Source organism: Cheilinus undulatus, linkage group 18 (assembly GCF_018320785.1).
Source record: "Cheilinus undulatus linkage group 18, ASM1832078v1, whole genome shotgun sequence".
Lineage (NCBI taxonomy): Eukaryota > Metazoa > Chordata > Actinopteri > Labriformes > Labridae > Cheilinus > Cheilinus undulatus.
In genome coordinates this window covers 34,672,811-34,961,168 of record NC_054882.1, presented here as the reverse complement: position 1 = coordinate 34,961,168, position 288,358 = coordinate 34,672,811, and the positions used below count along the sequence as shown (strand labels likewise).

The 288,358-nt window shown below is 39.1% G+C and overlaps 7 protein-coding genes across 16 annotated transcripts; 4 read left to right on the top strand and 3 right to left on the bottom strand.

Annotated features, from left to right (window-relative positions):
- Positions 1–80,285: 80,285 nt before the first annotated feature.
- Positions 80,286–102,658, top strand: LOC121525756 (F-box only protein 33). Its single transcript, XM_041811869.1, has 6 exons — positions 80,286–80,842; positions 86,711–86,821; positions 89,931–90,091; positions 90,198–90,406; positions 91,285–91,582; positions 93,428–102,658. The coding sequence occupies exons 1-6, from the start codon at positions 80,412–80,414 to the stop codon at positions 93,691–93,693; spliced, it is 1,476 nt and encodes a 491-aa protein (XP_041667803.1). The 5' UTR covers positions 80,286–80,411; the 3' UTR covers positions 93,694–102,658.
- Positions 102,659–109,757: 7,099 nt separating this feature from the next.
- Positions 109,758–115,400, top strand: pnn (pinin, desmosome associated protein). The gene is made up of 9 exons (XM_041813467.1): positions 109,758–109,909; positions 110,325–110,402; positions 110,656–110,727; positions 111,419–111,494; positions 111,923–112,017; positions 112,147–112,222; positions 112,519–112,674; positions 113,275–113,413; positions 113,511–115,400. Exons 1-9 carry the CDS (start codon positions 109,797–109,799, stop codon positions 114,746–114,748), a joined length of 2,043 nt encoding a protein of 680 aa, XP_041669401.1. The 5' UTR covers positions 109,758–109,796; the 3' UTR covers positions 114,749–115,400.
- Positions 115,401–119,883: 4,483 nt separating this feature from the next.
- On the bottom strand, positions 119,884–124,907 carry gemin2 (gem (nuclear organelle) associated protein 2). Its single transcript, XM_041812933.1, has 10 exons — positions 124,651–124,907; positions 124,185–124,269; positions 122,439–122,528; positions 121,661–121,720; positions 121,407–121,523; positions 121,195–121,239; positions 121,025–121,093; positions 120,794–120,904; positions 120,515–120,573; positions 119,884–120,315 (listed from the first exon to the last, which is right to left on the bottom strand). Exons 1-10 carry the CDS (start codon positions 124,770–124,772, stop codon positions 120,264–120,266), a joined length of 810 nt encoding a protein of 269 aa, XP_041668867.1. The 5' UTR covers positions 124,773–124,907; the 3' UTR covers positions 119,884–120,263.
- A 353-nt stretch (positions 124,908–125,260) lies between these two features.
- On the top strand, positions 125,261–153,747 carry ctage5 (CTAGE family, member 5). 4 transcript variants are annotated; one of them, XM_041812702.1, is made up of 29 exons: positions 125,261–125,478; positions 125,564–125,697; positions 127,939–128,025; positions 129,966–131,361; positions 133,552–134,700; positions 134,837–135,031; positions 135,245–135,345; positions 139,153–139,284; positions 140,282–140,303; positions 140,662–140,750; positions 141,027–141,098; positions 141,386–141,496; positions 141,604–141,675; positions 141,804–141,908; positions 142,075–142,197; positions 143,154–143,339; positions 144,468–144,558; positions 144,705–144,772; positions 144,862–144,932; positions 145,011–145,112; positions 145,219–145,315; positions 145,770–145,837; positions 147,256–147,341; positions 147,466–147,579; positions 148,207–148,368; positions 149,245–149,400; positions 151,983–152,035; positions 152,151–152,328; positions 152,418–153,747. In XM_041812702.1, the coding sequence occupies exons 1-29, from the start codon at positions 125,358–125,360 to the stop codon at positions 152,636–152,638; spliced, it is 5,562 nt and encodes a 1,853-aa protein (XP_041668636.1). In that variant the 5' UTR covers positions 125,261–125,357; the 3' UTR covers positions 152,639–153,747. The 4 variants fall into 4 exon arrangements, 3 of the variants coding, with proteins under 3 accessions (XP_041668636.1, XP_041668633.1, XP_041668635.1); XM_041812699.1 differs by having other exon boundaries at positions 129,966–134,700; XM_041812701.1 differs by lacking the exon at positions 148,207–148,368 and having other exon boundaries at positions 129,966–134,700.
- A 3,299-nt stretch (positions 153,748–157,046) lies between these two features.
- On the bottom strand, positions 157,047–163,131 carry brms1la (BRMS1 like transcriptional repressor a). Its single transcript, XM_041812617.1, has 9 exons — positions 163,017–163,131; positions 161,947–162,114; positions 161,737–161,827; positions 161,505–161,632; positions 161,342–161,421; positions 160,646–160,742; positions 160,425–160,514; positions 160,170–160,234; positions 157,047–158,531 (listed from the first exon to the last, which is right to left on the bottom strand). Exons 2-9 carry the CDS (start codon positions 162,083–162,085, stop codon positions 158,433–158,435), a joined length of 789 nt encoding a protein of 262 aa, XP_041668551.1. The 5' UTR covers positions 162,086–162,114; positions 163,017–163,131; the 3' UTR covers positions 157,047–158,432.
- A 326-nt stretch (positions 163,132–163,457) lies between these two features.
- Positions 163,458–280,048, top strand: ralgapa1 (Ral GTPase activating protein catalytic subunit alpha 1). Of its 7 annotated transcripts, XM_041812612.1 has the most exons (47): positions 163,458–163,876; positions 170,063–170,173; positions 170,293–170,342; positions 173,066–173,123; positions 173,949–173,992; positions 175,972–176,149; positions 176,310–176,425; positions 176,759–176,897; positions 177,013–177,221; positions 179,813–180,136; positions 180,265–180,444; positions 180,867–180,938; positions 181,040–181,188; positions 181,346–181,469; positions 183,182–183,328; positions 183,691–183,781; positions 184,224–184,388; positions 185,758–185,904; positions 191,373–193,220; positions 197,856–197,980; positions 198,076–198,310; positions 199,684–199,875; positions 200,081–200,251; positions 200,369–200,562; positions 200,646–200,744; positions 203,094–203,249; positions 203,416–203,544; positions 203,663–203,788; positions 204,612–204,670; positions 204,942–205,050; positions 210,517–210,627; positions 210,815–210,883; positions 210,978–211,115; positions 213,047–213,230; positions 215,111–215,229; positions 216,632–216,751; positions 217,337–217,955; positions 218,418–218,533; positions 219,692–219,816; positions 224,304–224,375; positions 224,534–224,657; positions 225,497–225,652; positions 231,250–231,408; positions 237,689–237,816; positions 271,997–272,121; positions 274,107–274,143; positions 278,198–278,331. In XM_041812612.1, the coding sequence occupies exons 1-46, from the start codon at positions 163,771–163,773 to the stop codon at positions 274,133–274,135; spliced, it is 8,247 nt and encodes a 2,748-aa protein (XP_041668546.1). In that variant the 5' UTR covers positions 163,458–163,770; the 3' UTR covers positions 274,136–274,143; positions 278,198–278,331. The 7 variants fall into 7 exon arrangements, with proteins under 7 accessions (XP_041668546.1, XP_041668544.1, XP_041668543.1 ...); XM_041812610.1 differs by lacking the exon at positions 274,107–274,143 and having other exon boundaries at positions 176,310–176,416; positions 278,198–280,048; XM_041812609.1 differs by lacking the exon at positions 274,107–274,143 and having other exon boundaries at positions 278,198–280,048.
- A 2,956-nt stretch (positions 280,049–283,004) lies between these two features.
- On the bottom strand, positions 283,005–285,047 carry LOC121526757 (insulinoma-associated protein 2). The gene has a single exon (XM_041813471.1). The coding sequence runs from the start codon at positions 284,952–284,954 to the stop codon at positions 283,005–283,007; it is 1,950 nt and encodes a 649-aa protein (XP_041669405.1). The 5' UTR covers positions 284,955–285,047.
- Positions 285,048–288,358: the final 3,311 nt, after the last annotated feature.

The window sequence follows — 288,358 nt, the reverse complement described above, 5'->3', positions numbered from 1 at the left end:
CTTAAAAGATAAAAAACCAGCAGAGAAGAGGGAGGTGGAACAGACACGCAGAAAGACAAGCCTGGGGCGAGTTTTCAGTTTGTGTCTCCCGGGTCTGCTTCCTGTCTCCCTGCTGCCCACTTCCTGTCTGTCCATCAGGGCGTAGCTGAAATTGGCTCTGACACATGGCCTCCACGTAGATGGAAGGGTCACGTTTACAGAGACTTTTGCACTTTCTTTCAGACACACTCCTCGCCTGCAGGCATGAGTGTTATTTATCAAACAAGCCCAGATCAGCTGCTTCACTTGTCATCAGTCTGCGTCACGTACCATCAGTGAAGAGTGCTCTCCTATTCTTTAGTAATGAATTTAAGCATCAATAATTTACAAAGACTTTGTGAGAGGGATTCATTACACTCAATTTGCAGGAGCTCGCATAATTAAAAATGAATATGGTCAATGTATTTTTCACTGGTGAGCACATCCAATTGTTCCCCTCTCACCTGATCCTCCACCCTCCACTAGTTCTTTCATTTCCTCAGGAATTGGTTAATTTCTCTTTCCAAATTCATTTCAGGGGACGTAAACGTCCAATTACAGAAATTCCATTCAGGGAAAAACCCTGGAACCACTCTTTTTTTCTTAAGAAAAGTCAGCAAACGCCACTTTCTAGCAAACACAGTTTCAGAAGTGCACTCTACCATCTTAGAATGATAACACGGGAAACTTACAGCCAATTTGAACCACTTCTTTTTACATGAACTGCATTGTAATGACAAAAGTGCATAGAGCAGCACTAGTGCAGTCAAATCTACGGAAAAGAGGAAGAGAAGCTCACTAGGTGCTGCAAATGAAATGCAGATCTTTATTTGGTGTGCATGAAGCCATCTGTTGGCAAATGTTATCTTTACAAAGACACTTTACAAAAAGAACATTGGTACACGATTCTCTTTGTTCTTTACTAACATTAAACTATTTTCAGCAAAAATCTTTTAACAAGGCAGAAACCTCGAGCAGAGTCAGACTGGTGTTCAACAGCCATCTGTGTGGGGCAAACAGAAGGAGAGATAATAGGAGACAAAAATACAGAAATAATGAATAATCAATAACTAATGACGGTTAAGATTTGGTATACTTGTAGTAGTTGTCTAATCTGGCACGCCAGATTGATTTGTTTCACACATCTATCTGGAAAACCACTCATACACAGCCTATGGGGAAGGGCAGAGCCTTTGAAAAAAAAACTCAGAGGGTGATAGGATGAACATTCTGTCTGTCACATCTTTACAGGCCAATCAGAGCAACAAAACATGTGACATAGCCGCTACCGAGCTGCTCGCCTGCACCCCTACCAAAGGAGTAAGCTCCACAGAGAACTGCATAATGTTGCAAACCCTGGCAACTGTAGACGTTAGTACATGACTTTTTTCATTTTTGAAAGAAAACATTTCACTGCTGTTCTTTGTTCTTCTTTAACCGAGGAAATGTCGTAAAGTTCTGATAAAACTAGTTCTTCATTTTGTCGTTTTTGATTCAATAATGACACAAATTACTAAGAAAAAATAGATACAAACACACCCCTCCCTACTGTGGGCCTAGGTAATCCATACCCTTTCCCCCCTGTGCTACATCCTTGGGTGGAAATTCACAACAGCATATTTTTGAGCAGAGAACAAGACTGACTTTTTAAAGTTACACCTTCTCCATCCTGGACAAAAAAGCATGTACACCCAGGCGTAACTCAAACAGAGCTTAAACCGGCCTGGTACACAGGGTCCTTTACTGACCACAGCTATGAAACAACCTTGAGAAGAGAATCTTCTTCCTGAGCATTTAGGGATTGTTATATTATTAAAACAAAACATCTGCCATCTCAGAGCCGGAGCTCAGAAGCACAGGAGTGCTGGGATGTAATGGACTTTGACTACAGAGCTGAAGTGCTTTGACTAAGTGCTCCATATGCCCCGCTGTAGCTAACACAGGTATATGTGTGCGAGTGTCCCAAAATAGAGCCAAAGAGCAAAAATACATAAGCAGGAGCTCCAAAACTCTCATCTCTCCCTCCAGGCTGTGAAAGGGCAACTGCTTCAAAGTGCGTTGTTACTGCAAATCAATACAGAAATTTTCACCCCAGTAGAAAAAGTGCTGATTTATTGTATGGCGGTGAAAAATAGAGAAGTGTTGTTTTGAGGCAGATTCAGTCTTTGATTCTGATTTATTGCTGAGAAGAGCATGGAGGCTGTGTTCAAAAAGCCTGTTGAAACTAGATTTGAGAAAGAATTCAGTTATTTCGGAAAGAACTTGTCCGGTAGTTGTTGTTGCTCATGTGTGCTATTAAAGCTCAAGTGTTTCCAATTCAACAAATTCTAAATATTACATTAAAAATTCCATCATTCATTTTCAACCAAAAACAGGCAAAATGACCCAGGAAAAATGGAAAGGTTGGTGCGATTTCAGGGCCATTAAAGGCCAAAGATTTCCCCAGCTTCAGTAAGGGCTTTAATGTTTAAGAAAATTGTTCCCTGAAATAACAGTTACAAGTATAAGAGGAGAAAATAGAAATTACAGGATTTGAAGAGACCATCCTTTCCACTGTTTTTGCTTTGAAAACAACTTTTCACAACCTGTTGTAAGAGTACCTCTGATGGCTGTTTTATGTTATTTCATTCTGGTTTAACTAACCACAAGAAAAAGCAGTCAAAGTGAATGGAAAACAGCAATAAAAGCACAGCTGCTGAATGCTTCCAATAAATAGGCCAACTGATGGTTTGATGAAAGCGTAAATGTTTCAAACAAAAATATGACCTTTTTTCACGGGGAAGACAAGACTACAAGGACACCTTTATACACCTTTATAATAAATTTTAAAAAAACACTGTATGATCCTGTCAGAAATTCTAAATCCTATGTCTTACTTCCTGTTTAGGTCAGTCTACCTTGCTTAGATTGATGCATACTGGCAGCAGCTCTGCTGATAATATCTCAGCAAGTATTTTAACATAGTAGCATAGGAGCATAGCATCTAGCACAAGCTGGAAAGGTGTAGCAGTGGAAACCTAAGATTGACTAGGAGGCCAGTGCCCCAGAGGTTGCTACAAGGCAGACTAGAGATCAAATGGGAAGCTTAGATACCTGGGTTGGTCATCGAAAAGGAGCTACTGTATTTGGGAGGTTTCTAACATGTCATGAGGATACCACCTGGAAGCCATACTTTATTAATCCCTGAAGGGAAATTCACAGTTTACACTCCGTTGAACGTATTACACACACATAGGCTGAGTTACATGCAAACATGCACCAACAGGATCCCCACTAATGGGGAGATGTCAGAGTGATGGCCTTGCTGCTCTCGATGAAGCGCTGCCGGGAGCTGTTGGGGGTTCGAGGCCTTGCTCAAGGGCACTTCGACAGTACTCGAAAAGTAAACTGGCATCTCTCCAGCTACCGGGCCAAAATCCAGAGAAGCTACATCTGAATGTCGTCTGGGGATGTCCGACTGGGACCAACCCTGTGGTATACAGAAAGCTTGCTGGGATTGCCAGGATTATGTCTCTAATCTGGTCTGTGAACTTCTCAAAATACCTCAGTAGAAATTTGAAGCATCGCTGGGGCTTGTTACCCCTAAAGTACACCAGATACATCTCCGCTCCAGCACGGCTGCGCTGCAGTTTGACTGCGTGCCCCACCGTCCATCAACACCCCCAGACTGCATTTGCAGTGCAGCATGGAGCAGCACCACAGGACTGCTAGACCTGCAAGATTGAGGAGTTCTGCAGTAGTTAGAAGAATCATGCCTTTCGTGCTATAAAAGTGCTATAGAATATTACAAATACACGTGAAGCTATTGTTCTGAGCTGCAGGAGTAAGATAAACTTGCTTTGTTTTGTCTTTGGTTTGTCCTTTCATGCAGATTTTTGTGCTTCTACCATGGGTCAGTAACCCTTTATAATAAATGTGCTTCCTCCTGCTCCTCTGACCTGTTGACTGCAGGCTCTGCTACACCCCATTATGACGTTTTGTAGATGTAATGAAAGGAAATACGGTCTGCCATTTGTCTGGCGTCAACACGGAGTATTTTGTTCTGAAATTTAACTGGATATTTTAATTTGGTTTCAGCAACACTTCCTGTCCCCTTCAATCTGCTCCATGCTGAATTTATGTGCAGGTCCCTGGCATCTGGCAGAAATAGAAGTCTAGCATATCTGCTGCAGGGGGCTGCAGACTGTCAGAGTTCTGTCTGAGCAGAGGTGCAGTGCAGCAGAGCTGGTAGAAGCATTGGCTAAAATTAAAACCTTTATGGTCCGTCTGGTTGCTGGAGTGGAGACGGACCGAACATGCTGTATTTTAAGGGTTACTGTGAGGATCCAGGCCTTCTTTTACTCCTTTCCTGTGTGTGTTCATCAGGATCTGAGAAGAGATCACCTGGTACCAATCAAGCCTTCACACCTGCTGCTCAACTCAAATCAAAACACTGCTCTGCAAGATAAAAGCCAGCTCAGACTTCCACTCATCACCAAGCTTTGTATGGGAGGTTCTCAGATGAATGTAAAATACTGTGTATTCTGTGCAATGGACATATGATACAGTCTATCTGGCATGTCAGGTTGGCACACTTCAGACCCTATAGTTAAACTGTACCTCTGCACCAAATATACAGAAGAGTTTGTTTCCAGGACATGAAGTCGCAGTGAGGTTGAAGGGTTTGTTATCTTGACATTTTATCATTTTAACTTTAAGCCTATGAGCTTGTTTTGTTATGGACAGAAAATAAAATTGTCAGTGATCTTAAGTTTGAACTTCAAGCCATCAAATTCAACTCAGTTCACCCCTGAGTCAACGTCAAAAGTGGTCTCATGTGCCAGCTTTGTTGAATATTTCCTCCGAGCCTTCATGAGGTAAAATATTCACTAGAAAAGCAAGGACAACTGACGGTAAAGACGATCTCTAAACTTGGGGTTAGTTTGAGCTTTGTAAGGCTGAAGACTGTAACAGCAGCACTTTTTTTTTTCATTTTGCAGGTGCTGTGAGAGTGCCTATTTTTTAGTGATATTACTCTGAAATTCTGAATTTTTGAGATTTTTTTAACTCCTATTTCCCTACTCTGCTAGGCATGCATTTGAATTGCATTTAACAGTCAAGTCTAAAGAGGAGAAAAGGCTTAGAACAGTCAAATTCATCACAGGGAGATGGTGTCAGCGGGCTGAGTAGGGCGTGGCTAGAGCTGCTAGTTCTGCCAGCCTTTGCTCCTCTTTGCAGATTAATACCGTGCTTCATATGATGACTCATTACTTTGGTTAAGTAGACATGAGTATAACCCTCAACAGCCTCCATAAAACTTTATTTCCACTTTCTTCTCCAAAATACGGCCACACTGCGCTCTTCATACGACACACTATGTCAGGGGTCATCAACTCTATTCATACAAGGGCCAGCTTTTTCTTGATAGACACTGTAGCGGTCGGGCATTGAAATAAACTAAAATCAATATTTTGGTCGAATTACCATATAGTTGTAAGAGGACATTTCTTATTTTCTTGTAAAAATGAATGGAACTATACTTACCACCTATATTGAAGCCAGCCACAAGGGGGCGATTGAGATATTTTAGCTACATATTTCTGAAGTCCTCTCAAAACAGAAAATTGCACTCTGAGAGCCTTAAAAATGCAGCTTTAATCAAGACAGGGATGATACTTTTTTTTTTTTTTTTACCATGCCAGATTGCAGAAATACAGTACCTATTTGCCTCTTTTTTAAATAGCTGCTGAGTTGAAGATTTTATTTAATGGTTAATTTAAAAAAGGCCCCTGGCCTGTCCACAATCCCCTCAAGAACCAGAAAAATCCATTCCCTGCCCCTCTCCACCTTTGAAAAACTGTGCTGAAACAAGCCGTTCTCTGATTTTCCCTTCATGATGTCATGTGGGGAGTTAGCCCTGCCCCCATGTTTGGTTGGCCCTCCCCACTTGGAAGAAAGTTCCACCCCTTCTTCCACCACATCCATTAAGCCACATCCAGGGGCGGAGTCAGACAGCTCATTAACATTTAAAGCCACAGAAACAGCTTGTTCTGAGCAGGGCTGAAACAGAGAAGCTTTTAGACATACAAAAATCCAATACTGGAGTGTTTTTTTTCACAGGCATGTTTTGGGGATCTCTGAGACCAATATACACTTGTCTTAAAAGGGTAAAATATGTACCCTTTAAACAATGCCATGCCATCTTTTTCCTTCTTAAATTTTCTGAATTTAATCATCCTCTGGGGGCCTGATGTTGCCCCCAGGCCTCCAGTTGATGATCACTGCACTATGCATTAAGCTTCTCATGTTTACATCCTGCAAAGTACTGTGGGAAAGCTCTACCAGGAAGCCAGTAGCTATTATAGAGCGGCTACTATTGGCGGGAGGCTCATTACAGTTTTAAAAGAGCATTTGATGGGGATTTCAGGCCCAAATTATTTCTACAAAAAAACTAGATAATTAGTTTAACCAACATGTAACTCTTGTGCCGACTAATTTGATATCCAAGTTTAGCCATTTAGCTAGCTAACCGTGCGCATCCTTACTCACGGGTGTCCATTTATCAACTGTCCCATGTCATTTAACAGGGAAATGTTTTAAGTGTAATGATTAACTCAAGGAATGCATATAAGTCAGCAAGACAAACCTCTGAAACAAAAACATCAAGATAGCAGCCTCCCCAGCAATGGCTGAAAAACTACATGCTGTATCTTTCTTTAATTAATCAGATAAAGGCACCATGCAAAGACAACGAGGAGTCTGAGCTGTAGTTACTGGACAAATCCATCTAATATTTCCATAAAGATGAAAAAAAACATCAGATTGTTGTTTTTATCTGCTAAATCTGATTCCTCTGACAATCAAAAAGCTAAGAGCTTGACCTGTGCCACAAAAGCAGCTACAATTGTGATGGTCACACACCCGAAGAGACATGCAAACACCCCTCTTTCGTTACTCACCAGACAATTTCATCAACACACTGGGCGTCAGACATTATCGTTATTCAAGGCATTCACATTTCAGAGCGAGAGTGTGATGAAGGAGGGGGGAAAGAGAGGGAGAAACAGAGTGTGCTGCTGTATGTGAGAGTGAGAATGGGAGAGAGGCTGAAATCATTAATTCCTGGCATTGAGGAACAGAAGCTTGGCTGGTATGCTGAGAGACAGTCACACACAGAAAAATGTCTGTGCAGATCAACAGTGCCCCCTGTGTCCAAACCAGGGAAATGATCTTGACTGATAACAAAAATGTTCCTGCTGCACTTCTATCTATCCATCTAGCCTATTAGGTGCTCCTCTGGTTGATATTCTGTCTGCCTGCTAATGAAGCTGTCTTTATCTGTTTTTAAGAGCGCACAGAAACCCCGGAAGACATGCACAGGGAGTGAAAGGAGAGAATAAAAATAGAGACACACAGTGAGAAGAGTTTCATCACCACACTGATGAAGTTATCAGTGTGTTCTCAGAGGAGAGTTTGATATTACTTATGAACCTTCAACTGCAGCCGCAACCCAGAGAGGCCTGGCAGACTTTACTTTCTGAGAGAGAAAATATTCAGCAAATTATCATGGATTGATCCTATACAAGTCCATCAGGCACTTTATTTTACAACAAGTGACCAGAGGCTCAGAGGTCCACTACATCACTGGTGAGCAGGATTGTTAACTCTGCATGCTGAAAACAGACAGGACTAGAAAGGTCTAAATAGCTGCACAGGAATTCCTCTGCATGGGCTTTACTGCAAAGAATAGAAACTGTCATACAGGAAGACAATTAAGATCTTTCCCCTCTGGAAGACCCACAAATATAAACACCAGTGTGACAAGTATTTCAGATTGTAAGATACATCTTTCTCAGAGCTGGGGTTAAGATATTTTGGCGTCTAAGTGTTTTTGCATACTCTTCCTCTTGGTAGTCATGCTGGTATTGCTTTGACTTTCACCTTCCATGAGCAGCCATGTTACCATTCACTGACTGATCGCATGTTTACAGAGAAGTAAAAAGTAAATTTACCTGGGTAAATTCTATTTAAATTGAATGAGACTGTTAAATGTTCATGTGGTCCCAGTCTACACAGTGCCTTTAATGAGTATTCAGCCTTGGATGTTTGATACTTTTATTGATTTTATAAATCAATCATGGCAATATAATTTGTGTTTTTGAAAAGGAAAAAGGCTATTTAATGTCAAAATGAAAACAGATTTCTGCAAAGTAATGTCAGTTAAATTCTGTGGTGTAAAATAGTAACCTGACACGCCAGATGGATTTGTTTCACACATCCATCTGGTAAAGCTTCAATAGGAAACGTTTGAGAAAAGGCAGAGGCTTTGAAAAAAACGTTCTGTCTGTCACATCTCTACGGGCCAATCAGAGCAACTAAACACGTGATTAACGGCTATCGAGCTGTGTGTGCGCAGCTACTGAGGAATAAGGTGAAACACGGCAACTATAGACATGTAAGTACTCGACTTTTGTCGTTTTTGAAAAGAAAACAACTCACTGCTGTTCTTTGTTCTTCTTTTAACGAGGAAATGTTGTCAAGTTCTGATAAAACTGGCGCTTTAGCAGCATCCACGCTAGTTTCTTCCTCCATAACTGCAGCGGCTCTTGCTGCTGCTTGTTTACGTCACGACTCTGCTAAGCCTGAAAGTACTGCCCCTCGTCGCTGATTGGTCCTGTCACTTTCTAACCGGGCCCAAACGGTTCAGATGGGAGCTTTGCAAGATGGATTCACCAGTAAAAAACAAGGAAACGGGCGTATCCATCTGCTTCCAAGGTTATTAAAATAAGTGATCGCATAAATATGTGTGTGAGGCTTTGTGTACAGGGAAACTCTTTTTACTCATCACATTTTGCACACCCCCATCTTGCTCTGCCTCTCTTTCTTATGCCCACAGATCCCATGTACACACACATACACACACACCTAGTTTGATATATTAGTTCATATTGTTTCATATTTTGTCTGTTTTATTTCATTTAAAGAGAGGGTATTATACTTTTCTGGTTTTCAGCCAATCGTAGGAAAGCAGGTAAGGGGGGGGGGTTAAAGACAGCAGCAAAAACGAAGCGTTTCAGAGGGAGGTTAAAAAAAATGGTTCTTCAGGATGCCAGTGTGAGACACATTAGGAGTTTTTTTAGCTGTAAACCATGTGAAGCTACTACTTGGGTATCAGAGAGATGCTGTAAAGCCTTGAAAAAAAGGCTTAATACCCCCTCTTTAAAATACAGGGGTCCATTTTCCCAGAATGGAATAAAAGGGTAAAAGTTATTTAGAAAATATATGTAAATCTAATAGTTACAATCAGGACTGTTCTTGTGAACTGAGCACTTTTTGCATGAAGGATGAAACGTCATCATTTTCTGAGGGCGTGCACAAGTGTTAAAGCTGCCAGAGCTACTAGACGCACACTGAATGCTTTATCACAATACTGCGATTATTACTGAAAAGGTGAATGTATGGGTAGGATGCCTCAGGGACACCTGCTGGTGAAAGTATTTCAGTTGAATCCAGCTGGGACTGAAACCAGAAAAGATTTTCTCCTGCAGTGGCTAATAAAGTAAGGACAGCGGCTGTCAGATATCAAATTATCTTGGGTATAACGTGTCTCAAAGTGGGAGACAATTCAAGTTCAAATGCTAAAATAAGACATTCTCTTCTCCTTTGTTATTGATAAAACTAATGACACTTCAACTGGAAAGGCAAAATTATAGTGAATCAAAATGACTGATGTCTCACCAGCATAGAACCAGTTGGGATGTGTTCAGATTAGAGTTACGGGGAAATTATAAAGGCCCACTCTCTTAAATAAGGACATGTTTTAGATTTTCATTGATTTCCAGTGTTATTTCCTGTTCTATTTATTTATCTGTCATCCAGATCCAGCTCCCTGTGTCCCTGCATAATGTGAGGGAGATGTTACACAGATAAATCTGGGGGGAAAGCATAAGTATTGTTATTTTTATAGTGGATTCTAGTTTTTATTATTTAACAGACCAAACTCCATCTGGGTTTACACTTCACTTCTTTCATTGTGCCACTGAAAACACATCACACTCACAAGACACTGTGAATTATGTTGATGGAGGATTTTAAGTGTTTTTTTACAGAAGCATTCCCACAACATCAGAAACAATCATCAAAAAAGATACTGAAAAAAAAAACTCACACAAAAAGATCAAAAGTGTAACTTCAGTAATTATCAGTATCTCCAGACACACAGATGTGATTGGAATCCTTGACCGTAGTCTGTTGTGTGTTCAAATGATGCTAGACAGTCTTTTTGGGGCTGTCAACTAAAGTGAAAGTGAATTGGAGTGAGATGGAGAAAAGCACTCACACTATTAGCCCCTTGACCTTGAGTTTGTTTTCTGGCTCAAATCTCTGTTATGATACTTTAAATGATCCATACTCCACTGTGGCTGATAGATTTGGCCAATTTACCTCACAATGAACTATGAACAGCATTTAACTGACTGTTAACTTTCAATAAAGGTAGTGACATCAGCTGACAACAGACTCTAATGAGATGAACGGCTCTGTGATTTTATATTGTAGTGTTAGAGGGGCGGGGTCATTCCCACTGTGGGCTCATGACATCATGAGCCCACATATTGGCCCCGCCCACATGAAACCAAGCCAGGAAAGAGGTGAAAAACTTTTTAACGGTCTCAATCCAGAATTCAGTCACATGTAGATCTCAGAGTTTTCACATGTTTACAGCAACCATATTCCAACATAGTGTATCTAGAGTGTTAAGACACAAATGATGAATTTCACTTTAAAGGGTGTTTAAGGCTTACTTGGCAAAAATAATCCTCCTGAAAACCTTAAAAAAGGGAAACAGTATCATCAGAAATGATTCACTCCAAGTCACATTAACAAATGTTTCTTTCACACAGGCGAAAGGCTTTAATTGCCATTTAAATATCAACCATTAAGGGCCGACACCTTCTACTCAGATGGTCGGTTGGCTGGTCGATATGCTCTCATCTGACTGAGATCCTGCAGGTTGGCTGGTCACGGGCCTGTGTGCAAGCAAGAGTAAATTGGTAAGAGCGGAGGCAGAGAGGAGCAAAACAGGGTAAATGCTCATTATTAATGCAATAGTTCTTCTACTATAAATCACAGATAATTTATTGAATTCCATTCTGACTGTAATCTCCCGATGTATTCTTTTAATTTGTCTATGAATCTTATTTACTCTTATTAGCTTGATATGAAGACATTTAGAGGCCTTTCTGAGGGGCTTGGACCTTACTAGGGGTCCTCCCGGAGGACTTTTTGGAAAGAAAAAAAATCTGTTTTGATTCTATTTATTCACTCTCGGCAGGTCATTTACATCTTTAAGATTGAATTTTATTTAAGACTAGTAGGTATTATAGTACTACTACTACCACTACTGCTCACCCCCTCACCACCTGATTGCAAAAGTGTTTCTTTAACCTCAGCCAGCATGTCCTTGTGAGCCCCACATGGGTTATATGTGGGTTACAGTATAGGTCCCATGTGGGTTTGTCCATGGGTTCTATGGTGGCCCCACCTGTGACTGCACATGTAAACTGCAAGTGTGGATCAGCCCATATGAGTCCCATACAGGTTCAGTCTCTGGAGAATGGAGATTATCCTGCATATAACACATCTTGGGCCCACAAAGACATGCTGGCTGGCACATAACCTTTTTTCTTGTTTGCTAAGGACCGGGCAGTGTTTGCAACCCATGTCTAAGTGAAATCTAAGATTGTCTGATTAAGTTACCATCGTCAGCAGCTGTCCAGCATCTTTACTCCTATTCTCACAGTCAGAAGTCAGGCAGCAGATTCTGATATGCCAATGCAATTATGGCAGCCAACACAAGATTGCAGTGGTCATCTACAGTATGGTGAGTTTTTTGAAGCAGACCAAGGTTGGGTGTTTTGCTCAACAGACCCTCAGGCTGGCTGCACAGACCATTAAGGCCTGTTGCTAAGGCTTGTTTCAGAGATGTTCAGTAGTTTCAGATTTTATTTTCAGATCAGGCTGCCTCCGGCTGAGTCCTCCCAGTAGCCGATGAAGGTGCAAAGACCGGGAGGCATCAACAGATGGATTTGGCATACTTTTACTCACAAAGCAGGAAACATTTCACAACTAGACAGCATTTTCAGCCAGGATATCACTCATGGCCTTTGTTTTAATCATCTTTGGTTTTTCATGCCATGATGGCCAGCTGACGGCACCATTATCCTCCATATTCGTTTATCCTCTGAAGTCACTTCTGAGTTGATCTCATTTCTGTGGAATGACCACTGTGAATGTTGTCTGGTTTGGTAGCTTGGATGATTATGATATTTAACTCTGGTTTAAACTTTTTCTGATTTCTTTGCTCTCCAGTGTCTATTGTTCTCAGACAGTTTAGACCAGGGGTGTCAAACTCAATCACAGCAGGGGCCAGATTCTGAATTTAGGTCTAACCTGAGGGCCTGACAGGGTCAACATTTAACCATTGAGTGTCAACCTAAATGATTTTGAGATTAAAATGATAAGTTAAAAACCCAAAATCTGAGGTAAAAAGTCAAACTTATGAGTTTTAAAGGTAAAAAACACAACATTTAAAGTCAAAATAATGTTTTTAAAAGGCAAAATATGAGATTGAATACTGAAACCATGATTTTTAACAGTCAAAAAATGAGATTAATGTCAAAATCATGAGTTTTAAAGGTCAAAATATCAGAAAAAAAATTAAAATAGTGAGTTTTAAAAGTCAAAATATGAATTAGAATTTAAAATCATGAGTTTTAAGGGTGGAAAAATTAGATAAAAGTCAAAGTTAGGAGTTGTAATGTTAGCAAAACTGAGAAAATTCAAAATCATGATATTAAAAATCAAAATGTGAGATAAACATCAAAATCGTGACTTTAGAATGTCAAAATATGAGATTAAATTCAAAATTCATGAGTTTTAAAAGTCAAAATATGAAAAAACAATAAAAATCACAAGTTTTAAATGTAAGTAACCGACATAAAAGTCAAAGTTAGGAGTTGAAAATGGTCAAAACATGAAATAAAAGTCAAAAACATGGCTTAAAAGGTCAAAATAGGTTTTTAATGTAAAATAATGAATCTAAAAGGTAAAAATATGAGAGAAAAAGTCAAAGTTGTGAGGTTTAAAGGTTAAAATATGAAATAAACAGGTAAAACCATAACTTTTAGTTGTGCGAGATGCAAAATTGAAAATATAATATATTATTTATGTTTACTTTTTCTTATTTTTATGACTTGACAAGGATATTATAAATCATCAAGGTTAAGTTTACATTTTTATACTGGAGCAAATCTGCAGACCTCATACTGGCAAGCCAGTTATAATGAAAATATCATATGATCTGGTGGGCCGGGTATAACTGCAACATGGGCCGGATTTGGCCCCCAGGCCTTGAGTTTTACACCCCTGGTTTAGACTGTAAATTGTGTAGCCAGCCTAAGCTGAGGTAACCTACCCCTGTTCAGCACCAGTCCACATTTATAGACTGGTCTGTGCTGAACTTGAACCAAACATCCTTTCCACATCCAAAGCCGATCACCCTCAGAGTGAAAGACTGCCAAAACAATCAGAAAAAGCTCGATGCATGAGGCCTGACTGATGCACACAGACTCACACCCATCCAAGTACTGTATAGTTATATACGAGCCATGGAGGCCTCGGATGGAATGGCACCATTGAATATTCACATGATTGGCTTCAGTCCTCTGATGAATACAAATCTAATAGCATGCTGACCTTCTTTGTGACTGCGAGCTGAGCTGTATGGGAGTGAGACACTGAAGTGAATTAAGCTTATTTAGTTATTAATCCATGGCTGATATACTGCAAGACTCCAGTCTGTGCTCTTCTCACACACAAACACATAAAATATATGACGTTTTTAGTATTCAGACTAAATTAATTAGCAAAGCCCTAATCCCAACCTCTCTCTGTGCTCTAAATTTATCCTGATCCTCAAACCTTTGACCGTGTTCCATGCAGAGGTCAGTCTGTAGTTAAATCCATCAGTGGAGTGAGACTAATCGTGTGAATATTTAATGTTTCCATTCCTTTGCATAACTGCCTCTGAGTCACTCTCCGCTCGGTGCGCCCAGCATGTGTGAGTGAGACTTTGTATAAGTGAGTGTGTTTCGGTTAAACCAGCCCATCTTACAAACAGAGGCAGTGATTTCTTAATGAGAGGCTGTTGAGCAGACGGAGAAACTGCTTTGACCTTTACAAGCTGGAAAGTGGGAGGAGGAGATAGAGGAGAGACCAATTAATGTGCAACTTTTCATGCAGTGAAATAAATCCCTCGGGATTACATCGCAGACTCTGTGGGCTGAGACAAGTTTCACAATTTCTGACCCTAATGCTTCTGAACGAGATATTTATATTTTCTTGGCCAGTCTAATCTAAACAACCCTTTAGATTCGGCCAAGTGCATGCTTCAGTTGCTAACACCCTAAAAGAGTAATTTGGCAGCTGCTGAAAATCGTAATTTTGTTGATCTTCACTGGATAAACTTTTAACCTTGCTGCAGAGATGTAGAAGTAAACTCTAGGTAAGGTCAGCTTGTCATTTACTTTCACACTTATATATTCCTCTTAATGTCACACTTATTAAACCACACTTATTAATCCAGGGCCAGCCGCGGGTATTGGTGATGCAGGCAGCTGCTTAGGGATGCACACTTCAGGGTTGGCTGCAAGAGTCCTGGCTGCTCTGCTGCTTCGGCATCTGGACAACTTGTCATAATTGGTGAAACCTTGAATTCTCACTTTACCAGAAACTCATAAAGGAGAATGTCTGGCAATTAGTTTGTGATCTCCAGCTTAAGCACACTTCTGTTATGCAGCAGGTCAATGATCAAAACACACCAGCGAGTCCACCTCTGAATGGTTCTAAAACACTAAAGTAAAGTTTTGGCATGGCCTAGTCAAAGTCTGGACCTAAATCTGATTGAGATGCTGTGGTATAACCTAAGACAGTGGCTCTCAACCTTGGGGTCAGGACCCTTTTGGGGTTGCAGGACTCTGAGAGGGGGTCCTCAGATGACCTACAAAAAAAAAGAATATTTTTTAAATTGCACTGTTGCCACTTTACACCAATTTTTCACTTTTTTTTAACCCATTTTCATCATTTTTTCCATCAATTTTAACACGTTTGCAATTTAACAGCTATTTTGGTCAGTTTTAAACTCTTTCCACCACATTTTTCTGCCTGTTTTTGCCACTTTTGAACCAATTCTTGCCATTTAAGCTTAATGTTGCCTCTGTTGACCCATTATAGCCACTATAACCCCTTTATTCACCCAATTTTCCCATTTTACCACATTTCACCATTTGATATGCCCAATTTTGGTAGTTCAACCAGTCTCTCCCAATATCTGCCTATTTTTTCTTTCTCAGTTAACCCTTTTTTGCCAGTTTATATTAATTTTCCATCTAATTTCACCTATTTTTGCCAATTTAAAGCCATTTCAGCCACATTTCAACTCCCTTTAACCACTATTTTGCCCATGTTGCCACTTTTACCCATTTTTGCCATTTTTATCTAATTTTGGCCACTTCTAACCCATTTCTGCTACTTTAAGAATCCAACTTCACCACCTTTTCCACAGTTTTTGCCATTATTATCCCATTTTAGCCATTTTTAAACCATTTCATTCTTTTAATTTGACAAAATGGATTTACATTTTCAAGAGGGCTTTTTACTACACACACGAATAAATAAAGATATTTGTTTCTTTGATAAGAGAGGTTTTTATTCAGGTTAAATATAAAATACTGGTATGACAGCTTAACTTTACTATGGACCATGGTTTTGTTGATTTCCGTGGACCCAAGTTTGGCTGTGTGCCAGAAAGCTCTCTCATTTATCCCCCTTTTTGGACAGCCTTGTCTGCACATTACTTTTCCAAATTGTGCATGGCTGTTCAACCACCTTCAGGTACGGTGGGGGTCCCCAGTTTCTGGCGCCTTTATTTTGGGGTTGTGGGCTGAAAAGTTTGCGAACCACTGACCTAAGACAGGCAGGTCATACTTGAAAGCTATCCAATGGGGCTGAATTAAAACAGTTCTGCAAAAATTCCTCCACAGCGATGTGGAAGACAAGTTATTGCAAACACACTTGCTGTTGCTGCCACAGGTGGCACAACCAGTTATTAGGTTCGGATGGATCCTGGCCCTTAATAAATGAAATCATCATCGAAAAACTGCAATTTGTATTTAATCTTTGATTTTCTGATGTTGTCAAACATGTAAATGTGACAAATGTGCAACAAAATAGGAAATCATAAAGAAGGCAATTACTTTTCACTGTAGACCAAACCACTATTTAGAAGTAGACTTGATCATCCTTTATGACAAAATGATTGTTTTCAGTAGAACAAAGACAACAACATGTGCATCATTTAAAAGATTTTCCCTTTTTTCAATTAAAATGTAGAAATCACTTCAATGGAAGCAGGAAAATTAAGTGCTCAGTTGGAACAAATCAATGTAAAGCTATTACATGACAAGAATGATAGACTCACATTTCTGCTGGATAATTAAGACATTGAGCCGCAGCATTATGAGCATAAAATTGGTTGGTTTTCTTGCATGTTTTACCCAAGTGTATTACTGTGTTCCTTTTAATGCACACTATTGATTTATACCCACCAAGTAATTAATCAATTTTAGCCCTTTTACTGAAGTGGCTTCTTAAACATTTACTTGTGTTTTCTTTACTCTCTCTTCAGGCTGATAGTCTTCTTTAACACCTCACTGAAGCATGTAATACCTAGAGTAAGATAATATAACATAAATTAATTAAAGGTCATATATTTTACCCCTTTAAGACAAGTTTATATTGGTCTCAGAGATCCCCAAAATATGCTGTGAATGTTGTTGCTGAACAAACACTCCAGTATTGGATTTTTGCATGTCTAAAAAAAACCCCTCTTTTTCAGCCCTGCTCAGGACGAGCTGTTTCAGTGTCTGTGGAACCTTTAAAGGGATTTTTGCATATGTCCCCTTTAACCAATTATTGCCACTTTTTGCCCATTTTTTGTTTGCAAAATTTCAAAATTTCTGCAACCTCTTCTTGAAACCTTTTGCCTACTTGTGCCATTTTTTTGTTAATTTTTTTTGCCAATTTTTCAGCCAATTTGTGTGCCAATTTTTGCACCCATTTTGGGGCCCTTTGTTATCTATCACTCAAATTGGATCCCAAAAAAGCAGAGAAGGCGGCAGGCAAATGTCTAAAGCAAAAGTTTTATGACAACAAAAAGTTAAGCAGGCTGTGGAGGCAGGGTTTCAGCTGGTTGAGGCAAAAATCCTCAGAGCTGCTGCAGCAACAGCACACTGGAGATCCTGAGCACAGGAGAAGAAAACACAGGTAAGACAAAAAAAAAATCCAGCTGGCTCAAAAATTCTGAAAACACTGAGGAAACAGAGTATGCAGGGCTCTACCGTACAAGACGGAATTATCTGGCAGTGAAGTGGCGTTCAGACCAGGCTTTTAAAGGCAGCTTGATTGCTGAGTGACCACAGGTGTGCCTAATCAGCTGCTGCTGCAGAGTCAGCCTCTCCCTGCCTCACACAGGCGCTGCAGAAAAACAGAAAGGGAGGGGGAGAGAGAGCAACAAACAAAAACTACGCAGAATCATCACACCCTTTTTGCCAATTTCATCTGTATTTGGGAACTTTGTACCCATTTTGCCTCTTTTTTGCTTGTTTTCACAAAGTTTTGCATCTTTTTGCAATGTTTTTATCTATTTATGCCCTTTCTTGGCTTTCTTTATTTATTCATTCATTTCTTTATTTCACTGTTTTTGTCCTTTTTATTTATGCCACTTTCTGCAAAATCTTTCTGCAACTATTTTTTTCCATAGTAGTCACTTTCTGCCAATTATAGTCATTTAAGCCCTTTTTGTCAATTTTTTTCCTTTTTTGCTGTTTTTTCTTATTTGTTGCATTGTTTTTGTCACTTTTTGCCCATTGTTGCCAAGTCTCTTTGCCACCCAAAACCTTTTTAGCAACTTCTTTTTGCCCATTTTCACATTTATTTTTATCAATTTATGCCACTTTTGCAACTCCTTTTTTGCCTTTTTAACATATTTATGTCTTTTTTAATGATTTTTTGGTCATCTCCAATATATCTGTTTTGCAGAATTGAGAATATGTGCCTTGAGCATGTTGGAAAAACTGTCTGTTGTGAGGGATTTGGGAGAGACTGCATGACCTCATTTTCACTGGCGTGTGACTGACGAGTCCAGTGCAAGGAAGTGCATTTTTTATGGATGGATAGAAACCAGACAGTATGGATTAGAAGGAAAATATCCTTTGAATAACTATCTCATCTTTGTTAAAATTCTTATCAAGATTTAAAAGCCCACTTGGCTGTGTTCAGAGGACACGTCTGTAAAGGCAGAGGAGGAAGGGTTAAAGGTTCCTCCTGCTGACTAATCTTTATGGCTTTCAGCAGGGAAGGACATCTTACATCAAACTTGCCTCTTTGTCTACAGGAATAAATTCAGTTTTAAATTCAGATTCAGACACATTTATTGATCCAAGGAGGGCAATTCATTTTCTGGGGATGTTGACCATGAATTATTAAATGCTCCTTACACAGCCAGTCATTCTAGATTAACAGCATTTTGACTACATGGAACAAACACAGTACCCGACAGTGCTGTTTCTCGAGTTCAGTGAAGGACAAGTGATTTTATTTTTCCATGAGCAAACTCGATTAAATTTGTATGAAATGAAAGGAAATGAAATGAAATGAAATAAAAGCATTGTTCTGTCAGCTTTTTTTGAAAGTAAAGGAGGAGAAGATGATCACACTGGATGACCTGCTTTCTTGTGTCTCCTATCCCAGAATGTATCATAATTTTCAGATTTGCTTGCTTGTGCACTCAGACGCTTTGGTTTTAATGATAATGTCAAAGGCTTGAAGGCATACTTGGAAACATCTAATTATGTATGTATCATACTGACATTGACTCTTATATAAGCATTTATTCAACTTGTATTGATTTGCTCTCTGAGACTGGAGGCGAGGTAGGGATTGAGCTAAGGTCAACATTAACACTTGGACTGCAAGAAGCACTTGACTGAGAAATCACTGGTACATTTTAATCCCAGGGCTCGCGGCTACATGCTCTAATACAGTTACAATCACAGGGTGTATACAAAAGCTCAGACATAAAATTGAATACTGTTTAACACCTAAGATCAAGCATGAGATCCCCATCAAGGCCTCAAAGGTAGAGGCCCTGGGCTGCAACCCCAGCAAACCCATTAAAGCACCACTGCTGGTGAATGTAACAGCTCAAGATCACTTTAGGGAACGTCTTCAAACCGTGTCCAAACATCCACTCTGACGCAGAGATGAAGTGATCTGATTTTGAAGGTCAAAGGTCAGGGTCACTGGGCCACTTATTCTTGCATATACTATTTCAAGAATAAAACTACACTCCAAAAATAGTCAGGTCACTTTAGTCAATTTTATAAGTTTTAATCACACGACAAATTTCCATCCAATTGACTTAAGTAATTTAACTTCAACCAACAAAAACCTATAATGTAATAAAATTTAATCAAACTGAGATGAATTGGCTATGAGAATTAAAGTCAATACATTGGGTTTATGTTTATGTACTTTTATGTGCTTTTAATAACCTTTAGTGTGAACAATGTGGATGGGCAAGTTAAACTTAATGATTAGGAAAAGTAATCTCAGACTTCATAGCTAGGCCATAATGTGTACCAATGTCAGGATGCATAAATTAGAAGGAACTGAGGTAACTATTTTCAGAACAGAATAGTTGTGAAAAAAGACAAAACAATGGGGGAAAACTGGCAAAAACGGGTGAAAATTCTTTTTTTAAAAGGCATAAAAAGACAAAGAAAAGCAAAAAGTGGCAGAAAACAAGTTGCAGAAGTGGCATAAATGGATAAAAATATGTGAAATGGGCAAAAAGAAGTTGCAAAAAAGGGACAAAAAGTGACAAAACAATGCAACAAATGATAAAAAAGTTTAAAAACCCCAGCAAAAAAAGGATGAAATTGATTTTTTTTTTTTTTTTTTTAAAGGGCTAAAAATGGGTATAAAATATCACAAGGTTGCTAAAATGCGGGGGGGGGGGGGGCAGTTGCAAAAAGATTTTGCAGAAAGTAGCAAAAAATACAAAGGAAAAAAGCAGTAAATTTTTTTTTTTTAATGGCAAAACTGGGTGAGAAGTGACCAAAAAAGGGGCACAAATGGATAAAAACATCGCAAAAAAGGCAAAAATGGACTCACAAATGGGTGCCTAATTGGGCAAAAAACGGGAAAAGGCTGCAAAAATAGGCAAAAGGTTTCAAAATGATATTGCAGAAATTTAGAAGTTTTGCAAAAAAAATGTTAAACATGGTCAAAAATTGGCAAAAATAACAAAAAAGTTGTAAAAAAAAAAAAACAGCAAGTGGCAAAAATGAGCAAAAAGCAGCAACAATGGGTTAAAACATGGTAAAAAAAAAAATGTGGCAATAATTAATCAAAGAAAGTTGGGAAACAGGTTAAAAAGTAACACAAATAAATTATTACAACAGACAACAGCCAAATAGATCCCAGTTATAGCTTGGCCACTTTTCAGCTCCAACATGACATGACTGTTAGCCAGGACGCTAGCTCCAATGCTACTGATCCAACACACCTGCATTGGTATCATCAATAAATCATGACTGGGGAGGGGCCTATGCTCTGGGCTGTTCAGGGGCCCAGCCAAATCTGTGGTCGGGCCTGGTAGTGGACAATAATGCAGTATTGGTACTGTCAATGGTAGAAATTTCAGAATGGATTTTTGCAGCAAAGTCATCATCAGTTTACGTGCATGTGTTGTGTTGTAGTGCTCACATGAGGGCTAACTGCTGCCACTGTTGGTGCAGCAGAGTGATATGTGACCGACAGCAGCTCAGGCAGAGTCCATTCATCAGCATGTTTGTTTAAGAGCAGCTGGGTGAGTAACTGAACGTCACCCACAGATGCCATTGTAGTCAAACACAGTAAACAGGTAAAACGTATGTTCTTTTCATGTCTATAGTCGCCATGGTTCGCGTTATTCCTCGGGAGCTGCACATACGCACCTCGGTCGCGGCTATGTCACGTGTTTTGTTGCTCTGATTGGCCCGTAAAGATGTGACAGACAGAACGTTCATCCAATCACACTCAGAGTTTTTTTTCAATTCCTCTGCCCTTTCCTAAGTGCTTAGTACTGAAGGTTTCCCAGATGGATGTGTGAAACAAATCCATCTGGCGTGTCAGGTTAAATGCCTCGTGAGAAGATGAGAAAACAAAAACTGTGAAAAGTTAGTATGTGGTCTCAGTGGAGGGGAGCTTTTGGCTGGTACAATTATAATCCAGTTACATCATTTCCAAATAGCCTCAGCAGATCCCAGCATCTCAGTGACCTGCTTCTGTCTGCAAGGCTGTGTTCTGCCAACTCAGCTGTACTTAACTCAGTTTCTACATCTACTCAGTGTTGTTGTAGAGAGTCGAGAATGTTGTTTCTTTTTCTAAGGTACACAGGTAGTCAATCTTTCCAATGTTCTCAGTTTTTTGCATTTTTGATTAACCTGTGTTTTTGTGAGGTTAGTCCTCTTCCTCCACATGCTGCACAGAATTGTCTTTCCTTTTCAGCCTTAATCTATTTCTGTTCCTCTCCTGTTACCTCTAGCAACTGGCTTTTTCAGCCCTGTAGGGCAAGATGAGCTGAGGACATCAGCGGCTACCAGCCGCCACAAGGATCAAAGTCTACATTCAGTAGAGGTTTCTGCATTAGTGTGTTTGGGTCAGTGACACTCCTGTTAGAGAGGTGAAGGGCAAGAAATTCCTCATCAAAGCACATGTGGCTGCCTAATAGCACTGGCTAGTTTGTGTTACTTAATATTATGAGGATCACTGTCAGCTGTCATTGTTCTGGGCAGTAATGTTAGTGAGAAGGCAGTCGCACTCTGATCCAGTTCACACAGTTTTTGATGTCAGGAATAACCTATCCTGTCCTGCCCTCTACTCCTGCAATTTTACAGAAAAGTGTATAAAGTTATAACTGAACAAAATTGTCAAACAATGATGAGAGACAACACTGACGCCAGGTATCCTGAAAGGCTAGAGCAGGGGTTCTCAACGTTGGGTCGGGACCCCGTTGGGGGTTGTGAGACACTCAAGAGGGGTCTCCAGGCCTAAAAAAAAGGACTAAGAACATGTTTGAATTACACTGTTGCCAATTTACACCAATTTTGCCATATTTTAACTTATTTTTATCACTTTTTCCCACCAATTTTACCAATTTTAACACATTTTTGCCACTGAAAACCCATTTTTTGTCAATTTTAAACCCTTTCCACCACTTTTTTTCTGCCTGTTTTTGCCACTTCTAAACCAAATCTTGCCATTCTGCCTTTTATTGGCTCTACTGACACATTATTGCCACTATTAACCCCTCTTTACCACTTTTCAAGACATTTCACAATTTGATATTCCCATTTTTGCCAGTTTCTGACTGCTTCAGGTAACCTTTTTTTGCCAGTTCATATCAATTTTCATCCCATTTCACCAAACTTCCACTTTTACACCATTTCAGCCACTTTGGTAATCCCCTTTTACCACTTCATATGCCTGTTTTTGCCACTTTAACCCATTTTTACCCCATATTTTTGGGTTATTTTGTCAACTTTATCTAATTTTGGAATTTCTTACCCATTTCTGCTACTCTTAAACTCCAATTTCACCACCTTTCCCAGCATTTATGCCATTATTAACCTATTTTAGCAATTTCTTTTACATATTTTAATTCTGTTTTTAACAAAAGGATTTGCATTTTAAAGATGGCTACTTACTGCACAAATGAATTATAATTGTTTCTTTGATAAGAGTGGTTATTATTCAGGTAAAATATAAAATACCCCAACTAAACTTTACAATGGACCATGATATTTCTGGCCCCCAGTTTGGCTGGGCACTAGAAAGCTCTCCCATTCATCCCCCGTCATGGGCGGCCTTGTCTGCACATGACTATTCTTAATTGTGCCTGGCTGTTCAACCACCTTCAGTGGGGGGTCCCTGGTCTCTGGCACCTTTATTTTTGGGGTCGCCGGCTGAAAAGGTTTTGAACCCCTGGGCTACAGAATAAGGCGTATTTTATCCTGTTTTCTAAACTTTTCATAAAGGCATTAATGGTTCTCTCAGCTGGGTGGCAGACCACAGAGCTCAGTTCAAAGAAGAACAAAAAGGATGTCATTTGTTCTAAGGTAAGAAAACTTAGTGTGAGTAAAGTTTCCTTACTTCAACATTAGCTCATCATGTCAACTTTTTAATAAGTATTTTGTTCTTCGTCATTTGGACATCAGTGTTCATTGCAGCGAAAGGTTGGAGTTAATGATGCACCAGTGCATCAGTCCAACATTGGCATCAACTGATGGTGGTCCTGTCAACGGTCATCTGCCCATCAACAAATAATGTTATATGTGCTGCAAAGATAAAGTATGAAAAAGCACTGACAGACAGTCTGGCAAATTTTGGCTGAGAGGCCCACACTATCCAGCGGGCTGCCCATGATGCTGTTTGCAGCGAACAGCATCTTAAAAAATAGTGAGACACTTTAAATATTCTCCCCTTACCAGATATGTGTTCAGTCCATCTCCTCTCCACTATGATGATGGAGCAGAAAGGTTCCAGTATCAGTCAATGTGAATGCTTTCACCAGCTCTGCTCCGTCAGGGCTTCAGCAGTCAGGACCCCTCTGCAGCAGACACACAGGACTTCTATTTTTGCTAGACGCCAGAACCCCAGGCATAAACTCAGCGCAGTGCAGATCAAGCGGGGCAGGAAGTTTTGCAAAAACCAAACCGAAGTATCTGGTTAAATTTCAGAATAAAATACTTCATATTCACTCACTTCATTGACAAAACTTCATAATATGGCATAGCAGAGCCTGGAGTCACAGATCAACAGATCTTATCAGAGGGACAAGAGAAAGTGCATTTATTTAGAAGTGGGCTTCTTACCCATGGTCAAAGCTTAAACATACACAAAACAGGAGAAAACAGAGACAAATTTAAGTAAGTCCACCCTTCTCTAACTCCTGAAGTTCAGAACAATTGCTTCCCGTGTGCATGTTGTGTTTTTAAAGTGCTTCAGTAGTATCTTCTTGCACGGCCAGGGAAGATTCTGTAATTACCGCATGAACTTCTTAGCCTCACAGGTCAAGCAGTCCAGCGATACTGCTCCATGCTGTGCACTGAAAATGCAGTCAGTTGGTGTTGACGGACAGTGGGGCACGCAGTCAAACTGCAGCACAGCTGTGATGGACTGAAGACAGACCCAGTGGAAGTCCAGGGTTATGCTTGCAGGCTGTGCAGGTGCAATCAGGAATGACTCCAAAAGAATGCAGCAGAACTCCTCATCAGGGTAATCAATGATGCAGAGCCTCTTGAACAAAAACACACTCACTACATGCAATAACAATATCCCTGAAACTTTAACATCACAGACTTGTGATAATTTGAAAACTTGATCACACTTGAGCTCTCCATTTCATCAGCTGGAAAGAGAAATCAGTGCATTCATTCATTGGCACCTGACGTGATCCCCTCAATAAGAGCGCTAAAATGTCTTTGATCCACTTTTCTGCATTGTTACCTCACCAGCTCCCAGGATGAGGATGTTAAACTAAAGCTGTGTTTCTATCAGGGGGGTCTGGTTTGATTCAATACGGTTTGGTATTGTTTGGCAAGCCAAACCCCAAAATAGTTTGTTTTTCCACAGACACCCATGCCCTCACTTGGTGGGCAGACTGTAAAGGTGATGAATGTGAAGTCACATGCAGCGCGAGTCAGCTGGTCCAGCTGCAGAGTTATAGAAAAGACAAGGGACAGAAATCACCAGGGAAAAAGCATATAACAGCTTTATTTCAGCTGAAAGCGCTATTTAAAAAAAAACTACATCTTAATAATGTTATAATGTACTGTCAGTACAGTTCCTCAGCTGATGGAATACGTGTACAGAGACGTTTTGAGTTGTAACTGTATGTTAATATGTGAATATATCTGGTCTATAACATTTTATTCAACAAAATCTTTAATTTTAGAGCTGCACTGTGAGAATTTGCCAGATAAACGTCAGGAAGCTTGATTTGTGGCCAGATACCAATATCCACAGACTAGGAAACAGTTTGGATCTTCGTGAGTCCAGATATCCCCGATTTAAGCAGAAATTAGTCAGTTTTTCTCCCGTTTTCGCCCGCTCCTCACAGAGCAGACTTCCATGTTTTGCAGCCCGGAGCCAAGCAGCTGAGCAGCTGTGTCGCGTGTTGACGTGACGTCAGTACAACCCCCTATTGTTGTGTGTGTAGCTCCACCTTTTTGGTACGGATAGGTAAGATCGGTACCCCCTACGGAAGGGTGCCGAAAAGTGGGACGGTACGGGTCGTTTTTTGGGACCTTTTCCAACTTTTGCTCTATAGAAACACAAAAAAAGCATGCCGTTCCACGCCGAACTGAGCCGGATCATTGATGGAAACGACCTAAAAGTGCACACCTGATTGGCATTAACTCCACCATTGCTGCAGACCGGGTGGCTTCTCACGTCCTGGATTAAAGAGAAACTGACTGACCTGCATCTCACAAAGACGTGGACTCTGAGGTAGGGCTGGGTAATCATTAATTTTTAATCATTGTATTTTTAAGTGAGAAACAGAGTTAAACAGGACTGTTTTTAACAATTTAATTTATGCTGGGGATGATTTGAAAAAAGTAAGTAGTGATTTATTTCAGTGTAAAGGGGCTAGGCTGTAGTTAATTCAAAAGATATATTTTTTCTTTGTGAAATGAGGAAAAATAAAAAGCTGGTCATAGTTGAATTTGTCCCCCTCTATAGGGATAAGGGTAAAACAATCAACCACTGCTTAATGATCTAGCATAGGTCAGTTTGGCTAGATTCAACTCAGAAACTTCTCTGTGTACATTTAAATACAAGATTCCAAATATAAGCACTATAAAACTGGGATTAAGCTAACCTGAGATACATACAGGTAAGTCCATGTAGAGGCATGCGGTGTATGATTAACATTTTAAACATCTGGGAAGAATTGAGCTCTACTTTACTTGTGAAAGACATTTTGACGACTGACAAGTAACACAGGGAACCTGCTTTGCAGAAGTATAGTGTAAAACAAATTTTGTTTTTATTTCATCAATTAAATGTTGAAGTGAATAGAAGTAAGACATATCTTTATCAGGACTGATAGAATGAGAAGGACAGGTTGAGATGTAGGACACTGCATGTGTGTACAGGGGGTCCTTGGGGAGAAACAGAGCAGAGGGCAGCTGCAGCTATTTCTAATAGGTTTCTACAGTTTTTGTCTCTGGAGAGAGCTGACACACATACAGTCTCACACAGAGCCATTATTGCTCTCCTATTGTTCTCCAGGTTGTTTGTAACCTTTGCTCCACCTCACAACACGAAAAATGGCTGAGTAAAAACAGTGGGGGAAAGAAAATCGGAGGGACCGGAGAGGAGTAAAGGACAGCAACAGATCTCAGGAGAGTAGGGGGGCTTGACTCCATGAGCCTTCAGCTTAAAGAGACCATTTGAGGTTGGCAGCTGCTGGGAAAACTCATTTATCAAGTTTCTTATTTATATTTATCTGTGATGGACAGATTCATGCAAACTCAGAGAACAACAATATGCCTTTCTGACTATAATAGATGGACAAAGTATACATTATATGGACATTATTTGGCCACACCTGTTCATTATTGAATGCAGGTGTTTCAATCAGACCTGTCGCCACAGGTGTATCAAATCAAGCACCTGGGCATGCAGTGTCCACTTGCAAACATTTGCAATGTAAAATGGGTCCTTCTGAAAAGTCAGTGCTACCTTTGCAATAAGACAGTATAGCTGGATATTCCACAGTCAACTCTAAGTGATATTATTAGAAAGTGGAGGTGTAGGAACAACAGCAACTCAGCCATGGAGCAGAAGAGCATGTAAAATCACAGACTGGGATCAGCGACTGTTAAGGTGGTGCGTAGAAGTCGTCGATGCTCAGCTGATTCTATAGCAAACTCACTGCCATTAACGTAAGCACAAAAACTGTGCATGGAATGGGTTTCCATGGCCGAGTAGCTGCATGCAATGCCAAACATCGACGGAGTGGTGTACTGCACACCAACACTGGAAAAATCATGCTTCTCTGTCTGGTAGTCAGATTGGTGAGTCTGACTTTGGTGTATGTTGGAAAAACGTTACCTGCCTGACTGCATTGTGTCAACTGTGAAGTTTTGGTGAAGAAGGGATAATGGTATGTGGTTTTTTTCATGATTTGTGCTAGACCCCTTATCTCCACTGAAGGCCAGTCTTAATACTTTAACATGCAAGGACATGTTGCACAATGCTATGCTTCCCCCTTTGTGGCAACAGTTTGGAGAAGGCCCTTTTCTATTCCAACATGTCTGTGCGGCAGTGCACAAAGCAAGGACTATAAAGACATGGGCTGTGTCCAAAACCACTCATTCATTCCCTCCTACCTATCCACTACATAGTGAGCAGCATGGACTATATAGTGGACTCAACTAACCTTGCAAAGCAGATGGATACGCCCGTTTCCTTGTTTTTCACTGGTGAATCCATCTTGCAAAGCTCCCATCTGAACCGTTTAGACCTGGTTAGAAAGTGACAGGACCAATCAGCAATGAGGGGCAGTACTTTCAGGCGCGGCAGTGTCATGACGTAAGCAAGCAGCAGCAAGAGGCCAGTGCAATTATGGCAGAAGAGCTTAGCGTGGATGCTGCTAAAGTGCCAGTTTTATCAGAACTTGACGACATTTCTTCATTAAAGGAAGAACAAAGAACAGCAGTGAGTTAGGTTTTTTTTTTTTTTTTTTCAAAAACGACAAAAGTCGAGTACTTACAAGTCTATAGTCCCCATGTTTCAAATATTCCTCGGTAGCTGTGCATGTGCAGCTCGATAGCAGCTACGTCACGTGTTTTGTTGCTCTGGTTGGCCCGTAGAGATGTGACAGACAGAATGTTCATCCAATCACACTCCCGAGTTATTTTCAAAGCCTCTGCCTTTTCCCAAATGTTTCCTATTGAAGCTTTCCCAGATGGATGTGTGAAACATATCAGGTTAGGACTCAACTGCAAAACACAAAAATGATTTCGGACACTGCTCCGGCCATGGGCAATGATGTCATCGCCGTCTCACAATTACAACGTTTAGTGACAACAGCTCGTAGATTTTGATGACAATGGCTAAGGATCGAAATTAACTGTAGAATTTCACTGAAAACTGATACTAAATGTAATGTACAGTGCTTAACAAATTTATTAGACCACTTGTCATATTTGTTTCAAAGACCATCTAGCACCATAAAGTGCTTTAATGCGGACTCTTTCATTTTCAGTGAGCTCTCCACGTTTTACCATTTTGAACAGGAGTGAGGAATTTCAAACTGAATTCACCCAAATTTGAGCCGGCTCACTGGGCTTCTCTGAGAAGTCAGAAATTAATCAAGCATAACATTCAACCACTAAAACTCATTTTTCTGTTCAGGAATGCAAGTAAATAGCTATAATTTTACTTATTAATCAAGAAATATTAATGTGCTTTACTATTTTTTCAGTTTTTTTGTAAATCAGTAAATTTGAAAATTCATGGATAACAATAATAATTATATTTTAGCATTAAAAATATCATTTGGGTTAAAGAGCTTCTACATATTGGTGTATTAACCATTGCAGAAACATAAAAAATGATTTTGATAAATAACCAATGCTGTTAATGTAGGCCAGCTGTGGCATAAACCTTACTTTGGTTAGGGTTAGGGTGGTCTAATAAATTTGTTAAGCACTGTATTTTACCCCCAAAAAATAAAAAATACTTACAGATAAAAAAAGCTTTTGTCTATAGTGGCAAAATAGTGTACATTTTTGCGTGTAATGAAAATTGTTTTTAATGGTCTCATGTGTTGTAATCCTCAGGGTTACTCTGTTTTAAATCCTTAACATTTTTTTTACAGACTTGGTTAAAACCAACAAACAAAAAAGTATCAAATAAAGTTTTTATATGTGTTTCTCTGCTCCTCTCATTCGTCCGTCATGTTTGAGAGCAGCAACCACTATGCATGATGGTAAATATTGCTGGGCTAGTGAGCATCGGTTGTTCACTACTTTTTTGCAATGTGTGATAGAATGAGTGCACTGTATAGTGAATAACAATACTCAGAATTTTGACACCACTACAAAATGGCGTATTCACTATATAGTGCACTATATAGTGAATAGGTAGTGATTTCGGGCACAGCCATGGTTTGATGAGTCTGGTGTGGAGGAACTTGGCTGGCCCTTTGGGGTGAACTGGAACAGAGATCATGAAAAAGGCTTTCTAGCATCAGTGCCTCACCTCATAAATGCTCTACAGAATGAATGGGCTCAAATCAGAACAAAAAACACTCTAAAATCTTGTGGAAAGACTTCTAAGAAGAGTGGAAGCCATTGTATCTGCAAAAGGGGGGCCAAATTAAAGTAAATGAATTATGGTACCATGCCATTAGTGTAATGGTCAGGAGGCTAAATACTGGTCAGTAGTCAAAAGTACAGGGATTATAATGGAAAATCAGCATGCTGGAAACCACTGAGCAAGGCTGTATTTCCAGGGAGTTTGTCATGCTGTTGAAACCCCTTATGCTTTTTAGAGAAATAAATGCACTTAAATATTCAAAAATCACCACTTACTATGTATTTATGACGCCTACACAATCCAGCACTTATCACATAATGAGAGCACATGCTTTATCTGAGTAATTTCTAGGTTTTTATCCAGAATTTTTTTGAAAGTGTCTTAATTGCAACATCTTCCAAAGCTACCAGGAGTTACATAAAACTGGAAATGAGGCTTTTACCTTGAATTACCTCCAAGAAAAGTGGAGTGATCAGTTTGGAGGGGAACTTTTGAAAAGCCAAAGATTTCAGAAACTGTTAATCCACATAACAGCTGCAGCTGTCAGATTTGACATTACCTCCTCTAGTGTCTTTAAGAGTGAGTTTGTAACAAGCAGGAAAGTCCCCATTAATACCATCTCACTCTATCATTAATGAGTGGATTCAGGGTTGGATTTAATTATCATGGGGCCCCAGGGCAAAAACAGCTTGTGGGTGCTTTTGATCCTCCTATCTCTGCCTTAACAGTGCAAATGTGTGAGTAAATGATCAAGGGGGTTTTAATGTTTTTTGTGCTTTTTCATTGAGCAAAATCGGATGAATATGAATGAGCGCCGTGTAATAAAATCTGAATGCACAGAATGTTAATGGCACCACGAGCTTGAAACTATGAGGGAAAGCTTCACAGCATGGCTTACTTGCACTGAAGCTCTCCCTCTTTTGCTGGGATAACATAGCTTCATCATGCATGTGCCTCTATGTGCATACCACAAACAGAATAATGATGGCTTCCCCACCTACCTCTCCAGCTCTCGCTTGCCTGGTGTGCCCAATGTCCAGCTCTTCCCTGACCTCCTTTACCAATTATGGTATGTGAATTAAATTTAGTTCATTTGTAACTTTGAAGGACAGAGTAACTCATGTGGAAACATGATTGATAATAGATCAGTATACCTTATGCTGATTGGAGGGCCCAGTTAAAGCACAGGAGGAGGGCAGCGGTCAACGACATAGACCCGAGCAGTGTGTCTCTAAACAGCTTGGGTGGACGGTGCAGTGTGGCTGTGAAACCATGGGGGAGCCAGGAATTATTGTGGTTATTCACAAGTAAGAAACACAAAACATATGAACAGAACTGCTGTTTTAAGTGGAAGTTTCTGTTTTTTATGCAGCATTTTCTTCTCAACATTCAGCAGTGATAAACATGTGTCTGTTATAGCGGCTCTGTCATGGAGACACAGTGTTTTCCACATGTGCTGTCTGTGCCATTTGGGGTTTTGTTATGTTTTTTTCTGTTACAAAAATGATGACTATTAGGACACAACAATTGTTTTACAAAAAGTAGAATAAAAGAAGGAAAACTGCAGTTTTGTGGGTTTACTACAACTGTCACCAGGGCTGGACTGGGAAGAAAATTCAACACTGGCATTTTTGGCTCCAACCAGCTTCTCACAATAGGTCAAATATGATGTAACTGTACGGACCATCATTTTGCCCTCATGATAATGAAAGTATATTTTCTAGGCTGGTGCAGAGAAGGGAGGGGAGGGGTGTAAATGGGCCTTTAGGAGACATAATTGGCCGGTTTACTGTCATTATTAACAAAACAACAAGTAGGCTGCTGCCCCTTCTCTGTGTTCCAGTGCTAAGCAGAAAAAAACAATATATAAATCATACCAGCACCAAAGTGTGCTGGCCCACTGGGTCCTCCCTGATTGTCACATATTACAGATAACTTGAACTCGCCACATCAACCAGGCACAAGCTCTGGTGGACAGTTTATCCTTCTCTCTCTTCATTCACTCACCTGTGAGCTATAAATCACTGTTCTCCCACAAACGTATCTCTTGTTAGTATGGTGTGCAGACTGTGCAGACATGCAGCAAGGGTATCATATCAGATCATTTTTCATGCATCATATTGTAGGATGATGGTGTGGTATGGCATGGTGTCATTCTGCATCATATTACATTTAAAAAGTACCGAATTACACAGATTTAATCATTTTGCATCGCATTAAAGGCCATTGCTTTGTGTTGGTATGTGTCGCATTGGTTTATTATGTATCATTATATCATAATATCTATTGAATATGATATTGTATCATGGAAAAGCATGGAATAACACACCATAGTTAATCATATTATCTGAAATTATCTATACATGTAATTAAAAAATAAGATATACTGTGCATAATTTATTCAAAAGAGAGAAATTTATCTTGGTAATCACATACAACCCATGAGTGAAAGATAAAGAGCACTATTTTGAAAATGCAAAGTGCACTGTCCAAAGCACATAGTACAACATTATTAGGGGCGTTAATGTCCACCTTATATCCATCAACTTTTCTTCTGATTTCAAAGTCGCAGACAAAATTCCAAAGTTGGAGTAAAATCATGGGAGTCTTGTTAAAGTCTTGTTTCAGTCGTTAGGTGTAAGGTGGTCTTGATTGATTTGATGTTAGGTGTTTTAAGGCGGTCTTTCTTCAGTCTTGTCTTTAGCTGTTTCGTGTGCAAATTGTGTTTTTTCAGTGACGCGACCATCGTCCACGACCAGTGAGCCAGTGTTGTGTGTAGACAGTATGGCAACCGTATTAGCAGCAGGGACAATCAAAGAATAGATTATAAAATGGATAAAAAGATGGTCAATATCAGAGTTACTGGTGTGGATTTATTCTTTAAAAACCAAAGAATATCACCCAATTTCCAGGAGCACTAAAAATGTTCTGTAAGAGCTAAGGAGGCATAGATAGGGTCACTAGAACGGCACAACGAAGGGCTTCAGAGGAAAATACAAGTGGCTACAATTTATGGTTCAAAAGTTATTCAACTTTAAATAAGACTTATCTTCCTGTTGTATACAACAACACTGATCTCAAAAGATTTTGAACTGCTGGTATTTCTGCTGTAGGCAACAGGCGGTGGTGCTTCATTTTGTTGCCAAATAGACAACTCATGCTTGAAAAACAACTTTCTAAAAGCTTGTTTACTCACATAATACAGTAGCCTACAAAACGTACAACTTAAGTTGTCTTAAATATCGCAGAGTAAGCCTCAGAAATGTATTTGTACCTGGTTTCACTGGAACACTAGTGTCATTTCCAGAGATAGTTTTGAGGAGCCGTTACGGATTTTCAAAATGATGGTGTCAAGAGGTGGTCCGAGGAGCGGTCCCTTTCTGCAGCCTCAAGACAGGAACTTTGCACCTAAACACTTCTCATTTTAAGATAAGTTTATTTGTGATGTAACCAACAGAGTGCTGGGTGTAAAAATGACAAATGTGTCAGGTGGGGAACAGGAATGACTCACTGCATGCCAGCAAATGACTGCTCATGGTCAGATAGCATCAGTGCACAACAATTCACGCTTGTACCAAACAAATATAACTAAAATGACTTCTCGGGAAAGAAAAATAAACATCTCTACCTCTTCTTGTCCAACAACCATCATGGTATTAGGGATTTTTTCAGTCTGTGGGGGATATTTCACAATCAACATCTCAAACAGCCAACCTCACCCTGGCTTCTCATTTCTAATCTGGCATGATACATGTTTGGGATTTGTTTCTCAAGTTGTCGCAGTTTTGCTGACAAGCCTGAGCTGTTCTGCGCTGTTGGCTCATTTAGATGCGAGGAGGCAGTGAGGGAAATTCAGGAACTGATGTCAAGATGAGCGCTTATTTACAACCAGCCGAGTATAATCATTAAGAAAGACGGATAAAAGAAGAAACCGAGGCTGTTGAACAGACAGCCCATAGAGTAACAATAATTAAGCTGTTTGTGTCTTCCTCTTCGTCTTTGAGGCTTTTCTAAGCCAGTGGAGAAATTTGCATCTCTGTCTCCTCTCTGACAGGTTTTTTTTTTAATGGATGATAACTGCAAAACAACAGTAATTTGAACCTTTGTTGCTCAGGAGCTGGCAGCAGAACTTCAAATGTGCCTTTAGTTTTCACTGCAGAAACATTTTCCTTTATCGATCTCGGCATGGCAGTTGGAAAAATTTCAATGCAACTGCAATTCCTGGTCTTCTCCAGAGTGTCATTTTTAGAGGGTTCATTTCCAAACGTCTTTCAAGCCCACACAAGAGCATAGATGCATTTTTGGAAAACCTGAAGACAGACAAGCAGGAAGTGAGTTCCTCATGATGTATGTTTGGATATCAAATGTAGGTGAGTTCACAGCCCAGGTGTGGATTTATCCCGGTATACGTCTGTTCTCTGACGCAGATGGAGGTGGGGTTTTTCATGAACATGTCAAACTTCAAAAAACTTGAAAGCTGGAAGAAACACTTTATTGATTTGTGTCATAGTGACACTCTCAGCCATGGCATGTCATGGCACAGCCTCATGCAGCACTGCAGGAACCTCGGATCAAAGGCCTGACAGACATTTTCTACTCTGATGTCATTTCTGTTTGTCTAGCTTATTTTTTTCTCTTTTTGTCCCCCCTTCTCAGACAAGAGAAAGAAACACCAACAAAAATACTTCACACTATAACAGCTCATATTGTGTTTGCACAGAAACATAAGCATAAAACAATTTAGAAACCTTAGTGGAGTTAGAGATGGAGGTTTTCCCTTCACTGTAGGTGCAGAGGAAGCTGAGCAACCTTCATTCGCACTCATGGGCGGTGTTGGGTAGTGGTAACTCTAGGGTGGTTTCATATCCTGGCCTGGATCTGAGTACCCCTGAGCCCAATGGCCTAGTTCCATTTGGTCAGTGTGAATTCAAGTGTGCCATACATGGAAAACAAGCCACTTGAAGAGTTGGTCACAGGCACGATTCATGTGGCATGGTACACAGCAGATTGAGACATATCCAGACTAAGCCGCACAGGCCCATTTCACTGTCTGAGCTGCCCAGTAAATGTTGAAGTAGGAAGTTAGTCATTGGCATCTAAAAAACAATAAAAACATCCATAGTCACCTGAATGATAGGCTTCATTATCCACACAGTGCAAAAACAAATATGGTTTCCATGTTTGTTCTTCTTTCTTCTTCTTCTTGGCAGATTTTCAAACTAACTGTGTGCAGTCACCACTTACTCAATCTGACAGTGAGTATATTAATTATTCATGGGCATCGAGGATGTTACAAATGTAAAAACAGTTAAAGCAGACCAGCAGAGAAAAGGAAAGATGGAACAAATCATTGCTAAAGTTTGTACAAGTCACCTTCTGTTGGTTTACACAAAAGCAAGGGTAAACTTGTATTGCATGCATCAATGAAATATAGCTTTACAAGCTCCTCTTAACTGCAGTATATATCTGGATGACTGGTGTCTGCTTGAATGTGTGTGTAGACAAGTCTGTGGGAGAAATCAGAGACAGACTGTGTTTGTGTGTGCTGACTGTATGTGCTGCCATCACTATACAGCATGTATGCCTTACTCTGTTACAGATATCTGTTGGTAGAAATAAATATTTTTGCTTATATGTATTAGCAGATGGACACTGAGGTACTGGGATGATGTTAATTCTTATTTTTACACCTTATATGGTGTGAAGTGAAAAAAAAGGCCACTTAACATTATGCCGTAAATGAATTAGGGGTGTGACCGCCAATTTCAACTGATGTTGCTCTCTGAACACAGCACAGGTGGGGTATGTGCATTTTTAGGGGTTAAGCCGGGTATACACTGTGTGAATTCAAGCTGACCATACAACAGTCGTGGCAGAATGTTATGTCACATACGATGCACAACCATCTTGCACGATTTATGTGTTCACACTATATGGTCAGACAGTCGTGCCCGACCTGAGTGCTCACACTGTACGAGTAAAGTCGGGATGGACTGTGACAGAAATCTACAGGTTTCCTTTTTAAAAAGTCTCACACACTGAGGGTGAAGCGTTTCCAGTCATATCCTCTCGCTCTTTCACTTTCTCTCTCTATCCCACACACAAACAGCATCACCTCCATGTCAGCTGCAGGTCTGCAGGTAGGAATATTTCCTGCTTATTTCCTTTATCATAGCATGACTGTGGGGGCATCAGAAAGTCATTCCAGCTGTTGTCATGGTAATTTAGAACGTTGTCTGGCACTTGTGAAAAATACCCCAAAGTTGTTCATTTTGCTCAAGTGACTCGAGTAGCACGACCAAAATATCAAAAATGTCAGAAACCCATCCCACCATTTGGGAGCTGCTCGTGGGATTGAAGTCGGGTCATGGTCGACTGTTGTACCCCCCTGTACACAGCACGACAAACGATGCCCAATCCGACTAAAAGTTGGCTCGACTTCTAAGTGAGTCGTGCGACTCAAAATTTGTGGCTGAATCAGAAAATGGCACAGTGTATGCCCAGCTTTAGGCCAATAATATCAGTTCCCTCCTTAGAGGGACTCAGGATTTGACTTGGTCAATCAGGAAACAGATTATCTTATCTGATTTAAACACAGCTCTAAATCATCATAGCCTGTAACTATAAATCACTTCCAATCCTGTAAGAATCGCTGAGTGTTCTTATTGTTTTTAGGACTTAGTTAAAGAAGCTTTTTCCAAAAGGATTGAAACCCATTTAGCACTTTGCATGATGGCTATGTGATTCTTAATCATGTGGCAGTAATATCATTTACTAGGAAAAATAAGGGAAATGTTTATGGTATTAAAAAACACTCAACTCATCTGAACAACAACAAACCCTTTGTGCTGCATCAGTCTTCAGACTCTAAGGCATTTCTGACTAATAACTGATAACAAACACCACAGCTGTCATCTCATTCTTCTCTTTAGTTCTATTTCTATCACACATACTTCAATGAATTCCTTCAAAATAGCCTACATTTTCACTTTTCTCCCCATCCCTGCATCCCCTTATTCACCCTTTCTCAGTAACACATTATATGCTCACTGCATCCTCCCATTATCTCTCCAGATCTCTCTGTCCATGCAGAAAAAAGGGTGATTTTTCCTCTCTTCTGATTTTTAATGTGCTTGTCAGTTCTTGTGAGTTTCCCAACACTTTAATGCACTCTCAGCATTTTCATAATAGCTGATTTTATTATATTTTAGATGCATGAAAAAAAAAATCTTTATCACACTGAAGTGTTTTGGCAGAGTCAGAAGTAGCGACATCAAAACTAATAAAAATTGTAATGATCCTCTCAGTGAAAATTAAATGAAATTGATTTTGATCTCCTCCAAGTTTGTTGTGGAGCTGACTTTCTCCTATTTTATTATTCCTTACTGAATCCACTTAATGAAATGTCTTCGAAATGGATTTGAACCTTCAGATTACTGTTTGTGCTGACTCATACTTACAAAATGTCTCTTTTTAACCAGAAGTGATGGGAACTACATGATTCTGAGGCTCTGTAATTTCCTGTTACATGAAGTTCAGCAACAAAGACCTTATTTGAACAAAAGAAGCATTCCCTAATCTCTATTTACACAATGGAAATGTTGAATCTATACTTGGAGAGCCTGGATTTTTGGAATTAGTCTTCTGGTTTACATTTGTGGTGCATTGGGTGCACAAGCTGTATTCACCAATTGGCCTCCGCTGGCTCTTTAGGTTGATCTGCTGACCCACCAATCAGAGAAGTTTTGAATATCCCACCACATAATATCATCAAAAGGTACAGAGAATTTGAGGAAATCTCTGTGCACAAGGGACAAGGCCGAAAACTAATATTGGATGCTCATGATGTGCGGATCCTCAGGGGGCATTGCACTGAAAAAAAGCATGATTCTGCTCTGGAAATCATTGCATGTGCTCAGAAACACTTCCCGAAATCATGGTTGGTCAACATAGTTCACCTTGCCATCCACTAATACAAGATAAAGCTGTAGCTTGAAAATTGAGGCCATCTATAAACATGTTACAGAAAGCCGCCCTTCTTTCTGGGCTAAAGCTCATCTAAAATGGACTGAATCACAATTTAAACTTTTTATTTTTTCTGGAAACCAAGAACAACATGTCTGCAGAACTAAGAGGAGACAGACCATCCAGCTTGTTATTAGCACAAAGCTCAAAAGCATCAGTGATGGTATAATGTTGCTTTAGTGCCTAGAGCATGGGCAGCTTGCACATCTAGAAAGGCACTATCAATGCTGAAAAGTATATAGAAGTTGTAGAGCCACATCAGCCCCAATCCATTCAACGTCTCTTTAAAGTGAATATTGTAGTTGTATACATCAGAAAGACAATGCTACACCATATGCTGCATCCTTTACAATAGCATGGCTTCACAAGAGAAGAGTCCAGGTGCTGATCTGGCCTACCTGCAGTCCAGACCTTTCAACAAAAGAAAACATTTGGTTCCTCATTAAATTAAAAATTTGACAAAGAAGCCCAGGGCTGTTGAGCAAATAGAACCATATATCAGACAAGAATGGGACAAGATTCCTCTCCAGAAACACCAGCAACTGGTCTCCTCACTTCCCGGTCATTAACAGACTGTTAACCCTTTCATCCCTAGATCCTTTTCCAGTGTTCGAGCTAGAAAATAGCATACCCAAATACAACTGAGTATTTCTCTGCAACTACGTTTCCGTGTTTCTCACTGGCGAATCCACCTTGTTAAGCTCTCATCTGAACCGTTTGGGCCCAGTGAGAAAGTGACAGGACCAATCATGGACGAGGGGCAGTTTTTTCTTTTTTTTTTTAATTGACTTTTTTATATTGACAACTAATGTCAAACAATTACAAATAACAAAAAACACATTGAGAGCTGTTATGCAATTATAAAAATCAATAACAAAACATACGGTGAGACATTATTAATACAAAAAATATAAGACAATACATAATAAAATATATACTTTCAGGCACGGCGGAGTCGTGACGTAAGAAAGCAGCAACAAGAGGCCAGTGCAATTATGGTAGAAGAGCTTAGCATGGATGCTGCTGAAGCGCCAGTTTTATCAGAACTTGACATTTCTTCATTAAAAGAAGAACAAAGAACAGCAGTGTTCTCGCACCTCGGTCGCGACTACGTCACGTGTTTTGTTGCTCTGATTGGCCCGTAAAGATGTGACAGAAAGAACGTTCATCCAATCACACCCCAAGTTTTTTCAAATCCTCTGTCCTTTCCCAAACACTTAGGGCTCTAATTTCGTGGCGCAGCCCAAGGTGGAACAGGGTTGCGGAGCTGGCGCACCCCGCGCAGTGGTAATTTTGTCTGGCGCACCACCGTGCGCAGCCAATTTGGCAATTTGGTAGACTGGGCTGCGCCGAGATGGGTGTGGCGGTGCACCAGGGGGAGGTGTTGACAGATTCAGCTTGGCGCAGTGACAATTTCGTGCCAAAACACTGCGCGGAAGGTGCGCTGAAAGCCTGCCAGCTCCAACCTGGTCTATTCTCGGCACAGGCGAAGCGCGCCCGGTGTAGTGGTAATTTGGCTGACAGGCGCGCAGTGCACACACGTCACCAAAACCTCACAGGCAGGTTTCCAGAGTGTCAGGCACATTTCAATGCAATAAACAATCACAGCAACCACTATTTTATGTAACCGTCTGAACCAGCATATACATTTGTATCTATATAAATTGTCCCGTCACATCTGATGTCAGATCAAAGATGTTTGTCACGCGTAATTGAAACTCAACCTGATGGCAGCTGGGAGTAATAAAAACGAGCGAGTTCACATCTCTCAGCCAACCACAAACAGCCACGACATCCGATACGGAGTATATATTTGGCTTCTCTCATCTCATGAAATTCAAAAGAAAAGGAAAAAGAGAGCGACGCTCGCTGAATAAATGTAAGTCAGTCGGTGTCTTAAGGATTTACCCGTGATTGCCCATATGTCTCTGTTTTAATCTTTATTCTTAACGTGATCTAAAAAGATGGAGTACATTATTGCAAGGAGGATGAGGAGGAGATACTGGGAGAGAATATATCACCAAAGGTTCTCCTATTTGGCGATGGCGATGTTTTTATTAACATTTTACACAGCGCCCAAACTTTTTTGGAAATGAAGTTGTATTAAAAAAATGTATCTCTATTCAACAAACATTTTTAAAAGTGCTTCCTTTGTATAAATGGTAGTCAGTAAATGGTTGCTGACTGGTTCAGAGATGGTCTGTCTCACTCAGTAAGAAACTGTTGCCACAGCAGTTTTAATGTACATTCAAAAATTACACACTTACATATTTATTTTAGCTGCTGATTTATACCTTGTGTTTTAAAACTGTGGGTCGGCAACCTTCAACAGAGGAAGGAAAGTAGGATAAAGTCGACATATTTCCAGTCAAAAGCTCCTAATATTTGTTTGTTTTTCTGTAATGGCAGCAGTTTTTTGAAGATCTCATCTGTCAGGCATGTCTCTGGTTAAGCTCACAGGCTACATGAGTTTGTGACTGATGGTGCCTCCTTTTATTTACATTGCTACCTAGAACATCTGGCCAAAACAGAAAGCAAAAATCCGCTCAAAAATAAAAGTGAATTACTTTAAATTCTAAAACTAATAAGCAGATGAGCTTGTTGCATAAAAGGTGTAATTTATTGTTCCAAAACCAATGAAAAGAGTGAAAAATCCTGTCTATGACATTGCAATACCATTTTACAATTTTGATATATGTTAACACTGCACATTAAAAGTCATGCATCAGATTCCTTTATAAAAGAATATATGAATTCTGATTTTAAAAAATGTCTTAAAGCAAGATTTCATTTACCACTACACACGGTTCTCCTCAGTCGGCGGAACAACCAAGCTGTAAAATCTCATGTGTTCCTTTGGAAAGCCGTGCCACTCTCAATGCCAAGTCTTATTTACATATTGGCAACACTCATTCCTCACAGGTATTAACACTAGTCGTTTAATTGTCAAATTACAAATCAGAGCTTTAGTATTATAAAGGAGCACAGAAGCTCTCATGATCAGGAGGGAAAGAGAGGTGCATGAAGCCAGAGGTGAAGAAGGAGGAGCAGAGTATGTGATAAATGCTCTAGTCACACTCTGCCTGCCTGTATTCACATATATTTTGGAGAACTGAAACAAACAGCAGCACCTCCTGGACACGACCTCAGACATAATTTGCTCTGGAGAGAGAGAGAACCACTGATCATGTTCCATCAGGTCCTCAGAATTACAATGTGCTGTGTTTTAAAACAGTCTAAGAAGGATTTACAGCACCCAGCATGCATCCAGAGCAGCTGATGTTTCTAAAGAATCAGACAATCAAACAGCATTTTACATCCCTGTAAAGTGAACACTTGAAATGTAGGAATAAGGTTACAGTGAACGGAAAAACATGGCTATGTGTGACTAAATTATGGTTTTAGACCATTTGTAAGTTTTCACCTCTTTCCTGGCTTTTTTTACTTGGTAGGGCAAATATAGACCCACCATGTCAGCGACTGCTATGGGGAATTACACAATCCTCTAACGCTACAACAATATAAAATCACCATGCAGTTCATCTCAGTACAGTCTGCTGTTAGCTGATGTCACTGCCTTCATTGAAAGTTAACAGGTGGTTATATGCTGTGTTTTTTTTCATTGTGAGGTTTACTTCCCCAGTCTAAGGCCTTATCCACATGGAGACGAAAACGATATATTTCCGTTATGTTTTGAAAAAGTTTTCCGTAAACACAGGATTGTTTCAGGAAATGTCCGCATAAGCATGGAACCACTGAAAACAACTGAAAATGCTGTAGGACATTTGCCAAGCTGTACATGGCGCTGTATTGCTGCCACAGGAATGCACCAAAAGAGAGAAGAAGATCACAGAAAACTGACACAAACTTTCTCCTGGTTGCTCTCTGCAGTGGATTTAAGAACATCTGGTGTCTGCTGTTCTCAGTGGGGGTAAAGGAGCATCAGATTTTTCTGGAAAAGCCAGAATAAGCTCAGTAGCTTCTGCAGCACGAACACAGCCCTGTAACCCGCCATTGTTGTTTTGATTTGACAGCACATGCAGCATAAGTGGGCTACGCTATGTGTGACATAATCGTTTTAAGAAAGATGCAGTTGGCTGTCCACGCAGAGACGAAATGGTAAGCGTTTACAGATTTGGTTACTCTGGGACCCGGTTTCAAAAAGTGGGGTTTCCTGTTAGGATCCGAAGATCTTAGTTTTAATGTTGGACCCCAATTTGCAGAACCGGACACAGTTGAAACAGTTTTAAAAGATTTATGAGGGGAAACAGGCAGTGGTGGGAGGGGGGAATCCAAGGTCCAGGGTGAGAGGGGACTCCGTGAAGGCGTGAGGGCTGCGGGAGGGAGGCTTTAAGGGGGGAGGCTGGTGAGTGAATCCGGAGAGAGAGTTAGGCAGCAGGGCAGAGATTGGGCTTGCACTGGCGGCTCGCAGAGGCACTGGAAGAAAAGGAGGAGAAGGCAGGATTAAATTCAAGGTAACACATGTAGTAGAAACTACTCAGAATAACTCAGAGTGATACGGAAAGCACTAGGAGTTGGCCAATACTACTGTGTAAGCGGGAATCATCTAGCGCTGGTGAAGGCGCTGAGCAGAGCTTAAGAGCAGGGTGGTGACTGCAGTGATGAGACACAGGTGTGCAGGAGCCGGGAGAGTCAGTGCAGGTGAAGACGCCCAGTCTCTGTAAAGAGAGCACAAGAACTCCAAGCAGGAAGTGGTTACACAGGAAGTCAACAAAATAAAATCAAAAACTGCAAATCACAACAGTTTACAGCCTCCCAAAACGCTGTTTCCATGTGGATGAAACACCAATATGACAAAAAACTTCTGCGTATACTCCTGAATTCGTCTCCGTGTGGACATGGCTATCACCTACTGTGGTCTACGGTTAATTAAAAGCATCATAACAGAGAGAATTGTGCCAGAAAACAGTAAATTTAATCCCCAACTTCTGTCTCTCTGCTCTGGCACAGAGCCCAGCAGCTGCACTCTGACCAGAGTTTACCATAAGCTCATGGGGAAGGCTAATTGCTGGAGTGCTTGTCTATTTTTCACTTGAATCAGATGCAAAAGGAACAAACATGTTACCTGCCAGTTTGTTTTAATCCATGGTTCACTTGTCTTTAGTCCTGGAAAATTAAAAGATGCTGGCGGTCGCTGCCACAGTTCAGTTCCCCTCTGGTGTGTTAGTGTTGTGGTGCTAGGGTTTAAAGTATCTGATAATAGACAGTTTAGTCCTGCCATGTCTGTCACAATAAAAGCCTCCAACGCTTATCATTATTGAAGACTTTCATTTTGAAGAGCAACATCAGGAAATGAAGTGTTTTGCCCCCTATCCAGACATATGGATGATAAGAGAATAAACTCCATAACCACTGTGAAGCGTAGTGGGACAGAATCATGCTTTGGGGCTTTTTTGGTTCCTCTGCAACTGGAGTTACTAGTGAACAGCTCCACATTCCAGTCATTTTTTGGCACAATTCCTTCAGGTATCCACTAGAAAGATGAACATGAATTTGACTTTCCAACATGACAGTGACCCAAAGCATGCATCCAGCTCTACTAAAGAATGACTTCACCAGAAGAGAGGCCCAGTCAGAACCCAGACCTGAATCCTGCTGAAAATCTGTGTGGTGTAGTGGGGGCTGTGCACAGGACATGCCCTCATTATTTGCCAGATTTTGAGTACTTTTGAAAGGAAGGGTGTTTATACTGTATGCATAGAGCTGTACACAAATATTTGCACAGTGTAAAGTTAAAAATGTTTTAGCTTTGTTTTTACTGAGTTTTTAAAGCATCTGAACCAGCTATTAAACAGTTCACTATAATTGCGTAAATCAAGAGTCGATAAAAATGAACCATCCAGCAGCAAATGGAGTGAACAGGTTCATGCTTGGGCACATGATGTCACACTTTATAACCCTAACCCCTAGATTGCATATTAAACAGGGTGCCATAATGGCTCATTACACCTCACACCAAACCAAGACTTATTCTGATCCCATTTGAAAATCCTGCGTGACTGTGTCTGTATGCCCACTACGTGGCTCAGCCAATTTCCAAAAGTGCCTCTGGCTTTGTACAAAATGAGATTTTGGGTTATAAGTATGATGTTCATTGGGATGAGATCACCAAGCAGGAATAATTACATAATTTGTTGCTGTGCGAGCAGGTGGGAGAACATGCCAATGCAGATTATAAATGATGTTTATGCTGGATGAAAATACTGGACTCCACACCGTCAAATATCAGATTCTAATTACGAGGGTGATGAGATTTGCTGTCACATCTGCCAGAGACGACTAACTTTAACACAACGCCGTTGTGTAAGAATCATCTCAAATGTGTTATTTGCTGCTGATTTTACTGCCATGTTCAGTTCCTCCTGTATAAGATGCAGTCCTTTCAGAAAAAAATGAAGAATATTTATTTTACTGCAGTTTTATCATGGAAGATTACAGCTTTTCAATTATTTTGTCATACCTTAAACCTACTAAGACATTCTTCTGCAAAAATAACTTTAACTCTGCAATTTTATTTCTTATCTTTTTTAATGTTGATTCAGTGATGAGATTAAGGATTGACAATCTGAACCTCATGTTTTGTTTTACTAGAGCTTTGTGGAAATTGCAGGTAAGACTGGGATCCATCTAGAAATAGAGAAACCACATTCAAAAGAGAGAGACTATAGTTATTCACTATGGATATGTTCACAGAGAGTTGATTGTGACTGCCAACAGCACTATGAATTGCTCAGTAATTAGATCAGGTACCCGCCTTATCCTATTTTAGGATCCAGTTCAGAAAACATCTTGGAGCACAAGCATGCCCATAAAGTTATCCTGCTACATTTAGATGATTGTCCTACCTTGTCTGATCATTTATATTATATCATTTCTAATAAGAGCAGCCAGCTATTAAGCCGCTCTCCCTTATCTAAGGCCATCACTCATTAATGATCTCTTCCCTCTGCTATGAATATAAACAAACAATTATCCATGCTAATCATCAACACAAGGGCTTTCTCTGAAGCAGAAGCAAAATAACCTGAAACTTAGATGCTATTTTTGCAAGATAACAGCAGTATGCTGTAAGGCGCTCACATGAATCAATTAAAACACTGGAGAAGGTGCAAATATTCAGGAGCAAATACAGTCCCCTCCAAAAGTATTGGAAAGGTGGGCCCAGTTCCTTTATTTTTGCTGTAGACGAAAAACAATTGGGTTTGACATCAAAAGATGAATATGAGACAAGAGATCAACATCTCAGCTTTTATTTCCAGATATCTTGATCTGATACACAACTTAGGATATAGCATTGTTGGAGACTCAATATAGATTTAAGTGAACAAGACCTAATATTTAGTTGCAAACCCTTTGCTTGCAGTTACTGCATCAATCATGTGACCCACCAAACTTTCGCATTCTTATTTTGTGATGCTATTCCAGGCTTTCACCGCAGTCTCTCAGTTGTTGTTTGTTTTTTTGGGGGGGGGGGGTTCTCCCTTCAGTCTCCTTTTTAGTGATCAAAATGGATGCTCTATAGGGTTTAAGTCTCGATATTGGCTTGGCCATTCCAAAACCATCCACTTCCTGCCCCTGATGAACTCCTTTGTTGTTTTGGCAGTGTGTTTTGGGTCATTATCTTGCTGCATGATGAAGGGTCTCCCAATCAGTTTGGTTGCATTTGGCAGACAAAATGTTTCTGTAGACTTCTGAGTTCATTTCTGCTGCCATCATGTGTTCCATCATCAGTGAAGATTAATGAGCCGATCCCAGAAGAAGCCATGCAAGCCCAAGCCATGACATTACCTCCACTGTATGTCACAGATGAAATTGTATGTTGGGGGTCATGAACAGATCCTTTCTTTTTCCAAACATTAGTCTTTCCATCACTTTAGTAAAGGTTCATCTTTGTCTTATCAGTCCATAAAACTTTGTCCCAGAATTTTTGAGGCTGGTCTCTGTACTTTTTGGCAAATTCCAGCCTGGTCGTCCTGTTCTTCTTGCTAGTTAGTGGTTAGCATCTTCTGGTGTAGCCTCTGTACTTTAGTTCCTGAAGTCTTCTGTGAACAGTAGATGGTGATACCTTCACTGCTGCCCTCTGGAGGTTGTTGCTGATGTCACTAACAGCTGTTTTAGGGTTTTTCTTTACAGCTCTCACAATGTTTCTGTCGTCAACTGATGCTGTTCTCCTTGGTCTAACCATTCACAGCTGTTACTGAGTGCACCAGTGGTTTCTTTCTCCTCTAGGACATTTCTAATGGTTGTACTGGCTATGGTCAATGTTTTTGCAGTGGCTCTGATTGATTTTCCATCTTCTCTCAGCTTCACAATTGCTTGTTCTTCACTCATAGACAGCTCTTTGGTTTTTATATTGTTTACAGCTCTAACTATAAAAACAGTCTGCACAGGCAAAACCCAAATCTGAAACTGAGCGTAGACATTCAGCAGGAATATTGTGTGAATAATCAATGTAATAGGACACACCTGGGCAACAAAAAACACTTGTCAATCACATGTTTCAATAATTTTGCTCACATGAAAAATGGGTGGGTTCAAACAAATAATGATATCTTCAAAGTGTTGTATCAGATCAAGACAGAAACACCTGGAAATAAAAGCTGAACTGTTGATCTATTGTCTCATATTCATGTTTTGATGTCAAACCAAAATAATTTTAGTCTAGAGCAGATAAAGGAACTTTACTTTTGGAGGGGACTGTATATGCATTTCCCAATTGTAAAAAAAAATGTCAGGAAGCATGTTCACAGTGGATTTTCCATAGACTCTTTGCCTCTTCTTTTTTTAAAACCCTCCACTTTTGGGTCCCGACAAAGCGGCAACCTCCGGTCCTGAAAAATGAAGCCAATGCGGAAGTGCAAAAAATTGCTATACCATGAGTGTCCACTTGAGGCTGGCTGCAGGAACACCGGAAGTCCCATCTGGACACATGTTAGACAGCCGGTTTTGACTCTAGAAATAAACTGGTTTGCAGCCTGGTTCAAAACACCAAACATGTCTCATTAGCTAGTGTCTTATTGTGCTTCCACTGTACGGGGGGTGACTTTTTTGTACCATGATCATGGATTATATTTAGGGTGAAAGCTGATTGGCGCATCTCATTTGATTGACAGATAGCTCAGCAGGCAGAGGCTCCGTTTCTGTCAACCAGAATGCTAGCTAGCAGGCTGACAGGAAGTTGTGCTTAGTGGGCGGGCCGTTAGGTTGAGACCGCAATTTCAATATGGAAGCCTCCACAGAATATTCTTAAAACTAAAACCCTTGATTACCTTTGAATTAGGAATGTAACTATGAGCATTTGTGTTAAAACATGTTGATTTAAAACAGCAAACATTTTTATTTTCTCACATATAAGATCACTCTAAAGCACCAGTACGGACTTTTTCAACAGCTCTGCTCTATATCAGGCCTTCATATTTTACACAGGGTCCTATTAATGATAATATGAGATTTAAATGAGGTTAAATATGTGGCATATGTTGTTATAGTGATGCTTTTTATTATTTTGGATTTATTGCAACCTTTATGTTAATAAGTGGAGAGTTTAGACTAGAGCGAAGTTTTATTTTAGAAGACACTTCTGTGATGAGTAGTCTCATAACCAGAGTGAGGGGTGGTATAAAGAGAACAGCTGTCCTGCTTGAACCACTTAAAGTTTGGACAGCTTATATTTTCATTATAAATCTAACTTAAGACGGCGAAATAAAATCAGTGTATCAAAGGAGACATGCAGCAGCGGACTCACGCTGAGTTGAGGGTTTTTTTTTTATCTGTGAACGATCTCATACAGCGGTTGTAAACGGATAAAGATGTAGACATAGTTGGCAAAATACAGGGAGAGACCCGTCCTGCAGTGGTGTCTGAAACACTTACACAGCCAAGAGAGGAAAGGACATCCTCTGTTCCTCAGCTGCAAAACCTGAAGACACTGCCGCTCGTTGGCTATCCTGCAGCTAGCTTGTTGAGGACGCTGCCTGGGCCAGAAACTGTCAACAGTCATGAGGGGGCGGGGGATTTCAAAATAAAAGCGTAGATTGAAGCATCGATTTAGATCGATGTTTCGGCTTTCCATTGATCTTATTGGATCATCAATCAACCAATCCATTTATGATATAAATGGATGAATCGTTACTCCTCCACTACTGACTAGTATTTGGGCAGTGTACTGTGAAGCTACATGTGCACATCAGTAGACTAGTATGTCATGATCATCATTGTGTAGGGCATTACAGCATAGCTGCAATTCCATGTAGAGGTGTAAACATTTTTTTGGACTTTTGAGAGACCATAGGACTTAACTAACAAACTGCTAAATATCAAGCATGGTCTCAATCAAGGCTTGCCACAATGATTTCTTGTCCAAGTTCTGTTCAAACACGTTTAATATTTGTGATTACATATTAGGCTGCCTCTGACAGAATACCTGCAAAAGCCAATTAGAGCAAGCAAACCGGGAAGCATCAACTACCAGATGTTGCATAATAAAGCTCCGAAACATGGCAGCAAATATGAACAGAGCTACCTTCCCAGCAAGGATTTCACACAGAATCTTTTCCAATTTTTTGCAGCAAATTAAAACACAGAGCAGGAGAGCAAGCTGATGACTGATCTTCCTTCAAGTCTGTTTTTCTCTTGAAGTCACATTTGTTTCTTTCAGATCTCATTTTTACAAAATTGTTAATTATTACAAACAGCAGCTGTGTGGTCAGGCCCAATCTTGTAGTTCATGCTGGTGCATAACTGTCCTTATGTCTGTGGTCTCCATGGTCACAATTATAAAAGAGATAAATAAAACTTTCTTGAAATTCACATGCTAGCCCAGCTGAAGGTCAGTGTTGTATGATGGCATCTTGATAGATCTAACAGCACCACTCATGACAGAGCAGGACTCACCTACACAGCATTTAGGATGAAGGAGAGATGCGACACCGGCCATCTCTCAGGTGTAACAGCAGTTTTCACACTAAACTGATTCTTTCCCTCTGGGCCTGACTGATGTCGAACCACTGAGAACCGGGAGAAATTGAGGTCTGAGTTTGGAGATCTGTGCGTACGCTGGGCCTCGGGGTGTAAGAGCTGTCCCTGCCTCTGTTATCATCCGTCCACAAGGACCTCTAAAGACAGGGCTTTTGCTGACACTCACACAGTCGGCGGAAAATCATCACAAATCCTCTATCTGAGGCATGGGGGGGAAACTTTTCCACGTTAAAGAGGATAAAAACTTGCATTCTCAACACCCTGACTTACCAGCTGAGTCAGCAGCTGCAGGACTGTCAGGGGTGAGTTTTTGAGAGGTTTGCCCACAGGAGGAGAGGCTGTACCTTATTTCTCTTAATTCAAGCTTAAGCACTGGGAAGTGAGATTTTATCACCCTGCCTGCTAAGTTCATGTTCTGTTCTGTGAGGGTTTTAAGCTCTGAATTTATCACTGGTGAGTCTTTGTGATCTTATCTTGTGTGATTAAATGTAAAAATGTTCTGACCTTCTCTCATACAGATCTATCGGGTCAATTTCCTGCAGTAATCCGCGACAGTTCAATGAAATGCTGCTTAAATGAGAGAAACAGAGCTCTTTTTCCCACTTACTGTCTCCTGAATACTGATTTCTCTGACCTCTATGTTTAAGACACTGCCTGTTCTAAAGATTTGTTTATAAGGGGAAGTCAATAGTGTTAGCCATTATGAAGTAAGACACATGCTACACACATAGGCTTAACTACATACATTAACTACATTTACAGCGCCTAAAAATTTTGCAGCTTTGTAAGAATGATTCTCTAATACTTCAGATGTACTGGGACGCTAACATCTTGGAAGCAAGTTCTCGCTCAGAGTTTTCTGGTTTTAGTAGGGGTGTGACGAGATTTCATGCCATGAGATCTCACAAGATCAAAACGTCACGAGCCCGTGACATAAACAAGCAATAGCAAGAGCTGGTGCAGTTATGGATGCTGCTAAAGTGTAAGTTTTATCAGAACTTGATGACCTTTCTTTGTTAAAAGAAGAACAAAGAATAGCAGTGAGTTGTTTTCTTTTCAAAAATGACAAAAGTTGAGTACTTGCATGTCTATAGTTGCCATGTTTCACATTATTCCTCAGTAGCTGTGCTATCGCTGAGCTCAATAGCAGCTACGTCAAGTGTTTTGTTGCTCTGATTGGTCCATAGAGATGTGACAGATAGAACGTTCACCCAATCACACTCCGAGTCTTTTCAAATCCTCTGCCTTTTCTCAAACATTTCCGATTGAAGCTTTTCCAGATGGATGTGTGAAACACATCTATCTGGTGTGTCAGGTTAGGAAATCTGTGCAGACTCTGTGAGTCTGTGTACATGTGCAGACTCGTTCTTAGTGCCAATACATGTTAGTTTGTAACTTTAATTAAGTCGCTGCTTTGTCATGTCTCCTTGTATCACCGTCTGTCAGTCACACATCCATCAGCTGTTGGCTGCGCTATCCTCAATCAAAGGTTAACATGTGGAGTGCAGCGAGCCGTTGTATACTGCAGCAGTAAACTTAGCAAAACAAACTCTGAGCGCCATAGAGTCCACTGTTAGCTCCAAAAAAGCAAAGTTCTAGCTCCAGTTAAACGCACCCTGTGTGCTGTCTAACAGCAGACAGAGCAGAGGTTCTTAACACTCTGGATATGTTGGAATATGTTTGCTGTAAACATGTGAAAACACTGAGATCAACATGTGACTGAATTCTGTATTTGGACTGTTAGAAAGTTCTTCACCTCTTTCCTGGCTTCCTGACAAAAAAGGCTGATCTGCATTCATTTCATCATGGGGAAAAGTAAAATAAAGGGTTGACCACTGATCATAGCAGAGCTTAGTTATGCCAGACAGTTCCACTACAGTACATGTGCTCTGACAGTGAGACAGGTTTTACATCCTTCTCATGTTCATGGAAAGTATGGAAAGGAGACAAACTGATCCGGCATCACCACTAATTCATTATGAGTAAATGTTTGTATTGGTGGTAGGAAGCTGTCCTCAGATAAGAAAACCCCCACCCCACTGCTCTATAAACACCCTGTTTTATCTCCATTAAGTGCCAACATCTGTTCTTTTAGGACCAATTTTCTCCTCTGCTATCCTCACACATATTAATTTTATTGTGCTATAAATTTCACTGCAGCCTGGGAAATCTGTGCGATAAAACTCCTCTCACACATCCTGGTCAAAGGCTTTCAAAAACAAATAAAATGCATTTTACTTTCCGTGTCTTTTTGTGAAAGTGTGTGATTGATTTTGGTATCCAGAGTTTAGTGTAGAGTTAAAGGGCTGAATACTTGAGAAAACTTCAAATGGGAAGGTTAGCTCTTCTTGGTGCCTCATAAAGATGGCCAGCAGAGGTATCATTATCTTACATCAGTTTTCAAACAGATGTCGTGGTTGACAAATACCCAGATAAGTAGACAAGCCTTCTGTACTTAGAAGCACACCTAAGAAAGAGCTCTTATGCATTAACCTGAGCAGAGACTGGATTTAACCAACATTACACCACCGCGACCTCCTAATATCATTTAGCAATGTTAACTAGCTAATTAGCTGATTAGCACCCACTCATGTTCTGATGATGAAGAATTAATAGCTCTTCACTTCCCATAAAGCAACATTATTGACTGAACCCATCATGAATACAAAAACCTGTACTTCTGAAGGGAAATGGACAGGACTCTCTTCAGCTGTAGATATGCAGGTACATAAACATCACAAGAACCAAGTTATGGCTGTGACTTTACTGATTTTAGTGGTTTAAATTGTGTCTAATGTGCTACAAAATGGTCTAAAGTGACAAAATCTTTCAGAGGTTGTCATGTGATGCAAACATGCATGGGTTTGAAGAGTTAGAGAACCATAACGCCCAGTGCCACAGCACCATGTAGTGTTCACTGAAGCTGCTGCTTTCCTAAACTCTTTTTACCCTCCGTGCCTCTGTGCAAGTCACATGACTGAAAGCTGCAGAGGAAAGACAGCGGAACCTCTCTTCTGAAAAGAAAACGCAGATTAAAAGTAACACCTTCTTTCCTTTCTATTTTTGTGGGTGGAGGGGGTCTAAGGTTGACCCACCAAAGGACTTATTTAACCAGAATCTTCCAATGTTTACACATAAATAAAACTGGATTAAACTAGAGACTCCCTTGACAGCCTGTACGAGGACAGAGGGAAAAAAAAGAAGTCACATTTTATGTTAGGTTTCTGCAAAGACATGCTTCTTAAATGTGTTTTGTTTTGTCCTGTCTCTTTGCTCAGTCTAATCTAATCTACTAACCTTGCAGAGCAGATAAATTGGCCAGATTACATGTCTGTCATCAGGCAAATTCATCTTGTGGTGCTTCAATCTGATACAATTGTGCCTGATCTGTGATCCTGACCAATCAGCAACATTTGAAGAGAACAAGGAAGTGCTAAGTTGTCCTGGAGGCCAATAGCAATGGCTGCTGCCAGTGTAGCAATTAGCTCGGATGTAGTTATAACATAGCCACAGTTGTCATCAGAGTTGGACCACATTTTTTGAATTATATGAAGAGCAAAGAAAAGCACTAAAGCTTTTCATGAATGAAGATATATAATTACTCTCGTGTTGACCTGCTTCGACATGAGTTTGTTCTAGCTACGGGCGGGGTTTAGTTAGACTGAAAGCCTGTATATATAATGGCTGCCACCACTGTAGCGATAAGCTTTGATGTAGCTATAGTATAAAAGCAGTTTTACCAGAACTGGGCCACATTTCTTTATCAAAACAAGAACAAAGAGACACATCAAAAGCTTACCTTGGCAGAGAAGATGTTGATGCACTCTACATGAGTTTTATCTACCAACAGGCTCCACCATTCATTAACAATAGCAGCGCCTACCTATCGAGCTCAGGTTATTACCGGAGATGGCCTTGCCTGTTACCTAATTTTTAACTTGTAATTAGGCCATAATGAATGTGACAGACAAGATGTTTTCCAACATCAACAGCCCTAAACACAAATCAAGTTCTTTACCCAACAACCATTGTATGAATTATTCATAAGTGTTCATTTCTTTTAATCCGGCAAATCTAATTTTAACAACCTCAAGGCAGACCGAGCCTTGAGTCCCCCCTGAGATCTCTGGTGCTCCCCTAAGGGGGTCCCGGACCCCAGGTTGGGATCCAAGATTTTAGAGGAGGGTCCCAAGATACTGTTTTTTATCAGGTCATGATAAATATGTGTATGCATGTTGCTCTTACCCAGACCCTTGACTGATTTCAGGGGTCCCAGGGGGGCTTCTGTGCAATGAAACAAGCACAAGATGATGCACTTTAACTGGAATGGAATTTGTATTTTTTTTTTTGAGGGAGCCTTAAAAAGCACTTTTAGAGTATTATTGTAGAATGGATTTCATCTAGAGCACTTTATCATGACTTGGTTTTAATCTTCAGTGTTTGGGCATTTTAACGTCAGCTTTTAATGTATTTTGTGGATTGTGTGTTGAATTGTGAATCATTGTTTTTCTTGTCTCTTGGACTCCTGTCTGCACAACAAATTTACCCTTTTAGGTACAAACAAAGAACCTTGAACCTTGGAACATTATGAATCCACCAAAAGACAAAAATTGCACTGGACACATTTCTGGAAAGTTTGACGAGCATTTTGCCGTGTCAAGCCTGATTTATGCCTCTGCATCTCGTCGACAGGGTAGCTACGCGTAGCCCTATGTGTCGACGCGCACCTGCAAATATCCTAACAACATATCGTGGCAACACGGACCACAAGGGCTGCGATTGGTCCACTCAAAACGAATTCCTCCTCGTTTACTGTGACCAGAAGATAAACAAGGATTCGGATGTGACCCCTCTGGTGCGCCCCCCTAGCGGCATGGCTGTGAATTGCAGAGCGACGCATTCTCTCGACGCAGAACTTCGAATAGTTTTAGTGGGGTCTTAACTCTGAGGTTGGCCATTGGACCCTTATAATTTGCCATGGCAGTCTCACAGCTCTACTGGCATGGGTTTTTGACTGCATTAGTTCCCAGTGCTGCTCCTCAGTCTGCACACATGTAAAGAGAAACTCACAGCCAATTTCTATGGCAAACAAGTTTGCCAGAGAGCTGACTGATGGCAGTCAAATGCTGTTTTCATGGCAGATTAAAGGGCAAATTCACAACACTTGATTCCAGAGGTCAACTGACTGGGCTACAGATTAGTACAATGGAATGTGCCCCTCTGATTAATGTGCTTACAGTTTCCCCGACCCTGTAATAATGTATTCATGAAGGCCTGTAGCATTTTGTCTCTTTTTGAGAAATATCATATGTTGGTCTGTTTCCAACTGATGGAAAGTCTAATGAGAACGGTGTGTTCAGTGGCTCTGTAAACAGGATATAGTGCACTCACAGCCAGTAAGTGTTCACTGGCAGGGGATTTTAAGCATCGATATCTGGTGTTAGGGCTGCACTGTTAGCCTGTTTGTCTGAAGTTCTTACAGGAAAAATCCCACAGCTCCCAAGGCGGGGGTTTGGATGGCAGCTGATGTTACAATTATCCTCATGGCACATAAAGTCAAGCACTTTTTCATGAACTGATCCCTTCTCCTTCAGGAGAAGAGATAGGTCACATGTAGCATTTTTTTTTTTTACAGCTACATTTAAGAAGAGCCCCCTTAATATTAAGACCAACTAGAGACAAAAACATGAGATAAGGGAGGGTGCTTTTTGCACCAACAACCCCAATCCATATTATGACAATGTGAGAATGATTTATTTTTTCAAAATATGACGTAAAATTTTGTTCTTTTGAGGAAATGTGTGTCTGAGAAGTATTTATCAAATATATTCCACAGTTAATGGCAAAAATCCTCCACTTTTCTGCTTCCTCTGGTTGTGTCACATTATAATTACCTGACTAAATACACTCAGTGGTGTAGAATGCATAAAGTCTATATCCTATGACAGATTTAATTCTGAATAACTTCTTACTGTGTTTGAGCATACAAAAGTGAAAGAGAGAGGGCTAAACAGACCTCCAGTACATGGTAGAGAGGGGATATAAATCCTGTGGAGTGAAATTTGGAAGTCTCAGAGCTTCACTACATCTGCAAAAAGATCCCATGGCATCAAGGACAGATCCTCTTTCAGTCCAGTCTTCACTAGTTTCTCCATTCGTGAGCTCCATATTTTTTTTTTTTCAAAGATTTATTTTGGGCCTTTATTTGATAGAGGAGGACAGTGGATAGAGTTGGCAACAGGGACAAGAGCGGGGGAAAGATACACGGTAAAGGGCCTCAGGCTGGATTCGAACCCAGGCCGTCCACGTACGTGGGGCACGCCATGCAGGCCACCTGCGCCCCTTGTGAGCTCTTTAAAGATACAATATGTCAAATTTTTTCCACTGAAATGTTGATTTTAATTTGAAAATATGTTAGATTTTTTTTATTTAGGTCTTGCAGTATCTAAAATATTTCCTAAAGTTTTCAAAGACAAAGAATTTCCTTAATTTTATTATTGTCTCGGACGGCTGCCATGATATGTGAGTTCAATGGCCCAAACTCACCTCTGTAACATGGAGCCACCCATGCCTGGTGTGAACAAATCTGTATAAAGCAAATGTTTCGTTTCCATTTGTACAACCAAGTGCAACTTTCCTGAAACAATTAAGTCATAGCCCAATTAAAACGATCAGACAGTGAAGGAGATTGAGGAGGGCTCAAACCACAGCATCATCAGCTCGAGATGCGCCCCCAAACGGGTACCTCGGTTGTAGTGGAAAAGCAAATCCCCTGCCACGCTGGGCTGCTGTGCAGAGTCAAACTGAGCTGAGCCGCGCCACGTAGGGAGAGAGAGAGGGGTGGGGTCAGGCAGGGGTGAGTTGGACTGATGCGAAATTTCACATAAAATCAAATCGAAAAGAATAATGATGGACAAAAAATGTTGGCATCAGTGTGCAAACATGATTAGAACAATATGAGATCGGTTTCCCCTTTTAACATGCGACAAATTTGGTCAAAAAAACTGACTCAGTTTGCAACAGCCTTTATAGTTTGAGATGTTTTATTCAATTCACTTGATAGTAAACTAACATGACTGTTCTCAGTGTAAATGTGGCTATAAGTAATTTTCTGTTGTTAGTTCTGTATGTAAAGCAGTGATTCTCAGCAACATGGTTGCATTGGAGATTCAATGAACTATTAAATAGATGGTCATTATTTTTTTGTGCACAGACTATCATGTCCTGTGAGAAACATTTCAGTCAGACTTGAGTAATTCCCTGCCATTTCCTTGTTCACTATGACCTTTAAATTTGAAGAAATGATTTCATGTTCAGGCATGACATTTGGCAGATTTGCATGGTTCCTACAGTATCTACTTACTTTGCTGATCCGCTGACTTTTACATTAGTACCATCATGAGGCTGACATTTGAAAAAATCAGCCAACCAATTTTGATTTGGAATAAAAGGTATTCTACATATGTAGGAATAGATGCTTAGGGAAAATTGGCCTTGTAGGTTAATGTGACATATTATTATTACCGTCTTTTTTTTTTTTTTTTCCCAGCACTAAGGACCAGAGAAAGGTTGCTCACAGAGGCGATGTGGCTGCTAAGTAAACAAGCTTTACGTGAGAGAATAGTACCCAACTGTGTGACATCAGAGTTGCATTCAATTCTTGCATAGCTACTGTCTCTGGTTGGCAAAAGTTCTTAGAAAGAAATCCAACAGTTAGAGTCTGGCCATTTTGAAAAGCTGGATAACTCCAGTTTTTAATTTGAAAATAGAAAAAGTGTCCTTCATGGTGGCTATGCCCTTATCATTTACAGTATTTCAGTCATTTGTAACCAAGTGCTATCCAACCTGATGACGAGACGCTCCACATCTGGAGGTGCTGCTATGTTTGTGACCTGGACCCACAAACATAGCATACCATTTTTTGAAATTCAACAGGATATCAGTACTTTTTGATGTAATTTTATGGATACTGATACGATACTTTTGTATTAATATTAGACTCGCAAACTTTCAAAAGGTACACATTTCAGGCAAATAAAAACATATATGCAGGTCATTCAGAAATTCATTTAGGGAGAAAATTCAATTAAATTTAAATGTTTGTGTAAGCAGGTAAAGAAATTTTAAAAAATAAAATATGATCATAGCACAAATATGTATAAAAGATTAAAATGCATACAACATATAAATTCCAAATTTCTTTCTTTTTTTAATTCAGATAAATTGGCTAGATTAGCCACCTATAGCCACTAGTTTCAAGCAAAAAGGAAATACAAGTTGTCAAAGATTTTCATAGAAATATCTTTCTATGTTTCTACAACTTGGTCATCATACATTTTGTGGTATTGGCATGTGGTCTCAGTATTTTTTTATGTTTTCCTACAATTTTGAAATTTACTTGGGGACCACATGGAGTGAAAAGGACGCTGCTCAGGGTTCATCTCCACACACACGGAAGGAGACAGACAGACAGAGCGAGAGGGCAACATGTAGCTTTTTATATTTCAGTAACCACTTACTATACCTTTGGCTAAAAATGATAAACTACTAACAATCATGACAAAATCACTCTGCACATTTCAGTCAGGCATTTCAACACGCATCCCAGATAGTTGCAGTCAGTAATACACTAGATTTTAACCTAGTCTTGTTGAATAAGTGTTTTTTATTTTCAAGTCTGCAGGTTTAACTCATTGAGTGCCAGCCCTTTTATAAAATGGTAAGTGGCTTGTGCCGGCGTCTTTGGCCTTTCAAGACCCACAGAATATTTTGTACTATGACTCTGAAAACACCAAATGAAAGAAGGACTCTCTATTTCATCATGGAAAAAACTTTGTTTGAGGCTTGTTCTGTTCTTGATTTATCTGAAGTTGAATAGAGGCTAGTTTCGTCAAAAAGACTACTTTTTTTTCTAGAAAGCTGAGAAAAATGCATTTTTGTGAAAGAGAGTCTGTCAAGCAAAACAGTGATTTGAATGTTATAATTTTGCCTTCAATGACATAAAAGACATCTGAATATTGTATTACAAATGTTATTTTATTGTCAAATAATAATAATAATGCTTCCAGTCACTGTCATGCCATTCACACTCTAGAACTGGACGGTCTTCACGTGACCCCCCCCCCCCCCCCCCCATACGCCCAAGTCCTATAGAATTTTGTTGTTCTTACCTCTTTTTCTGCCAACAGATGGTGTTGTAGAACTGCATGGGGCTTGCTCCTCTCTCAAGTCTGCTTCTGAAATCACAGAGCAGGAGCACATGAGTGATGGTTTCATTCGATAAATTTGGCTGAATAATAATTGGGTTCCTAACATTAACTTACCTCCATCTCTCTGGGACGGAGAACAAGATCCGCTCACTCGGCAGTCATTCCTCAGAGTCTGGGTCGGAAAAGTCCGTCTCTTAAGTGTCGTCACTGTATGCATCCAGCTGGTGAGAGGCTGCCTTATTTCTCTGATGCACGGGGGAGACCTCGCGGCATTGTTTAGTAGAACTTTCAGCTTAGATTACCTCTGTAACGATCGCTCTGCTCTTTGACCCCAGGATCTCCACCTCTGATCTCCCTGGCTTTGATCTACTGTCTCTTCTAACTGTAGCGTTCCGACTATGTATCCCAGAAGCCCCAAAATTACTCACAGAGAGCGTGAGAGCACCCCCTTGTGCCAGCCGCCGAAAAAACACTTTGATGTATCTATATGTCAATGGCACTCAATGAGTTATTTCACTGTAGACTGTACCAACTCTCACAGGTTTTAAACTAACTGTCACTGTCACTAGTGACAACTAGAAACTATAGAAATGCATCCAGGACTTCTTCTTGCTTTTTTCTCATTGAACTGAACCTATACCAACCCCGAAACTGAGGAACTAACAAAACTGTGACCTCTGTGAACCATAACACTCCTATGAATATCAAAGGTATTCATCTACGATATGAATATATAAATAGAGATTTAATGTGTCCATCACATCAGCCTTCTAGTAACAGCACATATACAGCTAATCCTCTCTGATGAGATGCTGAAATCAATTCTGGAGCATCTGCATGAAATATGATCCTCAACACTCACTCTCAAACTCTCCATCTCTGCTGTTTATTGACCCAGTGAATTTATTCCCCCTCTAAACCCCGAAGGTCAATATCATGTTTGATAATGAGAGCCCATTGAGCATACATGTCACATAAATGTGTGATATTTTATACATGTGCTCCTGAATATATTAGAGTCGGCCTTTTACTCTCCCCACCTTCATCCTGTGATGAATTCAGCTCAGCAGCTCCTCTGCTACGCTACACAGTAAAATAATATAAAGCAGATTTGTTCCTGTTCAAATGTGTTGCCTTTACATTCTCACTTTTCTTTTCTTGTTACCCTCATGCTAACGATTGTTGCTGTTGCAGTTTTCATGAATGCCCTCCTTGTTTCAGGTCGGCACACTGTGGAAAATAATTACCGCTGAGTGCCATGCTGCTGCTAGCTTTGTGGTCAATCATTCTCTGTATCATTTGTCAGCTCAGAAAAGGCTTTACAGTGGAGGCTGAGCTTCCAGTCACTGCTGTCGGCAGCTTAAGACTACTGCGACTCCTCTCACGGGGCTTAGTCGCCACAGAGATTCGAGGTTTAAGTATTTGCTTCTCGTGCTTTAAAATATTCTCAGAGCAGTTTCAGCTTTGCTGCTGTTGTTGGCATGACTTTTAGATGATTCAATGTACATATTACAAGCTTTTCTTCGCTGCAGAGGGGGTTTTTATGCTCTTTCGAGGCTGCTTGTAAGACATGTCATGGCAGATGATTAGATTTTTATGCAGAGTGAGAACTATAAGTAGTGCAAACAAAATATACATCATAATAACTGACACGGCATAAAATGAGGTGAAGCAACTGGGCAAATGTTAAAACTTATTTGAATATGATTACCTCTTTTTGCTAATCATTGTGTAACCATTTTGTACATAAAATCTGGAAGTGTATATAATATGTAAGAAGTGTTTAGTTTTTTAGCATGCTGCTGAGTGGTCTTATTTACACCTTAATGCAGTCATCATCTCTATGCCTTGCACTCATGCTGTTTAAATGCACTGAATGTAAATTCTGCCACCAGGGGGCTCTCTATCAAAACAATGATTAAATATGATAAGTATCTTAAGTTCCACTCTGATGTTTACATTTACAGTCATGGATGAAAGTATTGGCACCCCTGGAATTTTTCCAGAAAATACACCATTTCTCTCAGAAATTGTTGCAATTGCAAATGTTTTTGGTATACACGTTTATTTTCTTTTATGTGCATTGAAGCAACACAAAAAAAGAAGAAAAATGCCAAAACTGACAGAAATTTACACAAAACTCAAAAAAATGGGCTGGACAAAATTATTGGCACCCTTTTAAAACTGTGGATAAATCATTTTATTTCAAGCATGTGATGCTCAATTTAACTCACCTGTGGCAGTAACAGGTTCTGGCAATATAGAAATTGCACCTGAAGCTTTTTGGAAAAGCACGTCATTCTACTGTTTACAGAAAACGGAATGAGGTCTATAAAGAAAAGAACACAGTACCTACAGTCAAACATGGTTGAGCTTCAAAGATGTTTTTGGGGTTGTTTTGCTGCCTCTGGCACTGGGTGCCGTTATGCCCCGTCCAGGGGTGACCAGGACACATCATGAAATACAACAAAACTCAGATTTCAAAGCCACGGGGACTAGGTTTTCAAGATTTCAACCAAAAAGGCAATTTATTTAACAAAGGTAAGGTTTTAAATACACAGAAACAAAGGAGGGGTTAATTACCTCAGGGTGAGACACTTTAAACTAACAAAATACTCTTCGGGAGAGACAGTCATTTCAGAATAACTAAGATCAGCACAATTAATAAGTAACTCTACCGGTTTGCAGCACAAGCCCTAAACAATAACTACCCAAAAAAACACTAAAGGTTCACCCTTATGTTAACCAATATACATAATTAACAAGAGATCTAACAAAGAACGTGGTGTGGCCGGTTGAAATCTGAATGTGCCGGGGCCTCTGCTGCTGTGGTGACGTCACTTCAGTCCAGCTCCGCCGCAGCCTATCACCACTCCACACGGGATCTTGATCAGCCAATCAGCGGCAGGTAATGGCACACCTAATCAGGTAGATAGACCCAAACTCACGACACACAAACACAGCAAACACAAACACACACACACACACACACACACAGCAGGCACAGCCAGTTTGGAGTGAATACAAAATACAACATACAAAAACAAAATATATTACGACCGCGGTCATAACAGTGCCTTGACTGTGTGCAAGGAATCATGAAATCTGGAGACTATCAAAAGATTTTGGGCCACAACGTAGGGCCTAGTGTCAGAAAACATTAGAGGTCATGGGTGTTCCAGCAGGACAATGACCCCAAACATACCTCAAAAAGCACCAAGAAATGGTTGGAGACAAAGCGCTGGAGAGTTCTGAAGTGGCCAGCAATGAGTCCGGATCTAAATCCCATTGAACACCTATGGAGAGATCTTAAAATTGCTGTTGCAAGATGGCACCCTTCAAATCCAAGAGACCTGAAGCAGTTTCTTTTGCAACGTGTGTATACCAAAAACATTTGTAATTGCAACAATTTCTGGGAGAAATGGTGTATTTTCTGGAAAAATTCCAAGGGTGCCAATACTTTCTTCCATGACTATAAAGTGCGTTTCCTGATTTGAGTTATCAGCTCATTTCTGGTGTGACTTTGTGTGTTTGAACTTGTAACTGATGGCAGAGGATAATAGTCCATCACAAGTCAGGCATTAACAGCCCTTTTCAAGTCCAGCCACAAATTCTCTATTGGCTTGAGGTCTGGGCTTTGACTTGCCACTCCAGAACTTTCACCTTGTTTCCTTAAACTATTTCTGTGTAGCTTTACTGTATGCTTCAGGCCATCATCTTACTGGAGAATACATCTTCTCCCAAGCTGTAGTTCTCATGCTGACTGAATAAAAATGTCCTCCAGGATTTTCCCTTTTTTTGTCACATTCATTTCACCCTCAACCTTTACAAGCCTTCCAGGTCCAACTGCCGAAAAGCACCCCCACAGCATGATGCTGCCATCACCATGCTTCACAATGGAGATGGTGTTTGTGGTGATGTGCAGTGTTAAGTGTCCCCCAAGTATGCTCGTTAGTGTTGTTTGTTTTTAAATTTTTTTTTATTTCAGCAAGTCTCTGCCAAGAAAGCAAATATCAGAATTTTGTGCAGCAGCATTTTTCTCCAGAGTTGTTGGTGAAAGAGACCCTATGTTCTTTCACATGCCTTTTCTGTTGCAGCTTTGTTAAAAGAAAGTGGGGAAACTGCTCAGCCTCACTTTGTTCCAGTAGTGATTAAACCTAGCCAGAGATTTTCCACTTGTGTGTGTTTTGTTGCATACCAGCACAAATATGTCTGACACAGCCAAAGTGTCCATCTGTCCTTCTTATTCTAAGCCAGGCTGCCGCTTCAGTATACACAATATAACACTTAAATTCACAAGTGTAGGCAGACGATAGGCCAAGCAAACCTTTGTTTTCCAGATTTACCTACAATATCTAGTTTTATTCAAAATTTAATGAATGGTCCCTTTGTATTAGTACCATTTGGAAACACTACTTACTTTTGCAATTACACAGAACTAAAAAATATGTCAAGATTTGACAACTGCCTGTTGAAATTTCCACTTAACAAGCAGCTCAGTTCTGTTCGAGTAGAAGCTCCTCAGAAAGCCTGCTTAATAAACGAGGTGTCCTGCTTTGTGAAGAATGCCCGCCTGATGAATAACATTTCATTCTGCCAAGTGTCTTTTATTCAGTCACCGCAGCCCGGGCACAGCATCTCAACAACATCTTAAGCCACCCACACACATATACACCCATTTAACACATTACTCTGTTGCTGAGGAGTAAATCCCCACATGTATTTCAAAGGCATCACTACAGCAATAGTACGCCACCATAAGTGGTAAAAGCAATTTTGCAAATCACTCCTCATGGGTAATATTCTGAACTCTGATGGGCTCCATTTGCACTCGTAGCATTTATCACTTTTCTTTAGTGATGCCTTAGTCTTTATTTTGAAGTCTGCTCTGTGAATGAAGAAAAGGGCCATTGCAGACATCCCAGATATCAGTACACAAGTGATTTTTTTTTTTTTTTTTACTTTAGTTATTTCCCTCAGCACAGGGCCCATTCTTCCCTTTCAGCCAGCCAAGTTCAGATTGTTGGTATCTTAGATTATCTTGACATATTTTCCTGAAGTGTATGGGGTCTTATAAGAGATATTTCCCTTGCTAACCTTGTCAGAAGAGGATTTGAACCACTCCAACTTGATAAACATTGAACATCTTCAGTATAGCCTTTAACGTGCCGTGACCCAACACCTGTGTGACAGTGCAGCAGCTAAATTATAAGTATGACAACTCTAAAAGGCTCTAAAACATATTTATTTTATGTGCATTATGATGTTGTATTTCAGGGCTGCATGGTGGGGCAGGGCAAACAGCGAGAAGGTTCCTGGTTGTTTACCGGTCAGGGCCTTTCTGTGCAGAGTTTGCATGTTCTCCCTGTCCATGCATGAGTCTCTCTGGGTACTCCGGCTTCCTCCCACCACCAAAGATATGCTCATTAGGTTGACTGATCACTCTAAATTGTCCATAGGTATGAATGTAAGGGTGCCTGGTTGTCTGTCCCTGCGATTGACTGGCGACCAGCCCAGGGTGTACCCCGCCTCTCACCCAATGACAGCTGGGATAGGCAAGCCCCAACGGGATAAGCGATATAGAAAATGGATGGATGGATGTTGTATTTCATCATTCCCAGAAGATATTAGACCATTTTTTTTATTTATGATATTTTTATTCTGCTTTTCCTCTTTTTCATGTTTATTACAGCACAGGCTGTGCCAACTATCACAGGTACAATTCAATAACACAGGAAAGGTTACCCAGATATCCTCCCAGCAGAGAGACTCGTGCAGGATCTCGAGAGGCATCTAGTGTTCCAAGGCCACAATCCTAGCCAAATACACCTGTGCAGCATACAGGTGACTGACAACCAATCTGATTTGCAAGAGTCAGCCTTCCTAGGGCATCTCAGCTTAGGGTTAAAACAAGAAGCCAACAGTCACTACTAAATAACTGTGCACCTCTGAAAACCCTACTGTCCCTGAGCAGCCTCCAGCATCCGCCTACAATTACATGGTCTATCTCCTTCATGATGCCATCGCCACGAATGAGGTCTCTGGAGCCATAAGTGATCCTCAAGCTCCAACTGATGGCAAAGTCAAGGCGCATTTAGGATCTTTCATCGCATTATCCAGAGCCATGTGGCCCAACATGTGCCTCATCACAATCCCTGTAAGTGCCAGTGGTTGCATTGAAGTCACCAAGAACAACCAAGGCTTCAAATCTGGGGTCCAAATCTACCTCCAAGTGTAGAATGCTTCCTTTGCAGAGAGTTTGCTCAACACTGTTGAGTGTAGACTGCAACAAACGAGACCAAACCAAATGAATGGGTCAGTCTTGCATGCAGTAAACAATCATTGACAAGCCTTACCACCGATATCAAGGAGGCCAGTTGGCTTGCAACCACCAGCGCCATCCCCTCAGTGTGGCGTCCATCAGCCCAGCCAGACCACTAGTAGTTGTATCCACCAACACTAGTCTCGCCAGTGCCATGGCAACTCACCTCAGGCTGGGCACTGACAGCAATATTTTTCCACTTCATCTGAGAATGGCTAAAGGTAGATTATCCCAGTCCTCTAGTCCACTGCAACTTTTTTGCATAGGCCCAGACAAGGCCCATGCTAATCCTGGCAGTGTTTTTTGTCTTTGTCTTACAGTCCTCCTGGGTCTTCATTCTTCAGGGCTATGCTTATGCATTGATTTTTCAAGTACTGCTGTTTAATCCTGGTCCAAATAAGTGGTGGAGTTAATGATCACATGTTGCAGAACATAGCTGACATGCATATAATTACCTGGAAAGGGCTTCATCACACATGCACATCTTTGAAAAACGATCCTTGACAGGCATGCAATCCTCTATTGGTAAAAAGAAACCCAAGTGAGATGTAGGATGTAACTGGGAATATCATAAAAAGCAGGAAATATCACATTTTCTTCATTTATTTCCACATAACATGACCAACCACACTTTATAGAAGGAGTGTCTGTGGGGAGATTTCTTAAGATCCAAGGCTTCTTGTTCCTGCATCCAGCAATTATTCAGTTTTATCTTAAAACACAAGGCTTTGGCTAGTATATGCATACTCCTTTGGCTTCATATGTTAGTAATGTTCTCCAGTATCTTTTCTAGCATTGAAGCCTGGAATGTGTTTGATCCTGTACACAAATCTGGCAGTATTGATGTTGATGTATTTTCATGTCTGCATGTTACTGATTCAAGCAATAACTCAGTCTTCCCCAGGAAAGAAGTCGAGGATCAGTCAGTTGGTGCTACATAATGAGCTCTGCTGCTCATTATCAGTGTTCCCATTGTGGCTGTCCTGCAAACCACACATTTCTTTTGGATTGAATCTAAATTGCCAGACTTGTTGTTCAGAAAAGTTGGACTTTTTGTACACTTACCAACAATAATACAGAACACTGATTATTCTTTAAAAAAAAGAAAAAGACCTTACATAGGTCCTTCCTTGCTCTTGTCCATGGAGAAAGCTCTACAACACTCAACTTAATAACCAGCTGCTCCAGCTCTTCACCCAGGTCTTCGTCCTTTGCTACTTCAAGCTGCCTGTTGTAGCTGCCTGTAAACCTGTGACCATCATCCTCTCTTCAGTCCCTGATACGTTGTAATGCCCACTCCCTCAAGCAAACAGACTCCTCTTTTCTCTTTCTGATTTTTTCAGCTTTTCTCTGTCTGATGTCAGTTATTTGCCTCCATCTTCACTGACTAGCAAACAGCAGAGTGTAATGGTGGTGGCTGCACTCATGGTCATGACACCAGGTCTCAGTTTTTTAAACCAGTATGCTGGTCACACCAGTCTTATACACTTACATTACATGGAGATTTTATATATAATGTATGGAGTTCAGCCCAAAACACACCTGACACCATGCACGTGTAACAGATAGGGAAAATTATACTGGATTAAAAAAATGTATTTTTATTTTGGGGGTATTTTGTATGTTTTTTTGTGTTTTGAGATTTAATTTCACCAAAATCTTTTGTTTTATTCAAATTTTTAAGCCTTTATTTTGAAGCCCTGCATTAGTGTCAGTACGACGCCCTCTGCTGGCGGTAAGGGGGTATATCGTCTCACTTCCGCCCTCTCGCCAGTCTGCTCAGAGCTCGACTGGGAGAGGTACATATCCATTGTTGCGCGTTCATAAAGAATGAAAATAAAAGTTCTCACTTCGAGCTAACTGTTAAAAATATTTTGTTTTAAATATATGTACAGCAGATGAAATTAGTGACTTTTTCTTGTTTGTTTAGCCTTTGTTAGAGAGTTAGAGAGAGCTAGCTTGACACGTGTATGCTGTGTGTGCTTGTGTGTGTGTGTGTGGGCTGTTGCCGCCATTACATCTTCAGTGGGGCACATTTTAAGCATTTCTTTTTCTCATGTTAGGCGTGTTATGGAGAAAACTCAATGCTCACTGCGTTTTCTGCTCTCTCTGAACCTGTTAAGTTAAGAGTTCGACTGGGAGAGAATAAATCCAGCTCAATGGGACCGGCCTGTGTCCTTGATTCCTTTCCACTAGAACACAACGCAGTGTAGCCAGAGTGGGCAGCCCAGTTCCAGCTGCACACGCTGTGTCATATGACATGTGGACTAGACTAAAATGATTTGAGTTTTGTCAACTAAAACTAGGCTTAAACTAAAAAGATAGAAATGACTAAAATGGGATTAAAACTAAAATGCATTTCATTTAAAGACTAAAACTAAGACTAAAATTAAGAATATAGCTGCCGAAATTAACACTGCTAGCACTCACCCTTGCCAGGCTAGGATGATGCTCTACTTCTCCCTAATACTTGCCCTAGCACAACTCATAATCCCAGCCATAACCCATAATTCAGCCCCCACCCTGCATTATTACTCCTTATCCAAACCCACTGACTGGCATCTGACATCTAACTGTCTTTAAGTTGTCTCTGCCCCTGCTCTAAGTAATGAAACTGCTGACCTTGCCTCACACCCTCTACATCCCACTTCTACTGGATAAGTCCTAACTTTGCATTTTTGCTGTTTATTTTCTGCTCCTAAATCTGTGTAACTAAGCTTTTTCCTTTCATACACTTGTACACAGAATCCTCCCATGGACCATCAGCTCTATGAAATAAACAAAACACTGACTGGCAGACCATAACACTATGTCAGGCCTCAAACTAGTGTAAACTACCTCCTGTGGCACAGCAAGTCAGTTTCACAGTGACTTGTTTTGTAGACAGATCTCTGGTTTTAATGTTGGTGACACCTCTAACTATAGCCTAAATGCAGTCTGCACAGACAAAACCCAACTCTGAAGCCGAGCATAGACATTCAGCGCTATTTATTGTTTTGCTGACATGAAAAATGGGTGGGTTAAAACAAAATGTACTATCTTCTAAGTTCTATCTATCTATCTATCTATCTATCTATCTATCTATCTATCTATCTATCTATCTATCTATCTATCTATCCGTCTGTCTGTCTATCTGTCTGGCTGTCCTCTTGCTTTTTAATGAATCAGCTGTGGCAGCAGTTAGTCGTGGAGCTGTAGCACCACCCAGTGCTCATCTGTGGTACTGCCACAGACTGTGGCACCAGGTGATTCAGCACTAAATGGATCTGTTTGCCTACAGGGCTGAGCTTCACATAACTATCTGCTTTTACAGAGACTGAGAGCTGACTGAAAGCATTTTACACATTACAGCACATCGCTTGGTTCTTTTTACTTTCTGGTTTAAATGAGCTCAAGAAATGACACCAAAATGTTCTAGTTTCTAATTCACGTCATCGTCTTTTGTATTGGCAGGGTATCATCTTGCTGCCATCACAGCCTAAAAATAGTTCCAGTGATAGCACAGTGCAGGGGGGGAGAGTGGAGAAACAGCCAAGAAGCTGATGAGTATTCAGAGGACACCAGCACGCCTGAAAGCAATAAGAGCACCCAGATAGAGTTTGTAAGGATGTCATTGATTAGCAAACTGCCACAAAAAGAAGCAGGCTGGTAAAAGGCCCCTGTTAAAGGAAACCACAGATGAAATGTTTACATAATAAACAGCCTTCTTTTTGTTGTTGTCTCTGCAGTCTCTCAATTTTCACCACTTAAACATGGCTGCAATAGGCGATCCTTTGTTCTTGTTTTTACAGACAGGAATTCATCATCGGGGGGAAGCACTTATCTTTACCACAGGGTAATGTGTGAAGCATCATTAAGGTATCAACACGAGAGCTGGAGCAGCTGCAATCAGGCTCTGCAGGTGGAAATATAAAAGATTATCTCACAATTGGGGGGTGGGGATTGATAGTTTTGGCACGTCCCTGCTGCACATTAGTATTCGACAACATTAGGCCTTATTTGATGTGATGTACTTTAATTTCTGAAGAGGTAGAGTGCCCTCTGGTTAGGGTACAGGATTAGCAAGCAAGTGGGATTAAGTATCTTGTTCAAGGACCCTTCAGTAAGGAGCTGGAGCCTGTGTTAAACAGATGATCTGATAACTAGTGGGCAACTCTGCAGCCTGATTGAATACATGAATGCATAAGCTAATGTGTGTGCTGAACACATTAGGAACGGGTTTCTTTACAGCATGATGGATTTAACAGGCATTTAATTGTGCTTTCCTATATGTGGTACTAAATCTACTCTCTTCAACAAAAGTAGAGTCGTCTTAGCTCTGCCTCATGAAACTACCACCACCACAACAATGGAGAACTGAAAAGAACTGGAACGTCTGGGAAATAATACAGCAGTCCAAAGCTGATGATGATGTCTGACATCCCACTTGGTACAATCCAGTGTCTTAATGTCATATTTCACGCTACACATTACCAGATAATCTTGCTGATTTGATGACAGATTCCCAGCTGCTAACCAAAGTCAGCAAAGGCCAATTATCTGATGGTTCTGATTAACTTGATAGATTTTCCTGTGGTGTGTAGTGTGTGAAGACAGATTTTACCCTCCCCTATCTGCTCGTAAGACGATCAGAGCCGAACAGACTTAGGTTTGAATATCAAACATGTTCATGTCCAGCACAGCCTCAGCAGTTATGCTCAGAAATCCAGTTGTGTGGTGCAGGCTCTGCCCAAGCCTGAGACAGGCCCAGAACCGGATTGGGCCAGTGCACCCAGCATTTCCCTCGGGTCCTGGCTGGTCAGGCTCGAGAAGAGTCAAAGATGTCCTGTCAGACATGTCAGCATAACTTTGTTTTACCTTAGATGTCCTTTTTTCCTTGTTTTCAGTATTTTTCTACCTCACAAAAACCTCCCTGCCAGAGCTGTAATGCATGCTTTCAGGTTACTCTCATTATAATCTCACATGAACAAATTTCTGTCTTTAAAACAACTTGGAAATGTTTTTAAACGGTGATGATATAGGGCTACGTATTAAAAAATGTCTGTCTGGGGCTTATGAATGCAGTCAATGGGACAGGACAGGACAGGCTTGGAGAGAACATAAATGGGCTAAGGTAGGGTTGGGCTGGAGCTTTTTGGCCCAATCTCAGCTCTAGAGCGAGGGGAATGCAGAAGGCAGTTGATCAGGCACAAGCAATCAGCTACGAGTTTCAGTACTTTCAGGCGCAGCAGAGCCATGCCGTAAACAAGCATCTGCACCGGAGCTGGTGCAGTTATGGAGGAAGAGATTAGCGTGGATGCTGCTAAAGCACCAGTTTTATCAGAACTTGACAACATTTCTTTGTTAAAAGAAGAACAAAGAACAGCAGTGAGTTGTTTTCTTCTCAAAAACGACAAAAGTCGAGTACTTACATGTCTATGATCGCCATGTTTCGCGTTATTCCTCAGCAGCTGCTCACGCGCAGCTTGATAGCGGCTACGTCACGTGTTTTGTTGCTCTGATTGGCCTGTAGAGATGTGACAGACAGAACATTCACCCAGTTGTACTCTGAATATTCTGAGTTTTTTTCAAAGCCTCTGCCTTTTCTTAAACATTTCCTATTGAAGCTTTCCCAGATGGATGTGTGAAACACATCTATCTGGCATGTCAGGTTAGAGAGGAGCTGGACTGAAGCACAGTGGATGTAGCAGGTGACCAACACCTATCTAAATATAGCTTTTTCACTTTAAAGTTGTTTTTGTGCCAAAGATTTTCAGTCTTAAGTGAGACTTTGGTAGTTGCTTAATTAAACAGTTGGTGTGTGATGTGCTGTGTTGGTCATCTCATGCAAACCACACACTATAACCTTGGTGAGGTTACAGTTAAGACCCCCATCCTCAGCAGTTCATCATCTGCTCAGAGTAAAATTAATAAAGCTAAATCTGTAACATAAGCAGATTTTTTATTTGCCTTAAGCCGGGTGTACACTGTGCGATTTTCCTGCAATTCAGCCACAAATTTAGAGCCGCACGACTCACGTTGAATTCGGACCGACTTTCAGTCGGATCGGGCGTTGTTTGTCGTGCTGTGTACATGGGGGTATGACGGCTGACCACAGCCCAACTACAACCTGACGACCTGCCCCCAACTGGTCAGGAAGATTTCTGGTATGTTTGATATTTTGATCGTACGACTTCAGACACTTCACAGAGAGAGCAGAAATGCAAACAGAATAAACAACTTTTGGGGATTGTTTTCCTTTGTAAATGGTCAGACAAAATCCTAAATTACCATGATAACAGCTGGAATGACTTTCTGATGCACCACGCTATGATAAAGGAAATAAACAGGCAGGAAACATTCCTATCTGCAGACCTGCAGCTTCGGTTGCCCCTCCCTGCTTGGAAGAAAATTCCGCTCTCCTCTCCTGATCCTTTCACAGCTGCCAGCTGTGAAAAGATCAGGAGAGCCACATCTGTGAAGCCACATCCATTCCCTGAGAGAGGTCAGGGGCGGAGTCAGACAGCTCATTAACATTTAAAGCCACAGACACAGCTTGTTCTGAGCAGGGCTGAAACAGAGAGGGTTTTAGACATGCAGAAATCCAATATTGGAGTGTTTTTTCAGAAACAAATTTCACAGGCATGTTTTGGGGTCCTCTGAGACCAATATAAGCTTATCTTAAAAGGGTAAAATATGTGACCTTTAACTTTTGTAGCTGAAATTTGGAATTTCTGTTTCAATGTAACTTTTTCTTCTTCTTCTTCTTCTTCTTCTTCTTCTTCTTATTATTATTATTATTATTATTATTATCAATATTATTATAATGATAATAATAATATTATTATTATTGTTGTTATTATTATTATTATCAGGCCTTGGCTGACTTTGGTGGAAGGGTATATCAGATGGAAATCTTTTACTGTGTACCCTACTTAAGTGTGACCTGTGGTATTTATATGACTTAAATACACTATAGAAGAGGAAATCAATGTAACAGTTACTAATAAAGTGCCATTAGGAAATCACCACTTATGAAAATAACCTTTCAAAGATGGACAGATTTTATTTTTCTTTCAGTAACATAAGGAATTGCAAATTGCAATCATATGATTACCTCTCTGATTACTATACATAATACCTAAGCCCTCGAGGCTCCATAAATAACATTCCCCTCAAACAAATTATATAAATAAATAAGATAAGTGATCATCACTTCATTTCTAATTACCTCTAATTATCTCCCAGTAGATCAGTTGTAGAAAAATTAGACACATTGGGATAAAGTCTTTGCATGCGGCCTCGTGTAGCTCTAAAAGACTCTACAGAAGGTAACTTGTGTGATATGAGAAATATTCATCTCAGAGCAGCAGAAGACGGTGTGTTCTGAGTTTAGACTGACATCATTTGGGTTACATTGGACACACAGTCTGTAAAAGTACTTTGTGCAGGAGTCCAATCTCATTGAATGTGAAGTAGAGGATACAGGGGCCTTTGGGAGCGGTCTGTAACAGAAGGATCTGAAACTGTTCATGCTGTTTATTAAAAGCAGGCTGGACCTTCTATTTGCTAGGGAATATGTAACAGAAAATACATTAGCATTATTAGTGGGATTTTTCAGCCATTAAAATTCCCTTTAATCTGAGCTGTATGCTCTCTGCGGTGTTGATTCTGATGGTTTCAAGGACATGTGCTGGGCTGAGACTGCACGTGACAAAGTTCACTTCTTACTTTTCTCTTTAACTTTGAAACAAGGTAATATTATCGCAAACCTTTAGCCATTTAATGTATTCACATTCTGCATTATCCATGAGCCTTTCATCTCTGTCCCCAGGAAGTTAAAATATATTTTATATTATAGTGCAGGAGAAAAATGATAAGAGGCCTGTCATACATTTATAGTTATAGAGAAGGTCATATCAGGCTAAAACAATAGGAATACTAATGATAGCATTAACTGAATTTTCTCTCTGAAAGTTTTGGAACATTTTTATATGAAAGGAAGTACTTGATTGGTGTTTTATACCTTAATGAAGTCGCTTACTTAATTGTTTCATAATTATTACCAAATTTGAATGATAGAGGATTGGTTTGGTCTGATGAGTCTCGATTTCTGCTGAGACATTTAGATGCTCGGGTCAGAATTTGATGTAAACAGCATGAATGCCTGCCAGACAGCCAACAACAATGGCACATTCAGAGTCTCTTAAATCCCTCTTCTTTTAATCTGATGCTCTGTCTGAAATTCTGCAGCTTCTTCTTGACCTTGTCTACATGCACTGGTTCCTGCAATGTGATTGGCTGATTAGACATTTATATTAATGAGAACGGGTATATCTAATAAAGTGATCAGTGAGTGTATTCCACTGTATGCCTGAATGTCTGAATTAAAGGTTCTAAAAGTGGCATTTCTGAACGTTACCAGCTACAAAGTCAGATAAATGTATGGCCTGTAGGATTCTGAAGTCTGTGGTTGTGTTAAAAGATAATAATAATATCATAAAATCAAACATGTTTGATATTATCAGAACGCCAAGACTGAAGAAACCGGAGGAAAAGTTGTCAGGTGTAAGGCAAGTGTTGCTGTGACTGGTGTCAAAGCTGACAATTGCCCCCGGCACAGACGAAACAACCACTGAGACCATCTGAAAAGGTGGAGCTTGAAAAGTGGTATTATTGTGTTTGATTGGCCAGCTAACTGGCCTGACCTGAACCCTATAGAGAATTTCTGAGGAAATGTCAAGAAGAAGATGAGAGACACCAGACTCAATGATACAGACGAGAGCAACTTGGGCTTCATAACACCTCCGCAGTGCCACAGACTGATTGCCTCCATGGTATGGCATGTGCACAAGCTCCAACCAGTTCATGAGTGCATATATGAGCATAATTTCCAGAAGGTCAAGTTTACTGTATTATAAATCCTTTGTTGGACTGAGTTTTTGTCCAATATTTTGAGATGATGGATTTTTTATTTTTGTGAGCTGTAAGCTGTAGTCATCAAGATTTAAACAAAAACAAGTCTTGAAATATATTCAACTATTCTATTTTTTTTTACATGTATCTACACTGTATTGCCAAAAGTATTCACTCACCTAACAGAATAATTGAAATCAGGTGTTCTAGTCAGATCCATGGCTACAGGTGTATAAAATCAAGCACCTAGGCATGCAGACTGTTTCTACAAATATTTGTGAAAGAATGGGTCGCTCTCAGGAGCTCAGTGAATTCCAGCGTGGTACTGTGATAGGATGCCACCTGTGCAACAAGTCCAGTCATGAAATTACCTCTCTCCTAAATATTCCACAGTCAACTCAGCCACGAAGTGGTAGGTCACGTAAAATGACGGAGCGGGGTCAGCGGATGCTGAGGCGCATAGTGCGCAGAGGTCGCCAACTTTCTGCAGAGTCAATCGCTACAGACCTCCAAACTTCATGTGGCCTTCAGATTAGCTCAAGAACAGTGCGTAGAGAGCTTCATGAAAAGGTTTCCATGGCCGAGCAGCTGCATCCAAGCCATACATCACCAAGTGCAATGCAAAGTGTCAGATGCAGTGGTGTAAAGCACGCCGCCACTGAACTCTACAGCAGTGGAGATTCGTTCCCTGGAGTGACAAATCGCACTTCTCCATCTGGCATTCTGATGGATGAGTCTGGGTTTGGTGGTTGCCAGGAGAACAGTACTTGTCTGACTGCATTGTGCCAAGTGTAAAGTTTGGTGGAGGGGGGATTATAGTGTTGGCTTGTTTTTCAGGAGCTGGGCTTGGCCCCTTAGTTCCAGTGAAAGGAACTCTGAATGCTTCAGCATACCAAGAGATTTTGGACAATTCCATGCTCCCAACTTTGTGGGAACAGTTTGGGGATGGCCCCTTCCTGTTCCAACATGACTGTGCACCAGGGCACAAAGCAAGGTCCATAAAGACATGGATAAGAGACTTTGGTGTGGATGATCTTAACTGGCCTGCACAGAGTCCTGACCTCAACCTGATAGAACACCTTTGGGATGAATTAGAGCGGAGACTGAGAGCCAGGCCTTCTCGTCCAACATCAGTGTGTGATCTCACAAATGGGCTTCAGGAAGAATGGTCAAAAATTCCCATAAACACACTCCTGAACCTTGTGGAAAGCCTTCCCAGAAGAGCTGAAGCCATTATAGCTGCAAAGGGCGGACCGACGTCATATTAAACTCTATGGATTAAGAATGGGATGTCACTTAAGTTCATATGAGAGTCAAGGCAGATGAGCAAATACTTTTGGCAATATAGTGTATCTAGTGTGTTTAAGACACAAAGATTGGATTTACAGGGACTTTAAAGACACTGCTGTCTGGAATAGTAGTATATGTGATGTAAGATTTATTCTGAATTCAGGATAATTTATTTCATATGTGTTTATCTAAGGTCAAAGTATTAAAGTTGCATATTTATATTTTGCAAAGGTAGCCTATGTATAAACTGTAAGAGCATTTTGATCCATTTCAAACATTCTGCTTATAAACATCCCCTTGTGAACACGATTAAACATGAAGTAATCATGCAGCAATGTGACAGAAATGGTCCATGATTTTGACTAAAGTAACATTTGTAATTGTGAAAATGCCCATAAACTGAGTCAATAAAGCAATCTGAAAAGCAGAGGTGTGGTGTAGCGGTGTAATAGAGGTGGTTAAGGTCAAATCTGATGTCTTTTCAAGAGGTCTGTTCATCCTGGCTGTGCGCTTTTAGACATTGAAAAGCTTTTTCTGACAGAAAATCTCATCCTGCTTTCCTTTGACAGATACGCATATGACTTACTCAGAATCTGTTGAGGAAAATGTAAAAGGCTGTTCAGCAGTGCAGGGAAAATAAAAGAAACCAAATATTTTTATATTTTTTTGTTCGTCAGTCATGGGCCCTTAGAATCATGCAAATTTTTCCACCTCATGAGACGCCTTGGCACTGAAAATAACAACCAGAGCCATGATTTTGTTTGGCTATAAAGATTCCTCACTTCAGTCTGTCTCATAACAGATATAAACTCATCACATGGGCTTTATTGTTCATAGCTTGAGTCTGTGTGAAAATGAATTATGTGCCATCTGTGTGACGATTGATCACATCAAATTTGTCTTCTAACTAACTGGCACAATATGCCTCTTCGTAATATTTGATTCCCTTATTTTATTTTCAGATGATTCAGACCTCAGCCTCTCATGGTTATTTCTGAACCTCTTCCATATTTAGTACTTTAAAGGCATTGCAAGCCTTTTCATCCTCACTTAAAAGAGAATAAATTTGATATGAAATAAATTAATCAGCGGTAACTTTAACTAATCCAAAGAGGATAAAAGGATTCATAGCTCTGACTCATCAGATGTACTGTAACATTTATTATGGGATCACTGCAGTCACTCTTTTGAGATGAAAGTCTAAATATTATTTATACATTGACAGAATATCCTAAAAGTGCTCTGACCTAAAGATAGAAGTGTCTCCTTTTTCTCTCTGCTTCTCTGAGCAATTCCTGTCAGCAAATCAGCAGTGGGGACTGAAGAAGAATAGAAAAGATGGAGAGCATACGTGATTAATTTGTGAGCTTTGAGATGGATTCAAACTGCCGGTGATGCTGTGCTGTCATTGTGCTGCCCTCTTGTGGTGATAAGTGGAACTGAACAACTATCCTTCTCTTCCTGTTAAACCCCAAATCACAGCAGAAGATCCACACTGCAGTGTTTTTAGAAGCCATATATCACAGCAGGAAAGAAGACCAGCATTAGGTAGAGTCTGAACTGTAACTGTGATGCTTCACTCCTACCATTCACACCCACTTACTCTACATCAGTGATACTCAACATATGGCTCTTTTATGACTATTTGTGGCCCTTTGATGTATTAATTTTAAATATTATTCCCCCAGAAAACCTTAAAGGGAAACGTTTGAGCCCTTTTTCACAATTTTTTGCCCATTTTTGCCACTTCTTTATGCCACTTTTATCCCATTTTTGCCCCTTTTCACCACTTTTCACCCATTTAAGCTACCTTTTGCCATTAAATACCACTTCTTCCTATTGTTTTAATATGTTTGCAATTTCTTTTTGCAACTTTTTTTCCAATCTTTGCCACTTTAATCCATTTTTTTCCCATTTTTATTGCACATTTCACCCATTAGAGCTACTTTTTGCCATTAAATACCACTTGTTTTCTATTTTTTGTCCATTTTTGACACTTTTCCCCTTTTTCACCTCTTTTCACCCATTTGTTGCCATTAAATACAACTTGTTTCCTATTTTTTAGCCTATGTTTGCCACTTCTTTATGCCACTTTTATCCCATTTTTGCCCTTTTTTGCCTTTTTTTGCCCATTTGAGCTACCTTTTGCCATTAAACACCACAGGTTTCCTGTTTGTTTCGCCATTTTTGCCACTCTTTACTGCTTTTTGCCTATTTTAGTCAGTTTCCACTGATTTTTTGCTACATTTTAACCATTTTGGACCATTTTTGCCACCTGGAACTCATTTTTTGTCACTTCTCACCCATTTTTGCTATTTTCTGGCCCTTCTTCCTCTTTTTCTCCCAATTTTACCCTTTTTCAAACATTTTTTGCTGCTTTTTGACCATTTTTGCCACCTTTTATTTACGTTTAATGCTACTTAAGCCTTTTTTTTTTATCACTTTTCACCCCTTAGATTGTGGCTTTTGCAAAGGTATTTTTCAACAATTTGGCTCTTTGGTTGAGCAGGGTTGAGTAACACTGCTCTACATTTATACACTGATGGGGAAGTTTCAAAGTATCAACTCCTCCCATTTGAAACCGTCCATACACATCTACCTGCCACTGACAAAGCAGTGCCTATATGTGCCTTTTGCAGTATGTAAATTCTGCCACTAGAGGGCTCTCAATCCAAACAATAACAAAATCTGCTAAGTAGAGACACACTGCTCAGCTCTGCTGCTTACTTCTAGTTAAATATTTCATTTTTACTGAGGGCTGTCAAGATCAATCAGATTAACCGTGATTAGCTAATATCCACAAAAAGTGCACTATTCTTTTTATTCATGATAAATTGCATGCTTTACTGTCCCTCTCAACAAACTTTGGTAAAGTCACTGCAGCGTCTCCCTGCATCCACAGCGATGTCAAATAAGTGCACTGCTGCTCCTGAATCTCCTCAGACCCAAGCTTTTGTTTTTAATACATTTTAAGTTTCTCCCACATCTTTGGGATAAGTAGGACCTTAAAGTATCAAACCAGAGTCTTGTCATTGAACAGGAAGTAGTTTTCATTTTTTTTTTAACTAATGACAGCAGGTGTATCTTATTGTACAACACAAAAATGAAGATTTATTTTAATTACACATTATAAGTGTGTTTCAGTCAGTTGGCAGGGGGTCATTCAGTCAATGAGAAATGATGTCTGTCAATAAGAGATGTATGCTGATGCTATTTTTCTGATGATGGACCACAAGAACTTGTTTAAGGTCAGGTACTACTGGTATGAACTAAATTTCCTCTAAAAGCTCTGTAGGACTTGGAAAATTCCCTTTAGAATTTTGGAAGATTCCTAAATCATAATAGGTCCCCTAAATTCCCTAGAATTTCTGAGACATTACCAAAAATTACTTTTCTTTAAAAAAAAAAAAAGTCTCAAAATTTTCAATAATTTTTTCAAAAAAATTTAAATATTCACAATTAATATGCACCAAATATTCAATGAAAATTTATGGAACTTTTAAAGCAAATTCCCACAAATTTACAAATATATCCTCCCCAAAATTCCCTGGAAAATTGTGATTTTTTTTTTTTTTTTTCAAAATAATTCCTCCCAAAATTCCAAAATAATTCCCAAAAAATTCTGTGAAAATCAAAAATTCCTCAAACAAATTTCCAATGAAATTCCCTAAAAAGTACAAATAAATCCCGCTGAGTTCTCATGGGATATTCTGGAAAATTTAAAAAACATTTTTTCCCCAAAAATCGAACAACTTCCCTTTTCTCAATCAGGAGAATTTCAACGCAAATGCCCCATCAAATTTTCTAACCCCAGTCCTGAAAATATACAGATATATTCCTCAGTCCTCATGAAAGTGCAAATAAAAGAACTCAAATCATATTCTCCAAAATTCCTGAAATTTTTAAAGTGAGTTCTCCAGACATTCCAAGAGAGTTACTTAAACTATTCTGGACATTCTACACAATCATTTAAAAATTCTAGAGGCAGAATTTACCGCTGTGTTGTAGGAAAGCAAAAGCGTGACAGTGTCCTCTTATGTACATGCAGGGTCTCAGGAGTTTAATGTCTCATTTCAGTTTGAAAATTCACAGACAGCTGAGTCGACAGGTCAAAAGTCATCTGGACCTTGTGTTACCAAACATTTAACTTTTTACTGTCCCCTTGTGTCCTTTTCGATCCATATCAAGCTCTTATTTCTGCACCTGCGTTCAGGTCATAATCTTAGAACTAACTATAAAAACAGAATTGTATCCAAACAGGAAGTTGGTCAATCTTAGTTTAAGACACATAATCAATATTAAAAGCAAAAAAGTGGAACTTCAAAATGCAATTAAAAATAGTGCAATTGATTGCTAGTAACTAAAGAAATCTTGAGATTAACTGCAATTAAAAATTGTAATCTTTTGACAGCCCTAATTTTAATGTCTTTTTGCTGTTTTAATGCTTTTAATATCACGAGTGTTCTGTTTTTTTACGCCAAAGCACTTTGATTTGCATTTTGTATGAATACTGCTGTATAAATTAATTTGTCTTTCCTTTTCAGCTCTTTTCAGTAAACTTTGCACTTGATAAAATGTGTTAACTAAACAAACCACCTATTTGTTTTGTGTATAACATTGACATAATAAGGGAGAAAAGCTATTAGAATGTGATCCAGAAAGCCAGCCTTCTTCCCTCATGGTGTAAAATTTATCCGTGAAACAAAAGCTGTAGTACTGTGTAGTGAATATATGTTGTGGGGTGCATGTTTCATTGAAAATACTAAATTCAAAATAATAAGTCAGCTGTGGAAGCCAGCAGAGGTAGTTAGAGCTGAGCAGCACGTCTCTGCTCAACATGGAAATGGCTTATGGGGCTATAACTGCATTCTTACAGTGCAATGAGTACAATAGAGCAACTGCTCAGAGAGCAAAGTTGCCATGACCATTTCTTCTGATGGAATTCTAAATCAGCTTCCTCTTTATCACAGCTGACTGGCTATTTAAAGTTAAAGGAGGTTGGGATTTGATAACTTTGTACTTTTTACCAATCATTTTTATTGTATATATCAGTGTTTGACCATGAATGTAAATATGATTTTTTTTTTGTCTGCTTGCTTGTATAGTTTTGATTGAATACAAGGCCCCAGATAATTGCCTAATGGTAAGAACACCTACAGAGGCACTGCCCTGTGTGCAGGTCTCTGTATGCAGTTATTAATAGGTTTTATTTCAGGCCTATGATCATATAGTATGTCTCTCAAAACAGAGTATAACCACAAAATTTCCTCTTTGGGAAATAAAATAGTAAGCAGAGTCAAGCCAAGTTTACAACAGAATTTCAGTTGGTGTCTACAAAGCTCTTTGTCATAACTTGGTTTGATCAATGTTGTATTGACAAAGAGCTTATTTGTTTTTAATGTGTTTCCTCTGGAAATCTCCAAAATACAACACATCCCAGCAATACTAATTTACGGTTTATCGTTTGAGTGCCAAATCTTTTGTCAGCACAACAAATTTACCGTCTCAGAGATATTTATAGCTCAAGACACGCCAAACTTTAAAAATACTGCTATTAAAAAAGTGAGTTTTAAATTTTTGTAGATATAATCATAAGGATTTAATACTTAAAGTTCATGTGGAGGTGTGGTTTCACTCAGCCACTGTCGTCTCTTTTTGGAGAGGGGTGTGGATTAAAGTGGGTGTTGTGTCTGCTCTGCTCTGGGTGGGCATAAAATCCAAAATAAAGATCACGTGTTAGTTTGAGATTATCAGACTTGAGAAACAGCGCCCTCTGCCGGAGCACGACAGTATGGCAAAAATAACAACACCTCGGGACTGAACCATTCACTTGACAACGACGCGATGCAATCACAGATCCCAGATAAGCATCATTTAAAAATATTATCAAAGCCTTGATATGCTTAAATTAACAAAAACGCAATTGAAAAAAATCAGTGATAACGACGATTCGGAAACGCCTGACGTTTTTAACTGTATTTATCTATATTGTTTTGTTCCCCGTGCGTTGAAAAGGATTGGTTCAGTCCAATAGTATTGAAGGGAGAGCTGAAAAACGGTTTGTTTTCACCGAGAGAAAGGAGCGTTGCAGAAATCGCCACCGCTGCACCAATTTTTAGAAACGGTCGTAACATTTGTTTTAAACGCGGTTGGTTGTCGAATAACAGCTTTCTTAGCTCGCCATGGCTCTGTGCGGGGGTGTCGGAGCCATGGCTTTACCCAGCGAGCTTATCGTTCACATATTCTCCTTTCTGTCCGACCGAGACAAGCTCCGGGCCTCGGCTGTGTGCTCTCGGTGGAGGGAGTGTCTCTTTTACCCCGCGCTGTGGACCGAGCTTAAACTGCGGATAGGTGGCGGTTGTAACGGCTCCGAGGACACACCGAGACTGGAGTTCCTCATGCGGAGGTTCGGTTCCTTCGTGCGGGAACTGCAGCTAGAACTTTCCCCGGTGGAAAGCTACCTTTCTCCTCTCAACAGCGAACCGTCGTCTACCAGGATGGACCAGCCCCCTTGTTCCGACAACGACCCAGAGCTCTCTGAGCGATGGAGAGACGCCATGGCCACTTACTTGGACCAGGTGTTGTGTGTGTTCACCAGCATCCGAAACAACAGGTAATATCTACAGTATTGCTTCAAACGAGTCGTTGGGGTGTTTGTTTATGTTCAGTTGTAATTACTCCATTGTCAAACTCTCAGTTAAAGCAATTCCACATACTTTGTTGCGTCGCAGTCAGCTAGCAGCAAGCTAATGTTAGCTTAGTTAGCTATAAACAAACCGACATTAGCGGTTACGTAATCGGGTCATGTCTTTGCAGCGGAGTCGGTAACGTTATCTCAGTAACCCTGAGGTGGTATTTACAGTCCTTCACTGCTTAATGAAACACTCATCGGAGTTATGAGTGCCAGCTAAACGTGATTGATATTTGTTTAAAGGCTCATACTAATTCTGGTCTGTGTTTCTTTTGTTTTCAGTAATTTTTCTCTAATTCTGGGAATATACGATTTGGATATTCGATGAACTGATATTTCCATGCTTATTTAAGGCAATATTAATACCAATATATTCTTAGCTTTTTGTCGTAAAGTACCGACTTAACGACAAAACCTAACATAGTCTTACTGGGATGGTCTGTTGGTTATAAAACAGACACAAAACGAGAAAACATTTTATTCTACAATAAAGGAATTTATTTTTATCATAGGTTTTCAGTCATGACATACAGAAAGGAACTACATGTTCATTGTAAATAAAATACATAATTGAATTATATAATTAATTTTGCATGTGTGAGAGTTAAAAACAGCATTGTCACAACCGGCTGACAGACAGTACTTAGTCTGCTGACATGTAATGTGTAAATATCTGCAAAACTAACTTTAAAGCTATTTACTGCAAATAATATCAATTATGTACATCAATAATGGTTTAAGTCCTTAGTCATATCAGTACGGTTTATGTTTTGCTAGAATAACTTTAAACGTTGCTTCATCTGGCCATTGGTGAGTGTAATATTGAATGATTGTTTGGAGTGATAACTACTAACAATAGTGTGCTTATTGACCACAGCGTAATCTATTTAAAGTTTTATGTCTGAATGGGAAATTATCATTTAATTGATTTAACTTAGGGGCATTTATACTATGAGTGGTTATGTTTATCTGTTTGGTACTATTGCAATTGAAACTGAAGACTTAAACACCTAGTACTTGGTGATCAATTGATTTTAATGATCAGAAATTGCAGACAAACTCTCATACACTGTCAAAATTGCACAAATATGTTGGCAAAATTAAGGAAAATGAGTGGAACTGGCAAGGAGAGAGTAAATCCCTCACTCATCATCAGTTCCACTCACTTTTCCAAGTGTTTCCAATGTATTTGAAATCTGCTCTTTCTCTTATGGGTGAAAAAAAAGACTGAGGATCATCAATTTTTGTATTTCTTGATACCACCAGTCACTTAGATCATGGAAATGTAATTATGTAAAAACACATTTAAGAGTTTAGAAAGGTTTTACAATCATTCATGGTCTATATCATCTAGCCCTAGTGTGAGCTTAACACAAGTGATTTTTGTGAAAAAGCTTATCCTAACACTGGTCTGCGTTTCTTTTGTTTCCAGTTCTGTTTTCTGTGTTATACTGGTGTTTTCATACCAGCAGATACAATGCAGCATTGGTGCTGGTTAGAGAAGGCTTTGTCGACTCTGTCAGTGCTGATATCAGCACTGACAGAGACATATACAGTGTATGTGTGTGTATATATATATATATATATATATAAATATACATACATATATATAGCTCTGGTATATAGTAACAGCCTGTAAGATGTAATAACACCTCTCCTGCATACATAAAATCCAGCCTCTTGGCTAACATCTCCTGTGGGAGTTTACTGTGTGGTAAAGCTTAACTTTGAAATCAGATTTCTGATGTTGTTCAGCAGTATTTCCCTCTGTTTTACCTTCTCCTACATTCTCTATTATTCTCAACAGAGCTTTGTCATATGGAAACAGCAGCCATCCAAAGCTTTGCTGCTCATGTCTTAGTTCTGCTGATGGTGCTAAAACTGTTTTCTATTTTCACACTTTTCCCAGGTCCGCTGTTTCTAATGGTTTCTTTACAGAAAAACTTACTAATGAGGCTAACTTGCGGCCCACTTCCATGCTACTTACGAACACTTGCATGTGTTTGGGCTGAGGTTTATTAAACTGAAAATATGACCCTAATGCCAGTATACTGTATTAGCTTTTTTTTGCATTTGGAAAAGGAAATTAGAAACAAAACTGCCAGTGGTTCAGTTTGAACTTTATCTCAGTTCTATCTGGTTTCCTTAGTTGATCAAATGTCAAACACTGTATTATAGCTTGTATGTTATCACAGTAACGGAAGTCAGGTTTCCATTTAGCAAACAAGGATCCAACAGAACCTGTTTTTAGTTCATTTTCAAAATAATGAGAATAGATAACTCATTGTTCCTTCATTGGCAGTGTCACACACTAAGTAGATGCATGAGACTACTGATGGTTTCACTTCAGAGGCATTTTGTGAAGCTTAACTCTCAGCTGATTTACAGGATGTGGGCTGCATGGCACATAACAGAGTATTGTGTGAGTATGGTATATGTGCATGTCACACCTTTGGTTGTTAATTCTTTTCAGCAACTTGTCAAGTTTGACCCTTTAGACTGTGGTTATAATGAGATTTGTTTGTTTGTTTGTTTTTAATAGAGTGTAGGTGGTGGACTTTTTTTTTCTAAGCACTCGACTGATACAAAGCGTTTAAGCCAGAGAATCATCAACTTGTTTCACAGATAAAGTCTTCACCACTCTATAACTGCACAGTAGATTTTTCCACCATAGATGTGTCATGGCTGCTGCATGCTACTTATGTTTTTAAGAGAAACCAAGAAGGAATTATTTCAGTAAGGGGTAAAACACAAAATGGTAACTCTTTGTGTATGGAATTTGAAAAGGCTAAAGCCCGTTTCAGATTGGCAGTGTGACACGCGTGGATTTTCAGTTAACAAGTCAGGGCTTTCAGACTGCCTGTATGTGCGCCACGTCTCGCACGGCTGATACGCCCTAATAGGTGCGCAGAGTTGAGAGATTCATAGTCTTGCCTATTTTTTCAACACACCACGTGTGGCTGTGGACCATATTAGACAGGAAAATGATAAATGGAGATCCATATTTACATCGTTGTGGCAAATATGCACATAGAATATGTTTACAATGTGTTTCTTGATAACCCTGAGGCAGGCCACAAGTGTAAATGTGCCTGTTTGATAAAGATGTTCTCTAAAGAGCAACTATTAGTAAAGCTTTATGTCTCCACACTGTCACAGGAAAGATAAACACCGTATGAATGCTTTTCTGGTTTGTGCTTTTCAAAGTAAAAGTCGGTTTAGCTATTCTATAGAGAAACTCTGTTAACTTGTACAGAATGCTCATATTTTGAATAGTTCTGGACAAACTTCCACAGCACACTGAATCAAGTCGCCTCTAGGGGGTTTATTGAGGTTAAACTTATGAAGAAGGACGGGGCTTTGAGAGCAGGGAGATGCGGCTGACACGCAGAAAACTCGCACCCTGTGTGTAAGCTGCAACGGCAGGAGTCGGAGCAGACACACATGGCACACGCAAGCAGCAAAACACACTCCCAGTCTGAAACGGACATAAGGCTGAACCCAGACTAGTGATGAAACATTACTGCTTTTAATGGTCACCATAGTAAAAATCCCTCATGGTGGGTAACACTGTTCAAATTTAAATGAGCATTAAAACCATTCCGAATTGCAACACTTAAATATCAAGGTAAACGATGTTATGACAGTATGCATCTTAGATTTATTTACTGAGGTGAACTCAAAATAGGTCCACAAGTTGGGACATAAAGAAAAACATTTAGGGACCAGGAAACACTATGGTCTCTCTCCTCTGCTCTCTGCCTGCGCTGCATTGTCTGATAAAGGGCCGGCAGCGACACACATGAGGAAGGAAGGAGCATTTCAGCAGTAATCAAATTGAATCTTGCACTCTCTGAACATTTGTGTCACTATGTTTCTGTTTCCTTAGAGTTAACTGCTGTGAGACTATCAGAAAATTATTAATTATTTCTCTCTATCAATGCTTTGTTTTGACAACCACCTGCATGCTGTTTTAGAATACTTGGTACTGGAAACCTGTCCAAGTATGCCAAAAATTGACAATCATATCAATTATCATTGTTAATGGCTATTTGTCAAGGTTTTCACATTTACTTATCACACGTCAATATTATAATGTTTATATGAACAACAGTAGAACTGCTCAAGAGTTGCAAAAACAATAATCATGATTACTTTGGATAATATTGACCTCACCATTATTAGACATGATTACTCAATGATTTTACAACATCTGCATATGTCCCAAATGGTTGAGTAAATAGTAATGCCTTTGAAGGCATCTTCTCATTTTCAGAAATCAAAGTTCTACCTTGCATAAGTCACAAGCTTTACCCGAAACTACAGAGTGTTGAAACTTCTAGATTTTATAGATTTCATTAGGATTGATTCGTTACAGGAAAGGTAGAGGAGATGTGTGCTCAACTGTATAATGAGTAATGCATGTAAATAGAATAAATGTCTTAGTAATTCTTCATTTTACTATATTTTTCCATATCTGTACAGAGGTAGTTTTGCCAGTCTCTGGAAAACAATATTCTTTGTAATTGAATAATTAGAAAATACACAGGTGCATATGGAAGAGTCAGAAATAGTTAAAGAGTGAGATTTCAAATATTAAAAATCACCTGGAGCCTGATGTTTTAAAATTATTAGTGAAATAGCATGTACAAATGGCCTTTTTTCAGTACTAATCTGATTAAAGATGTGTGCTTTGCAAGTAATTTCAGTAACTAAATAGCTGCTCCAGAATTTCATGCAAAATATTAAACATTGTGTGGAAACCTAACCTGTTGTCTCCTTTAAAATGCTAACACAGATACTTTACATTCTTTCAAGGGATGTATTGACAGACAGGATACAAGCAGTGAATCTGCGTTAGGAAACAATTCTCTATCTCACAGAGTATGAAAGCTTGTTCAGTGGTTTCAGAATGAGCTACACTCATGCTGTCTCTCGTAATGTGTAAATTGAACAGTTTAATTCACCATTCATCAAAAGTATAAGCACATAGCTCATCCAGGCACAACACTGCAAGGCATATGCTGTTCTATGAAGGAAGGGAAATTGTGCTTGGTTTACCACACATGACAGGACAAATGCAACTCTGCGTTTGGCACAGTAATCGTTTAACCTTGATTAACTTATTTTCATGATTATGGGTAGGCTAAAATCATAACTGAAGTTGAAACTCAGTCACCCACCACTAACAAAGAGTGCACAGTTATCTTTGCTACTTATTCTATTATTCTGGTTTTTAATACAAAAGTCAGTGAATTTGTTTAATTTTGACATATCAGAACATTTTCAGCACATAATAACAAACCATCAAAATACTGATAACCATGATATATGTGGTCACTAAAATCACGACATGACATTTTTATATTGTTATATCTCTAATCCTAACTCACTAATGTTCCCTTGCTCCCCTTGATCATTCTGTAATAGAGCCAGATACACAGCCTACATTGGAAATGACTTTTATACACGTTGACAGAGCAAACAGATGGCACAGGAGCCATCCTTTTAAGATAATTGTTATGACTAAATTTGGTTTTCAGCCAAGTCGGTTTGTAAACACTGCCAACAGAAGAGTAGTAAGGTGTAATTATTTTCTTATGCAAATGTGTCAGTGGTGGAAAGGGAAATTGTACCAATTCATCTGTTTTTGGTATACTCAAAAACACAAATATGTTGCAGTTTCTTGTCTGTAACCTTTTTAACTGAAATAGTTTAAGAAAACTATAAAGTTAGTATTGATTTACCAATTTTGTGTATTTCACACATTCCCTTTCTTTTATTCCTCAGAAACCTTCAGAAGTTGAGTCTCTATGTCGACACCTGTATTCTCCAGCAAGAGGGACTACTAGACAGTTCCAACCTGCACCAAATTCACCAGGGAGACAAGAAGATTAATGAGTAAGCTTGAGCATGGTGGTGTTATGTTTTTTTCTGCTGGTTGTTGAATTCATTTATAGTTCATATACAGAGTGTATCCATGCATTTAGGGTAAAATTCACCAAGTAAAGTACTACTATACATTTATTGTCGGAGGTTGATAAAGGGCAGAGCAGAAATGGACAGACATTCACAAAGTCGTACAAAAATTATAGTAGTCCTCTTCAGAATGCAGTCAACAATTAGTATTTAAGTGACCAGAAGCAAATTTGTCTTCATAATTGGCACACGATAAGACAAATGCTCTTCTTTAAAGCTAGATTGCTTTAACTTATTTCTCTGCAGGTTAAACACACCAAAACAGTAAAAGGTCCCTCTTAGAAAGTTAAAGGACTACTTTGAAAATAACCACATCGGTCCAGACCCATGTGATGTACTAGCTAAAGCTTTAATGAGTCAGGTGAACATAATTCAAGGGCTGACCCACTAATTCTGAGGTTATTCAGTGCCTTCAGAAGTATATCCTGGATGTGGCTGCCTGCAAGCCACCAAAGGTTCCTGTAAGCGTTGTCCAAGGACATCAGATTTCAGGATGTTCTCTTTTAAAAAATAGAGTCTTTGAAGAAAAACATTTCAAATTGACTATATCCCCTGTTTGGAACATGGGGAGATTATAACTGAAATATTTAAAGCCAAGATCTGGGGCACTAAGACAAGTGTCACAGTAGCCCACATATTGTGATAACTATTAAGAAAACCCTACATCACTGCAAAAGGTCTGCTAAAAAGGCAAATGTGTGCTGTTGTTTAGGGACAATCCAGTGGTGTAATTTAGTAGTCTAGAAGTCTTGAGTTTCCCTCTGGATTAATAGTGTCTGTCATATATCTATCAATCTATCTGTCGATCTATAAAAATAAAACCCTGCAGGTTAGAGTTGCAAGAAGGCATTTCCATGACATAAAGTCAAAATGAAGCATTTATATAATGCAGAGGAAACTTCAGAGATTGCACTTTGTCAGCATCAGAGTATGATGTTTTTGAAGGAAAATACTGAAGTGTTAATAAGGGAAACAGAAAATGTTATGCTAGTGGAGAGAAAATGAATTCCTGATCCGACTTGCCATATCCATGACATGGGGTACAAACAGGGAATCTGGACAATCCTTTACAAGGTTAATGAAATCCACCAAGTACCCAGAAATTTCAGAGGCCAGAGTTCAAAGATCGAAAAAGATATTTCAAATCATAAGATTAGAGTTCTTCTGATTCTGACACAAGTATTGGAAATTCGTCCGATACTGCTGGAGAATGGGTATTGGTGTAGCCAAGTGCACATGTTTATGCACCGTTCCAATACTGTTTTTTAACCTTTATATTTTGCTTAATTTAGCTGTGCTATAGTAGTGTAGTCTAATACACTACTATAGCAGTTAGTTAGTGTAATATACCGGGATTTAGTCCTTCTTTACAGCTCGAAAATACTCACAGACTGACTACCAGTTTTAGAGCAGAGAAGAAGAACCGAAAAAACAGAAAAAAAAGAACAAAGCCACTGCAGCAGCAAATTTTGGAGGAAGCATAATATTCTCTATTCTCTGTATGTATTTGTTAAAAACACTTCCAGACCGGTGTTGTCATGAACAACGAGAAGTGACACAGATTCTAAAAAGTGAAAGAACTTTGGAACCATAAATCATAGCCTCTTGATTTTTTTTTTCCCATTTGAAGCTAGCCGTTGCGTTCTTCTGTTGATGCTATCCATGAGATCATAGCCTTACAGAGGTGTTTCTAGTCAGCCTGGAGCTCGGGTGACTTTTCAGGACTTTAAAGATTAAATCATCACAGTAAGAGCCACTATTGGATGTCTTCTATCCATTTTTTAAGTTAATTTTCAATCATTTATTGCCGCTAACTTGAATGCTAACAGAATATTTTGTGGGGGCTGTCAACCAGTGGCAGGCTGTTCCATCACCACGTCATGCCGTGTCAGACTGCACATGTTTAAACATTCAGATCATAATGGAGATAAAGATAGAGTCTGTGATGAGGTCCTTAGTGTTTTTGTTATTTTAATATTTAGCACTTAAGCTCAAAATGATTGACTTCAAAACTACTGTAGGTGTCAGAGAGAGGCCGTACATTGCAGTAGTTTTTGTTGAGTCATGTTCTGAGTTGACTGTAGGGCTAAAATTATATGGTAGTTTTCCACAGCATAGTCGGCCAAGAAAGTTTACACCAGTATCGAACCAACGCTTTGGTATTGGGAAGATAAAAAATTGGTATTTGAACATCTCTACATGAGTTTGGATGAACTTTGCAAGACAAATAAACTAAGAATCTCTCGAATCTTCCAATAATGACAGATGAATGTAATAGACAGCCCTCAAAGTAGTAAGACTTAGTTTTCTAGATAAATAGAAAAAGAAAAGGCTTAGGTCATGCTGAGAATTTTCTAAAGCAAGACTGGAAAAACTAGTAGATGGCTATAGGAGGTGTTGGTAAGCAGGTATATTAGCCTGAGGAGGAGTTACTGAGTTCTTATAAGCTTTTGTGCCATGACTTTTTGAAAACTATATTATGTAGTTTTAAAGAAATAAAAAAAAGGTGATGATGAAAATCATATTGTGTTTTATTCAGTACTTCTTGTACATCACAATCAGTGTGGGTTTGTTTTGCAACTTAGTTATGTGGGTGGCATAAGATGAAAATGATGCATCAGTGTACACCTCTTTGATATGGTGGGGTTATATTGTCAAGGTAACACTGTTAAAGAACCAATAAATCAGAGCCAAAAAAGTAAGTAGTTTAAATATATTATGCTAAAACTCACTTTTATGTCATATGTCTTACATTCTTGTATGAGAGCCCACAGATTTAACAATGTCCTTCTGTATCATCTCTGAGACATTTATGTATCTTTCACATGTGTATCTGCACTAAAACCATTTCTTTTTCTCTAGGTTTATTTGTAGAAGGATATTTGTGTTAAATTTGATTAGCTGGCAGAAACGCCTCTCACTGTTGCTTAGATTTAACCTTGAGAAAAGTCTACTCATGCTGGTAAAGTGAATAACCGCTTAATCTCCCCCTCCCTCACTGTTTATTTCCTTGTCTCGGTGCTCTTGGCAGAATCCAGCAGTTGTTCATGGAGATGTTGTCTAATAGCCGGCAGCTGCGGTGGTTGTCCTGCAGCTTCATGCTCGATTTGTTGACTCCTTGCTCTCTAGCCTGCCTGTCTAATCCTTCAGCTGAGACCCTCAAACACCTCAGTTTACTGGACCGTCAGCTGGGTATGTGTTGTCTGTACCTGTACAGATGCAGCTATTGCTTCATTTAAAAATACCAGGAATATGTACAGTAGTTTTGTTTATTTTACATCTCCTGAATTTTCCTCAGGTCCACTTATCTCACCATCAGAGCTAGATCGTCTGTCTAATCTTCATTCTCTGGCTCTGGATTTCTCTGATTTGACATCCGAGCTTTGTGGTTTGTTGGCATCTCCACGTCGAGTTCCACTACATCGCCTGTCCCTGCTGCTCAACGGTGCCGCCCTGGAGTTCAAACCATTAGAGGGGACAGCAACAGAGGAGGACTGGAAGGCACTGGTAAAGTGGCAGGCATAGTTTTTTTTATCCAAACTAGAAACAGATGCAATGTCTCTTGGTTAATTTGAAGACAATGTGGGGAGGTTTGACATGTTAATAAAAAACAAAAATGGATAATGTCTTATCCCAGCATCCCCCCCCCCCCAGCCTTAAAGGGATACTTCAACATTTTGGCAAACTGGCCCATTTTTTCGTCCAGTCTTAGTAATAGGTTTGTTTCCTTTAGTTGTCGGTGCAAGCTGTTGCTAGAGCTGGGGGGACCGATATACCAGCTGTACAGCTAACGCTGTGTTAGCAGACCGTATTTTTTGCTTTCCCTCATCAAAAACACAATCCAACAACTCCGAAACGCTCTCATGGACAAGTTGTGACCTGCACATTCACCACGCTGTGAAATAATCATGGAACATTACGAGACGGAGATGTTTTAAAGTTAAATGCAAAGCCGGAACTACACTCCAGACATGGCTGCTGCACTGTGCCACTCCGCCCAGTGGTTTACTCAAGAAATAGTTCCAAGTATGTGCTTCATGTGTCGTAATGTTACATAATTATACGTTATTATTTCATAGCATGGTGAATGTGCAGGTCACAACTTGTCCACGAGAGCATTTTGGAGTTGTTGGATTGTGTATTTGATGAGTTTGATGAGGGAAAGCAAAAAATACGGTCTGCTAACATAGCGTTAGCTGTGCAACTGGTATTTCAGTCCCCCCAGATCTAGAAACTGCTTGCACTGACAACTAAAGGAAACAAACCTTTAACTAAGACTATAGGAATTATGGTAATGGGCGAATTTGCCATAATGTTGAAGAATCCCTTTAAGTTGGTTCACGTCTCTACACATGCATCAGTCAAGTTTCCCTGATCCTTCCCAGGTCCGTGTGAGTGCCAACCTGCGAGTGTACATGATGGCCCTGGAGGTCGACAGTTCAGAGCTCCTCAGAGTCCTAAAGCCCAGCCTTCCTCTGGAGCGCCTCCACCTTGACAGTTACAGCACACTGGTGTCAGACGCTACACTGGAGCTCATCTCTCAGCAGTACAACAAAACGCTGACTCACTTAATGCTCCTGAGGGACGACCCTGACTTCCCCGACCTCAGTGTCAATCGTAACGAAGACCCTCTGGTTATCTTGGCGTGGAGATGTACTCAGTTGACTGTACTGGTGATACATGGTGAGTTCAGCTTGGTGTTGGTTTATAGGAATCTTTGAGTTCATTCTGATCTCTCTTTTACTGAACCTGACATGCCAGATAGACTTTTACTTACATGTATACATGCACGTGGAGGCAGACAGAGTGCCCCCCTAATATAATGGTAGGGGAAACACTGATTTCCAAACCTCACATACAAAGTGTTTGGGAAGTGCAAGACTTTTCAAAGAAGAGGGTGATTGGATGAATGGTCTGTCTATCACATTCTTGACAAGCCAATCAAGGCAACCAGACAAAATGAGATGGTAAGCACCCACTGCAACCTGAGGCAGACAGGTGCTGTCACAAGCTATGAACAGTGAAGCTTGTCAGTACATAGAATTCCCTCCAAGACCAGTTGGGAGAAGTGCAAAAATATCTTCTCTGCTAAGAGAAGCTTTTAGTGTGGCCCTGAGTTAGTTATAATAAAGAAATGTGGTCCAGCTCTGATGAAACTGCCACTATACTATGGCTACATCTAAGCAAATCACTACATGGCAATAGACATTGCTATGAGCTTCTAGTACTACTTAACCCTACCTTCAGCTGCCGCCTCGTTCTCCTTAAATGCTAATCAGTCAGGTCCATTTTTAGAGCTGACACAAACGCTTCAGATTGGAGCTTTGCAAGATGGATTTTCCTAATGACAGAGATGGAATCTGGCCAATCCATCTGCTTTGCAAGGTTATGTTTTACCTGCAAATTTCACATACTCTGTTTTTGCTGCCTTCCATGTACACAGCATTTTTTCTCCAACAGATGGCATGTATCCATCGCTGGATGCGTTTTGTGGTGCAGCTTAGCAGAAAGCTGCCTGGACATCTCTTAGCTGGAGATAAGAGATCACAAAATCATAGGGAATTGTTAGATCACATGATAACCCAGTTATACAGTGCTTAACAAATTTGTTAGACATATTTGTCTCGAAGACCATCCGGCATCATGAAGTGCTTTAATGCGGACTCTTTCATTTTCAGTCAGCTCTCCACGTTTTACCATTTTGAACAAGAATGAGGGATTTCAAACTGAATTCACCCAAATTTGAGCCGGCTCACTGGGCTTCTCTGAGAATTCAGAAATTAATCAAGCATAACATTCAACCACTAAAACAAATTTTTCTGTTCAGGAATGCAAGTACGGTAAATAACTATAATTTGACATATTAATCAAGAAATATTAATGTGCTTTACTATTTTTTCAGTTTTTTTGTAAATCATTAAATTGGGAATTTATGGATAACAATAATAATTATATTTTAGTGTTAACAATGTCATTTTGTTTAAAGAGCTTCTACATATTGGTGTATTAACCATTGCAGAAACATAAAAAATGATTTTGGTAATTACCAATGCTGTTAATTTAGGGCAGCTGTGGCATTAACCTTATTTTTGTTAGGGTTAGGGTTAGGGTGGTCGAATAAATTTGTTAAGCACTGTATGTGAGAACAATATGCAAACAAAGAACCACATTGCCTCTCTGCGATTGATTTTCTGTCCTGTTTGATTTTGCTCTGTCATTTTTTATTTTATTATTAATTATTTTTGTTCTTCTACCATGGTTGAATACATTAGGAAATTAAATGTTTGATGTTGTCTAGAAAAGTTGTGAGGTGTCATATAAAACGTAATGGTTTTCCATCTCAAAAATTAACCCATTTTCATCAGTGACATTTTGTAACTTCTGTGGCTTGTGCCACTGCTTGAGACATAATGTTGATGTAGTGATGAAACTTACCAGTGGGAGTCTGGGAATCGTATTTTGAAATTATTAAAGAAACTTTGTCAACAATTAGTTGCACCCTCTTTACCCATTCTTTTCTCTCTGCAGGTTATACTGTTTGGTCTCATAACTTGGTAGCCGTCTCTCGGCTGCGAGGTTCCAGTCTTCGTGTCCTGACTGTGTCTGAAGAGAGCATCGACTTCGATCCAGACCAGTCTGTGTGCATGGAGGGTGACCCCATCCACAACCTGGTCAAGGAGGTTTCTCTGGGCCTGGGCCGTGTCTGGCACCCTTGTCTGGATTCCAGCTTGGTTTTGTTGGAACCCACCCTGCACTTCCACCGCGAGCTGCAGGCCTTCAGCATGGGCATGTAGGCAGGGACGGCAAATCCGACACACCCCTGCTTCAAGTGCATCAAGACCAGGCCAGACCAATGAAGTCCAGGTCAGCTTGGGCCTCTTAAACAACACCAAAAGCAGACCTAAGTGAGAAATCTAAACTGGATCTTAAAACAATCTATGAATTACATTTATCTGAAGATGTGAGCCGATTGTTTTTATTTAACTTTTATTTTCTGTGTTATTCTCACAGAGGTTTTAGCCAACATCAAGTCTAACCTCTTCCAAATAATTCCCTTTTTTCTTTCTTTGCCTCTTAATTATCTAGTTAGCTATATTTAACCTTTTGATGTTTCAAATATCCAATTATAACTCAATATGCTTATTAAAATAGTTGAAATTTATGTGGTTCTAAGTCATACCAATCTTTGATAACTGACCACAAGTCAGCATTTTTAAATTTGTCTGCTTCAATGGGCCACTCTGCTGCTTGTAATGCCTTTTTCTCTGACATGGCCCAGTCTGGTCTGGTCTTGATCTACAAGTTTTAGTGCTCGATGTTTCTCTTTCACCTTAATAACCTCCAGAGCCTCTTTATTATTTGTTTCTGTTTTCTTTGACAGTTCTGTAATCTCTTCCTGCTCTATGTATGATCTTGTTTTTCCTGTGTTGTGGTTCCCTTGCCTATATAGGCCTTGTGTGTATTTAGATACCGATATATTATCCTGCTCACAGCTTGAACAGAGCAGACGGGCGGGTTGAGGGTTGAGTGACGGACCGGTGGGATAAGGATGCGTGTTCTGACACAAGCTTTAGTTGGACTTTTTTGTTGTTGTTACTCTTGCTCTTTGTCGCTCAGTCTGCTTCACTCTGTTTTACTTTGTTAACTAACTGATCAATCACTTCCTGGGTGACATAACTGAAGCTGCTTCTAATGTTACTCAGAAGGAGCACTTTGTTTATTTTTCTGCAAATTTGAGAGCCATGCCAGCAGGATGGGAATCTCCACAGTGATGAGGCTGATTAGGTGTGTGCTATTTTTAACAACAGCCATGACGGTTCTTTGTCTCAGAGTCATGATCATTGTGAAGTGAGCGGTGTTTAAAAGCCAAATGGTTATATTTAAGAAACGCAAGCACCTCACTGATTGTGTTAAGGAGAATATTGTTACATGCTCACAGCCAACACACTCCCCACCTAGCTGACTTTGCAGTAAACCTCATTAGAAGATTAAATAGTGAGTCTGTCTTCTGAATGACATGCAGAGCCAAACTATCAGAATCAACCCGCCACAACACTTGGTTACATTCTGATTTGTCATGAGCTGGTTGTGAATCTTAATGTCTTTTTTTCTTTAGTCAGAATTAATATAGCTGACTTTGATCAGGACTTTTGGACTAGCATGAATAGAACCAGATGTCCTTTATATTAAAAAGTCAAGTCATCAAGTCAAAGTCAGAGTAAAGAGCAGTGCATGTGCATCATAATATGAGGAGATTTGGCATTATCTAAAATATTGTTATTATTTCAAGAGAGAATCAATTTGAGTTTCTACATGCCTCATATAAATCTCTGTGGGAGAATTCTCTGACTACTTTTTTAATTTGTGAGATCTGACCTAAGAAAAACCTTCTTTTTCTTGGGCATGGCTTGTGCCAGCAGTTTTGAAGACAGAAACTACTTGTTCTCGATTTTACGGTAAAACATTTCAAACAGGGAAAAGAAGGGGATTCACTGAATGTAACTTAACTCTCATTCTCTCATTCAGTCAGTCGGTCAGTCAGTTTTTGTTTATATTGAAGGCTTACTGTATAGCTGAAGTTGCCACAGAACATTTGACCAATGCATATCTTGCCACACCAGTCACAGCTGCTGAATGAGTGGGTTTGGAAATTGTGGGTTCCACTTCCAGCGAGTTCTGGTTATATTTCTGAATGCTGGTCACCAACAGCACAACAAGGTTTGAGACAAGTGGCGTATTTCTGTGGTGAATACTTTCTTTGTCAGTCTCAGGTAGGCTTTGAACATCACTATGACCAGGACAGTGGTGATGATTATTTTGAGTAGGTTGTGTGGAACAATCAGTTAGTGTGTGTTGTATTGTTGTTGTTTTCCTCTTGAGTCACAGTTGCCTTGGAAACAGCCCCTGTTTTAAGCATACAGTTGCTCTCATTGTTATGTAAATGATGTTGTTTGTCTTGCCATCTGATAAACCCCCTGACCGCATTGGTTGGGGGTTAACAAACCTTATCATACATTTGTTTTCAAAGATTAAGGTTGATACTGACTTAAGAATGGCAAAATCAATCTATTTGTTGAACATGTTTAATATCCAGGAGATGTTTGGGTCAGAGAAGTGTGTTGTTTTTGGGAAAAATCAGTGCTGTGGATAAGAGCTTAACCTGCTGGGCCTAATTAATGTTTGAACTGAATGTAATCCATTTTCTGGGGTGAAATGTCTGGCACAGTGCATCCTGGCTGGCTCTGAAACTGGCTCATTTGTCTTCTAGAAGAAGGCCTGACTTTGACTGAATCCTAGTTGTGGATGTTGTTTAATACTAAGAAAATACCTTTACCCAAATTACTGAGGTACCACCTTTGCCCTCACTGTTGTTTGGGCTTTGCTGAAGGACATCCATGCCATGCTCAGGACCCAGGCCAACATTGTTAACCAAATGTATTGTGCTCCAGACTAACTGTATTTATGAGCACGACCTGGGCCAAGTGTGGTTATATCTGCTGCTGCAGTTGACAGCTGTATAACATTGTTTTCTTGTTAATGGATTTCCTGAGCTCAACTAGGATTTAATCAAACTTTCCTGGGGCTGCAGAGCACCTATCCTCCATATTTAAATACTACGAAAGCCTTTTCGGAAAGCTTTTTCCTCAGTGGCTTTCAGTAGTTATCATGGCACTTTAGAGATCAGGTTAAAGGCATTGCAGACTGTGAAGGCCCATTTTTTAAGGTCTGTAGTTTACAAGGTTAACCTGCAGTGGGCTGAAATGGAACGAGAGTTGTGTGCCAGCACTGGTTCAGAACAAATTGGTCTTAGCTGTGTGCCTGTGGTTACCGAAAGTTTGCTCATCTTGATGGTTTGGCCATGATAATCTCATAGTCCTTGGTCCATATCTCAGGATAAATGATAAATGCACTTTGGCACCAAGAGTTTCTCTTAAAGGCTGTATATAGAGCTGAACACTCGGAGACAGTGGCATTACCAACAGGACACTTTCAGACCAAAATATCTTGGTTTTTATTTTGTATTATTCCTCCCCTCTTTCATCTCCCTTTTTAAGAAATCGGCTTTGCTTCTTTGTTGGGGAACAAGCTGTTACAAGTTTGTATAGTGAATCAACTGATATGGAGGGAATATTCACAGCAGTTCATTCAAGAATGTCATTTCAGAGCTGTGCAGATATTTTTACAATTGATTTCAATGCGCTGATTTTACAGACTCCACTGTCACCGTATATGTGTGCTTCCTCTACCAATCTGTCTTCTCCACTCCCCAAGTTTTATTAACCTTAAGTTGGAGCACTCTTTCGTCAGTTCTAGAAAGTTGAACCTCCAGTTACGTCTGCGCATAGTGTAACATATTTTGCTTTTAATCTTCTGTAAAGCACATTGAGTTATATCTGTAGGAAATGTGCTAAGTTTAATTGAATTGAATTGAAAAAGAGGGGCTGTGATTCCTCCCAAACTAAGGCCCGCTATAAAAATAGTAAATAGCTCTTCCTGTGTGTATGTTTGTGTTTTTTGAGAAATAGAATTAGCTATTTTTTAGGCAACAAAACAGTAAAAAGAGGGTAAATGCGGAGACAAGAACTGCAAAATACATGATCTTTATTAAGGCATCTTTTTCTCCAACAAAATTGATCAAATTTTAATGATGATAGTCCTGAAAGAGCTCTGTATAAGTAATGGGATAAAGTTCTTTCAGCAAGACAATGCTGGGGATCTAAGATTATCTTAAATACCACAGTATAGCATAGCATGATATACTTTCATCCCTGATCCCTTTGTGTCATCACCAGTAGCTAAATATTGAGCTATCTTGTGCCTGAAAGCGTCTGGAGTCTCACTGCTTTTCAAACTTCTGCTCTGCTCAAGAAATTTGATTTTTTTAGTTAGTGGCTGTAATTGTTAGTTTACTGTTTAGGAAGGCAGCATCGTGCACATGTTGAAGCACACACACATAGTTTCTTTTCAAGTGTGCCTGTATTTTCTGCTCAAGTTTCATGTTAGCTTTCAAAGTATATCCAGTAGAAATGAATAAGATAGTATGAACATGTGGGCAAACAGCAATTTAGTTCATCCATCATATGTTTTCTGAATGCTTGTGTGTATATGTGAGTATTTAAAGAGGTGGGGGGGGGGCTTGCTCATGTTTAGCAGTGTAGTCTTATCACTTCTACTGCAGCAGGAAACAGGAACAGAAATTGTTCGTTCTCAGGGTACAATCAGAGGGAAAGTTACAATAGCTCAGGCCTCTAGCTCACTCGTACGAGTGTTGGGAGTCACTGGATCTGTTCTCCTCCCTCGATGTGTTTATAAGCTGCCAAAGACCACAGTGGAACAAACTGAACCCAGACACAAGTCTATCTGAAGTGCCCATGTACACACACTGGCAGGAGGCTGGTCCAGTGTTCTTTCCTACTTTACACCTCCATACTTTCTCTCCACTCTCAGTTTCTTCCACTCACTGGCAACTCTGTGTTCTGTGTCCAAACTCTTCCTTTTTTATACTGTGGACCATACTGTGCTGGACCAGGTGAAAATGTCAACACACTTGTTCTGTGCTTGGCATGAACAGAGTCTAATGTACACCAAGTGTTGTGTAAGTGGTTGAAATTTAGGGTTTAGATAGGGATGCACCGATACTGATGTAATTCCAAGTCCAAGCACTCAGACTCGTACTCGTAAAATACGGCTGATGCTGTATTGAATGTCATTTTACAGCATGACGTTAGCCTCTCATTATTAGAGCAGGCAGTTCTGTGATATTTTAAACTGAATGAATTAAGAAGAGCAGATTGCAAACTCTACTCTGCTAAGCTGTCAACAGGCTCTCGTGGCTCTTTTCCTCTATAAATAAAAGCATTATTAGAGCAGTCTTTTTAAGATCTATAGTGATCAAAAGTGTTTTTATTTGTGTTCTGTATCAGTGAGTACCAAAATGTAAGTACTTGTACTTGGTCTAAAAAGCAGTATCGTGCATTCCTAGTTTCAGACAGGCTGTTAAGAATATGTCTCATTGAAGGCATGGTTGGAAACCTATATCCATCTACAAATGTAGGTAAAGCAGCCTTGTTGCACAACTTGTAACTTGTGGCCAAATTCCTGGCAGTGAATGGCAAAGAGAGGCCATTTTAGTCCAGTGCTGTGTGCGTCAGTTGTGTGCTAGACACTCAAGCAGAGAGTTGAGTTAGACAGTGGCTTATTCGTCCCTCTGTCTCCTTCTTTCAACACCTGTTTCACTGTGAGGAGTGACTGAATGTAGAACTTAAAGGCGAGGAGGACAAGGAGTTTGTTTCAAACTCAGAACACACACAGCCAGGGACTGAGCACTCCCACAAATGCTTCCAGAAGCTACTTTGTAACAGATTGTAGCTTCCTATTAAGGCCAGTGTGCCTGGTATGTGCAGCCGAGGTTAGACTTTATGGGAAGTGTTCAGTCCCAGGCTTTTGAGCTCGAGAGATCGGCTGCTAGGGAAGAGAGAACAGGACATTCCACATGGGGGTCGCTCAGGCCATCTGACATACAAACAGTTTACTACAGAGCGTCTGCATAAGAATTGAACTCTATATACTTTTTTCTTTAAATAAGTCTGTCTGTTTAAGGGATCGGGGATGCAGCTAGTGTTGACAGGTCACACCAGATTACCAGCTGGTCTGAGCAGAGTGGAGGTGTGATACCATTTTAGATAAGCTAGTTCAAAGTGAGTCACTGCATCAAGGGTCGACTGTGTTTCAAACGACTGCTTCAGCCTTTGCTTTCACATGATATTTTAGCGTATTTGAGGCCATTTTGTTGGGGGGGGGGGGCTGTGTCCGGTACACGAAAGGCCACACATGAACCAAACTTACACTGTCTGTGCTAAATGTAAGGACTAGCTGCTCTTGATATGAAATAAGTGCGTTTTAACTTTTTTGTCAGGCTTACAGGTTAAAGATCATCTCAATACAGTGGCAAGAAAATGGTCAGCTGTTATGATGCATGCACAAATATGTCACAGTATATGTTAAATGGAAACACAGGGGCACCGTATACAGATGGATGTCTGTGTATGAGATTCTATACTGTGTATATACACAAAGAGGGACTGACACACAGCTAGCAGAGCCTTATTTTAAGAATTCAGCCATTTCATAACAACTTTGAAGGCTCTACAGGGAGATGTGGTGTCCGTTATTCAGGCGACCATTACCTATAGTATCTCTACATTGATGTGGTTGATGCCTGTTTAGTCTGCCTGTTGGACCTGTCACATGTTAAGAATTTACTTTCTGTACTCTTTTTATGCAGTTATAGTGAAATCATGGAAAACAGCAGGGCCAAGCCGCTGTGGCCTGATGAACTGAATCCTCAGAGCTGGTCTCTAATGTAGTCCATCTTAGACAGAAGGCTTTGACAGCTCGTCGATCTGTCGTGATCACAGAACTGTAGATATGCAGGGAAACAAAGAGAGGGGTTCAACACTTCTTTGCTTATTGCCAATACTAACTCCATTGACATGAGCTGAATGGTGAGCGTGTGTTATTTTAGTACCAAAGCAGCAGACTGTGTCAGATCTGCATCAGTCTAAACACAAGCTCAGAGCCACGGGCAAACAGAGTCTCATATCTACTCAGGCTCATTGTCAACTCAAGAGTGTGTTATGTCATCTCTCAGGATGTTTTGCGATGGAAAGCATCATTAAAATAGCTGTAGATAGTGAGATGGTTCCGGGCCTATCACCTTCCTTAAACAAGTTTTAAGGAAGTTATGTGTTTCTGAAGGGATTACCATTAAGAGACAGGGTTTCATCATCACAATGTGACATTTCATACACTTCCTGTTTATTTAATCTTTGTATTTAAATCCTAAGACAACAGACTACTACCATAACATGCAAAACTCAGTATGGGCAAACATAGGGCTGGACTCCTGCAGGAATGTGAAGAATTCAATGCAACATCCTGTTATATATTGTTTCTGTTACTTGGGGAAATACACTGGAGTTGCAATGCACTGGTATAAAATCAGCCCTGTTTAACAGATACAGATGTTAGGTCTATGGCTAGATATAATCTCAGTGAAGAGGAAGTTCGGTGTTAACCCCAATAAGAGCCTTACAGGAAGTGTGGATTCTCTGGTTTTCAATTTCAGCCATAGCTGACACTTTAACTTATTTTGCAGCCACTTTAGCATGATGATCCCAACAGTGATACAAAGGTTTTTTTATTGTACACTTGCCATATTGCATTTCAACAGAAGCAACAACAAAATGGCGCTAATTGCATGACCTTGCCAAACTTTGTCTGTAAATTTTGGAGGTTGTTGTAGCGCCGGGCTTTACCCAGAAACTGATATTCATGCTCAGTGTCAGCAAACTATCTTCATTTAGGTCGCATCGACTGTGGCTCTGATGTTTCTGGCTGCAAAACAAAGTCTTTCTTGTCAAGTCTGGAGAGCTAAACCTCCTAATTAGCCAGGCAGGCAGGCCTGCTGCCCAGTCCAGCTTCACAACTATGCAAGAAGAATGCATATAATCAATCCACTTTCTTTTTTTTTCCTGTTTTGATTTTAATTTTGTTCTTTTTCTCACTGTCACACAGTTGAAATGAAGTCGTAAACTAATAAGAACTTGCAATGACAATACTTGGCCTTATAATGATTTCTGTAATCTTTATCATTTCGTTTTAAGATCTTTTGATTCTGGTCAGCCAGCCCAGCGACAGCAGCGGTGACGGCAGGCTCACTCTTGGTCTCTGTGAGACTGGCTAGACGGCCCCTAGTTTTATCGTGGTACGAATGTTGTGCATTTGTTTAAAATCAGGACAGTTTGCAATAACAGCAGTCTTACTAGTGGCCACAAAGGGGCACAAGCAGTGCTGACAGCGCCCGGCTGCGTCTATAGAAAACCATAGAGGAAGAGATATAAACTATATAAATAGATATATAAACTCACACAGTGCATATTTGTATAGGTATCAACAATGCATTATCGTGGTATACTCTTATGCAACACATGTCCGGGTTCAATTTCTGAACATGAAGTATATTATAAAAACACAGACTTTGTAAATCAGAAGCTATGTTGTTGTGTGTTTTCTGCGAAAATGGTTTTACCATCCTTGATGTTGAATATTCTGAGCGTTATGTTCCTGTGTGATTGTGTTTGTTAAAGTGAGCACATAGCAGTGGGTTTTAACTTCTTCCTGTAAGCAGGGACACAGGTGTAACCCAAAACACAGCTGGACTTGATTTCAAGTAACAAGGACCTTACTTTTGACACGGCACATCTCCAAAATGTCTTAAAAACTTGTTTTTTCAGAAGTATATTCCAGCTCAACTGAATTCAATCTGCAGTGTTAAAACCGATCTGTTCAGCTCAAATACATCAGTGTAAGTGTTTGAAAGCTGCTTAATGAACAGACAAATTATAACTGGCTTAACCAGTAAAGTTCCCACCCTAAAATACCCCCCAGTCATCCAGCTAAAGGAGCTTTGGTTCATAAACGTGTCTGAAATTTTACAAAATCCTTACACTTGAAACTTTTCCAGCAGTTTTTTTGGTTCAGTCTGCAGGGAAAGAGTCCGCTCCAGCTGAGAGGACGGATTTTATCACAGAGAAAAATGTTGATCCGTGGTTCTGTTCATGAGAAAAGGGAGGGAACATTGCAAACCTCCATGTACAACCTCTTAACTGACAGATGGCATACACTTTAGGGATCAACCTGCCCAATGTTGATTTGAATTTATGTTGAATGAATGCTTCTCTTCTTTTAGTCAGTGAATAAAAGCATTAAAAAGATGTTTGCCTCTGCTGTCTTTATTTCTTGATCACCTTTGTTCAGTTGACACTACATTGTCACCTCAAAACTTCCTGGTGTTTGAAGGTCTTCAAACAAAGCAAACTTGCTCTTCTTGATGGACTGCTATAGATGGGAATAACTACCAACCATATCTACACAACCATGGTAAATAAAACTTTAATAATGTTAATTTGGATGATCTGTGGGCAAGAACTGCTTTCTATTGCTGTAAACGGGAGAAAGAAGGCCCAGCAAGGAGTAAAAAAGCAAAACAATGCTGTTGGGCTCTCACTGTCTGTAGGTTTCAATAGGCAGACTTCTCTTTATCCTGCTTTCAAATGTTGTGTTCAATATGACCACCTTCTAACTAAAATAACACTGCCAGGACACTGACAGTCCTGATACGATCATTAGGTAATGTGATCTTCAAATTTTAGCCGTTAATTAACACTCACTTATGCTGTAATGAAGTATTTCTGACCTTTCACTTTCCAAACAGCTGCATTATTTACTCAAACACATAAAACTGTCTTCACTTTAAATACCTGTCATGCTGGTGGTGCCACTGTAGACATACGGGTATGCAAACATCACTGAAGTGAAGTTCTGGATCCTGGATCAGACTTCTTATTTTAGTGATTTAAATACACATTGATAAAATTGTTGGTACCCTTCTTTTAAAGAAAGAAAAACCCACAATGGTCACTGAGATAATTTGAAATCGACAAAAGTGATGATAAATACAACTTTACCGAAAATTAACTGATGAAAATCAGATGTTGCTTTTGAATTGTGGTCATTTAAAAAACAAACTAATGAAACTGGCCTGGACAAAATTTATGGTACCCCTGGAAAAGATTGAAAACTTGACCATAGGAACATGTTAAACTAAGGTATGTCCTGCAATTAGAATCACAAGTGTCCTCGAACTTGTCATCAGTCAGTCTGCCTATTTAAAGGGTGAAAAGTAGTCACTGTGCTGTTTGGTGTCATGGTGTGTACCACACTGAACATGGATCACAGAACGCTAAGGAGAGAGTCGTCCAAGGTGGATCCATCTTGCAAAGCTCCCATCTGAACAGATTGGGCTGTGTAAGAAAGTGAAAGGACCAATCAGGAGTAAGAGGCAATACTTTCTGGCATGACAGAGTCGTGACGTAAGCAATGATGGCAGAAGAAATTAGCGTGGATGCTGCTATAGCGTCAGTTTTATCAGAACTTCACAACATTTCTTCATTAAAAGAAAAACAGCGTTGAGTTTTTTCTCCCACAAACGATAAAAGTCGTGCACTGACATGTCTACTGTCGCCATGGTTTGTGTTACGCAGTTCTCTACGGAGTTGTGGTAGCGGCACACACCTACAACGTCAAATATTTGGTTGCTCTGATTGGCCCATAAAGAAGTGACGGACAGAATGTTCATCCAATCCCCCTCCGAGTTTTTTGTTTTTCAAAGGCTCTGCTCTTTCCCAAACAAAGTCTGTGGGAGGTTTTTGTCAGGTAAATAGACAAGCACATTAAAGGTAAAGGTTAAAAGACCATCTTGATGTCCCTGTGACTACTCAGAAGTTAAAGGTCCACGGGACTGTAGCCAACCTCCCTGGACGTGGCCGCAAGAGGAGAATTGATGACAGATTGAAGAGACAGATAATATGAATGGTAACCAAAGATCCCAGAGCAACTTCCATAGAGACTAGAGGTGAACTCCAAGGTCAAGGTACATCAGTGTCAGAACAAACATCTATCGATGTTTGAGCCAAAGTGAACTTAATGGAAGATGACTGAGGAAGAGTCCACTGTTGAAAGCAAATCATAAAAAAGCCAGACTGTAATTTGCCAAAAATGCATAATGACAAGTCTCAAAGCTTCTGAGAGAATGTCCTATGGGCAGATGAGACAAAACTGGAGCTTTTTGGCAAGTCATTGAGGAGGCTCGGTTATGTCCTGGGGCTGCTTTGCTGTGTCTGGCACAGGGTGCCTTGAATCTCTGCAGGGTTCAATGAAATCTCAAGCCTATCAAGGCATTCTGGAGCAAAATGTGCTGCCCAATGTAAGACATCTTGGTCTCAGTCACAGCTTGGTCTCAGGTCCTTCAACAGAATAATGACCCAAAACACAGGGCTAAAAACACCCAAGAATGGCTAAGAGCAAACACTGGACTATTCTGAAGTCGCTCTCTATGAGCACTGATCTAAATCCTATTGAACATCTGTGGAGGGAGCCATGCAGTCTGGAGGAGGCAGCCTTCCAACCTGAGACAACTGGAGCGGTTTGCTCATGAGGAGTGGGCCAAAATTCCTGTGGACAGGTGTAGAAGTCCCACTGAGAGTTGCAGAAATTTCTTGACTGCAGGTATTGCCTCAAAAGGTTGTGCAACTAAATATTAAGTTAAGGGTACCTTCAATTTTGTCCAGACCAGTTTCATTAGTTTGTTTTTTTAAAATGATTCTGTTCAACCACAATTCAAAAGCAATGTCTGAATATCATCAGTTAATTTTTCAGTATTTTTGTATTATTATTTTGTCAATTTCAAGTTTTCTGAGTGACCATTGTGGGCTTTTCTTTCTTCAACAGAAGGGTCCAATGCGCTATAAAGGGGTCCAAAGTGACAAAAGCGTAGTGTTTAAATTAGTATCTCAATCTATCTGCTGTTGTCGGGTGATGTGAACATAAGTGGCATGGAAAAAAATTAAGAATGATGAATGATGTATCGTCTGACTTATGAAGCCGTGAATGTGACACCCCCTCTACTAACCAGTGCTTGTTTTCTGCCAGTTAAACAGCAAAAAAGTTCCTACACGTCCAGATTGTCGTGTTGGTTTGACATATGCATTCACAGTTCAGTCCTGTGTCGACTTTGTTACTTTCCTCTCTCCCCACTGCTAATCCAATAAAGCTAAGTCACAAAGCTGTCAACCATGGCTGTATTTCTACTTCTACTAATACAACAGAAACCAGGTTTTAGAAAGATTAACAAGCACATATTTTATTTCTAAAGAATACGCCATGTTCCGTCTACTCAGAGGAGGCACGGTTTATGACTTACACTGCAGCCAGCCAGCAAGGGAGCACTAAATCTTTTGGCTTCACTTGTAGGCGTATGGTTTTCCACCCATCTTTCTACAGTCATAGTAATATTAATAACTGTGGCCACCTAAGGAACTGCAGTTTTGTGGTTCTTTCTGATAGGCCTCAGTTTTAGCTCTAGATACTGACACTTGTAACCAACCCTTGAGCACCAAGCCCAAAAAAAAACAGCCAAAGCCACACCTAAAAAAAATCAGTACAGCCGTTTGTCTGATAGTTTTAAATCTCTCCATTACCAGCCAACGCCTTCATGATCTTAACAACACAGTTTGATGAGTCACAAAATGTTGCATAATGGTTTTGTGAGGCATCCAAACACTGACTGACATGGCTGTAATTCAACAGGTAGGCTGCAAATAGTGTTAAGTAGTTCTTACGAGGCTTTTAAATCCACACGCTAATTTTTAGAGGGATTATTTAACACAAACAAGTGGCCTTTCTGACATTGAACAATCGTGCTGTGTATTGTATCATTTGTATTTGCACACACAGAGAGACGTGCTGACACAACAGAGTAAACAGTGTTACTTAAAGCCTGTTTACTGCTTTGTTTTAGAGCTCAGACAAAGAGCTTTTTCACATCTGGATTATGAGACTATAAGATTATCATTAGGCAATTGTGCTGAAGCAAAAACAGATTTTTGTGTGACCCATAGAGATGACTAAGAACACAGGGGACGAGGCTCAGTTATTGCACACCCTAACAATGAGATATATCATAGATTTACCAGACTTGTTTTAAGAGCTGACTGGAATTACATTTACTGATATATCACATCATTATTATGTTGTTTTAACTATGCAGTCAAAGAGTGAGCTACAAGTGTGTTGTTTAGTGGAATCAGGCTTTGGCATTGTTAAAGCAGCTAAATGTTTAAGTAATCATTAAACATGTTTTTTTTTTTTTAATCAAAGGCACAGACGCATTTTTACATTATTTTCCAAAATACAAAATGACAATGGATGTTAATAGAGCAATCATTATTTTTATGCTACTGACCATTTATAAAAGAAAGTAGATATATTTATTATACATAACAGGTATAGTTTTTTGTGGAGTTGTGTCTGGAAAAAACATGACAAAAGTCTGTGATGTAATGTTATTTCAATTTTGAAGGATATACACTATATTGCCAAAAGTATTCACTCACCTGCCTTGACTCGCATATGAACTTCAGTGATAGCCCATTCTTAATCCATAGGGTTTAAAATGACGTCGATCCACCCTTTGCAGCTATAACAGCTTCAACTCTTCTGGGAAGGCTTTCCACAAGGTTTAGGAGTGGGTTTATGCAAATTTTTTACCATTCTTCCAGAAGCGCATTTGTGAGGTCACACACTGATGTTGGACGAGAAGGCCTGGCTCTCAGTCTCCATTCTAATTCAGCCCAAAGGTGTTCTATCAGGTTGAGGTCAGGACTCTGTGCAGGCCAGTCAAGTTGATCCATACCAGACTCTTTCATCCATGTCTCTCTTTGTATGCTGAAGCATTCAGAGTTCCTTTCACTAGAAGTAAGGGGCCAAGCCAAGCTCCTGAAAAACAAGCCCACGACATAATCCCCCCTCCACCAAACTTCACACTTGGCACAGTGCAGTCAGACAAGTACTGTTCTCCTGGCAACCGCAGATCATCAGATTCCATCAGAATCAATCAATCCATCAATCCATCAGATTGCCAGATGGAGAAGTGCAATTCATCACTCCAGAGAACGCATCTCCACTGCTCTAGAGTCCAGTGGCAGAGTACTTTACACCACTACATCCAACGCTTTGTATTGCACTTGGTGATGTATGGCTTGGATGCAGCTGCTCAGCCATGGAAACCCATGAAGCTCTCTACGCACTGTTCTTGAGCTAATCTGAAGGCCACATGAAGTTTGGAGGTCTGTAGCGATTGACTCTGCAGAAAGTTGGCGACCTCTGCACACTATGTGTCTCAGCATCTGCTGACCCCACTCTGTCATTTTATGTGGCCTGCCACTTTGTAGCTGAGTTGCTGTTGTTCCCAGTCGCTTCCACTTTGTTATAATACCACTGACAGTTGTCTGTGGAATATTTAGGAGCGAGGAAATTTCACCACTGGGCTTGTTGCACAGGTGGCATCCTATCACAGCACCACGCTGGAATTCACTGAGCTCCTGAGAGCAATCAATTCTTTCACAAATGTTTGTAGAAACAGTCTGCATGCCTAAGTGCCTGGGTTTATACACCTGTGGCCATGGAAGTGATTGGAACACCTGATTTCAGTTATTTGGATGGGTGAGTGAATACTTTTGGCAATATACTGTATGTTCAGCCATTGCATCACATTATTGTTCGATCCAAAGTCCGAGCTACACCATTTTTCATAAAAAAGCTCTTTGTTTCAAATACCTAACATTGATTATACACTTCACACCTGCAGGCACATGTTGTGTTATATTTGTATGAGAAATTGAGGTAACATTTAATTCCAAAACCACTAAAAACAGCAGAGCAACATAAAAAAATGTAGCAGGATATCAAATGTAGCTTGATTGGTTGTTTCAAACTTTGATATGCAAGAGTTGCAAGATCAGGACTCTGATAAGATTCACAATTTAGAGCAGGTGTCCTCAGCTCAATGCTGTTTATAATACAGTTTAAAAGAGTCAGGCTGACTCACACAAGACTGTGTGCTCTGAGTTAAGACTAAACAAAATAAGGAACAGCTTGTTGTCCTCTGTTTCACATACAGACAAAATACAGATGAACATGTCTCAAAGCAAGACCAAGATTACTAGATTAGGTGACAAACATTCTCCTTCTACAAAAAAATAAAAAATATGTCACAATACAAAGAGTAAGATCAAAGGTTAGAAACCTAACATACTGTATGTCTGAGTTTGGTTATGCACTCACAAATCAGATGTCTTGTTTGCCCTCAGAATCCATGCATATCCAGATTATACTGGGTTGCAAAAGTTCACACCAAATGCAACCTACTTGTCCTTTATGTTATCATAAGCATCCAAAAATATGAGTGGGTTGATTGTGATATTTCAAGTTATGGTCAGGGTCAAGTTTACATACTTACTTACTAATCTAGTAATTCAGAAGCCCTGGGCAAAGATCAAGACAATCTTCCTCTGTGTTTAATTGAAACATTCTAAATGAGTAAAGACAATTGATGAACCATCTCTTTCCTGGTACAAAGCCAGAGGAGGCTTACTCAAATCTAAAAAATAAATATCCAGCATCTTATTACCTCTTATAGTCTATTATATTAATAACAAGAGGGTATCATGATTCAAAATCACCATATGAAATTATTATATTTTTTAAGCTACAACCTATAAAAATAAAAAAGGTTTGATATCTGCTGTCTGTATCATTTTACAACTGAATTATTATTTTCATTGTATCAGTGTTGCTGGAGGGATCTACCTAATTATAGTTTGATTGATTTGAAGATATGTGGCCTTTTTTTTAGGGAACTGGGCCTTGCTGTCAGTGTGAGGGGCCCCCCTTAGGGAATATTTTGGATAATCAAAGCCAATTTCAATACTATTATATTCACTGCTGGCCACTGCTTACATTTAAAATACACATCTCAATAATTATTTATTAATTTTGGACGTACAGTTATGGTGGTTTTTTTATATGAGGGATGAACACCCCTTGAAAACTGGTTCCTTTAAATGCAGCTTCAGGATTGGGCCATATCTTAATGCATGTGAATATAATATGTTATATAATGTCATTGGTATCTCAGGCTTTTATTTATTTCAGTCTATAAAATCGCCATGCCTTTATTTGGGACGGATGTCAACACAAGAAAAGACTTTGACTGTTTTCACACGAAATTCTGGCACAGAAAAGAAGTCTATATATGGTCTATATGGAATAAGTTGGGAAATTATACTGCAAATCACCTTTAGGGTAAAACAAATGACCAGTAGATGTCGCTGTTGAACTCTGATCGTCGGGTGTCGGCTGCCTGTGTTTCACTCAAAGAAGAAAAGGAAGGCAGAAAACGTAGAGCAAGAAGAGCACGCGCTTAACTGGAGGCAAGATGGCGGTGGCAGTGCGGAGCTTGCAAGACCAGCTTGAAAAAGCGAAAGAAAGCCTGAAAAATGTGGACGATAACATTCGTAAATTAACGGGACGTGATCCTAATGAATCAAGGTAAACAGCGCGAGTGGCCGTGGAGCTTTCTATTTTCTAAATATCTACTAATGAGTTTATTAAGTTGCTAGCATTCGTACGACAACCGATACATGCTAGCATGAGTCGGCTAGCTAATTAGCAAACATTACCACCACCTTTGGTAAGCAAGCTGAGTATACATCAGTTAGTCCTGAATTAAATTTGACTTTCCGTAACTAATAAAAAGAAAATGGTACAATTAAAAGGTACTATCCGCCTAGTGTGGTATACTCCGCTCTGTAGGCCAACTGTTTCCAGGCCTATCACGTTCTGTGCCGTCCTACATTTAGTGGTAGTTTCGTTTCAGAGAAAATGAAATTTTTATAAACAAGCTATGCATGCTAGTTTGCTGACTGCATTTGTGTGTGTTGACCTTGTTTCCTGCTGTTTACAGACCGGGTCAGATCCGTCGGCTCAGCGGCCCTATGGCAGGCCCCGGTGGAGGTAGAGGCAGAGGCATCAACCTGCTCAGGTACAGCTGCAGAGAAAGCTCTTAACAAAGACTGAAACTTAAGAGGAATGGGCCCATCCTGGGATGTTGGGGACCAAGAAATGACAGTTAATCCTGCAGACATAAATGCCACAAAATTATCTTGTATTGTAGTCTAGTAGAAAATAGACTTTAGAAAGCAGTTATTTTTTGTAGAGCTGAATGAATCTGTGGTTACTGCTTTTTATTTGTTTATTTGCACCATCTAACCTCTGTCAAATATTTCTGTTCTCAGGCGTAGTCTCTCAGAAATAGGGAGCGGCGGCCCTCCTGCCAAGCAAAGGGACATTGAGGGAGCCTTGCTGAGGTGAGGGTTCAGGGTTTTTTTTGTGGCATCTCATCCCGCTTCCCGTGATGGTAAAACATTAACTGTAAATTGAAGCAAATGTGTAAATGGGTCAAATGTAAATTCTCTTAACTATAGCTTTTTGTAACTTTCATTTTTTAAGTTTACTTTAATTTTTTAAGCTTTCATCAAACTGACTTTATAATAGATTCAGGCAACTTACTTGTCTCAAAATGGCACTTAAGCTTACACCAGGACTATTCCTTTACAAATAAAGGCAGTATATATTTGTATAGGAATTAAAAGATAATCCTAAAATGTGATTTTAATAATTTTACTGCCGATCTCCAGATATATAGTATTCTAACATAATGTTTACCTCACTATATTATATAAAGTGCTATATAAATAAAAGACTACATTTTTTCCCCTTTTGGGGACGCCGAGAGTTTGATTGTTAAATCCTTCCCTGTCAGGGAAAGTAGACTGATGTCTTTGTTTTTGTTTTTTTGTTGGTGATGGGTATTTTTAAACCCTTTAACTAGATTTTGCCACATTTGACAATTTAATTACTGTGACTCTTGGCTTTTCTTTTAAGGATGTAAGTCATTAAAGTGTATCTGCCATCACACTGTTGCAGCAGCAGTTACTACTTTTGAGTACTTTCTGATGTGCTTTTCATTTCCTTACTTCCTCTTGTTTTGGTGTGCAGGCTGGCAGGGGACCAGAGGGCCAGGAGAGACATACGTCACGACAGCGACGCTGAGGATGATGACGATGTCAAAAAGGTACGAGTAGTCAAACAAAATTTTACTTTTTAACTTCCTTCACTTTGATTAAGTTATCAAATCAGCAAAAACAGTGACTGATGTAACACAATCATGCCTGACTGCTGCTAGGATGTGAGAATATCTCTGATGTTAAATGTTTTATGACATGCATTCATGAATCATGATTTGGGGAAAAGAACCTCCCAGTATTAGGCAGAGACCTGTAGTCTTTAAGTGTTTCATTAAGCTACCTCAGAAGATTTTTTTTAAACTCAAAAGTTTCTTCAAAACTATTTTGTTGTTTCTCGTGTGTATTTTCCCAGGCAACTGCCCTGTTTACACATCAGCAGTCATTTTATCAAAACTTGCTGAAATTATCATCATTGTTTAGAAAGGTGAAACATTCTAATGGTTTACCCCTTTTTTTTTTTCTTCAAATTCTACAGCCAGCGTTGCCGTCGTCTGTAGTAGCTACCTCCAAGGAGAGAACTCGCCGAGACCTCATTCAAGATCAAACTATGGACGAGAAGGGCAAACAGAGGTAAGCCAACAACAGATCTGTCTGAATCTTAATATTGTGATTTTTCTATTACACCTGCTATTTATTTAATTAGAGAGGGAAAGAGAATAATTTAAGTAATTGTCTGATTTTAATTGTTTTCTTGGTCAGGAATCGGCGCATGTTTGGCCTGCTGATGGGCACCTTGCAGAAATTCAAACAGGAGTCCAACATCTCCACAGAGAAGGTGAGAAAATCTGTAAGCAAATAAACAAAGCTACTCAATAGCGAATACTTTTTATGAGAATTTTGTCTAATGGCATACTTAGAAGAAGGCCAAGAAAACATCTGGAACTTATTACACATTCATTTAGGTTTCTATATGATCTGTATTGAAAAATAATCATGTATTTAAAGAAGTTTAATCGGGATTTACACACAGAGTATTTCACAATTTAAACTACCTTATACTTGGTGGGGTGATTACATTTTCCTTCTTTACTTCTATCATCATTGCCCCCTGTTCTGGTTTTGCCTCTACAGCAAAAGAGACGTTCAGAGATTGAGCAGAAGCTCGAGGTACAGGCCGAGGCTGAGAGAAAGAAGGTGGAGAGTGAAAAGAGGGAGCTGTTTGAAGAGAGGAGAGCCAAACAGACTGAGCTGAGACTGTTGGAACAGAAGGTGGAATTAGCTCAGCTGGTGAGTAAATGCTTAACTTTGATGTCTTTAAAATTTGACCCTTACATTTTTGCTCAATAAACTGTTTCACTAAGCATTTAGATCCTTGGGTTGTCTGCGCTTAAGCTTGCAAACATGTCAGATTGATGTATTAGTTGGGGACTTTTGGTGTCAACTCCATTTTATAAACTAACAGGAGAAGGAAGAGGACAGCTCTCCCCACTGGTGCCTGTACGGTCACCACTACACATGCATGTGGACATAAAAACACAAGAGAAGAAAACAGTCCACTGATAGATGTTGTATTGAACAGCCGAACTTACTCTTGACTTGCACATTTACTCACTCAGACATTCAATGGACTTGGTCCTGGGGGATTGATGAGATAGTGTCTTTTAAATTAGCCTTAATCTTGCAGTCTTTGTGTTATTAGGCCAGCTGTTCTGTGTAAATCTTTAAGTGCAATGAATATTTAAAAGAAGCTTTGGTTTTCTGTTGCAGGGAGTATAAAAAATGATGACTATTTTGGTTTTAGATCATTTTCAGTTGACAAATCCTGCTGGTTATAGGATATTAATCCTCTTTTTAAGTTTTTGTAACCCACTCTTTTGTCTATGACAGCAAGAGGAGTGGACCAGCCATAATAAACATCTTGTAAAATTCATTCGTACCAAAACAAAGCCTCATGTCTTCTACCTACCTGGGAGAATGTGCTCCGCCACACAAAAACTCCTCGATGAATCTACTAAGAAACTTAACGGTCAGTCAAGTTCAAGGTCTTTTTAATATCTACATGTGAACCAGATGTGTGTCGTCATCCTGACCTTTGTGCATGTCTGCTTGTCTTGTCTGGACAGCTTTGTTTGAGGAGAGGCGGGAGGCTTTTGCTGAACACCTCAGCAAGATGGAGTCCCGCCCCCGGCGTCAGCAAAACCGCGACCAGGACAGCAACGCTGCAGCAGCAGGGATGGACCACTCGGCGGAGGGTAAGCCAGCAGGTCAGGTAGTCAAGGTGACAGGTAACAAGGGGTTAGCAGAGCTGGATGAAGATGAGGAGGAAGATGATGAGGAAGAGGAGGATAGAAAGGCAACAGAAAAGGAAGAGGATAGGAAGGAAAGGGAGAAGGAAGAATTGAAGAAGGGGGAGGAAGAAAAGGAGGGGATGGAGGTGAGTGAGGAGGGGAAAGAGCAGAAGAAGGAAGGAGAGGAGAGGGTAAAAGATGAAGAGGACAGAGAGGAGAAGGTAGAGGAGGAAAGTCCACAGTCAGAGGAGATGGAGGTGGAGGGTAGGACAGAGCAGGAGGTTAAAAGTAACGGAGAGGGGGGAGAAACAGACAGTAAGGAGGGGGCAAAAGACCTTCAGAATGATAAGATGGAGGAAACGCCTTCCTCTGAGGCAACTGTAAGCAGCCAGGAAGTCTTAAACGTCAGTCAGCCACAGATGAACCTCCCCGCTGAGGAACCAGCTACTCAGCCCACTGAGGCTCCTGAGCCTGAGAGCACCCCCAGTTTTCATATGGCTCCCACAGTGCCTGGACAGGATGTAATCATCCCCGGCCTTGATCTTAAGGACTCGGCAACAGAGAACCAGGCTGTGGAAGAGAAAACTGAGGATGAAGCAACTCAGAAACTGCCTGATACCCAGGAGGCCTCCAACACTACCCCTGCACCCTCAAAGGAGGAGGACAGTGAGAGAGGAAGGAAGAAGGAAAAGGAGTCAAAGAAGGGCCGCAGTCACAGCAACAGCTCCTCCTCTTCCTCTTCCGGATCCTCTTCCAGCGGGAGCTCTTCTTCTTCCTCTGGATCTAGCCGCTCGTCTTCTTCATCATCCTCCTCATCATCCTCTTCATCAAATAGCAGCAGCCGCAGTCGCAGCCGAGACAGCGGTAAGCGCAAGAGGAGGTCATCAGACAGGGGAAGTAGGAAGAAGGGAGAAGAGAGGAGTCACCGCAAGAGAGGAGGTAGTAGTGGAGGAGGGAGGGACTCCAAGGGATCGAAGGAGAGGAGGAAGCGGAGGAGCGAGGAAGGGAGGAGCAGATCGTCCCGGGGAGATAGGGAGCATAAAGATAGAGAAAGGAAGGACAAGAGACGCTGATCTGGCTAAACAGAAATATACAAGATAACAGAAGGGGGAACCAAACTAATCTTAACAACACTTGATTTGTTTTTAACCATTTCCCTTTGAGTGCCACACAGAAGGTGTATGTTGAAGATGAGGGATTGTCATAAGTGAAGGGGTTTAGTCAAGTCATGTATAAATTGACTTACTGGTTGCCCCTTTCCTAGCAAAAGAAGTGTAGACTTTTTTTTAACTTAAGGTGGTTCATCAGGCTGGACATATCCTTTTAACTGTTATGAAACACCTGACCAACAGGTTTAAGACTTCATTTGAGTCCTCATTTTAACTAAAAAATGATTTATCTTCAGTCTGAGGTGGATTTTTAAAAAGGTCTTGGTGGCACTGTGATGAAAAGGTATCGCTGAATGTTTGATAGATTCTCATCCTCTTAATGCCATGGGCGGCTGGTTCAACGCCAGCCTTTTCCATACAGAAGTTGTGTTTTCAAGTTGATGTGACAATGCTGTTAAATCATTTATATCCACTATTTGGTCGCTGTCATGGCTTTTTCTTCAAGTGGGTACTTGTGTGATTTGCTCAAATTCTGGATATTGAAGATTCTTTGGATCTCTTTTTTTTGTACTGACTGAAAATCTGCTTCAAATTAAAGGTGAGGTCTTAGTTAAAACGTGTGGTGTGTTCTTTTCATGGCATATCCGGGGGGAAACTGATTATTGCCTTCATTCTCAACTTATTTGATTATTTTCCAGTATTTATCTAACCTTGCAAACCAGATGGATACGCCCATTTCCTCGTTTTTCACTGGTGCATCCATCTTGTTAAGCTCCCATCTGAACTGTTTGGGCCTGGTTAGAAAGTGACAGGACCAATCAGCGACAAGGGGCAGTACTTTCAGGTGTGGCAGTCGTGATGTAAACAAGCACCAGCCAGAGGCTGGTGCAAATATGGTGGAAGAGCTTAGCGTGGATGCTGCTAAAGCGTAAGTTTTATCAGAACTTGACAACATTTCATCGTTAAAAGAAGAACAAAGAACAGCAGTGAGTTTTCTTTTCAAAAATGACAAAAGTTGAGTACTTGTATGTCTACAGTTGCCATGTTTCGTGATATTCGGTAGCTGCGCATGTGCAGCTCAATAGCTGCTACGTCCTGTGTTTTGTTGCTCTGATTGGCCTGTAGAGATGTGACAGAACATTCATCCAGTCGCACTCCGAGTTTTTTTCAAAGCCTCTGCCTTTTCTCAAATGTTTTCTATTGAAGCTTTCCCAGATGGATGCGTGAAACACATCCATCTGACATGTCAGTATTCTGTAAAATGCCCAGAAATTAGAATGTTTTTCCAACATCTTGGATTGTTTCTGCACCACACTTTTCTTCCAACAAATCCAAAGAGATTGAATTTAATGCTGTGAAACGGATCACTACACTTATGACCTTCTTGAACTCAAGGAATACTTTAGATCAGTGTTACTCAACCCTGCTCAACCACCAAAGAGCCAAATTGTTAAAAAAATAAATTTCCAAGAGCCACAATCTAAGAGGTGAAAAGTGGCAAAATAGGCATAAAATTGCGCAAACTGGATGAAAAGTGGCAAAAAAAAAACAAAGTGGCTAAATGGGTGAGAGGTGAATAAAAAATGAGTTACAGGTGGTAGAAATGGTCAAAGAAGCGAAAATGTGGCAAAATGAGTGAAAAGTGGCTAAAATGGAAAAAAAATCTGGGGGGAGCACAGTAACAAAGTGTAAGAAAAAAAGGTGTCGTAATGGCAAAAGGCAGCTTAGATAGGCAAAAAGTGACAAAAAATCACTAATGCAAAGAGGGAAGAAATTGCAAATAGCATGTTTAAAGTGTCAAAAAGCAGCAAGAGCGTGGCAAAAATGAGTGAAAAGTAACTGAAATTAGTAGGAATCAGAAAGGTGTGGAAAAACCAGCAGAGTGGCAAAATGCAGCTTAAACAAGCAAAAAGTGGCAACAAATAGCAAAAAGAGGTTAAGAGAGGCAAAAAATTGCAAAAAGCAGGTTTAAAGTGTCAAAATGGCAAAAATTGTTGGAAAGTGACAAAAGAAGATGCAAAAATGAGCTAAAAGCTGTAAGAATTAAGTAAAACTAGTAAAAAAAAGGAGGGGGGCAAAAATAAAGGTTGACAATTAAGTTTGACAATTAAAGTCTTAAAGTGTGGGGGAAAACTGATTAAAGTGACCTGCAATGGATAATTTCTGAGGTCAAAGTTTCCATTTTTTAATTTTTGGGGGGGGGGAATAATATTTTAAATCAAGACATTAAAGAGTCACACACTGAGTATCACTGATTCAGATGTACACTCACTGGCCTCTTTATTAGAACACCTCTTCAGCACATTAACACAAATATCCAACCAACCAATCACATTGAAGCAACCAATGCATTGAAATGTAGACGTGGTCAAGATGATCAAACTGAGTGTCAGAATGTGGACATAAGGTGATTAAAGGTGGTGCTTTTCTAAGAGCGAGGGTCAATAGGAGGTGCATGGCCGAGGTGCAAATGGAACAAAATGAAAATAAACTGTCAAAACATTTCAATGTCTTTTACATGTTGTTAATCATGGTTTAATTCTAAAGATTTCCATTATAGTGCACAACAAATTTTAGGGTTTTGCAAGGGGGGGGGGGGGTCCCTGTTAGTGGCTTGCTATATGGAGGTCTTTTGCAGTATTTGAGAATCCTTGATTAATGAGACTTTGAATGTGGCATAGTTGCTGGTCCGTCCCAACCTTTATCTATGCTAACTATCAAATGTGAGAATGCAAATTAAGACACAGCAACCAAGCAGCCTTTTTCCAATCTTCTGTTGACCCAATGATGTAGCCTCAGTTTCTGGTTCTTGACTTACCCAGGTGGTGCCTGGTGCTGTTTTCTGCTTCAAGCTTCAGTGTGCTGTGCATTGAGTGACACCTATGCATACCCTATCTCTGCCTTCAACAATGGCCCAGATACCTACTCACTGGGTATTCTTTTACAGACCATTCTCTGTAAACCCCACTGATGATGTAGATCAGCAATTAAAGGGGATATATGCAAAAATCACCTTTTCAGGCTTTTCTAACAAAAATGTGTGCCCCTGGCCTGTCCACAATCCCCTCAAGTGCCAGACCCCCCACCCCCCTTTCAGAAAATGTGTGCTGAAACAAGCCGTTCTCAGATTTTTCCCTCATGATGTCATGTGGGGAGTTAGCTCTGCCCCCAGGCTTGCTGGCCCTCCCCGCTTGGAAGGAAGCTCCACCCTCCTTTCCTCAAAACTCCGGAGAGCCACATCGTTTAAAGGGACTACACAATTTTTTTTTGGTTGTTCACAACAGCACCATGTTAGACTGTGCAACAAAAATCTTGTCCCGTTTTGGGCGACAACATGGCCACACTACAACAGTGATCCTGAACACTCACCATATGCTGTCAGGCCACTGTCTCTGCGACTGAGTGCCAGTTCATAGGTTGTCGGTGGGGGGCGGGGGCAGGGTTTCAAAGAGTGTCAGTCGCAACAGAAGCGTTCTGTGTGATTGTAGCGGTCTTTTGTTCATAAAATGGAAAATAATTAGTGATTGGATTATGGATATGTATTGATGTATCAAGAGGAGGACAATATGGACTGGCTCTACTTCAGATAGAACTAAAGGTATGCGTGTGATAATATAAATTAAATTTACACATTAGTTCTCTGAACAGAGAAAAGGGGATTCTTGTAAATGACAATGCAACAATAAGGAGCAAATACTCTCTTGCAGGTAGACGTTAGGATTCATGTCGTTGATGTTGGGTCAGGGTGTCAAAGTAGACAATGTAAGAAAAATTCTGACATGCGAGTCTTGTTGAATTGTGGTGGCATCTTGGATGCAAGACTGTTTGTCAAACCGGACACTCTAAATCAGGCCCAAGTTTTGACACTGAGCTGCCACATTGCAGTCAGGCTAAAATCTGGCTGAATTTGTGTAGTCTGAGCCGGCCTTAAGCCACATCAATTTCTCAAGAGGGGTGGAGTCCGGGGCGGAGTCAGACAGCTCCATAACATTTAAAGCTACAGACACAGAAATGGCCCATTCTGAGCAGGGCTGAAACAGGAGTTTTTACCCACGCTGATGAAATCGGCAGGGGGTTATGTAAAGGGTTCTGTATCTTTGTTTGTTTGTTTGTTTGTTTGTATGTGTACAAGATAACTCCAGAATGGAAAGTCAGATCGTCACCAAACTTTCAGGGAATATTGGGATAGTGACAGGGAAGAATCGATTAAATTTTGGTGATGGTCTGAGCACCCATTTGGTTCTTTTCTCGGACTTCGAAATTTTGAAAACACCATAGTAATAAATGGGAGCCCGATTTCCTCGGTGGCGCTGCTTAGGCATGGGTCTGCCGCCTAAGACAGCCATTCTAGTTTGAGGCATGCAAAAATTCCATACTGGAGTTTGTTTTCAGCAGCAGACTTCACAGGCATGTCTTGGGGACCTCAAAGACCAATATAAACTTGTCTTAAAGGGGTAAAATATGTCACTTTTAATGAATTACTCAGACCGGCCCGTGTGGCATTTATGACCATGGCACACTCAGTCATTTAAATCACATTTCTTCCTCATTCTTAGCTCAGTTTGAACTTCAGCAGATCATCTTGACCTAATCAATGGGTTGCTGCCATATAATTGGCTGATCAGATATTTCGCAGTATTTAGAACAGGTGTACCTAATGAAGTGGCCAGTGAGTGTATGCTATGTATCCCTTTATCCGCTTTGTTTTGAAAGATATTCCTTTGACCACCCTCAAAATGCAGCTTTTTCTGGGAGCTGTTGCAGCAAAGATCTTTGTGTTTTTTTAATAATATACTCATTTTACTTTTTGTTTTTTGTAAATCACTGCCGGCTGCAATAAATGAGCATCACAGTTTGTTACACCATAATAATCTACATCTGCACTCATGGACATCAATCTGCTGCACAAGCCTAATCACCTAAGATGTAACCAGTTCTTGTTCTTCAATAACAATAAAACAAATAGAAGCAATGCTGGTTGAATTAGACACTAAGTCTAATGATCACTGTGCTCACGCACATACAGCAGGTGGTGCTGTAACACTGGATGACGGACAACTATACCCACACAAGCAGTTCTACAAATCATCAAAGTTTAATAGACAAACCATTTGATGGATCGAAACAAAAGATCCCTCAGAACCAAAACAACCTTTCCAGTTGAAATCATTATTACACTGCTTTGGCTGCTGTCTTGTATCATCAGGGTTAAACGTATGAAGGTACAAGGTGAGAGGTCACGTGCTCATGATCCTTTCCACATAGTTTTGACCTCATTTTCATTGCATTTTGGGCAGATCAAACATAGTCGTCTTAGTGGTGGTGTTGTTCCTTGGAGATGTCCAGTTCTCTCCACATGGTTCACAAAGAGTTTTTGCAACTCTCTTGTCACTCAACAGCAAAGTCTTCTGCATGGACCCTGCATTTAAACTTGGGACACATTTCCCCCACGTATTATGTTGATGGAAGTTACTGCAGCTCAAACCTGTGTTCTCTCTGGCTGATCTGCCAGGTCATTCTGCTCAAAGTATCTGCATGGAAAAAGAAAATTAGCATAAATTAATGCATTCAACTTTTAACATATGAGTAAAAGCAATATGTGATTATTGATACTAAAATGATACATAATGCGATCTGCACATGTATAGGATAAATTCCCAAGAGTTTCTCTGAATTTGATTTAATGCAACCAGTGCCGAAGAAAGGAGTTTTTAGACTCTATGCAGATACCTGGCAACAAGACAGATGAGCAGGTTGAGGGGAGGCAATCTCTCATCTTCCTGGCTTTCCTGTTAATCATAGATGCAGAATTGCAGATTATTTTCAGTCCAAAATTTACATGTTTTACATATCAAGTAATGAAAATATAACAAACAAATTCACAAATTAATAAGAATTCGAGATATACTGACGGCATGAACTGACAGTGCCCCTACCGTAGCATGTCTAGTGAAAAAAGGATGAGAAAATAACAAAGACTGAATGGCAGTGGTAAATACAAAGTTTTACCAGTGTGCTGCGGAGCTGAGCACATCTCCTGGCCAGCTGTCTGATGGAGGAATGAGCTTCAGGCAGCAGAGGCTTTTCCATACAAGCTAACAGAGCATACAGCCAGCATCCCTTTAACAAGCAGGTGATAAAGACAGTGAAAAATCAACGATTCAGCATAACCATCAACCGTGAATGACTGAGTGAATAGATACCTTTTTGAAATGTAGAAAATCAGGAATACAAACTCACCAACTGTGGTGCAAACTCATGATCCTCAAACCAACTGATGAGAATTTCCAACACCATCAGCACTGTGGACTGATGGCACAAAGAGAGGAGAAAAACACATAGACTTTATGATCACAATGGTGAACTGTTATACACTTCAAGCTCCATGTCTAAATGAGGCTTTAATTTACCTGGTTCAGTCTGCTGACAATGCTGAGGAAGGGAGGGAAGCCAATCTGTCGAGACACATTTAGTAATAGAGAAAAAGTCTTCAGAATACAGATAAGTATGTTTGAATTTTTTTTTAATTTTGCAGATTAAAATAAGTTTGACAATATTTTATGAACTTAAAGAAACCCTGTTAATGCAAGAACATTTTCTTTACACAAGCACATTTTCATACCTTGCTGTAGTCCAACGCTGGTTCTGCTTCAGGATTTACCTGGCAGGACAAAGCACCCTGATAGACCGTCTCTCCCAAACAAAATCTTTTCCAGCCGTCCTCATCTGTTAGCTTTGGCTGTTAAACATACACACATTTGAATACTGATTTATAACAAGTTTCAGACTTTGGTTTTCCCAAATCAGTGGTCAGGATGGGATTATGTACACTTTTTAAAGTACTGAATAGAGTTCGTAACCATGTCATCTCCTCACCATCAGCACATTGTCATCCAGAGTCTGGCTGCTCCAGTGTTTCCTGTTCTTTGTGATGCTCTGAAAGAAAAATGCAGGAACCACAAATGGTATGAATGTAAAAACACACAAACCCACGAACTCATTCCAAGGTTCTTTTACAGAAGAAGTATTGAGGGATTTGTTATTTCTGTAATAAATTTCATTACCAAACAGTCTTCAAAGCGGCATTGGATTTATTATCTGAGAGTGGTGCACAATCAAAAGAAGACCCAAGGCCATTTGGCTTAGATAAGTTCATTACAGCTGAATGCTGCAAACACAGGGTGCAGTAAGTTTTTTTCCTTGAGCGTTATCTGTATTTCTGGATCCTCCAGTTCAACTCAAGTCAAGGATAAAGTTAATGCAAGCAGGTGTCCCAAAGGCTGTACTAAATTCAGCACATAAAACATGCTACCTTTAAGGAGGTTTTTTTTTTTGTAGAGCACCTCTAAGTGGGCAAAAGTTAAATCACAGGTGAGCCTGAATTTAATTTATGACCAGTCTCAGAATGATTAAATATTTACATTAACAAACAGATGAATAATACCCAATAAAGTGATCAGTTAGAGTAGACTGGATTGAGAATATTCTTCTTGAATCATGGTAGGACTCTAAAAATATTAATTAAGATGTGTCAGTCAATCTCCAACCTCTGTCTGTCCAGCCCTTCTATGATTCAATACGAGTATTCTCAATCAAGACTCTCGTCTGTACTCTTATTGTTTGTATGCCAGTCTCATATGACCCATTGCTTTACCTGTCTGACATCTGAGAAATTACTGACTTGCTGCTGCTGCCAACTGAGACTGGGGCAGAATCCCACTGGAGCCACATGGCAGCCTGCCACCTGAAACACACAAGACACAGTTGTCAGGAGATTTGAGAAACGTGTTAGTGTTGTCCATGTGCTTTAGTAGCTCATTAAATACTACATTTCAGTAGTACTGTTTAAATAGTAATTTAATTTGGCTGGTTTGTAAACCACTGATATAACATTGGCACAGACTGCTATCATGGACAGATCATCCTCAGGAAAAGGAGCCTCCTTTCCCAAACTGGGTGACTGAAATGGGCACACATAGTAGCTACATACAGTATAATGTCACATTGGATGCAGGACAGAACAGGAAAATGTCTCCTGAAGTAGCGATGTGCCATTTGTAAACAAATGGTTTAAAAGAGACAGCTCTTTTCTGTCAACAATGGGACCTAGATCCTGTTTGGGAGCAGTTTTTCATTTCCTTTTTTTTTTTTTTTGTCATTTAACTGACAAAATGGGGATGGTTTTTATCTCCACACCGCTCCACCACAGGCACACCACAAGCTAAAGTCTCATGCTGGATGATATGACAATTAGCCTACGTTTTATTCAATGGGGTTTCATACAGCCCAGCCAGTGAGGAAGTTTAATCTGGCCCCAATGTGTTTTTTGGGAGATAGAATATTTCAGAAATTTCATAATTATTGCTAAATAATTGTATTCATTCTGAGATGACTGGTCTTGCGGGGCTGAGTCACTAAAAACATCTAAATTTCCATCACTATCTTAAAGTGTTTTTTTTATCTTTGCACTATAAATAGGCCCGAGTGAAGATCAAGTGGGTGAGTTTTGGTCGGAATGGTTTTACTTATTGGATTTTTTATGTACTAATTTTTTTCTATTTTCACTTCAAGCCACGCTAGACATCTGCTGACCCCTCTTGATTATGGTTTTGACAGGGGGAACAGGTCGTTGTTTTAACAGACTCTATTATATGACACATGCATTTGACCAATATTCCTGATATAAACTAAAAACTTTAAGTAATAAAAAACACATTTGAGGATGCAGAGGTGGAAAAAGTACCTGGCTATGGTACTCAAGTAAAAGTACTGTTATTTTTGTTAAAATTTACTTCAATAGAGGTAAAAGTACTGGTCTATAAATCTATCTACTCAAGTAAAAAGTAAGTCATTTAAAGTTTACTCAAAGTACTAAGTAGCTACTTTCCATACCCAAGGGTCTTTCACAGTAAAATATTATTTCCCCTTAATGTGCATTAACTACAAGAGAGTATGGGTGTCCAACCAGGTTGTGTATGATTTAACTAAAAGCAGAATGCTGCAGCTGTTCTGGGATGAAATGTGGACTCATTCTCTCCATGTGCTACTGACCCTCATGTGTTGTCAAAGCCAAAACCAAAACCACGGGCCATGTTGGCAGGACGCTTCAACCTCCTCAGGTTGGCTTTTATTGTTTATTTGTTTACTCAGTGCTTGATGCTTTTTAAAATGCAATGAAGTACAGTCCTTCCCCAAAATATACTTATGAAAAAGTACACAAAGAGCTACCCAATTACAGTAATTTGAGTAAATATAATGAGTTGCTTTCCACATCTGCTAGGATGTGATTTTTACAACAAAAAAACAATTAAATATAAAGTGGAAATTACATTAATTGAACTAATGTGTAATGCATGTTTCGTGTTAAAAATCGCAAGCCCATTGGTGTAAAAGAACTCACAGAGGCATTCACTGTTTGCTTCTTCTTCAGTTTCTTGGGGTCAATCTGTGCAACCACCACTTCTGGACAAAGTGATGCTTCCAGCCTACAAAACAAGCACAGCATTCAAGCATGTTAAAAACACACAGACACTGATCTACACTCGGAGAAAGCTGTGTTATCATTCACTGAATCTTTCTGTAAACAGAATAGTTATTCGAAGATGTAACAGAGGCATAAATCACTATCGCATATCATAATTTCTAACAATCATCTGACAGCCTCATTAAAGATCTACTCTCTGACTTCTATATATGACATATTTTTCCTTTTTAAGGTATATTTTCCTTTTAATGACATATCATTCCAGAAAACGTACAGTATTTCCGGTCGCATCATCAGTGCAGGACAGCACAGTCCCCAACATACAGCCACACATTAAATGTTCTCAGTCTAAAGTGGAAAACTGTTGTTTAAAGTGACTTACTGTACTTGTCGAAGGTATTCCTGTGGGTTTCTTGGTGGTCCGTTCAGGTCCAGCTTCTCTGTATCGCTTCCAAAATCAACGGGCAGCAGCCTTGGCATTAAATCCTCCACGTCTGACTTCATTTTGTATCAGTTCTCAGTTCTCAAGATAAAACAAAGCCTTAACTCACAAAACCTAGCTCCTCTTGCGTGCAAAACAAAGGTTTTTGAAGCAGGTGGTTCGTCTTTTCACCAACTACGTATCCATGTTGTTTGAAAGCGCGCGATGATGACGTTTTATTTATGCGCAGCGTTGTTGCCATGGTAATGAATGCTTCGCATGCTGTCAGCCTGTCAGGAACAGGCCAAAGTCCATTAAAATGTCCAGGTATTAGCAAGTCGATAATTTTCCAGTTATATTTGTGTTTATTTATTTATTTTTTTTGTCACGGTGAAACCCGTTAACTGTTAACATTATAATTGTTTTCAATAAAATATGAGAATTTGACCCCTCACCAGGTTATGTTTGTATGCTATTGCACACAGCTCTCAGATGTTAATGATTGCCTGATTTCAACTCTATATCTTATCTCAGCTCTCCCAGCTACCATTGAGTCTTCATGACAGCTAAAACCTTGAGGCAATGTCCATTTGCCAGCACATCTAGCTGCTGTTATTTTCTCTATAATGTACACTTTCTCTTAACACACTCCCTTTAAAACACCAACAATGGCTGTTTCACAGTCTTATCATGCCATTCTGGTCATGGGCATTGTTTTTTGTGTTTTACCTCATTATAACACAGGATTGTTGTCTGACTACAAAATCTGTGGAGATTCGGAGTGTGAAAGTAAGTACTCACATGAAGTTTATCACTGACATTATTCTTTATGTTTATTCCTCTCTAATGCGTCTTTGTTTGTGTGTATATATAGGACCGATGAGCAGAGTGCAGGCTATCATGGACCACCGTGGTAAAGACTGCCGTTACCTTAATTTCAGGCGAGGAGACACCATCTTTGTTTACCACAAACTGACTGGAAAGAGGGATGACCTCTGGGCAGGCACTGTGAGTCTCATATGAGCTTTCCCTCGCCTTATTTTCCCTCTCTATCTCCATCTCTCTTCCTTTAGAATAGAATATAGTCTATCACCTACTCAACAAAAACAGCTGCTCATCTTAGGTTTGAAGTTAAAGAGATTATTCCTGATTAACAAACAGATATTTTAGGGTACATAGCATGGATTGGCAGAGGCATAACCAGGGATTTTAGGCCCCCCAGAAAGAAAATTACACAAGGCCCCCCTTAGCTAGCCAGCAAAGCAAGGTGCCTTAATTTACATATACCTATGTATTTTAATGTATTGATTACAACAAAAAATAATTATTATGATTATTGTTATGTCATTTTCCAATATAAATGCACACTTTTTTTTTCTTTAGTTATGTTTAATTCACTTGTATTATTAGATATTTCCATTCTCCACTCCTTGTGGAACTTGTTTTTCTCATGTTCTGGTAGTATTCCTGTACATTTTTTGCCATTTGATTTTCGCTACCCTCAATCCATCCTTGCTGTTCAGTGCAGTTTTGTGCTATTTGTGCTATTGGCACGATACTGTACCTGTTGAACGCAGTTGTTTTTAGAACACCAAGGTTTATTATAGTACCTACCAGTGTTCATTTTATCAACTAAAACTATGACTAAAAATGTTTGTCAACAGCCTTTTTTCTGTGAGAAAGACTAGACTAAGACTAGCCCAAAAAGATCTTTGATGACTAAAACTTACTAAAAGTAAGCTTAGTTTTTTTAAAACTAAAATCTAGTTTAGTTTTTGTCAGACATTCAAAATCCATGATATTCCTCCACTGTGAGTAAATCTGTCAAAATACAGTTAATCTGTAGCAATTCTGCCTCTCAGTCGTAGAACGCAGGGACTCCAGGTTTGCATAGAATACACTATGACTTGGTACCAGATTTAGGGAGGAGAACAAAAGCTTGGACTAAATGTAATGACTAAAATGTGAGATCTTATATGGACTAAATATAGACTAAATTTATGTTGAGTTTTTGGAGACCAAAACTAGACTAAAACTAAAAACAGTAGAATTGACAAAAATGGGACTAAAACCAAAAGGCATTTTATCTTAATATTAAGACTAAGACTGAGACTAAAATGAAGCAAAGCTGTCAAAATTAACACTGGAACCTACTGACATATTCAAGGCACTATAACTTACACTAAAGCCAATAATTACATGCACTTAGAAGAGTATAACGTAATATAGAACTTCAAAATTATTTCTTGAATTACTGTCCAAAAAAGGACTTGTAGTAGCTGTAAACTTAACTGATTTTACTTGAGGTCTAAAACTTATCACCCACAAACCTGTCTCCCACTGTATAAAGTCAATTTTACCTAGAGCAATAGCTGAAAACTGTCAGTGAAAGCTACTTCAGTATTTCATGACTGCACTTTCAATGTTAAAGACTTAAATATGTCACACTTTGAAAGTCACAGTGAACAAAGTTAACATTTGGAAACATATAATTAAAAAAAACTGTTTGTAGATGCTTGTTTTTTTATATATTTGCTAGATCTATATACAGTGTATGACAATATGTAGTAAATACAACGAAGCTGACAGCAACAGTGCAAAATCCAAACCACGTCAAGGTTGTTTTTACAGCCCTGTACGTAAGTAACACCCTTGATGCTGTTGACCATGCTGTATTGCATTGCACTTATCTTTGTCATAGGCTGCAGGGTCAGTTAGAGCAACATTTTGCTTGTTTTAAAGACTGAAAAATTAGAATCAAGGATAATTTGAACAATGTTTGACATGTCTTACCAATTAAAAAATAGGCTATCATTTACTGTAATTCCTGTTATGGTTAGTTGTTTGCACTGTGAGTAAAACTTTTATGCTGATTCTTTACCAGGGCTACATAGAAAAATAGATTTTATTTCTCAACTTGAATATTCCTGATAAAATAAAGATGAAATAGCGACCAACATTATACTGAAATCTAAGGGTTCTTATATTATCATTACTTGAACAGTGTAAAAATCAGACCCAAGATTGCATTGAATTATCTGCTAGGACTAGAGTTGATGCTATAAAGAACTAGAGTTTTTAACAATGTCATGGATATTTAATTTACATGACTTTTGATTGCTTTTACTCAGAAATGATACTGAAATTGAACAAGTACATCATTATATATGCATGCCTCATTAATTTCTTTCACAGTGCCACTGTGGCTCCAGAAAACTGTCATTTCTGCCTCGTTCCTTTTTCTTTCAGATTGACAAACAGTTTGGTTATTTCCCCAAGGACAGAGTGCAAGAGGAGCTGCTTTATGCAACTGTGGAAAATGTGGTTGCAACACAGGTAAACAGGCTTGTATTTAAGTTTCACTTACGGTTACAGACTTGGAATAAAATGTAGTGCACTTCCCAATTCCAAAAAAGTGGAAACATTATGTAAAATGTGAACAGAAACAGAATAAAGTTATTTGCAGGTCTTATTTTAACCTATATTCAATTAAGCACAGAGCAAAGACAAGATATTTAATATTCAATCGCATACTGTAACCTTTATTTTTAAATATGCCTATATTTGGAATATGGTGTCTGCAGCACATTCTAAAACAGATGTTTGGGGCATGTATACCCCTCTGTTACATCATATTTTCTTCTCACAAGCATCTGTGGGTTGAAGACACTCATTGTTGAAGTATCAAAAGGGGAATGATTCCCTGTCTTGCTTGATGTACAGCTTGCCTAACAGAGTGGGGTTTTCACTGTAATATCTCAAACTCATAATGCGCACACATTTTTTAGCTGGAGACAGGTCTGGACTTCATGCAGTAACCCTCACTCTTTTACTGTGAAGCCATGCTGTTGTGGCACGTGCAGAATATGGATTGGCATTGTCTTGCTGAAATAAACAAGGACGTTTCCTCTTGAGAATTCCACTGCCATAATTAGAAGAAAAAAATTAAATGTTGACCTTTCAGACCATGGCACACTTTTCCACTTTAGGCCTGACAATCTCAGATGAGCTCAGGCCCAGAGAAGTTGGTGGCACTTTGAGCGTTGCTGATATATGCCTTTGCAAAGCAGAGTCTATACTTACATTCATAGATGCAGTAGCATCCTGTGAAAAGTGACTGTGGTTTTCTGAATTACTCCAGATATTCTTATAGCCATCACAAAATCATGCTAGATTTTAGGGGTTTGCTGCCTGGTGGATTGACGTTCATAGGCATTCAGTGATGGTTTTCAGTCTTGCCATTCATGCAGAGATTTTGAATCTCTGAATCTTTTGAGGATATCATGGGCTGTTGATGGTGAAATCTCAACAGTCCTTGCAGTTGCACATTAAAGCATATCGATCATAAACAAGGATGTAGAGTAACTACTTACATTTACTCAAATTACTATAACTGAGTTGTTTTTTGGGTACTTGCACATTTAGACTAATTTTTGAAAGCAGTACTTTTGTAAGATTTATTTTTGGGCTTTTCATTCCTTTTTTGATGGACAATAGATAGAATTGGAAACAGGGTTGAGAAACCTGGGGAGAGACATGCAGGAAAGCGCCACAGGCTGGATTCGCACCCGGGCCGACCACATTCATGGGGTGCACCTTAAACCACAAGGCAACCTGCCCCCTGAAAGCAGTACTTCCACGTTTAGCCATTTTTAAACAGAGTAACTGTACTTTTACTTGAGAAGTATACCCCTGTACTCTTTCCACCTCTGTTGACTAAAAAGAAGCCCACAGCTAGGAAATGATTCCACATCCCATCCATAAACAAATGTTGAACACAGCAAAAACTGGAGTGTTGAAATCCCAGGGTTAAACATCTCTGAGTTGATTTTAACTCCCAAAGGTTCATTTCAACTCCATTCTGAGATAAATGGTTTTCAACATTGGGGTTATTTGACAGTGTTGATCCACCAGTGTTAGTTCAACTCTGTGGAATCATTGATCAGTCATTGATAGCATAATATGTGACCTTTAACTATTTAACTACTTACTTGGGGAAACTTACCAGTCTTTTCTTCCCTGTATCACCTTTTTGGAACGTGTTGCAGGCATCAAATTCAGAATGTATCTTTCCAAAGAAACAATCAAGCTCATTAGTTTGAACATGACATATCTGGTCTTTGTGCTGTATTCACTTGGATCTAGATTGACAAGGATTTTCAAGTCACTGTATTTTTAAATTCACATTTTGCACAATGTCCCAACTTTTCCACAACTGAGTTTGGAGTTTTTGAATAAACATTACTGAGGTTGTTTCATCTCCTGTCCTTCTTCAGGAATCAGATTTCTTCTGTACGGATGAGTTTGGTTATCTTGTTGACTCCACTCATCTAGACAATGATGCCAATGAGGATGATGCTGTGAAAAAACAGGAGCAAGTAACAACACAAACCACGCCATATTTGGATGATAATAATGCTGAAAGTCCATCGACATCGGAGGAAGTCTCTACAGAATCCGTTGGTTCAGCACAGGAATCTGAGAGCAGCATAAAGGAAGAGGCAGAGGGAAACACAACAAATGCTGGTGATGCTGCTGCTGGGACCACCAAGGAAGCACAAGATCCTGCTGCCTCGACGGAACAAGGTGGGTCTGCCTCATCTTCTTGGCTTGGTTCCTCAGTGACAGGATGGATAGGTCTGACTAAAGAGGAAGAACCTGCAAATTTGGCTGAAGGACAGAAAGAAGAAGCAAAAGAGGAAACTCCTGAGGCTTCTTCCTTTACTTCATCGATGACAGGATGGCTGGGGATTGGAGGAGGAGGAGGAAGAACTGATGATGAAGAAGTGAGAAGTGGACAAGAGGATGCAGAAATGTCTGAATCTTACACTTCGACAATGACTGGATGGCTTGGATTTAGAGGAGGAGGAAAAACCGATGATGAAGAAGTGAGAAGTGGACAGGAGGATGCAGAAACGTCTGAATCTTACACTTCGACAGTGACTGGATGGCTTGGATTTGGAGGGGAGAAAAAACCAGAAAGCTCTGCAGAAAAAGAGGAAGAAGAAGAGATGAACAGAGATGAGGAGCAAGAACAAGCAGAGACATTCAGGAGTAGAAGGATGTCTTTAGATCTAGAAGGAAGTCAGTTGCATGAGGAGGAAGAGGCTGGGACATTTGATTGGTTTGGAAACAGACTGACGAGCACACTAGGATTTGGCCAGACCAATCAGGAGTCAGAGATGACTTCAGGACGAGCCGAGGAGGCCGCTAAAGAAGAAGAGCAAGCCTCTGGATCCTGGTATGATATGGGGTTCGGGGGCATGTTAGGCCTTGGGACAGACAAGAGTGATGAGAGTACAGGAGGAGGCTTTCAGGGAACACAGATGGATGAGAATTTAGACCAGAACCTTGAGTCAGAGAGAGTGGATACCAGTCAATCACAGCCTACAGTCACAGAGGAGATGACGACAGAAGTAGGAGGAATATCAAAAGATGACAATCGCACATCAGAGACAGACCATGCAGAGAGTAAAAGTAATATGGATGATAATGGTAACACAGATGGTGTCTCCGCAGACAGTGCTGCATCTGAAGCCACTGGAGGGATGCCATCAATGCCTGACAACTTGACTCAAATAGAAAGTCTGGAAAAAGAAGAACATGATGTTTTAGATGATGATGAGAAAGAAAAAAGTGCACTTGATGGGGAAAGAGCTACAGAAATGGAAGGTGAGCATCATCAGATAGCCCAAACAATCAAATATAATGATGATGATAGGCAAACAAGAGAGGAAGATTTTAAAACTGCTAATGAGACTGATCAGGATATTCTGACACAATCAGACACTGGACCTTTGTTGGACTTTGATTTAAAGTCAGACACCACAGAACAATCTGCAGGTGAAGTTAAGGAGGACATAAGAGAGAATTTGCTGGGGGACAGTGCCGAGATTCAGGGTGAAACTGATGGATCAGCCGATAAATCACATGAGATAAGTGCTAGAGTTGATAGTGATGAATTTGGGGTGAATAAAGAGGAGACTAAGACAGAAGGTGCAAAAGGAGAGAGTCTAACTGGCAGTGGTGCAGAAGACAGCAGTGCAGAGAATAATAATCCAATATCCAATAAGCATGAGACCTTAACACAGGTAGAAGGCACCACAGATCAGAAACAGGAGGAAAGCGTCTTTAATGAAAGTAATCTGAAGTCAGAGGCTGAGATCACGGAGGAAGAAGAGTCTAAGGAGGAAGAGGAGAGAAGGGAGCTAGGGGAGGTAAAGGAAGAGGAGGAAGTGGTAAAGACACAAGGAAAGCAACAGGAAGTGGATGAGGAAAAGAAGGATGAAGAAGAGATAAAGCAGCAGGAAGTGGAAGAGATAACAGAGAAGGAAAAACTGGTGGAGTTAAAGGAGGAGAAGATACAGAGGGAAGTGGAGGAAATCAAAGAAAACCAGGTGGAAGTGGGGGAATCCAAGGATGAAGAAAATCATGGGGGAGAGGAGGCAAAGGAAGGGGACGAACAGATAAAGACTCAAGAGAAGCATCAGAGAGTGGATGAGGAAAAGAAGGATGAAGAAGAAGAGCTAAAAAAAGAGGGGAAGCAGCAGGAAATGGAAGAGATAATAGAGAGGGAGAAACTGGTGGAGTTAGAGGAGGAGAGGATACAGAGGGAAGTGGAGGAAATAGAAGAAAACCAGGAGGAAGTGGGGGAATCCAAGGATGAAGAAAATCATGGGGTAGAGGAGGCAAAGGAAGGGGACAAACAGATAAAGACTCAAGAGAAGTATCAGAGAGTGGATGAGGAAAAGAAGGATGAAGAAGAAGAAGAGCTTAATGAAGAGGTAAAGCATCAGGAAGTGGGAGAGATAACAGAGAGGGAGAAACTGGTGGAGTTAGAGGAGTTAAAGGAGGAGAAGATACAGAGGGAAGAGGAGGAAATAGAAGAAAACCAGGAGGAAGTGAGGGAATCCAAGGATGAAGAAAATCATGGGGGAGAGGAGGCAAAGGAAGAGGAGAAGCAGGTGGACTTGGAAGAGGAGAAACAGATAAAAATGCAAGAGAAGCATCAGGGAGTGGATGAGGAAAAGAAGGATGAAGAAGAAGAGCTAAAGGAAGAGGGAAAGCAGCAGGAACTGGAAGAGATTACAGAGAGTGAGAAACCAGTGGAGTTAGAGGAGTTGAAGGAGGAGAAGATACAGAAGGAGGTAGAAGAAATAGAAGGAAACCAGGAGGAGTTGGGAGAGTCCAAGGAAGAGGAAAAACACAGAGAGGAAGAGGCAAAAGAGGATGAGGAGAAAGATGAAGTCAAGGAAGAGCAGCAGCTGATAGAGGAGTTAAAGGAGGACATAAAGGGAGCAGTAGAAGAGTTAAAAGTCATGGAGCAAACAGAAGACTTAAAGAAGTTAGAGGAAGAAGGTGAGAAAGAGAGGAAAGACTCCAAAGAAGATTCTAAATTTGAGCCAAATATGGAAATCATCAGCAGTCAAGCGTCAGAGAGTAAAGAGGAAGAGGTAAATGATGATAAAAGCTCAGACACATCCACACAAAGTGAAGAGAGACAAAGAGAAAATCCCCACATGGAAGTAGTGCAAATGCAGGAAGAAAACAAACAAACAGAGCATATGAATGAGACAAAGGATGTTGTGGAGAAAGTGGGGAGAGAGAGGAGGGAGCAGGAAGAAGAGGAGTGCAAAGGGGAATGCATTAAGGCTAGAGATGGGAAAGATTCACTGGATGCAGGGGTAGAAAAAACAGATCCAGTAGCTGAAATCACAGAAGGGACTCAGACCATATTGGAGGGTACAGAGAGGGATGAAGAGGGAGTAGAGGAGGAAGAAAGAAATGATGATGCTGAGAACAGAAAAACAGAGGATGTAAATAGTAACACTTCTGACATAATTTCTGATCTTAATGCTTTAGGCGTCAATCAAACAGAGGATATGAAATACACAACAAATGATCTGCCACAGTTTGTTGAGGACATCCAAGACGACCGTTCTGGTGAAGCTTCAACAGACCAGACAGCTGAGGTCAAAGAAAACAATCAGCTGGATTCCACTGAGTTGAAAATCCCTGAGCTTAGAGGTGGGGAAGCGCTCCACCAGGAAAGTGAAACTAATGATGAGGAAACTAGCAGTAAAGGGAATTCCACCGAGTGGAAAACAGAGCAAACAAATGCTGAGAATAACACAGAAGAGAGGAAGATAACTGTGAAGCACCGTGATGAAAAAGAGGATGAGGATGCTGATGTCAAGGTGCCAGACGGTTTTCAATCACTTGGTACTGAATTGAATGAAGAGGAGAAAATTCAGGCCAGTGAAGTCTTTGAAAGTCAAACTGAGGTATCTGGACAAACAGTGCCACAACATTCAACTGGTTTTCCACTTCCACCTGATGATCCTGAGAACATGAAAACTGAAAGTGGAGGAGCATTTGGCCTTTTCAGAAATGCTTTTGGCTTTTTTAGGCAAATACCTGCCCCAGAAACAAAGGAATCTGCCCAAAGTCTAGATTCTAACACACATGAAATCCCAGAGTCACACACCTCCTTGACTCCTGAGCAAGTGCCAGATACAAGTCAGGTTTACAGTCAAGATTTACACACAGACACTCCTGTCACTGTGTCAGAGCAGCCTCCTTCTCCAACCCAGACCTCTCATATTCATTCCAGTGCTAACCTTCAAAACAACGAAAGCCCCTTTCAATCAAAAACCTTCTCCAAACATTACAAGAATCTTCTCACATACATGAGGGCAGATGACACGGATATTCTGATGGAGCTCTTTGGGCGACACAAGCTGCAGTTCTTAGATGATATTTCGGGAAGCACAGAAACAATGACTGGTGATCCTGATACTGATGAATCTATATTATTGGACATAGAGCGACTTCTCCATCACCACAGAGAGGTTCTTATTGCTCCAAGTATGAAGCAGCAAGATGTGCAACAAGAGGACAAAGAAAAGACCAGAGCACTCATTGCACTTCAGAAGCTAGAAATGCTGCTGGACAAAGTGAGAGAGACTTTCAGCACAGGAAAACCAGACACCAGTAACACAGAGGATCAAGGTATTTCTGTCTACACAGGCCCTAAAAGATCAACGCTGACATAATTCGTGCTTGAACACTTTTTTATATTTTATGTCAGTTTGGGTTTGAATGCTATGATCTCAACCAGAGTGCATATGTTCCCTTTTTAACACAGACGGCAGAAGCTGTGTTGAAGGATCCTGTTCAACTTCCAACAAAGAAATTTCCACTGAAGAAGCACATGGCATTATCCTGGATAGTCACACTCCTAAAGATGAACGGGTGGTACTGGATAAAGAGGAAGATAAACAAATCAGTGGTGGTTGGGCAACTGAGGATGAAGAAGAAAGAGAGCCCCAAGAATTAAAGGGTGATTAAAATGTATTAATGACATTTGGGGGAAAGTGCTACTTGACCTCCCACATTCTCATTCATGAAGCACAAAAATTCACTACTTGATTGATTAAGACACGGTCAAAACATTAACATGGATCTGCATTTAGAAAATATCACATCAATAGACTGTGTCGAGTCTATCTATGCAAAATTTCATATCTTTTTATGTTTGATTTTCTGCCTCCAGGAACAATGCAGCAAATGATCAACAATGTACATAAGATCACCGAAGACTCGAGTACTCATGTCCATGCAGCCAGGGAGCTCCTCATATGGCTCACAATACAGGTAAATAGAAAATGTATAAAGTCAATAAAGGTTAAAAAAAATGTTATATAAGTAAGTAGTGACCAAAAACTTTTCCTATGGCTTCCAAATATGAGCTGCACAATTGGTACTAAGGGACTAAAATGTACCAAGAAAATATCCCTCAGGCCATTACACCACCACCATCAGTCTGAGCCATTGATACAAGGCTGATCAATGCTTTCATGTTGTTAATGCCAAATTTTGACCCTACCATCTGAATGTTGCAGCTGAAATAGAGTCTCATCAGACCAGGCAATGTTTTTCCAACCTTCTATTGTCCAATTTTGGTGAGCCTGTGTGAACTGTAGCCTCGGTTCCCTGTTTTTAGCTGACAGGGGTGGCACCCAGTGTGGTCGTCTGCTGCTGTAGCCCATCTGTCACAAGGTTCAACATGTCGGACATTCAGAGATGCTATTCTGCATACCATTGGTTATAACAAGTGGTTACTTGAGTTACTATTGCCTTTGTATCATCTCAAACCAGTCTGTCCAGTCTCCTCTAACCTCTGACATCAATAAGGCATTTTCGTCCACACAACTGCCACTCACTGGATATTTTCCCTTTTTTGTAACATTCTTTGTAAACCAAAGAGATGGTTGTGCATGAAAATCCCAGATCAGCGGTTTCTAGTCACTTGAATTCCCTTTGTTCCCAATTAACAAGCAATTGAATAGGTGTACCTAATAAAGTGGCCGGTAAGCAGTAAGTGTATTTATACTGTATATATGTGTATGTATAATTCATTTATCATCATGATGCCTGTAGTTTGTCTGTAGTACATTCAAGTTTAGATTGGTTTGTGAGGATCCAAATGAACCCTTACTAAAGGTTGACATGGAAATAGGGATATTATGGGTTAGATCAGTGTTTCCTAACCATTTTTCCCTTGGAGCCCCCTCTCCTATCAAAAGTGGAGCCCCCCCCAGGACCCAAGAGAGAAGAAAAATTGACACTCTGCCATCAAAAGTCAGCATAGATTTTAATTGTTTCACTGATAAACCCCTATAAAAGTAGTAGTAGTAGTATCAAAAGACATTTTGTATAAACTACTTCTTAACTGCTTTGTCATTGTTTTAGTCAAAATTTGCAAATCTATTTTTGGCAGCCTCAGGCAGACAAGGTCTTGCACCCCTGTAAGATCTTTGACGCCCCCCCGGAAGGTCCTGGACCCCAGGTTGGGAACCAATGGGTTAGATTACTTTTTCCATCTAGTAAAGATGCGTAGAATGAGCCAATGACTGCACCCATAATGATATAACCTATCATTACGTCACCATCTTTTTATGAAAAATATCTGCAGGGATGTTCACTCTGCTGTTGTTTGCTGGTGTTGCTTTTTTGTCAAAGCATCATTGTTTTAGTAACTCTCTCTTTCTCTTCTCTGCTTAGCTTCATTTGTCATTGTCTTCTTCTGTCTCTTAGCCACAGTTATTGTATCAAAAAGCAAACACACAGGCTAACTGGCTGCTTTTTAGCTGAAGACTGGTGTGTGCACTAGTGCCTTAAAGTCATATGCACTTGTTGCGAGAGAGCCACAGTCCTCTGTCAAATAGTGTTAAAAGCAGATGACTGCACTCTGCAGAAATGGTACTCTATTCTCCTGGTAAAATTATTGTACAATTAGATAAACTTTAAAACGACCACATTCATGGTGTAAAAGTTATATATAACTGCTGAGTGCTTAAGAGTATCAATGCAAAAATAGTGAGAATCAATAAAGGGATAAAGCAATTATTTAGATACCAACAGAATGATGAACAATAAAAAAGACAAGTAAATAAACTTTTGTTGACTAGCTTAGCTATTGATTAATTTATTGCAGAAATAACCTTACAGTCATAGCAGAGTAGGCCTAGCTTTTTTGTCTACTTCTAAGTGCTTGCTGCTGTTCTTTTCTTTAGGTGTCTGCTTCTTTAAGACATTGAACTTGTGGCATGTTGACCTAACTCTCCTCTGCTTTAGCAGTCAGTTTAGCCTGCTTCTCGACTGTCAAATCTACTTAGCTCTCTCCATTCACATTCTTTAGTGCTTAGTGGATCTATTACACATACATTAAGCCAGCTGGCTGTCAAACTGCTATAAAGGCAAATAGTTTCGAGTGTTTTGGAGGGACTAATGTGTCTACAGTTTCAATGGACGAAAATGAAGATGGTTCGGTGAGTAGCAAATGTCCTGAGGTCACAGAATCAAGTTTTCTCCAGTGTCCTATTTAGACCCACTTGTTAATAGCCAAGAGCTGTAACTCAACACCTATGACACGTGGTCGTACCCAGTAATGCAGCATTTGTGTAAAAACCAACGTATTTGATAAGATTTAAATCATATTAAATGAATACGTCTATTATGTCAACATACACCTGTTTCGGTTGGTGTGGCGTCAATTTAAAAGCGCTCCGATGTGCCAGTGTGGCATTTTACAATTGGTGACGTTGCGAGTGGGCCATTTATCCAAGTAGGGGGTTAATAAAAGCGGCACAATACTGTGGATGTTCTGTTTTACATATTTTAACGTATTAACGCCTCCTATCATTTGAAAGTGTTGTTATTGCACTTGTATGAAGTCACAGTCGACTTCATACAAGTGTATTTAAAGGTTTATAGGGATAATCCATTTTTTGCCACCCCTACGACGTGCAGTTGACGTCGTCCACTCTGAAGCGTCGTTGTTGTGAGTAGGATGTGAAAGCGCCGCTAGCCCGGTTGATGGCTTCACATTCTGGTTCTTGTGTCGGTCGAAATGAAAAATACCTCTTCTGTGATAACCAAATGAAGTAATTTACAAATGGCGGAACACGCGGCGAATGAGCAGTTGGCCAGCAAAGCGGTCGACTTCCAGGCGACGGCAGAGGCTTACTACAGCATTGCTGTGGAGAAAGTAAAGGATGTACGTTATCTGGCAGGTTTCGTTAGCATTTCAAACTAGCCGTCACAGTTGGCATAACGTAGCTCACTGACAAGCTCTAGGTATATGGCTCTGTATTAATGCGAGGTGCAGTTTTAAAATTTCTGCAGGTCATATTTAACTACACGTGTGTCTTGTCAATGCTATTATCTAGCTGTCAAAGCAGCTTTAGGATTCCTTTTGTGCTATTTCTAATGTTTTGTTTGAAGTCCTCATAGTTAGCTAAATGCTAACCAGCTAATAAAAGTGACCGTTTGTATATCTAATCAAGTATTTAGCTTTCTTGCTTTTCTTCGGCTTTAGGTAGAATAGGAACATGGAAGTTGTTTGAGGGTTAGTCTTGTAGCAGGTGAAACATCAGCGTTGTATTATGCTATTTCGTTGATTTAACAGCTGTTGAGTAAACGGGGATCCCGGTCAGTTATAATTGCTTTAAATAACAACTAACTCATTTTTATATAGTCAGTACAAGTTATACACATTGTTTTCGATTGTGTTACGACTTTAATAAAAAGAAATATTAATATACCTTTACACTTCCTTCTTGAGAAGAAGGAAGTGTAAGCCAGCCCTCTGAAGCAACAGCTATTTTGTTAGCTTCTGACCTCCAGGCTTCATGGAGGCATCACAATGTTAAAAGGAATGAGGGATAAATACATTTTCTTACTTAATAGGTCTCTGTTTTTTGCTGCTTTGACAAGAACCTGTTCTGCACTCCTAATGTATCAAGAAGCTAATCTCAATGTCAACAATGTATCAAACGATGCTTGCTCTAAAATACAGCCCTTGGACAGGGAACCAAAATGTGTTCCTTATTTTATAAGAGCCAAGCATACTTAAAAATATGTTTAAATGAGATTTAAATCCCCTTCATCTTTATCCAGGTTGTATCAGCTCTGCCTGATGACATCAGGCCTGGGCCAGACCTTTATGGGGTGCCATGGGAACCAGTCATCGTCTCAAGTCTGGTGGGACTGGTAACAGTGCTGTTGTTCACCTGTAGATGCTACAGTTCTGTAAGTACACAGCCCCATGTACATACGTATCATTATCATATCTTTTTTTTTTTTTTTTTTTTTTTTTATCCAAGCCCAGTTCAGACCAAAGATTTAAAAAGTTGAAAATGGCATCTGCTTTGCACCAGGCTACTCTGCCACTTTTGAAAGCCTGTCAATTGACGTGACTCACTTCAACAAAGAAGACATTGCATCTTTTCCGGAGCAATGTCTCTCTAAGCTTGAGTTTCCACCTCCACTTTTTTTTTTGCCTGACTTGTAGGTATCCCAACTCTGGTCAGTTTGTCCTGATCATGCCTGAAGCAGTTTCATCATTCAGGGGGAATTCATACCACCTCTAATAAGCTGGGCATATATTCACCACTGAAACGGTTTTTCCTCAGGGGAATGACTAATAACACTGCGCACGTATACTGTATCCTATAGCTGATGTGTCCCATTTCACACACTGGGGTCGAAGGCACTGATTGGCTCTTGAGACACATGACATGAAAACTGAAGAATCAGTTGTTATATCACTGGTTCAGGTGGTATTAGATACAATGAGCACTTTTTGACAAGCGGAACAAAGAGCAGAAGAACAAAATATATACAACTTACATCTGTTCACAACGCTAAAGAAAACTGCTTGTCGAAACGTGTTGCTTGTGTCTAAAACCACCTGACCCAGAAATAAAATAACCTGAAAGGATATTTTTTGAGTGCTGACTCCTCAGTTTTCTTGTAAGTCTCTGTTGGTCATGCAGCTTAAGAAGTTGGAGCGTTTAAGTGTGCCCCTTTTTTTCCCTGTTCTGGAGACACAGAACATGCCTTATGTTCAGCTGTTGACAAACTGAATTGGAGGAAACAAAGCTAGTTGACCTGAATTGAGAAACTGTCCCCAGCAGTGCATTAAATTGGTCTTCTTGCGTTGTGAATCTTCTGATCTGAGCTGGGCTAACATTATCACTGTTTTCTAATGATAAATACTCACTCTAATTGTCTCATGTCTTTACAGGTAAAAAGCCGGTTGTATCGAAGTAAGTACCGTTACATATTCTTTTATTCATTTATATTTATTCTGTTTTTGTAAGATATACGTTTTGGGGCTTTTTATGCCTGTATAGTGGATAGAGCTGGAAGCGGGGATGAGAGATTGAGGGCAAGATCTGCAGGAAATGAGCTGCAGACCGGACTTAAACCTGGGCCGCTTACGTACATGGAGCATGACCCAAAAGCTAGGCCATCTGTGCCCCATTGCATATTCTTTTATTTAACATCTTTGTAACTTAGAAAAATAAAACCAGCTTTAATTTACCAAGTCACCCATCATGCATACTGTACATATTTAAGAAAATCCTTCTGATGCGTTTTGAAAATTGTACTTTCTGTTCTCAGGTAAAGAGCATTGGATGGCTGAGCAGGTTTCACAGCTGCTAGATGAGAAGTGTAAAGTTCTTGAGACTCTCAGTAAATGTCAACAAGAGGTTGGTACACAAGTTAATGCTGAATGATTGCTGTTTGGACACTTGCAACACTTGGAATATGAAGCTGCTACCAAATTCATGCCATATGTTTTGTTTTTATGGAGTGAAAACTTCTGATTCAGATGATTTCTGATGCATTTAGTTTGAGGTGTGAAATTAATTGCAGACAATTATGGATGTAATATAAACACTAAATGAGTTGTATGTTTGTCTTGACTTTGATGACTTTTCTTTCATTTGCATGTGATGTGTTTCTTTATTTTGTGTCATTTGCAGTATGATGACCTGGAGACCTCACTGAGAGACAGTGGTGTTTTGGCCCAAACTCAAAAAACAGAACAACTGGAGGTAGGGCAGCAAGAAAAAGAGTTACAGGGCTATTTGTAAATGTCATACTAAAAATCAGGCTTCTATCTATACAGTTTTCCAAAAAATGTTGCTGAAAGTAATGGGTTGTTCCTTTGATATAACTTCAGTCAGTGTTTTTTTATGTTTTGAAACTAAATTATTGTCATTACCAAGAATTAAAACTTGAAAATAATGACTGTTTTTGTTTTATTGTTTTATTCTCTACATTCATCCCCCCTTTTTTTGCCATTTGAGGAGATTTATTGTTTTTTCACTTGCTCCTTTAGGCCAAAGCTAGACAGTTAGGACATGCTAAAAATGATATGGAGAGGGATCTTGAACAACTGAAGGATCAGCTGGATCAGCAGAGAGAACACAGAAAAGAGCAGGAAAGAAGGGTAGGAGTAACACTCATTATAAGAAGTATCACATGGTCAAGATCTAGTTAGCTATCATTCGAGAAGCAATTGTTTGTTATAGACTTTGTTCTAATTTATCCTTTCAGATAGCTGTGCTTGAGGAAAGCATGAAAACATTTGAAGACGAAGCCAAAGACCTCCAGTCACAAGAAGAACAGGTGCATCCTCCATTATTTAAAAATCTGAAGTTTTAACTTCAACTTTTCTTTTTTTTCTTTTCTCTTGTCCTTTCCTGCCCACTCCCTTTGTGTAACATGAGTCAATATTGCTGCTTGTTGCTCTTCAGGCACAAACTACTCTGAAAGTGTACAGTATGAATAGTGAAAGACTACAAAGGAATCTGGAAACAGCTGGAGAAGAGAACACGCTGTTACAGGAGAGCAATGCACAGGTAGGACACTGAACATGCACATAAACACCTGCAGTTACTGTACATGGCAGCAAGTGACACACAGCATCATATTTATGCTTTTAATGAGTCTTGTACTCAGAATTGCCAAAATATGATCCCTTTTTTTCCTGCACTTTGATTTAATGTTTTTCCTTTCTTTCTGTAGTTGAGGCAGCAGGTGGAGGGATGGGCAGAAAGAGTCGGCGAGTTGGAGGCAGAAATAAGCAGATGTAAGGTTGCCCACAGTGGGATGCTGCAGGATGTGACTAACAAAGATGAGCGAATATGGGTAATAATAACATTTTTTATTACCAAGCTACTCAAAGTTACTGTGTTTTTAATGTAGGAATGGACAAAATTGAATTTTAATAGCAATTGGATATGCTGATATTTTGAAACTAGTTTTATCGGATACCAGTACTGTTACTGATAATCTTCTTTTTATGGTTAAAGAGGACAGCTGCACTACAGTCTCCCCTTTCCTAGAATTTGCCCATTACTCTTATTGTGACAGTCTCTTTTAGAAAAAGACATCAAATAAGATAAAAAACATTTAAATCTACAATAATTGAAAATCTATTCCTTTTTACATATTGAGATGGAGTAACGGGAAAAACATTACCAAGCTTTTTCTGCCTTTTTCAGAGCTACAAACAGCACTGTAACAACCTGATGACAGACACTTAGCTTTGTAGTGCACAAAATAAAAATCTGACCCTTTTAATGGAACCCATACTTTTAAATTAGAATTAATTCTCCTATTTGGAAAACAAGTTTGCTGGGTGGTTCACGTAGATGATCCTTGGAAATTGCTTTAAACAACAAAAAACAAACTCTTTTCAAGTGCAAATACATAAACTTACTGTAGCTCAGACCTGAAACTCCAGCCCCTAGAACACATTTCAGAGTTTAAGGATGAAGAAAAAAACTTAAGCTGAGGTAGATTTGATCTGTTGATTCTACTTTAAACTCCACAAACTTAATGCTTCACCTTAGAAGGTGAAATGTTATGATAAAACATTCAGAAATGTTTATATCTATCTGCTGATACTAATACTTTGCTGATAATATTGGGCATCCCTTATTAAATTTTGAGCTGTGTTTTAGATAATGAATGGAACTCAATTACTTCAACAGAATTTGATTGCAAACTGATGTAAAATGTCATCTTTAATTTAAAAATGCAGTTAAATATCTTCTTGTTGATTGGAATGAGCTGTGTATCAAATACTTGTTTTCTCACAGTCACTGACAGATCGGCTGCTCCGAATGAAAGCTTGGGATTCAGACTTAGAGGAAGAGGGTTATGATGAAGGAGAGAAGGATACATCGAATGGTACAGCGGGGAAAGGAGGTGAAAATGGGAAAGGAGACAGAACAGAAACCCCAGGCCATCTCCAGAAGGTCCAGAAACTTATCTATGCTGCTAAGGTATGTCACTTAAACAAGTGTGCAGTTATAGTGATGCAAAGACTTGAAAGATCTTTCCATAAATAGTAAGATACTCCCTGTGGAACTCAAACCTAGATTAATTCAAATGAAACATTACTGACACGTTTCTTTTTTCTTTTTTTTTTTCTTTTAAAAAGTGTCTTTATTGGGTTATCAGCATCACATGTATCCATAACACTACACATATTACCCAGTTTTGCGTTATTATACAAACACACATGCAAACCAACCAAACAGATTGACCCCCCCTCCCATGATATGAAAACGTTTCCAAAAATACTAAAAAGTAAATATAATAATAAAATAACATTGAAATAGTTAAATAATATTAAGAACACTACCCCAAATCTTGTTAAAATTATCAGAGCAACCTCTAATGCTGTACTTTATCTGCTCTAAATAAAGGAAAGACATTAGATCCCCCAAACAAGAATTAGGAGATGGAGGTATTCAGTCCCTTCAATGAAGGGAAGTAAAAGCAATAATAATCCTTTCTCTGATTAGAAAACAAGCAAAATCCTTAGGAAAACCAAAAATGGAGATTAAGCGGCTGGGAGCCACAGGTCGTGTAAGGGTCTTTGATAATGTATCATACAAGTTGGACCAGAATGAGTTTAGGTTCAGACAAGAGAAAAACGTGTGTGTGTGTGTGTGTGTGTGTGATTAGCGGGAGAAATAGAGCATCTATCACATACAACACCTGTGTTAAATAATTTGTTTAGTTTGACTTTGGAAAGATGCGTCTTGTGTAGAACCTTAAACTTTATCAGTGTCAGACTAGCACAAGGAGCAGTAGCGTTGACCCTTTCAGAGCTTTTTGCCACCACTAATTCAAAAAGGTAGTGCCAAGCACTTTTTCCCAGGTATTCCTAATAATTAAACAGGGCAAAGCTGATAAAAGTAATTTTGTCACAGCTGAGATGAATCCACGGCCTGAGGGGTAAGACAGAATTGTGTTGATGAGAGAATCAGTTGGTAGTTGAGGAAAGTTATGGTGGACAAATTTGTGACTTGAAAATATCTTAATAAAAGGGATTCTGGAAGGCCGGATTTTTACTGACACTATTCTGTGTCTACTTCTATGACGTGTTTGTATTTTTCATTTAGCTGAATGCAGACCTCAAATCAGTGGATGAAGACAAAGACAGAGCATTTGCCAAACTGAATGATGAAATCAAAGCTAAAGAAGACCTGCAAGGTGAGTAAACCAGTCTGGAGTTATTTTTTTAAAAAGCAACAATTATGTATGGAAACTTTGTAGTGCATAAATAGGTGATTTTTGAGAGGTTTTATTCAAATTATATAGAGATGTAAATATCATTGGTATTATTTTTTTCACTCCAGTGAGCATTAAGGAACTGGAGAAGGAAAAATTATCCCTGCAATCAGACTCTGAGCACTACTCAGACCAAGTAGGTGGCCTCCACTATGAAAGTCTTAGCCTAATTTCCTTCGATTTTAGGTAATTCCTCTTAATGTGCATCTCTTATTATGTGTTTAGGTGCAAAGATTACAACAGAAACTCAACATCATGACAGAAATGTACCAGGAGAATGAGCTGAAGCTGCACAGGTAAAGACACGGATACCTGTACAGAGATGTTTAACTGTATTAGCTGTCTGAGATACTGATTACTGTGTGTGCTTGCAGAATGCTGACAGTGGAGGAAAAGGACCGCATGCAGAAGGAAGAGAGGTTAAACAAAGCAGACAAAAACATTGCCCTGGCCATGGAAGAACTCAACAACTATAGGTATATGTCTCTTCTTAAGTGTACTTTTATAAACGTGTGTAATTTAAGTCAGCATCATATGTGTAGAAACACAGCCTGAACGACAGTGCTTTCCCTTTTTCTGTAGACAACGAGCTGAGGAGATGGAGGAAGAGCTGGAAAAAACCAAACAATCTTACCAGACTCAAATATCAGCACATGAAAAGAAGGCTCACAATAACTGGGTTAGTCAAAATCCATCCATAGTATTTGAGAAATATGAGATATATTGAGAGAAATATACATGTCAGTTTGTGAAAGTGTGGTTTTTCATTCTTGTCAATGCAGTGCACACTAGGTCTCTTAAACTGTGAAAACATTATTAGTCCAAGGTTTGTTATAACTTAGCAATCTGACTGGACAAGAGGGATTCCATGAGTAATGGAAGGAGGAGTTGAGTTATTTTTATTCACATCTACTAACTATGAGCAACAATAGAGTGTAGTAGAACGTTGGGTTCACTAGACTTGCAGCATTTGGGCCATGACTAAATCACAGGAGTAACAGTGTTCAGTACAAAATTATATTATAAAATAATATTGCGTAATTGTCTTCACAATGCTTTTAGGCTTACTGGTTTTGACTTTCTCTGATCATTTTTGCTTATTTTATGTCACTGATCTTGGCTTTATTTCCCAGCTGGCATCCCGAGCAGCAGAGAGAGAGCTTGCAGACATCAGGAGAGAGAACGCCCTCCTCAGACAGAAGTAAGCAAACAGTTTACTTGGTATTGTGCCTAAAGCCGGGCTTACACTGTGCGATTTCAAGCTGACTCTAAGACAGTCATGCCAGAATGTCGGCTCATACTGGACTGGATCACTTATGACACCCAACCATTGCTTACTATTTAGGTGCTCACACTTTGAGTGAAGTTGGACCGACTGTGGAGTTTCCTTTAAAAAAAAAAAGTCTCACACACTGAGGTTAAAGTTGTATTCAGTCATATCCTCTCTCCCGCTCACTCTCTCCTATCACACACACAAACGGCATCACCTTGCATGTCAACTGCAGGTCCATGAGTAGGAATATTTTCTGCTTGTTTATTTCCTTTGTCATAGCAGGGATAAGATGCATTAGAAAGTCATTCCTGCTGTTGTCATGATGATTTAAGATGCTGTCAGGCAGTTTACAAAGGAAAAAATACTTCAAAGTTGCGGACTGTGCTTGTGGTGCTGCTCTCACTGTGGGATTGTCTGGAGTCCTATGACCAAAATATCAAACATGTCAGAAATCCGTCCGACCAGTCAAGAGAAGCTGCCCGGACTGTGATCAGGCTGTGATCAGCCATCGTGTCCCCATGTTCATGATTGACACAAGACGGTGCGACTTCCAAGTGAGTCGTGTACCTCCAAATTCATGGCTTTAGCTGAATCAGAGGAAATTCGCACAGTGTCCGCCGGGCTTGAGAGGAAATTCAGTTGTTTTAAACTGGGGTTTAAAACTGGGGGTATCTTTTTAAGTTATACATATTCACATTAAACCTCAAATGAACACGTGTTGATGTGTTTTTGATTGTAGTTCAGCAACCACAAAAGATCAAATTTTAGTCCTTATAATCTATATGTGGTTGGTAATTATAATAGAACATTTTTTTCCTTTCACCAAAAAAAAATACTGTGGAAAGAAATGTAGGGCCCATAATAAAAGCCTTGGATTTTCCCTTTAGATAAGCGATTTAACCCTTTAAAGCCTGAAACCTCAAATAATAGCCAAAAACTTCAAATTTTTGGAAGTGAGGTCTTTATTTATCCTTCTATCGAAATCCAAAAAAAGAAAAATTCCCATAAAGTGTCAGATATTTTTTTTATCAGATTTAGTGCATTAGACATTTTTGGCAATTGATAATTCATTTTTTATGATTTATCAGATTGTACACAAAAGGTTACTAAGGAAATTATTGATCCTGTTGATTAAACAGAGTTCTCACAAAAGTGTGTATGAAATATGATACAGTAGGGTTTAAAGGCTTAATTTGGACTCACAAACTTCTTGTTTAGAAAAAATTATCTGTTTGCCTCAGTAAACTGGATAATAAAAAAGTTTTGATTTGGTCAGTAAGCATATAATATTATTGTTTGTGGTACCGTCTTTGTCATATGTTGACCTAAGGTGTGTTTGCTTTTAGGCTGACAGATACACAGTTTAAACTTGACACCCTGGACAAAGATCCCTACGCCCTGGACAACTTGGCTAGACCCCTGCCTTTCAGAGGTTGGCACAAAAACACGCAAACCAAAAAACACAGAATACATTCAGTGGCTTATAGATCCTAGACTTGAAACAGCTGACAACCGATTTCCTCATTTCAGCATGTACTTATTAATTCTCTACACAGCTGAAAGGTCACCTTACGGCCCATCACCACTGGGTCGACCTGCGTCTGAAACCAGAGCTTTCCTATCACCGCCAACATTAATGGACGGGCCGCCTGCTCGACTGTCTCCCAGAGGTATGAACACACAGAGTCACAACCTTCATGATACAGTCACTACAGACAGATATTATTGTTTTACTGATTTTCATTTCCTTAACCCCTTTGTTTTTTAGAGACTAGTTGAGTTTATTCAGAACAACCACATCCTCTATTATCATTGTTATAAAGCATGGTCTGTATCTCAAAGATTGGGCACACATAGGCTTTTCATAACTTGAATCCTATTTTGCATACAGTGCATTTGATAACTGGGTCTCATAAGTCATGTCAATGAACACTTGCATCATGTTTAAGAATAGCAGCTGGCTGCAGCATGATCAGCACTGTAGTTGCACGGTGTGAATGCCTGCATGCTGTTGGTCTAAAAATAGAGCACAATGTAACGATTTGTCATCACTCTTTCAGTTTATTTATGTTTGATATTATACTTTTGCTCTTCTCTTTCTCTCTCTCTCTCTCTCTCTCTCTCTCTTGCCATCTCCTTCCGATCTAATTGTCTGATATTTCGAATTTCAAATGGTTTCTTTCCCTCTCCCAACTCTACCTCTCATTTTCGTAACATCTTTTACCTCCTCTTACACCCCTCTTTCCCTCTTACTACTCCTCCTCTGTGGTACTTTCCTCCAATTCTTCCCTCTCTAGTCCCTCGTGGCCCAGTGGAGCCCCCAGGTGGCCAAGGGGACATGGAGCGGAGTGGAGGTCCTCATTCAGACAGTGGTTCGATCTCCCCTACATGGGAGAGAGATCGCAGGGGGCCCCCACCTGGACACCCAGGACCCCCACCTGGGCACCCAGGACCTCCAGGTTTGTATGTGACTGTGTAAGTTTGTGAGACAAAGAGAAAGCAGTGGAGAGGAATCGGTCAAGTCCCACATTTTGAACAGACCACATGCTACAAAACAAATATAGGATTGCTGTGAAGACCATGTAAACAAAATAACTCCACTCAGTTAAAATAAAGACTAGGCAGGTAAGTGTTGAAGAGTAAAAAGCTTCAGCACTTACCCCTTGGTTCTGGGAAAGTTGAAGCAACTGTTTTTCATAATAACAGGTCTTAGTTTTTAGAAATTGCTGAGTTGATGGACTTAAGATTTAAGCCACTCACAAGAGAGAGCTATGAAAGTGGGTTGTCACCTTTGCCATCTTGTCTCTTTTTCCCTTGCTTATCATTTAAATACAAAGATGTAATGTTAACATATTAAAGCAAAAAGGAGAGCAATGCATAGTCAATATTATTCATACATGTGTATAACATCCAATCTTCTTCTGCCCAGATGTGTATGTTCTTAGAGACCAATAATGATCTGTGTGTTTGATAAGCATTGTGGTACTTTGTGCACACTAAAACTTTGATGTATACCACTCAATGCACAGGTGTGGCGAATGACATTAATTATGATTCTGTTGCATGACTAGGAGTCGTGTCATGTCATGTACTATGCAGGTCCTGTAGCCATCGTTATGGTCCTAAGTTACACCTGTGCTGCACAACTCATCAGTCAAAGTTACATCCTGCGTATGAGCATGCTAAATGCATTTTGACTGTGCATGCGAACATGAGTTTGGACACTGAAGTAGCTGTCTGTTCAGTACTGTAATGTTTTTATCGTATAATTTATCACATCAGCTGTTGATTGAACTTCACATATTATCACGTATTTGTCTTCCTGTGTTTCTTAGGCTATATGTTTCCTGAACCAGGAGCTCCAATTTACAGGAGACCTCCACCTCCTCCAGGAGCTCTGGGCCCTTTCCCTGCTTCTGGACCGTTTCCACCAGGAGTTCTCCCTCCCAGGGGTCTCCCCCCAGGGCCTTATCATCCTGCAGAGATGGCTGGTGAGTCAGTGCAAGTTGTATAGCTGCTAATAGTGCTGTAATACTCAAGCACAGGAGTTTATCAGTCCTCTTCTGAGAGTTTCTCTTGTGCTTTGAAGTTCAAAATTTTTTTCTTAAATGCTTAAGTTACATTACCCTACACATGGAAGAATTTCTGATCAACTTAAACGTTTCTAATTTTAAGTAAACTGCTGAAGACACTCATGCATCAGTAATGGCAGTTTGGCTCTTCTTATAAAACAGTGGTTCTTAACTGAAGGGTAAGGACCCAAAAGTGGGTCACGGAGCAGTTTTCAGTGGGTCGCCAATGTGTGTCTAGAAAAAATGGTGGCAAAAGTCAATGAAGAACATGAAACTTTACTGTTTATTTTACTCTTTTTTTTAATGATAATGGCTGATTTTAAATGTTTTATCAATCTTTCAACTCATTTATTTCATTTTCTTGCAATAAAAGAGCTGCTTTTACCATGTTAATGAAGTAATTTCTCAAGATTGATGGAAAATTGGCTAAAATTTACATGTTATCAAGGGGAAAAGGGGGTTTAAAACATACCAGTTTTGTCCTTTTTCTTGTTCCTGTCATAAAATCTGTTCCATCAAAGATTTTTAGTGCAACAATTTTATTTACCAAATGTGTATTGTTGAAAATCTTTGGAAATTTGGGTTGGGATTTGTCATCAAAGGTATTGGTGGGTCCTGAGGCTAGACCAGTTGAGAGCCACTTTTATAAAACAAAATGAGATTTTGGTACAGCGTGGACATGACACACCAGCTGGATTTATGCCTATGGCTTCATTTTAGAAGAAGAGCTGTTTGAATAATTTAAAACTGGCATGTGTCAAAGAGGAAATGCAGCGCTTACTCCACCCTGAAGGTGCTGATTACTGAGTGTGTGTGCCAAAAAAAAAAACCCTTTCCTTTCATTATGTCAGATGAATCCATTTAAAAAAACGACGATACTCTCTTTAGTAAAAAAAAAAAAAAAAAAGACAATGTGGGAGTATAGTTAGTTAAAAAGACAAAATTAGAGACAGTGGAGCATTGCAAGTCTGAGGGGTGTTTTGAAACAACACATGATCAGAATTAATCAGACACCAGTAGGCTGGGCCTTATGTGGGCTGGGCAGTTAATTGTAAATTAGATTAAATCGCAATATGGCCTGCTGAAATTTTCAAATCGCAGAAGTTGTAATATTTCTTTAACTTGAAATGTGTCAAAATAGCAGTTTAATAAATCTATTTTTTTGCAATGGCAGAGATTTTATTCACATTATGCAAACATTCAAGTGCCAGTTTTTTATAATGGTTTACAAAAATCCTCTTTTTTGTGTTATATGTATGTTTTTCTTAATCAAAATGAGTTACATAAAAATGATAATGCCGTTTATCAAAGCAAATGACATCACATTTGCAATACAAGCAAAAATAGTTAGCTCATTCTATCTAAAACTGATGAAGTCGAGTGTTCCCTCATGAAAGTCAAACCCCAGCTGTGATCAGCTGGGAGCCACCCTCACCTCCCCCACCCCAGCTGCCTCCTTTATAGCTTAAAGCTTGTTGCACCCCTGTATTCAGATTCACGCTACTATGGATCAGTTGCTTCAGAAATAATTTCATTGTTTTCAATACACATGGTCTTATTTATGTAATTATCAATTGCTTGAATTTGTCAAAAAATACATAAGATTAACCCAAGAATAATTGCATATTAAATCGCAATTGCAATATTTGGGAAAAAAAATCACAATTAGATCATTTTTGCAAATCATTCAGCCCTAGCCTTCACAAGCTTTCTTTAGCTCTACAAAAAAAATGATAATTCTTTCTTTTGGTTTGTGTTATCCAGTTCTTTCAATAGTTTGACAGCATGGTAGTGTGTTTCTTAAGACCCCCCCATTGCTCTGTGCATAAGATCATACACAGCCACAGCAGTTCTTGATTAAGCGTGGTGCAGTTGGTGTAAATCAATAGTTTTCAACCATTTTTTTTGTCCAAGGCACACCTAAGATCGAGCCAGAATCTTAAGGCACAACATATCCATATCCTTACAAAATAGCTCATGTTACATGTAACATGTTATCGTTGGTTAAGTTGTAGTAGTAGGCTATCCTTATTCACATCAGTGTGCTTTGCCACCCCATTTGAGAAACATCATTGTCGACTGAAGTCCATGGTCACAGCTAAGGCCAATGTTGGACATAGGCTGACTTAATTTAAGCACAGCTGGTGCATTTGGCTCTCATAGCCTTGTTTTGTGCAGAAATTAAGAAAACAAGTAATAAGCTCTTTATCCAGCTAAGGAAACAATTTTATGGGCTGGTATGCTGTTGTCACATAAATATTAAACGTGCCTCCTCTGGTGTTTTATGATGTCCCTCGTGCTAGTACTGCTCCAGTTTTGATGTCTTGAAAATCACAAGTTTTCTTTAGTAACTGAAAGCTAACTCTTGCTGCCGGAAATTTTCAAAACATATATTTGGTTTGTTGAAATGTAATAAATCAGAATTTAGACTCCAGGAAAAAAAAACACTGCCAAATTCATGGTCATTCACTTCCTGTATTCTTGTTTTAATTTTCATGCAGATGGCCCATTTAGAGAAAACAGTTTTGGACCTGGTGATCAGGATCCCAGAGAGGTGAGACACATATCAAAGTATGCTTTAATGTTTTTTATATTAGTGGCTTATTTGTTTGAGGTTCTGTAGTCTTGTGCTTGTAACATTTTATCATCTTCTGTACCTGTGTGAAAAGTCTGGCACTGGCGATAGAAGGACTCCCCCTGAAGCTGATCCAAGGATGGGTGGCCCGCCCCCTCCTGGGATCCCAATGGGCCCTGGGGATGGCCCCTTTCCTCGCAGAGCCCCCTATGGACCACCACCACCAGATTTTTACCCTCCCAGGGGCCCTGGGATCCCTCCCATGAGACCTAGTGAGCAGTCATCCTTCAGATTTTCAGAGCTGTATTATTCCTGAATGGTACTATAGTTTTACCTGTCATTCTCTTCCCATCTCTTTCAGTGTGGGCCCCTCCACCTCCAGGAATGATGTACCCTCCCCGCTTTCCTCATGGTGGACCTCTTCCTCCTCATCCTCATCAAGCTCCCCCAATGCGGCCGCCTTTGTCCGATATCCATCCACCTCCTTCAATGGGTCCTCCTCTTCCTCGACAGCCTCTCCCCTCTCCACCACACAGCCAGTCACCAGAGGAGCACACACCCTCCCCTGAAGACGCCATCTGAGCCTGACTAGTTTCCTTGAAAATAAACATTCTGGTTAAAAATGGCCATTGAAATGGCCATTGTGTGATGGATGGCTGCGCAGGTTGCTGGTTCCCATTCTCATTACTCTTAACATCTTGTTAACCAGGAGTATGTCTTCAGTGAAGTGCAGGCAAACTGCCAGTCCTCTTTGTTGTCCTCCCTCTGCTGCTACCTGGTCTTTATCCTCTATTTACTGCCTCTCCTTATCCTGCCTTCTCGTTCTTTTTTTTCTGGTACTGTCGTTTGTCCCTTTCATCATCCAGCTCCATTCTCTGTGCAGCAGTCCATTGTGGTGGAGTCACAGTGACAGCAGTATCATGAATGCAGCAGCTGAAACTGAACTTTGGTGTGCGGGAGTTTTAGCCGCATACACCAGAATCCGTTTTCAATGGCTCTTAGGTTACATGTGGAGATGATGTGTGTGAGCATGTGGAAGAGACTGGAGTGTTTTACTTACATTTCATCCTGATGGCACGGAAAGAGAAATCGTAATGAATGAGAGGGCTGTCGGGGACAAAAAAGCATCCTTTTAGGCTTAATTTTTGATTTTTTATAATAAAAGCACATTTGTTATTTTCACCATTATTTTAAATTTAGCTGTTGCGCATGTTGTGGACCTGGATTTGACTAGACCTCATCGTGTTCACCATTTCTTGTTTTGCCTATTTATTAACAGACTTGTTCTTGAACTGAGGAATATTTTGAAGAAAATATGACTTGAAGGTCAAGTGAAAAAGTCTTAACAAATTGTATATTTTAAGTGGCAGACCTGAATTTCAGTGGCCTCTGTGGATTTGCAGGACTTTTGCCTTCATTAGGAAAGATCTTTCCAAAAAAGGAAGTAAACAATGCTTTTGATCATGTTTCAATGACTTGCATATGGCCTAGGTTTGAAAAAAGTGGATTATAGCAGCTGCTAGTCTATTGTAGAACCAAGCTGTGACTCATTGTGGCAGTCACTGATCACTGAATTTAATGGACTGACTGGAATAGAGGCTCTTTTTAAAGCCGGATGACACCCATGTGGATTTTTGTAAAAAAAAAAAAAAAATATTATTAATAGATGAATAAAGTCTTTAAAATTTTCAGTGACTGTATTTTTTCACATCTTGATATTCTTTAATGTAAGTAGCACTTGTGTAATATTACTGTTTGCACCCATGGACAGATAAGGACTCCTCTTCTGTTTAACACCTTTATTCTTTGCAGTAATTTTTTCAATGACTGTTTTCTGTAAAAGCATCTGGCACTTACAGAATAGCAGACCTGTACTTTACTTTTTCCTGACCGTGACAAATTGCATAACTTCACACTGGCTGATTACACCAAACATACAAATGGCAATCATTTATCCAACCACAGGGAATATGTAAGCAAAATCTGCTGTGAGATGAGTTTAACCTTTCTGTTTCACCAAATACATTCATCATTGGAAGTGACAGTTGTTTATATTACATTATAATAGTAGAGAGGAGCTGAACTGAGCATAGCATACTTAGACATTTGAGACATAATAAGGTTATTAAGTACATTTGCACAAGGGCCAGGTTTAGTCTTGACAGAGACTCTGGGGGCCAGACTTTTAAATAAACAAAAATTGAATAAATGTTTTGGTCTGATTAACATATTATTTTATTAGTATTTGCATTTTCTTACAAATGCAGGCTATTTTAGACATTACCAGTGAGCTCTGTCCCTAATACCTATGACACAGCAGGCCACAAGGACACAGGCCTTCCCATGGAATAGGCTGGGCCCCTAAAAGCACCCCAGGGAGTGGGCCCTCAACAATTGTGGTTTAACTCTAATATTAACCCATTTTTGACACTTTTTGACCCCTTTTCACTACTTCCTTCAGCAATTCCTGCAACATCTTATGTCACTGTAAACCCATTTTTGATCATTTTTGGCACTTTTCGCCCATTTTGCCACTTATTAACTCCTTTGGGCAACTTTTCTGCCAATTATTGCCTTGTACAGAGAGCTACTCTGTAACTACCTTTCAGTAAGTTGCCAGGCTAATTTTGCTATATTTTTGCCTCTTTTAACCCATTTTTGATACTTTTTGCCTCTCTAACCCAATTATTGCCATTCTTTAACCCCTTTTAAGTCACTTTTTCTGCTTGTTTTATCCCCTTTGTGCCACTCTTTCATCTACTTCTGCTATTTTTTAACCAATTCTTTTGATACTTTTGCTACCTTTTTTGTCTTTCACCACTTTAACTGCCATTTTGCCCCTTTTTGTCACTCCACAACCCATTTTTGCCACTCTTGGGCCCCTTTTCACTACTTTATCTAACAATTTTTGCATGGCAGCGCAGGGGTTAGCACTGTTGTCTCACAGTAAGAAGGTCGTTGGTTTGCTTCCTGTTCAGGGCCTTTCTGTGTGGAGTTTGCATGGTCTCCCTGTGCATGTGTGGGTTCTCTCTGGGTACTCTGACTTCCTCCCACCACCCAAAACATGCTTGTTGGTTAACTGGTGACTCTAAATTGGCTGTAGGTGTGAGTGTGCCTGATTGTCTGTCTCTATATGTCAGCCCTGCGATTGACTGGCGACCAGTCCTGCCTCTCGCCCCATGACAGCTGTGATAGGCTCCAGCACCCCTGTGAATCCCAACGGGATAAGCGGTTTGAAAATGGATGGATGGGCTGACAAGTGAATTTCAGTAAAAACAGATCAAATGTTGTCTAAAACTATTTCAATATCAATTGTTTTTTGGGGTGGATTTAAAAGCTGCAGACATTTAAAACCAAAAGATACTCTTTAAACCAGAACATCTTCTTTCCTCCTTTTCTGAATTTAATGATCTTCTTGGGATCAGACAGGAAGCTTTGTGGGGCCTGATATGGCCCTCCGGCCACCAGTTGATGATCAGTGTAATAGGGGATAATGGATTCAGAGTTTGTGGGGCATCTGGAGAGGAAGTAAATGGCATGCATGTTGATCAAAAAGGCAAAGCCCGGAAGCTGCTGCCACTCGCACCTTCTGTCCAAATCATAAACATTAATAATTCTCAAAATCACTGCAAGGAGAATCACTACAGAATTTTACCAGCGTTTCTGTAGACTTGAGTATTTTGTTGTCATCATGGAGACCATGGCTGAAAACTTAGGGCAACATGCCAGCTGAAAAGACGAACATTTGGCTCTATCTTCAGAGGAGAAGCTTGTAACAGCCTCTTGAGTCTCTAGAGAGCGAGTCATTAGGAGTTGTTTTTCCTTGTATTGGAAACAGGAAGAACAGGCTGTTATGAAACCAACTGGCCAAGGTTTTTTGCTTTTATTTGAAGATTTCTTTTTATCCGTGAACACATTTTAAAAAAACATTTGAATCTACTCATGTTTAATGATAATTATTATGACTATTGATATAACTGGGACTGCTGTGGAGCAGTGGGGGAGTTGGTAGTATTCCAACCAGAAAGTTGGTGCTTTTATTCAAAGTTCCTATAATCACTTGTACTTTTGGGCAACACACATAATCCCAAAAAAATCCCACTGCTTGGTCAGTATGCTATAAATGGATGTAGTAATAATAACACTACTACCAGTAATAGTCATAATAATATTTTCCTGCTTCAAATTCCAGTCAGACAGGGCCTTTCTGTGCCATACTGCATCTTCACTCCATGCATCAAGGATTCTCTCCTGGTACTCCAGCAGCATTGCACGCAGTTTTAATGTGACCATGCCTGCTTGTTTGTAGAGTTCCTACACACTTTTGAAAATATAATTTGGCTTCTTAAGACCTGAGCTGAGAAAAATAAATTCCTCTTTTTGAGCAGCAAAAATTAAAGTCACATGGGATTTCTTGGTACACTGGACCAGGACTGAACTTTATGATGTATTGCAGTGTTGATCAAAAGTCGAATGATATAGGACAGGGTTGTCCAATTCTGGCCCGGGGGCCAAATGCGGCCCACAGTCCATCTTTTAATGGCCCAAAACACATTCTAAGAACAAAATGAAATGTTTACATTATAACATGACGCTAGACTGTATAGTATTGCTTAGTTTCAGCCATAGACTGTAGAAAGAATAAAAAAACATGATGAACAAACATCTTGAACAAATGCTTAAAGAAAAAGCAGACAGGCTGATTCATAATCCACTTTTGGCTCCCAACCCACCAGTTAAGAACTGATCTACTAACGATTTTCTCCACTAAATTCTCTCTGTGGTCAGTATCGTGACATGGAGTTGTAGATAATAGATTGTAAGATTAGGCCCTGTAAAACACTCTGTAAATGCTGTAATGGAAAGCTGATAAATATTTCATTCTCATTGCAGCACATCAACTTTAATGTAAACTATAAATACGCTCATCTCTGCCTGGCCGTCAGCATCACCTCTGCTTAAAAGAACACGCCACACAAAGTAATCCTGACAAACTTTTAATTGTAAAAAACAGCAACATTATCCAAAAGAAAAACACAAATGTACCACAATATTCAGAATAATCATTTTAAAAATACGATTTTAATATTCAGCATTTATTCCACCTTTGTCTTCAAAAAGCCTCTTGTTTATAAAAACCCCAGTATGAAATGCAAGCTTTTTCATCAACTTTTATTCACACTGGATAATGTTTATATATGTCAATGTTGGGATGAAGACAGAAAAATATGGTTCATTTCCTATCTGTAAAATGAATTAAAATCACAGCAGGCTTTCAAAAAATTAAAGGTCACATATTTTACCCCTTTAAGACACATTTATATTGGTCTCAGAGGTCCCCAAAAACATGCCTGTGAAGTTTGTTTCTGAAAAAACACTCCAGTATCGTATTTTTTCCGTCTAAAAAATCTTTTCCATTTCAGCCCTGCTTAGAACGAGTTGCTTCTGTCTTTAAATGTTGATGACCTGTCTGACTCCGCCCCTAACCCCACCCCACTCAGGAAATGGACATGGCTTCATGGATGATCGTGGCTTCATGGATGTTCCTCCTCTCAGCTGGCAGCTGAGAGGAGGAACAAGAGAGGAGGGCAGAACTTTCTTCCAAGTGGGGAGGGCCAACCAAACCTGGGGGCGGGCTTACTCCTCACATGACAGTCAAAATCACAGTCATATATACAATCAATACTCACAAACAACATTAACTCTTTTCAGGCTGCATGAAGGATGAAAGCATGTTCATATTCACTGAAAGTAATGCAGACGTTATTTAACTTTAAAGAGTGGGCGACAGAGAGAAGAGGTAGATGTGTAAAACAAGAACGTTGCAGCTATACCAGATTATTAATAATAACTGAATGGTTTCTTTATGTTGCATAAGTAACACTTCTATGTTGTTTCAGTGGCTATTGTAGCTTGAAAGCACAACTTTAAACAAAAATGGTCTAAATGGTATTTCATATTGCTTAAAACTATAAGTTGAAATGGAAATCTTGAAAAAGGCTTGTAAAAACATCCTTTCCAGGTAATAAAATCCCATATAAAAATATGCAAGTCTGAACAAAAGTACAGGAAACAAACAGTGGATATCATTTTAAATTCCTGTTTGCCCCTTTTAGGGATTCAAACCAGTGAGTTTTTATTTCCTGTTGGCACTGGAGGCAGCTTACTGACTGGTGTCTGGTAGAGGGGGAGTTGGAATGCAGAGTTTCAGACTAAAAATCAGCTGTGTGCATTTTAGTAGTTGCAGAAGTGCAACTATTTCTGTCATGTAAATATTTGTTTATACTGTGCGTTTGGTGTGAACATACTTTTGAGCATACCTTCAAACTGTAACTGTATGTATATGTGTGAATATATCTTAGTGTGTGTGTGTTCCTCAGCAGTTGAGAATAGATCTGTTTCTGTCTGGTCTGAAGGGGAACACTGGACTGTCAGAGTCGACCTTCCCTCTGTGTGGACCCAGCGTTGCCACGGCCTGTAGGACAACATGCACATAAATGTTTGTTAGAGCAAGGGTTCTCAACCTTTTCAGTCCGCGACCCCCCAAAAAAAGGTGCTAGAGACAGGGGACTCCCACTGTACCTGAAGCTAGCTGAATTCAAGAATATGCATGTGCTGACAAAGCGGCCAATAGAGGGGGATAAAGGGGGAAGCTCTCTGGGGCCCAGCCAACCTGGGGTCCCATGGAGGTCAGCAAATACATGGTCTATTACAGAGTTAAGCTGTGATATATTTTATATTTAACCTGAATAAAAACCACTATTACCAAAGCAAGATCTTTTTTTTTTTATTAAATCCCTTTTCTTAAAACAGAATTAAAATGGGTTAAACATGGTAAAAATGATGGAAAAGGTGGTGAAAATGTGCTGAAGTGGTAAAAGTGGGAAAAAAAATGGGTAAAGGGCATTTGAAAGTGGGAGAAATGGATGGCAACAACAAAATTTCCCAATTTGGTGAAATTGGATTTTGAAGTTGAAAAAGAGTGGGTTAAACTGGCAAAATTAGGTATAGAAATAGGCAAAAATAGGCATAACAAATAGTGAAATATGGTCAAAATGGGTGAAAAAGCTGTAAAAAGGGTTTAATAGTGGCCAATCTGGATCAACAGAGCCAACAATAAGTGGGAAAGGGCAAGAATTGGTTTAGAAAAAAAAACAGGTAGAAAAAAATGGTTTCAAGGGTTTAAAATGGACAAAAAATGACCTTGTGTCAAAATGTGTAGAAAAAGGAAACAAGTGGTGGAATAAAGTGATAAAAAACAGGTGAAATTTGGCAAAATAAGTGGAAAATGGTAAAAGTGGGTAAAAAGAGGTTTAAAGAGTCCAAGTTGTGAAAAAAACTGATCAATGGTGGCAAATTATAGTTGCAAACTTGGGTCAGAAAAGCTGTCAAAAAGTGGAACAAATAAATACATTTATACATTGATTGGAAATCATTAAAGGTTTGACAAACTTTTCAGCTCCAAAACGAGGCAAAAGTTATTCAGTATGCTAGCACCAATGCTACTGATACAGCACACATGTATTTATATAATCAATAAATCACAGCTGGGAGGGGGCCATTATCTGGGTTTGTCAGGAGCCCATTATCTGGATTTGTCAGGGTCCCAGCCAAATTTGTGTGCAGACTGACTTTTTACTGCTTTTTGACTACTCTGATTTTAGCATAAATCTCACCAAATTATCATGTTTTTATTTTATATTTAACTAAATGTATGCATGTATTTTCACAAAGATGGGTAAAATATACATTTTTTAAATCATTTAAAAAATATTTGTAGTTTTTTTTAAGGCATCTGGCGACCCCCTCTCAGAGTCTTGCAACCAACCCCATGTTGAGAACTACTACTGTGTTAGAGGATGCCCAAACAAGTACCATTAGCTGTACTTACTTCTGAAAATAACTGGGGGCTTTTGTGCTTAGATTAGTCATTGTTAGAAGGAATCTGTCATTACTAAAGATGATGAATGTTACTTACAAAAAACTGAACTGACAATATAAAAAGGGCTCCAGGGTTTAGCCTGATATTACTTTGCTAACCATAAATCTTGCTTTGCAGTACAGACCTGGGGAAAAAAAAATCCCATCAAACTCAGCAGACACCTTTACACACCTTTCTGATTGCTGTCCAGTCCTCAAGGATGTCCAGGTCAGGCAGCATGTAAACAATATATGGACGTGAGCGTGGTTAAGGACTGTGATATGAAAAGCAAGCTGGAACATAAATAATAATAATCAATCTTTATTTGTATAGCCCTTTTCATACAAAACAATCTACAAAGTGCCTTACACACAAACAAAATAAAAATATTCCAGCCATTAAGATTTGCATTTACTATCAATGCACATGGAAATAGTAGAAGGATATCAGACACCACTGAAGGTCGTCTCTTCTTCTTATCTGGACTAAATACGTCTCTCCTCTTCTTCCTTCCTGATAGCTCATCATTCCATAACTCTAATAGAGAAAAGGAGAGAAAGACAGGATGTGTGACTAACATGTACATAGGTACTTTTGTGTGTTTTCTAACTGTAATAAGAATGCGTGCATGACACTATTGAGTAATCACTGTTGTCTGAGAGCATTACCTGATGTAATATCTATGCTGTGTCTGTCTTCCTCCAGCCGTCTTATTTTCTCCTCCAGTTCACTCTGTACGGTGTCAAACAGCAGCAACTTCTCACTCTGCAGACACACACTAATGGTTACAACTACAATATTACCCAAAACAACTCACAACACAACTAGAGTCAAGTACATACATACATTAGCAGCAGTAATGTCCCTAAGTTCAAATAAATGTCTGGAGCCTCACAGACTCCTAGAGCAAAGGACTGCCAAGAAAAATTATTTACCTCAGAAATATTTCCTTGAAAACTGAAAGCGATAAAAGTGTGGTTCTGTGCTTTCATCTATGCAACAACCCTGAGTGTTTACTTTGGGTTTAGCCCTAAAATTGCACACTGGAAGTTAGTTTTTTTTTTTTGCCAGCATAAGACATCTCCAGTGATTGGGGGAAAATATGTATTAAAGCCTGCAGGTGAACGGCCATACTTCACAGACTCAGTGCTGTGATTGCAGCCAAAGGTGCATCTACTAAACGCTGACTTGAAGGAGGTGAATATTTACGCTGTCACTGATTTTAATATTCCCAATTGGAAATTTGACCCCCCTGAAAATTAAATGATTCATATCAAGCAGCTCTCCAGTAAAATTTGCTGAAATGCACTGTGTCAATGAAGGTCATCAAGAGTATAAAAGCACAATATTTGAGTGTGTCTGACCTCCCAGTGCTGGCATGCTGCTTGGGTCTCACACTCATACTTGTTCTTCACAGACTCCAGACACAGTTCTCTGTAGATACCTGTCAGAAGAAAACACATATAGGTGCACAGGGGACCAGAGCATAAAAGACTCATTGCTTATGTGTCTATGTGTTGAAGTTACCTGCCACCTTGGTGCGGACCTGCATGTTTTCCAGCAGCACAGCCAAAGGCTCCAGATATTCTGCTGCACGGCCGGCCTCCACCTCTGCTAGCTTGCTGTTCACTTGGCTGAGACGCTCACGATACAGCCTGAGCACAAATAAGACATAGGTAAAGCCAGATCCAATTTTTATTTCATATCTATTCCACACTTAAAATTTAATGAAAATGAAAACATTGCATTTCAGTCTTACTGGTCTTTGAGTTCTGTGAACTGTTTCTCTAAGTTGGACATTTCATCAAGACACTCCATCCTCCTCCGCTCACAATCCTCTTCATCCATTTCTGAAACATTATGGAGAAACACAAAAACATTAAAATTCAAAGTTTAAATGTACTAAGGGGAAAAGGATATACTGTGATAACATTATGACAGCAATTCCTATAGTTAGAGGATTTCTCACCCGAGGTATCTCCATCCTCAGAGACAGAGGAGGTGTCAGAATCCTCCTCCTCTGAGCTGGATGCCTCCTGTTCCTGCTCCTCTACCTCCATATCCTCTGCAGTGCTTTCCTTCTTCTCACGGTCACGGTGCACCGGCATGGTGGCAAGTCAACTTCAGACTGGTAGTGCTACATAGAAAGACAGTGTCAGGCTTTGGTAGTTTGAGTACTGCCACATTGCTTTGTAGTTGTTTGTCTTTACATATTGTTCCATTCATTTAATTGCTTCATCTGTGTTTTTCTGGGGGTTCATCTGGGCCTGTGATGGGCTTTTTAATTCCATGAGATCATAGGGTGGGGCATAACATAGTGGAGACACTTTCTACAATGTATTAAGTAACCAATTTTATTCATTCTTACTCTATTTCCATTAGGGGTCACTGTAAGTGTTTGAACACCAAAAACATTTTTCAGTTGTCTAAGTTCAAAATGCACAGTTATTATTTTAACTTATTTTGATCTGCAAGAGAAATCATAACTGCATGAATATATGCTAGAAATTGATGTTAAATAACAGTCATGTTTTCACTTTTTAGATTAGATATGTAGGCATATAGGCAAACGGGTGGATTGGATATTGCCGTTTTTAAAGCCGTATTTCTGAAATTCCAGCGGAATTCCAGGGATCATCTTGTGGAATAAATATTGCATTTGAACAAATAATTCTTGGAAGTTTTTCTTCTACATTTGGAGAGTAGATTATTACGATTCTTCTTTAAATATTGTGAAAAATATCATGTTACGTCACGAGGTACCCTTGCAAACCACGGCAAACTCGTATTTATTTTCTCCAACTTATTGTATTTATTGAAATTCTTGTTAGAATCAATTTAGCTGACTATGAAATCTATTGTTTTGTATTCAAATTAATTCACCCCAAACGATAAAAACACACTAACATTAACAAACACCATACCTTGTTAGCACTACGTAGAGCGCTAGCAACCTACAATGGCTTAATAGCCAGCTATATTAGCAATATTTTAACAGATATACGGAAAAAGAGGCGACAAAACAAAGCTAGTACTCACAATATGGGGTTCTTTTGTGGAAAGAAAGCAAAAAAAAAAAAGCAATTCCCTGGCTAACAGTTACACTCGTGTATCTCAGCTAGGCTAAAAACAAATCTCAACACGGCGCTATGAGTTTCCTAGGGAAATGTAGTTCTCCCGATCGCTACTACGGCTTCACTCAAGGTCCAACAACCAGTCTTAAACTTCATTACCCAGAATTCAGTAATGCAGCTTCAGGCGGAATTGTGGTTATGTTGTCTAAACTTAATCATCATTGAATTTGGGACTCTGTTTTTGTCAGCATCCAGACATTGTGAAGTTATAAAGTCATTCGTGATGAAGTTCAATAAAGTTTTGCTTGTCGTACAATTTTGCTGTTGAATTTCTCTGGTATCCATTATTTTGTTTTCCCTCCTCCCTCCTCCGCCATGATGTTTTCTAAGTGAACGGCGGAGCTAGCTAACCAGCTACTTTAGCCTTCAGGCTGCGGGCTGTTGTGGAAGGGAGGTGCGATGGATGGATGCTTTGCCCCGATACGTTTTTCGGATTTTTCTCGGTTTAAACACAATGCGCCCTCCACGGCGTTAGCTGCCCCTTTGATACACTCTGCGCTGTTGCGGAGGGGTGCTCATTAGCAGAATTGATGATCCAGGAGCAACGGTTTTTTTCGTTGTAGTTTGAAGATTAACCATAGCTGAATCTGTTGAAGTGGCTACACAGCTAGCTCTTCCTTGCTGTCTACCATCGCATTCGTGTGTCTCTTACCCCAGGAATGTTCTCCAAAAAGCCTCATGGGGACGTTAAAAAATCAACACAGAAAGTGTTGGACCCAAAGAAGGACGTGTTGACGAGGTTAAAACATCTCAGAATAGTCATAGGTAAGTTAACATTTATTAAGCAGTTAACAGGTTAGCGTCTGTGTACCAATCTGTGCATAGGGAATGCCACACCAAACTCACCTCGAAAATCACAATATTAAAACTTGCGTTGTGTGTAAGGGGCCATCCAGTCTTTTGATATACAGTGTTATAATCATTTAAGATTTTTAATATCCATTAAAGAATTCGGCTTCTTACTTGTAGTTTGTTATGAAGCGTTTGATTATAATTGTACCTAATTTGTACATCTTTAAAGTTTCTGCCTTTTACCAGTTAATAGGGACATTAAGGGTGACTGTGTGTACTGGTAAAAGTCCATGTTTTTAGAAAGTCATGTGTCCACTGTCCACTCTGTCCAGTATAATGGTGTTTAAAATGAGTCTAACTGGCAGTTTTGTTATGGTCACTTGTCAGATTTTCTTTTTGAATAATTATTTTTCATCCCTGGATCTCTGCAACGTTGGCATTATGGTGGCAAGTCTTTACTACTGTTTATGAAGATGACTGCATCATATGTAGTCACTGTGATCCTCCTGTGTTAGTCAGGCTGTTGTGATTTCTCCAGGGGTGTGTCTGAGAGCTGGACAAAGACCTGGTGTGTGAGAGGTGCTGAGTGTTATTTTACTTCGCATGTGTTATCCAGCATCACGTCAAACGAGTGGGAGAATAAGGAGAGTGGCAGTGTGAGGAGTATAAATAAATGAAGTAATGCCTGTGCTGTGTGTGTTTTTCACTGACACACACTGGCTCTGTTAGGACACACCCACAACTCAACACACACTGACCGGAGAGGGAAACAACCTCTACTATTTCCTCTCCTTGTCAGTATACAGTAGCTCAACTTCCTGTTTCTATTGTAAGAGCTTCTGGACTGTGTGTATGTATGCGCAGGATGGGGAGAGAGGGGTGTGCCCCGTTCTTGGCCCTATTGGGAACACAAGACCTTGATAACAATCACAGACACAAACACACTTGCAGGCATATTGTTTAAGAAGGAATTCTCAGCTAGCAAAACAAAAGAAACCCAGGTTCAAAGATCTTGGTGCCTGATCAGAGCTCAAAGAAAATGCATGTGTGTGCTAGATGACCAGTACTGAAAGACAATATTCAGGCTGAGAGTGCACTCAACATTGAAATATACTTGTCTGTTATGCACATGCTGGTTATGCAGCCATCCTCAGGAATCGTTATTTTGGACTTTTTAGGAAATGGGTTGTGCACTAAGAGTGTTGTGTAATTTTCTTTTACTTTTGTAATACCGCATCATACCTGATCTGACAGAATGGTTCAACAAGAAGCAATTTCATCACTTTGCAATCCCTTTGATGCAATCAGGTTATTAAGTAACTACCCAAAGACATGTTTAGCCCTGCTCTTGCTGCCTGAGAAAAACCAAATGTTTCCCCCACCTCAGTTTTTCTAGAGATGCATGATATTATCAGCCTAATATCAGAGTTTTCAGATTAAAAATTAAGAAGTAAATTACTTGCATTGGCAGATGTGGAATTTTATATGTTGGTAGAATGTACCATAAGGCTTTACTGTATAAGCTGAAGCATTGAATTTGTGGAGTTTTAAAGAGAACAATCTGACCTACCTTAGCTGAAGTTTTTAGTCTGAAATACAGCTAGTCCACCTTGACCTTAGAAAAAGAAAATGTTTTTTGTTTTTATTTCAAGCACTTTGTCAGGATTGTGTTGGGGATCCACCCTGCAAAACTGTTGTTTAATTAGAAGAATTAATTACAGTTTTGAAGTATACAAAAACTAAAGAATAATCAAGAGTAACTTTAAAGGGGACATATTGTGCAAAACACACATTTTCTGGCTTTTCTTACAAAAATATGTGCCCCCAAGAACCAGAGCCCCCCCCCCCCCGTCCATCTTTAAGAAAATTTCTGCTGAAACAAGCCATTCTTAGATTTTCCCCTCATGATGTCATGTGGGGAGTTAGCACCACCCAAAGGTTCGGTTGGCCCTCCCCACCAGGAAGACAGCTCCGCCATCCTCCCCTGATCCTCCTCTCTGAACCTTTATCATCTGCTTGGAGAGCCACATGGGGTGAACCAACAGCAAGGCCATGGCATCCCTGGTACCATAACTTTAAATGACATTATGGTACTAATCAACCTGACACACCAGGTAGACTGTTTGATTTAACTGCTGCATGGGATAACTTCCCATCCATCTGGGAAACAGCCCACAGTCATTGTTTGGGAACCTGTTCAAAAAACTTTAAGGGATGATTGGATGAATGTTCTATGATTCACATTCATTACAGGCCAAAGAGAGCAACAAAACATAAGACACTTTTCATAAAAGGAATGTTGTCCAGTTCTAATAAACTTGCTGCTATAGCTACATCCGATGTAGTCACTTCACCTTTTGCCTCTGTCGGCCAGCTTCCAGTAAAACTCCACCCCACCTATAGCTACCACTAGGGATGAGTAACGAAAACCGTCATCATGTATGATAGCCAGACAGCTGTAATTCTCCTGCTGACGTTCGACACGTTTTTCCCCTCAAAAATATCAATTCAGGCGCTGTTTAAGTGTCTGCACCATATAAAAAGTATCGATTTAGTACCAGTATTGGAAAAAACCCAAATGATACCCAACCGCTACCACCTTATTCTACTCAATTGATGCTAATTAGTCCATTTATTTACAGACCTGGCACAAATTTTTCAGATTAAAGCTTTGTAAAATGAATCTGCCTAATGACAGACATGGAATGGCCCATCAATCTACTTTGCAAAGTTAAATGCAATTAAAAAATAGACAATATCTACTGGATTTTATGCCATGTTAACAAAAATAGGCATCCAAAGTATCCAATGTAAGATAATTCCTTGTTCTGATTCATCAAACATTTCAGGCCGACTATTACACATTGTCTTAACCGCACAAAAACATAAGCCAAAGTGTCTGTCCTGAAATGTTGCTAATGCTTTTGTTTGCTTCTCTGATATATGATTTATTTATTTAATTCTTTCATACTTATGAAACAGATGTATCTTCAAGTCTGTGGCCTTTTTAAAATTCTAGCCATCATTAAAACAACAAAGATGTTATTGTTTTTAAATCATATGGTTTTAAATTTGCATGAAATCGTGAACATTTGAAAACCCTCAGCTGGTATAGTGCATTTTAATCTGGTACAGAAAAAGCAAACAGTTCTTTCTTTCTTTGCTAGGATGCCCATTAGCACAATCATAAACATTGGCTTTTTCCTAGGGTCCAACATTGACTCAATAATACACACTGGACATCATCCAGTATAATAAAACAGTCAACCTTAGCAAAGTATAGCAGTAGAAAAACAGAATGACCATCGATTTAATAAACATGCATACAAAATCTTACACAAGTATTCAAAATTCATTTTCTTTCTACCCACAAATAATGAGATATACATACACGTAGATGCATGAACACACATGCATGTAATGAACATAGATCAGTGTCTGAATTACTGTTTATAATTTTTTTTCTAGACTTTATTGTGTTAAGTACTGAGAGTAGTTTCAACCAAGGAGTTGGGCTGGAGCAGTGTTAATTTTGTCAACTGAAACTTTGACTAAAAATGTAAGTCGACAGCCTTTTTTTCCATGAGAAAGACTAGACTAAGACTAGCCAAAAATAGATCTTTGATGGTTAAAACTGACTAAAAGTAAGTGTAGATTTTCATCAAGATGACTTAAAGTTGACTTAAATGTTATTTAGTTTTCTCCGAATGTTCAGAATCCATGATATTTCTACACTGTAGGTAAATCTGTCAAAATGCCTCTCAGCTGTAGAAAGCAGAGACCAGGTTTGGGACGGTGCATAGAACACCACTGTGACTTGGTCCAGATTTAGGCAATAGAAAAAATGCTTGGACTAAAAGTAAAGACTAAAATGTGAGGACTTTTTATGGACTAAAACCAGGGCTGAACATTTTAGAAAAATAATCCAATTGTCATTTGTTTCCCCCCAAATATTGCGATTGCAATTTGATATGCAGATATTTTATGAGTTCCTCATTTTATGTATTTCTCAACAAAGAAAATGCGATTTGAGTAGGAATTTTTGCATCGAAGGAAAGATTTTATGTCTTTATGATTTTTAATAAGATAAACATACACAGAAACAAGGAAAGTAGGACTTTTTGCAAATTTTTCTAGAAAAAAATTGCACTTGCAAACCTATCTTCTGCCTCAAAAAAGTCTTAAAATGGTATTTTGAAACAAATTTCAGGTCAAAGAAATATTGTACTAGCTGCAATTTGAAAATTAAAGGACATATTGCGATTTAATCTAGATTTCGATTAATTGCCCAGCCCTAAGACTAGACTAAAATGTTTTTGATTTTTCATCGACTGAAACTATAAAGGGTAGAATTGACTAAAATGTGAGTCAAACTAAAAGATACTAATCTAAAGGCCAAGTCATGGACTAAAATTAAAAATAGCTGTCAAAAAAACACGGGGACGGAGTCTGCTGGTCAGGGTTACTGATCAGCACACATTTCTAAACGTATATGTTTTTACATACAGTAAATGTGTTAGGTTTCAACCACACCATTGTTGAAACCTAAGAGTGAAGTAGGTGCTTTTTAAAAACAGGTTCACACTGTTGACTATGATATAGTGGAAGAGGAAGTAAATGTCATTGTGGTCAGTGTGGACTGAAACATATGAGGTCTAAAGCAATAAAACTGATCAAGTTAAGCACTGCAATATGACACTTGCCACCATTTAGCTTCTTTATTACACTGTGCTGAATATTATCTACCATTTTTTGTCAAGATTTGTGACGGTAGTTCATATTGTGTTAGTTTGTGTGCAGAGTTTGTCCTCTTTGGGGATGGCACAAGCAGTCAGTGTAGAAAAAATGTTAAAAATGAGGCTTCAGAGAAAAAGAGAAAACCCCTCAGTTACACCAAGACCTTACAAGGGCAACCACTATGGCCTGAACACAGACGCCCTCAGTGTGTGTGTGTGTGTGTGTGTGTGTGTGTGTGTGGCAGAGTTCAGCTTTCAGATTTCATATAAACAAACCCAGAGGCTATCACCAGAGGCTCTTCTATGTGTGTGTGTGTGTGTGTGTGGCTACCTGTGCCAGTTGTGTGTATTATGTTAAATGTGCTCATTTATTTTCCTTCAGTTTTGATGCTGACATTTGCATCTGGGAATGTAGATATGATGATCAGCTGAAGTACAAACCAAGCATCAAAATGAGGAAGGAATGTGGTTTGGGTGACTTTGAATGTGCCGTGGTTGTTTGTGGTCTGGTAGGATGTCATGTTTACTCCAGTTTCTGACCTTACCATTTCAGTGTAACAGCAGAAATCATCGTTCTCTTATCTTCTATTGTCCTGTTTTGGCGAGCCTTTGTGAACTGTATCCTCGGTTAACTGTTCAGAGCTGATAGGAAAGGCACCCAGCGTGGTCTTCTGCTGCTGTATGCTGGTGTTGTGGATTTGGAGATGCCCTGCGCATACCTCAGTTGTAACACCTGGTTATCTGTTATTGTTGTCTTTTATCAGCTCCAGCTAGTCTGACAATTCTTCTCTGATCTCTGCCATTAACAAGGCATTTTCCCCAGAGAACTGCCGCTGACTGGATAGTTTATCTTTTTCAGACCATCCTCAGTAGTACATGAAAATTCTTGTACATCCGCAGCTTGAGACCAGCCGGCCTGGCACATTCAAAGTCACTACAGCTTTCTTCCCCATTCTGATGCTCAGTTTGAACTTCAGCTGATGTCTTGACCATGTCTACATAGCTAAATACACTGGCCATGTGATTGACTGATTAGATATTTTCATCAGTGAGCAGATGAACATGTGTAATAAAGCAGTCAGAGAGTGTGTCTTTTGCTGTGTCTGGGGCTTAAACTGACTTCTGTTGGTTTACTGCTTATATAAAGAAGTCAGATGTTGCAGTGTGGGGACATTACTTAAATATACTTCCTGTGATGAAAGGTCAGAGCTGTGTGCCTTCACAACACATTTCTTTTCTTGTTATAGATGCGCTCAAACTAAAAATAGAGAAGTGCTACAAACAGTTGAAGTGTTCATTTTAAAAACTCACACAGTGAAGTCCTCTCCCACTGCTCTGATGTTTTTATAGATATGTCTTCTGTCATTTTGTCAAAGTCTTAACATATTTTTAATTCAGTTTTTCTCTGTCTGTCTTTATCCAGAAAATGCAGAGCCTGCAGAGTTAAAGCAGTTCTTCGACTTGAACTATTCCCATATCTATTATGTCTTCTTTGAGAACTTTGTCACAATTGAGGTCAGCCTCAAGCAAAAAGGTAAGTTTGATTCGCTGCCAAAGTGAAGGAAAACCCTTATATAGATTGCAATGGTATAAATACTGAATTGTGACATAGTTTGGCCTTATTTATTATTGTTTTTTTGTCTTTTATTTCAGGTCACAAGTCACAGAGGGAGGAGCTGGACTCAATCCTCTTCATTTTTGAGGTAATGGATTGTTATTAGTAGAGACTAAGGCTGAAAAACATTGCATAGGGCTGAACAATTTTGGACAATAAACGAATTGCAATTTTTTTTCTCCAATATTGCGATCTGATATGCAATTATTCCTTAACTCTTTTATTCCGAAACAAGGGCTAAAAATATCTGAGTATGATGGTTTGGACTTGTATTGCAAATTGGATGTAATTGTTGAATTGAAGGGGTTTTGTAATTCTCACATTTAATAAGAAAAAAAATGCAAAAATGACTATTCTAAAAGAACCTGACACTTAAATGATTGCATGATATGTCATGCATAGCATCTCTGCTGCAAAAAATATTTAATACTGCACTGTTGACACAAATTTCAGGTCAAAGAAATATTGCATCCTTTGCGATTTGAAAATTGCGGCCATATTGTGATTTAATCTCATTTTCGATCAACTGCCCAGCCCTAATTACAATATATTTTTTAAAATTGGGTACACCATGTATTGCTGAATGCAAAAATACAACAAGTTGTTACAAATACATTTAAATATTGGTAGTTAACAAATAAATCCTTCAAGCCAGATTTGCTCATTTTTGAGTTAAGAAAAAAATTGTGATGCACAATACTGTTTTTCATATTGTTACATTGGTTCAAAGGGTGCTAGATAAAGGAATACTAAGCAATATGTATACGCCTTAGCCTTAGCTTTTTGCAACATGTTTCTCATGAATCCAATCAAAGAATTTGCTACTCTAAGTTTGTATAAATTACTATGAGGGTAGTTAAAAGTTAGCATCTATCAGCATGAAAATAGTGTGAGAGCATTTGAAATAAAGACATGTAGAGTGAGAAAACAATGATTTTTTTCTTAAAATAATTTATCTTATTGACTGTAACAAATTCAGACTTTTGCATTAAGTTTATTATGAATCATTACATTGTAATAAAGATTAAATTGCATTGATTGTACAGCCCATGTATGAATAAATTTGACGCATCAACCACAGTCGACATCGGTCCATCTGTCCATCTGTCCAATAATATAGTAGCCCCTTTCACAGTACCGTTTAAAGCTGTGATATTTACGCCTACGTGACATTTAGCTTTCACTATGAACCTTACAGTGCGGTTAAGGGGAGATGAGGTGATCCTACTTCTGAGCTGTCATCAGAGGTAGTAACAGATGTGACGAAGTGCTGTAACCTGCTTTCTCAACTCAGGGTTGATTCAGAGAAGAGGTATTTTATTTGGCAGAACATGGTCCCATCCACACGGAGACAGATTCAAGAGTATATGCAAAAGTTTTTTGTCGTATCGGCGTCTCATCCACACAGAAACGACCTTTTGGGAGACTGTAAACGCTACTTTTTGAAACCGGGTCCCAAAGTGAACAAATCTGTAAACACTTACCGTTTCGTCTCCTTGTGTACAACCAACGGCATCTTTCTTGAAACTATTACTTTCACGCATAGCATAGCCAACTAAAACCTCATGGGCAAGTCCAGCCAAAAGAACAATGGAGGATGACAGGGTTGTGTTCGAGCTGCAGAAGATACTGAGCTTATTATGGCTTTTACAGCAAAATCAGATGTTCCTTTACCATCATTACGGACAACAACGTTCATGAGTATTCATGTTCGGCGCCATCTTCTGGTTCTTACAGCGTAAAAGCTTTATAAGCATTCTCTGTAATCTTCTTATCTCTTTTTGGTGCATTTTCTTGGCTGCATTACAGCGCCACTTACAGGCTTGGCATATATACTCCAGTATTTCAGTCTGTGGTTCAGTCTGAAATGATCCCATGTTTATTTCTAAAACGAAACAGAAATATATCATTTTTGTCTCTGTGTGGACAAGGTCTTAGTCACCTTTCGGTCAAACATTGATTTTACTAAAACAATTGTCAGCAGTATGGGAGTGTTTTACCCTCTTTGGGAAACATCAACAACATGCAGTGTGTAAGACATGTTCCAGTGACATCTCAAGAGTTGTAACTACTAACACTTTAAAAAGATGAAATCATATACTTAATTTGACAGATGACTGCAAAGAAGTAAAGAAAAAAACAATCATATCAGAGACAGCAGTTGGCTGAATTTTAAATTTACTACTACCCCTGTCTTTTTTTACAACTTCAAGTATGTCAAACCTCTAATTAAAGCAAATAAATGTATGCTTTTAACATTATGTGCTACTAAATCACTTAAGTGTGTATTATTCAGTACCAGCCAACTCTCCGTAGATGAACTCAGTTAGCCCCTGCTGGTATTGACCTCTCACTCAAACCACTGGCATTCAGCAGCACTCAGGACAGGGTGGTGGTGCTTTGAGTAGCCAGGATAAGATAGCAGAGGCATCGTGTGTGTTGCTGACCTTCATTTGGCCCCACATACTCTTTGAATTCAAAACAGGTCAGAGCAAAGCAAATGTCCACCAAAGAAATGGTTAAAGATTTTACTAAGTACTGTAGGGTTTCTCAATATTCCGAGTTCATGAGGAATGGATCGCTCATTACTCTCTTTATAAACTTGGTTTTACTCATACAGAGGTATTTTTTTCTAACATGAAATCATCTTCTTTATTTATTAACAGTTACAGTAGATTCCTGGTTATGTTGCCCACCTTTAGTTGAAAGGCCGAATAGAAAATAATTAAGACACATTACTATTCAAGTCAGCACAAAAAGAGTAAAAAAATTATGTCAAACTATGTTTGGAACTCTTTTTTCCCTCCCCAGAAAATTCTCCAGTTGCTGCCAGAGAGAATCCAGAGCAGATGGCAGTTCCACAGCATTGGTAACGTACCCAAAACCACACACAGCCTCTGTTTACATTCCTAAAACACATGTTACAGTCCTGCATATACATGTGTGCAGCATATCAGATCATCTTTTACTGAATGAAGTTCAACCAGTTCTGCTCAGTGCTACTGCTCTTGTAGGATCATTTCATGTAATGACCCTAATGTGGCCAATATATCAAGTTTTAAGATAAAAGCAGTTTAAAACAAAAATAATGGATCAGACAATATTGATATGGACACCTGGGTGATCAGTTGTTTTTAATGATTACGAAATTTCAGGCCAGCTCCTGCATGATGTCTAAAATGCAGAAATATGTGGGAAACATTTGGATTCTAACTAGCATCTCTCACATGATGCAGGATCAGTGGCTTCATTCTGATGGCCTGTACCAATTTCTTTGAGATGTTTTGCTGAAGTTTGGCAGCCCTTTATATCTGCCATTGTTTAAGTTAATCAGTGAACCAGAAGTGTCTCAAAGCAGCTTAAATGTTGCCTTGTGGTGTGTTGTCTTAAGACTTTTTAATGCTTTCAAGTGTCTTAAGTGTCTTCAGATAGTGAAAAATGTAGTAGTATTCTACAATCCATATTTCTGAGCAACTTCTACCTCCTCTTCAACACATTATTTATTCTGTATTTGTCTTCTGAAGGTATATGACCATTTTTGTTGCTTTTACATGTTCGGGATAAAATTCACTTGACTCTAATTACACAATCTCCTTCAATCATACAGTGTAATTAAAGATTATTCCTTCCTGTAGCTAAGGGACTCTTTCTGTTGAAGTTTTACTAACCAGAAGGTCTCATTTTTCTCTCTTAGGGCTGATCCTCAAGAAGCTGCTACACACTGGGAACTCTTTAAAGGTACTGCTCAGATTTGTACTCTTTACCTTTTCATCCTTTCACTTAGCTAGCTGAGTTAAAAATCTGACATTAAGGAGGGAAATGTGTGTGTGCTGCATATGTGATATCAAACAACTGGTCATGGTTAACTTCCTTATCATTGCGTAGTTACAACAGAGTGTTTCCTCTTAGCAGGTAGAGTGTAAAAAGTTGGCTACAGACATGGGTTTCTTCTTGTCTTTAAAACAAACAAGTTTTCATGTGATCTTGAAAGAGTTCATATGAAATGTTGACTGTATCTGTACCAGCAGGTAAAGCTTACAAAGTGATGGCGGATGGTATAAACAGCTCTACATATCCACAGTATGTACGAATGTACCATAGTGCTTCACTCCATAAGGTAACACTTTGTCAGGATCATCTCAGGGAATCTCCCCACCAATTAGAGCCATTTAATGAGAAAGAAGCTGTAGAAATGAGCTTGTCACTTGTTTGACACTTGTCATTTTTTCCCTCTTGCTGCCTCTTGTATACACATTTTATCCACAAAAATGGCAGGAACTGTGAATTGGCATAATAATGGATGCCCCTTGGGCTAGCGTTGTGTAGTTCAGTGCTTCTCAGCTGGTGGGTCGGGACCCAAAAGTGGGTCATGGAGCTGCTTTCAGTGGGTCACAAATGCATGTCTTGGGAAAAAAAGAGGCAAAATGCCTATGACAAGTCCTTGATGGACATGCATCTATACATTATTATTTGCTATGGATACATTTAGATATTTTTTCAATATTTCAACTCATTTCTCTCATAATCATGCAATAACTAAACAATTTTTCCCACTCTAGTGAAGCAACTTCTGGAATGGTCAAAAGTTTACCGGTAATTGTGGGGAAATGGGGTGTGAAATGTGCCAGTTTTGTACTCTCTCTCTTTTAGGTCATGTATTTTGCTCCATACAAGATTAAACAGCAGCATTATTCATTAAAATAAGCATGCCTTGTTGAACCTTTTTTTTTTCCTTTTTTCAATTTCCTTTTTATTAATTTTTAACAAAAGCTGGCATACATCTTTATATATAAGTAAGATTGCATGAATTCATAATGACAATTAAAAGCAATATACAAAAAACATTAAAACCTGCAACTAGCTATTCTTCTTAGTTTCAAAACCCAAACCCTCCCCTTCCCCATGGGTCTTTCTCTGCAGTATCTAACTCATAAGAAGTCTTTATAATACATAGAAAATAAATAAATAACTCCGTATTTCAACCGAATAACAAGGACGAAAAGAAGAGAAAATAAAAACAAATGCTAGTACAGATAGCAATATAACAGTTACATCATAGATCTTACAGCATTCACTGCCCCAACTCTTTTTCAATCACAACACCACCTGCCAGATTTGTCCTAGCAACTGAAAGCTCCATTATCAACAGTTTCTGAAATTTTGGTTGTGATTTGTCATTTAAGAAACTGGTGGGCCCTGAGGCTGGACCAGTTAAGAACCAATGGTGTAGTTTATTCTTTGGCGGCAGTGTGTGCCTACTGAGTCACCCTTCAGGAGTTTTTTTTTTTTTTTGAAGGTTCTGCCCTTACCAAATTCCACTTCCAACATGGCCCAGATGGATGGGAAATATATCCCTGGCTGTAGATATGTAGAACAGTCCACCTGGTGTGTAAGGATATTGGATGTCTATATTTAAGAAGAGGACATTTATAATTTATTTTAGAATTAGATATTGTCTCAATTTATGTCTGTTTCAAAAACAAATGGATCTAACAGGTCAATACTAGTACAGGGGAGGCTTGGTGTTCTTAATAAAACAGGATGAAGGGTTTATGGTGTATCAGTATTGGCTAGAATGAGTTTGGAAGCATCAATATAAGGGATAATGCCAAAAATCCAACATCATGCATCCCTTCTGAAATTGAAAAAAAATATATAAGTATTATAATCAGATTGTAATGGTCTTCTACCCTCTTTGCATCTCTTCTACCTTTTAGATCCGTCGTGAGGGTGTGCGTTTGTTCTTGCTGTGGATGCAGGCACTGCAGAGTCACGCTGAACGGGAGCAGCTCTGCATGTTTGCCTGTCTGATTCCTGGCTTTCCAGCTCCACTTTGCCATGGGACCCCACGCACGCTGGACACTTTGATCAACCCACCACTGAGTTTAACAGAGAGTTAGTATGAAAACATGCAGATAAACAGTAGAGTTACATTGATTTGGCCTGGTGTTATATGTTTTCCACCATTTAGAAATAATTCCATGTTAGACAAACAACACCTCTGGAAGTTTTCATTGTGACAGATATTATAACTCTTTTTTTTGGCCCCCTGCAGCTCAGGTGACTCCAGAAGAGATCACTCCATTGGTTCCTCCCCAGTCAGGTGACAAGAACCAGGAAGACCTGACAGCTTACTTTTTAGAAGCGCTACTCAAATACATGGTAAACCAGGTACAATAATCATTTCTTACTAACACATCTAACACTACATAATTACACTCCTGCAATGTTCTGATGCTTCACCATTGTTACTAGTTCTAAAAACAAAAGACACAGCAGTAATTCAGATTTCATCTAATCCCGTACATTATGACTAACTCCTCTAAATACACATTTTAAAACAATTTAATTCCTGTTTCCTCTTCTCCTGTCATACACACTCATACTTCACACACTGTTAGCGTTTTCCCCCACAACAATGGTGCTCTTCTCCACTTGACCCTCTTTTCTGTGTGCATTGTTCTCTTTGTGACATGAGCTTGTTTGTCTTTGTGTGTCCACCAGGCCAAATCTCTCGAGTGGCGATGTAAAGAGAACCATGAGCGTGGCTTTAACTTCCTTTTTGGTCACTTTAGGAAGTTTTATCTTCCTCACATCTTTCCCAACTTCGCCATGGAAACCAGCCTATACAGCCCGATACTGGGTCAGTAACAATTGAGCTCTAATTGCTACTTTTAACCCTTTAGCTTTTTTAAGTCATACAGTATGTTACTGTTCCCCTACATCATTTAAAATAAGGTTTACCTCTCACTGTGCAGATGTCCCTCCAATGCGTCCTAAGCCGTACTACAGTGTCGTGCGAAGGGAGCAAGATGCCGGTGAACCACTGTACTGTACTAAGGAGAGTTTCCTTCAGGCCAGGGTCATCTTCATCCGCTGGCTGGTTTCCTTCTGGCTCGAGCCGCGACCCAACGCACAAACCCACATCCCAGGAACAGAAGGAGAGAGCGTCCCAAAGAACATACAGGTAACACATAGAGAGGAGGAAGTGTGTTTTCTTTCTTGATCACATCAACATGTCTGAGGGGGTAAATATGGGCCTGTAAATTAGACATTGGGACTCTCTGAGGTAATTGAATATGGAAATAGCTTAAAGGGTACATGGAATTGCTGCCAGGTGTAGGCATGTGTTCCTTCACAGAGCTAGTTGGAGCCAGATAATCTGATATTAAGTAGCAGAGTAATCAGCAGAGTGGTTAATTCTGTAACCTCAGCAAACTGTAAATGGCCCATCTTAGTAGTGCAACTCCTTTGCAGTAAAATTAGAGAAAAAGCAACTTTCAGTACTGCTGAAGACAACAGTGGCTGATGAGAGCACTGTCGTGTTTAATTTTTGTGCCAACCCAAACATGAAAAACCAGTTTCTTCAACATGCAGGATGTTTTTTTTTGTTTGTTTTTTTTATATACAAGAATGTACTGCCAAGCATTTTTCTAGATTTTGTGTTAACACAATCGTGTTAAAAGAAATTACATTATCAGTGCTGTCCTACGGTATATTGTCTTTAAATTTCATTGTCTAGAGCAGTGGTTCCCAACCTTTTTTTCTTCAGGACCCCCACCCTCATATCTAAGAAAAACTAAGCCCCCCCCAGGACCCACTTGGAAAAATTAAACATCAATTTTCTTTTTTTGTTAAGAACATTTGTTCTTAACAAAATATCTATGTATGAACTATCCATTATTATGACGGTGAAGAGGATCTATTAATTTTATAGAAGAAACTCTCAGTTCTTAAGTCTAAAAAGTTCTTAATTTAAAGAAGAAATTCCTTTTTTATACCTTTAAAGTTGTAAATGTACCTGAACCAAAACATGAGATTTCTGAGACTACAAAATCGAAAATCTAAATGCTGTTGTCAGTTTTCTTGTAATTTTTTTTATATTATGATATTGTCATTTCAAATATTAAAACATGATTTTTTTAAATCTCTAGTGTCAAAATTTATGACTTTTTAATCTTGAAAAGTTAAAGTTTTTTTCTACTAAATTTCTGACTTTTTAAACCCTGAAATTCTGAGTTTGATTTCTTGTATATATTTGACTTTATAATCTTTAAAATTCAGGTGTTTATCTGAAAATATCGATGTTTTTGTATAAAATTGAACAGATTCTGTTCATTTTTTCATCTTTAAGGTTGGCTCTATACATTAGTTTCTAAACATGGTTTTCAAAAAATACTGTACTATAATAATGTACATCTACTTTTGACAATGTCAGAGCAGACAGGGTCCCGCGCACCCTCCTGAGATCTCTGGCAACCCCCCAAGGGGTGCCCGGACCCCAGGTTGGGAACCACTGGTTTACAGAAAGGGATAAAATTCACTTGAACAACAGTAAAGCATGGTCTGTTTCATTATAGCAGTCTGTAAATTCTTGACTATTTTCCACCCTATCATTCATTAAAAAATACATTTGGCATTGAGTGTCTAGACTTTCTTTTACTCCAGTTATGAAATAAATTCCTGCTTTAGAAAATACTCAAAAACTAAGGAATAATCCACAAGTTAGCTGTTTATAGAGATTTTGCATTGGTGAAATTTCACAATATTGTAACTATGTGCTGAAAATGTTCAAAAAGTACTGATAGATCACACTGAAATCATATTACCAAGTTTTTTTGAATGTAAAAAATCAAATTAGCAATCTTGATGATGCACTTTTTGTTTGCATACATGTTAAAATATGAACATATAATAAGTAAATGTATAAAAATCATACCAAATGTGGATTAGCATAGATTATTTGCTAATAAGGCTGCCCTTTTTTATACTTTGATACTTTTTCAATAATACATGTTTAAATGATACAGTTTCCATTGTTTTTATATTTAATAGTGCTGAAAGTATCAGTGATGAAATACAGTTGCCACGGGGGGGGGGGCTGCAGCAGTGGGTGCTAGACACTGACATTAAGTAGAGAGAAGTAGAGCAGGTGGTAGGAAACAAAACAGTGATGCAGAGAACTGAGATGTTATTGGTAATAATAATGATCTTGTTGGAGTTATGCTCTAGAGGAATTAGACATGTCCACACAAACATGTAGAAAGATGCAGAATAGCAGAGGAAAGAGACAGTGATGTCTCCTAGTCCCTGAGAGCCTTCTTACTTCCATACCTGTGGCATTATTTTCTATTCGCCCCAGTATAAAACTTCTGTTGCATGGTGTCCTGACAGTATTGACCATGGTATTAAAGCATAGTAATCACATGGTTTTGATGATGATAAGATATGATCAGTAGTATTACTAACGTGGGGAATTTGACTGCAGAAAAGCTGGTTACCAGATTCCCCCTAGCTGTCAGAGCAACAAGCTTATTATAAGAAAAATTCCCATAATACAGACTAACAGTAATAATTCCAGACAAAATCATTCTCAACTACAGGTGCTGAAAATAGAAACTGCAAAAGATTAATGGACAGAATACCTAAAGAGATTGAAAGACAGCAGACTGAAAACATGAACAATCAACTTAGAATTTGCAAAAGAGACCCTTTTTGAAAGGATTTTAGCTATTTTCTAATTTTATTGTTTGACCATTGCATGATTCTGCCTTGCAGCGAGCTGCAGCTGGACTGGCAGCTCGCTCTGCAGGCAGCTCAGAAGACAGTGCTGGAGGTGGTATTCGGTCTGACAGCCACCTGGAAGGAAGCGGAGGCTCATCTGGATCAGGGGGAGGCAGCTTGGGGATGTCTGGAGGTGCAGGGACTGGGGGTGAACCTGAACAAAGCCACTCCAACACTTCCACACTGACAGAGAGAGAGCCGAGCTCCTCCTCACTCTGCTCCATGGATGAAGAGCAGCTGACTGACATGGAGGTGGTGAGGAGGGTGCTGACGTGCTCCAGAACCAATGTCAACTTCATCACAGAGATCTTTAGACAGGTGAAGTAGAAATGATGTTTTACATTTTCAGTACAGTATCCTAAGGTCAGCTCTTTGAACAAATCAGTCTTCTATGGCTGTATTTTAATTTTTGAACTAAAAATTTCTACTTGTCTCTACAAATACAGGCATTTCTACTACCCATGTGCGAAGCTGCAGCGATGCGTAAAGTTGTCCGTGTTTATCAGGAGTGGATCTCCATGGAGGACAGGCCAGTGTTTATGAAAGAGCCAGAAGAGGGCCCCTACCCCATAGCCTCAGGCGGCAGTCTGGATTCAGGCTCTCAGCATGGAGACAAGGACGATGAGGTGAAGAATGACTAATAAAAGAGTCTGTTCTTATAGTGCCAAAGTTAGAGGTAAGGCATATGAAATGTTCTTTATGAAGGGGTTAAAATTGGTCCTCATGCAGTTGTTTTTGCACATGTATGATAATCAAGCCCTATATTTTGATGCTTTAGCCCCTAATAAGACAAGAACGTTTAATAAAGATTTGCCTTCACTTATGACAGGACATGGACTACTAGATTGCCAGTATAAAAAATATGTTTTGCTTCATAGAAGTATTTTCGAAAACATGACATCTGTCATGATCATTCCCGTTTTAGACAAAAGGTGATAACAAGAAGTGCGCTTCTTAAAATCAGTGTTAAGCAGTGTCAATGAAATTATATATTCCATCTCCATTCAGCTTAGATGGTAAGTGTGTGCTTATTTAATCTCTTTCTCAGGGAATGAACAAAGCTGTGGACAGTGAATTGTTGGAGTACAGTGTTCATGCTGGAGTTCAGACTACACTACAGGTATTTCATTTCATACACATTCCTGAACTCCCAGGGTTGTTGGGTTATCCCTAAGAAATAGTTGATCTGTTTTACATCCATATTGTGTGTCTTCTTTTCAGGTATTTATCACCCACTCCTCAAATGTTTTCCTCTTGGAGCCAGCCAACGACATCAAAATCCTTTTAGAGGAGCATGTTGATATGTGCAAGCGAGTCCTGAACATCTACCGCAGCCTCGTCATGCATGAGACCATGGACCAGAAGACATGGTAAGAAGAAGAAGAAGCTGCACGGCACCTGATCAGCAAAATTGATCAGTTGATGGCAAACACTGGCAGACATCATGAAACGCTGTGTGAGTGTAAGAGAATCATGAAGGTGAAGATATTTTCTCATTTGCTTGTTCTTTAATATATTTGTTTACAGGGAGCAGATCTTATTAGTTCTGCTGAGGGTGACAGAGTCGGTGATGAAGAGACCTCCATCCATCATGCCTCATGGCAAGAAGAACAACACACTGTCAGGCAGACTGGCTGGGCCTCTCTTTCAGGTAAATCACAATCACCATGTTAGGTTAGGTATTTTACTCACTGGCACCAGACAGATAATTCTGTAATAATTCATTTAGAGTGATAAAAGGATAAAGAATTGTCTCTGACATTTATATAATCTGTATAGTTCTTTACCATGCAAACAGTATGGCAACAGACTTGGAGTCTGAGGCATGCAGTGTTAGGCACAGCTGTTTTAATGAAAATTATATAACACCCTTTTGTTTTTGTTCTTGTCTCTTTCATCCCAAAATTTCTAAACATTGAGGATATTTCCTTAAAGTAAATCCTGTATTTTCTGACATCTGACTTAAATCAGCTAGCTACAAATACATACTAACACAGCTGTAGGTGTATCTTCTGCTATATGCCATCAAGTAGGAGAGAAACAAATCCTGTTGATACTTTGGGGATTTTGACTTTTTGGCAACAGAAGGTAAGAGGAAAATTGCTTTTCATCATCGAATGACTTTTATGAAAAAGAATAACTAAATAACTATTACATACATTGCAGAACTTACGGTGTTTCTCTTCACATCTTAAAAGTAATCTGAATACCCCACCAGACTGCATTGTAAGGCCTCTTACCATCTACACTGTTCCTCAGAGACAGTGTTGGTCTAAAATTTTAGAATTAACTGTAGTTAACTACAACACTGGGTACATTTTTTATTTTCCAACACAGTCAAAGTGAAAGACCACCAGTAAAAAAGAGAGACTTTGACGATTAAAAGCTGTTTTTCATGTTAAATTCAGTATTTAGCAAGTAACAACAGAAACGTGTGAAAACAATCAGCCGAATCTGCAAAAATGATCACAGGTTTCACATTTCGACGTAGTTACTAGAGTGTATTCAATGCAAAGTTTGATGATTTTCTATTCAGTTTGCATCAAAAAGATATTTTGTAAAAGTTGTGCTACATTGGAGATGCACTGGGTGTGAAAATCAGGGCCAGTACTGTTACCTTTGTTTATTACTTTGCCAGCATTTCTCACTCATGTTTAATGATAACAGATCAGTTTGTCTAATGGGTTACTTCTTTTGTCTATTAACCTTGTATTTGATTCAGTAGTTAGAAATTAGCAGTTTGAAACACAGTCAATTATCTTTGTAAACAGTTGTGCTTTCAACAAAATGTTATTGTGATTTTTTTATGTGAAGTCATTTTCTGAATGAGTTGATTCTGGCATGTCTCAGCAGCAGTGTTAATTTTGGCAGCTATTTTTAATTTTAGTCTTAGTTTTAGTCTTTAGATGAAATGTCTTCTGACTTTAGTCACATTTTAGTCATTTTTACCCTTTTTAGTTTTAGTCTAGTTTTAGTCGACAAAAACTCAAAAACTTTTTAGTCTTGTTTTAGTCCATAAAACGTTCTCACATTTTAGTCTTTACTTTTTGTCCAAGCATTTATTGTTTTTTGACAGATTTACCACCAGTAGAAAAATATCACAGGTTTTTAATGTTCGACGAAAACTACATTACATATTAGTCTAGTTTTAGTCATCCTGGCGAAAACTAAACTTACTTTTTGTCAGTTTTAGTCATCACAGATCTATTTTTGTTAGTCTTAGTCTAGTTATAATCTTGAAAAAAAGACTGTCAATGAATAGGTTTAGTTGACAAAATTAACACTGCTCAGCAGGCAAATACTTAGCTTAAAGTTTTAGCATGAATGCAACTGTCATTTTTTCCTCCATCTCTTACTGTACAGACACTGATAGTTGCCTGGATTAAGGGAAATCTTAACGTCTACATCAGCAGAGAACTGTGGGACGACCTCCTCTCAGTTCTGTCCTCTCTAACCTGCTGGGATGAACTGGTCACTGAGTGGTCACTCACCATGGAGACCCTCACAAAGGTACTTAACCTTAATTAACTTATCCAGTGATTACTTTCAGACTGACTGTGTAGACTCACTGATGTTAGATAAATGATTACATGTATATTTTTCCATTTGTTTACTGTTAAACACATTATAATGCTCATTGGTAAGGTAGAAGAAACCTTGAAAGAAGGATGTTCTGGCTTCTTTTCTGTTTCTGTGGATGTTCTCTCTTAATGGGACCGGTGACTTCAAAACTTTTCATAGATATTTTTCTGATTATTAAGCTTTTAGCCTTAAACACCAGTCACAGTCAGACAGATACATGTTTTGCTATTGTCTTCATCAATGTGTTAGCTTAAGAATAAGAGTTAAATCAGTGTGTATGTCTGTCTTAGGTGTTGGCCAGGAACTTGTACAGTGTGGATCTGAACGAGCTCCCTTTGGATAAACTCAGCGAACAAAAACAGAAGAAACATAAAGGAAAAGGTTGGTCATCTTTGAGAGAATGTTACAGTCTTCATTGGATTTATGATGAATGCCCTGCCATTGGAACTGAATGTCCACACTTCTACATTTCTTTACAAAATTCCTCTCCTAATGAGTGTGTAGGCATTGTTTTAGAACTTAGTCTTATTCGCAAATTTTCCATTGACTTCTTCCTGTACATGCTTAGCAATAAACCTGGAGACTTTAGACCTGGCAGCAGCATTTTCAAAAGTCAATTTTGAAATGATTTAATGTCTGTAAATTTTGTAAATATCAGAAGATGAAAGGAAAAATGCAGAGAAATTTATTGTCTGGTTATAAATTGTAAAGCAAAAATTACAGCATTCAAAGAAGAATTGGGATATTAATGAAAGGGTAAATGTTTAGATGTGCTGTGTGTACAGTTTAACTGTGCATGTCCCAATGGATTAATCTTCTCCAGGTATAGGCTCAGAAGGCCAGCGGCAGATTGTGGATCGGTCCTTCTCCAAAGGTTGGAGCAGAGACCAACCAGGCCAGGCAGCAGCCATGAGGCAGCGCAGCGCCACCACCGCTGGTTCGCCAGGCATTGAAAAAGCCAGGAGTATTGTTCGCCAGAAGACTGTAGGTCAGTACCCCTCCTCAAGGTGATTTGTTGTGGTGAGAATTAGAGTGGGAAACACCTTTCCCCCATTGCGTTTCTCAGTGATAGATTCCAGTTTTTTCTAAACGGTCATATATGATCTGAAGTCTCCTACTTTTATGCTAAAGGAATGCATGGGGAATGCTTACTGTCATTCCTCCTCACTAGGAAGTTTCTTGTGCACAGTTTTCAGCTTTGGACATAAGTATAATTTTAAATAAACAAGACAAATAAAGACATATTGTTGAAAATCAGCCCAAATTTGGACACAGATTGCAGCTCAGAAGATATAACTAACTCTAATGCTATGATTCAGATGTTTATTTTGTAATCTGAGTACCTTTGCTAACTGATACTGGCAAAAACTGGAATGATGAAACAGCATTCTGAAATAACAGGATTGAAAGGTGTGTAGATGTATTAAAAAAATAATAATAAGGACAGTTCTAAAAGAAGTAGAACAGTAAGCTGCCCACTGAGGCCAGGTGTGGTTGTGCACCAAATTTAATTGGTCTCAAACTGAGCAAGAGAGAAATACTTTATCTTCATGTGCTCATATGTTGGTCCCTTATTAGCCTGATTTGTACTTCTGCATCAAAGCCATGCCATAGTATACATTGCTGGTTCCTCCTTCAAAAGAATAACTCAAAAAAGAAACACTTTTTCCAGTCTACGACTGAACAAAAATATAGCATAATCATTGTGAGCACTGTACTGATGTTTATTAATTTTTTTTTGCATATTTGACGATCAACTCTTTCAAACCTGAAGATTATGTTGTAGCCACTGAAAGTTTCAATGATATCTGATGAGCACTGAACAATGTAGATAACCTGTGTAATGCCTTAAGAGGAGATTTGAGCTGTGCAGGGTGAAAAGCTGCCACCGGCTTCTCACTGTCTCTCGGACTTTCCTCCAGAACTAACCCTCTTTCACTCCTCCTTCACCTTCTCCGTCTCTGTCCCTCTACATCCACCCTTGGACTTTATTCTTTTTTACACTGCCCTCTCTCCTATTTGATCTCCCCATGCTTTGTCTTTATCTCACAAATAATGTTACTTTGTGTTATTCTTTTCCTTCTTGCACTATTGCAAACTCTACTTTATTCCCATTGTTGTTTATTTTCTCTTTAACCCCCAACCTTTTTCTGGTTTTGCATCTCTTATTATTTTAATTCCTACTGTCCAATAATCCACCTTTCTTCCACTCCTTTCCCCAACATATCTCTCACCTCAACAAACCATCTTTTCTCCGGATGTGTCCTTCTCTCGGTGCCGTCTTTGCTTTCTTCTTCTGTCTCATACTCCTCCCCTTTATTCTGTCTCTCTTCTATCTATTCTTCCCACTTCTTCAGCCCTGCGTAGCTGTTCTACGGGGGATTCTCTGCTGTCCTCAGCCTTTATCCGCAGTGCTAAGAGTGCTCCTGCTCTGGCTCCGCCTCTTCCTGTCCTCCTTCACCACCACCACCCTTTACTACCCCCCCTTGCCGACCAGCTGGCAGGTACACAATCTTTGCACTACCTGTCTGCCTGCGTCCCTGTCTGCCTGGAAACTTTAATTCTGTGTACTTCTGTCAGAAGCTGCAACTTAATGCAGAGTGTTTCATTTCTTTCTGTCAATTTCCCCATTTTAAATTCATGAAGGGATAAATGCATGTGGCTCATCAGACCATACAGTCCTTCCATTTTTGACCTGGGATGATTATCTGTTTCGAAAAAGTTTTGTATAGTAAATGCATCTTTCTCCTGGAACTGTGCAATATTTGATGTTTGCATTTGAGTTAGGATGATAAATGCATGTTGTAGCACCAACTCCAAATGCTTTATTTCATTTCAGATATGTTGGAATAAGTATTTTGGTATTATTGAATGTTTTTCAAGGAAAGTCTTATTAATGCTGAGTGATTTATCAAGGTTTATTTTCAGTTTTGTCACAACCCTAGAATTTAAGATTTCAATATGATATCGGTGAAAATCAAACTCTATTGAAACCTGCTCGGTGACATGGCAACAAAAAATGGCCTCATGGACACCATAACTGCTTTATCCAGTTATTTTGTGATTTCCAGCCTGCACATTAGAGAGCCACTGGAGACGTACTTTGATTAGAGACACTGTTAATAGTCTAAAAGGCAAAATAGCTAAGATTTTTCTAAAAATAATGGTGACCCCAAATAAAAAACATGATTTTCGTCATCAATAATCCAGGAATAAATGTTGGTAATGATTTTTTTTTTTCTGGATGTGGTTTGTTTTTATTTTATGGGTTAGTCTGTACGGTCCTGTAAAGCAGTCATCAGTCTGTGGGCATAAAGAAAAACTTTAAGGACTAAGTGCCATTGCTGTCTCTGTCCTCTACTCGCTATCGTCCTGTAACAGAAACTGACATTATTGTGTGCATTTTCAGAAGGTGCTTAAGAGGCTAAATGAAGTATTTTTGCCAACCACTAAATTAAACTGTGACAGCAGGTGGAGCAGACACAGAGCAGGGAGCAATAAGCACTCCTTTGTCTTCTGCATTACTTAAACTAGGGATGCACAATATTGGATTTTTGCCGATATCCAGTGTGCCCATAATTACAGGTTCATTTTAGCTGATACCGATATTGATAGCGGTATTTAAATATTCTTTTTGGACAAGAAATTTCAGTCCTTTTGGACACACTTTTAAGGTTTGAGAATGACCAAGGAAACAAACTTAAGTCCTGAAAAACACTTTAAAGTTTTAAGATAGTTTGAAGATAAGTATTAAGGATAAATAAAGAAAACAACTTCAGCTGACATAGGTCTGTTGGCTCAGCCTAAAACTCCACTAATTTATTAGTATATATGGACAAATTTTACAGTCGATGCTGAAATACACAGGCAAAATATCGGATGTAAATTCCATTCCATTTTCTGTACCCCTTATCCCATTAGGGGTCACGGGGGACTGGAGCCTATCTCAGCTGTCACTGGGCTAGAGGCGGGGTACACCCTGGGCTGGTCGCCAGTCAGTCACAGGACTGACATATACAGACAGAAACCAGGCACCTACGGCCAATTTAGAGTCACCAATTGATCTAACGAGCATTGGGGTTTTTGGCAGTGGAAGGAAGCTGGAGCACCAGGAGAGAACCCATGAATGCATGGGGAGAACATACAAACTCCTGTGAGGCAACCCCTGTGACGCCATACAGCCACTCAGAAGTAAAAATCTGCAGAAATGTTGATATCTGCTGATACCGATACCAGACCAATAATATCCCTTACTCAAACCAAATATAGAACCTTCCTTCATATGTGCAGAGATGTTGGCATGCTTCTAAGAGTGTAGTTGCTATAAAACCATCAGACAATAACATCTTATTTCTCTGTGTATCTTCTTCCTTTGTCTGTAGCTATGCCCACTCTCTTTTGATTGCCACCTCTACGTCTCTTTTTCATCCACTTTAGGTTGCAGATATGACGATCAAAACAATCTTGCTCTGCCCGAATTAGCAGCTCTCGCTTTACTTTTAATGAGGAGCAGAGGTCACATTTTGGGACTAGTTTGAAAAAGTGCAAGGGCTAAAGAAGTTGACAAACAGGCCACTATTGATAAATACAGAAAGGTAAAATTACCTCTGTCATGTGGAGCTACACTGGTTTTGAGGGCTCAGACCTGGAACACTGAAAAATAACTTGCCTTACTTATTACTTGGTCGTTGCCCCTCAGAGCAAGCACAATAAATGTATGAAATCATTTGAACTTCAAGCACAAAGTGATTTATATAAGAATCCTGATCTTAGTATCAGTCAACATAAATGCCATTGTAATTTTGGTGGAATAAACTGGAACATTGTCTAAATTTATCTACAATAGCTACTGGTTATTGGTCAGATTCTGTCAGTACTGCAGTACACAGGTCATGACTGAATACTACATTCTGTAAGCAGGCAGTGTATTGTTTTTAAATATTTTAATTTTAGGATATTTTTGTGAAATCTTTATCAAGTATTAGTTGGTATACTGAATCTATTATTGTGAGACTATAATATCACCAAACTGAGGAATAGCATCACTATTATTATTTTTTAAGATGGACAGAGATACTCTTTAAGTCTTACTTCTGTTGTTCTCATGCCTGCATGAAACATGTTTTTCTGTTTTCTTGCCTGTTAAAATGTATTTGTTTCTCATCTGCCTGACTTCACCCATGCATGTCCTTCTGTTTTCCTTTTTAATTACTTGTTCTTGAAAATCGTCTCCGTTTGACAAGTATATTTCTTTCTCTGCTTGTCTGATCTCCTGTCATTGATGTGGTATAATTATTCAAACATGCTGTTTTCCTCTGCAAAGAATTTTAATTTGGTTTCTTTTTTTCCTCACTGTGGAAGCCAGTGAGGAATTTACATTATCATAATCTCTCCAAAGTTTTTCTTGTTGACTTATGTGTTAACCTTAGGCAGTTTTGGTGGTAATCTCTTATATGAAATCAGCCCCCTTAATTTTTGTTAATTGAAATTCCATGCAAAAAATGCTTACAATAATGGTTTTCTCTTATTCATTTTAACCTCAAGTCCGTTGTTTTTAAAAACAACTCATCTTTAAGCGTTGTTAAAACAAAGACTTACTTGTTTCATTTACAACATCTTAGGAAATATTCAAAAAATGTACAAAAGATTATAATCAAGAAAAGCAAAAAAAAAAAAGATAAAACAAAAATCTAAAACAGAAAAATATCTTTAGAGAATTATTTTTACTTTTTCTGTTCAAAAAGGTTAAGGTTGAAGTTATAATAATTTCTACCCCTGCCACTTTTATAAAAAACATAAAAAGACAGATTCAAATCATTCAAGACCTTGGCATTCACCACATAATACAGATGACCACAAAAGCACGAAAACAACATCACTTCGAGGGGAGGTGTCTTTTTTAAAAATTCCTGTGTTCATTCAACTTACTACTAGGAGCTGTAAGGATACATTCTGAGTTTTAACAAACTGCCTCTACCACCATATAGTAATTTATTATGTTGTCAGATATGATTATGCAACAGATAAGACATGAGCAAACAGATTGAGGGACTTACAACATAATGAGTCATATTATGTAAAAAAAAAAAAAAAAAAAAAAAAAACCTGGAGTAATCTACATCATCATTCAAATTCTCCTTGAAGGTTATGATATTTTGGATTTTTCATTGGTTTCTTTTTTTAGGTTTTTACTGTCCGTTTTAAATTTCAGTGTATTTTTTATTCGTTGTTAATGTTGCTGTGTTCGTTTAGTTTTTATTTGGCAAAAATGCTTTGTTTGAGTTTAGTTTTTACTAGTTTTAGTGTAACTCTTGTTTTTTTTCTGCATTGTGGACAGGGATGAGACCGTTTATTTAATTTAATCAATTTTTGTATTAGTATAAGACTCCAGAATTACATTCACAATTGTGTAAAGTCTTCTTCAGTGAAATCAGTTCATTTTACTATCTCCAGGCTTGAGTGTCCATATCAGTAGATTTTGTCTCTAATATTATGTAATTTTAGTTAGCTTTGTAAGCACAGGATTAAGTTTCAGTTAGTTTTTGTTTTTGTTTTTTGTAATGCCTAGTTTTTATTTAGTTTCAGTAAACTAAAATTATTTTTACATTTTAGTTTGAGTTATTTAGTTCGTTTTTTTTAAGTGTTTTTATTGTATTTTTTAGCATAATCCACAATAAATTTACAGACAGTAAATTGTAGATATTTTCCTTTTTTCCATTACCAAACATAATAACAAAAGAACACATTCAACACCCACCCTCTTTCAGACATAACATTAGATACTCTCTTTCAAATACTAATTTCTTACCATAACTTAAAGATTTAAATCCTGCTCCTATGAAGTTAGTTTCAGTTAACTAATTTTATTTTTACATTTTTGTTTTAGTTATTTAGTTAGTTATAATTAATTAGAACAACTTTGCCCTCCTCTCTCTAGTGGGAAATATTTATCAGCAGGTTTCGGTACAGTAGGGTGGTTTGAGAAACCAAAATGGTTTAAACTGTTAGTACATACAATTTCTGTCTCAAGTTTAGGTGCATGTTCCATGCCAAATCTGTGCCGTGCATAAATACCATTGTTACTCAAGTAATATCATTGTTCGGCCACACCAAGGAGACGTTAGGCTAATCTCTACTACTCAAACACGATGTCTAAACTAACCAGAATATTGTAGCAGAGAGGAAAGTTTCACTTCTTGTGACAGTGACTCGTCATGCAGCTGTGCCTAATTGTCTGAAATAACTTCTGTTAACTGCAACAACAAAGCATGGAAAACATGACAAAGCATCCTCTCTAGATAACTTTAGACTTCATCCTAAACATGTACAGCTAGAGAAAAAAAGGTTACTTTCTTACTGGGCAGATGTAAATGTTATTTTCTAAGCTATGTAGTCTGTCCAAGCTATCCTACCATTAAAACTCCCATTATACTGACAACCTAACACTAAGAGCTAGGTATAAAATGTTAGTTGTAAATTGTGAAACTTTGAAGCAATCTCAGCAGATGTAACCCGCTTTAAATGTTCGGGAACCCCATCTTTAATAAGATATAACAAGTTCAAATGAAGCTTCAATGAACCTCAGGTTAAGCTGGTGCCATCTACTCCTAGTTTGTTTTTGTAGTTGAAATCACTGCTGAAATTTTTCCGCAGCAAAAAACACCAAGGAGGAAGAGGGACATTTTTAATGTTTCAATCCTGTAAAGTAGCTCTCTTATGAAAGTTTTTGGACAGATTGTACAGGTTCATGGCCTCTTTAACTCTATGTTGTACCTCTTTCCTGTCATCCGTTAAGAGATTTTGAAATCCAGCAGACACCTTCAGGCTTAATGTGTACTAAAGCGTTATTATTTTTTGGTAAAGCTGTTTTGGGCTTTTGTTCATTGTGTGCATGTCTGTCTATGTGTGTGCCTTTCCCTCGTACCCCCCTACTAACCTCACTCTCCTTCCTCCATCTTCCTCCTCTAACCAGACCTTGAGGACCCACCGATCACGCTGACGTCCCGCACCTCTCGGATGCGCCACTCCTCCCAGAGCGACGAGGCTCCTCCCACCTCATGTTCTGAGGTCTTCCAGGCAGTGGCCTGCGACCTGGATCCCCCTGCACCCTCTTCCCTCGCCCGAAGCAGCAGTGCCTCTGACATCATGGAACCTTTCATCGCTGAACGGGTCAAAGGTGAAGACCCCCAGAGGGATCCCGCTTCAGTCACAAACCCCCCTCAGCACCATCCCACTACTTCTTTCTTACCTGCAGTCAACAGCCACGCAGCTCAGCCGCTCCCACACACCCCCACTTCACCCTCTCCCACCCCTTTTATCTCCTCCAATGGTGTTATCTCCTCGTCCTCTGAGGGGCAAGATGATGGTAGTGTTTATGACCAGTTCTGGCATCAGATTGGCTCTCGAAGCCAAGGTTCAGGTTCTGATTGGGTAAGCGACTGGGATTCTGCCTTCACCTTTATGTCTGAGAAAGAAATCGATGCAGAAGAAGGAGAAATTGGAGCTGGGGTAGAGGAGGATGATTTATTCTCTTCTATAAGGGACTATCTCACTCACAAAGGAGGTGAGAAGAAGGAGGAAGGAGGGGAGGAAGACAGTTCTAGTCTAGTTGTAGAGAACAGTGTTGTAAATGTACCAGCACCTGTGCAAACAGGAGTTGCAAGAACTCAAACAGATCATACAGGACAGTTAGGAGAGGCAAGACAAGTGGTGAGAGAGGACAGACAGGTAAGTAAATCCGTGAGGCACAGCAGTGTGGATTCAACAGAGGATAATGAGGCAGAGCAGAGGAGTATCTATGAGTGCCTGGAGCTGCAGTGTCAGTGGCCCTCTCCCAGTGCAAAAGGGAGCGCTAGCTTAGAAAGAAACAGTGGGGAGAAAAAGGGAGGAGGGAGTACAGGAAGGGCAACAGGATGGGAAGGAAAAAGTGGTGTGTGGAGAGAAATGGAAGAGGAAAAACAGAATGATAAAGAAGTAAAAGAGAGGTCCAGTTCAGTTAGGCAAGACCCAAACTCCATAGACTCTAGCACTGAATCAAATCCAGCTCCCCCGACTTCTGACCTGACAAAGGTTAAGGTGTCTCGAAGCTCAAAAAGGCATCATTTAGGGGGAGTTCATGTCAGTTTCAGGCCCTCGACTGAGTCAGTTCAGTTTCACAATCCCCTTGAGAATAAAGAGGCTCACTGGAAGGCCAGGCTGCGCCGCCTCAGTCACTTCCACACACACAGTCACTCAGCTGGGGACAGGCCTGGAGTTGGGGCAGGGCCAGGGGCGAAAGTAGGACCAGGGGGCGCAGGTAAGTTTGGCTCTGTGGCAGGGATTAGCCATAGAATGGGGGGACATGAGAAGTTAGTTTCTGGGACTGTTCTGGATAACAGCAGGACAGGGAATGTAGCACCCACTGGAGGACTAGAAAACAGGGCTGGGACTGAAGGGGAAGGATCCAGTGTGGGATCAAACCCAGCCTCTGACACCGTTAACTGCCGCCACTCAGAGCAGTCATCAAGCAGCTCAGGTTTCTCTGGCGTCTCATCAGGGGTGCGTGGCCGTTTGGGACGTTCTGCTTTGAGATCTCGAGCCTCTCGCTCAAGGTCCCAGGAGCCTGGCAGCACTTCCTCAAGACACCACCAGGGGGCTCTCCTGGGTGGCGTCTATAAGAGTATGGTTCATGCTCTGTCCTCTAAGCCCCGGCCCAGAGGTCAAGGCTCATCCCAAGGCTCGTCGCCCCAGAGGCAGAGCCGGGCAGCCATGGGTGACGCATCGCTAAGGGACCTCTACTCCCATGTCCTGGGCTACTTTGGACGAAAGACGACACCGCCAGGTGAGGATCGCAACAAACGAAGTGCTCACAGAAGACACAACAACTATGGAAAGACAGATACTCACCAATACACAAACACCAGCAACCTTCTTTTCCTTTTTGGCTGTTTTTAACTGGTTTGTTTTGATGGAATGATTTTTTTTTTATGGCTGACACTCATCATCTTGCTGCTGGACTGAAATTCAAACTCCCTGTTGATGTGTTTTCTCTTGAACGAAGCCCCTTCTCCAGCCTGGACACCCCCCTCCTCCCATACCTATTCACCTTCTCCTTCAACTCGGAAGCCCCTTCCCTCCTCCTCCTCTCTCCTTTCTTCTAAGGGCTTTGGGATTTTAACCTCCTCTCCCCCTTACCCTCTTCTCCGCCTCCTCCTCCCTCTCCTTGATGTTGCATGCCGCCTCTTCGTATCTCCTTCGCCGCCTCCCTGGACTACGGCCCCTCTTCAGCTACTCAAGAAGGAACAGAAAAGTACAGCAAAGAAGGAAATGACAGTTAAAAAGAAAACACTTGGATATTTAGTACCTTATCCAAAGCCCTCCAAATCTTTCAGAGCTTTTCTTGCATTTAGAAAGTTAACATAAAATTTGAAATTGACTGATAGGTCATTAACATAGATTCTTATAGAGGAGCAAACACAACATGCTTTATTTTTATGGTGCAGTAAAAATATAGTTGTAGTTTATTCTGAAACCACTAGAGGGCAAAATGAGACCTTACTGTAAGATAGCAGTCTTCAGTAAATAGCATAAAATTAGAATTTTAAATAAGCTGTCTTAAATGGTTATTTGCCCTGTACACTGCCATAAGATAAGATCTCACATTGTGAGTGTTTAAGTGTGCATTTGAATCAGGAGTGCTCTTTTACTTTTCACTTTTATTATCAAGGCTGCATGCATCAGTGTCATGTATTTTGTCTTGAAGGATCACATGACTGATAGAGTACAGAGCACATGACTGATCCCCTCCCTCTGACCCTATTTTGTTAATGCAAAATAATTTTACAGTTACATCTGTTACATATCAACAGCAACTTCACTTTGGCAGTTACAGCACATTTTCTACACCAATCATCTTCTACTCCATGCTGACTCAAATTAGATGTTATGTGTTGTGACTTTGTGATCGTCTTTCTCTAACTATTTAAGCTTTGTGCTTATGGTCATTGTCTTGTTTTGTTAACACTCATGGAGCCCTCTATCAGAGCTTAATAAGCTAGGGCATCAAACAAAAGCAAATGATCAAAACACTCAAACTTGGTATGTGTATGCTCAGCCAGTAAAGATGACTGCACAACCATACAGGAACAAATAAGAAGGAGTCATGAGACATGTCCTCTAGTCTTTACTGAAAAGTGAATTAATAGTGCAGCCTTGTGTCTTTGCTTATGCCCTGTTCACACAGGATTAGTATTACCAAGGGACCTGTGGTAATTTTTGGTAATCTCACAGAACATTATCAAACGTACATTTTTTTAGGTTTAAGCTTTTTGTAGTAGCCCAGTGGCTAGAGTTGGAATGGAGAGGTTAAGTGGGGAAAGCTGGCGCTAGCTCAGCCAAACTTGAATCCAAGGCAGCCTTCGTTGAGGACCATACACTCTGTTCATGGGGTGTGGCCTAACCACTAGGTCAGTGATCATCAACTGGTGGCAGGAAGGCCATATCAGACCCCCAAAAGCTCCCAAACTGGGCCCTAGGAGATGATTAAATTCAGAAGATGTGAGGGGAAAAAAGAGATTTTGATTTTTGGGGTTACTGATAAAACAACCCCAAAACCCTGATGGCTTAATGTTTAAACTAAAAAACTTATCAGTCCAGTCCTGAATAAAACTGCAGCTTTCCTGCCTGAGAGTCAAAAATGCAAACCTGTTTCCTGCACTTATTTTTCCCCTATCAAAAAGTGGCATATTAGCGTCAAACCCAGTGGCAGCTCAAAAATAAGTAGCTGAAATATTTAAATTGCCCCCATGTAGCTGGCTGCAGTATAGCCATTAGAGCCTTGTCTCACTGCCAGTGCCTAACATTACTTACATTTTGTAAGGAAAGACAAATTCTAATGCAATAATATGTTCATCAGACCAAAATATTTATTTTAGATCAGTTTATTTGAAAGCCTGGCCTTCATAAGCGTCTGCTGAGAAAAATGTTGGCCATTGTACAGTTGTAGTTGATGATCCCTGCACTAAGTTTTCAGCACCCCAAATAGACATTTTTTATACTGCACAGACATCACTTAACTGCTTTGTACTGCATTTTGCTGGCATGGGGCCAAAACCTTGTTTCTCCAAAATCCCCGCTTCAGGGAATGTAGAAAACTGTATAAATTTAACACTGAATCAACAAAGGCAGGATCTTTTGCTTTAAAATAGTTTAAAACCCACTAACACATCTAAAGATTGACCAATAGCAATGATTTATGAAAAAAAGATTTAAATCATAGAGAATAGAGATACAAGGTTCTGGCCTGATGCCAGCGATTTGTGTCTATGACAGAGTGTAAAAGCAAGTCTGGTAACACCAGAGGTAATTTTGACGGCTGTTTTTAATTTTTGTCTTAGTCTTTAGATAAAATGCCTTTTAGTTTTAGTCACATTTTGGCCGTTCAACCCTTTATAGTTCTATGAAAATTTAAAAACATTAAAGTCTAGTTTTAATCCATAAAATGTCCTTACATTTTGGTCTTAACTTTTAATCCAAACATTTATTCTCTTGCCTTAATCTGGTACCAAACCATTGTAGTGTGTTCTGTGCAGTCTGCCAAACCTGGGATCCCTGCTTTCAGTTTAGCCATGGATGCATTGTTTTTTGACAGATTTGACAGTTTTTGATCGCCAACAAAAAATAAATTATAAATCAGTCAGTTTTAGTCATTACAGATCTATCTTTGGCTAGTTTAAGTCTTGTCATTCTAATGGAAAAAAGGCTGTCGACGAACATTTTTAGTCATAGTTTTAGTCGTCGAAATTAACACTGGCTTACAACGCTGGGAAATTCTCAAATAACTTTGGCTTCTTAAAACATTGAGAAGTGGGGGATTTATATTATTTGCCTCACAGCAAGAAGGTCCCTGGTTCACTTCCCAGTCAGGGCCTTTCTGTGTGGAGTTTGCATGTTCTCCCCGTTCACACATGGGTACTATCCTGGTATTTCAGCCTCCTCCCACCACCAAAGACATGCTCGTTAGGTTAAGTGGTGACTATAAATTAGCTGTAGGTATGAATGTGAGCATGCCTCGTTGTCTGTCTCTATATGTCAGCCCTGCAATTGACTGGCGAGAAAATGGATGGATGGATGGATACATGAAGAGTAACATATATAAGTTGTTGTAGCAACAGTAAGCGACAGTCAAGGACATAAACATCTACTGTTATTCTCATAGAAATTGGCACACTCTTGAGGGCTGAGCACAAACAGAACATGAAAACATTTGGTGCAATCCCTAAAGCCATGTTAGAGGGCAAACCTTACTCTGTAAATGTTTTGTGTGTGTAATGTCAGTGTTGGCATGGCAAATAACCATTAGAGATTAAAAGTCAAGCTATAGACACTGTTATTTCTGTGGTATTTAACATCCAAGCTTGGAGAAATATACATCTATGAATATAACTTACTAATTGTTATACAGTTATGTAAAATCTTGATGTCTGCAGAATCCATCTTAAAAAATCCTTTACTCTGTGTTAGGTATTTTTGTTTGTTACTAACTACAGTTCCCTCTTAATGATTACCTCTGGAGATTCTGGTTTTTCTAATAAGGAGCTTAGATTTCTTAACAAATTGATGTGCATAACTCTGGTTTCAAGTTTCACCTTGGGACATAGGACCACATCCAGAAATGAATTAACCTAAGGGTGCAGGGGGGAAGTCTTGTTATGTGGTAAGCTGCTATGGTATAAGTTTAAGTTTTTCTAGAGTTCAAATGTGCAGCAAGTTAAAATGTTTTTCAACTAGGGGGCAGCAAAGTAAAGACATTTTGTTTTCTGGTTTATTGTAGATGTAACCGGGCTCTGTCAGCCACAAATTTTAAGAGTCAGTCTATTTATTCCTGTCTCTGGGAGCTCTCTGCTCTCAAGAGTTTACAGACTTGCATAGACCGCTGTCATTGCTTCCTAGTAAACAGCAACACTAATAGTGATATAACCGCACTAATATAGGTCTCTGACATGCTGCCTGTTTGGACTTAACAAGGTGATGCTGTCTCACTCTTTGTGCATGGTGTTAATTAACTCTTGCATTGCTTATCTGGTGGGTTTGCCTGCTGTGTTGTGGCTTTTTTTAACAACCAGTCTTTTTCTAACTTCAGGGTCTTACAGTACATACACATCAAGACTGCTCTTACAGATCAGAGAGAGAAGATCTAGTTTGTTGTCACATTTTTAATATATATATATATATGAAGACAGACCACAGTATAAATAAAATCTTAAAATATATTTAACCATATTTAAATATAATCCAACAAGCTCTTACTTCATTCATGTAGGAATGGATCTGTCTGTGTATTTTCATCCAGTTGTTTGTGACATCTCACCCTCTGACTGGTGTGTTTTTGTGAATCTTCATCCAGCTTTCCATCAGTTTCTTTGTGTTAATCCTTTGCATCTTTGTCATCATATATCTGCCTCTCTTTCTGCCCTAGCCAATAAAGAGGAGGTGGTCCAGAAGGCTCGTCCAGTCTCCAGCGACGTCGGAAGCAGCAATCCAAACTTCTCAGACCTCATGGATGAATTTATCCAGGAGAGACTGAGGGCCAAAGGAACAGCAGTGAGAGCAACTCCACGCATGCAGGAAGTGATTTAAAGAGTATTGTTTAGTATCAATGTATCTGAGGAGCTGAAATTTTAATCTCTGATATGCAGGGTCGTCGCGGCAGCAGCCCAGGAAGTCTGGAGGTTCCCAGAGACCTTCCGGAACTCCTGGAGGCAGGCCAGAGTCCCGGGTCACGACCCTCAGATGAACACCGTCCCATTGATGATCCAGGGGTTCCTTCTGAATGGACGTCACCAGCAAGTGCCAGTGGTTCTGATGTCATCAGCTCAGACAGCCAATCAGACTCCTTCAATGCCTTTCAGTACTCCACCTGCAAGTTTGAGAGTAAGAAACAAAACAGCAGCAAACAGTATTTATAATCTGTAACACTTTTTAAAAACAAAGATAAACATAAATGGAGTTTCCTGTACAGTTATTTTTTCATCAGAATAAAAAGAAATCATAGGTTGCTTTCTGTAAAGTGCTTCAGGGATATATCCATTGATAATACATGATACATACAGATGGAAGTTTAAATATTGATCTGAATGACTTTTCTATAAAACAAATTATGGAAATGCTATAGCCTGTATCCTCATTCTGACTGGAAAGGCTGAAGTTTGCATGATAAAAATACAACTAGTAAATAAGATCAACTTTCTCTATAACACACATATGAAACAACAGGTGTAGTTTATTTTTTCACGGCACTATACGTCATTCTCTACAAGACTACACCTACAAAAACAGTCATCTTAGTTGTCAGCTGTTGAGTGTGGTTTGTTTGTCTGATGTTTTAAAGTGCAAGCTCATATCCAGCAAAACATAACAGTCATAGAAACAAACTATCCAATAGAATTAAACCTATTGTATAGGTATAAAGATTCTCAAAGTTTTAGTTAACATGTATAATTAGAATCCATAAATTCCAACTTAGATTGAAGGACCATTTTCATTAAAAGGTATGAAAACTCTCCTTTTAAGTCAGTTTTTTAAATCAACCAACCAATCAATCAAACTTTATTTGCATAGCACTTTTCATATATTCAAATGTAGCACAAAGTGCTTTTCACACAACAGAAAATTATAAGACAGTTACATAAATTCACACCCCCATCCCACCCTCTTCCCCAATCTGTAGTCCATATACAACATTGGCAACTATGCCATAAATAATGAATTCCTTACAAACAGGAGTGTGCGTACCAAGGAAACGCCATCTTAAAATTCAGAATTAGGAAACACTGGAGGATTACCGTAGGCTAGAATCTTAAAACAAAGTGACGGTAAATGAAATAAAAACCAAATGAAAGGATACTTAAATAAGAATAAAAACAAAATATAGCTCAATAAAAATGTATAAAATAAGTAAAAAAAAAAAAAAAAACATGAAAAGAGAGCTTGGTAAAGTTATGTTAAGAGGATAAACTACTAAAAGGCAATCTTAGAATTGAAATATAGTGGGATAAAACCTAAAACACAGACAAAATTAAGATGATAAATGAAATTTTACTTAGAAGCCAGACTACAAAGGTAGGTCTTTTAAAGCCTCCGGTCAATTTTTGATTAAAAAAAATCCAGAAGCGATCAAACTTACTTTAAAATTTCAGAAAGACTTACAGAAAGACTTGTTTAATTAGGATTTGCCTCTATTGGAAGCATTGCAAATATGCAGGCCAGTCTTGACTACATTATAAAGGTCAACATTTTTCTTGCAGATTTTACCTTCAGTACAGAAGCTTGTGCAGGAGGAGCTGGATCAGGAGGAGGTGGAGGAGGTCGAGGCAGCTCACTGGACCAGGACAGCCTGGGAGGAGGTGTGGCCTGTGAAGAGCATGAAGTTGCAAGTTTGACAACACTTCACCTGGACTCGGAGACCAGCAGCCTCAGCCACACTGTCACTGTTACTGGTAAGTACAATACTTGAAGATCTCCTGGGTAACATGGCATTAGGGTGAAGATGAGTCTCTACATAATAGCCAAAAAAGTGCTTTAGTGTCAGAGGATTTCTTCAGATAACATACAAACATTTTTTTATTCTCCTGAATTCCCTGAACAAGCAAATAATTCTAACTCCTGCTTTCTTGTTGCGTGTTTGCTTAACTTTTAATCCAGGTTCTGAGAGTGCCTCTCCCATGCATTCTCTCGGAGGTTCTCGCTCTCAGACACCCTCCCCTGCCACTCTGACAGCAGAGCATGCAGACCATACACACTCCCACTCACACACACACCTCCAGCTGGACCAGAAACTCCACAACTCGGTTCTACAGACTCCAGATGACCTTGGTAATAATGACACAAACACTCAGACTTGTACATACTGTATATGAATGATTTCTACTCTTTCTTTTAGATCTCAGCCTTGAATAACATGTAACTAATTGATTCATTGACTGATTTTAGAAACTAGTGAGTTCCCCAGTGAAGACTGCAGTGTGATGGCGGGTGGCTCTTTAACTGGGTGGCACTCAGATGTTGCCACGGTAATGTGGCGAAGGATGCTTGGTATTCTAGGGGATGTCAATAGCATCAAAGACCCAGAGATCCATGCTCAGGTCTTTGACTATCTGTGTGAGCTGTGGCAGAACCTGGCCAAGGTAAGAACTCAGATTTTAAGTCTGTACTTGGTATGAAGTATGTTTTTTTATGCATTTACTGAAAATTATACTTTTCTCCTCAGATTAGAGATAATTTAGGAATTTCTCTGGACAACCAGTCATCACCTCCTCCTCCAGTTCTTATCCCACCTCTCAGAATTCTCACTCCATGGCTTTTTAAGGTAGGTTTCATTTGGAGATCTCTAATACACTTCTGAACTTACACTGAGCTTGAAGTACACATGACAAATTTCTGCACTTGTACCAAAAAGTCTTACTCCCCTTTTTTAGGAATTAACTCAGGTTAATTTTATTTGATCGTGATCTACTGGATCAACGATAAACCTTCTTAGAGTGCCTAATATTACAGCCAAGAGACTTTTATTATTAATAAAAGTTTTCTATATTGTTATGAAAAGGATTGGAGCTTGGTAAAGAGCACTTTTATAGTCATCTGACTACTTTTAGTACAGGTCAGGCAGGTCACACCTGCCCGTTCATTCCACATTCATACAATAAGGGCAGAGGTTGATATGGAATTAGCTGTCAGTGTTTGCTAATCCCATTCATTCACATCCATACACTTTTATACACCACTGCCACACCAGATGGAGCAAATTTCAGGCAATTGTCCTGCCCAAAGACACATCAACATGTGACTGCAGGAGCTGGGGTTCGAACCATGAACCCCCAGTTGCAAGTTGACTGACTCTACCTACTGAGCCACAGTCGCCCCAAAAGGTACTCTGAGGGATACAGTTCTTTAAGTTAATACGTTTTTTCTAGATCAAAAGCCAGAAGACTCCATTGAAAAAAATGTATTTCAACCTTGCACAACATCAACCCAGCAAGTTTTGTATTGTTGTTGTTTGACTGTGATGTATTTAAAGGGTTGAACTGGCTCAAACCCAACAACAAACACAACCATATTAGGTGAATGACCCAGCAGAAGAATAGTAACTCAAGGTAAAAATGCTAGTGTTGGCATGCAGATGGTCGAGTGGTTTAAGGCGCATTCCATGTACGCAGGCGGCCTGGGTTCAAATCCAGCCTGTGGCCCTTTACCGCATGTGTCTCCCCTCTCTCTTCCCTGTTTCCAAGTCTATCCACTGTCCTCCACTGTCTAATAAAGGCACGAAAAGGCCCACAAATAAATCTTAAAAAAAAAAAAAAAAAACAATGCTAGTGTTGTTGTACTCGAGAACAGTCTTGGTCTTGAGACTGGTCTCAAGACCCCATTTTGAATGTCTTGGTCTTGTATCGGACTTGAGAGCATTTTTACTCAGTCTTGTCTCGGTCTCGGACTGGCCAGACTCAGGATTTTCGAGACCAGCACTGATTTGCTACTCTTCAACTTCATTAATGTGATAATAAAGTCGACTACACCTGCAAAAACTCAGACATCAGTCCATCTTATTTCTAGTCAGAAATACCTCTGAACACTTACTAGGGCCTCATTCACCTGACAAATCTGGAGAAACATCTCATTTTCAGATATTTAAAATAATTCTGGACTTGTCAGTAGCTTTTAATTCCATACAAGAATTTATTTTTTGCAAGAAATTACTTGAACAAATTTGTTAAGATTTGAGATTTTTGCATGTTGTGCTTTGAAAGAGTTGCAGCCACCTTGTTTTTTATCAGTCAGATTTATTTGAAATAAAAGTAAAATTAAGAGAGAATGCTTTTTTTAGTGTTCAACCTTGACACGTTTTTTTAGAATTGATTTCTATGGTCTTTGTCTTTCTCGGTCTTGGCTTGTCTTGGTCTCGACCCCCAAAAGTCTTGGTCTTGTCTTGGTCTCCGTGCATTCTGGTCTCAGCCAAGTCTTGGTCTCTGATAGTGTGGTCTTGAGTACAACACTAAAAAGTGCTCTTTTTATTAAAGAACACTGTTGGCTCTTATAAACCCTGTAGCTTACATATGTCCCTGGCTTAAAAGGTCATTTTAGGAACATCACATAAAGGCCTAATCCAGAGAGATTATTTTAGTTATCTCAGGCCGTTTAGATAAATAACTAGCCACACAGTGGATAAGAAAGCAATTTGGCTCAGTCCTAATACACGCCTTAATTCCACTTCTAAGCCCTATCCATACATCGTGAATTTCTACGGGTGCATGGCCCTTTAAAAACATTTTCTGAAGGCTTCCTTCAAACCAAGAATTATGGGAAATCTCTGAGAATGGTTCGTTAGGAGCAAGATGGCTGCTCAAGAAGTGCACAACTGTCTGTAGTTTCTTTGTGAACTAATATTATTATTTAATGATGTTTCTGTACCTTATGGTCATTTTGATTTTCATCAAACATTTTGCCGTTATTGTTGTGTCTTTAAGTGAAGGTTTCACTCTTGTAACGGTTGTAAGGGGCAAGGGGACACTTGAATTTAAGGGGTAAGAGTAAAAGTTAGAAATGAGACAAAGCCTTTCAGATGAAAAACCACAAATAGCAACCTTTACACTGAAACTCAAACTCACCTACCTACATCAATTAATGGTCCAACTTTCTTATTTGTTTTTGTTTCCTCTTCCAGGCCACCATGCTAACAGAGCGTTACAAACAGGGGAAGCTTCATGCCTACAAACTGATTTGCAGAATAATGAAGAGGCGGCAAGATGTTTCCCCCAACACAGACTTCCTCACGCATTTCTACAACATCATGCACCAAGGGCTGATGCACCAAGACCAGGTAGGTAGCAGTTTACAATAACAAGTGTGTAAAGTGTCAACATTTTTTTAAATATGACTTTTAAATGAAATAAGTGATGTTAATCAGTAAACGACTGTCCCAGTTTAGATTGAAGTGGTGATTGCTTTGGAGTGTGCCTCTTTAATATGTTCTTTGCTTTCCTCAGGACATTGTGAACACCATCATAAAGCACTGCAGTCCAAGGTTCTTTAGTATTGGACTACCTGGGGCCACCATGCTGATCCTGGACTTTATCATTGCAGCTTCCAGAGTCACTGTCTGCTCATCACTCAATGTAAAATAAGAGACACACTTAAGCACCTAGTGTTTTATTGCCTGCATTGTAGCACACCTGCACACAGCTCGTTGTTGACTAGATGTGCATTTTTTCTTTTTCATTTCATTCTGTCAAGGCTCCGAGAGTAGAAGCCCAGATCCTGCTCGGTTCTTTGGTGTGTTTTCCAAACTTGTATGGGGAGCTTCCAGCCCTCCATCCCACCACAGCTGATGTGGTGCTCACCAAGTTCCCTGACGTCAAGGTAGGTGGAAGAAATAGTGACAATAATCATTCCTCTGTGCTTGACTAGTTTAATTTTTTAACTGTAGTATGGTAATTCACATTGCATTTCAGTATCTACCTCTAAAGATGGGACAGAGGAGGGGCAGCTTCCCCCCCCTTATGTTGTATGTAGTACAGGTGAAAAGTCACTGAGGTGTAGATGACGCAGCTTTAAACAGCACCAGTTAACAGTAGAAAAGGAAGAAAAGAAGAGATTATACAAAATCTTCAAGATACAATACTCATAGACATCTGCACTGTCAAGCTGTCATCTCCGCCCCACTCTACTACTATATCAGAAAAGAGCTTCCGTCTACCAAAGTGATAAACTCTTAAACAAACTTTCCTCCTTTGCCTGTAATCCAGGTCAGTCCAAACGTGTAACACACATTTCTGCAGCCCACAAGGGGGTCGCGAAGCAAACTAATAGGTTAATGTCTCATCAGTCATTCTTGTAACAGTCCAGAGCTATGGGAGTAATGTTGTTATTGTTGTTGTCGCTGTGTAAACTGCTAATGCCATGCGTGGCAGCATCTCAGGCCCAGCTCACTCGTTTCTTACGAGGCAGAGGCTTGTTTTGAATCAGTAAGCGGTCATTAACACTGACTGGAGGGAACAAGACCAGGGAGTGTGTGAATTTGCCTGGCGGTGTTTTTAGTTGAGTCTGTATTGTGTCTGTATATCATATTTAGTGCAGCATGAAGGATATAGATTAACACTGCACAATTCTTGTAATCACTGTTCTCAATATCTGGAAAAAGTGTTTGACTGACATGTGTTTGTCTCCCCATTGTGTTTTATAGGAGCACATTATTAAAACCATCCTGACTTCTGCAAGGGATGAACCCTCTGCTCCTGCTAGGTAAGTCCGTTCTCTGTGTGGTTGCTGAAGTTAGCCTATCTTTTATGTGCTAAAAAAGGGTGTGGATATTGTTTTATTACAAAAATGCAATAATGATTATTTAATGAATGAATAAATTCATAGATTTGTAATTCTCTGTTTATGAATGGATTAATGAATACAGCTCTCATGCATGCGTGCACTGATATTATAATACGAACATGTGAAAGTCTTTAACTTGTCCAACAGATGCATGAGTGAAAGCTGACACACACTTTTCTTGTTTTGTTAGATGCGTGGCTCTGTGCAGTCTAGGTATCTGGATGTGCGAGGAGTTGGTTCATGGGACTCAGCATCCACAGATTAAAGATGCCCTCAATGTCCTCTGTGTCACTCTGAAGGTCAGTTACAGTTTCTACTGCTTTAAAAGCTTCAGTAAGGATGCATCAGGCTAGAATAGTCAACTCATTAAACTTCAGAGACAAACTAAAAATTATTCAGTAAAATATGAATCCTCATGGGTCACATTTCCGCCCAGCTGAGTCCAGTGATCTGAAGCAGACTTTGGCCTTTGCCTTCTCTCAAACTTTGTCCCCACTGACCTTTGTCCAGTCTCTGTCTCTGACTGCAGTTCAGTGTGATCTGACCAAAGCATTGAGTGTATATCAGACAGGCTGCAGATTGGCTGCCTGTCACACTGATCTGCAAAGCACTGTGGTGCCTAAACATCTGTTGCCCTTCTGCCTGGAAGTTTGGAGATACTTTGGTTAATAAAAAACACACAACTATGAACTTGAAGAAAAAAACATTATCATCATTCTATTATTATCTGTTTATTCATACACAGTATATTAAATACATCATAGGGTTAAAGTAGTGATTATTTCTTGTCAGTGAAACATGCTGGAAATTTTTAAATACATATTATTTTATTTATAGGGGCATGTTTTCTGGTTGTCCTTATACCAGTCTCTTAAAGTGCTCATGAGTAATACCACCTGCTTTTGCACAAAAAACACTTGGACTGACTCACTGTGTTGTTTACCCTAATATGTTAATTTATGTTGCATTTTAATTTTGTGCTTGGTAAATGGACTTGAGCTTGTATAGCTCCTTACTAGTTGTCTATCTAATCAAAGTGCTTTTACACCCAGTTCACTGTCACTCATTCACACACTAGCTGTGTTTACATGGACCACTTGTAATCGGAATAAATGCCTGATCTAAATTAAAATGGTTTATATCAACACTTCATTTGGAATAAAATCCTTAGATTTGACTCATTAGGAAAGAAATTTCATTCCAATAGAGAGAGGTGGTTTATGCCCAAGTCCTTCGGATCAGCATCAAAAACCCTCAATCTGATCATCTCTCCTTGTCTTGGGTGATTTTTGGCTTACTTCACATGTCTGTTCCACGGACAGAACAGACAGAAACAAAACTGAGCTGTTTCTGAGATAAACTTTAAGACCTCAGAATGTTGATCAGATAGTATAAGGTACAGACATGAAACAGTGATTTATCTACAACAAAAGACGAAGAAGAATTTCTTCTTCTACAGCAAATTTTCCGTAGATTTGACCAGTGGGACAATGCTACGCATGTCAGAGCAGTTTTATTCAGATTAAATATGATTCGTGAACATGCATATTTGAATCTTTCAGCGTCCATGTGAACAGAGAAGTTTAAATCTCAAAAGGACTATGAAAAAAATGGTCATGTGACCACAGCTACCGATGGCAAAAGCAGCTACAATGCCTATAAAAAGTATTCACCCCCTTGTGTTTTTTACTTTTTTGTTGATTTTTTTAAATCAGTCATGGCCAAATCATTTTTTTTTTTTTTTTTTTTTACAAAAAGAATTACCAGAAAATGTTGGTTTAATGTCAAAATGAAGACAGATTCCTTCAGAGTAATGTCAATTACATAAAACTGCAATGTACAATAAATGACTGCAAGTGACCAACCCCTGCAGGGGGCCCCAGACCTCAGGTTCGGAACCTAGGACCCACACAAAATCTAAGCTACAAACAGTGTTTTGTCAAGTTTAAAACCTAATGCAGGACTAAACTGAAAGCCAATGAGGGTGGATGAAGCCAAACATACTGAAACCAGCCCTGGGCCTTGCAGGGTATCCCAAACAGGACTCTGCTGCATTAGTACAGACAAGAGCTGATGAATGAATAAAGGTGTCAGCCACAGACTGTAAGAGAGATGGTCTGCGTTTGGGAATTTTTTGACATTGTCCTTGCTGTCATTGTTTTTTCTAAGAAAACAATGCCATCTGTAATTATTGCTTGTTGAGTAAGCAAACTTGGCCGATAAAGCTGATTCTGATTCTAATTATTTGTAATTTCACCTTGCTCTTAGCTTTGAAAACCAGTTTGAGAGAGAATTCTTATACTACAGTTTTCAGTGAGCTGTAAGTGCTGTAAGTACTGTTAAATGCAGCCATAATGTAGCTTCTCAAGTATTATGAATTTGCAAATGTATCACCCTGCTGGGCTCAGCTCACATTGTGTTTGAAACACTGACAGATGTGGTCTTCAAACTGGCTGATTAGCTGAGGCATTTTATCTTTTAGACAAGTGCAATTGTTGGAAAGCAGTTCTTCTACAACAGGAATTTATGTGCCCCTTTTTGAGTTTGAATGAACATTTAAATAGGCTCAAAATGTTCTCGTGTTTAGCGGTTCGCATGCTGCAATCTCATTTCTACAGCCTTTTCCCCACTTAAAAGTAATGGCTGTGCAGATATTGGAGCAACTTTGTTCTTCTAATGCATTAAATTGGAAAACACGACACAGTATAGAGACATCTGATAGGATTAAGTATCTTTGGAGGAGGCTACTTGTTAAATTTAAACCCACTGCCTGTAAATGGGACAGTTGTGTTGATGTGATCAACATGGCAGGGCTGTAAGGAGCCAAAGTGTGATGGAAAATATTGTTGGCCTTGAGTGTTAGTGTTGGAGAAATTGCCTCATGATTGTAGGTTTCAGGCCACTAGACTGGAAAGGCCTATGGATCCAAATAATACTATCCAACATTCTCTGTCTCATCTTTGGCCAAGTGGCTCTAGATGGACAGAAACACACACTCAGACACACACACATACCTTTTCAACCTTGGAATCCCTAGCTTGTGTATCGGCAGCCAACGGCCTGCTAAGACATTACAGCAACACACACCCCTGCATTCACTCACTCCTGGGAGCAAACCCTGGACTGTCAATATGTTTGGTCCTCCTTCAGATAGGAGACTAATCCAAAGGGAATGCTGCAAGCTGTGGCAGAAACACACACACGCCCCTAGTATAGCACATACACACACTTCTTGTCCACTTCTGCGTCTCTTGCCTCATACCAATAGCCAGTAGCCTCAGACTCTGGCACTGTGAAATACACACAGTCCCTCTGTCAAACACAAATAAACACACACATTAAGGCTCGAGGGATTGTCATATTTCCATGCAGAGCTACCGCTTCCTGTTGTCCTCTTCATCCCACTATCTGTCGCTCTCTGGATGCTTTAATTTGAAAATGGCAATCCTTATTACACCCTGACTGACCTAGTAAATCTCTCCTTTATGTTGTTGTGTTTACAAGTATTTATACGTATTTGATATAAAAGAACGACTGAAAGGCAATTAAGGATAAAAAGGGAAAGGTTAATTTGTGAAACAGCGTACTATAAGCGTCTTGTATAAGGCATGTAAATAACTCAAGAAAATATAATGTTCACTCTTATGTTGATTTTATTAGAGGACAAGCGTGTGACGTCACTGGCAGTGTGAGTCTGCAGAGCTGAGTGGCAGAAAGTTCTTACTGGTGACAGAAATATGTTGGGAGTAAGCAGCAAACAGCTTTATTTCAGCTAGTGCTGTCTTTTTGAAAATATATCTAGATTCACAGTGGGTAATATAGATCATCAGCTCATGGAATGTGTTAAAGGTCACATATTTTACCCCTTTAAGACAGGTTTATATTGGTCTCAGAGGTCCTCAAAACATGCCTGTGAAGTTTGTTGCTGAAAAAACACTCTACCCCCAGGTTCGGTTGACCCACAGGTATTAGAGTAACCCCAGAACAAACAGTTTTGTCAGGTTGAAACACTTCTATCAGAAATGATTTAACGAGCTACTGCTCTCAAAAAGCTGTCCTTGTTGCACTGGTTGTAAATATTAGCAGCCTAAGTGACGCTTAAATACTCTTCTGTTGTGTATTATCCCACCTAAATCTAAGAATGAAGACTTACTGGTTGTTATCTTATTTTTTATTGTTTGACATGCTGTTCTTATCTTTAGTTACTTTTATCCATGCGAATGTTAAACATTACTTTTTTCCTGAAGCTGAAATAAAAGCTTTTAACCAAACAAACTTAGCAGTCAAAAACAAGCACCATGGGTTTACCATCTCTGTGAGACTGTATGATAGGCACATATTTGTCAGTCTATGGTTTATTAAAGCTCCTTTTTCTGCACCAATCACAGCACAGTATGTTCCCATCACACTCAGAGATGGAGAACATGATAGCCCCAGAAGTACGTAGCTAAAATATCTCAGCTGCACCCTTATGGCTAGCTGCACCATAGGTGATGGATTGATCTCTGTCAAAAAGAAAAATTGCACTTGCAGTAGAGTTTGTCACATCTGAAACTTCATAGTGCTGAGAGAGAGTGCCATATTAAACCCACCAAAAGACTCTTCATTGACTCTAACTTACTGATCTGATAAAGATTTTTCATTGTTTGTCATGGGAGATGCTCCACACGTTAAGTCATCGCTTGTAGAAGCCCAAATGCAAGTTTTAAAACAGCAGACATAAAATCAAAAAGTTTATGTGACTATAATAATCTCATTTACAATTCTTTGAAATAGTATGTGTTTGACACTGAGGTGTTTTATAAGATGAGATAAAAACTTTATTGTCCTGAAGGAAATTTGTTGTGGGCTAGAAGTGCCAAATACAGCATGTCGAGGTACTTATGATAATGCTCAAGCCATGCTCAGTGAAATAAATGTGGTCTATTTAATCTATGAAAGATGGTCGAATAATGTGGTTAAAGCTGGTGGTGAAATACTAATGCTATGTCTGAAAAGTAGTCCATGAAAGATTTAAATATATTTTCTGAATCTGCTGTCACGTTGCTAATTTTCCATTTACAAGTTTAGAACATTAAGGAAATGTATGGTGTTATTGAAAAGCTGGTGCTAAACTGCTAATGCTAAATCGAAGGAAGTTCATCCCATAAAGGATTATGAATAAATAATCATAAAGCCAGCACTAACGTGCCGATGCAGCAGGTTGCTCTTAATAATTCTGCCTAGTTTTATTAAGGCTGACAATCTTATTATACCTTATTACCTTATTTGAGTGACATACAATTCTGGTTACATAAAATTCCTGTTTCTGTGGGGGTGAGGGGATGCTTGCTGCTGTCTTACTTCCTTCAACCTTAACAAAGGGTACTTCATTCAGCTGTGGGCGTGATGTCAAATTGAGTTCACTCCATGCAGAAGTACAAATATGGAGGGAGCTATCATGTCATTATCATTACTATTGATGTTATTATTATTATCATTATTTTTATTTATTAATTTTTTAAATCACAACAGCTTCACTCTGCTTACCAACCACACCTACTGCTACAAGGCACTAAAACCAAATTAACCCCCTAAAGCAATAGGTTGGAAAGGATTGTAGAATATAGTTTTTATTAACATTTTAAACAATGTTCATTTTTGGGGGGAATTGAGGATTGTGAATAACTGACTTTTATGTGCCTATTAGTTTAAATTACAGCCATAATGTATTCAGTGGACTTATGAATTAACATGAATGCTCCTATGTGTGTTTCATCACCCAGTATCCCAATAAGAATGTAGCACTGGTAGCATCGGACATCCTTCACCTCCTGATAAGCCACGTGGATCATCTCCAGAAATTTCCTCCTGAAACCCCCAAGAAGATCGTAGAGGTGAGAAATAACAAAAAGCATTCACTTACCAGCAATTACTGGAATATTTTTAAACTCTGGCCAATTGTATTATCGTTTAATAACCATCAGTATGCAAGCATAGTTTGATGGAGGCAATCATATTATCCAATTTGTTGTTGCATTTAATCAGTAACACATTGAGCTAATTTTTCCACTTTTTTCTTAGATTTTGATTGCCACCATCACATACTTGCTGCCTAGTACTGAGTCTTCACCTCATGAGCTGGACAAGAGGGTAACATAGACACACATCCCAGATCTTTCTGTCTACATTTCTCACATGGCTTCTAAACAAACCTTCCTCTTGTGGAATCCTTTCTGTTTGACAGCTGGTGGTGTCCCTCCTGCTATGTCTCTTGGACTGGGTGATGGCTCTTCCACCAAAAACGCTTCTTCAACCTGTTCAAACCCGAAGCCCCCCAGAGAAGGACCAGCCCACCAAGACTCTGCTCAGCTGTATTTATAAGGTATGGATAGCAAAGGCAGAATATAGACCCTAAACATAAAGTCACTCTGGATTTGGATTTGGATTTGGATTTGTGAAGGTGTGAATGCTAACAGCCACAACTTTATTCAGACTTCTTCTAGCCCGCCCCTGATAAAAATGTTTTGCAAGAAGTCTAGATAAGTCTTTGTGAACGCAGTAAGTAATTTTCATGGTTGGGGTTGATGGCAATTTTTTTTGCCTGCAAAGAAGCTGCAGAAGATTCCCCTTTCTTTTCAATACAACAAAAAAACTAACCGAAGTACAGTAGTATAATGGATAACTTTGTAACACATTATACACATTTATATTTCAGCATTGAAGTCACACCTTAGCCTACACAGTAGGTCGCTGTATCCCCTGTACCCCTAAGCAGAGGTCAATGGAGGTAGTCAATGTGTGCCTTTTAAGAAATATATCTGCGTGTCAAAACAACACAGACCACACACACCCTGACCCACTAGTTAGCAATGGTGACTGCCAGTCTGAGTAATTTCTTCGGGCAAAGTGTGTCCTTTAGTCATATTTACATGCCATATCCAAAAATATCAGATGTTCATCTCCTCATTCATGTTTTTCAATAGCATAACAAGTGCAAGAAGAATTCTCAGTCCTCTGCTTCAGCTGATACAGCAGTTTTACTTTCCATCTCCTGTGGCGTCTCCTCTCTTAGAAATTAGGTGACAGGACCAGGAACTTTAGCTACTGTCACACTGCCTCTCTTTTCCATGTCTGTTGCACCTTTGTTCCACAACGCCATTCTGTATGAAAGAGAACGTTCCGTAATGGGGGGGTAGATCTCGCCCCACCTCTGATCCCGATTGAGATTTAGTATCAGAGCCATAACAGACTTTTCCGCAACGAGTGTGAAAGGACGTCACGGTATTTCGCAATGGCGAGTGTGTGCAGCTGTCTCCCTAAACAGGAGATTTAAAAACCTGTGCGGTTTAATTGAGACACATTTAATCGGAAAAAACAACAGTGGGATAAAACAAAGAATAATGTGGATTAACTGGAGAGACTGCGGGGTTAGAGAGCTGATCACACTCTGTACAGGAGAGGAGAGAGCAGAGAGCATCTGAAAAGCTCCATGATGTGTTCAAGTGAGCTCGGTACTCTGAAGTTTCCGACCTCCGACGTAAATACGTGCGCTGTGACACTGCTTAAAGTCAGATCTCCAACTCAGAAACATGGAGGAAAAAAGTCTATTGGATCTAATCGATCAAAATGAATGTTCATGTTATTTTCCTCATATTTCATTAGAAAATACAAAGTTTTGAACCAAGAAATCCAGAGTTTCGAGTTTCATTGAAAGCAGCAGCTTGGGCAGCGGCTGCCATCTGATTACGGGACGCCGGGGTGTGTATGTAAGTTCAGGCGTGCACGGCTCTGTTACACCTTTGTGTGAACTGCTCGTTACAGAACAGACGGGCTTTCCTTTTCGCCTTTATTGTGGAATTTCTGTGTAAAAAAGGATTTTGTTGCACTGCTAAGTAGTGTTTGCAAACAAATACATGGTGCTCACAATGTCATAGACCACTATGCTATAGACCCATCACAGAAGCATAAACCAGGCTTTACCACTACACTGAGTATGACAAACTACAGGGCATAAAAGGATAGAATACCCTACCATTGTTTAGTCTTTGCTTAAGACAACATGACACTAGGCGTCTTTGTCCTCAGTTATTGTCAGAATTGACACAAAGACAAATGTTTCTTGTCGGCTTTAAGATTTAAAATATAAAACGAAATATATAGTGATAATAAGCATATGATAATCAAATACTGGTGCAATAGATTACAGATAAATAAGGACTGAAACACAAATTGAACATTATCCCACATCCAACAATATCTCTCTTTTTCTTTTCCTTTTTTTTTCTTTTTTCTTTTTTTTTTTTAACTGTCTAGGTGTTGCATGGCTGTGTGTATGGAGCGCAGTCTTTCAACAGTCCCAAGTATTATCCACTGCAGCTGTCAGATCTGCTGAGTCCAGACTATGACCCTTTTCTGCCATTAGAGAGCCTCCGGGAACCAGAACCACTCCACAGCCCGGACTCTGAACGCTCCAGCAAACTTCAGCCGGTCACTGAAGGTATGTCATAAAAACAGGGAACCAAGAGGAAAAGTAGCATAGTGGGGATGCACACTGTTATCCAGTTAAACTGTTAAATACATATATCAAATTAGCCAGCGAAAGATTTAAAAGTTAAACTAAGCCTCCCACCACTAAAAGCTGCTGTAGCTTCAGTTGATGGCCGCTGCCTTCCTGTCATAGCTTTCCCCTGGTACTTCACCTGATGTAAATATGAGAAGTTTAGTAGTTGTAGGAACAGTGCAGTATGGCAGTTTTTTAAACTAGAAAACAGATGAAGATGTATGTAGGCTGTTGAGGGTTATACTCAGGTATTACTACTAAACCAAAGTGATGAGTAACCACATTAAGCACAAAATAATCTCTGAAGAGGAACAGAGGCTGACAGTTAGCTGCTAATTTCAGCCGTGCTCTTCATAGCATACTGGGCTCATGTTATACCCAGTGACACAATGGCCCTGTGAGTGTTCTCTTAGCAGTTTAAACCCATATTTATTAGTCCATTCTTTCTTGATCAAAACTGCTGTTTTCTGTGGAAACAGGCATTTTAGCAAGCTCCAGTCAGAATCAAGGTCAGACCTCAACTTCAAACCAGACGATTTCCATCCTGGATTTTGAGCGCTCAGTTATCCTGCATCTTCCAATCAGATGGAGTGCAATTTTTCACAACAGAACATATTAGCATCAAACCCAAAGATAGACAACATGACAACCATGGAAATATTCAACCAAAATATCTCAATCCCCCCCTTGTGGCTGGCTGCGATAAAGTGACTGATCTCACTGTTATAGATCCTGAAAATTACATGCATTTGAGAGAAAACAGAGAGAGGAAAGTGCCTGATTAGGAAAAAGCTGGTCCTTGTACAAATGTAGTTGATGAACTAGATGCTTGAGAAAATTCTTACTTTAAAGTTTTAGTTGTCATTATTTGTTCTGTTTACTGCTTGTAAAGATACAGCGATAGGTGTAATTATGAAAAGAAGTGCATTATTTATATAGTCCATGTATTACAGAGATAAGGGACCATCTCCAGGACAAATAGAGTAAATCTGGTCTGTGGTCTTTCTATGCATATTAAGAAGACTTAAACACTCACAAACACTAAATATTAAAGAGTAAAATGACCCAGGCTTGGCCATGAAACCTCTGTCATTCTCTACAAAATGGGAAAAGTAAGCAATGTGTGTGCGCCTGTCTGCATCCGTGGGAGAGTGTGTATTGTCCCCTGCTGTGGTCCACCAGAACACAGCGTCTGCTCTAATGACTGGAGCACCACTTTACACCATGCTTCTCTTTTCTCTTTTTTTGTACCATCTTGTCTTCACTGCTTCACTTCCTGTTTTTGTTACTCTTTAACATAATTTTCTGCTCATATTTTTCATACTTGATTTCTTTTTTTTTTTTTTTTTTTTCACAAATCCTCCGTGTTGATTTGTCTTTTCTTTTTTCTTGATCTCCTCCTGAGTCTCCTGAGGTTCAGGGAGTCATTGAAAATGTCTGGTCGATAAATATCTGTACTCTACAAACAGCCCTGTCGATAACAACCCGATGGAAAGTATGTGTGTGTCTCAGTGTGTGTGTAATGATGTTGATTAGCCAGGATCTGCTGACAGCACAGTGTGTGATGGCATTGGCTTCTTCGCAGCATGGGGCAAACTATGTCCAAGCTGAAAGTGTGTCTGGACTTCATTCTAGTTTTAAGTGCAATTCTTAAAGTTTGCTTGTAACATGGTAACAGTTTTAGACCACCTAACAGTGCCCAGTGTAAGAAAGTGTAAGAAAGTTTTGTTTGCATTTAATATTCAGTAAATGCATTCTTATTAGTTTTGTACTTACATTGATAAATGAGGTCTGCCTGTTTTTCCCTCTCTCTGCAGTTCGAAGCCGTATTCAGCAGGGCCTTGTTTCCATTGCAGCAAGAACAGTCATCACACACTTGGTCAACCATCTAGGACATTATCCAATGTCTGGAGGTCCGGCTACTCTTTCCAGTCAGGTACTGTTGTTTTTGCGTTAACAGAGTTTAGTCGTGACTTCCCAATTTTTCTGTAGCTCTGGTTCAGTGAGAAAATTCCCCCTTTCAAATCCTTCATTGTCATTTCACAAAAATCCTCATATCTAATTTTTAATCCAGAACCAGCTATCTGAAGACTCAGGACTATAAAAAAAATTGATTTGGTGCAAAAAAACAGCATTTGAATATGGAGTAAAAAGACTGTCTACATATTTTTTCTGAGGTTGAGGAAACTGGCTCATATAATCCATTGCTAATAAAAGCATTTTAAACTTTTAAAACATATTCAGAGGTTCTTTTTATATTAATCTTTATTGTAGTGTTAATATTGTTTATAATAACATTACAATATCTAGTAGTTTATACAAGTTCATCTAAGAAAATAGAATATCATGAAAACGTTTTTTTTTTTTTCTCATGATTTAATTCAAAAAGTTAAACTTCTAAATTGATCTCATGCAAATTGTTTTCATCTTGATAATTATGGCTTACAGCTCACAAAAATAAAAAATCCAGGGACTTACAATCCAGCCCAGGGAAAGACATAAAAGTGTATTTGAAGTGGTTAAAATGCATTTTTGTACTAGCGTGTTTGACATTGGAAGATAAATCCTTTGCAGGCTGCTTTCAGAATTAATTCTTTAGTATTTAAGTTGTTGTATTGTTGCAGTATTTTGTGCTAAATGAGCATCAACCAACTACTGAGTGCATAAACAAACATACTTTTCCGAGTGGTTGACATTTCTGTATCGTAGCTTTTTTTTACTAGTGTTTTGTAGTATTCTAATATTTTGAGATGGTAGATTTCGTTTTTTTCAGCTTTAAGCCAACAGAAAAAAAGATCTTGAAAAGTTTCACTTTGTATGAATCTAGAAAATATTGAATGTAAATTTTTTTAGATTAAAGTAAAAAAGGAACTTTTTCTCAATATACTTGTATTCTCAAATTCACCTGTAAATAGTGTTTCTTTGTACGGTTTCATGTTTTGTTGTCATCAGTAGCCAATCGGCTCCGCCAGTCAGAAACATCACTGTGAAAGTAGTATTGTTGGTACTGTTGGTTCTTTTTTGCCTGAGATTACATATAAACTATGCTTTTCTTGAAACAATAAGACAGAAAATTGTGTTGTCTACAGGAGCATATACATACCCTAATTTCACAATCTAGTATTTTGTTCTAAGTCTACCTTGGATGGTTAGGCCATTATGAAATCCCTTATGGAAAAATGGGATTTTTCCCTCAGAATCACATTGTTGAGCTCTTCGGTAGCAGTAGTACAAACCCTGTATATGCTGCTGATTTCTTGTTTTAGTAAGAAGTTTAGATACTCTCATGTGGATCTTGGCATTATTCTAGAGCAAGCAGATGTCCCATGTTTTTCCAGGTGTGTGAAAACCAAGACAACCCATTCTGTGAGAGTGCAGATCTTGGACCAGAGCTTTTCCATTCACCTAATCTCCAATTTCTGGTATTAAACGGCTCCACACTGCTGTCAGTGTATCAGGTAAGATCTTTGGAAAATTTTAAAGCTTAAATGTTTCTAAACTAGGGCCCTGAAACAATTAACTTGTTTCCTTTGTTAATGGCATTTTTTGTCCAGGTTTATCATGAATTTATTTTGCATTTCAAAAACAATTATTAATTCCATACTGATGACAAGCAGTTCTCAAGAGTGCCTTGGTTTGGGAGTCAAATAAATGTATTTTATGATCTTGGCTATCAGTGCTGCAGTGTTGCACCAGTGTGTACTGAGAGTGCATTGTCTATGTTGAACAGAAATAAGAAATGCATGTAGGAAAGGACTCGATATTAAGTCCAGCGATCCCTGGATCATGTGACAACATCTGCTCTTTTCAGGAGTTCCAGTTAAGTTCTCTTCAGAGTGGAGTAACCCACTTAAGGTTGACAATTGCCAGTGCAGGAAAAAAACATAAAAAGATTTTAAAGTGATTAAAATACATTTTTGTACAAGTGTGTTCCACATTTTGAAAGCATTAAAATAAATCCCTTGCAGGCTGCTGCAGTTTCGAAAGAATTCTTAAGAATTTAAGTTGTTTACTATTGACGTTTGTGTTTGTGTTTGTCTTAGATCCGATCAGAGTCTGGCGTACCAGGAGGTGGAATGACAGCTGGTTTGTCTTCTGCTCCTGCCTGTGTCCGTGTCATCATCAGAGATGTTGCTGGCAAACACTCATGGGATTCTGCTGTTCTTTATGGACCTCCACCATGTTCCCCCAACAGTCCAACACACACATTCTTATCACACACACAATCGCCTCACACTGCAAATCTTCATTTACGCAGTCCACCAGGAGGTCCACCAAAAAAGATCGAAGTGAAGAGAGAGGACAGCGAGGAGGAGAGGCCGGAGGAGAGGGAGGTAGAAGAAAGAGAAACAGGGATGGAGAGTGAAAGGCAAGAGGGAGAGGATGAAGAAGAGGAAAGGAATGTCAGTGAGGAGAGGAAAGCAGATCAAAGAGGAGGTGAAGAGGAAGAGGAGCAGCAGGAGGAGAACAATGAGCAGGGGATGGATGGGGAGGAGGATCGAGGGGAGTCAGGCTTTGAACAGATTCTTGCTCCACCATTGGCTAAACGGGTTTGTCGGGAGGCAGTGCCAGCATGGGACACACTGACGGATGGAGATGATGCTCTGGATGAGATGCTACAGTACCTGGGATACTCCAGTCCTGAGTGTCTGCAGAGGGCAGGTACAAAAATACACACATGAGCACACAGGCTAAATACATAAATGTTATATTTTTGGACTAAGCACTTACTTAAACCTCTGTTCATCACACAACTTCCTCCACCAGGGGGCTCTCAATCAAAAAGGTAACAAAAGATGGTGTCAAGGGTATCATGGGAGTAATTCTCTCCTACTTCAACCCCCATATTTTGATGTTGTCCTTGTATAACCCACCACAATCAATTCACATAAGATTACAAGAATGGGAATGGAGAAACTAACACAGTCACAATAAAGCAAAAATTTCTTTGTTTTTGGAAGACATAACATCTGTTTCTACAAGAAAAGAAAACCAGGGGCCCTGCATGTCAGTCCAGCTCTGCCCTTGAGGTTCTAAAGAGAATAAATCAAAAAATTGTGCCAACACATTGAAAGAGTCAGATTCAGTTTAGAGCTAACTTTGTCCTCTCATTTGTGCTTTTAGGGATGCCACTCAACATTCCGGCACCTCCTCCAGTATGTGTTTCAGAGAAGCAAGAGAACGACGTGATCAATGCCATCCTAAAGCAGAGCGCAGCTGAAAGAGAGTTTGTTCTTCATGTACGTAGCACCATTATTCATATTAGCAGAATGACCCTTAAATTACACATACACCGCCTGCACGTTGATCCACACATGAAGCAAACTCTGAAGCAAATCGCACCCTTTCTAGTGAGGCTCTTCATTTCCAAAGCACACACTCTGGTCTGATTCTGGTCCATGCCAGAAGTGCCATTCTGTCTGCTGGAGTTTCCTGATGAGTCTATTTTCAGCAGAGGCCGCTGCCAAAACGTGTTGATCCATGTAGAGCAGATCAACCCAGAGAAGAACAAGAATGTGTAAAGCATCTGGCCAACTTCAAAATACAGCACAATGCAGGAACTCTTATTCGTAAATCTCATCACTTTGTGAACATTATGTCCCCTCTTTAGTAAATCAGGTCAAAGAGGTACACAATGCCATGGATGAAGAAAAGTTAATTTTTGAGTTTGAAAACCACGGGACTTTTAATGACACAACACGTTTTCGAGAAATCAAACCTTTTAACTTCCTAATGTACTCACCCGTGATAGAAGAAAAAAACACATGGAATGATATGGACGTGAACAGCAAATCAGCTCAGAAAAGCAGAGTAATCTGCTGTTAACATACAACTGTCATATTGGGGTTGTTACCATGTGACCTCGCAATTCCTGAGTTAAATTCTGGTTTGCCCATGATCTTGTGGTATCAGAAATGCAAAACCAGCAGTGCACATATAACACTACAAACACAGAGTATGTGGAATTAGTGGGTTAATGTAACCTTTCAGTGTCTGAAATAGTTACTTCCAGTATGTCCGAAAGATGTAGAAATTCGAGAAGCTGCTGGAAAAGTGTAGCATTAACCACTGTAGTAAATGCCTATGAGGAGATAAATTACAGCTTCTTTCACTTCAGCACTTTTTTAATGTTTGTGTAAAATATAGAGGAGATTTGCTTTATTTACTGCCAGTCAACAATGTTTTTCCTTAAAAACTGAGTAAGAATTATTGTTTGTTTGTGATTGTTCAATCCGTCTTAGGGATAACGAAAACAAAGTACACTTATTCTAAATATTAGGTCTCAAGTTTTGCCTTGTTTGTCAGAATAAAAATTAGTTTGTGTGTGCTTTCAACATTTTTAAGTTTATTTTGCTCCTTTCCTTTTATGCATGCAAGCTGTTTGTTGAATGTTTCAGAGAGGTGAGGAGTTGAACATGAGGGCAGTGCAGCAGACAGAACCTGAGACTCAGACACCACAGTCGGCCTTCTACTACTGCAGACTACTGATCAACATACTGGGACTCAACTCCTGGGAGAAGAGGTGAGACCAGGGCATACATCTACTAAAAACATTAGTAGCACCTGACAGCTCTACTTGTTCATTCCAGTGTTTTTCTTATGTTTTTTTTTTTTTTCTATCAAGAAAACATGCCTTCCACTTTTAAATTATCCAAACTTTGCTCACAGGTCCAGCCATTTACCAAACTTATTTAAGGTGCACTCACACAAAGTAATCTATACTATGCCCAAGCATGTTTCAACCCCAGAGTCCAGTATTTTCACTGATGGAAGAAATTTGTGCCATGTTCAAGCTTAGTACACTTCCTTGGCTCTGGCACACTCGAAAAAGGTAGGAGTTGGCTAGGTTTTGGCTACTATTAAATTATTTTAATAATAGTTATGTTATGTATATAAATAAACAAAACTATTTATCTAGATTAATAAATAATGGGGCACCACCCTGAAGACAGGAGCAACCAGAAAGGATCAAAATTCAGTCTCAGAATTAAAGGTCACACATTATGCAAATTAGACTTTTTTTAGCCTTTTCTAACAATTCGTTCCACCCTCCACATCCATTAAGCCACATTCAGTTCCTGAGAGGGGCGTGGTCGGGGCGGAGTCAGGCAGCTCATTGACATTTAAAACCACAGACATAGAAACAGCTCGTTCTGAGCAGGGCTGAAACAGAGGGGTTTTTAGACGTGCAAAATCCAATAATGGAGTGTTTTTTCAACAACAAACTTTACAGGCATGTTTTTGGTACCTCTGAGACCAATACAAAATTGTCTTGAAGGGGTAAAATATGTGACCTTTAAGATTTAAAAATTATTTTAAATACATATTTGCAGGTAAAGAAATTGAAGATGGGAGATTGAGCACTGACTTTCTCAGCAAGCAGATTATTACAGTGTATATACTCAACAATCACAGACAGCTTCTCTTTGAATCTATATCATTATTTATTCAACAAAGCAGCATCAACCAGAATCAGTTACACTAAATCAACAAAAAAATATCAGGAAACTAAACTGCAACAAACCCACTATGTACAAAGCAAACATAATGGCAATTGTTTGTGTTTGTGAATGTGTAAACCCGGGCATACACTGTGCGATTTTAACCTGACCATAGGACAGTTGTGGCAGAATGTGAACTCATACTGTGCATCTGAATCGCTTACAATGCACAATCATTGCACTCAATTTATGTGCTCACACTAACGGTCCGATGGTCTAGCCTGACATGAGTGCTCACGCTGTATGAGTGAAATCAGGACAGACTGTGACAGAAACCCTTGGAGTTTCCTTTTTAAAAAGTCTCACACACTGAGTGTGTTTTCAGTCATATCTGGCCCGACTTCAAAGTGAGTCATGTGACTCAAAAGTTGGGGCTGAATCGGACGGAAATCACACAGTATAAAAATGTCCATATGGTAAAGAGAAATTTTAGCTTGCAGCCACAAACTCAGTGTAATAACTTCACCACACCAAACACAGTGGCGGTCCAACTAGGTCCAGAAGTGAGCAGAGGTTGGTCCATCACTGTTCCTTCCCCAGTTCAAGCAAGTTAAAAGTCTTGTTGATAAAGTCTTTTTGGGTGGCGTCGAAGGAAAGAAAGAAAACTCTTTGTACCCAACCAGGTTGCTCGTGGAACCCCTGCAGAGTCTCCTCCTATCAGTGAGGAGAATGTGTCTTCTCTGTAGATGCTGCAGAGGATTGTGGGATGATAAGTCTCTCAGTTTTATGACCCATTGTCTGAAATTTCCCTCCAAAAACTACAAAACAGGCTTCTGCCTTGCTTGCTAGGCCTGAATTTTGTTTCTTCTTGTTTCTACAATAAAAATGCTGTTAACAGAAAAGGATGTGTTTATACATTAGTTCATAACTTTTGGAGATTGAGGTTGGTTAAATCAAAAATATAAAGTATTTAGTATTGAACCATAGTACATCAAGTTTCATGTTTTTTTAAGGTCTCATAGGGAATCTGTGGGAGCACTTTTTATATTTTTTCTCCCCTAGAACAAACCAATTGCCTATCAAATGCAAATGGTTCCAAATTTCTAATTTGGAGAATGTTTTCTGCTAATTAGACTCTACAGTTTTCATTCAAATGGCACGGCATTTCATCTTCTCACTGACGCTGGGTAAAATACACAATGTCAAGGTATTGCTTTAAATGCGTCTGGCCGGCTAATGGACACTCATCACTCTTTATACTTTATCCAGGGAATTACACCGTCTGCATTCAGCCTGCACAATAGACTTCTTAACACACTGTGAGCACGAGCATATGTGTACTTATGTGTGTGTGTGTGTGTGCGTGTGTGCAGAGAAGAGTGTGATAATGAGTATAGTACTCTATTGATCAAGCTCAACCCATTTGGAGTTAGAATAAAAGGCAGTAGTTGAAGAAAAGAATGATGGCTGGAGAAGTGGCAAATCAGAAAAACATGATGAATGAGCCACATGAGTGAGAACAAAAAAACAAAAAAGTAAAAATGAACCAAAATAAGCAAATGTATATGAGGAGAATGAGAAAAATAAGGCTAAAGATTCTTAGATGTTAGGAACAAATGATAGACAAATGAGAGGTTCCCTTTATGTCCCTCCAGGTATTCATATGGGACATTACAGACACTCAGATACTGACAGTCACCTGTGTGCATCTGTGTGTCCCCTTTTATGCTTTTTTTCCTATAATCCAGGGTGTAAATGGAGTCTTTGAGAGCAGAGAATGAGGCCATTACCAAGTATCAGTTTAATAAAGAGCAAATTGCTGTCTCTCTCCCTCTCTTTATCTCCTGCTCTTTCACTCTTTTCTCCCTCTCTCAAAGAGTGAAAAGAATGACGCGTCATTATCTGTCCACTCCAAGCCTCACTGCTCAAGTCGTGGTTTTAAATCAGCAGTGTTGAGGTCGGTGGCTGGTCGCTGGGGCATTTAGAACAGTCTGTGGACTTGGTAGTTGGTATAAAAGGCTTTTGTGATGATTAAAAAAATATTGTGTTTTGTCCTTTTTCTGAAACTAGCTGTGGTTAGTAAGATATATTGTTAAAAAAAGCTTATTCAAAGCACTCTTCCAATAATTCACAATGATCTATATCACATTCGCACACATTTTGACATATATATTTTTTATTTTGAGTAACAATAATCTGACTTTTACCAGTACGTCTGCTTCACATAGCGACTGCCCTGGTTTGTGGAAGTGTAAAAGGAAACAGAGCCTGATTTCTGTCTTTGCCCAACAGTGTAACACAGTGACCACCTTTTAGAATAGACTCCCAGATGGTTTGTGCCTTTATCTCTGTATATATAAAGATCTCACAACCCTGAGTAGTGGCCAGCTTTAACACTCTTTAAAATGAGAATACAATGTTTATCCTCTGACATGTTCAGACATTTCCTACAAATGTGTGCTTTTAAGGCTAGAGACATACTCACCTTGCAGTCTTGTAGGTGTCCAACTGCATTGTGTGTGTTCTTGTAAGTAAACCTGCCTGTATGCAATAATAGCAACAAATCAGCTTAGCTGGCTCATGGCGAGTGTCAGACACACGCTGTCAGCACCCCATTTCCCCCAAAATTGTCCTTCATGCACATAGTAATGGCCCCATTGTTTTGCTTTACTTAGCGACCCTGTTAACTGCTCACCTTCAGCTGAATATGTTCATTGATGTTGTCATTACAGCAGGTTTTGAAAACAGAAAAGTTCTTCTGAATGACCTTTTAGTTGTCATTATGTCATCAAAATCTTCATCAGATTGTATTTGATGAAAACAGCTGTACAAATGCAGTCACATATAAACTCATCTGAAAGCCACTAGTTTACAAGGTCAATTGTTGAACTAATATATGCAAGGTATATCCATTTTTTTCTTCAGGTAATCAAACATGGGCTTCTAAAACAGACATTGTCCCAAGTAGTTTGACAGATGTGTTTGTCTCTGTGTGGTGGCAACAACATTGTACAGATGTCAGTGATTATAGACTTGCTTTGCTAGTTTTTTCTCGCACATGTGCATACTGCATCTCCCATATCTGACACCTTATTCTTTGAGGATTCACAGCCAAAACACCAAACCAAAATAGCAGAAACATAGGAACCATCATACATTCATTCCTGGGTAGTTGATAGCAAGCATATCTCAGGTTTAAGCTTTCTCTATGTGTTAAAAAGAACATCGTTGACTGACTCATGGGGACAACGTTAGGATTTAAAAAACGGGAATTTTGGTTTTCTTCTTCAAATATTTAGTTGTCATACTGCATGTATGCAGGTTTGAATGCAACATTCATAACAAGTAAATCCATGACTTCTAAAGGGAAAGGTTTAATATTTATAATGCTGGGCATTTCAAAGTAAAGAATGAGATAAGAAGACTGAAAACTTTGCATTTGAGATTTCCCAGGAGCAGCTGAAGAGAGAGGCAAAACTAATAAGACCTTGGTGGTTAAAGGTCCCTGTGACATCACAAAACTGCTCCCAATGTGATTTCAAACCTGCTCATTTGTCCATTTTTACAGGAGCAACTTTCATTTGCTGAGGAAGAATGAGAAGTTACTTAGAGAGCTGAAGAACCTGGATTCACGGCAGTGGTGAGAAAACATGCATCAAAAATCTTGTTTCTTATTTTCTTTCTCTTTTCATTCTGGGTTTTAAATTTTTTACTTTTTCAGCATTATTTCTTTTGCCTCTCATTTTGTTCCAACTGTAACATTGGTGCTAATTTGTGTCACGTTTTTTTTTTTCCCAGCCGTGAAACTCATAAGATCGCAGTATTTTATGTGGCTGAGGGCCAAGAGGACAAACACTCCATTTTAACCAACACAGCAGGCAGCCAAGCTTATGAAGACTTTGTCTCTGGACTTGGTTGGGAGGTAAGAAAATATTAAATTAATAATAATATATATTATTAGTATATGTGTGATGATATAGAGAGGAGCTTAACACAAGAGGCTTGCAAAAAATACTGAGAATGGTGTAAACTGGTTCAAAACCAGAAAGCACAAGGTCATTCTTTTAATTGTTAAAGAAATCTAGTATTTAATTTTTTTTAATCTGGCACAACTGTACACTGCCCATAGTTTTTGCCCTGCAGAATGCACGAGTTGCTAATGACCTTATTATTTTGCTTGGCCGTTTAGCCGTTATAGCCCCAAGCTGGCAATTTCCAAAACTAGTAGTACTTATTAACTATTTAGAAACCAAAATAAATCAACAGCAGATGTATAAAAATGCTAACATTTTCTTGGATCTAAATGCTAAGACCACTCTTTTCCTTCTCAATAGGGCAGATTTTATCTTTATTTGTTTATTAAAGACTCAAAAGGAAGCTGATATTCTGTATAATTTTTGTTGAGTACTTAAATTTCCTCAGATATTAATAATTAATGCAGCTAGTTATGCCACAGTGCTTTGTGAGTAGCTTGCAGCACACACAAGGGAGCCAGTTTTAACAGCTTTTCTCCCTGTTTGCATGAAAATCACCTATGAAACAAAACAAAGATTCGCTATCTAGTCAATACACCTAATGAAGTGCAGTTTCTATTGAGTTTGTCAGTTCAGAACAAGAAGTAAACGATGTAGTTATACAGAGCTGAGCAATGCTCCTCATCATCTTTTGTGATTATATCGATTTAAAGACCTCTAGCAGCGGCATTTACATGCTGTGCCTAAAAGGGCAAGTAATTCAGGTGATGTATTTTATCCCTTCTAGGTGGACCTCACCACCCACTGTGGCTTCATGGGAGGTCTTCAGAGGAATCGCAGTACAGGCCAGACTACACCTTACTACGCCACCTCCACCACAGAGGTCATCTACCATGTCTCCACACGCATGCCCCACGACCAGGACCACAACCTCACCAAGAAGGTACCATTCACTTCTTTTTTTTTTTTTTCTTATAGCTGAGAAATAACAAGACAGATGACTGATGTTTAAGTCGTGCATGAGGGACTGTGAGAGATGAAGAGGGGGAGGAAAAAATAAATAAATAAAAAAAATGTATAAATATATCAATGTATATTAATAATATTGAAATCTACTAATTAAAATGTATAAAAACAATAATACAAAAATAAAACATAAGAAAGAACAATACAAGGGACACATAGTTGAGACAAGAAATACAGACTATTGGAGGCCTATATCAGAGAATTTCAGAAGGATAGCTGTTGTGAAATTAGAGTGTTATGGTCATTAATATGAGGCATTTTATGCAGGGGATAATCATAATAATAATAACAATAATAGTTATAATTAAAAAAATGTATAATAATGGAATTAAAGACAAAAAAATAGGGATTTAAGATTTAAAAAATTAGACGAAATTGGACAAAATTAAACAAAGAAATACACAAAGTGCAAATACCTTACATGTATAGATGAATAAACCATCCAACAAGATTATAAAAATAATTTCACCATGTTAATAATAATAATAATAGTGGTAACAATAAAATTGATATCAGTGAATTTCCCTTCAGGGATGAATAAAGTTCTTGTGTTGTATTGTATTGTATTGTATCAGCTGCAATTGTAGTAGGAAGAAGAGGGAGAGGAATTAACATTTATAATATAAATTCACTTCTAACCTTTTACTTAGTAAAAGTTTTCCTGGAGAAAAAAAAATAACATTATTGTCTTTTTAGTATCTGGCTAATAAATGTTATCTTGATTATAATTAATATATTTTAGTTTTTCATAATAGGATGTGTTTTCTTCAACAGTAACTACATGGATTATTATGAATTTAAAAAATGTAGATTTTTTTCTAGCAATTTTTTCCCTAAGACAGGATACTTGAAAAATAAGAGGCCAAAACTGTGTCCCTGATAACACACCAATTTATTTTTAATTTTTCCATCTGCCTTAGCTGCTGTGGAAAGCTAACGGTTTAGGAAAATACAGATTTTCTAGAACTATATCCACATTTTTGTTGAATCCTACAAAAGAAGGCCTTACTATTGGGCAAGTAAACATGTTCTGACTTTAATTGTGGTTTAGGCTTTCTACGGTTATGAAATCAAGAAAATCAAGAATAATGAGAAAAGTTTGCTATATGCCTTTTTTGTCCATGGATTTCCTGGCCAATGTTTTTGTATTTGTTGTTCTATTTTTACCAAAGGTACATCATCACTATCTAAAACATGGGCATTCAGATACAAAGTCACAGCAAATGAGTACTTGCATCCATGTGATGCTTTGACAGTACATCCTCTGTGACGGCCTGATATCAGTAATCAGTTGCCTTCATTTTGAGGACAACAGTCTAAGTTATTTCTGTGGCTCTCTTACCGTAGCTTGGTATTCAAACATGCTGTGCAGGGAGGCAGTACAAAATAATGAGGCAAACTAGCCACAAACTAAGAGGTAGTAGTGCCTCTTTAACAGCTTTTCTCCATCATGTCGTCATAAACATGCTTACAGAGGAAGCATTGGTATAACATTCGACAAATAAATCTTGAAATGACAATTCAAGATGATGAATTACGAGGGAGTTCTTATGTTTCATTTTAGGACGAGCGGGTTCTAATGGCTGGAATTTTTTGTGAATGATGGGAGCCAGTCCCAATTTGAGATGTGGTTTCTTTTTTTTCAATTTTTGTTTTTGTTTTAAAGATAAAAGGCAGATTTGTACCAGAGAGGAGCCATGTGGGATCTAAAAGATATTACTGAGCTGAGACCTAATTCCCATCATTCTGACCAAAGCTGGATGAACATAAATAAAGCCGTACTGTTGTTTACTTGCAGAATACCACAGATCATTTTGTTTGACAGGATGGTTTTTAATGTGTGCCAGACCCAATCCACCCCTGTGTGCAGTCTGAACTGTTGGATATCAAATTGTTTCCAGAATAGACTGAGGAGTGTCTACACAAAGCATTAAGGATTACTTGGTATCTGAATGTCCAAAACAGATATAAATCCTTGCTAATGTTCTTTTTAAACTGGTTATCTGAATTTTTAACAGTTGAATGAAAAAAATCCCTACTTTTTATGGGAACCCTGCCTCTCTAGCCCATGTTTCCTTGTCCTGAACTTTATGTAAGTTAGAGGAGACAGAATGGTAAATTACTGCACACATACTTAATAGCTGGAGATGGCCAGTGAGATAAAAACCTCTGATCTATCTCTGTCTCTTCCTCCTTTTTTCTGTTGCCCGGAATGACACTGCAAATGAGCAGAGGTCGCTGCACACACACCAGTCTGTTGATGTTTCAAGCGCACCAATGATGTTTAGTAGCAATCACGTCTGTGTGTGTGTGCGTGTTGTGGGCTCCTATCAGTGTCTAGGCAGACAGGTTTATTGTCTCTACGTGTGTATGTGCGTTTCATTTAGTGTGTGCACACCTGTCAACCTCCAGGCACTGGGCGCTCTGCACATGGCCATAATGTCCTTTTAATCAGATCATACTTCCTGCTTCTTAGCCTATCACATCGCTGCAGGCTCCTGATTGGATTATCAGCGCCTGGTCCGACACCATCCGTCTCCCTGATCAGCTGATGGCCCCATCAAACACGCATACTCACATACACACACACTAACAGACGCCCCCTAACACTCAAAATAAACCTGTTTAATTCGACATAAACACAAATCCATGAAGGGCTTTATTCACACCAGTCTGCAAACTATACATTTGTGTTAATGTTTGACACAATTACACATACACACATACTAACACATTCACCATAGAGAGCACACACTCCAACAGTTTGACAAATGTGTCCACAAAGAGGTTAAACTGACAGGCATACACGTGTCCATACTGGCAGGCATTTATCATCCATCCTCCTGTATCACACACACACCTAAACACCCAAACACATACACTCTCCAGTGGGATTTAGCCTGTTTTAGGGCATTTGTCCAGCTCTCACTCTTTACTGTGTGTTGTACTCCTCTCATACCACATCTGCTTGAAGCATGATTAAAGGGATTAAAGCTGCAATTAACCAACTAATTCCAGCATCAGATCACAAATCTCATGGTCACTGAATATGTTTCAAGAATGAATTTATATGAAAATATTCATCTTTTCTACCTCTTTGTTCTATTTAAAGTTTAGTCCAAGTCGTCATTGCAATAGCAACACAAGTCATCATTGTGTTTATTGCAGCTCAGTGAGTTGTCCCCGGCTGAAAAATACGTAATACTCTGGTCAGTCAGAATATCTATTCATTTTTTAGATTTTCTTGTTATGGCAAGTAAATATTGATATTTTTGTCAATATTTCAGCTTATTTATCTCCTTCTCCTGCATAACAAAGCTGTTTTTCCCAAGATAATTTGGAAGTACTCTAGAAATTGACAAATTTCCATGCCATCTTGGGAAGAAAAAGGAAGTAAAATTAAATCTATGCATGCTTGTACTTCTGTAATGATTTGCTTTTAAACATACTTCTTTTGTCCCGCCTCTTATGCCCCCATCATGGTCCAAACTGTTGAGTGGTTGAGCATTATGAAGAATTTTGGTTGTGATTTCACATGAGGAGGAGGATGTGGGGTCTTTATGCCTAGCTAGTTGAGAACCACTGGGCTAAATTGATATTTGAAATACTGGTATTGGCATTTGCCCTTATTTTTACAATCTAGCAACATGTGTCTTTACAAATGTGAACCTGATCTTTGACAGTTTTAATCAGGTTGGTAGGGACTGCTCTGTTCAAAGTCACTAATGACTTACTGCCAATTGCAAAAGCAGGTTTTTATTCCATTTAAATTCTGCTTGATCTTGGTTCAGCTTTTGACACAGTGGACCATAAGATCATCATCACCTCGCAATATAGCATCAGTTTGGTTTATTAGTAGTATTTCTAATAGATCCATCTTTGTACAGTTTAGTGGCTCTTCTTCATCAAGTGTCCCACTCACCTTAGTGGTTCTCCATGGCTCCTTTTAGGCTCCTTTCTATTTTCTGTTTACTTTCTCCACTTGGCCAGCCATCAGTAATTACGGCATTCATTACCACTGTTACGCTGATGGTACTCCGCTTTATGTTCCTATTAGATCCAAAGAGGATGGCATGACTGCAATTCTGTCCTGCTTTTTCTTTCATCCAACTGTTGTTACACTTTTGGTTAATGACCCTGTTAAGTGAAATCCAAAATGTGTGTCTTAACACACTAGATATGTTGGAATATGGTTGCTGTAAACATGTGAAAACACTGAGATCCACATATGACTGAGTTTTGGTTTTACACCATTAGAAAAATTTTTCAACCCTTTCCTGGCTGGGTTTAATAGAGTGATGCAGGAATGAGTCCTAAAACATGGAAGCAAGTTAGCATTTTAGCACTTCCGGTCCCCTCGTCTGAAAGTCTATGGGAATTTTAAATGCGTTTTTGATTAAATGCCAGAAATAAGGTCTGTGGTGAACACAAGCTCAGGAAAGTTTAACGTTTTATCCTACGACATAAAATAAATAATAATACATAAATAATAAAATACGTCCCCCCAATTTCCTCACCTTTGAATTGTGTATCTTTTCACGTCTTAATAAAGGCGGTTTGCTAAAAGACAGCTAACAAGGACTACATACGTCATCATCCAAAGCGCGGCAACTGAGCCGTTTAGTTGTATCTGCGTATGATGACGTAAATTCAGTTTTTCCATTTTTCACGATTTTGAAGCTTAATTTTATAAACCTAGAGATGTTTTATTTGACTGAATTTTGACCTGGTGGTTCATAACACAATGACCTGTCATACAGCAAACTTAAATACAGATTTATTTTCACTTTACTTTAGGGCCTTTAATTTTGTCTATTTACATGCTTTAACTTATTTTATGTCGTCTCATTATGTTTTTCAACACCTTCATTTTTACATTTCTGCTTTATACCCAGTGTATTTTATTGTCTCCCTGTAAAGCACTGTGTAACTCCTGTTTTGAAAGGTGTTCTCTAAATGAAGTAACCATGATTATTGTTCTTTAAAAATCTTGACTCAGGACAAGAAAGTGAATTCTGTTGTGACACATGTAAAAGGAAATAACTGTAATGTGTTTCTTCAGGGCCATGGTCAAGAGTGGCATACTTCTAACCGCAGACAAGTACAGAGACGTGTTTGTGTTTTGGCAGGTATCAAGGTTAATGACAGAGCTGTCAGCAGCCCTGACTGCAGCCCACTGAGTAAATTTGAACCCCCACACACACAGAATCACACACCATCACACCTGATCTCATCTGTCTTCCAGCCCGTACTCCATCTCTCCACAGCCTCACTCTGTCTTTGTGTCCACTCTCCGTCTTCACACGCACACACTCCCATCACTCCAGGGCCACCTGCAGCACATACACTCACAGAGTCGAAAGCCTTGGGTTTATGATGGATACCGCCCGTCTTACTCTATGTCTGGTTCTGCGGTTGGCTGTGTTGGCATTGACTTTGTTGTTTATGCTACAAGAAAGACAAATGTCAGTTGTTTATTCCCTTTTGATTCTATTAGCTTCTCTTTTCTTCCAGCTAAGGCACCTGGGTAATGACGAGGTCCACATTGTTTGGTCAGAACATTCCAGAGACTACCGTCGTGGGATCATCCCCACTGAGTTTGGAGATGTGTTAATCGTTATCTACCCAATGAAGAACCACATGTACTCCATCCATATACTGAAAAAACCTGAGGTAAAACTAATTTTGACTGTTGAAAACTAGACTCAATCTGTGTCTGTCCCGTGCAGTCATTTAGTAGCTCTTCAGTTTATGTTTTTATCTAAATCCTGGTCAAATTTATCTGACACAGCAACTAATTCATAAGAAGTCATGATGATGATGATTACATTTCCCTTTAGTCAAACTAGAAAAATGAGAATTATAGACCAAAACATTATGGCATACAAGTAATGTGTTTTGGTACTTCTTAGATGTCACCCTATAGGTCCGGGGTGTCAAACTCCAGGTCTGGGGGCCAAATCCGGCCCATGGTACAATTATACCTGGCTCACCAGATCATATCAGTTTTTTATTATAACTGGCCCAATGGTATGAGGTCTGCACATTTCCTACAGTTTAAAAATGTTAACTTAACCCTGATAATTTAACATATCCTTGTTGAGTCATAAAAATGGGAATATATAAAAAGTTAAAAACAATTGGATAAAAAGTCAGGAATATGAGAAATAAATTTGTGTTTTCATTTTATGTTCGTAACGTTGTGTCTCACAGTTATGATGCAAAGTTATGGTTTTGACTTTTTATTTCATATTTTGGCCTTTTCAGTTCACAATTTTGAAATCTTATTTTTTTTTACCTTTTAGATCCTCAATTTTACAATTTTAAGTAATATTTTGACCTTTTAACTCACGATTTTACTTTTTTCTCACATTTTGACCTTTTAGCTCCTTACTTTGACTTTTATCTCATAATTTGACCTTTTGTTTCCTCAATTTTAAATTTTAAATAATTTTTTGACCTTTAAGACTCAAAATTTAATTTTTTTTCCTCACGCTTTAATGTTTTAAACCAGTTATTTTGAAATTCATCTCATGTTTTGACCTCTAAAACTAATGTTTTCAAATTTTAATCTCGTGTTTTGACCATTGAAAATCATGATTTCAACTCTCTGTCTCATATATTTGCCTTTTAAAAACAATATTTTGACTTTAAATGCCATGTTTTGACCTTTTGAGCAAATAAGTTTGAATTTTTATCTCAGATTTTGAGCCTTTAAACTTATCATTTTGATTTTTTTCAGTCTTAAAATAATTTCTCATCATTACTAAGGTTGTTTTCCCCCTAATTCATTGCTGGTGAAAACAAGGTTTATGGTTAAATGTGGACCCCGTTCAGCCCTCAGGTTGGACCCAAATTCAGAATTCAGCCCCTGCTGTGATTAAGTTTGACAAACCTGCTACAGTTGGATTAGAGCTTCCTCTACCAGTCCATGTTTATCCAATGAAGGAGTAAAATCTTCAAAAATAAACCAAAATGTCAATTAAACTTTGCCATTTAAAAATTTCAAAGCAGAGGTGGTAATTTTCAGCTACAAAACAGCAACGACCTGCAGTTGGAACTCACTTGGCCAAACCTTATGGAAATTACAGCTCATTCATCATTCTGTGGCTTTCAGGCTTACCATGGCTACGTATCCTTGCAAACTGTGTGTAGTGAGGTCACTGGCGTTACAAATGAATGGGGACAAATTAGCTTTTCTCCCTCATATTGTCATAAACATGCTTTTGAAGGAAACATTTATTTAATATTTGGCAGATAAGGCTTTTGGGGTTGTGGTTAGATCAGGGATGTCAAACTCAAGGATGGGGGCCAAATCCTGCCTGTGGTACAGTTGTACCTGGCCTGCCAGATCATACCATATTTTTATTATAACTGGCTCACTGATCTTCAGATTTCCTCCAGTTCAAAAATGTAAACCTAACCATGATGATTTAAAATATTGTTCAGTCATAAAAAATAAGAAAGTTAAAATAATTAGATAAAAAGGTAGGAATGTGGGAAAATAAATTTCTGTTTTCACTTCATATTCTTGATTTTGCATCGCACAGTTATCAGGAAAGTTATGGTTTTGACATTTTATGTCTTATTTTGACCTTTTCAATTCAGATTTTTGACTTTTTATCTTATTTTTGACCTTTTTGATCTATAATGTTAACATTTTGAGTAACATTTTGACCTTTTAACTCACAATTTTTTTTTTCTCACGTTTTGACCTTTTTAGGTCCTTACTTTGACTTTTATCTCATAGTCTGACCTTTGTATCCTAAATTTTAAATTTTAAGTAATATTTTGACCAGTGAAACTAAAAGTGTTTTTTTTTTCCTCAAGCTTTGACATTTTTAACCAATGATTTTGAAATTTATCTCGTATTTTAACCTTTAAAAATAAGGATTTCAAATTTTTATCTCATGTTTTGACCCTTAAAAACATGATTTCATCTTTCTGTCTCATATATTTTCCTTTTAAATCTGTGATTTTGACTTTAATTGCCTTTTGGGCTAGTAAGTTTGAATTTTTATCTCAGATTTTGAGCATTTAAACTCACCATTTTGACTTTTTTTTTATCTCAAAATCATTTATCATCAGTGCTAAGGTTTTTTTCATCCCATAACTCATTGCTGGTGAGAATGAGGTTGACAGTTTATGGTTAAATGTTGAACCCGTTCAGCCCTAAGGTTGGACCCAAATTCAGGATTCGGCCCCTGCTGTGATTAAGTTTGACATCCCTGGGTTAGATTAAAATGGAAACTCATTTTAAAACAAGTGACTAACAATATTGATGTCTCATTGGTAAATGAGACAGTTTTAAGATCCAGTACTAAATGTGCCTTATGGATTAAAGTATGGAGTCTGTTACAGAATTTAGAGCACCTGTAAAAACAGATTTAGTAATCTTGAAATTGAATAGCCAGGCTATGTTGATTTCATGTTGTTTTTTCTCTGAAAAAGAAGGACTAAATTGAATCAGGTTGTCTTGGAGAGCAAAACAACTAGACAGTTAGATCTAGATCTTTCTGTATTAGATGAGATTTAAAAAAAAATAAACAGGCTGAATATGAAGTTAGGCCTGAGTAAAATTGTGAACATGAGCAGTATTTTGGTCCAAGGTTTCAAGTTTCCTCTCAGACTTCGACAATATTCACTGAGATTGACAAACAATCCTGAAGAGCGTCTTGCCCCGAGTCCTGCTGCTCTGGTTAATGTTTCAGTCTAAAACACAGAGACATTAATACCACAGCACTGATAGCATAATCCTATTTCAAAAGAGAACTAACACAATAAAATGCTGATTTTTCTCTATGACATAGATACCAAAGCACTAATAACATAACCTTGTTCTGTTTCATTCATTCTACAGGAAAAATATTGAATTATCATAAATCCAAAAACAAGTTAGATAAGATACTCTCTGTGTTGTCGTCCTGAAAGCCCTGTATTCAGTCACAGAGTGCAGGGCTTGGAGTCCTGGTCTCCAAATAAATTCAATTAAAGCCTGGCATTATTCTCTTTGGTGGATTCCACAAGCAAAGTATGAAATTAAATAAGAAAACCATTGTCTGAATCAAATAGCCTGTGGTTCAGAAAACGGCTGTTTCACTCGGTAGTTCTGTCCCAATCGTTGATTATGTATCAAACAAAGTCACATAGTTCCATCAGAAAATTATTATTAACTGCTGTTTTAGCTCTGTCATAGACAAATGTACAAGCCCTAACCCCCAAAACATTGCTATGTTGTTTAGAATGAGAAAAAACACAATGCAGTGATTTGCAAATCCTATTTAACATTTACTCAGATGAATGGTAAACTTGATTAATTTTATAAATATACACACATTCTGAATTGGTGTGCATATTTAAAAATGTTGTTACAGGAGCAGGAAAAGATAAGGATAGTTGTGAAATGCTCAAGAACACCTGGAACAATTCACAGAAAAGTAGATTTATTGGTAATAGGTGATAGGGCCCTGCCTGGGTTTTAAGAAGCTCTCTGAAAGGCTCCATCTTTCAAAATAAACAATAGTGTGAGGTTCTTCACTTTGTAAAAGACTGCATCAGAAAAGACTTTCTGGAGTCTCTGAGGACAGTGTTGTCCTATATAAAAATACCTGACACAGTTTATAAAACGTTGATAGCTTTTGAACCGTAAGTCATAGAAACGTACTCTTTTTTTTCTTCTGAAAGCTGACCACAACGAACCGCCGTTCGTTTGCTACCATTGATGTCTCCGTAGCTCTAATGGACACTGTTGTAGCGAGCCCAGAACTTTGGTGACTTTTCAGGGTCTTTGGAGATTAAATCCACAGTGCTGCATCTGATAATAAGTGTCTTTTTATCCATTTTTAAACCATTTTCGATCATGTACTTTGACTTTCTTCAGTGGGCAGCCATATTTGTTGACATGCAAAGCATTGTGGGAGTTGTAGTCGACCAGTTGCGTCTCTACTGCTTAGAGGAGTAGAGATGCAGGAGTAGAGAATCAACAATGATAAATGCAACTCCACCATTGTCCACCATTATCTAAGATAAGACTATTATACAGCGTTTTAAAGTCATCTAAGTTGCATCTTTGTGAAATAAACAAAGATAATATAAATATAAGAATTTGTGTTCATGTACAGTATATATCCTGTGTATATCAATGTTCTTATTTCGTATATCAGCCGATATATCGGTTATCGGCCGATATATCGGATATCGGCTTTTTTTAGCCCCCAATATTGGTATCAGCATCGGCCCCAAAAATCCCATATTGGTCGGGTTCTACCGAAGTATCATCAAAAGATTCAGAAAATCTGGAGAAATGTCTGCAGGTAAGGGGTTAGGTCAAAAACCAGCATTTATTACCAATGATTTTTAATCCCTTAGGTGGCATTTCATTAACGTCTGGCATCATTCTGTGATGGATATTACAGTATGGAGTCAGAAACACTTCAGAAAACTGTCAGTAGCACAGAAAGTCACTGCATCTACAAATGTAAGTTAAGACTCAGTCATACAAAGCAAAAAAACACTTAACAACATGCAAGCATGCTGATGACTTTTGTGGGCCAAAGTTGATCAGATTGAGACTAAAAGACTGACCTAAAGTGGAAAAGTGTGATGTGGTCTGACCAGTCAGACTATAAAATATAAAATAGGGCTAAACAATTTGGAAAAATGATCTAATTGCCATTTTCTATTCCAATATTGCGATTGTGATTTAATGTGGAATTTTTAAGTTCCTTATCTTGTGTACTTTCATCAAACACAAGCAATAAATCATTTTGTATTATAACCAACTCAACATGAGATAGCTCAAACTGTGGCTGAAATATTCTGATAAATATCTAATTATCATTTTGACAACAAATATGATGTAAATTGTTGTGTTGAAGAGATGATTATTTCAATGTCAGTCTCATTTTGAGTAAGAAAAACATACTGTAACAAGGAAAGTAGGATTTGTTTGATAACTGTTCAAAGAATCTGACTTAAATGTTTGCATGACCTAAACAGAATATACTCTGCTGCTGCAAAAAAGTATAAAGTGATACTTTGACACACATTTCAAGTTAAAGAAATATTGCAGTAGGCCATATTGCAATAGATCCTAAATTTCAATTGACTAGCACTAGTTTAAAACAAACAAAACTGAAATGTTTTAGTGCCCATGGCATGGGTAACTTCTGGGCACATCTGTGAAAACCTTATAACACTGACAGGTACTGTACCTTAAGGTTGTGGAGCAGTTTTGAACATCTTTTTCGTGGATGCCCCTGCGTATTCCAGTAATACTAAACCAAGCCTCATTCTACAGAGTTACAACAGCATGGCTTCACAGTAAAAGAGTGTGGGTGTTTGCAGTCCAGGTCTGTTTTATGCAGAAACGTGTCATGCATTATAAACCTAAAAATATAACAGAAACTCTGCACTGTTGAAAGAGTTCCTCTTTGAATAATTGAACAGTTTTGTTGCGGGAATCTATTTAGAATGTGTGTGCATTACAAAAAACACATAAATATTTTCTGTGGGAACATTAAATATCTTGTATTTGTGTTGTATTCAATTGAATACAGGTTGAAAATAATTTGCAAGTCGTTTCATTTTGTTTTTATTCATATTTTAAATGATTTCCCAACTTATTTGGTGTTTGACTGAGCACCTTTGGTATTTAAACAACTGATAACAGTAACATTTAATAAGAGAAGAAAAACTATAACCGTCCTGGAGAAAAGAGAACAGACAGGACAGGCACAAAGATACTACATTAACACAAAACCCAAGGGGATTGAGAAAGAAATATTTCAAATTGTTACAGTGTTCACTGATTCTTCTGTTCATAAATGTGGCTATGATTGTGTCTTCTTTACAAAGCAGTAGATTCATCCTAAACTATCAAAAGGAGCCGTTTTTACATCACCCCTAAACTCCCTGATTTAATTCCTGTTTAACTACTTGTCTGTGTCTGTAGGTGCCATTCTTTGGTCCTCTGTTTGACGGAGCCATCGTGGACATGAAGATTTTGCCAACCATGGTCAGAGCCACAGCTATCAATGCTAGTCGAGCCCTCAAATCCCTCATTCCCTTGTACCAGAACTTGTATCCTTTGAAATTTTTTATAAAATTTACCTGAAATATGACCAGAGGCCAAAGGTAAGTCAAGAAAGTCCTCATTTTTAATTTGCTGTCTCTGTTCCCATCTGCATGCTAACACCCCATAGTCATCTCTTTAAAAGTTAGCTGCAGTTTTGAACCTCCTCAGGTTTTAAGACTCGAACTTAGAAAGCATCTTCACCAGATATCGATGTTCCAGCACGGACTCTAAAAATCCATGATCATGTACATGTGAGAAAGAATGTCTGTTATCACCTGCTCAGATGTTAAGAATAGCAAATCGATGTCTAGTGGAGTTCGGCTTTCAGACAAAAGTGCTGGTGTGATAGAGCTGTACTTAGTTGGCTCTGAAGTGCCATACATCAAGGATGTGTGTTTGTCTTGCACAAAGTTGGGACACACATTTGAAGTGTGTTTGAGCGTGCATGCATCGGTGTGTGTAGCAGGAGAGAAAAAGAAACAGACAGACAGGTGTGGATACAGTCTGTCTGCTTGATCCGATGCGATGGTGGAACAAGCCCAGCGGTCAATACGTATCGATGACTCTCCCCTCCAATGCTGTGACTAAATGAGGGGCTGTGCTCTCTGGTCTCACACTCACAAATACTGACATGTTCACATTTCTACACATTCTTCATTCACACAAAAACAGACTGAAGATCACAGTGACAAAATATTCGCCCCCTTCCTGACTTCTAATTGTAGATTCATGTACTTCATGTACATCATCAAACACATTTGAATATTAGAAAAAGATAACCTGAGCAAATAGAAAATACAGTCTTTCATTGTTGATTTCATCTGTTAAGGGAAAAAAGCCATCCAACCCATCCTGGAACCTATCATCCAACAAATTGTTTATTTAAAAAAAAAAAATGACTGCACATGACACAGGTTCTTTAACAAATGTATATTTTTAAATTGCTGTTTAAGTGCTAATAAATGAATAAATTAAGGTTTAGGGATCTTCTCCTATGAAATTTTCAGCACCAACACTTTACTGTAGTTTATTTTTATGCTTTGATTTGTTATTAGATTAACTTTATTTTGTAAAAAGGGCACTTAATTCATGAAAACCACCTGGTATGTTGTGTGTGAGTGAAACATTTCACATTCTAAGAAGAAATAAATCTCCATCATTCACATGATGGTCGTATGATTGTCCTCAAAGCTGTACACCCACATCACAGATATATAATGCATGTTGTTCAAAGGGTGTCCACTTTTAATTTTTGCAAACACATTTTTGTTTGTTAATTGAGCCATTATAAAAATGTGACCTTTTAACACCATTTCCAGTAGGGATGAGTATCGAAAACCGGTACCAACGTGGTACCAGTTCCAACACATCCGATACCTACTGGACCAAATTACAACACAAGTATTGGTACTTCATTTTGTTACCCTGCCACCCAATGAAAGGCAAGAAATATGTTAAGGAATTTGTGTTATTTTTGTGTTAAGTTACACCAGTTTCCATTTCTTATCCCATGTTAAACTGGCACCTTATAAAGATATTTCATGACTTATTTATGAAACCCAGACAGCTTTTATTTTCTGGCAGATTATCGATTCAGGCACCGTTTAGGCACTGGCTCCATAGAAAAAGTTTTGATTTAGCACTCATATCAGAAAAAACCCAAACGATACCCAACCATAATTTCCAAACCAGGATAGCACATAATTAAGGTGTGAATCTGTTTCCATGACCTGTTGAATTGTCACCGTATGATGATAGGGAACTATTTGTCTCTTTCTGCCTCAGTCACTGTAATAACAGGTCTTTATTTGATTGATATCTGTTTGTTATCAATATGTATTCTTCTTTACTGCTTTGGGGTGTTGAAGCCTTTTTAAAACACACTGTAATTAAGACGTGAGAGAACTAAATCATAAATAATGATTTAACGTAGGGAGAGAAAGGAGAGTGACAGACTGGCAGGAAGCACCAAAATGGGTCTTTAATAGTGAAGCCTGTCAGAGCTCGGCATAACTCTCTAGGTCAGTCTGTGACATAATAAACTCTGAGAGTTTTTGATTTGGGCTCCTTTGATTATAACACTGCACTGCTATGGCAATATAATGCCATAATTACAACTGTGGCTCAACAGGTAGAGTTACTTGTCCCCCAATCAGAAGGATGTGGGTTTGATTCCCAGCTCCTGAAGTCACATGTTGATGTGTCCTTAGGTAAGACACTTAACCCCAAACCACTGCTTTGTCAGTGGGTATGGATACATATGAATGGAATTAGCTTATACTGATGACCTTTTCTCTGTAGTAATCTCTGCAATCAGTGTGTGAAAGTGGTGTGAATGGAGTGAAAGGGTGTAAATGGTAGGTGTGACCTGCGCTATTAAAGCTCAAGTCCATCGCCATAATTGCAGTAAGAAATAGCCAATTACTGAGCGTTGTCTTTGGAAAAACGTTCTTAAAGAAAGAAATCTGACAGAGCCAATCCCACAGAGCCAGAGGTAGTTTTAACACAAGTTCTTTGTTCTTAGTGGATTATTCGGCATGGGTTCCCAGCTGTGGAGACACAGGCCATTACCCTCTTTGCATGAAAGAGATGAGCACAGACTGTGAGTCCAGGAAGATGCAGGACCTTTCAGCATCTCTGCATCACAATAATAAGAATGATTGTATCTTTATAGCGCCTTTCGAACCACAGTTAAAAAGTGCCTTACATAATAAAATTAAAATGCCCAAGCAAACAATGTAAACAAAAATCTTGGAAAGACATGGAGCTGAGCTTTAACAGAGTAAGATGAAAAGTCATGTTATACAGACAGAAATTAAAGTTAAACATACAACTTGACACCATCTCTCTCTTCCCTCTTGATTTTTACACCTCATGTCATCTTTACTGCATTTTACAGTATAGCAACAGAAAATGCAAGTGCATTGTTCCACACAAATAGCCATCCATGCAAAAGACAATACACTGTGCGCACATGTCCAATGTCTGTATTTAAACCATGGTCATATATGGATGTAGACTGATTAAAACCAAACCTAGATGCAGGTTGTTTTCTTCAAGGAATTTTTGTAATCGAGTTACTTGACTATTCAAGGAATTGTTTCAGCGTTAGTTCTAATCTTACATTTAAAGTGAGTGTTTTCAGGCCTTCTTTTTCCTGTTCTTCTGGCAGTTACACAAAAAAAAACTGTCACTCTGTTGTGTGCCTCGTCAACTGTAGCCAAACTTTGGAGAGAACAGCAGTTTACCTAACAACCTAGCAAGATTGAACCACTTCAGGACAACTGAAGAGCCTTTTGGGAACAAACAAACTTACTCTCATAAGCACAGTGCTGCCTTGTTCCTATCCTACCTTAATTTCAAGAGACTCTCAAGTTGTTATGAAGTATCAAGGCTCTGTGAGGCAGGGTCAGGTCTGAAATTGAAAAAATCATATTGGAAAACTTGAAAAGAATTTTTTTTTTTTTACTAACAAGACATTTAAAGTGTTTCCCTGAGTTCTTATTAACAAGTGCATGTTTCCAGTGTTCTGCCTAGGGTCAAATTAGAAGACAACCCGCTCTACCTCCTGTGCCACAGCTGGACACTTAAGCCATATCACCCCTATCTTATTTGTTAACCTTTAATCCTGATTTATACCTTTGTGTCAGATATATCTGCTAGTATATAGGTTCTAGTAGCCCTGTGCCTGCATAAAAGCCGTCACGTCTGGTCTGATTTGCAGTTCCTAATAAATGTGACTATACATCAAAATGATACAAGCCCTGTGATTGGTCCATTTGGTTGTAACTGGGTGGATGCCAATCATTGATTAAAGCCTACAGGCACATTGTGTGAACTCTAGTGTGAGATAAATCCAATTTGTCTCTTCTACGTGCCAACATTAGAAAACATCAGAACTGTATTTCCTCATATATTCACAAAAAAATCCCTTGTTCCATTTCTAACAGATCCAGCAACAGTAAACTTAATTTCCTCTTTTGTCTCCTCTTTTTTTCTTTGTAATATTTGCTCTATAATCAGCTGCTGTTTTGTGTTTTTAGATCCAACTCCAACTTAATACACTCAGTCTCAATTGTCATGGCTCTCTGTGTAAAAACAAACTAAATGTTGAAGGATTGTAATGGAAATTGTGCTCTTTAACTGCTGATTTATTTTATTTTCCTAAATAGTAGTTGCAGATGACAGTCAGTATAATTTCAAGTCATCAAACATTAGAGCATAATTTGAATTTTATTGAACAAACCTCCTAATGATAATTGTTTTTTCAGAAATAAAATAAACTCAAAATGCACTATTTGACATTATAATGCACAACAGAGTTTCAAAACATTTTATAAGTTGTAAAGAACTCAGAATGGTCATTTGTTGCATTTGCGAAGGCCATATTTACTGAAATCAAAAGCTATTTCAATCAACTTAACAGGCCAAGTTACATGTTAACACAGGACCCCTTCTTTGATATCACCTTCACAATTCTTGCATCCATTGAACTTGTGAGTTTTTGGAGATTTTCTGCTTGAATTTCTTTGCAAAATGTCAGAATATCCTCCCAGAGCTGCTGTTTTGATGTGAACTGCCTCCCACCCTCACAGATCTTTAGCTTGAGGATGCTCCAAAGGTTCTCAATAGGGTTGAGGTCAGGGGAGGATGGGGGCCACACCATGAGTTTCTCTCCTTTATGCCCAAAGCAGCCAATGACACAGAGGTATTCTTTGCAGCATGAGATGGTGCACTGTCGTGCATAAAGAGATTTTTTTGCTACGGAAGGCACCTTTATTCTTTTTGTACCATGGAAGAAAGTGGTCAATCAGAAACTCTATATACTTTGCAGAGTTCATTTTCACAACTTAAAAAACCCTAAAGGGGCCTACCAGCTCTCTTCCCATGGTTCCAGCACAGAACATGACTCCACCACCTCCTTGCTGACGTCCCAGCCTTGTTGGGACATGGTGGCCATCCACCAACCATCCACTACTTCATCCATCTGGACCATCCAGGGTTGCATGGCACTCATCAGTTAGGGGTGGCTGAATAGTGGGTTTATGCATGACCGCAAGCCTCTGGAGAATCCTACACCTTGAGGTTTGTAGGACTCCAGAGGCACCAGCAGCTTCAAACACCTGTTTGCTGCTTTGTAATGGCATTTTAGCAGCTGCTCTCTTAATCTGATGAATTTGTCTGGCAGAAACCTTCCTCATTATGCCTTTATCTGCATGAACCCATCTGTGCTCTGAAACAGCCATAAATTTCTTCACAGTACAATGATCACTCTTAGGTTTTCTTGAATGGCTAATGTTTTCACACTTCGTCACAGGCCTTGCACTATTTGAGGCTTTTCGGCAGCAGAGAGATCCTTTTTCTTTCCCATATTGCTTGAAACCTGTGGCCTGCTTAATAATGTGGAACGTCCTTCCTTCTTAAGTAGTTTTCCTTTAATTGGGCTCACCTGGCAAACCTAATTATCACAGGTGTCTGAGATTGATGTCAGTGATCCAAAGAGCCCTGGGACACAATACCATCCGTGAGTTTAAGCTGGAAAACGTAAAACTTGTATGTTTATGACACTGAAATCCAATTTGCCTAATAATTTGGAATGTGGTGTAGAAGTTTAAACTGGTCTTTCCTCCTTTCTTCCTTTTCTCTTTTGTCTTGTTTTTCTCCTGGATGTCTCCTTTAATGTCCTTGCTCTCTCTTCCCTCTTGACTTCATTTTTTGTGCTTCATCTCTATATATTTTCTTCCAGTCATCTCCACTTCTCTCCTCTTCCCTTTGAAAAGATAACATGAGTGTTGGAGGTGACACCACTCTCAAAGGTGGAGGGAGCATAGGGAGAAGAGGAGGGAGAGGGGAGGCTGAAGACATTTTGCATTGCCATGTCCACTCAGCACGACAGAGACTTAAAGATTGTTAGACCCAGTGTAAGCCTGCAGCATAGCTATCATAGCTAACACCCTCGACCCTGTTGTATCTGTGTGCATTCGTGTGCACATGCACCTTCTTGCACGTATCATTTCTCTGGATCATTTGTGTGACTCCAGGTATGAGCAGACATGTCATTAATGGTGTTTGTGCAGTTTATGTTCTATCTTTATACCACCTGTATGTATGTAAGCATGTATATAAGTGATGATGCACACTTCCCCAATAGCACACATGCATTGTGCATGCTTGTCTCAAGGTGTTTGTGTGTGTCTGTGAGTGTCGTGGTGTGTATTGATTGGTGGTAGCAGCAGGTCGATGCCTCTGACAGGCAGAATTACAGTAATCAGTCATTATTGACTCCCCATCTCTGCTCTACACACACCTCTCTCGTTTTCTGTCTCTCCACCTCTCCTCCCTCCTCTGCCCCCTTCATCTCTCCCTTCACTCCTCCTTTCTCCCCTTTTTCTTTCTTTCTCCACTTCTGCATCTCTGCCTTGTACATCTGTCTACGTCCTGCTGCCCTTTAATTTTTTCTACTGTTTTGTATCATTCAGTTCTCCATATCATTTGTATCTCTCTATCTCATATTCTGTCCCTGTATTTTCTCTCTTGTCCCTCCAACTCCCTTATCAGTAAGCATCTCCTTGGGGTCCGTGCTCTGTTTTTGCTCTTTTTTGAGGTTTCTTTACTTATCAGTTCTCATTCAGATTTTTTTCTGCACAATTTTCTTTATTGCCCTTTGCTAAGAGAAACTCTGGCATCACAAAGTAATTACAACCCTAGAGAATCAGAATTACTTTAAAGAGTTAATAAAATTTAAGGGCAGTACACAACAATATAAAAAAAAAACAGCACAGTTTTAATGAAAGAAGAGTAGGAAGAGGCTCTCTGCTTCTTTTACAACCAATGATGTAAAAGTTTCTTAAAGGAAGTACACTTTAACTCATAAAAGCCGTGAGAGATCATGGAGTTGGGAAATATGACCTAAAATTTGTATTGTTGATTTTTTTTTTTTTTTTCTTTTTGCAAGACTGGTGTTATGTCATGGTATTACAGGATACAAGGAATCATACATTTAACTGCATATTCCACCCATTAGGGTCTGATATTTACACTTGGCATCCAAACTCCCCAAAATGGTGTCAACAAGATAGGATGGAGGGGGAAAATGCAAATTAGGTTTTTTGCAAGTATTAATAGTGCCTAATGAATATTCATTCAAAAATGTTTGGAAAAATATTGTGACTTAAGATCACGACGACTTCTTTGCCAAAAAAGGACTAAAATTGCAGACTAAAGCTAGACTGAAAGTATAAATGGTAGAAACAACAAAAATGTGGCTAAAACAAAATATTTTTTGACTAAAGACTAAAACTAAGACTGAATCTAGAAACGACTGCCAAAATTGGCTGGTTTAGCTTTGTATCTGCACTCCAGCCTGTGTTTCAAACTGTGAGGCCTGTATTCAACAGCTGAAGTTACACCAATCCTTTAGTCATTCGGGTAAAAAAATTGAACGTGTTATTAAACATATAACCCTCACTTTATATCAATATTAGTTTAAGCTGTGATTGAATCCTCATTGCACCCCTCTGGTAGTCTAAGGGTGTACTCACACTAGGCCATCCATACCGTGCCATATTCTAACCGTGCTGAAGCCCATTTGACCCCCTCCCCTGCCCCCCCTTCGGCCCGCACTCACGTTGCTCAACGCATCCAGGCCTGGGCACACATACGTCACGCGCCATGTCATCACACAAAGCATCCACCGTTGATGACTCAGTATGTATAAGTGGGTTTTTTTAGGCTGTAAAATGGCAACAGATTTATACAATATCTGATCTGACACCAGAATTATTTCCCCTGACCTGGAATAAGCTACATTAACTATACAGAGCCAAGTGAGGAGAGAGAGAGAGAGAAAAAGCAGTTCATAGTGTAAAGTTATCACTCACAGCATATAATCTGGAGCCTGCTCAGAGTTCAAAGCACTTCTGCTGAATGAAACCTGGACTTTTTAACTCGTATGAGCCCCTACAGTCATTCCTCTGCGTGTCCTTATACTATCTGAATCCCCTTGGCAGAGAGTGCAGTGTGAGCTGGTGCATTGTATTGATGAAGAATGAAGCCATTTTTCCACAGTTTTGGTGTCTTACTTTGGACTTTTTCTCACATCTTTTCCAGAACATGTTTGTAATGGTGGCGATTCACCGCTGACCCTTCTGGAACCCACTCCTTTCAAAATGATACCCTTTATATCAGAGAAAACAATCAACATGACTTTGAATTTGAACTTGATTTTTTGTGTTCTCTACATCCTTGGGGATGATGGTGTTTTCCAATGCATTAACTTTAGTCTCAGGATTGTATTGGAAGGTCTGAGTTTCATTGCATGTAATCACTCTTGGGTTTCTTTCAGTTTGTTCCAAAATGTCTCTGCAAATGTGTTTTTCCTTTTGACCAGGTGTTAGAAGTTTTGAGACAACTTTGGCCCACACTTTTGTCATGTTCAAATTGTCATGCAAAATCTGCCGAACTGTCTCTTTATCAATGGAGAACATTTCTGCTATCATTCTTGTACTGAGTTGTCAATCATTTCAAATGATTTGTTCAGTTTGTTAAATAGTTTCAGTAGTTTTTGATGTTCATGGGCAGCCAGAACGTTCATCGTCTTGGACATGCCTTCTGTCTTCTCAAATTTTTTGTGCCATTCAAACACACATGCAGTGTTCCCCATAGACCTTGTTTAATTGTTCATCTTTGAAACTAATCATTTTCCATTGCCTTAGCAAAAACCTACACATCAGTCTGTAGCTAGCAGTGAACTAAAGACGTCCTGTATTGGAAACTTGCAGCAGTTGTGCATGAAAACCCAACCTTTTATATTTACCACTCAGTGTGACTGTGATCCATGTGGTTTTATCCTTGCAAGCACAGTCTTATTATTTAATAGCAATTACCTTGTATATTAGAAACAATGCAGCATTTATTTACCGAGGTGAAGTGAAGATGTCCACAGGTCAGGGCTTAAGGAGCAGTAGGCATCGCCTCTGCTCTTTTCTCCTCTATATCTGTCTGTAACAGATACTAATCCACATATCAGTGCAATGATAAAGGGACTTAATCATGCTCATTTGCTACTATTGAATATAAAGGACTGCAGGAGTTGATGCTTTGATGGAGGGCAGAGCAGAGACACTCACAGCGCCACTTCAATGCAAATATCCTGCATGTTTCCAGTTGTGAGATGTGTTGTTTCTAAATCATTTAGAGCATAGTCATTGTGGAACAATCAGAAAATGACATATAATTCATCACTTAGTGTGCCTCTCTACCTGAAAATGCCCAGCGCTGCATGCTCCCCTCACTTAGCTGCGCGCTCACGCTTTCTCTGACCAGAAAAAGAGATCGTGATCAGATGAGAGCTCTTTGACGGACCCACCGACTGGAAGGTGTCAGCCCTACTTCATATACAGGCAATAGGAGAGGATGTAAGAAGCGAAGTGGGCTATGTGTGTCAGCGTATGTGTGTGTTTTAACTGGCATTTTTCTCTTCTTTCTTTATTTCCCTGTCTCCCTCTCTTTCTGTCTTTTTTACCTCTCTCTCTCCCCCTCTCTGTCTCCTGGCCCTCAGGGCGGTCCATCTGCCTTCTCTCTCTCTCTGATCTTTCATTCACCATGACTAGAGCCATCCAACAACACACACAAACACAAACAGAGTGCCAGGCTGCTGGGGCAGCTGTGTGTAAGCACAGCTCTATCTCACATATCAGCTCAGTGCAGCAAGAAATGCAATCCAAGACTCCACAACACACACACACACAAACACACAGTCTCTCCATATAGACAGGCCCACACATGTCACATGTTGTTTTACTTTATAAATAATCTCACTGACAGTTCTTAAAAGTTTTTCAATGATGTAAACAAATATCAGTTAATCTGTAGTCATTGTAGGGGAAATGAATTATCTTCTAGTCATTCATTGTTAAATCAACTGATCTCACTCACTGATTGAGCCAGGTTCAAGTCCAGAGCAGATTGTTTCTGATATGTTGGTGTTACTGCTTCATTAGTGGCAGTAGAGCTCCTGAACCAAATGGTGTCTTTGTGTTATATCAAAAGAGGTTAATTCTAAACTTGGGTCTAAAAAGGGGCTATTAGAGTGAACCACTGTGATTCAACCATTAACGTGAGAAAAACATCAAATAGAAATATCAGACAAATAGGGGGAGCTAAGGAAAAATGGTTGGGAACCACTGGTTTACAGTCTTGCAATCATTTCAACTAAACTACACCTAAATCTACCACCCTTGTCTCCTTTAATGATGCTGATTGGTCCAGTCATTCTTTGATTGGGAACAATCTGCTTGAAGCTTTGCATGGATCCACATGATGACAGATTTGGAATCTGACAGTCCATTTTATTTTGGAATAGGTTTTTTGCAGATGATGTCACATCACAGCAGAGAACTCCAGATGGGGAGCTAGAAGTATGTGCTGGTGTACCTTTCTCCAACTTAAAATATAAATATAACCCTTATGCCCTTATAAGGGTAGAAAGGAAGTGTGAGTAGTTCAAACATAATATCCAGGAGTGAGAAGAGAAAGCAAGGTATCAGCAATGTCCAAATTAAAACACTCACAATACTCTAAACTACTTTTATATGATATTTTTTATATTTATATTATCTAATACTTTAACAAACACATTTCTTTTTAAGAATGGTGGTGAATGAGGCCCAATGACTTGAACAGCAAGAATGGTGCATTTGTGTCCTTAAGGCTACATTTGGTCACATTTCCTTTTCATGTGAAAATAAAAACCATTAAACAACTTTAGTTAAGGGTGTTTGGGCACACAAAGTCAGCATCCAATCAGTTTTGGAATGAGAGTTCTTAAAGCAGAGCCACTGTGGTCTGGACATTCAGTTTTTTGAGACTTTACTTTGCCAGATCTGCCACAGACGCTCTTTTGTCTGATAACTACCGTGTCTTTGTGAGTGTTTGAGAGGCATTTGTATGTGATCAGTATTGGTGTGTGTACATGTCAGTTACTGTTCAGGGTATGATTGTGTGTATAACAGCAAACTGTGGCTGTGCTCCACCTGCTCCTGGGTGATTGTTGTGTTGGGGAACAATGTTGGAGAGACGCTAAGCTTTAACACACACACGAGCGCACAAGTTCCAGCAAGTGTATGTATGTTTGTGTGCATGAATGTTCAGATGTATACCATCACTGCGTTCACCCTCGTGTATTTCATGGTGTTTATGTTGCATGTGTATACATTTCACTGTCAGGATTAGAGCTCTTGTGTTTGTGTGCGTGGTGGGGGATATCCCCTCTAGTAGTTGATTGGCAGAGATAGCTGCACTGAGGCTGGGGTCAGCATATGGCTCACTGTGATAGCGATGCTGTGTTTGCGCGCGTGTTTTCTGTGCGTGTGTGTATTGCTGCCTTTTCCTCGCTTTCACACTCTGTTCCCAGTGAAATGATGGCAGCTCTGGGCATGTAGCGCTATTATCCCCCATATCCACACACACACATGAATACAGACACACTCACCCTCACCAAGAGCAGCCAAACGCCTAGCGGCCTGCCGGGCTCCTCTCTGCCAGCTCCTACAATAGAGCCTATTGTCCCAGTGAGGCCACAATCTGCTGTGTGTGACAAGACGTGTGTGTTCCTCACCATGGTAGAAAAGGTGAGGGCAGAACCTTACAAATTGAAGACATTTTGTCATTGCTGATGCTGAAATGGGGTCATGTTATCCTTAACCTCCCAGGAGCTTGACTACAACCATCATTTTGGAAGGAACATTTGGTTTGACATGGGAAAATACTGCGCTTTTGCCTGTTTGCAGGTTGCAACCTCCTGTGACAGCTAGAATTTAGCATTTTACAAATAAGAGGAGGTCTGAATGAAACTGAAAAAACATTTTTTCTTTCTGTTCGGGAAGATATCCAAATAATTTAAACAGACTTATGTGAGTTTAAATATCAATAATTAACATTTGAAGGTGTTGTATTTTTAGTGCTTCTACGACACAAGTCATCTCTTTTTTGTTTTGTTTTGTTCTTTTTTTTTTTGCACTGCTGGTCTCTTGTTACCGACATACAAGTGTGTTGTTGGTAATTATTGGAATCCATAAATTATCGGCCCATTCTGCAAATATTTTACATCATTTTATAATTCCTACACTAAAATATTAATCAATAAAAGCCACAGATCACAAGTCCATTCGTTTACTCCTTCACAAGACAAGAAAATAGTAGTTGGCTTGGTGGTGTGTGACTATTCATTAAGCCCAGAGAAGAAGAAGCTGCAACTGTGCAGTAGCAACAGCCTACATGTTGCGTAGAGTTTTTTTAGTGTTTCAAAAGAGGATAGCACAAATGTGTTTGTAAAGCACGCTCTGCAAAGATTCCAAATGGAGGGAAAAAAGCCCTCATCTTCATCTTAATGACTATTATTTAAAGCAATATGAAACAGCAGTAGTTGCTAACATTAGCGCCAAGCTGGAGGCAAAAGCCAGGTGGTGGACAATTCAGCAGACATTTGAAAACTGCAGTAAGTTTGCCAGAGACAGCCAACTGCGTCTATCCACGTAGATCTATCCAAAAGACCACAAAAATGTGCATAGTGTCCACTCAGCTTCGAAATAGAACACATTGAACTTTCGATCTGGATCACAAATCATTATATAAACACGTTTCATCCTGCTGCACAAGCTACAGAGCTACAACGGCGCCACTGATGAGGAACAGTTAACTTTTGATGAGAAAGACCACAGAATATAACATGAAACTGCACATCCTTTGTAGTAAACATTTACTACACCCATGGCATATGCTATAAAATCTTAGAATCATGGTGAGATGAACTGCAAATCAACCCAAAAAGGCAAAATAATCCACCGTTGATATACTTTTCCCCTGTGAACCCATAGTTCTCCTGTGATCTGCCATCTCATTACCGCAAAAAAAGGGGGGGGGGCTCAATACAAGATAAAAACACTAAATCTGAGAAGAAAGGTACTCAAAACTAGTGAACGTATCTGTCCATACAGCAAGATAATTTGACTTAATAAGATATCTTGAAATAAGATTGTTAAATCTAGAAATCAGTATGTCGGCAGAACCCTTCAAAAGAGTTAAAATAAGCAGGAAAAGCTGGTTTTAAGCTGAGATTGTTTAAAACTGAACTTCCTACAGCCTAAAAATAAGTGAAACATACTCAATAAGCAAATTAATTTCTTTAATTTCTTGCTTAATTAAGCTGAAAAATTATAATAGTATAAAAAAAATAAAATTTGGTAAAAAAAATACTTAATATTAGTAAAGTATGATTAAGCTGTGTCTTAAAACTAGTCACTTTATCCTAAAATAAGTCTAAATCATGTTAAAACTCCCATAAAACTTAAAACCTGTTTATATTTTTAGACCATGTATCTTAGTGTTTCTGGTGAAATCAGGCTATATAATTTATTTCCAACGTTATTTTAATGTGTTTGAAGTCAGAAGTATTCTGCTCAATAATTGTATTTTTTATTGATGCTTTTTGTGTGACTCAAGCAACTTGAGTTTGTTACTGAATCTTGAAACAAGATCTATTTTGATGCGACTGTGGGTGAGAGAACTAATGTAGCTTAATTTAACAATTATTTACTTATCTTAAGGACTTCCTGACTAATTGAAACAAAAAGATATGATCATGCTTGATTTAAGATTATACTGTAAAGTTACACACTAAACATAAGAAATTAACTTTTAAAACAAGATAAATTATCTAACACGAATTAATCTAAGTTTTAAGATCTTGGTAAGCATGAAATAATTTGCTGTGATCTCGAAGCTGCTCAGGGCTGTGCTGGTTGCTCTCCTTCGGTTGGAGCAAAACACGCAACAGAATATGTGGAAATTACAGGTTAGACTTATCCCTGCCTGCTCTGTTTGATGTGGTTTCCACGCACATTCACAGGCTGATCAACAACCAGCAGGAACAGAAGTTTAACCAGAGACAACACCATTATTTTGCACTGAGAGTACACTTTACATATTTCACCTCCCTTCGTTAAGACTTATGCTAGTGCAAATTAAAAATTTTAATGAAAAACATCTCTTTCAGTTTAGGGGTCAGCAAAATTAAACATTCATAGTAAAAACTCTAAATTTTGTCAAATATAAATGAACAAATAAGTATTTATCTCTCTGTTCTATTTAGAAAACACATTAGTAACCTGTGAGTGTAGTCATTGGCAAGAGTGCAACATGTGATGTGTTTGGTACAGCCAGGATTAGGTTAAGGTCTGAAAGGAGATGAATATAAATCTGAGTGTGAATGCACAGAGAGGGGGAGGTGATGCTGCTTAATTGTTTCCCATCGGGTAGTTAGAGGAAATGAAAAGACAAGGCGGAGGAGGAGGTGGGGTCACAGCTAATCTCTTTCACTTCTCCATGGGGAAATTTTGTGTGAATGTGTTTTTGTGTGAGTGTCAGATACTTTCACAATGTCAGTCCTCTTCAAGTGAATATCATAGCCCCATGAAAGTTGGCATTTTGGTTTGTAAAAAAAATCATGCAGATGACGATAAGATAAGTTGTGTAAGAATTATAGTTGTGTTTTAATTGTTTTCAAGAACATTATTGTGATGGCTTTGCAGAAATAAGGTCAAACTTGAACTTTACATATCAACAGAAATCTTCATTTGCTCTGATAAGATGATTAACTTTCCAAGCTACTTTCTGGCATGACAGTAGTACAGTTTTCATTTTAGTAAACTGAAACTAACTAAACAAAATGTTATTGTGTTTGTAATAAACTAATTAGAATGATATACGAGCCAAAATATCTGTAGTTCTAGTCTTTAACAAGTACACCCAAAGAAGGCTTCACACAATGATGTTTTTACATATTGAGTTGTATTCAAACATCAAATTTAGATAAATAAAATGACAATAGTGGCCCTTTTTAATAAAGTTTTTAATGTATGATAGATTTTTTTTAGCCCTTTTAGGTCTCCTCCATGACAAGTATCCCATATTACTGAAAAAACTGAAACACTAGCCCTAAAACAAATAAAAACTAAAATAAAATGATTATTTGTGCAAAACAAAAACTAAAATAAAGTAACAAAGCAGCAGTAAAAACGAACACAACTCCAGCCATTCTCCAAAATTGCTGACCTTCAGACAGGAAGAGATTTTTTGAAAAAAATATACATGGAGTCACCCATCTTATGAAATGGCTGCAGCTTTTTTAAGTACATTTCAGTGCTGTTACAAATTAAAGTAACAGAGATTGAGTCATCTTAAAACATGGTTTCATGAAGTCTTGAGAAGTATCAAACACTTTGATTAGGATAGTGATTAGATTGGAAAAACCTCTGTTCCCAAGTCATCAACACAGTAGGAATTAAATTTGAAACCACACTAATGAAGGGATCATTGGAGCTTACTTTGTTCTGATTTGTCTCTAGGCTTCCTCAGTATCAGGCGTAAACCACTGCTCACAGATCTGACAGCCCAAATACAGGCTGAGACCTGAACGTACAAGATAAATATTCCTTTGAAATAATCATAAATAATTAGAATGACGTGTTGGTTTTGGTTTAATTTCAGGAATATGTGGCTCATGTAATGACTGAGGGTGTCTTTGTGTGCACACGTATGCGCCTCTTCTCACAGAGCTGTGCAGACACATGAGCTGTGGCGATCAGCGGCTTGATCAGATTCTTGTTGGAGCAGACCCCCCTCTGACTGGTAAACAAGCTAATCTTTGATGGGTGGGTGAATGTTTGTGTGTCTGCGGGTATAAATGTGTGAATGCACTTTGAGGCGGGGTGTGTTGATTGCGAGTATTTTTGTGTGACAAGGTGTTTAAAATTCAGGGTGGGCTTTCACAGATGAGCGAGGCCAGGACACAGTGCAGCACACCGAACTGTTTATGTGTGTCAGAAACTCAAATAGCCTCCAGAGAATTGGCTTTAAAGAGACAGAAAGAGGAGAAGGCTGCTCACAGACTTGGGTTTAGGATGTTCATCAGAACTTGGTCTTGATCTTGAACTGTTAGAAATAATAAGAGTATCTCAGAATTTATAATCATATGACAGAATCACATTTTCGGTGATTCGCTTTTCATAGAGCCAAATTTTGAACATTGGAGCTTCTTTTTTTTAGCTTTGAATTTGTTTCTGTGATTGGTCATTTACCTTAAACCATCAATAAATGTAAATAGTAATAAATAAGAATTGAGGAAGAACAAAATTTGCCAACAACAACATTTGGTTGCTCCTATGGGGAAAAGATCTGTCCCTCCAACATGGAGGCTCTCAGGGAAGCAAAGTTACCATCTTCCCTTTGTTTCAGTACCCATCTTTATTTTGAGCCAGCTAGGGCTGCTCGTTTACGGCGAAAATCATAATCAGAGTTACTTTGATTGATATTGAGATCACGATTATTTATCACATTTCTTTAAGTTTTATAACTTCTACAATACATGCATTTATCAAACTTAAACACTTCAGACACAAAGAGGCAAGAAATGAATATAAACAAGTGAAAAATAGTGCTCAATATTGATTTGCAATAAAAATGAATAAATTGGAAAAAAAAATTTATGGACAAAATATCCCGACAAACAATGAAACATGTTCTATTGGCAAAACGAGCCTCACAGCATATGCCGCAGTAATCTGTTGATTATGGTTATCATGCTTACATGTGTGCAGGAGGCCAAAATTGTGATTGAAATTGAAACTCGATAAAGTTTCCAGCACTCGTACCGACTATCCCTTTCTAACACAAAGCACATTCTCTTGTTTCGCTAGTATGACTTTGGACAGTTTCACTTTGAGTTTGGATTTGAATCTTGAGTTTTTTTTTTTTTTCTTTTCATTTTATGTTGCTTAGTCCTTCTGTTTATAGTGTGTGTATGTGTTTTACAGTTAAACTATCTGTCATCAGCCGTGTTGGGAAAGTTACTGAAAAATGGTAACTAGTTACAGTTAGTTAGTGCTAGTACTGCGAGTTACTGCATTGTAAAAGTAACTAGTTACTTTGAAAAGTAGCTCAGGCATTCCTTTTTTTGCGTCAATCCTCATTTATTCATCACATTAATTTGTGTTGTTGTTGCAGTGTGAGAGGAAATAACTCTGAAATTTTATTTAACATTGTAGCCATTATCATTATGTTGGAAAGTGATGAAACAATGGAACACAGAAGAAATGTTTAGCAACTTTTGACACTGTTAAAGCATTTTTACACTGTTTAAAAAGTCTAAAATAGATGTACTCTATTGACAGTGTGCTCTCTAAATGTCTTCCTGCATGACGGTCCTCTCTTGTCTTATCTGTTTTTTTCTCATTATCTCTCTGAAGGCAGCAGACTCTTTAGCTTATATCAGATGTATATCTTTAACAGCATACCTTGCTATCAGTCTGTTTAGTGCTTCCTTAGTGGCACACTGTGCAGCAGGCGGTGGTTTAAAATCCAACCTTCGTTGTTTGCATAGAGTGGCTCCTCCTTGGTCTGCTAAGCTAACGTGAGCTGGGTTAGCGGTGTTTGTAGCGTCCAGCTCTCTGGAAACTAGTTTAGTTTTAGCATGTGTTTAACTCGGTGCTTTTTGAGGTTAAAATGACTGTTCTTGGTGGTGGAAAAGTTTACGTCCCTGTTCTTTTTTGTCCTTTATCCCAAGGAGGGAAAAGTAATGCTGGTATCCCAGGATGCTGCTGTGCTGGTGGTCCAGTCACATCGTCTGTCGAACCGGATGTTTACTAACCTTCATCATCAAGTTGTCGGCCGTAAAAGTAATGAGTAACGAGTGACTTAAATTCTCTGTAATTGTAACGGTGTTAATGACTTTAAAAAAAAAGACGTTACTAGTTACCATGAAAAGTAACAGAGTTATTTTTAACCTGTTACTTCCAACACTGGTCATCAGGCAGATCCAATCTGCAAAGCTTCAAGCCAATACACTTGCTCCCATTTAGTGAATGCTCACCAATCAGTGTTATTTGAAGAGAAATAAGCAATAGCTACAGGAGGTATTCAGTCTTATTGCAAACTGGTGTTATCACAATACCAAAATTTTAACTTCAATACCGTTACCAAGTTTAGTTTCATGATACTCAGTACTAAAACGATACTTAAAACTTGCATTTCAAGAGATCAGCGGATGTAGATAAAGCGCCAGTTTTATCAGAACTTAATGGAATGTTTTTTTTTTTACAAGAGCAAAAAACCCTCTAAGAATTTTTCATAGAAGAAATTATGTTTTTGGGCTTCTCCTGAAAAACGTGGCAAGAGTTTAATTCACCAGCTGGCTCCACTGATAGTGCACAGCAATTATGGCGGCATCTTGAGTTAAAATTACATTGTTTATGCCCGAGGGTTTCCTGTGTTTTCCTACTCTAATTGGCCCAGTCTGTGGGACAGTGTTAATTTTAGCAGCTATTTTTAGTTTTAGTGTTAGTCTTTAGACGAAATGTCTTTTAGTTTTAGTCCCATTTTAGTCATTTCTCCCCTATTTAGTTTTAGTTTTAGTCTATTTTTAGTCGAAGAAAACTCAAGACATTTTAGTCTAGTTATAGTCCATAAAAAGTCCTCACATTTTTGTCTTTACTGTTAGTCCAAGTTTTTATTTTCTTGCCTAAATCTGGTACTGCTGAGAGGCAGAATAGCTACAGCTGCATTGTTTTTGACAGATTTACCTACAGTGGAGAAATATCACAGATTTTAAATGTCTGACAAAAGTTACATTACATTGTATTCTAGTTTTAGTCATCTTGGCAAAATCTAAACTTACTTTCTGTCAGTTTTGGTCATCATAGATCTATTTTTGTTAGTCTTAGTCTAGTTTTGTCATGGAAAAAAGGCTGTCACTGAATAGTTTTAGTCATAGTTTTAGTCGACGAAATTAACACTGCTGTGAGGCGTTGCCCAGCTAGATGCAACATATTTTGCATGCCATGGATATGTGAAATTATCCATCTGCCGTGTCAGGTGAAGTCAGAGCTACAAAGTCATCAAAGTTGTTTTGTTTAGAAAGAAACATGAAACCTAGATCATGTTTTATCAGTGGGCTATTTTGTGTAAAAAAAAAAATTAGCTGCAAGTGAGTCAACCAGGACATTTTGTACTGAAAATGCTTATTTTCATGATCTGTTGGTCTAGAAAAATACCATAGTCAAGTTCTGTGACTTTTCCTGATTTTTTTTCATTTTATCTGACCAAAATATTAAGTTTGCTAAAATTGAAGGTTTGGATGTGCAGAAAATCCTTGCATTTACAGATCTTCACTGAGGGGTTTTAATTTTTGCTGGTGAAGTATTATGTGTTGTAAATGTGCAGCATTACTACACATTTTGAAATTAATTTGAGATCTAATATATGCATCCTGAAAAAGATATTTATGCATTTATAGTTTTAATGCAGATGCATTTGGAGATGTACTCGCAGGCTTTTTTAAGGCTGTGGGGCTGAAGTACACTCTGATTGACACTCGTCTTATTTTTAAGACTTTTTTACGTTGTGGAACTCTCAAGAAGATTTTTTAGAGGATAAAATGATGTATTATTCCTTCTCTTATATCCATATTCAGGGTACATACAGTGTATCTGGAGATGGATGAAAACGTGAGTGGAAAATGAATATTGCCTAACTGTTGTTAGAGCCTGAAGATAGGAACAGGATCTGTCTCCTTAATCAGAGAATTATTATCACAGCCTCTGTGACGTCCACTAACACCATGTTCTGTGTGTATCTGTTAAATAAAGCCCGTTATAGCTGCAGCTCCAGGGCTTCCCAGTGGTTAGGGCAGTGAGAGTGTGTGTACTTACACACATGTCAACGAGTGCAATAGAGGGGTGACAAGGGGCCAATTAATGTATCACGTCTGTTTTTCTCCACGCTCTGTGTTTCTGCATTGGGTTAAAGAGCAGATGAATAGGGCTAAATACGATTGTGTTAGCGTGCATGTGTGGTTGTCGTGCACATTGGTCCCTCACAATAAGAAGTGCATTAGACCCACCAATCTCTGTCCTCATCTTCAGCCTGCATGGACACTCACACACAAACACACACTCTAAATGAAATCACAAAGCCTCCATATCATTGCTATCACAGAAAGATATAAACCCATTAGCCTGTTCCTTTGGGCATGAACCCACACACAGTGACAAGCACAGGTTTATCATTACACGCTGTAAAGCTTTTCCAATTGTATTATCCCTCTGATGTCCTTCTCTCTGTTGTCTGTTCCAATGCCCGGGGTGCAGAGGACTGATAGGGTGGGTGTGGGTGAGTGTTTTTGTATGTGAGATGTGAAGTAAGATACAGTATAAGAGAGTCTGTATGTGTGTTTGTAAACAAGCTTCAGGAAATGGACTGAAGTTGTGTTTTCACTCTTAAAATATAGTTCTCAAACTTCTCAAAATAGATGTTCATATCTCACCCTATGGCTAGATGGCTAGAAAAATCATATCCTGATTTTTTTTTAAGTTGAAAAGTGATACACCAGATAAGAGTGGTGTTGTAAATAATCACTTTCACAGTGCATTGCGATGCAGATGTGACAACCATCAATGCATTTCAGTGGTACTCTGTTTTTTAAATGGTGCAGCTTTTCTTGTTAGTCAAACCTGGGGGCAGTGCTAACTCCCCACATGACATCATGAGGGGAAATCTGAGAATGGCTTGGTTTAGCACACATTTTCTGAAAGGTGGAGAAAGAGAGGGGGGAGGAGCTCTGGTACTTGAGGGTTTTGTGGACAAGCCAGGGGTATGTATTTTGTTAGAAAAGCCTGAAAAAGTGATTTTTGCATAATATTTCCCCTTTAATATTATATCCTCATCCTCTTATCCTGGTTACAAAGTTTTGGATACTTTTGACCCCATGTAGCACTCACACATTTTTTCTACATTATTGATATCATTTAGGTAAATTATATCAAAATAACTGATTTAGTTTATGAAGAAATTTGCATTGACACAGGGAGTTCATCAGACTGCTTGCCTCAATTTAAGTAGCCACCTGCAGTACAAAAAATGGAGAATGCATTGGATGAATCATGATGCATCAGGAGATATCGAATGGAATCATCAGCCCGATAATTGTAACTCAATAGAATCATGACACCCGTCAAGATTTACAGCTCTGCAAGATTGATATCTTGATATGCTTTTAGTAGTAGTAGTGCTGGACATTGAACAAGTTTTAATTCCAATCACAATTTTGGCTTTTGGCTCAAAACAAGACAAACATGATTAAAGTGGTTGGTCTTATATTTTGGTTCAGAAAGTTTTTTTCATTATAATATAGCATTATTTTTACACATTTCTCTCTCATGCCTTTCCAACCCCAGCATGGCTTCTGCAGATGGCTGTTCAACATGAGTCTGCTTCTGCTCAAGGTCCCACCGATTGAAGGGAAGGTTTTCTTGCTAATGCTAATAACACCTAGTGACAAGTTCATGGTGATAAACGCTGGGTTCTTATAATAGTACAGTGCATATCATAGTGCAAGATTACAACCTAACAAGAAGGAAAAGCGCCTTCCCCTGCCAGTATGGTCTATGTCATTATGTATTCCAGCATGAATGGGGTGAATTTTCAATGTGTGCAGTGTGTGACACTGTCCTCTGCACACAATTATAGCAATGATATTTTATTTTATACTGGTGTATTAGTCACACTGTGCCATAATCACACAATCATCCACAGTCGCTCTGTAAATTTGATAACCTGTGCCAAAAATTGTTTGATAATTTTATGCATCCAGAGATCAATTAGTAATTAGACATCTACCCTTTGTCTGTCCTCCTCCTATTGTACCCATCTGCCTCTAGGGAGATAAATCCACCTAAAGAAAGGTGCTGAGGTTCATCCAAACTACATTGATGTCAAACATCTATTGATATGTAATCTTTCTGTTTAATATAAATCTGTCGCTGTTTCAAAAGCTTATAAAAAGTTTGGATGCAGTTCAGAATGCTTTTTTATCTTTTCATTACTATCCTTACTTATTCTTCCTGTCCCATGTGTAGCTGATGGTAACTTGTTAAACCAAAAAATATGTCCATTTATTCCTGCTTTCATGCACTTGGCCATCAAAACCTAAGGACTATCACATGCAACAATTCAGTTTCCCTCATTGTTTATCATGAGGAGTTAATGGACACCCTGCAGCCAATAAGAACAGAGTATTCAGACCTTAGTATTAATGTCTGTAATTCAGCCAACTGAATTGCTGCAGGATTTGTTTACTAGAAAGAGCACAGGAAGCCATTCATTCAAACTTGAGACAAAATGTGAACGGCAGGGTTCGAACACTGTCCAGAGGAGGCAGCATCTGTCAGTGTTGGCTCCTTTAACTCTCTAATCTCTGAGGTCATTTTCAATGTGAAACAGACCCGTTGTAAAAATGGACATCACGTGCAGCACCATGTTTTATGGCCTTTTTTTTTGTATCTCCATGTTACTTGTGGTTAGTTTTTCACTGCAAGTGCTCTGTTTTCACCATATCTATATGCTGCACAGATTGATGTCATTTAGTTATGATGTATCTGCAGTGGGTGTGCACCATCAGAGTTTTCCTGAAGTTATTTTAGGAAAACTGAGTAAAACTCAAAAGTCTAGGATAAAAAGTAGTAAGAATGCATTTTCTGAGAGGATGATAAGACATCTTTGGCTCCCCTCTGGAGCTGGGAATCTAATCTCTGATAACAATGCATATTTACCCTCTTCTCAATATGGTCACATCTTAAGGCTTCAAAACGGTAGTCAACAAAGGAATAGGTGAAATCATGGCCCCAACTTGTACAGTCCCAAAAATGAAGACTTATGTTGAGTTTCAGACACATAATAGTAATCTAAAGAATGTAAAGATTGTGGTAGAGGAAACCCTTTTGTGTTTTTCTCCATACATAAAATCACCCATATAAAATGAAAGAATGTCCTGACACCATGTTCTACATTCAAATAACACTCCACACAAACACACACACACTTATCCCAGTGGTGGGCCCAGCTCCTAATGTGCTAACAAGCTTCTTTTCTCCCCTCATCTCCTCTCCTCCTCCTTCAGCCTCCAACCCTCTCAAGTGATCGCAGGAGTCAGAACACCACCACAATGAACTGCACTGCAGGAGAGAGAGGGAGAGAAAGGGGCTGATATGGAGAGAGAGGGCTGGAGAAGGCACGAACACTTCACTCTGTCCTCTCTTTTCAGCCATGCACAAGAAAATGAGTTTCTGACTCGGCACAATAGAGCCATTTTATCCGCCCCCTCCTCTACTCTATCTGTCTCCTGTCTGATTTCTCCCCTCTGCTTTCTCGTTTTTTTCTCCACATCAGCCTTTATCCCTCTTTCTCCCTTATAATTTTCCCTCTTTCTTTCCTTTTCATTCTTTATAAGAGATATTTTCTGCTAATGGCTTAATAAGAGAAGCCATCTGAAATTCAATTACAGTAGATTTCATACTGGCGACTGTCGTTTGCTGGAGGGAGGGATGAAGACACTGATGTGGGATGCAAGTTTATTTTCTTTGACCTCTCACTGGTCTGTACTTTTTGGTGCAGGCAGTAAATCCATGCAGGAGCTACACAAAATACAATGGGTTTAAAAATGGGAAAACAAATAAAGAACACCTTTCATTAAAACAAACAAAATGTGACCTAATTAGAAGCTCCAGAGGTGCTGCTAAATACCAACCAAATGGACTTGAACTTGTATAGCGCTTCATCTTCCTGCTTGAAGTACTTTTACTTTGCAGATCACACCGATTCACAACATTTTCACACACTGATGGTGAAGGCTAATATGTAGGATGGCTGTCAGTATTAGCTAATATCATTTATTAACGTCGACAAACGCTACAGAACCATAGTCACCCCGCTAACTAGTTTTTCAAAAGTCAAAATTACATTGTCAATCTCTAATTTTGTCTCCATGTTAAATATCTATTTTCAAAGTAGAACTAAACACCTTAGCAGCCTGGTTCAAACAATATTCTCCCTGACTTGTCCATTCTGGTTTTCATGCCCACTCGTACCGTCAAGGCTTTCATACCAGCATGTATGTGCCATGTGTAGGCTGTCTCCCTGCTGTCACAACCCTGGCTTTTATCTTTACCTCTGTAAATCTTCTTACAAGTGCCTCTGTTTATTGTGTAACCGCACAGGGCCAGGAAAAAATCTGAATGAAAGCATTCTTTATGAACCAGGGGATTTTTCCCACAGATAAACCTGGTAAACTTGGGCTTTTACTTTTCAAGGCACAAACCAGAAGTGTTTGGGGTGACTGTGTCTCAGTAGATAATGGTAATCGTAAGGTTGTGGGTTTGATTCCTGCTCCTGCAGTCGCATGTTGATGTGTCCTTGGGCAAGACACTTATCCCACTGTGGTGTGTAAATATGTATGGATATGTATGAATGGCAAGCTCTTCCATCAGTGTGTGAATGTGGAGTGAATGGACACAAAGGACACACCACAGCCTCCCAGAGCAGAGATTGCTGCTTGATTTTTTATGATTGATGATTGACTTTTTATATTAGTGCAATTTAAAATTTGGCCTGGTAGTTGTTAACCAAGACTTGTGTATAAAAACTAAAACGACATCATTATATTGTCGGGGTGTAACAGTACGGAAAAATTTAAGTTTGGTACGTACCTCGGTTTTGAAGTCACAGTTTGGTACGGTAATTAAAGCAAATAAGCAGAATTTAATGTTATTTTTGAAATTGTTTTAAATTGTATTAGAATAAATAGGCTGAATAAATTATTTATTATTACATTTAAATTATTAATAATAATAAACCTCCTTTCAAAGGTCTTCAATTAATTAAGATATTAAGAAATACATGTTTGAATTACTAGGTTATGTTAATTGATATATTGACATATTTATACCCATTCTTTAAACACTGAAATTTCCTAGCCAACTTGAACATATCATCACACAACCTTAAGTTAGCTTGTTAAGTGTGCTAATTAGCGTATATCCTGTTGATTTCAACACGGACTTCAGCACTGGATTACTTTTTTAACCAATGGGATCTACTACAAAGTTTGGGAGAACCATCCCAACCATCTGCCATCTTGGCAAATAAAGAGGTTAGAGCGGTGTGAAATCTGAGGATAACTTTACCTATGATGCAGCTGCAGACATGATTGGGTCCCCTCTCTCCCTCCTACTAGGCTGATAGTTGAGGTAGCGCATTTAGCATTGATTTGATTCACAAAACTCCTAAACAGGACACTTTTATTTGGAAATATTCAGGCTGTTGCTGTCATTTGCTGTGGTTGTGTGGATGCCAGGACAGTGTGACAGTGAGTTGTTCTCTGGTTTTCCATCTGTGTATGAGCTTCATTCAACATGTATCCAAGTGACATCTAATTTAGTGGTACAGCCACTAAAGCTTTCTAGATGCAAGAAAGAGGCATTGAGCAAAACGAGATGGTACAGCTTATGTAAACATTTTTATATCAGACCCCTTTCTGTCTCTCCTCATGTCATCCCTGCCTAGTAGGGAACCTGGTGTTTGTGACATCCGGCCACAGGCAGACACCCCCACTGAGAGACATAAAGAGGAACGGATATATAAAGGAGGCAGACAGAAAAAGTGAAGGAAAGTTAAGTGTTGATCCTGTCGTTTATCTCAGCAGTGGAACCATTTCTGTCCATTTATTTTTCTTTCTTCTCTTTGTTCTTCCTCTTAGTCTCCCCTGCCTCTCTATACTTCTTTCTTTTCTGCTAGTGAAACCTTTTCACCCTCTCGGAAATGGCAAATAGTGTCTTTTTATATGGCAATACACTTCCAAAAAACACCTTTGTCCTCTCTGCTGCATCATACTGTTGCACAGTCTTTTAACTTTATATCACTGAGCCCCGTCTCTTTTGAAACTAACTGAAAATGCCCTGCAATTTGACAAACTTTTATTTATGTTTAAGTTATTCAGGTTTTATAAATTTTGCCTAAGTGAAAGAATAAATACGAACTTACAGTATGGGTGTATGAGGACAACTGGAAATCACCAAAAATGTGTTCAAATTGTTGAGATAATACCACTGTCATAGATAATGAATTAAGCTAACGTTAGTGGTCCTCCTGTGACACACTGAACAAGAGCTTGTTTTGCAAAGAGAATCAAGATGTTTTACTTTCTGATTTGCCTTACCAGACCGGTATTAGCTAGTTTGATGTTAATGTAATGATAGTTAGCGACATTACAGAATAGTAATACATTACATTATGCCAGTGTCACTAGTAATATGTCATTATATTAGCTATTAAATCATGTTTTAGCTACCTAAAACTACCAGAACATAATTCCATCAATTTTTATTTATGGGGCACCTTTAAGAAAAATTTAATCACAGTTCAAAGTGCTTAACAATAGAGCAGAAAAGTGATCGGCAAAAAGGCAAAATGGTAAAAGTATGTAGAGACAAATGTACACAAAAAATGAATTCAATAGAATAATTATAAAAAAAGATTGGTAATTAAAAGAAGAGACAGATATAAAAGAAAAAGCAATAGAAATAAGAATTAATGAAACAAGAAACTTTGAAATTGATCAAATGTAGCAAAACAATATTACAAGATAAAAACCCAACTAGAGATAAATAACCTTAAATAAACCTTAAATACTTATAAAATGGAACCACTATTGTGAGATAATAATAAGCAGAAAACTCTAAAGTACTACATAAGTGCCAGTTTGAATGAGGTTTTAGATTGTGTTTCAAAGTCTTCATGTTTTCTGCTCCTCTCAGATCCTCTTGAACCTTGGTTCTTAATTGATTGCTGGGGACCTCAAAGAGGGTAACAAAGCCATTTTTTCAGTGGGTTGCAGAGGTGTGCCTGGAAACAAAACAGGCAAAAAGTCTATAATGCGCTTTTATTTTTAGGGTTATGCCACCATGTCTGTTTTTCATCACATCTTTTGTTCCAACTCAAGAAAAACATTTGTGATTGGTCAACAAGGAATTGGGAGAGGGTCCTGACTCAAGGCCAGTTGAGAACTACTAATCTAGAAGACTGTACCACCGTCTCAGAGAGTCAAAGCTTAATGCTGCATCACCAGACATTTTAGTTCTGCTTTTTGGAACAGCCAGTAGAGAAGATCCAGAGGATCCGAGAGGCCGTCCTAGTTCATAAACTTAAACCATTTCTGAAAAGTCTGGAGCAAAGCCGGGGTCTTTGTGCTTTATAAACTAATGGAAACATTTTAAAATTAATATAGACACTAACAAGCAGCCAGTCTGAGAACAGACCAGACCAATCAGCGTCATTTTTGGAGAAGAGGTGGTAGCTGTGGGCGGGATTTAGTTGTTCTTGAAGTTGGTAACAATGGCTGCCATAGGTGTTGTGATTAGCTCGGATGTAGCTACAATAGTTTTATCAGATCAGGACCATGTTTCTTTGTTTTAAAAAAGTGAAGGACAGCACTTAAAGTTTTTATGATGGAAAAGATTGTTTTGCTCTTCTCTCGACCTTCTTTGGCATGAGTTTATGATAGTTACAGGCAGGGTTTAGTTGAACTGTAAGCTAGCAGTAATGACTGCTACTGGTGAAGCTATTGGCTCGGATGTAGCTTTAGCAACAGTTTGAATCAGATCTGGACAGCATTCTCTTTTTTTTTTTTTTTTTTTTTTTTTTGAAAAAGGGGCAGGGACTGGGATTAAAGCTTTTCTTGGCAGGGAAGATGTTTTTGCGCTTCTCCTGACCAGAGTTTTATCCAACAACAAGCTCTACCATTGGTGAACTATGACTGCACCTTACTGCTGAGGCTACGATAAAGTAAAAACTTTCTTATAGCTCTGATTTGCCGGTAATTTGTCCAATCACCTTCCAAGGATTTTTTTGAGAAGTCCTGCCCGTGTCAAACGCTTTGTATGGGAGGTTTCACAGATGAATGTGAACTATATCCATGCAATGGATGTATTAAACAGTCTTGGTTAGTTTTTTCTTACCTTCAAGGATGTGCAGGTGTTTTTGTGATTGTTTGGGGATTGAATAGGCAACATGAGTCTAACCTGAAAAAGGCATTGTTCATTATTAATTACTTTCAGAAACTAGGTGAAAAATATCCCCAGGTAGTATGTGGGTAGAAACCCTGAGCATACCTTTTAACCATGTTGAACTAACAATACCACGGTTTTCTAACTGTAACGAAGACTTGGCCCTGTTGAAAGTTTGTCTAACTGGAATTAGCCTAGCCCCACAACATTTGCTACGAAAAGGGACTCTCCGATTGGTTGATCAATCAGAGAGACAACAAAGGGTCGATAACATGCTGTTTGTTGGAGTATAAAACAGTCCATTACTACCTACATTACATCCATACATTTCTCCCTCTCAAACATACATTAGTTTCCACAATGGGCATGTGTCTTTCAGAGGAGAGGGAGGCAGGGAAAGACAACCAGTGAGTTCACAAGACCTGGTGTGAGAGAAGCTGACACTCTTGTGTGTTCACTGCTCACACACCACATCATGTTGCGACTTAAATATCTCTCATTCGCCCATCTCACCCCATGTTCACCCCTCTCACCTCATCTGTGACTCACAATAGGAATCTCACTCTTCCTCCTCTTCACCCTTGCTATTTCCGCCTCTTTTATTTCACAATTTACCCTCCTCCCTTGGTGTCTCACCTTTTCTTTGCACCTTTAACCTCCATTCCTCCCTCTCTGCCATCATTGTTCTCTCTTAGACTGACTGTTCCCCCTTGTTTCCTTTTTGCCAGCAGGGTTTAAGGGAGGGTCGGAGAAGTGTTTTTTGAAACTTAAACTGCTGTTTTTAGAAACGGTATTTAAGTAATCAAAAAACAAGCATTGAGTACAGATTAAGGATTTCCCTATTTGGATAAACGCTCATTTAAATCTCGTTAAACTGACTAGCATAAAAATTTGTAGAAAAGTCAAATTCCTCACAGGGTTATTGTTTCAGCAGGTGGGATGGTAGCCTGATAATCTCTCTACAGTGTGGCTAACACTGCTAGCGCCGCCAGCCTTCGTTCCTCTTTGCAGATTAATATCTTGGTTAGAAATGTGTCCTCTTTTTACATGGGTGAGTAGTTACACTTGAGTTCAACCCTTGACAGCCTTCATACCACTTCATTTCCATTTACTACTTTAGAAAACTGTCGGCTACAGGGGCCTCTAGCGGCGGGGTTTCATTACAGATTAAAAGAGCGTTATAGACCGGGATTTCACGTCTGTGTTTATAAAAAGATCATAGGTGATTAGTTTAACCAACTCGTAAATCCCGCACCAGCTAATTTGACCGATGAATTTAACAGTTGTATGGATTAACTGCATGCATCCCTAGTACAGATGACCTTTTGGCTATGCCATGCATGTCCAAAATCATTCAGCCTTTGCATGTAATATCAAGTGATTGTCATAATCTGTCCCAAAATCAATGTACTACTAAAAATAGTGTCACTCACCCTCTGCTGTCACACTGACCTTGTTAATGAGCATCACTGGTTGGACAAAACAGCTCCTGTGTTGTCTGGCTTTTTCATGTCACTAGCAATGTCTCTTGACATTTAAGTAAACTGAAAAAGTATTTCCTTGATAGCAGTTGAAATGGAGTTGAAGTTTTTAGCCTGTTGTACTGAACTGTGGTAATGTCGTAGCTTTGGTATCTGCTGTGAAAACCATCATTTCTACATCTGTTGAAACAGCTGAGCAGAGGTCTCATACGCTTGTAGAACCCAGGCATAGAGATATTAATTATATGATGGCTAACTGTGCTGCTGGTTCAAGGTGTTTGTCACTTTCTAAACATGATTTGAAGTAATCTGCTTCATTTTGTTTAATCTTCCTTCTTTGTTCAAATACCACTCCTCAGAAAATTAGCTGCGCCGGTGTTTTTTTTTTTTGTTACAAAAGTATTGGGCCTAACAACCTTAAAAACATTCACACTGCTTAGCCTTTGTCATAAGCTTCCTCCATGCTAAGTCGGTGCCACTGCCAAATTTGCAAGCGTTCTAGTGCACCTACTCTTAACACAGAAAAGTAAAGAGCTAGAGGAAACAAAAAGCCAGATCTGCACTGTGGATCAGCCCATGGTCCCTGATATCCAGTCTTGCTATTTTAGCTTTAGCAAGTAATCATGTGACACTGTGTCAGGTTACCCATTGAAAAGTTATTTACGATTCTTGTAACTCTTACGCTGGATTTTACTTTATATGACCTACAGCTGCTCGCCATGATAAGATCTGTGCATTGCAGATCTATAAAGGTTAACACTGTCAGACTTGGCTAGATTGCTAGAGTGCTTTTTGTGTTTTTGTTTCTATAAAGCCAAGCAAATATTCCTGATTCCTTAAATAGATGATTTTATGGTTAAATTAAGAATTCATCAAGAAAGCAAGGCGAACTCCCTCATCTTTTCTTCTTTTTTTTAACAAAAGTTTTAAGCTGCTTAATCTCTACCTAGGCAGCGTTTTGCTCTGCCAGCGCAGTCTGTCCCTCCACTTTAAAGGAGCCATATTGTTGTTATTATCATTGTCTCTAACTGGATCAGTTACCATTAGACCTGAATCTTTCTCCTTCTGAGGCCCATAGAGCGGCTCTCTAACCCAATAGAAAACCCATGGGTGCTATTACAGATGGCTGACCCATTCACTGTGTGCATACACACACACACATAGAGGTAGAAACACACAGATTTCATTCTGAAGATTCATTGGCCTAATCCCATCACACACTCAAACAGGGGCCCATGCACTTACATACACATATCGTGCCTGTTCACAAGCAGCCTTATCAAATCCAGACACACAAACACAGAGAGCTGTCATTGAAAAACCTCAGTTATTGGAGCTCACTGAGCAAATGGAAATATCATTGGGAGATGATGGGAGTGAGTTGTGTGTCAGAGAGTGTAAGGGCTGCGTATGACTGTCATTATGGCTGGATGTATGAGTAGGACTTAGGAAGAGAGGCTAAATGTCATTCTATCAATGAGGTTATCTCTAATAGATGGACAGTTGTAGTCCTGGTTTCCATTTACTCCGCTTTCTGCTGGATCCCTGCATCTCTCTATGAATTCATTACTAAAGGCTCCAATAGAACATGACAAAAAAGCTTTCTGTGTCCCTTTTTTGTTTCACGTTGCCACTGATTTCAATAGATTCACTTAGAAAAGTAGATATAATAAGTAAACAGTCATGGGCTGCAAATCATGTTTTTTAATCTTGTAAAAAAATAGAAATATAGATTTATTTAGGGATATTTTGGTCTTCTCTCAGATTTTTTTTATATATATTATTATTTTCTGAATATAGTATTTTTTTCTTGATCAGTTCAGTTTTTTAGGGGAGGTTATTTCATTTTTTTCTGTTTTGCTGTTTGCTCTGTTCATTTTTCAATTTGTTTTCATCAGTTCTATTGCTTGTAAGATATTTTACTGGTTAAAAAATCCTTTTACATCGAAACAGCTTTGAATTGCACATATGTATAAATGAAAGATAAACAAGTAGAACATTCAGATTTTTAAAATATTAAAAAAATATATTAATATATTGACACCTCAAACATATTTTGATTCCTTTGTGGAAAAACATCCATACCATTAATTAAAGCAATTGACCTTAGTTTTCTATCAATCCTTGTTTAAAATTTCTTCTTTTTTAAAGTTCCTACTGAGTTAAGAAGATTCTGACCTGCACCAAAGTTTTCTTATCTGTGATTTTTTTCCTTTTTTTTTTTTTTTTTTTGTCTGGAAACAAAATCTAACACTTAAAGTCACTCTTAAAAACATTTGACAGTAAAAGTATTAATTGTACCTTTTCTCAGCACTCAAATACCAAATTAAGAAGCACAATAACATGATTTTCTGTTGTGTTAACTTTTTTTTTATCAATTTAGCACTTTTATATTATTGAATAACAAATGCAGTGCAAGACCTTCACATTTCCAGATTATTTAACCATGCAGTGTTTGATCTGAACTGAAAAATATAAAATTCTGAATATAAACTTGGCATGTTAGTAGGATTTTTTTCAATGATGATTTAGCTTATTTGAAACAAACAAAACCTACCTTCACACACGTTTTTAAATGAATTTCATCATTCAACAGCATCAGTTATTAGAGTAATTTAGGTTTTCATCAAATGTTATTTCTTGTTCTGATGATAGCACTGTTTGAACAGGTGATATATGTCTGTAACATATTTAAAGGCACTCACATAGGCGTGAATGATAGAAAGAGGAATTTCTCTGTGCTGATTAGTTTGCATGTACACAAGCTTTCAGCATATGAGTGCATGGCTATTATCCTTCTAAGAACATGAGAACAATTCAGGGGTTTCTCCTGGCAACTTTCTGAGGAACAAATTTAAGAAAAAATCACAATGGCGTGTTCATTAATGAGGCCTATTTGTCGTCAGTGTTTAGATATATTACCCAAAACATACTTTAATATGCACCTCAGTACTTTTAGAAACCAATCTTAAAGTGATATAATCTACTTTAGTGTAATTATTAGCAGGATCAAACAGTACTAAAGCTTTAAAAAGAAAACATACTGTACTCGTCATACTATTACTTGTACCACTGCTTTTCATATATTTGACAAAATTCTGCCACCAAAGTAGCAAACAATGTGAAACACTTGGTCACAAATCATTCAGCCTAAATGATGACATATGCAGAAGTTTATTAAGAACAATATTTTAGCCAATATTGGGGTCCCAGGACTTCTGTTTTTGCTGCATACCTCCAAATCAATGTGTTTTATGATTTGTATTTCATAATTATCATATTGGAGTTTAAAGTACTGCTAATGTTACAACCCCACCATTAACATACCTCCTTGTTAAAAGGAGGTATGTTAATGGTGGGGTTAAAAAAACGAAAATCTCTCATTATCTAATGTCTACATGTCCTCACTCTGTAGGTGGGGGAATTCTTTACCACAATAGTTTAGATTATATTGAGGAAAAAACTCACTGTGCACTGATTTATTTATTTATATATCCATTTAGTACATCACATTTGATGAGCAGAAAGATCAACAGGCAGAAGCTACGCATCTGTCAGCCAGAATGCTAGCTAGCTAGCTGACAGGTAGTTGAGCTTAGTGGGTGGACTGCATGGCTTTAAGTGTCAGCCGTGATTTTAGCTGTTGGAGTGTGACCTACCAGTGGACAAAATGAGATGAAGTTCTGTCTCGGTTACCCTTCCAGTGGGCTGTACATGGTCAGAAAGATCCAAAAAAACTTCTTTGGTATCAAACAAAAGTGTGATCCAAGCAAAAAAAGGTTCACATCAAGAGTACAGGTTTGAAATTGCAAATGAATAAGAAGTTGTGTTTGAATCTTTCAAACACAAAATTCATTCCATACAAAAGGCTATTTTTATCTTGTGAAGAAAGAGAGAAGTATTGGTTGCTCTGGAGATCACACATGTGATCACACTGTGGTGTCTTCTGCAAAATCATACATCAGTGTTCTTATGATTCAGCAGCAAAGCAGAAAGAAAAGTTATCCGTCATCTATCTTTCTAGATAGATTATATGATTGCATGTGTCATAATTAGCTCTGTTTACTTCAGTCAGTTTAGCGTGTGGTTGAATGACAGCTAAGTTAAATACTTCTTTAAACTGTTGTGTTGTCCTCAATAAGTCCCTCAAAAAACAACAAATTTTTATTCAGATTTCATTTTTAACGATTTTAAACATCTTGTCTGTGTGCCTGCAGCTGCAGTCTACCTGTCACCATGGAATAATGGCCTAATAAAGAAGTATTTTTACTCAGTGTTTTACTTTTTTTTAGATTATTTGTCTGGCTTTTTGCCTTTATTATGACAGGACAGCTGAGGAGAGACAGGAAATATTGAGAGAGCCAGTAGGGGAACACATGTACTAAATAGCACTGAGCCTGGGAATCGATCCTTCGACCAGTGCGTCGTGGACCATACCCTCTGCTTATGGGTACCTCCTCTGCCAGTTGAGCGAAACCAGTGTGCGAAATCTTCTTTTTTTTAGTCTTTAGTTACAGGTCCTTACCCTGTGTTTCATATCTTTCCAGTAATGCAATGCTTTTGTGTTACTAACACTCTGTGTTATTGATATGAAGCGTCCAAACCACAGCTAGGATCACTAAGATGATCCATCTGACGCCAGCAGAGGATTTCTTTGTACTTCACCACGGTCCTTATTTTTCTATCACCTGTTGGCCTCCATTTTTCTGTTCTTGCCGTTGTCTTCTTTCTTGGTTTGACCTTGACTGAGACCTCAGCTATGAGGAGCGAGCCCGATACTTGGAAACCATCGTGCAGCACCATCAAGAGCCGACCACATTTGAAGACTACGCAGCTCGAGTCTACAGTCCTGCTCCCTGCACACACTTGCCCTCTGACACAGGTAAGACACAAGCTAATAACCAGATACATAAATATTGTACCTCAGGACCAGCCAAACATGTCAAATCAGATCTTTGTGGCTTTCAGGGAAATGCTCTGTAAATGATATCTGTAATTTAAAACTGGAACCTCTATGATGTTAGTTTCCAGGACTGAATGCTGATGATCAAGAGTGGATATGCTAAGTTAGGTGAAATATGGTGTTCAATTAGATATTTCATAAAGGCATTTGTAGAACCTATTGTACAGCATTCATCAAAACATAATGATTTACTTATAAATAACATAATTATTAGGAAAGCTATTTACAAATTTTGTAAGAGGCTGAGATCTTAAATCTTTAGTAAGTCAGACATATCGGTACATTTTTACTTTAAAATAGATATCTGTTCAGATGACTTGGTGTTGAAGGATTGTACTGAAAGGATAACCCATATGTAAATAAGCTTTATGTATTTAATTGGCAAGTTTCCACTTTAAAGCTTTGCTCAGTCTTTTACTATTTCCAGAGCATCTTTGAAGGTCACATATTATACAAAATATGCTTTTTCAGGCTTTTCTAACAAAAATATGTGCCCCTGGCCTGTCCACAATCCACAATCCCCCCAACAATCAGAAGAATCCCCCCCTCCCCGTCTCTTTGTCCACCTTTCAGAAAATGTGTGCTGAAACAAGCCATTCTCAGATTTTTCCCTCATGATATCATGTGGGGGGTTAGCCCCGCCCCCAGGTTCGGTTGGCTCTTCACGCTTGAAAGAAAGTTCCACCCTCCTCTCCTTATCCTGGCAGCTGAGAGGAGGATCAGGAGAGCGACATCCATTAAAGCACATCCATTTCCTGAGAGAGGCGGAGTCAGACAGCTCATTAACATTTAAAGACACAGAAACAGCTCATTGTAGCTGAAATAGAGAGGTTTTGAGACATGCAAAAATCCAATACTGGAGTATTTTTTCAGCAACAAACTTCACAGGTATGTTTTGGAGACTTTTGAGACCAATCTAATCTTGTCTTAAAGCGGTCAAATATGTGACCTTTAAGGAATTATCTGACAAGGGATCCATCAATAACATATCAGCCATTCTGCAATTTACTAGTCTCATATGAATTTTATTAAGTTTATTATAGAAGTGTTAATAATGACTGATTTGCCTTTAAAATTAGTTCTTTCTTCTGAGTCTCAAACAACAACAGTTATTTACAATATTGTGAAAAAGGGTATAATTTAAAGGCAGGAAACAGCACTGTGTGATGTCTGCGTTTTTAACTTTTCAGTGTGTTAATGCAGGGAAACAGTTACAGGTGTGATTCTGGATGTTTAAATGTGTGTATTGTTTCTTTTTTGTTTCTCTTGACCACTTCTCTTCTCCTCACCAGCTACTATGTCTTATATATGTTAATAATTATGTAATAATAATAATAATCATCCTGCTTTGAGGCTGACTAACACACAACCTGAGACAATAATATTTTACCTAAGTGTTTATTTAGAGTATACAGTGTTGTGTCAGTAAAGAAGTAATGTATGGCTCTGCTGTTTGGCTCTCAGGTTGTATTTGTGTTGTTCAGTCCCAAATCTTATTTCAGAGCACAGGATCAGCATTTTTCTTATAATAAGATATTGTGGCTTTTAAAAATCATTGATTCAAATTTTTGCACTTCTCAGTTTGTCTAGTTCAAAAGACCTAATAAGATTTCATGGAAATGTTACCAAGAGCTGTACAGCTGAATAATCCTGTGCCATGAAATAAGCCTTGCTTTATTTTACTGCAACCCCCCCTACAGGTTCCTGTCCCTTAACAGTCCAATGATCAAACATCTTCTCTCTTTCTGTTTTTTTCTTTCTTTCTTTCTTTTAAATTCTAATTTCACATTTTTTGTTTGTTTCTTCTTTTTTGGTTGTTTTTTATGATTTATTTGATTTTTCTTTGCCTTTTTTTTTTTTTTTCCTTTTTTGTCCGTCTTTTCTTTTTGTCCCCCCTCCTTTAGATCGTATTGTCTCACTTGCCTATAGCTAAAAAAAAAGGTAAGCCTGGTCACGTGATGACACACCCCCTTCTGATTGGCTCCACCTACTGACATTTCAGCCTAACCTTTTCTCTCCTTTGATTCCTCCAGCAAACTGTGTTTTCTCGAGTTTTCTCCTTCACTGCTTTTCCCTCTGTGTTTAAGCAGGTCTGCATGTGTTAATTCCATGATAAAGAAAGTGTCATTTTCTGCTCGTCCCTGGGTGCAATGTGGTGTGACTCATCATAGCTTGATCATGTTATAACTTAACATGCAGTAACAGAGCTTAAAGATCTAATTGTTTTCTCTGTGTCATCGTCGACATTGCAGCACATTACAGCACAGATCTTTTTGAACTTTGATTTTATTGTTTCACCTACAATTGCCTTTTCTTTTAACGTACCAACACATTCCTATTTTAGTCATTTGTTTAGCAGACATTACCTCATCTGAGTTGTGCACATACCTAAACAACAAAGATATTCTGGTTCTTATTTTAGCTCTGTTTTGGCCTCCACCATCCCCAAGAGAAAGTGTATTTTTTCTGATACTTTTTTTTCCCTAATTCTCCCTGCTGTGTTGTTTACTGGTCTAAAGTTTCAGGGATATGCATGGTACCAGTTATTATATATATGGGTTTTTTAACATGTGTTCTTAATGCCTTCTGGAAAGCTTACATTATATGTTATAAGGATTCAGCTGGTTTCTTAAATTTATAGAAAACTGTGTTGAACTTAATACTTAACATCTGATTCATTCCTAACTGCACTCAGTGACTTGCTAAAAATGAGACCTTTTTTATAACGTGTGATCTCTGCTCTTTCATTCATTCTCTCGGTAACTCTCTTGTTTGTATTGTTAACCTGCAACTTCACTCTGACCTGGTGAAAGTTAACCTCTAACCTCTTGTCTGCTCCTCTCTTCCTGCATTTGATGTAGAGCTGTAGCACTGTACACATACACACATTGAAGAATTAATGTTATATACTGTAGGTCCATATATGCTGTATTGTCTCAGTGTACAGCTCAACTAACATTCAAGTTTGTTTGATGTCTGTGTTGCTACTTTTGACACATTTATGGGGCAAAAGAATTTTTAAAATGATTTCAAAATATGTCATCTGTTCTACGTGTACATGTTGCATTCAGTGTTTCGTATCATTTTGTGTCTTTTAATGTTTTCATTCTGTGTTATTTGTCTGCATTTGTTTTCATTCAGTTGTTCTTTTTCTGACCATTCCTCCTTAACTCTCATTTTTCCACCATTGATATTTACACTTTTCTCTTTTGTTTTCTCTTTCCTGTTCCCTTACTTTCCCTATTGTTATTCCTGCTGCTTTCTGGTCTTGAATTCTTTTCTTCTCCACATTTTTTTTCCTTTACCTCCAAACACTTCCTTCCTTCCTTTCCTCGCCTTTCCTTACCTTCCATTACCTTCTCTTCCAATCCTTTCCTTTTCTCCTTCACTGTGTCCTCCCCTCCTCTCCAGAGGAGCATAGTTCCTTGTATTTGATGGTTCCTAAACCGCTAGACAGCTTTAACTTGCTCAGGGTGAAGGGGAAGGGTCTGAAGCAGAAGGTCCTTCATGCTAGCTGTGAATGGTATGCTGTAGACATAGAAACTCAGTTTAGGTCCTTTTTTGTATGTATATTAATATTGTCTTCATTGGCCTTCTAGGTCAGATTTGTAGCATCGTCAATGGCCACTGTAGAAAGTCCCAGAAATTAGTAAAACCTTTCTGTTTTAATGTTTGATAAATCTGTTAAAATTTTCCAAAAAAACAGGTGTTTTTTTATTTTGTTTAACTTGTTGCATGGTTTAGAAAAGATTTCATTAATCCTTAAAAAGAATTTTAAATTAAAAACTATTCATTTATAATAACTGCATTTATAGAGTGTATTTTATGCAAAAAGCAGTCCAAAGTACTGAACGTAGCAAGACTGTGAAGGCCGTAGAAAATAAAGAAAAGAAGAAAAAATATTTTTTTTGCATTCATTTTCAGTACAAAGCTAATTTAGTCTGGAGTTTTTAGCACCCAGCAACATGGGTACAAATACAGCGTTCACAGTGCTCCAGTGTCGCTTCTCCACTGGTCAATCAATATCAAGAAGGGCCCCATCATATTGAACACATACTCTGTACTCACACAAGTCCCACCCACAGACGACAGCTCCAACCTTTTTTACCTTTTATAAAATGATGGCTACGATGCTAAAGGGGTTGGATTTCTGGTACCAGCTTTGGTTGAGGGGAAACTAATCTTACCCGTCTTTTCCAGGGTAGTTTACAGGTCCAAAGCTATTGAAAAGGCTAGGAAAGGATTTCTTTACATTGTTTATATGTTTTCTCTGTGGTATTTCCTTGAATAAAGACAAATAATAAGCACACTGGGCTATTTTAAAATGATGTGGAGGATAAAACAGAGAAAAGTAGAAGCAAACTGTCATAACCCATCAACAATGAACACTGATGAGAAGACCTCTGAAACTAAGGATGTGGGTGCTGCACGCAGATAGAAGAGTGGCTGTGGGAACAGGTCCTAAAACATGAATAGAAAATAGCCATTGAAAACAGTCAAAACAAACAAAAATCTCATTGTCATGAAACAGAAGCAGAAAATTAAGAAAAATAAGACTAATGTCTAATAAACAGACTATCTTGTCTGTTTTTCCAGGTTATAAAGACAAAATTAGCAAGCCTATACACAGCAAATTTAAGCAGCTGTTACATTTTTTGCTCATCAGGCCACAATTTCAGACTTTTCATTAAAGGGATATTTCAGATTTTTGAAGTTGGGTCATTTGAGATCCTTGGCTTTAGTAGTGGCATCAGCCTCCAGGGATTTCTGTGAAAGTTGATCCTGTGATTATTATGAGCTCAGAGAGATCCCCTACATAGTGGCCAGAAATGGGAACGTTCTATCCGCGTAGTTTTACGTAAAAATAGCAAGACTGTGAAAATATGTTGGTTCGCCTGTAAGCTGTGTCGAAAACATACAAAGCACTTCATTTCTCCCCCCCAAAAAAAACCCTGTGTCCTGCCCTCATTTGCTTGTCAGCTTATGGCATTTTGTCTCCTCAGCCTTTGCGCACTGTTATCCTCTGATCAGCTGTGTTGGTCTGCGGGCTTCTACAGGAATATTAACACCACGTCAAGCTTAAACAAAATCTGAGCGAAATTTGACTTGAGTGATGATGTGCCATTTGCTGGCACAAAAAATTCAAAAATCCCCAAATATCCCTTTTAGAAGTAATTCTTAGATCATCATGTTTTGTACAGTGTAAAACACTCTACCTCAACCAGATCACGCAACTCACAAAGTCTGTTTTGTCTTGAAATTTTTCTCAAAGGACAGACTTCAGTGGTCAGAGAAAGAATACCAGAGCTTGACTGTGACATATAATTCAGAGATAAAAATTCAGTTTGACTTGCACATGTGCATTGGGGCTGGTATTAACCTTGAGCAATTTCAAATCACTAGAAACACTGCTGCTGCTGCTATATATATACATATATACATATATATATATATATATATATATATATATATATACACAACCGTTTATGTCTGCTTTTTGCTTAAAATAGCGTCTTCAATGACAATATTTTGTCATAATGTTTTGTTCAGTTCTGAGATCCTACAGCACAGTAAGCCAGTTTTTCCCTTATACCAAGAATCAGGCTTTCTTCTCCTGGTTTTCTCCACTTGCTTCCACAGTTTTTCTGTCACCACACTGCATGTGCAACTGCTGTGTAGTTTTTATAAATTGTGTTATGCTATTTACAGAACCTGAGCATGTCTAGAAGTCAGAAACTAGAGAGAAATAAATGTAGAATAACAATAGGACCTGTTTCTTTCTCATTGTCTGTCAGTTGTCCTGTCGGTCATCCTGTTTGTCCCGTCTCTAGCAGTGGGTTCAGCCTGGTTCAGTGCAACGTTATGGATAAGTGATGTAATGTTCATCCTTTTCTGCTCTTATTCATCCCCGCCTCCTCTCCTTTATCCTCGCTTCCCTCATTGATCCCTCCCCCTCACCTTACCCGATCTTCCGTCACATCCTCATCCTCCTCAGGCTCCTGCCTAGAGATTCTTCGGGGAGAAAGTCCGGCTCTTGGGGAGGCCGGGAGCGACTCGGCGTCCCCCATGTCTCCTCGGACTAGCAAGAGCCGCATGTCCATGAAGCTGCGACGCTCCTCTGGATCAGCCAATAAGACTTAAGATTCTCCCGATCACTCGGCCTCATCCTAACCGGCATCAGAGGCTTGAAAATATTTCTCCAGAGGAAATAGGGGCTTCTGTTAAACTATTGTACACTTTGAAATTGGCATGAATTTGACCACCTGACTCATCCCCTCTCCTCTAGCATGATGCTCTTCTGAACGAAGATGGCCACTTGAGTACAAAACACTTTGTCAAAGTATTCTCTTGGACTGTATAATACCATAAATTTATTCTGAAACTGCTCACAGCTTCTGACTTTATTCCAAGCTTGGCTGCCTCAAAACACAAAAAGCAGTGAGGCGCTGCAGCATGCTGGTGTTTGTCACAGCAGCAGCGTTTGAACAAGTGCAGCCTAAGCAGTGCAGTATTAGCTCGTAATTATCTGTGCCATGTTAGAAAATGCTCAAAATTTAAGGACTGCAAAGCTTCAGTGTGTTGGAGAACAAAGAAAACAAAAAGATCCTATCTGTGTTTGTGGAACACTGCTATGAATAATCTGTATATTTGTACCATAGAACTGCTGTGTGTGTGTACAGAAACATGATTTTTGATATATAAAGAATGAATCAGCACGGAGAAAACAAGATAAAAGTATATTTTTGTTGTCAGAGCAGGTCAAATGAATATAGAAAGGTGTTGCTTCTTTTCAGTCCTCAAAGTGTAAATAAAAGCTTTCATTTGCTAACTATAAAAAAAGTTGGTGGCAACGCCTTCAAGCCAAAAATCCTCCCTGATTAAGAATCCAGATCATTCTTTTTCTGGAGTCTGTGGGACTGAAAAACAATGTGAGAAAGTGTTACTGTCAATTGGAGGGAATATTTTCCTTTAAGTAAACAAATTGATCAAAGTGGAAGCACTTGTTCTGTAAAGTTTAGGATTTGTTGCTCATGCTGTAAAATGTTCTAAAGCACTGATGTTACTAAATATTTTTTTTGTTCATTCTTGAAAGAATTAGCTGTAAAATACGTTTCCACCTGAACAAGAACCTTGCTGTATTTTTCAGTTGAGTATCACACCATCATCTAAAACAACGGAACCACAGCTTCTTTCTTTTTATTTTGACTATACATATGTTTTCTGTATATCTATATATGTATGAGTATAAATATATATATAGTAGATATGAGTATCTATATAAATGTGTACAGTGTGAGAAGGCTTCTTGTGTAAATATGAGAATAGCTGCCAAAGCCAAACTGTGGTTTAACCTCAGACCGCATATCTGCTTCAAATGTGTTGACACTACAAAATTTTATGCTTCTGTATGTTCCCCTTTTCACAGTTTGCACTTTGTTTTCTTGAAATTTAAACTTTATTTCATTGTAGCTTAAAAACTCATCTCTGCGTTTGTGTTTATGGCCTTTGTATCACAGCCAGGCGGGGCGGTTGAGTCTTCTGTATTTAAACATACTGACATTTTAAAAGGAGTGTAGATGGAAAACTAATATGGTAGATCCAAGGCCAAAGAGTTAAAGGAGGGCAGATATGTCACCTTATCTCTTAGATATGAAAGGTTTTGTGTTTGTTTTTTGTTTTTTTTCTCTCCTTGTGTAATTTGACTCGTCCCTGGCTCCAGCTCTGGATGGAGGGGATCTGCATGTATCCAGAAACACTACAGTCATAGATGACTTTTATGTATTTAACACTGTCATTTCAGCTCTGTCAGTTCAACTCAACTTTAATAAAACTGACAAGAACTCAAGTCAGCTTACATCATTATTACTTCAGGTTTTTCTATGAACTCATTTAGTTGATCATAATTGAACATTCATCCATTGGTGCTTTGTTTTTCAGACTTCTCCAACACTTCCTTTTTACCCATTTCTATCATGCCTAGCTGCCTCAGCAGATGTATTCACTGCTGTCTACTCTGTCATTTTTGACTTACCTCTCTTTCAGCCATTGCTCTTTAGAGAGGAAAGGGATTGTACAACTTTTTTCTTTCATATTAACCCCTCTTTTGGTTGAAATTCAAAGATTGCTATTGTTAAATGAGTTCAAAGTTATGTTCCGTCACTGTGAGGAGATATTTAAGGCTAGCTGTGATGTGTGGGTTGCTGTTACAATTTTTACTAATGATGTTGGAGCACAACTGATGATTGACGCAGGTGTTACGACACAGGTGCTCTGCAGCCAGTCACAGACTGTGTAAGTGCTTCGTGCCAGCCGTTACACCTCGCAACAATGCCCTATCTACACTCCTTTATTCTTTATATTAGCTGCGACTCATCGTGTTTACAGGAGTCATGATGCTGCTTCTAGGGCTGCACTGTGTCGCAGTAGTTGGCGCTGCCTCACAGCAAGAAGCAGTTTGAATCTCCGTCAGACAGGGCCTTTCTGTGTAGAGTTTGCATGTTCACCCCGTGCGTGCATGTGTAGGTTCTCTCTGGGAAATACAGCTTCCTCCCACACTCTAAAGACATGCTCATTAGGTTGATTGGCGACTCTAGATAGGTGTGAGTGTGAATGTTGTCTATGTGTCAGCCCTGTGATTGACCAGAAACCAGTCCAGGGTGTACCCCACCTCTTGCCTAATGACAGCTGGGTTGGCTCTAGCCCCCTGACCCCAGACAGGACAAGCTGTATAGATAATGGATGGGTACTGCTGCTTTTATGTTTGATAAAAAGATTGGATCATTAAATTTGGTTTTGTTTTACAGGTAAAAAAAATACTCATGAGGATTTGACCTTTTTAAAGCTTTAATTGAGAACATTCACCTCTGTAAATGTTTTTTAACCCCAAAGAGAAGAAACCACAATAATTCATAGCATTTTAAATCAAAACAATTACCTGCCAAGGTATCTGTCCAGATGATTGATTGTTGTCCTCTGCAGGCATATCAACCACAGAAAATCCCCTTTATAAAGAAACATATTAAGGAACATCTGTGCCTGTGTGGATGGATGCTCTAAACGTGCAGCCGTGATGGATACGGGTTCAGCTGCAGTCCAGGTGTTCATTTGGGACAAAGCTGACGTTTGTAACTACTGACTGTACATACTGCATGACACCGGCTCAGTACTATCTGCATGTGTTTAACAGCTGTATCACAACACACACTCCTCAAACTGTGTTACCGTCAGATGTGTCCTAAAATGTAGTGACTCTTTTGGAAACAGAGCGTAAATGTGCGATGATGGACAATAAATGATTCCTACCACTGATGCCTGGTTTGGTTCTTATATATTGTGTGAGTGTGTGTGTGGGGGAGGCACATTAAAAAAGTCAGGATAGCATACTGCATTAACATTTATTGACAATAATTGTGAATGAAATCCACTTTCAAATTCAAACATATCAAAATAGTACTGTGTAGGTTTTACAGAAGCACAGTTACACTCAAAGCATGGAGGCTTTAATTATTTTAACATTAGTTTATTATCCATAACAATTCCTTACACCCAGTACTCACATTTATTTTCCATTTTTATATGAAAATAATTCATAGACGACTGGCAAATTTTCTATAAAAGGCATATCGTGGTCTTTTCACTATTATTTTCTTTTCCTGTATTGGCTGTACATTAAATAGTCTATAACAGAGCGAGGGCATTGATTTTGTCTCCAGTTCTTAGGGTAAGCAAGGTCACTTTCTTAATGTTATTACAGGTTATTATATATTATGCTAGTAAGTGATGTTAGGCTGTTCTCAAGCATCTGTGTAATCTTGTTACATAGCCAAGAGCATATATTCTATTGAGAATCAGTTAAAATGCCTGAAGTGAACACTGCCATTCACTGCTTGGGTATATGTTACAATATTATCTGTAAAACGGGGTTCTACAATATTAGATTTCCCTTTTTGTCAAACTTAAGTCAATCCCAGTTTAGCCATTGTGTGTAAACTTGTCTAAAGATTGACAGCCATTAAAAAAAGAAAGAAAAAGGATTGCCTCATCTGCCTCAATACAGACACAGGAATATAAAAAGCACCTTTTTAAGGTTTATTTTACAGACTGAATCCCTTTAAGATAAATGGTAATCATTCTTAATGAAAAATTATCCCCTTTAAGGAGCTTGACAATGATAATTTGCATTGTGTATTAATATGCCTGCGTCACGTAAAATAAGTAAGGAACATCTCACCATTGTGGCCTATCTAAACAATTAAAATGTTCCATTTTCCTCTAAAAATCAAATTCACTTCATTGTGTAACTATTTAGATGACATACTTGTTATAAAAGGTTTGAAATTTCTTATAAAAATGAGACTATTCGAATTATGTTCAAAAGTACAGCCACAAGCTTGTTTATTTTGTTTCAGCACCACGGATAGCTCCTCTATCACTGGCTGTGTATAGGCGCTTAGTTTTACAAGAAATACGGTCAAGTTTTTGTTAATGTTTATATCTAAATTTAGCTTTTTTTTCTCAAATCGGTTGTCTACCCTTTATCAGTCCTTTGTGTTCAGCTGTCAAGTAGGTTGACTTTTCACTTAAGGCAGTAACACTATCAAGAATTACTGTTGATGGTTAACCACCTACTCCCTATCCTTGAACACACAAATAACCTTACTGCAACAATCTGTTTAAGACCCAGATTACAACAGAAGCATGGAGAATGCAAGCAAAGGTAAACCTAAAGCCCCAGTGTCTATAATCCTCCAATAAGCACTGGCTCATTTTTTAGAATGATTCATTTAGTTGTGTCTTTCTTTTTAAGGTCGCACGGTCATCTGCAGAAGCATCACCTGCCGGTTCTCCGTGGGATGAGATTTGTTGATGTGTCTCGCGAGCCCCGGCGAGCTGAAGAAAGTTGACGGGCAGTGCTTGCACGTGTAGATCTGCTGCTGCTCGCTGTCCCTCGCGCCGCTCTCCTCTCCTTGCGCGTGAAACACTTCAGCAGGTCTGAGTCCACCTCCCAAAGCTCCCGCCAGTAACTCGTCCCTCATCGCGTGCCACAAACGGTGCTTATCCCTGATTTCCACCGACGGGAAGCGCGCGCCACACAGGTGGCAGAGGAAAACCTGGCTCTGTCCACTACTGGGCTCGCGCGCTTGCCGGTAAGGCGATGGGGGCGGTGACGCTCGTGCTGACAACTCGTGCGCGGCCAGGTGTTTCTTCAGGTAAGCTTGTCGGCGGAATTTCTTGCCGCAGTACTGGCACTCGTACACTTCCTCCTCCGGTAATGAATGAGCAAACGGTAACGGAGGATGAGGCAGAGATGGCGGCTGCTGGTGAGGAAGGTCCGCGCGCTCGTCTGGGTTGCCGTTTACGAGGAGGAGGCTCGTGGGAGGGCTGTCTGCTGCTCTCATCTGCTGCTGAAGGTCCAGACAGTTTTCTACCGGGTTTCGGTAACAATGAAGCGAGTTCTCATAGTGGGGAGGCGCGAGGCTGTCACTCTCGTGGCTGTCTCGAGACCGACCGTTGAGCAGCCTGATTCGGGAGCTGTCCAGCGTGCTGTGGTGCTGATTAGTATTAATGTGCAGCTCGTTTTCCTTTCCTGCCATCTCTAACGGCTGGATGAGTCCTCGCGCCTCTTTCAACGGCTGACCCTTCTGAGTCTCTCCGTGGTTGTTTACCGGACGAGGTTTGTGCCATCGGCGGTGAGAGGCCAAGTTGGCGGGACAGCTGAAAACTTTGTCACACTCGGGACACCTGTACTCCACGCGCACAATTCGAGAGCACTTGTGCTGCGCGAGAGAGAACGGGTCCGGGTACTCCTCTTTGCAGAGCTGGCAGATAAACTCTCCCAGCGGCTGGTTTCCAGTGGGAGCGGACGACTTCTCACGCTGTTTCCTCAGCTCTGGACTCTCCTTCTTGATCCGTAGCCCCAGAACCGGCGAGGTCGTGACCTCATCTTCGAAGTTCAGCTTCCGGTTAACTTTGTGTTTCTTCGACGGGATGCACGCGGACTGTTTGTTGTGTCTGTTACTATTCAGGCGTTGATCCGGTTCAAGGAACGAGCGTTTTCTCGCTGCGTTATGCTGCTCCGGATTCATCAGTGTCAGTGGCGGGAACAGGTGCACGTGCCCCATACCAGGGTCATATTTATCACCGCTCCCGTAGGATGGCGCGTGGCGGCTGCTGTTCGCGAGGAGCCTCTCTATTGAAGCCGTCACAGAGGTCGGCGTGGAGCTAACGAGGAAAGGTAACTCCGACACCGGAGATGATGTCAGATGTCTACCGGGGAATAACGGCTGTTTCTCCCCTTCCTCGTGCTGCTCCAACAGTCTCGTGCCGACAGGTTTAACGGGGCTGCATGAATCAGTTTGTGTCAAGTCGCGTGTGGGTGGAGGTGGAAAAAAGCAGGAGAAATCACCGTCGGGAGTCAAAACGTCCACCTCGCTCACCTGCTCCTCTGTCTCTGGTAACTGCGCGCGCCGGTCCGCCTCCGCCTCCAGCGCAGACTCCACGTGCGGGCTCCACGCCTCCCGGACGCCGGTGGAGTCCTCGCGGGGTACCGGGAGCACTCCATCCTGCCGTTCATGAAAGAAATCATTCAACACATCTTTCTCCTTCACTGGCTCCTGCTTGGTCACCGCAGAGTTTTCACTGCCGTTTCTGCCGTCCTCGTCGTACGTCACCGGTTTGTTATTGTCGTTATGTCGTGTCCGGTAAGACGCCGAACATCGCCGGTTCCTCTTCACTAAGAATCCTCTAGGCATGATGATGACCAGACGGGAAAGAATAACAACTCTAGTCTCGAGCGCACTTTCAAGTAGCGCTTTGAAGTGGTGAAGAGAGAGAGAGAGAGAGGGAGCAGGGGGCGCGCGCAGGTGTGACGAGAGCACGAGAGAAGACGGTGACAGCAGCAGCTCCTCTGTGGTGCGTTTGTTTTTATGCGCCAGTTTCTCCTTCTCTCTTTTGCACACATGCGCTCAAACAAATATATATCACACACTTGAATAACGATTACTCAAATTAAGCCAGAATTAAAGATTACATGATTATAATTTATTAATAACTGAATCACATTTCAAAGTAATTTCAAAAAAACTTTCTCAGGGGTCAAAACATTCTGAGCACAAAAGGGGAGACTGGGGTTGGTTGTTCCACTTTCTACTGTGGTGTGAATAACTCGTGATCAGTACTTCTGATAGTGATTATTTCAAAACTAAAAACGGGTACCACATTTGTTCTTGTAAAATCCTCCCAAAGCAAATTATTAGCCACCAATAAACACTCCAATTAAAGCAACCAGTTAAATCACAGGGTTGGTTTTCCTTTTCTCAACTGTTGAAAATAGTGTTACTTTTCATTTTTAACCCCCTAAAGCCTGAATGCATAAATTCTAGCCAGAAAATTCTCATTTTTTGGAACTGAAATGTTTATCTCACTTTCTACTGAAATCCAAAAAATCCATATATATCTATATATATTTTTGTATCTCATTAGGTGTTTTTGGTAACTAATAATCCACTTGAGGGCATTTTTATCATTTATCAGATTGTATTCAGAATTTTCTTAAATTAATTTATTGATCATATTGATTAGATAGAGGTATAAAAGTATGTATCAAAAATCATCTCACAATTAGGACTCAAACGTAGGATTTTGACTTTTAATTTCATACTCTGAGCATTTCAACTCATACTGTTGACTTCTAATATAATATTTTGAGCTTTAAGATTCATAATTCTAATTTTTAAGTGATATTTTGACCTTTTTAACGAAATATTTTGTATTTTACCTCATATTTTCAACTCCAAACTTTGACCTCATAATCCCATAGTTTGACCTTTTAGACTCACAATTTAAAATTTTGAATCATATTTTGACTTTTTATTTAATGATTACAAATTTTATTTCTTATTTTGACCTTTTAAACTCATGGTTTTTACTTTTTTTAATATATTGCCATTAAAAAAACATTATTTTTCAATTTCAATTTCATGTTTTGACCTTTATAAACTAATAAATTTACTTCTCTCAGATTTTGATCCTTTTAACTTCTCTTTTTAACTTTAAAAATGTCAAAATCGTTTATCATCAGTGCTAATTTCTTTTTTTTTTTTTTTTTCATATTTTATTTCTGGTGAAATGAGGTTGACAGTTTATGGTTAAAAAGGTGACCCAGAAATGTGATCCAGATCCGGCCCCTGCTGTGATTGAGTTTGACACCCCTGCCTTAAGTGAATGGTTGTAGACTAGAAAACAGTGGTATGTGATTACTAGTTATTTTGTTGTGTTTTGTGTCCTAAAAAGCCACAGATTAAAGCATTTATTCTCAAATTAAGAACTTGGTGGCTTTGGGCTGAAACTAGAGAGGAGTAAAGTTGCTGTGATCTTAAAAAGCTAACAGCAGAGCTGCAATCGCCCTGTGACAGCAGGAGCTGTAGTCTGATTGGCTGTTAACATATTCTTTACACGTTCACAAACTTAAATGTTAAGATTCAACACCAAAAAGGTATGTAACATTGGTTTACGACATCATCTGTCACAAGATGAGGCAAGTCTGAACAGATGCTCATAAACACCTATGATTTTGTTTATTTAATAATGTTATGATGCAAGTATCTTTTCATAAATGTCCTACTTTATATGCTTGTCTTACTGGTCATTGGTTTTAGACTCTCAATAACCGTTAAACCTGACAATTTTCATGTTTAGAGCCTTTAAATCCCCAATGACCCAATCTTTCCCGTTTACTGCTGTTAATTTTGATAAAGTATTTTCAAAGGGCCTGGCATCGTTTGGGTAAAGTACCCGGATGGGTTGCTCATCATTATAAGGTAGCACCCTGACCCCCGATATTAACCCCTTCTAGCTCCGCCCCTGCTTGCAGATTTTTCACAAGAGAAACAAGATCAAAATTGCAATTTCAGCTGGAATTGTGTGGGTATACTGAGAACTGAATTATGGAAGACCTGTTGAAAATAGCCAAAAGCACAAAAATAGCATAAAATAGCATAAAATGGCAAAATAGTCACTGAAAATGGCATTCAATAGCTTAAAAAAGGATAAAAATAGCTGAAAGTAGCCTTAAAAAAAGGCTGAAAATAGCCTAAAAATATCTGAAAGTAGCCTTAAAATAGCTGATTTTGGCCTGAAAGTAGCTGAAAATTGCATTCAATTGTGGAAACGGCATAGAAATAGCATGAAAATAGTATAATATAATATTTTAAAAATGATAAAAGTTGGCGCGCCGGTAGTTAAGTGGTTAAGGCGCATGCCATATACGCAGGCGACCCGGGTTCGAATCCGGCCCGTGGCACTATTTCCTGCATGTCTCTCCCCGCTCTCTCCCCTGTTTCCGACTCTATCCCCTGTCCTATACTATCAAATAAAGGCAAAAAGGCCAAAAATAAATCTTAAGAAAAAAAATGATAAAAGTTAGAAATGAGAAAAGTCATAGCAGTTGTATGACAAAGAAACTTAATTTCTTAAAGTTTAGACGGTGTCAATAGACAAAGTATGAAGGAGGAAATAGCATGCGGAAGAAGAATACTAAACAAAACAAAATGGCTGACGCAAATATCAATAGTGTTGATGCTCAGCATCCCTACTAATTTGTTGATTTTCATTACATGACAGCATAAAAGTTCTGCTATCGCTGTCATCAATGTTGACAGGCCTGTTATTATTATTAACACTGGAAATACTTAGTGCAATTAAGATTATTGTTATTTCGATAAGAAGTGGTGAATAAATGATTTCCACCTTGTCACTGATTCCTACCCTTGTTGTTTGAAAAGCCTCGCCGTCTAATGTCACGTGTGAACATGCAAACGTAGATGTAATCTAGCAGAAACCGAGATGAGATTTGTGTATCAGAGTAATTAGAAACGGCTCCTATGGGGAAACAAACAGAGATCATATCTTTATAAGAGCAATAATGACCGTGTGTCCTGCTCAAGTGTCTGATTAACCGTCTTTGTTGGGGCTGCTGGGAAACCTCTGGCATTGCTTTCCCCGCGTGTGTTTGCGTTATCTCCACAGCAGAACATCTCCTCTGTGTGTATGTGTGTGGTAAATGAGGACTGTTCACACCCGTCCCCCACTAGGAGCTGCTCTGGCTGATAAGAGATCGGAGGGAGATCCATCCATCCATCCATCCATCCTCCCCCCC

Bases quoted from the DNA above. Each gene is read 5' to 3' on its own strand.
- gemin2 (XM_041812933.1), bottom strand. From the start codon at position 124,772: ATGAAGTCAGACGTGGAGGATTTAATGCCAAGGCTGCTGCCCGTTGAT. The intron at 122,529-124,184 runs GTGAGTTCTTTT...TGTGTGTTTCAG, and splicing joins AGCAAACAGTGAATGCCTCT to GTGGCAGGCTGCCATGTGGC. The intron at 120,316-120,514 runs GTATCTGCATAG...TTTTCCATGCAG, and splicing joins CTCATCTGTCTTGTTGCCAG to ATACTTTGAGCAGAATGACC.
- ralgapa1 (XM_041812609.1), top strand. From the start codon at position 163,771: ATGTTCTCCAAAAAGCCTCATGGGGACGTTAAAAAATCAACACAGAAA. The intron at 218,534-219,691 runs GTACGTAGCACC...TGAATGTTTCAG, and splicing joins AAAGAGAGTTTGTTCTTCAT to AGAGGTGAGGAGTTGAACAT. The intron at 225,653-231,249 runs GTACCATTCACT...CTTTTCTTCCAG, and splicing joins ACCACAACCTCACCAAGAAG to CTAAGGCACCTGGGTAATGA.
- pnn (XM_041813467.1), top strand. From the start codon at position 109,797: ATGGCGGTGGCAGTGCGGAGCTTGCAAGACCAGCTTGAAAAAGCGAAA. The intron at 110,403-110,655 runs GTACAGCTGCAG...TTCTGTTCTCAG, and splicing joins AGAGGCATCAACCTGCTCAG to GCGTAGTCTCTCAGAAATAG. The intron at 112,675-113,274 runs GTGAGTAAATGC...TGTCTATGACAG, and splicing joins AGGTGGAATTAGCTCAGCTG to CAAGAGGAGTGGACCAGCCA.
- ctage5 (XM_041812699.1), top strand. From the start codon at position 125,358: ATGGCTGTTTCACAGTCTTATCATGCCATTCTGGTCATGGGCATTGTT. The intron at 141,099-141,385 runs GTAGGGCAGCAA...TTGCTCCTTTAG, and splicing joins AAAAAACAGAACAACTGGAG to GCCAAAGCTAGACAGTTAGG. The intron at 141,909-142,074 runs GTAGGACACTGA...TTCTTTCTGTAG, and splicing joins TACAGGAGAGCAATGCACAG to TTGAGGCAGCAGGTGGAGGG.
- LOC121525756 (XM_041811869.1), top strand. From the start codon at position 80,412: ATGGCTCTGTGCGGGGGTGTCGGAGCCATGGCTTTACCCAGCGAGCTT. The intron at 90,092-90,197 runs GTATGTGTTGTC...AATTTTCCTCAG, and splicing joins TTTACTGGACCGTCAGCTGG to GTCCACTTATCTCACCATCA. The intron at 90,407-91,284 runs GTAAAGTGGCAG...GATCCTTCCCAG, and splicing joins AGGAGGACTGGAAGGCACTG to GTCCGTGTGAGTGCCAACCT.
- LOC121526757 (XM_041813471.1), bottom strand. From the start codon at position 284,954: ATGCCTAGAGGATTCTTAGTGAAGAGGAACCGGCGATGTTCGGCGTCT.
- brms1la (XM_041812617.1), bottom strand. From the start codon at position 162,085: ATGCCGGTGCACCGTGACCGTGAGAAGAAGGAAAGCACTGCAGAGGAT. The intron at 161,422-161,504 runs GTAACTTCAACA...TTCTTCTGACAG, and splicing joins GGTCCGCACCAAGGTGGCAG to GTATCTACAGAGAACTGTGT. The intron at 158,532-160,169 runs GTGTGTAAAGGT...GTTGTCCTACAG, and splicing joins ACTGGACAGCAATCAGAAAG to GCCGTGGCAACGCTGGGTCC.